This window comes from Zalophus californianus, chromosome 5, assembly GCF_009762305.2.
Source record: "Zalophus californianus isolate mZalCal1 chromosome 5, mZalCal1.pri.v2, whole genome shotgun sequence".
NCBI classification, from domain to species: domain Eukaryota; kingdom Metazoa; phylum Chordata; class Mammalia; order Carnivora; family Otariidae; genus Zalophus; species Zalophus californianus.
This window is the reverse complement of record NC_045599.1, coordinates 94218846-94499255: the sequence shown is the minus strand read 5'-3', so window position 1 is coordinate 94499255 and position 280410 is coordinate 94218846. Positions and strand designations below refer to the sequence as shown.

Here is a 280410-nt window from a genome sequence, read left to right as displayed (position 1 = left end):
GTGTCCCCACTTCCATATTTGCTTGTTTGCTATCTGTCTCTCCCTCTTATTTCCCCTCATATGTTCCTCATCCTTGGGTACCTAATCCTAGATCTCTGGCCTCTCAAGCTCAGCTCTACTGATATTGTCGTGGAGGACTGTCCAGTGCATCGTGTGGCATATGGCAGTATCCCTCACCTCCCCCGACCAGGGACCAGGAGCAACCCCCCATCCCGAGTTGTGACAACCAAACATGTCCCCAGACATTGCCAAATGGCCCCTGGTTGCAGAATTTCCCAAGTTGAGGACTACTGCTATCACCCCCACCCCTGGGAACATGGCTGCTTTCTTCTTTCTGAGAGATTTCAGCATTCATGTCACCCTCCTCAGAAAGCCTTGTGACCACTTGGTCCAAACCAGCCTCAGAGCTCACCATCCCCTCACAGGGCTTCATTTCTCTGCCAAGCACATTCTCTCTGATAATTTCCAGGCATATGTTTGTTGGTTGCTTGTCTGCCTCTCTCTACTAGAATGTGAGTTCCATGAGGGGCCTTTTCTATCTTGACTATGTCTATATCCCAGGGTTTAGAAGTGCCCAATACTTAGTAAGTTCTCAGCAAGTGTTGTTGAATGGATGAAGGCAAGGGGGAAGCGCTTGGGGAGTGGATGAAGGCAAGGAGGAAGTGCTTGGGGAGTGGATGAAGGCAAGGAAGAAGTGCAGACTTTATTCTAAGAGTGACAGCAAGCCCTTTGGAGACCCCCTAGATGCCTCCAAAGTCTGCCCCTGGACTCCTGTCTCTTTCTTCTCTCTCCCTGTTCCCCAGCCTCACAATGGGCAGGGTTGGGAAGGATCCCTCAATCTGGTTTGAACTCTTGAGGCTGAAGCAAGAGCTGACGCGACCGCTGAGCCCCATCTCAGGGTGGGGGGAGAAGGTCCTTCCATCCAGGAGGCAAAGCCGCTGGGGCAGTTCCTCTCTCAGCAAAAGCCGGCCCCCCTGTGCACCGGTGTGGGCCTGCCCTTACACCATGCAGGAAACCCCAGATCCAAGCCCTGGATCCAAGGGAGGCCTGGATTCTCTGCTTGCAGCTCCTTGCAAAAATCAGCTTGAAGAAGTGATAGGTAGGAAAGAGCAGTGAGTGAAGAGGCCCATTCTGCCCAGGAAAGCCATCCTGGAGCCCTTGGGTTGTGCTAACTCCACCCTCCGGGCGCTGCTTTCCCTGTTGTGTGCTGCAATGCTGTGGCTGGCCTGGTATGGAAGGTCTATGAGAAAAAAGCTGCATTTCTGCATTTAATATGAAGACTTTAGTCTACTCGGTATCTCCCGCACCAGAAGACTTTGGGGAATGAGAACAGCTCACTTTGTTTTGAATAGTTACCATATTCGAGGCTCTATTCTAAGCATATCATGCATAATAACTCACCGAGTCCTCACATCAAAATGGTGAGGTCCACACTATCAATTTCCCCATTTTACAGATGCAGAAACTGAGGCCCAAAGAGATTAATCAATTTCCCCAGATTCACTAAGGATTCTAAATCAAGTTTGGTCAGGAAGTCCACATTCTAACCCTTAAATTACATTATCTTTTTTAAACTAATGCCATTATATGGCACATTATCTTATAAAATGAATATGCCTTTTACTTCAGCAATTCCATGCTTAGGGGTGTGTAATATCCTGAGCCTAAGGAGGTATAAAGATTCAGTGGCAGAGATGCAGTATTGTTTAACATGTAGAACACAACCTGCATCTCCATTGAGAGGGGTTTTTTAAATAAGTCGTGGTTCCTCCATATAAAAGGAGTTGTTCAAAATGACACTATCCATATGTACCAACATGGAAAGACGTCTACACTACATATTTAATAGAAAAGTCCAGAAAAATTGCATTTATATAAACAGTGATTTGATTTGAACAATGGGATTGCTAATGACTTTTAATTTCTTCTTTTTGCTGGTCTATAGTCTCTAATTTTCCTACAATGAATATGTACTACATTCTTAATAAGAAGGAAACCCAATAAAATGTACTGGATAAAAGAATAAGCAGCTGGAAATCATTCTCTCCTGGGGAATTAACATCTTCTCTGACAATCAGGGCTACAGTTTCTTTGCTGGAACCTTCTGTTTATCTCCCAGGAGCTGCTCTTGGCCAATAGGGAGACGAGGCAGGTGATCAGAGGAGGGGAGAACATGAGGCCAGGGTGTGCATTCACCTGGTTCCCTCTCTGTGAGGTCACTTGGACAGACAGCCACTTTCAAGGTATCTGACTCTACACAGCCTCCTGTCTGCTGGGTGCTGGTGACCCCCCCCTCCCCGCCGGTGCAGGGAGAGGAGAGAGAGAGGTTGCCCAGCTCTCCCTGTGCTGTCTCTAAACCCCACTGACACCTTTGTCATTAGCCCCTTTATAAATAAACTCTCCTCATATCACCACAATTTAGTATGGCATCTGTTTCTGGTTGAGACTCCGACTGATACACTTACCCTATTTGCTTTTCCTTCTTCCCCTCGGTCCCAATTCCCTAAAATAAAATGACTCTCTGGTTGGCCTGTCCAACTTGACTTTCTCTCCTGATAGCTGCTCTTGCCCACCAGAAATCTTCATGTGGACAACCAGAGAACCCGTAACACTCACGCCCATCGCAGGACTTCAACGTTTATTCCCAAACCGAATTCTCTCTTCTTTTCCCATCTGCCCCTCTTTAATTTGTCACATCCTTTCAGGGCCCAAAGACTGTGAAGTCGACCTCAGCAATGTCTTTTTCAAACGACCCCTTCACACCATTTTTCCAGTTCGCTCCCTCATCCAGGTCTCCTCCGCACCTCCCCTCCTCAGTCTGTGTTATGTGTAACTTCTGGCAAAGGGTCCTTGAAATATGATTCTGGTCCTATCTACTCCTCCACTCAAAATCCAGGGCCAAGATGACCAAATCCAAATGCCTCAACCTTCCACCCAAAGGCCTTCATACAAACTGAACCGCTGGGTCTTTATATGCCCAAGTCTTTGCTCATGCTGTGTCCTCTGCTAGATCACCATCCCACCACCTTCCAAGAGCTCCTCAAAGGCTGTTCAACAAAGCTTATCCCCACATGGTTTTCTTTCCCGTAAGTAACGCATTCCAAAGTCCTAACCTTAGTTGTACTTCTTTCCTGGAAGTGATTCTTTTCCACTTGGTACTTGGGTGAGTATCTGGGTTAAGACTGTGCTGTCCTTGAGGCTGGTGACATTTTTTGTCTTTGTATCCCATGAGGTCAGCCAAGGGTCTCAGTCTAAGTAGGTACAAAGGCTCTGTGGTTACTGACTGAATGGATCTTCCTGCTATACTGTGTGAAGTCGCTGTCTGAGTGAGGAAGGAGGGAGCTTACACAGAGGGATGGACAGACTCAGCCTCTGGTACTGACCCCTGCAAAGATAAACCACAGCCAGACCCTAGGAAGGTGCAGAGACAGAGATCCCGGGGAAGGGGGGTGGGGGTGGCACAGCGGATGAGATATGTGGGCCGTGACTTCATGAGCCACGGAGCCAGTGACCAAAGAGCTGGAGGAATAACATCCAGTGGAGGAAACAAGTAAATGCCCAAATCCCCTCTTCCGGCATGACCTCCGCCCAACACAGATACTACCATTGGAAGAAAGGAAACAGATAGAACTCTGGATTTGAATATAATTCTGAAATAACCGAATTTCCCTGAAAATGACTAGACTGAGTTTTGTGCTGTAAGCAGAAGTAGGGCTCGAAGTTACAATTGCGTGGAGTTACAGAGATCAGCATCTGTCATATCTGAGTTATAAAATCTTTTGTATATAAAACTATGTGCTCACAACGTGCCAGGTGCTCAATATTCGTAATCTCATTTAACTAGGGAGACCGTATCATGTATTGCTTTAACTGGGAGAGTTCTGGGACTGAAAGGGGTGCTGTTAATGTTGCATTGGGATGCAGGTTTGAGTGGATCTCAGCTTCTGGCTATCCTACAAGTAAGCCTCTCAACATTCATATGAACAGGTAACATGTGTGGGCCCATTTACCGATGGGGAAAACAAGGCCTAAAGTGATTGAACCCTGAGTCCAGAATAAATGAGGAGAGCCACAACTCAAGCCCAGCTGGTCATCTGCCAAAGCCCGCACGCTTCCATTTTGCACACGACCTCATGCTGCCTCTGCCCAGCTGTCCCCTCACCACCTTCCCCACCCACTCTGTTCTCTCTTCTCTGCCAGCAAAAATATAATGAGGTCACACATGTCATTTTACATTTTCTAGTAGCCACATTAAAAAGCAAACAAAAACAGGTGAAATCAGTTTTAATATTATATTTTATTTAACCCAATATATTCAACATGTCATTTGATGCAATCAATAGAAAACAGTTATTCATAAGATATTGTAATCCCTCCCTCCCAGAGAGCATACCCCAATTCGGACTAGTCACCCTTCAAGGGCTCAAGAGCCCCATGTGGAGGTGGCTTACCCTTCCGTGGGTGCCGTCCCCCGCCCCCAACAGACCTACTGAGAGCTGACCGCAGACACACTGCCATCTAGTGGACAGATGCTCCTCTCCTGAAAAACCATCTCCAACAAAACTAGCTGCATCCAATAAAATCGTCCTCAGGACTAGCTCCCCCAAAAGCACTTGCGGGGGGGGGTGTCATTTTGGAGTTGGTCCCCAGGGCAGATATGCAGTCATAGAGCAAATTCAAGTCAACACGTGGCGAACCAAAGCCAGGGTTCATTTTTGTTTCCTAGTTGCATAAGGATTTGGCAGAAAATGATACTGTTTTCCAGGATATGTTTAAAACGAGCCTTCAAAAAGACAGAGTTCCTTTTTTTTCACACCTAATTTCTCTGTGTGATTATATAAAGGGCTTCTCCCCAGAAAATATACAACTTCTCTTTTAATCCATGGTAAAAAGCCTGGTTTCTTCCAAGTTGTACCTTTCTCACTCAGATCGGGTGTGGTCACGCAAGGATTTCAGTTCATCAGGGTTTTTCCAATGCGAATAGTTGATTAAGAACCTATGATGAGAGCTGATGTGATTCCAATCACTCCAGAGAGGAGTGCTTGGCACCACAACGGCTCGGCAGGCAGAGGAAGAAGCAGGTGGGGCATTCGCTGACCTGGTACTGACAGAGCTGTCAGCACCTTGCAGTCCTCGGGATAGTGTTGGGTTTTGCACAGACACCAACATGACGTGCACCTTTAAGGAGATTAGAGTCTTCCCAGGGGAGCCCTACAAAACCGTCACAGCTACACAATAACAAGAAGAACAGCATCATGATAGTATGTGAGGACTGAAATTGTCCTTCAATTGCAACACTAAGCAGGACGTAAATTGGATATAAAGCAAGTATTTGAGGGGAATAAGAAAGGAACTTCGTTCTGGTTTCAGCCCTGGCACTCCCTGGCTTTGTGACCATGTCTCAGCCACACAACCTCTCTGGTCCTGAGTTTTGTCATCTCACACTAAGCAATAGACAATCTGGACAATTTACACTTATAGGGTGGGGAGCCAAGGAGAAAGGAAAGACATGTAGGAATTTCGGTGAGTGGCTGGGGAAGAGTTTCCCACCAGTGGGATGGCACGAGCCCAGGTACAGGAAGAGAACGTGTGGCAGGAAGGAAGAATGCTCAGTTGGCTAACCTAGAGAAAAGTGATGAGCTGGGATGTCCTCATTCTCTATTCCAGGGATAGAGATTGTCCTGCTCGAGGCAGGAAGCTGGCTTAAATTATTAACTTCAAGAATATAGACTTCAAAAGGATCTTTGAACTAATCCAGAATAACAAATCTCAAAGACTATTTTATAGAACACTGGTACCTCATGATGGTTAAATGGGTCTTTAACAAAACAGACCTCTTTGCCACAGGACTTCTCAGAACCTCTAACATTCGATGATCTCCCAGAGGGCGGACAGTACACAGCGTTTCCCAGACTTATTTAATTAGGGAACTATTTTTTTTTTAAGGGACATCACTTGAGAAGTGATCCAGAGAACGAACTTTGAGAAACACTGCTCTGGTCCAACTCTGCCATTGCATAGACAGGGAAACTGAGGCCCAGAAAAGGCAGGAGGGGAGTCTAAGATTCATAAAGATAGTGGCAGAGCCAAGACTAGAATTTCACTTTTTTTTTTTTACCCAGCAAATTCTTTTTTTCTTTTTTTCTATTGGTATTATCCGCATACAAAAAAACTACAGAATTGTACAAGATATCCATGTTGCCATCACCCGCTTAAGAAATAAAGCATTGCCAATTCCATAAAAAAACACCTTGTATAACCGCCTCCCCAGTCTCTCCCCAGGGGAACCCCTATCCTAAATCTGGGGACATAATTCATAGAAATCCTGGTGGAATTTCAAGTAAATCCCATCATCCTCAGAGGCTCCTCTTAGCGTCTTCCACGGTCTGTAAGTCATGATGGTCTTAGAATTAAAAACAAAAACAAAATTATCCCACTTGGGCCAGAACAACAAAGATAAAAAAAAAGCCCACCTAGAGAATCCTCAGATTACCTACGTACAGCTTTTGCAGTGCATCCGAGAAGTGTTATGAATCAGTGAACTTTCTCATTTTCAAATGGGCTCTTCATATGCTTTATTAATTCTGTTAGATGCGGGGGTACCTCTTGCTTCATTCTGTGCAAGACTTCCGTGGTATGAATTCCCTGCACCTCCCCACCCATCCGCAGGCCAGATGGGGAGCCGGGTGCTGTATAAATGTTTAATTGTGACACAGTAAAAATATTTGCTTTCAGTAGCTGGAAGCTACCAAATGGAGGTAGGGCTGTCTACTAGAGTTGCCAGACTTCATTCTAATGAGAACAGAAATAAAGGCTGATTAAATCAAATTCCCCATAGTGCAGAACCACTTAAATAAATGTTTCATATTGTTTGCATGATGCTTTTAAAATGTAACAGCTGCTTATGTAACCATTATGCTGGACATAAATCATTCATTGCCACCACCACCGTCAGAGCAGAGCTTGGCTCTGTTTCTTCAGCTGCTGACATTTTCATTACTGGGGGACTTTCTAGACAGGCCACTTGGGCTCCCCCCTCCCCACCCACGTGCTGGGTAGGGAAAAGATGTGGACTATATGGCAAGCACTAAGCGGACATTTCTGGAGGCCCTGTACTGTGTGTTGGCCATTGGGCTGGCTTCTCACATTTCATCACAAGAAGGCATTATTGTTCCTATTTTATAGATGTGAACACTGAGGCCTATGGCAATGAAGTAACGTGCCCAAGGTCCCACAGTAAGTCGTGGGGCCCGTATTTGAACCCAGGTCTGGCTGAGCCTTGGCACACCACACGAGTCTGTCCGAGAGCAAAGGGCACATCACCCCAGCCCCCAAACTCCACACACCTCATGCCTTTTGACAATGATGAGACCAACGGAGGCCAGAGCAGGACTCAAAGAACCAGGGACTCATTTGAGCTGGGGCTGGGAGGTGGGAGAGGAACAGAGATTCTGATCTGAACTCCATTTCCTGGGCCGGCGCCCTAATCTAGGTTTCTGCCATCTCTCAGCGGTTCACCAAGCCGGCCCCCTGCCGGCCCCCTGCCAGCCTCCGTGCCTTCATTCTTGCCCACCTCAATCCATCATTCACGCACTCATCTCAGTCATTTTTTTAAAGTGTAAATCAGTCCATGCCATTCTTCTGTTTAAAAGCTGCCAGTGGCTTCCCACCACTCTCAGAATAAAGCCCAACCTCCCCCCATGGCCCTCAAGGCCCTGAGTGAAATGACATCTGCCAACATTGGCTTGCTCTTCCCTACCACTCTCCTCTGTCCAGACATCCTGGCTTCTTTCTGGTCCTCAGATGCCTTTGCCTCTTGCCTGCCCCAGGACCTTTGCACATGCTTTAGATCTTCCCGTGGCAGACTCCGATCTGTCAATCAAACCTCAGTTCAAAGTCACCTCCCCAGCAAGGCCCTCACTGCACCCTCCATTGCAAGCTGCTCTCCCCTAGACTCTCTCCAGTACGCAGCTCTGTGTCATTTACTTTGAAGCACTTATTCCTCTCTCAATTTCTTGACTTGCTTTTATATTCTGATTCACTAGAAAGTAGGCTACATGAGAGATGTCTGAGCTATTCACCACTGTTTCCCCAGCCCTAGAGTAGTGTCTGAAACATAGAAGGTGCCCCGTAAATATTAATTCAATAAATGAATTAACTTGCCACATCCATTTCCCCTGCATCTAGACTGGGGTAACCCTAACCTGGCCCCCAGAAAGAGAGAATTTGAATCTGAAAGACAGTCATCACCTGCTGTGATGACTTCCTGTAGGTATCCCACCCTTGTAGGTGATATCAGTCATGGAGGAAGCAGAGAACTGGTGAAGAAAACCCAGCAGACCCTCTGGAGTTCCCTGTATTCACAGGAAGGAGGGACAACCAGTGTCCCCATCTCTGCAAGGTTGAGTTTAAAGAGGAAATAGAACATGAGGCAGGTTGCTGGTACTGGCCAGGCTTTAGACACCCCATTCTGAGGGCCAAAGACAGCCACGATCCCTGACTTGGCTCCAGCCCCACCCTCCCTCCTGCAAGTGCCCCTTGCTCTGCAGTGGAGGCCGGACCACTGTCCCCAGACCTCGTGGAGCCCAGACCCTGGACACCAAGCAAATAGGCTTGAGAGAGCTTTGGAAGGCAGAAGCCACCCTCCTGCTCCCATGGCAGCTCTCTGCGGGCAGGGCAGGGGCTGGAGACAGGCTCTCTGTGGCCCTGTCGCACCGTCTGTCCCAGAGCTGCCCGGGCACTGGAGGGGGAGCTAGTGAGGTGTTTGCGATTGGAAGGGCTTTACAGATATGCACGCACACACGCACGCGCTGTTTCATCACTGTCAGGCACATTACCCAAGGAGGCAGCTGTTAATAATAACCCATATATTAATAACCTGTTAATAATGTACACATCCTGTTTGTTTCATTTCCCAGCTCCATTTAGAAGACTGCCCCTCTCTTGCCATGCCTCCTGCTGGGAGCTAACACTAGGACCCAGGAAAGGGCATGAGACTGGGAGCCAGGCATGCATACGGCATGGCCACCCTCTTCTGGAGTCCAGCCAGGTGCAGGAGACCTACAAGCACTGCACTTAATCCTGCCTCTGTGGGCATTCCTGTTGCCCCGGGTGTGAGAAAGGCACAGAGAGAGGAAGTGACTTCCCTGGGCTCCCACAGCCAGTAGGTGGCAAGACCTGGCCCCCACCAGCCCAGCCGAGCATGTGGGGTGGGGAAGGGAACTCCTGCCCAGGAGGCCTGAGTTCCCGGCCAGGGCAGGCCCGGATGTGGGCGCACCCCACGCGCCAGCGCTGCACCTCACCAGCCTGCCGTCGGCACCATGCCAGGGGGTCTGCCACCTTCATCTTCTTCCTGAGAGTGGGCTCCCCCACCCTCCCCACCCCGCCGCTTCCAACCAAGGACAGTGTGCTGCCAGGCTGCCAAGACCCAGAGACATCTCTTCTGCTCACACTCTCTGTAGCATCTGGGTCTGATCTCCAACCCCAGGCTCAGCAAGCTGCCCAGAGCCTCCCACATGAGGCCTAGGGGTCGACTTCAAATTTAGCATTTGCAGTGTGTGATAGAAAGAAAACAGTTGAGACTTACAAAAGCAGTTCCCTATGTCCAGAATGCCCTCTTCCCTCTTCTACTTGGAGAACTCCTACTCATGCTGCAAAACCATGCTCAAGTGTCCCCTTCCCTCCGGTTTCCTCCCTTGTGGATACATTCAAGAGAAGAACCTCTCTTTTCCTTAGCGAAGAAGTTGAGGAAAATCTAAATTGCTCCACATAAGGAAAAAGGTTGAGAAGGACATTGAGAGCTGGGAAGAGGCCGGCAAGCACCTGAACTTGAGAGAAAGGGCAGAAAGGGTGAAGACTTTTTCCCAAAATGCAAAATGTAGGGTGCAATGCCCTCCTCTGTCTCCCCACAACAACTTAAGTCAAAGTCTACATTGCTTACCAGTGTTCTCGGAGCTGGACCTGTGTTTAATTGTATCTTGTTTTTTGTGAAAACAATATTCCTGACTGACTGAATATAGCAGCAGGAAACATAACATCTGGCTTTAAAATGGCTTACACCCTGATATGTGTCGTCTTCCCAAGCAAAGGCTCAGGGTGTCGGCAACTTTAGGGCCATTGCCTCAGCAGCTCCATCCCACCCTCTGCTGTCCTGTCACAGTCACAAGCCTCGTACAGCCCACTCCATCCAACGTCAGACAGACAGAAAAGTGTGTGTTTCCTTCACTTCTGGCCTTCATGTGGGGACGAAAATAAAATAGTCCTCTTCTAATGCCTCCTTGATCCGGCTTCGATTCTATGCCCCTGCTCACCCGCTGGGAGTGTGGCAAAGGATCTGGGGTTTGCCGGCCCTGTCGTGAGAGTCGGACTCTGCCGTCAAGGGTGCAGGGGTGGCTGCTGAGTGAGCGAGTGGCAGCGGGGCAGCCCCGTGACAAGGCAGGGCTTGGGGGAGCGAGCATGGAGGGGCCTTCTCCACCGTGCCGCTGCTAGAGAGATCCTTCTCACATCCATCAGTCATGGGAGTCTCGGGAAGAGAAGGAACTGAAGGAGGCCTCCCCTCTGCTTGGATCCCTCCACTGACGGGGAACTTACTACTTATAGACACCACCCTTTCATCACATGGCAGCTTGATGCGCTAGGCAGTTGCTTCCATGAACCCAAGGCTATTTCCCGGTAACTTTACATCGCCCTGGTCCCACCACGTGCGTCTTCCTTCAGCAGCCCGTTTCCGCAGCTGGCACTGACGGGACATTTTAGACCACAGAGCTGGACTGGATAAATCATTCTCCTTGCTAAAAGCCTTCAGTGAGTCCCCAGTGTCTAGGGAATAAAACCCAGCTTCATGGCATGGCGTGAACCTTGTCACAGTCCCACTCCAGCCTGGTGTCTCTTCCTTATGATCATCCCTCTAACACATATATTCTTATACCCCCAGTAATAGCACACTGAAGCTCTTGTCACTCCCCCAGCACCTTCATGCTTTTGTTCAAGGTGTTCTATTTGCCCAGCATTTCCTTCTACCTTCTCCGGTTGGCAAACTCCTACACACCCTTCAAAGCCCAGTTCATTTGTACCCTCCCTGCCCAGACAACTATTCCACCTGAAGGAGATTACATTGTTACTTCCTTGGCTCTATCATACCCTGTATGGCTAATGCAGCACTTAGCATTGTTTGGTGCTTGGTGACTTTCCTAAATACTCATCTCTACCCAAGGACTGGAAGGTCCTATCAGATACCTTTGCAGCCCTGTGCCTAAAGAAAGAACTCAGCAGATGCTTGCCTAAAGCAAAGGCTCACCTTGGGAGCCCTGGCCCCCTGTCAGGAAGCATCAGAAGACAGAAATGGAAGAGAACTGTCATGGGGATTCTGTGAGGTGATGTGCAGTTTCCTGGCCCCTAAGAAGTGACCCAGAAATGGTAGCTGGGTCTATGACTGTTGTCACTGCTGGTGTCATTACTGACTCTCAGCTCTTTCTTTAACTAACATCCTCACTAGTTCCAAAATGAAGGGGGCCAAACTGCCTCCCCGATCCCAGAATTTGCTCCCTGGTCTGTCTTCCTCGTGCAGCTGGACACATCCAAGCCGGCTCCAGTTCCCCCCACCCCCTACACCGTCCCTCCCCATCCTTCCCCTCCTGCAGGGCGGATTCTCCCATCTCCCTCCATCAATAGATGTTGGCAAAGCAGGTTCAGCCTCTTGCCTCTGAGTTAGAGAAACGGATTCTAATTAAGGGACCTGCCGAAAATGGCCTCATTTTACAGACAATTGGGTTGTGAATCGAAGTGAGCATTAAAGTTTACAGGCTCAACAGAAACCAGCCGGCCTCACTGCTCATCTTTCCAGGCTGAGCCACTGCCTGATATTGACTCGACAACTGTTCGTGGGGGGAGCCAGGAGCATTCGGCTGTGGAAGAAATGTCCATCCATTTGTTTGTTGTTTGTTCTTGAAACCCAGTATCAGACCCGGGGCAGGTGTGGCAACTCCTCTCTCATGATTCACTCTCCCCCTTCTCTAGCCTCACATAAGAAGACTTTAGGTGGTGCGGGAAAAAAAAAAACAAAAACAAAAACAGGGAAAGGGCTCTAATCCATAAGCTGAGATCCCCACGGACCTGCAAGTCCAAGGCTCTGCTACTTGGGGTCAGTGGGGCACCGAGTCTCTGCTGAGACTGGGCTTTCCAGACCTGGTACACAGGAAGCCAGGCACTTCCACTGGATTCCTCAGGGTTCTCCAGGTCAGACAAAGAACCAACAGGATGTACATAGATGTACATCAGAGGACATTTATTATAGGAGCTGGCTTATGTGCTTGTGAAGTTCAAGAGGTCCTACAGTCTGACATCTGCAGGCTGGACAACCAGAAAACTCAGTCTGACTCCGAAGATCTGAGAACTGGGGGCCAACAGTGTTAGTCCCAGTCAGAGTCTGACGGCCCAGGGACCAGGGGCACCCAATGTGATGTCTGAGGAGGCCGGGAGAAGGGGACATTCCAGCTTAAGCAGAGAGGAAATCCACCTGTCCTCCACCTTTTGTTCAATTGAGGACATCAAGGGATTGGATGATACCCACTCACTTTGACAAAGTACTCAGTCTAAACTCTTCTGGGAACACCCTCACACACACACATCCAGAAATGACATTTTATCAGCTATCTAGGCATTTCTTAGCCCAGGCAAGCTGGCATGTGAAATGAACCATCGCACCCAACAAGGCTCTACCACCTACCCACGTGCTCAACATCTTTCTGGACTTAAGGAGACGAGTCTCTCTTTTTTCCCTCTTTTCCCCCAAGCTTTCTCTTGCTCCTGTCCCTGCTTGGCTCCAGGACATCTCACCCTCTCTCCTCAAAAGCTTAGAGCTGCTCAAGGGCAGATTCCATCTTACAGCTGTGTTTGGGTTAGCCTCAACGGTGTTATGTCTTTTTTTTTTTTTTCCAAATTGAGACATTTTCTAAAAGCTGAAGTTTCCATATAAAAATGCAGGCTGCTGGTTTCTCTTTAAAAGTAGGGCAATCTGGCAGGTCTGGGCTTGTGCAGAAACAATTAGATGATGCTCAAGAGCAGAGTTTTTCCATAAGGCCTGAGATTCCAGCAGCTAAAGGACCACTCCTCTCACCACCCCCTCTCTCCCAAATAAAATCCCCCTGAACTCATTTATATCAACTTCTGTCCCTATAGATATTTATCTTAGGTTTTAACTAGCAATAGGGGGCTTTATTTAAACAGCAGAACTGCTTAAATGAGATAGTACGTGTAAAACATTTGGGACGGGGCCTGGCACCTAACTGGGCCTTAGTTCAATATTTGTTGAGTGAATAATCTGATTATCAAAAAGACAGATAAGCCGGACACACAAAATAAGAATCCTAGCTCAGAGCTGGCACTTGGGGGCTCAGGATTCCACAGTGTAGGGTCTATGGTATGAGGCCCACCATCAGGGAAGTCCAGATGACCTGAGGATCGCCTCATGCCTAAATCCAGAGGGACTAATGCCAGGCCCATGCTTGATGCTGCCAGGTGTTTATTTTAGGAAATTACAAGACAGCGATGCGTTAGCCCAAAGGGCCTAGGCTGACAGGGGCTGAGTCGGCATTCCCGGGAACCACCCAGAAGATCCCCAAGCTCTTTACTTTTAGTTTGTTATTAGATCCCCACAGGAACCCTGTGAGGTAGGAACTTATTTCCCCATTTTACAGATGAGAAAATTATCTACTGAAAGAGACAGATGTTGAAATGGCCACACAAATAAATATAAATAAGATAAATTCTCTCTGAGGGAAAGGAATATACAACAGTATGAAACAAAGAAAATGGGCTTGGTCTAGGTGGTCAGGGAATGTTTCTTGAAAGAGGTGACACCCGAGCCGAGCTCTGATGCTGAGTAAGTGTTAAATGGGGTAAGAGCAGGCAGGAGGGGATATCCTCAGTGGCTCTCAATCCCAGATGCACAACATGAACCACTTGTGGAGCCATGATCCTGGATGTACTGTGCCTGTCCAGTTAAATCGGTAGGACCCGGGTACCAGTGTTTTTAAAAGCTTCATGGATGAACCATGGAAATGGAGCAAAAAGTAAGTCCAAAGCTAATGCACTCACAGACAATAGCCATTCACAGTGATCTGGCTAAACAGAGTAGGTGTTCACTAACTGTAAGCAGGTGGGATTTTCGACATCTCCATCATCATTACTACCCCTGCCTCCTCCAGATGGCTTGCTGGCTTAAGTCCAATGCCAAAGGAAGGAGGGAAACCGGCCTCTGTTGAGGGCTTACTGAGTGTCACATTATTTATTCCATTTAACATTTAAGAAAACCCTCAGAGAAAGGAATGTTATTATTATTTTACAGATAAGGACACTGAGGCTCAGAGCAGGGAATTTGCCAGAGTCCCCCAGCTGACCAGGGCCAGCACTGGGATCCTCCCCCAGGCCCATCTGGCTGAGAGACTGCATTCCTTCCCCTGACTTCTGCATCTCCATCCATCAGAGGTGTCTCCTGCTCACCTCAGCACCATTTCCTGGCCTGAATGCCTCAGGCTGGGCTGCATTGCTTGGGTCTGGCCACAGAGTGGGTTCTATGGATTATGCCCATCTTGAGCCGGGCAGTGCCCAGTCAAAGAACAAGGACTGAGAACCAAATCCTCAGTCCAAATCCTGGATTCAAATCCTGCTCTCCTGAACGCTGGCTGTGGCATCTCAAACTATTGGTGAGATGTCTTTGAGTCTCAGTTTTTGCCTTCTACAACATGGGGATCCTATTAGTACCTCCCTCCTAAGTTTGTTGTGAGAACTTCGTATGTATGTATTTATTATGTATTCATTATATTTAGAAAAGTGACTGGAATATAGTCAGTGTTCAGTTAATGTCAGACACTGTTTAATATTATTCCAGGAGCTGGGGTTCTGAGAGGAACCCTGAGGCTCTTACTTTCCAAACCCCCAAATCAGGGGGGGCATCCTAGATAGGGTCAAGCCCTCCCTGGAAACCAGGATGGGCAGTTTGGGGAAGACGCAGGAATTCTGGCTCAGGCAGGATGTGCACCATGGAAGCTGCTACCTTTGCTGGCCCCGGGGACGTGGGTTGACAGGGAGGGGGAAGTGACTGTCACACCTCCTCCAAGAACAGAATAGAAGGGAGTGCGTGACTCCAGCCAGCTGCCGGCACATGGCCCTGGATGCTGCTGATGTGAGACTGCCTGAGCTGGAATGGAACTGGCCAGAGTCTGGTGTCAGACAATTCCGCTTGGTGACCTAGCTTGAGTCGCAGACAGCTCCGACAGCGGGCCCAGGCCCCTGTGAGCAGTAGCACCCGTGACCAGCAGAGGGCGGCACAGACCACAACCAACTGCCTACAGCCACAGAGCCCAGCTCTTTTCCTAGCAAGGTTTCACTACTGAGTCCGGCCTCTTGGATTCTGTGTCTCCCTCCTTCCTCTTCCTTGAAGGATAGGGGGCCTCTCTTGTCCGATCCCCCCTCCCCCAGTCCAAGGTCTTCTGGATTCTCTTAGCCTGCGTAGAAGTTTTGCTGCAAACAGGGAGTAAGCCCTTAAATGCTTGCTCCAGAGCAGAGCTTCCCAGCATCTGTCAGTCTAGACAGCTCACCCCTCAGAGCTTCAGCTTCCTCATCTGTAAAGTGAGGTTGGAAGGGGTCTTTTTTTTTTAAAGATTTTATTTATTTATTTGATAGAGATAGACAGAGGGAGAGCACAAGCAGGGGGAGCTGCAAGCAGAGGGAGAGAGAGAAGCAGGCTCCCCGCCGAGGAAGGAGCCCGACATGGGGCTTGATCCCAGGACCCTGGGATCATGACCCGAGCCAAAGGCAGCCACTTAACCGACTGAGCCACCCAGGTGCCCCAGGAAGGGGTCATTTGTTAAGCTGTCTTTTTTGTAAGCTCACTCTGTGCCGGGCACTGAGCTATGTCCTTGACTTTCTCTCCCAGGAGGAAGAGGTACAAGACGGTGCCAAAGGCACAGACTCCAAAACAGGACAGGACTGTGATTAAATCCTGACCCATGACGTGATTCTTGACCAGCCACTTCACCTCTGTGAGGTCACAGATAAAACCCCCACCCCGTGGGGTGACAGGCGGATTAAATGAGAAACCACATGTACGGTGCCCTGCACAGTGCCTAGGGAGCACCACTCCTGCTTTAGGGTATGCCCTGGGAGACCACCCAGAGGATGCTCCTTCAAGGGCCAGTACCCATCTCTTCCCCTTTCTCCCATCACCTGCCTGGTTCACCTCCAGGGAGCCTACGACCACCGAGCACCCCCAGTGCCCTCGGGCTGCTGCCGGGATCTCAATCAGACCAACACCCCCGCACCCCTTCCCTGGCCAAGACCTTGGCCTCATCTCAAGTTTATGTAGATTGCAAATGGAGCTTCCAGCTGCACTACAGGATTCCGGAATGAGGAAGGGGTCGGGGGTGGGCATCCACATTTTTACAGGTGATTTTGCGACCCACAAGGTTAAAAAAACCACTGCTCCAGGCAACCAGGCTAGAGAAGGAGTATTCCAAAACAATTAATTAAGGCAAGCAAAAGAGACAACAGAAGCATTATGCAAATATGCAGCCATTCAAGGCTATTCATTTCCAGGAGAGAACCTGGATCCAGGTAAAGATTGCCTGAAATACAGGCTGAGTCAGGTTGCTCCCCACAGGGCCAAGGCCTGCTCTGCCTGATGAACAGAAAGTTCTCAGCAACCACATCAGAGGGTGACAGGCTCCCTGCGGGGCGACAGGGATCAGCTGCTAGGCCAGAGGCCAGAACCAGGAAGGCCCACCTGTTCCTGCTCTGCCGTTCTCAATTTGAGGACACACCAGACTTCCCCTGGGGCTCAGTGAAACCCACATGGCTGGGCCCACCCCCAGCTTCTGATTCAGGAGGTCTGGGCTGGGGCCTGAAAATTTTTATTTCTGATAAGTTCCCAGGGGCGTGTCAGTGTTTAGCTCAGACTCCTGGTTGGGAACCAGGTTCAGACCCCATTCTGAACCACAGAGAATAAGACTAGACTGGAAACACCAAGTGTGGCTCAGCTCCTTGGGATCCACAAGACCCGTCCAGGCCTCACAGCAACCTCACTAGGCTGCTTACAGAGTGCCCCTATGTGCTCTCAGTAGGCCAGCCACCGTCCTTGAAACAAACCTACAAACCCACACTTGCCCATCTCAGAGAGATGAAGCAACGCCCGAGGAAGCAAGCCAAGATTCAACCCGGGGCGTCTGGGCCAGGAAGGAGGCTTGAAGCCCAGCACAGGGCGAGTGTATCAGCAAGTGCACAGAGGAGACACCGAGTAACAAGCAGACCTGGAACCTCCCCTTCAAAGCTGGGCTCCATCCCTTGGTCCTCAGCAGCCCCCGGGGTGGAGGAGGGCATGGCAGGAAGGCAGTTCCCCCACCACTGCCCCATACTCTCTTTCTTTTACCTCCTCACACTCTTAGGTGGAACTTTGTAAAGATCTAAAAACACTCAGGCTGTTCCTTAACTCTGAGCCTTGGCCATCTTCAGAGGCACACCGCAGTGGATTCCCTGGTCCCTCAGCCCTGTACTGTCAGCTCCTGGACCATTGAAAGAAGCCCCTTCCCAGAGTCTGCTCTGAGGCAGATGTCCTGGCTTCACACCACTGTGTCACTCCAGGCCTTGGTCCCTCCATGAAGCCTCTGCTGTCCTTCTTGGCACCAGCCTCAGTGTTTCTAGAAATGCGGGTGTACTGGCTCAACCAACAGGTCCCCAGTAGGCTCACGGGACACCCATGAAGAGTGTGACTCCTTGGGCTTTTCTGGGTGTGGCTCAGGCCCTTCGGCTCCCCCCAGCCCTACCCTGGCCAGCTTCTCCCTGCCATCCTAACCCCTTAACCTCCTCCCTCGGCCGGCCCTGAGCTTTGCCTCCCAACCCCTTTGGTCACAGGAGCCAAGAGTCCTGTGTTCAAATTCTAGGTCTGCCTTTCAGCATCAGACCAAGGCCCTCCTGCCATTCTGGGTGGCTATTAGTCCCATCGAGCACGTTAACTGTCACACCCTTCCAAAATCTGTCCCCAGGTGACTACAGTTGTCTTTTCAATTGCCCAGAGCCCGAAGTGCCTGGGAGTTTGTCTCAGGCTCCTTCATCCTTTCCCCAGGCCCTTAGCCCGTGTTGGGAGCGGGACAGCCCTGCTCCCTGGCCCAGAGGCAGGACTAACCCTGAGTGCAAGCAGCCTTCCTGAGGTCCAACACAATCACACCGGAGATCACAGCCTCACGTGACCTCTGGCCTTCCTCTTCCATTTCTTCTTCCCCACCCCTGCTGGTTGCTCCTGGAAGCAATTCCCTGATCCATCTCACCCATGCAACTTCTGGTCTCCGGGTCTGCTTCCGGAAGCCTGACCTAGGACAAAGGCAGAGTCATGGCAGAATTTGCCTCCAGCCTGCCGCATGAGGACGGATGGGGGAGCAAGGCTTGAAGCAATGAGGAGGGACTTGTGGTCATCTGTCACACTCGGCCTCCTCCCACTGCCACCCCAGTCACTGCTGTCTGTGCCCCTCGGCCCCCTTCTGTCACCTGTGTCCATCCCTGCCTCTGTCCCTTGGAGGAGCCTCCTGGACCATGGATGCTCTCCCTCCCTGCAGTTGGGTGGGCAGGAGGGGGTCCGTGTAATTTAGCATCTCCTCTACAGGCCCAGGAACCAACCAGAAGGCTTTAGCCCCCACCTGCCCCTTCCTCCACTCCCAGCCACCATGCTGCCAGATGCAAATAAGAAGAAAATTTTCATCCCACAAATTGCAGCACTTACAAAGCTCATCAGGCTAACTGGCAGGAAGGCACAGGTGAGGAATAAGCGTGTGGGCTCGGTCGGGTGCCAGGGCCCCGGGCGGCCTTCCAGGAAGTCCCACCACCACCTGCTGCGGCAGCTCATTCTTCAAATGTGTCAGGAGAGCCGAGCATGGTGAGAGGGAAGGGTGCGAGCTTGGCATCTGTCCCCCTGTCTCTTTCCACTGCCTCTCAGTAAGAAGACTGGATGCTTGCTCAGGGAAGGAGAAGGTAGGTGGGTTCCTGCACTTTGCAGGGCCCTGCTGAGTTAGCCTTGGGCAAGAAGGTTTAGCCTGGGGAAGCTTCCAATCCACCCTGGTATTTCTAGGCTGAGACAGCAGGTCAGGGCCTGGTGAGCCCTTAAGACTTGTGGAGCTATTCTCCTTCCCAGGCCTCGCAGCCCCCACCCCAGTTCAGTCATGGGATGGCATGTGTGTGGCCATTTTCACCCACTGGGGGCAGACAACTTGGGACCTCCTGAGAGCAGATGGGCCTGAAGACCTTAAAGGACTCAGAGCCCAAAGGAGTGGTCCATCCTTGCTCTCAGACCACCAGGGCTTTGCCTGGCCACACACAGGACGCAAGAGGGGCCCAGATAATGAAACAGAAAATTATGGTATGGCTTGGCAGGAAAAGCGTGGGGTGCCATGGGGCCCAGAGCAGGGACTCGGTTATTTCATGGATCAGAAAACTGAGGACCTTAAGGAAAGGGACGTTCCTAGTCACATGGCAAATTAGAGTTGAGGTGGAACCACAGCAAAGTGATTCCAGGTGAGAGCCTAGACCGACACTTTCCTATGAGACCTTGGGAAGCTTCTGGAGGTATCGGGATGCTGACAGGACAGAGGTGGTTCAGTGAGGACTCTGTCTTATTAAGTGACAGAAATTCCAGCTCAAGATGACATAAATAATGTGGAGATTCCATGACTCACATAATTAACAAGTTCAGGGGTAGGAGGAATTCAGGCACTGCTGGATCCAGTGATATGAATAGAATTGGTTTCTCTCCATGGCTTGGCTCTGCTTCCTGTGTGGGTTTCTTTTCCACATGGTGGTTCCTGATGGTCTCTTCTTCCAGATGACAGACTGGCCTCTCAGCTCCAGCCTCACATCCCATCAGGCCTGAGTCCCACGGGAAAGAGCCAAAGTCTTTGGCAGCAGCTCCTGAAAACTTCCTGGGCTTCTTGATGATCAAATAGTTTATGTTGCATGTCCAGCCCTGAACTAATTACTGAGGCCAGGGAAGTGAGACACACAATTGGCTCTGGGCCTGGACCACGTGGCCACCCCTGGCAACAGATATGGGGAGAGAAGACACTGACACGCACACATGCAGAGCTGCCGCAGTAAGAGGCAGGGATGGCTCCCAGGAGGCAGACACACATGGTTGGCCCAGAGGTCTCAATGCAGAGCATTCAGCAAACACTGAGTTCCTACTGTGTGCCCGGCACGGGGTTGGGTGGTGACAAGGACAGAGATGGCTCAACAAGAATGTTGGGCAGGTGGCCCCATGCTCATGCAGTAGTGGGGAGGCAGGTGTTTATGAAACATACAAACAAGTGTAAAACTGAAACTGTCCAAAATGACACAGGAGGGGTGCCCTGTGTAGTAGGAGTTGGGCCTGGTAGTGGGGGCCAGAGAAGCAGTTTGAGGCTGTGACCATCAAGCTGAGAGCTTTAGGATGAGCAGAAATTAGAAGTTAAGAGGTCAAGAGGGCAAGGGTGAGGAAGGACACGTGAAGACTCTGGGGCAGAGGGGGTAGGTACCAGGTGACCAGGAGCACAGTGTTGCTGTTTCTGGAGGGGGGAGTTTAAGGACGAGCGAAGCATGGCATGCTGAAGAGGCTGGTAGAGATGATAGGCCACACAAGTACCAAGGGCAACCAGGAGCCACTGAAGGTTTGAAGTGGTGGGGTGGGGTGACAAATTCTGCCCTGTGAAAAGATCTCTCTGAGCAGCCACAGAGAGCTGGGAGAGGCAGCAAGAGTGTGGGAAGGCCAAGCCCCAAGACACAATTTGGTGGTAGCCTGGACAGCTGTGTGTGGAGGTGGAGAGAGAGAGAGAGAGAGAGAGAGAGAGAGATGGGCGGAATGTGGTGATGGATTGGGTGTGGGAGGGGAGCATCAAGGAGGGGTCAAGGATGACCTCTGGGTCGTCGCCTTACACATGTAGGTCACCATTCCTTAAGAAAGAGAAAGCTCTGGAAGACATAGACAAGACTGAACTGGAAAGAGGCCTTAATGAGTCATCTGGATGGATGGCGATGGCAGCTCTGGGGGCAGAGAAGATCACCCAGGGGGATGTATGGAATCACAAAAAAAAAAAAAAAAAAAAGAGCATCTTGGACCAACCCTTGAGGAGCATCAGTGTTTGATTGTCAGATAAAGGATGCGAACCTCACAAGAAGGCAAAACAGGAATGGCCAGAGAACTAGAAGGAAAACTGGGAGTATCTTGTACCATTCGGGGTCCCCAGGAGAAAGCTGGCACACTCAGCAGGTCTAAAGGAAGAGCGGTCAAGGAGGGACTGTGCGTAGAGTTATGGTGGTGTCACAGAAACCCCAGGATGGCCGCTCACCCAGGGACCAGCAAGCCCGGACCTGACGCAGCTGGGAGGGAGCACAGCCTGGGGCTGTAGCCTCAGGGACCAGCCGCCACCACACCTGCAGAAGGATGGGAGGGGGTTGGAGCGACAAGCCCCTGATCTGCCCTCTCCCCACTCTCCAATCTGCTGATGCCTCTCTCCTTGCCCAAACCCAGCCTGAGCCAGAGGGGGAGGAAGCCAGGCTGACACAGTCCAGGGGGACAGAGCTGGGCAGGAAAGGGCAGAAAATGGACTGGGGAGGGGGGAAATGGAGAAAAACCAACCCCGGCACGGTATCATGGAAGCCCAAGAGGAGAATGTTTCTGGGATGAGGAAGTGACCAAGAATGTTTCACGCAGCTGAGAACAAGGGCCACGTTAGTATGTCGTATTCAGCCCCACAGAGGTCACCCATGACTTTAGAGTTTATTTTGTTGAGTAATGGGGGGAGAAGCCAGGCTGGAATATGATACGTAATCCTGCTTCGTGGCGGAGTGAAAGAGGTCCAGAGTTCAAATCAGCCACAACCACAGATCCGTGATGTGGCCTCTGGCCTCATCTTGCTCATCTCTAAAGTGGGGAAATTAACAGTACCTACCTCACAGGAGAGGTGGCAGGAGGGGCTGACTGCGTGACACGCAAACCTCTGTCAACTCTAAAATGATGATGGACAAGAGGACTTAGCCCCGATGAAGCCCCTGCCCAGGACAGTACCAGGGACCCAAGGGTCAGTGCCCTGTGGCTTAGACATTTGCGGCAGAGTTCCCGGTTTCTCTGTCCCCTGCCTCGGCCAGGACCTCAGCCCCTGGCTACCCCAGTCTCTCCCAGGGGTAGGAGCTCAGTGGGGACTCCCATGGGGGCCGCAATGGCTTTGCCCCCTGAGTTTTGGGCAGAAATGGGGCTGCGGAGAAATGTGAATGGAATTTTGGCCAAAGAACATCAGGTGGTTTGAGAAAGCATGGTGGCCATGGAGACAGCAGGAGTAGGCAGACATCCAGAGCTGAGGCTACGTGTCTGCCAGGCTGAGGTTCGATCCCTCGAGGGCAGGCAGGGCTGCTGGCTTTGCGCGTCCTCTCCCTCTCGCCCCAGGGCCGAATCTCCGCCCCAGCCCAGCACCCGTCCGGTCCGTGTCCGTCCTTTCTGTGCCTCTGCTCGCTCACCCCTCTCTCCACCTGCCTTGTCCCTCCTCATCAGCGATCAGTCTGAGCATGTGTGACCAGCATGTATCTCAAGTCTGCCGCCTCAGGTGTGCAAGAATGTGACTTCCCATGTATGTTGTAAGTCAACTTTATTTTTAGTTTGCATGAATGTGGATCCTCCAGGCACCATCCCAGGCCTGCAGAGGCCCTGTCGGAGGACTGCAGAACATCTGCAGTGGTGTGATCAGATCTCGAGGCCCCTCTTGTTCATCTGAAGCCCGTGACATGCAACAGAATCTATCTGGTTGGAAGCAGAGGGATTATGGGGCCATTTTAGTGAGGCTTTGTGATTCAGGTAACAGAGCTAGCTCCAGAGAGCCTAGGACAAAGGAGTGCCCTCTGGGGAGAGACACCTCAGAGCCTGCACTCACACCCCCCCACCCCGGACCGGGACAGGGGTCCCTGCCTGTGAGCATCCGGTGCAGGTGCGCCCCGTGCATGAGTTTGTGCACATCTGTGCATGCACTTGGCACGTCTGTGTGCTTCCCTTCCCAGCCAGGGACCGGGCTGGGAGACAGAGGAGTGCAGGAAACAAGATGTGCCTGCAGGCCCAAAGCCTGCTCTGGCCTGGGGTCTCTGGGACCCAGCACAGTGCTTGGTTCTTGGGGGAACAGGAGAAGCTCTTTATGAGCAAACACTGACACTGTCTACCACAGTAAGCACAGCTGCTACTCTAGCAGAGGAAGCAAGGGATCAGAGCTGGAGCCAGGGTTGGTGCTCAGGGTTGTCCATTCCCCAAAACTTTGTTTAGCTCTGTCCCTTTGCAGGCCTGTGCAGTGGGGTGGGTGCTTGAGTCACATCTCAGGTGAGCCGGTGACGAGCTCTGTGACCTTTGGTAAGTTGCTTCCCCTTCCGTCAGTTCCTTGTGGAGGAGACAGCATTGCAAAGACTCTGGGGGCTGAGTAAGCAGGGTCCTTTTAGGGACAGAAAGGAGGCCATGTGGCTGAGCCTCTGAGAAGCGGGAGAGGCCTGCAGGGCCAGCTCCGCAGGGTCCCTGGAGCCCTACTAGGGACTTTGGTGCTAATTAGATGTGTGCATGGTCAGGTCCCTGCCCCAAACTCAGCTCCGTGTGTGCTCATCTGCAAAGGGCTCTGGACCTGACCTAGGATTCGGCCTGTCCTTGGGCCTCTGCCCTGGGTTAACTGGAGATGGGTCCTCATTTAGTATACAGGAGGAGTGTCTCCAAGGGAAACCCATCCCATCAGCCTTGCTGAGTCTGGCGGCAGGAGCCACATGTGCCTCTCAAAGCATTCTGTCTCTACACTCAGGACAGTGTCCTGTTTCTGCCAAGTGATTCTGGAAATAACATCACCACATTTGAGTCACTTGACATCCTCAACAACCCCTTCTAGGGTGGAGATCTTTCTGGCTCAGGGCAGCGTGGAGGGGTGCATTTATAGAATAATGTTGCCAGCCCCGGCATGTTTCATAACAGAAAAGAACCCAGAACACAGGAGGTGAGTAGAAAGAAGCAGGGCTTCGATCTGTTAGGTTTTCGGATGTGACTATGTTCCAGGGGACACAGAAACCTGTGCCTTTGTGTGCAGAAGTCCCTTCTACAAAACCCAGAGATATAGGCATTTGACCTGCTCTTGAATACTCCCTTCCAGAGGAGGTCCACTACTTTATAGGGCAGTCTCTTGAACAGTGAAAGGTCGAGGTCAGTTCTGCTTTCTTTCCACTTTTCTGGGTTGGTCCTGACCTTGGACTCTGTGGTCCTCTTTCCCGTGACACTTTGGTTTTTGAGGCCTCATCACGGATTTGAACTGTAGCTATTCACCTAATGCGAAATAGCAGGCTTTGGTTCAGCAAGACTTACTCTGCCAGTAAAGGAAGTGGGCAAAAAGTTGAGGTACTTTCCTGTGGCTACAAAACCCAGCTGCCCATCAACTTATCACTCAACTTTCTCTGGGCCTTCAAAGATTTATTGGTGACGAGGACCGCCCTTAGGTCTGGACAAGAGGGGTGTCTGTCTTGGAACTATGAGATAATAGGAAATACATATATATGGGTCTCTACCCCCAGTTCCTACAGACAGCTTGTGAAACCCTCGTCCAGAATTTCCTGAGTGATAAGAGCGCCAGGAGCATCTTTTGTTCTAATATTTGGTCTTTGACCCCAGTTGCTGACACAAGGCTCCTGAAACCCCTATAATTTCCTAGGTGACAGGAATAGGTCTTATTCCAATGAGGTGCTTCTGGGTGGGCTCCCGAGTGGCTCCCGGAGGGGGGCTGGTCACCAGAAAGACCAAGCCGTGACTAGAAGCTGGGCATTTTCAGCCCATCCCCGTTCTCTTGAGACAGGAGAGGGGCTCAAAATGGAGTTCATGACCAATCGTGCCTACGTGAGGAAGCCTCCATAAAAATCCCAATAGTAGGGGGCTCAGAGAGCTTGTAAGTTGGCAAACATGCCCACACCCAGAGTGGGATGCACCCCAACTCCACGAGGACAGGAGCTCCTGCCCTCAGGACCCTCCCAGACCTCACCCTATGTAGCTCTTCCTCTGCTGTTCATCTGTATCCTTTGGCATATCCTTTGGTAAACTGGGGAATATAGTAAGCAAGTGCTTCCCTGAGTTCTGTGAGCCTCTCTAGCAAATTGTTCGAACCTGAGGAGGAGATCATGAAGAACCTCAGATTTATAGCTGGTTGGTCAGAAACACAGGACAGCCTCAACTTGTGGTTGGCATCCGAAGTGGGGTGGGGCCAGTCTAGTAGGACTGAGCCTTCCGCCTATGGGATCGGACGCTAGCTCCAGGCGGGCGGCATTAGACCTGAGTGAGTTATAGGACAGCCGGCTGGTGTCACAGAAAATTGCTGGGTGTGGGGAAGCCCCTACATGTTTGGTGGCTAGAAGTGAGGGGTTCTGTGTGAAAGTAAAGGGGATACCTAGGCGATTTTCCTATACGGGACCCCTGCCTAGTTGAGCCCCTGTGGTCCTCCTCCAGCTGTGCCCTCCCCATAGGCGAGGAGACAGAAAGGGCCATGGAGGTTTGGCCCACCAGGAACCCATCCCCTCCTTCTATCTAGACCATACTCTGGGTGCCAGGACCCCAGGATTCCCTGTCCTCTTAGCCCCAAGACTGCTTCCAGGGCCTCTGCCCAGGCCAGTTTGCTGGCTTTGTCCTCCTGAGAAGCAGCGGTTTGCAGGAGCTGTGGATGGGCTTCCACAGCAGGCTGGGGGCCCACAGGCATGTGCAGCAGGCCTCTTCTGGGAGGGGTGAGGAGCGGAAGGAGAAAGGGGTCAGGCCATGGGCCCCGAGTGGGAGCTAGGGCCTACTTTCCCTGCACTGCCATGTTCTCCTGAGGAACTCCAAGGCAGCTAAAAAGCCGCAAACTCCAGCAGCTAAGAAGCTATCTTTGTTAATGTAGGAAGCTAGAACACGTTTTATTTGGCATGTAATTGACTTGATATATAACTTTAAATATTTAGACATAGGGTAAGTAGGCCTCTACACTTGTTTCCTATTGCTACTGCAACAAATTACTGCAAACTAAGTGGCTTAAAACAACAGAAATGTATAATCTGACAGTCCTAGAGGTTCGAACTGGGTCTCACAGGGCTGAAATCACGGCGCCAGCAGGCCTGTGTTCCTTCTGGAGGCTCTAGAGGGAATCCATGTCCTTCCCTTTTCCAGCTTCTAAAGCTGCCTGCATTCCTTGGCCTGAGGCCCCTTCCTCCTTCTTCAAAGCCAGCAGTGGCCCGCTGAATCTTTCTCACACTGCCATCTCTCTGGCTGGCTCTCTCTCTCGCCTGCCTCTGTCCTCCACTTAGAAAGACCCCAAGGATTACTTGAGCACCCCCAGACAACCCACGATAATCTCCCCATCTTGCTATCAGGTGATTAGCAACTTGAATTTCACCGGCAAACTCTGTCCGGTAACGTGTCATCTGCAGGTTCCAGGGATTAGGGTGAAGACATCTCTGGAGGGCCGTTGCTGTGCTCATCACAGTTTCCACTGCATTCTTGTCCTAAGCCCTACAGAAGTTTGAGGTATAACTTGTTGAGTCCTGAAAGAATAATATTAGTGCCTGACAATTACTTTTTAAAAATACAGTTCTCCTCAGAGGCTGATTTCTTTTCAGACCTCAGGGCTATGTACCTGACACAATTTGCAGGCCTGGGCATGCGCTCCACATTTCCAAATGACATTATTACGTTACTTTGGCAATGTCCCAAGAGGAGAAATGAAAGCCCCCCTCCAACTCTCTTGGCCCACCCTTTACAGAGGGAGAAGGGAATTGGGGCCACGCCGTGGAAAGTACTAACCCTTATCCTTCCATACACTTGGTCTCTGCCCAATTATTTGGGGATGTAGAAAGGGCAGTAGACTGGGAGTTATCGATTTATGTACTCACCAGTTGAGCCAATATTGATATAGCATCCACTCCTCCTAGGCCTAGTGCTTGTAGCTGCAGACACAGAGGTGGTAAATACATGGGTCCTAACCTCATTGGCTAGCTTAGTCCCTGGGGGCTGGGGCCTTCCTCCCTCTGGGCCTCAATTTTCTTATCAATCTCATGAGCAGTAAAGAGCCCCATTATGAAGGCAGGGCCCTTGCCGCTCTCACTCACTATTGTCTCTCCCTAAGCCTTGAACACATAGTAGATGCTCAGTAAATGTTTGCTGAATGAATGAAAAACCCTCCCTGACAGTTAATGACTGTATCAGGTCAACCAAAAAAGCAGACAGCAAGACAAAAGGAGACCTGGCTGAGCATGTCACCATGGCTGGGAGAGAGAACGCGGGAAGAGGTCGTGGAGGAGCTCTGGGATGGGTTCCCCCTCCTGCTTACAGAGGCTTTGCTGGAACTTATTAATCCACACAGCCACCTTATGTGTTGACATTATCATTCCCTCTTTACAAACGAAGAAGCAGACTTACTAAGAAGAAACTTGCTTAAGACCACACAGTAGGTAAAAGTCAGAGCTGGGGTTTGAACCTGAACTCTCACCAAGGAGAGCAGCCTGTCTCCTTCCCTCACAGGTACATATATGGTCTCCCCAGATCCCATCCAGCAGCTATCAGCCTCTCTCTTCCCCCTACACCCTGCTGTCTTCCCTGAGATCTCGGGGAGTCTGAATCACGGGGGCCTCAAGGTCAGGCTACACTGGTGGGGGCTGAAGAAGGTGAAAGGGCGGGGTTGGGGCAACACTTCAAGTTCAAGTCCTTTACTCCTAACTCAGTTCTCTTGATCACTCTCTGCTACTTTCCCTGAGCAAAGACAGAAGCGCTTGATTTGTGCAGCTTCCAGGAAGTCTGCGCCAAGACCAGAGAAATTGCCACCCACCATCTGTTCTGTTCAATCCTTCATAAGCGTGCCACGGGATCTAGAGAGACTGACAGTTTAAAATATATTGAGCAGCTCCTGCCTCTTCCTTTATTACCCTTTAACAGGCTCTGAGTGCGAGCAGCCGTTCCAGCACGCCCGAGCAAGTGTCCCCGCAGTACGGCTGGCATCAGCTAGTATCTTTACAGGCAGCCAGGGGATGGAGGACTGGGGATTTTCTCCCCTTCTGTTTCGCTTGCTGAGGTTTAGGGAACTCTGACTGGAATAATCCATTTCTGATGGCTGCTGTGGGGGTAGGGCACAGAGCCCTGGGTTTGGAGTTAGTCCTAACTCCCCCATGGGCTATGTGAACTCAGGCAATGACATCTTCTCTCTGAGCTCAAGTGTTGCTGCGAGTTATCTGGGTTCTAGCCTTTGACCTGACTGCCAGGAAACTGCAACAAGTCTGGAGATGCAGCTCCTGACATTCCACCTCTCCACTACCACTTCTACCTTAGCCCTGTTGTAAGCCAGACAGGACCTGCGACACGCCCGCCCTAATCTGCATTTCTTGTCCTTAACCCTCTACCAAGCGGTCCAGCTGGACCTTCACATCCCTCCCCGGGGATCCTGGGAACACAGGAACCGCCTCCAGGCCCTGACTGAATAGTTTCCCTTCTCGGGTGCCCAACGCATAATAGGCGTTCCTGCCTTAACCAGTGGTGTACTTTAGATGTAGTTTATTCTCTAGATGTCCCTGTATCCCATTGTTTGTTACACCACTTGAGGTCCCGGTGAAGCCCCACCGTGCCTGGCACAGTGCCCGGCACACAGGGTAGGAACTGGTGTTGCATTCCCAGCGGGGCTCCAAGCTAGGGAGCTTCCCACCGCCCCCAAGGTGACCCTGCCGCCTGCTAAGCTAAGGAGGGGGGGCATTCATCGACACAAATGATTGAATAAAGAGGCCTCGGGCGCGGCTGGACCTGCACGTTCAGACCATGTCTTCAAGAGGTTTTCCTTTCCCTACGGCTGCTTTCTGCCATGCTGTCTTCACCGACCCCAGAGGTTCCCCTCTCGCATAACAAGCTAGTCTTCAGCAGCACCCAAACTACCTGCCATCCATTTGGCAATCCAACGGTCATGAGGAGGGCGCTCATTGGCCAGCTTGGGCCACGTGCCCAACCATGGACCAATCGCTGTGGTCAGAGGAATGGAACGCTGTGATTGGCCAGTTCTAGGTTATGCTCACCCTCAAGTTAGCGGATGTGTACAACCCCGTTTTAGCCAAAAAGATTGAGTGGGAGAGGGATAGTTTCTCAAAGGGGGATAGGGGAAATATTTCTTAGCAAAAAGGGAAATAACAGACATTTGACATGCAAGAAAAACAAGATATCTGCCCCAGTCTCATTGGTTTCACTTTACTATCAATTCAGTTATCAAATACCTAGAAATGGGTTCTTTACTTGAAATTGTCCTGCATTTTCACTTAGCAACTATTTTAACCTCTGAGTTCCATCCTCTTCTGTTCTCAGCCTACAGGACCAAGCTGGGAGTAGCCCCTGTAGTAGCAGGCGCCACACCACTCCCAACAAGCTGCAATGCACCCCAATATTCCGTTAGGTTTTGAAAAGTCTTCCCTCCCCCATTAACTCACCTCTATTCCCCATGCTCATCAATTCTGTTACCACCACCAGGAGATATGACCCCTCAAGAACCGAAAACGGAAACCTATCTGGCTGACAAAATCTCAGGAATCTTTTGATGCCATGATGGTTAACAGGTAATGCAGCATGACAGGACCAGTTCAAAGGAGCATATTTTTAGGGTTAGGCTCCCCACATAAGGTAAATAGTTCCTTTCAGCTCAGACTAACTTCCTATCACCATAACAATCGAATTTCCCATGACAGGAAATTGGGGTCATTATTTATCAGGAGCAAGTGTACATAAAATGGCATTTGTTCTCTATTCAGAATGCCACACCCTCAAGGGTCTTGGACCTTCATTCTTCTTGGTAGCTTCTTGCCTGATAGTGAGGCCCTGACAATAAGCACTGTATCCATTTCTTTTGCTGCTGTAATAAATTAATGTTCATTTGGTGGCTTGAAACACAGATTTGTTATCTTAAGAGTTCTGGAGGTCGGAAGTCCAAAATGGGTTTCATCATGCCACAACGAAGGTTTCAGCAGAGCTGGGTTCCTTCTGGAAGTTCCAAGGGAGAATCCATTCCCTTGCCTTTTTCATTCTCTAGAGTTTACCTGCATTCTTTGGCTTGTGACAGCCTTCCTCCATCTTCAAAGCCAACAGAGAATATTTAAATCTCTCCCTGAGTCTCACTTTTCTGGCCCCCTCTTCCACATTTAAAGAAACTTGTGATTACATCGGGTCCTCCTGAATAATCCAGAATAATTTCCTCATCTTAAAGTCAGTTAATTAGCTGCTTTAACTCCCTCAGCAACTTTAATTCTCCTTTGCCATGTAACATAATATGGTCACTGGTTCCAGGGATTAGGACATGGATATACTTAGGGTGGCCATTATTCTACTGACCACAAGCACTGAGAATTCTAGGTGACTATAGACTTCCTCAATGATGTCTGTCCAGCATTAGCAAGTTAGAAGAACAGCAGAATTACATAAATACATAATAACATAAATTATCTGAAAGGTGAAACAAAAACATTCTAGGACAAAAAGAAATACAGATGTCCCCCTGTAGTTCTATTTAAGAGATAAAGGGCTTAAAGGGATTTGATGTGAATGATCCTGGAGAGCAGAGATCCTATCCAAAGAGATTAGAATCCAAATGCTCCCTTCTTCAGCTGGGCCTCCATTATAGCTTCCAGTTCTGTTGAGATGTTAAGGTTTGCCTTCTTAGACTCCCTCAGCACTTTCTCCTGTTCTCAGAAGGTTGAAGACCACCCAAATCCATCAGGACTTTGGAGAAGTTATACCATATTCATTAGGCAACAGTCCAAAAGATTTGAGGGGATGTTTTGGGGGAACTCAACTGTGAAATTATAGCCCTGCAAGTTCAAGTATCCAATGATATATGCCATTACAAATATGAACAAAAATTGTTTCAGGAAGGGTTAGATTAATGCCAGATGAAGGGTAACCAGATGTTTGGAAGATGCCATTATGTTCTCCTGGTCCCACTGACTCAGACAGACCTTATAGGCAGAATGGCTCAAGGTCAGCATTACTCATATGGGGTGTCAAAGTGTTCCTACCACATCACAATCCCAAGATTCCAACTTGGAGCCTTGATGTTGAGCCTTCTATTCCTTGCCCGTCTTCAGCACCAATCCCCTCCCTGCACTTTCTCTATCCTCTTGTGTTATGGAGAGTACTGCCACTTCCATTAGGTTGAAGGCAATTGTCATGTCTTATTTACCTCTGTGGGCCCAATGTCTTCCATGATGGTGCACTCCTTGTTAGTTCACTGCTGTTGCTTATGCCTCCATACTATATTTGGAAAAACACTCACCTGATGAGGCAGATCTCACCTCCCACCATAAAGTTGGGAATGCCAAATACCCTCCATCCCAGCCTTTCTTGCAGCTATGGTGAACATGAATGTCCTAGGCCAAGTCAACCAAATTCTCCTGCCCTGAAGTTTGAACTAGAAGCTCTGACTTGAAGAATGAGGAACGACACGGAATCTATTGTGAAGGGAGTGGCAGGGAAACCACCATATCTAGTTTCCAGGGGCAGCATCCGGAATTTAGCCTCAGTGCCAGCTGCCAGGGTGGGGAGTCTTCACAGGGCCAGTTCTTAAATGTCGTTTCAGAGCTTGCTCTTGGCTCACGGCCTCAAGTTGATTTTGGCCTCTCAGAGATTCAGTGAGCCAGCTAATGTCACTTCATCAATCCCCTTTCTGTGTAGATAAGCCAGGCTTAGCATTTGTCATATACAAATAAGACCCTGAATGAAAAACATGGTCTTGAGTTTCCAATTGGAGTCATCCACACATGCTATTTCTTCCACCTGGAGCAGTCATCCACACCCCTGTTCTTCCAGATGACTCGTACTTACCCATCCCAAGTGCCAGGGTTGATGGCTCTTCCTCTGAGAAACCTCCCAGGTTACCCCAAGTCTGGGCTCCTGCACTCTGTGAGTCCCTCCTGGCAGCACCTGCCCCTCTGGATCTTGTCTGTTCATTTCTGTGTCTCCCTCACTACTCTGTGAGTTATATGAGGAAAGACACTGTATCTATTTCATTGTATAATAGCACCTGGCCTATTAATGTTGTTGAGGGAATGAATGAATGAATGAATGAATGAAACTATCCCAGGCCAGAACAATCCCCAGTAGAGGCCCCACCATCACTTCCTGGCTGCATAGAGCATTTTAAATTTTTGGATTGAGGGCAATTGCCCTGTTCTAGAACTCCTCCCCACAATGGTGCCGCCTCATTCCACTTCCACCAGCATTTCTTATGTACCCTCTGCGTACCAGATCTCTTCCTTCCCTCTTCCCGCCCACATTTCAGATCCTTCAGGTAGAAGCACTTACACTGGGCACTGTCCTTTTTCTCAGCCCAGTCCCAGAGGCCCTAGGCACTTGGAGGAGCAGCGGCTTGCTCCCTGGGAGAAACATGGGCTAGCCGCAAGCCTCTTTAGCGGGCAGGTTGCCATGGTGACTTGATAATAGAGAGTTGCTTGAGAAACACCGACCACCAAAGGGAACAATTACCAAAGAAGTATCCATTTATTTTCAAGACTGGGTAAGACATAAAGCCACAAATGAAAAGACACTGCAAACAAATAATAGTGCGTGAGCCGGTCTGGGCCCCATGCCAGGCCTGTTCCTCACTCCTCCTCTGCTCCCATTACAGAGAAAGAAAGTACTGCTTTTCAGTGATCTATAACACTGGTATAAAATTAGAGTTTTTAATATTTACCATCTATTTACCCAGTACCCATTATGTGCCACGTACCTTAGCACACATTTAAAATGTATTTTCTAATTCTGGAAAGAACCCTATAAAGTGAGTGTGATTATTCCCATCTTACAGATGAGAAAACTGAGACTCATAGAGTTTAAATGAGCTGTCTAGGGTTGCACAGCTGGAAGCGCAGGGGCAGCATTTCTATTTGCACCTTCTCCATAGCATCATTGTGAGGATAAAATAAAATAAAATGATCCTGTACAGGGCTCTGAACAAGGCCCCGGGTTTGCTGATTGCCCAGTCAATGTCAGCCAGCCCTGGAAGAAGTAGCAGTGGGGCCCAGGGTTCAGTAAGGGGTCAGTGCTCTCAACTTCACCTTCAGTCCCAGCTCCCCATACAAGTTCTTCTCCGCTTGGATACCCAGAAGCAGTTGTGTGGTCCTGGGGTCTTTACTCACAAATCCAGATGCCCCTTCCGGCCATCAAGGGCTATCTTCCTTCCTCCCATTCTGTGAGCATCTCTTCAGGTAAAACATATGTGGGATCATGTCTCTCCCAGCTGAAAACCCTTCCATGACTCTCTGTAAGGCTAGACTCTACCCAGACCCCCCTGGAAAATTTGTGAGGCCTCCCCTGGTCTAGCTCCTGCTGACCATCCAGCTTCACCTCACCAAACGCCCTGTAGCTCTCAGATCTTAAGGTTCTAAGCTTTGGGGCGCCTGGGTGGCTCAGTTGGTTAAGCGACTGCCTTCGGCTCAGGTCATGATCCTGGAGTCCCGGGATCGAGTCCCACATTGGGCTCCCTGCTCGGCGGGGAGTCTGCTTCTCCCTCTGACCCTCTTCCCTCTCGTGCTCTCTATCTCTCATTCTCTCTCAAATAAATAAATAAAATCTTTAAAAAAAAAAAAAAGGATCTAAGCTTTGACCCAATGGTTCCCCCCCAGAGACACTTTTTTTTTCTCTTTCTCTGGCCAACTCCTCTTTGTTTTGAAGGCTCAGTTCTTGCAGAAGTCCCCTGGCCATGCTGCATGCCTTGCATTCTGTAGTTGATAACAACCTCATGTAGCTCAAGCAGGGCCCTTGCCACACTCCATTGTAATTGTTGCTTCTGCAGGACCAGAGAGGGCTGAGCTGTGTTCCGGAACCTGACACCTGCAGTAGGGGAGGAGGGGGTGCTTGAAAATATTTAGAAGAATGTGTGAAATTCCTGAGAACATAAATATGAAGAAGGTGTTCATGACCTTGAAGAAGATTATCATAGGTGGGAGCTGGCCTGGCACTCACAGCTGGGCCCTGGTGTTGACTTGTTGAATGTAAATGATTTCACAGAACATAGACATCAGGCAGGGTTACACGGACCAGGAAGGAGCAAGTCACAAATAAGGCCGCTTCGTAGTCATGTCTGAGCACAGACAAAAATGGAACATTGTCCAAACCATAAAAATGACCAACGTCCCCCTTTTCTAGCTAAGCTGGGTAATGGCTACTTATTTACCCATGACAATATCATTCCTTCTGCCTTACCAATAGAATTTATAAAGATCCGCAATGATAGAGTTACCCTTGCAGGCCGACAACATCCAACCCAGAGCACAGCCCCACTTCCTTGAGCACTCCCTTAGACTCACCTGGCACAAGCCTAACTCCCTGGATGAGTCTTTCCTCACACCCTCCTGCTCAGGCCTTCGCCATCCTCCATGATGCACATTCCCTCTCACCACAGAGTCAGGGAACCCAATTCTCTTCAACTAAAGTGTGTCGCCGGAGGCCTTTGGTTAAAGGGCATTGATATCATTTAGCTCCTGTCACCCTGAATTTGTTAAAAGAAATCTTAATTTAAAAATACCTGCAAACTAATTAATGGTGAAAAGTATAGTCCCGATAGGGAGCTTGCACTATATAGCAGAGTACCTTGCATATCAGACTGCCTCAGCTTCCCCTCCACTGTGGACGTCCTGGCTGTCTGTGTGACTGGGTATGTCTGCCCTGGAAGAACATCAGCTAACATTTCTTGAAAAACTGAGTGTCATTATTGGATAATGACATCTGTTTCCTGGGGAGGACGGGGCAGACGGTGTCTGTCCCACGAGTTTCCCTATATAAAGCCTGAGCTGGTGGCTATTGTCATAGGCTGGTGACTGTCTGCAAGGCCGTCCTCAGAAATGCCTGGTGGTATCACTGCCATCCAGTGGACACCATCGCGGCTCCATTTCTACCACAGTCCTGCTCCCTATGGAAACATCTCGGAGGATGCCTGGTCGATAGCACCTGGGACTGAGAACAGAACGGAGCTGGGTGCTGAGTGCCCATCAGAGACATATTATGTAGTGATTGGATCTCCTCTGACAGGGAGTGCATAATGGGCCGAATCTCCCTAACAGAGGCAGAAGGCCAACAGACGTTAGTCCGCCTTGTGAATGATGATTCATTTTCTTTGTAGAAACTCAGAGAATCTTAATGGGCAAGATTAAAGCCCAGGTAAGGTCTCTCCTCCGCAGCCAGAAAGCACCTGGCCTGTGTGGCTGCAGAAATCCAATATGAAACTCAGATGATAAAGAGGGCAATGGGGGTCACAAATGTCCCATCATAAATTTCTACCCGGAACGAGAGCCAGAGCATCACCAATGTCAGCAAAGGCCAGTTAACAGCTCCAGAGAGGGCCATTAGGCCTGGCCCGATCTATGAGGCAGTCTCATTCAGGGGCCCCCAGCGCATCCCATCCCCGGGTGGGGCTGACACGGGCAGGTGTAAAATTGCCACCCTTTCCCTGACCGCTCAGAAAACTGAAACTTCTCTGTGATGTTTTTCATCAAATTTGTCTTTTGCCATTTCTTCTCTCGCTCGCCCCTCCCCTTCGCTTCTTTCCTGACAAACAAATGAACTGTTACCCTGTCGGTTATTTATCTGAGTAATTTCTTGATGAAATTGCAAATAGAATTGAATTTTCTGAAAACCATGAATTCAAATGAGGCGACAGTAGAGGAAACAGCGTGATTAAGGAATTGTTATTCGCTGGCTGTACATCATTACCACCCAGAATTCGTCGCCGGAGCGCTCACAGATGGAGTCGCTGAACTATGATTATATTTTAGAAAATGAAAGGGGACAAATCTAAAAAGGCAATAAAGCAAATTAGGAGCCTTCTTGAGGGATAGGATTATTACTGATTAAGTATATTTGGCATCAAAAATATGCTAGCACTTTGGCAGTTTAAATTACACATTCGTGCCGTCAACGTTTTTGCTGGTCTCAAAATTCGTGTTATTTTGGTCTTCTAATCACATTTCCTTTCACCCTCCAAATTGACAGTTTGAAATAACATTAGAAATGCTCTTTTCTGAAGGACCATTTGCCCTCAAAATGCATTTACGCCCAGCAGCTATTAAAAGGGTATAACCCTGTCATTTAGTTTCTCAATTTAACTTTAAAGGAAAGTTACTGTACTTGGGGAAGTAGCCTCCATTTCAATATAATGGACTTTGTCGTGTCTCCCAACATGCTGGCTTCATGCTGAAGGACTGGGGAAGGCAGCCCATAGATGTCCGTGGCCACCATGCCACCCTCTGACAGCAGGTCCCCTGCCACGCACCCTATAGGAATGGAACTTCACCCCTGGAACCAGTTCACTTTTTAATGGATCTAAGAGTAACTTTGGGGCACATCTCTTGAAGAGCACTCTAACAGAAGTTGGAGTTAGGAGAATTTCCTTGCAGTCCTGGCACAACCTCCTATCAGCTATGTGACTCTGGGCATATTATTTCACCTCTCTGAGCCTCTGTGCTCCCATTTCTACAAAGACATAGTACCTGCTCCATAGGGTTGCTGGGATGGTGGGATGGTGACTTGAGATGAATATGCCTATGGTGTGCTTTGGCTATGCCTGGTGCACAAATGATGTCCATAAGTGTGCATCTCTCAGCCACCCCCCCCCCCCCCCCGTCTATAACCACTATCGAGTCCAAGCTGGATCTCATTGTGGAGGTCCCTTTCACCAAGAGGATCATGTCCATCAATTTTCTCTCCTGATGTTCATTAGCCAGTGGAATTCTACTTGGCCAATACCTGCAGCTCCATTTAGTGTCTCTTGGCCCTGGGTCCAGTCCCCAGGGTAGAGTCGAGCTAAAAATCCCTGCCCAGATGCTAGCCCCATGCAAAGCAGCTTAGGCCAAAGCTAGGCCTTGGCCTTCAGAGAGAGACCTGGCTCGGGACCTCAGACCCTAGGCTAGGATTGGGGGTGGCAGGAAGTGAGGAGAGGAAATCCTAGAGTACAGGGTCACAAAGGACTCAGTCATCACAAGCTGGGCTTGGGGCCCTCCTCCTCCAAGGGCGGGCATGGCAGACTATTTCCCAGGATGACTGCATCCCACGGTATCATGTACAGTGTCATCTGGACAATCCTTCCATTGAAGCTGGGGTGTGTGTACCCTCCCTTGAAATCTGCATGGTACTTGACTGACCAATACAGTTCAGCAGAAATGACCCCATGTGATCAAATGACCCCACTAAGGCTAGATCATCCAAGGTAACTAAGCTTCCACCTTGCTTACTGGAATGCTCTCTCTTAAGACCTTCAGCTGATCTGTAAGCAGTATGCCTGTCCTGAGGCCACCAGGCTGTAAGGAGGTCCAAACCTGTCCACTCACATAGACCACGTAAAAAGACCCTAAGCCTCCCTGAGGTGAGATGGATGCTCAGCCAGTCTCCAGCTCCAGCCACCATCTGGCTGCACTTGCATGAGAAACTGAGCCAACACCCAAACAAGCGTTTCCTGAATTCCTCACCCACCGAGATGATGAGCGAGAAGAAAATAAATGGTTTTGTTTTAAGCCACTAGTTTTAGGGATGATGACTGGAACAGGGAAATGGGGGTGGGGGGCAGTCCACCATGGAGTAAGTTCTATTAAGTCATGTGCATCTGTTTCACCTAAGTCCACACCATCTTCATCTCTCTCACCTCTACTACTTACCTGCTATGTGACTTTGGGCAAGTCTCTGCAACTCTCTGAGTCTCAGTTTTCTCATTTTTAAAACAGGGTTATAATAGTACATCCTTATCAAGTGATTATGAGGATTAAAGGAAACAGTTATGAAAAGTGCTTAGAATAGTACCTGACATGTAATTTAATAAAGATTTAGCTATCCCGGAGATCTACTTCAGGATCGGCAGCACGATGTGGAGAAACTGGAACCCTCACGCGCTGCTGCTGGGAATGTATGATGATGCAGCCATTGTGGAAAACAGTTTGGTGCTTCCTCAGTAAGTTAAATATAGGATTTTCCACATGACCCAGCAACTCCACTCCTGGGTATATCCCCAAGAGACTGGAAAACAAGTGTTCCAACAAAAACTTGCGCATGAATATTCACAGCAACACTGTGCACTATAGCCAACAGGTGCGAACAGCTCAAACATCCATCAAATGATGAATGGATAAACAAGTGTTATGTATCCATTCAATGGAAGATAATTCATCCATAGAAAGAAATGAAGTACTGATGCTTGCCAAAACATAGATGACTCTTACAAATATTAAGCTAAATGAAAAAAAGGCTACAGACTTTTTTCAACAAAAAACTACCTCTTGTATAATTCCATTTATGTGAAACGCCTAGATAGGGAAATCTATAGTGACAGAAAGTATATTTAGTGGTTACCGAGGACTACAGATGGGGCTTGGGAGAAAATGAGCAGTGACTACTAGTGGGAACAAATTTCTTTTGGAAGTGATAAAAATGCTCTAAAAGTGATTGTGGTAATGGTCACAGAACTCTGTGAATATACCAAAAAACACTGAATTATACACTCTAAATAGGTGAATGTACATAGTATGTAAATTATATCTCAGTAAGTCTGTTATATAAAAACATGAATTAGCTATCCCTAAAGTCCCCAATGATTACCCTGTCTCCAACTGCCCACTCTCAATCTCCTCTCTGGCCTCGCCAGTGTAATTAAAACATACCTACATAAAGCAGATTGTGTCCCACCTCTGCTCAAAATCCTCCAATCCCTCCCATTTCACCCCAAAGTTAATTCATTATAATAGTTATGCTGATCTGACCCTTTTACCTCTGACATCATCTCTTTCCACTCTCTTCTTCATGTGCTTCATTCCAGCTACACTGAGCTCCTTGCTCTCCCCGCAACACATCAGGCATATTCCAGCCTCAGGACATTTGCATTAACTCTTCCCTCTGCCTGGACCATGTCTTCCTCAAATAACTATGTGCCTCATCCCTTGTTTTTTCTAAGTTTTTGCTCAAAAGTCAACTTCTCAAGAAGGCCTCACTCTGAGGACACCATTTGAAATTATAACTTGTACCCACCTTCCCCATCACTCCCCAGTAACTCCCAATTTCCCTTTCCTTGCTCTATTTATACTTTTACCATAGTATTTATCAACCTTCCCTTTAATTAATTAATTTATTGAGTCTATTTATTGTCTATCTCCTTCTACTTGAATATAACCTCCACGGGACAAGGAATTTTTAAATCTATTTTGTTCATTGATTTATCCCAAGTACCTGGCACATAGTAGACACTCAATATCTGCTAAACTCTTGGACTATATCTGGCCGTGTCACTCCTCTGTTCTTCCTTGATCTCAAGATAAAGCCCAGCTTCACGTGCCCCTGCATGACTTGCCTGACTCCCTTCACTTCGGCTACGTTCAGCTATTCCAGCCTTCCTACCGTTCCCTGAATTCCCAAACTCTGGGTCTCAGCGCATGTTGCTCCCTCTACCTGGAATTCCCCTCCCCAGCATGCATTATTATTCCCATTGCACAGATGAGACAATAGAGGTTTCAGTTACTTGTCCAAGGTCTCTGACCTCAAGGGGTTTATAGTTCACGGGGAAAGAAAGACTTTGATCAGAGAAGCATCCTGATACCTACATAATTAGACATGGAGATACTGCTCTGAATGTCATCTGAACCAGAGGGCAGAGAAGGCTTTCTGAACCGGGACCTAAGAAATTAGTAGGAATTTGCCGTTCAGACAGGTATGAGAGCACACTGGAAGAGCATTCTAGAAGAGATGCAAGGTCCCAAGAGGGAAGGAAATGGTCCATTCCTGCCACTGAAAGACCAGTTTCTCTGGGACTCAGGGAGTCAGGGGGAGTAGCAGGACAATCAGGCAGGGGGGGATCGGGAAGACCACATTGTGAACCTTACACTCTACCTTACTAGCCCCATTTAACCACTGAGGGGCCTTTGAAGGGATGAATAGAGTGATTAGCCTTATGTTCGTGAACTGTGGTTTGGGGGACAAGTGAGGTGGTTTGCAGGACAGATGTGGGAGACAGTGAGTAGGCTCTTGCAATGAATGGTCTAGGAAAGAGATAAAGCTTAGCTGGCACTAGGGTGTTCCAAATTGAGATGGAGACAAATGGGAAGGTTAAAAGATATTTATGAGTTAAGAATGGACAGGACATGGTGACAGATGAGGTATGAAGCTGGAGAGGAAAGGCAAAGGCAAGCATGCCACCCAAATCTGCAGTGCATAACGGGATGAATGGTGGTGTCGTTGACAGAGAGGTGAACCCAAGAGGAAGACGTGGCCGGCAGGCGATAGGGCAGGAGTTGAAGCTGTCCCACCTCTCTGAGTGGATATGTCCAATGAGAAAGCAGGTATGTAGGGCTGTGGCTTAGAGGACTGGTCTAGAGTAAAGATACAAACCTCACCCATGAAGCGATGGTGACTGAAGTCAAAAGAATGGATGAAATCACCCAAGGAGAGAAGAGTAAATGATTTATAACCAAGTCTTATAGCAGACGAGGCAGAGGAGTAGCCAGGAAGGAGAGATGAAAATCAGGCAAGGATGATGTCATGGGAGAGAGGGAAATACATTTCAAATGCCGAAAATCTTAAGTCTTAAAACTTTAAAGAAAAGTGCAGTAAAACAAGACTGGAAACCGGCCACTGGGTGTGGTGACATGGATGTCATTGGTAAGCGTAGGGAGAGAAGTTTTGGGGGCTCGATAGCGCAGAGCCAGACTGCAGTGTGCTACGGGATGGGCAAAGATGGGGACAGGAAGGTACCCAGTGTAGACAAGCCCTGAAAGCAGTTTGGCCGTGACCTGGAGAAGATAAAAGGAAAGATGCCTAATAGGACATGGGAGTCACAGTACTTTCACTTACTCATTTTTTTTTTTTTTTTGAGATGGACTCAAGCATGTTTAAAACGCTAATGAGAAGTATCCAAGTGAGAGGGAACTGTGGAATACTGTAGGAGGGAGGATGGGTGTCGGCACCTAAGAAAGTTCAAGGACCATAGCGAGACCAAGGTATGGATGTGAGCCTCAGCTGGGAGGAGGGACAGCTGTACTCCAGCAGGAAGAAAGGAGAGGCAGGTGCGGGTGTCGGGAGGTGGGCAGGTGCGGCAGCAGGCAGCAGAGTGGGACCCCACACATGGTCTAGGTTAGGAGGGCATCCTCTTAGGATGAGGGAGGTGACAGTGACTGGAGCATAGGTTTGAGCCATGGTGGAAGTGGTCACCAGGGGGCAAGTGGGATTAATTGAAGGCCTGGTGATGGAGACAAGGCATACGAGAAAATGCTGAAAATAAGGGGAAATTAGGATCTTAGAGCAGCAATTACAGAAGGGGGAGAGGAAAGGTTGGGGGTACAGGGCAGGATGGAAGACATCCAGGTAGGTTTCATGAAGTGGTGAAAGGCAGGAGAATAATCTCCAAACACAGTGAGTGCTACCGTGTCAAGATTCAGATTGAAATATATTATAAAATTATATAGTTTTCCTTGTATAATAAGTAATTCATGCTTATATTCAAAATGTATTTTTTAAAAGTTCAGAAGGGTATAAAGTGAAAAGGGAAAGTCACCACACCCAAGGGAGATTATCCTAGACATGCTTAGTATGGGCTGTTCGAAGTTTACCTTTTTAAATTTTAGAACGTTAACTCAGGTTCTCCAATGAATTGATCCTAAGCATAACTGTAAGTTTTCTTGGTCTTGTTAACAAGGGAGACAGCATAAGACAAAAGAAGTAGCTAATGTGTACTTCTAAGGGGGATGTGTCTGTATGGACAGGAACGCACACGGGAGGTTTTTATGGGCCAGACCTGCAAGGTGTTTATGTCACTTCTTCTTACATTCAAATTGCTTAGAACGCAGTCACATGGCCATACCTAACCATAAGGAAGGCTTGAAAATGTACACTCTGGAAGATAGATGACTTTTGTGGTCAACTAGGAGCTTCAGCCCACGGTAGGTGAGCATCTTTCACGCTGGGAAGATTTGGAATTAAGTATACAAGTGTAGAAGAGAATCATACCCTTTGCAATAAAATATTTGTGCTTTGTAATAGGCTGTGTTTATGGACTTGTAATGTTTAAGAAAGTGTGGCTTTTTAGAGTCATAGATTAACTTTTCCATTCTAATGTAAAATAATTAACTGAGCAATTAATTGACTTCAGATTTTAAGTTGAAATTGGACTAATTTTAAATAAGTACTAGGACCTGTAAAAGAATATAAGATTTGCTGTATTTGTAAGTTTACTGAATTAGACTTACACTAGTTACTTAATACTTAAGAAGGTTTGTTAGACAACTGAAGTATTTAAAAAGAGATTCAAATATATTAAATCTATAAATGCAGTTTACAATGTTTACAGCAATTTAATTAAACCCATTTGTAAATGAGAAGAAACATTTCTCAAAGGTGCCTTTAAAAGTGATTGTTAAAATTTGCCAGACTTATAAATAAATAATAGGATTTGTAAACTAAACTTTAAAGCTTATGGAAGAACTTGGGTCTGTATGAATTTGTAACTTTAATAAATTGAACATTAATTTTAAAAACCGAAGAAAGCTTTGAATAATACTTTTAGTCCGGAGAACATTCCTGAGGGCATCAAATTAATAGTTTTTTATTTTTAAAAAAACATATAGTTATAATAAAAAATTCAACCAACAAAGAAGGGAAAAGGTGAAGCCCCTAGGCCCATTCCCCTAGGCAGCCATCACTGCTAGTACCTTGGAGATCTTCCCAGAAATTCTCTTCTTATACTCTTAGAACACACCCCCCCACCCCACCATTTTGTACACAAAGAGATCTACTCTGCTTAATATTCTGTGCTGCTATCATGCTGAATGTTATATCTTAAAAACATATTCACGTAGCTCATAAAAATAAAGGTAAAAGTTGCTCCCTTCACCCATCGTCCCTTTCTTTCTTGGGATATGGCTTCACCTCCCTCCTCCAAGTCTTGGCCACACCTGTCTCCAGAGCTGGTACTCCATTCCCAGTGTCCCTGCTCCCCCTCCCACTCACTCCACAAACCCTATAGGTGCACAAAATGGCACGTGCCCAGGCACCAATGGCTTCCACAACACCAAATCCACCAGAGAAGCCTCAGTTCTTTCCCTTCATCTGTGGTTTTGACACTTTGCCCTCTCGTTCTTCTTGCTCACTGGGCTTCCCACGGCCTTCTGCCTGCTCCCGCCCTCCAACACCTTCTATCCTCACATGCTCTCCTACCTGGATATCACATCTATGAGTACCCTTGAGTGTCCTCTTGTCATCCTAAACCTTTTCCTGAAGTGGGTGCGTCTCTGCCCAGAGCTTCTGTCCCCACCTATGAACAGCTGACACATACATTCGTATATCTCCAGCCCGAAAACCCTGTCCAAGCTCTCGATGGATCTGGACAACTGCTCAAGGAGCCCCTGTTCCCCGATGGCTCAAAGGCAGGACTGGCTACATAATTTGTTGGGCACAGTGCAAAATAAAAATGCAGATCCCCTTGCTAAACAGTTATGAAGGATTTCAAGATGGTGACAGAAGAGTATTAAACCATGTGTGGGGCCTTAGGTGACTGCACCGGTCTTGCACCCAGGAGGCCGGCCCTGCTCAAAGGCATTGCAAATTCAAGCCTAGAAAGAAGCATACACCTCCCACCCAGCCACCAAATCTGTCCCTTCTTGTCTTTCCTGTTTCAGTGGATGGCAGAGCTACCGTCCAGCCCTTTATCCACGGTGCCACCAAACCCACCACGGGTGTCCGCTCCCGCCCCTGGCTGTATCCCCCCTGCAGCCTACCCCAAGCCACCGTCGCCTCCTATCTGGCCGATGCCAACAGCCTCCTCTGGATCCCCGCACCCTCTCTCCACATCCTACCTCCCCCACTTACGGTCAGAGAGGGCTTGTGGGTTTGTTTTTTCAAAATCTAAACCTAACTATGACGACTCATCCCCCGCTCCATCCACTTCCCCACAAGCCTTTGCTGAAAACCCCTTAGCGCCTTCCCATTGAAAGTCTCTTTCCCACACAATCATTTTTCTTTCGACTTTTTTTCAGCATATAGACACTTTTATATTTTTGTAATCAAATAAGTAAGTCTTTTGTGGCTTTTGAGATTCATTGTTTTTCTCAGAATGATTTTTTTCCTACTCTAATATTACAAAAATCTTATCCATGTTCCTTCCTGTATCTTGTATTCTCTCTCTCTTTTTTTTCCCCCTTCTGTGCATGTAAATGTTTGATCCATGTTTGGGTGTGAGGCATGAGCCTTCAGCTTTGTTTTATTCCCAAAGCCCACTCAGCCCTCCTCCAGGGTCCCCTGACTGAACCATCCTTTCCTCTCTGAATTGCAAAGCCACCTTTACCTGGCCTTGAATTCCCATTGGCATTAGGGCTTATTTCTGGCATTTCCACTCTGTCCCATTGATCTCTCTTTCCTTGGGTACACATTTTCTGATGGCCTGACTTGATTCAAGGATAAAACCTAGACTCCTCCAGGGCGCAAATGTCCTTCACTCACTCCTCCATAAATAACAATTCCTTCCACAGGCTTTTCTCTTTCTTTCTTAATAAGAGATGGGGATAACAGTGGTCCGAGACTCTATTTTCTGGTGAGGTCCAGAATGCCATTACTCTGGGCTATTGATTGAGGGCCGTGCTATCAGCAGATGGTAGAATTGATACCATTGTGTGGGAACTGAAGAACCCATCAGAGATCACACCCCATCCTTACGGAAGGAGCTGCAAGACTTTGAATTCCTAGCCCTCGTTCATGCCTCTGGGCTTTCCCTTGGGTCCTTCCCTCCTTCACTTCCTCCTTTCTTCGACTAAACAGACCAAGTCTTCAAAACTCAGCTCAGGTGTCCCCTTGTCCAGTAAATCTCTCCGGAGGCTCCCCCCTGTGCTGCTGGCCTGGGTTCACCTCTGCCGCAGCCTCTAGCACATGCTCTGGGATGAATGACATCCCTCCCGGACCCACACCCCTCTCCCCAGAGCACCGTGAGTCTCCTGGGGGCAAAACCCGGGTCTGGATTCACTTGTGCCTCCACCTCGCCCTGCCCCTCAGCCCAGCACTTTCAGATGTGTGTGGGCTGGAGGTATCTGTTGGTTTTCTGTACAAAAGCTATACCTGATTATTGTAGAAGAGGAGATCCAGATAACCGAATTGCTCTAGGTAAGCTCACCTCCCAGTCCCAGTGTCTTTTCCAGAAGAAGCCACTATTGGTTTGGTGAGTAGCTTGGTAAATGTCTACAGAAGAAATGGCCAACTTTCCTGCCATGGAGGGCTGCTCAGCCCTCTTTAGACGAAGAAAATTCTCATCTCTCTTTTACAGCTCAGGGAGAGGGGGAGGCTCAGAAAGGCAAGCCATCACAGCCAGCAGTGGCCCAGCTGGCTTCGAGATTATTCTGAAAAAGCAGCCGCCCTCACCAGGCCACCATGCAAGTCCCCAGCCGGGCCATGATCCCGGCAGAAGCAGGAGTGCAGCAGGCCTGGCCCTATGAGCGGCCTGCAGCAGGGTGCTCGGGCCTCCTTCCTCCTGCTTCCCTGGCCCGAGGCCCTCTCGCTTTCCCTGCTTCCCGCTCTACATCTCTCTTTCCTCCAAACCTACTCATTTATCACCTTTAGATGAGCTCTGCCAGGCAAGCCGTGTCAGGAAATTTCTCGGTGTTCGTTTTAATAAAACTTAATTATTAAGACAGCCTCACAAGTCATAATATATTTAGTGGCTCATTTTTCACTTCTCCACTAGAGGCCTCCTGACAGCCAGATGGGGCGAGTGGGGGCTGTGGGGAGGGCAGGGTCAAAGCCCTTTCTGGCCTTGTAGGAGCTGGGATGAGGGGACCGAGTCCCTGACCCTTTATCCACCAGGTCTCAGCCTTTACTCTTCATACTGGGGGGGTAGGGTGGAGAGAGCACCAGACATGGAGTCGGGAGGCCTGGGACTAAGTCCTGCTTCTGCCAGGATCACGGGTCTCCCCAATCCATGAAAGTAGAGTGTGCCAATGACACTTTTCCTAAGCCCAAATGGCATGAAGCCAAGAAGCAATTACTTATATGGAAGAAATTCTGAGCGTTCCCAGGCCCAAAAAACCACCTCTCTTAGGCTTTTTTGATATCTCAGGCCACATCTTGCTAATGGATGCACAAAACAAATCTGGATAAAGTACAGATGCTCCCAGGCACAGTTCAGAGCTGTTGCGGCCTAATGCTGAGATGCTGAGTGCAGCTCCCAGGGAAGGAGCTCGGTGTGGCCGATGTCGCTGTCGCCGCTCTGCTTGGGGGCTGCCCTGCCTCCATAACAGCTCCCAGCAAAACCCACACCGCAGACCATTTTCGCTTTTTCATCTTTGTTTGCAAAAGCAAAAATCTTCTTTGGATTCCTTTCATTTAGGGAAATTAGGTACTAATGTAGGTCTTCTGTAAAAGGGAAGTAACATAACACAAACTTTCCTAAAGTGGGGGAGACCTATATATAGTCTCCCTGGGCCTCAACTTACTCATCTGCAAAATGGGAATAGTTTTGGTCCAAACCTAACAGAGCCATTGTGAGAGTCAGAAGCAAAATCCTGGAATGAGAGGCCACCCCAACAGACTGATGGAGGCAAACCTACAGGTGTGGAAGCTGGCCATGATGATGCTTGCCCTCACTGGCCTATGAATCAGCTCACCTGGGGAAGGGATGGGGTGAAATTGCAGGTCCTCCATAGTCACAGACACAGTCGACCTATTCCAGGCCTTGTGCTGAGGGCTTTATGTGCACAGTTCACAAAATTCTCACAACAGCCCTAGTTGTTACTAGGGTTATAAGGTTGGGACTAGTAGTATCCCTATTTTACAGGTGAGAAAACAGAGGCAAAGGGAGGCAAATGCAATATTTCCGAAGCTACAGAACTAGTTGATGGTGGAGCCAGATTTGAGGTCAATGCCCAGGGAGGAACGAGAGAGGCCAGGAGCTTTTATAATCAGGGTGACCTCACCTTAAAGTTGAGGAGAATGCAGAGGTTAGCTGAGTACCAGGGTCCCTGGCAACTTGATGTGGAGGGCGTGGGCACCCCTGGGGTGCTTACAAGTGAGATGGATTCTACTCCTGCCATCTCATCCACAAATCCCACAATAGCAACGTGGTCCGGCGACATTGCCAATTCTCTGACGACCCTCCCCCCCCAACCAGGAGGTGAGCAGGGAGACAGGTGGTGTCGGTATAGCTGACACAGGGCTAGGACATGGCCTATTCATTTTGGAAAATAATGACAGTGTATGGGTCTAGAAGAAGCGAAATCAGCTTCCATTTATTGAGTACCTGTTAAGTGCCGGGCCCCATCCTACTAGAGGCTTTACATACAATGATTTCTGATTCTCACAAGACTCCTCTGGGGTTATCAGTATTATTTCCATTTTGCTGATGAAGAAACAGGCCCAGGGAGTGTAAGTGACCTGCCCCAGTTCACACACCCAGGTTTGTGCCACCTGGACAGCATTCCTAACAATGCTGGGAATCAAGCCCAGCTCTGACAACCTCAGAGCCTTTCTCCCCCGCTGCTCTGCTTCCCTCTGTATCATATCTGCTTCCACACATTCATTCCAGCCTCACTCTGTGCACCTACTGTGTGCCGGACACCGGCTGAGCGCTGTTTTAACAGCCTGTCCTTACCTAGTCTGCTCACTTCTTCCCAGGAAGGGGAGGGTCTCTGCAGGGAGGAGCTTCCCTGCCTCCACCTCAGACCCAGAGAGGCAGTCTCTCCCACGCTGCTGTCCCAGGAGCGAGCAGGCAGCTTTTCTTAGGTTGTTCTAAGTTAAGGATGCTCTCTTCTGGTAAAACAAGGAAACAGAGGGGATAAAAATAACAAAACACAAAGAGAAAGTCATAAAGTTACAAGAACTCTCAAAATATCTTTCTGTTCTGAATCCAACTCCTAACACAACTGGGGTAAGGGCCCCTCTGGGAAGTTTTTATCTCTAGTTTCAAGGGCCCTTAAAGAATGCTGGAGCAGACACTGGTTATGCACCCCATTTCCTCCCTCCTTTCCTCTTTCCTTGCTAACAGACCAAGTTTTGTTCACACATCTGTCCCCCAGGGAAGCTGACCCTACCCTTGGCTCAGGGTGAAATCCTGAATGATCCAGTATGCCCTCTTTCCAATGATGGGTTCAGGGGTGGCTGTGGCCCATGCTTTCGGGGGTCAGGGAGATGATTTCATGATTATTGGGTTGGTTGGGGGTTAAATTTGTTTCTAATTTGCAGTTCCAGATTATTAGGTGCTCATTCTCTGATTAATTACAACAGCACATGATGAAATGTCAAAGCGTAGAGCTGCCCTCTCGCTTCCTGCAGGAGCCGACACATTCTGTTTCTCCGCAGATTGACTCAACTGTCTTAGTGTCCCCACCTTAGAAGGCAGACTTGTCTCCGTTCCAATCTGGGTCTTTACTTCCTTCGTCATGGTTGACAGTTAAAGGCATACTGTTGATAACAGAATGAATAGAAAAGATTCTGGGTTAGCCTTAAAAAAATAGACATGTTGTAATTTGTCTTGAATTTTGACCTTTCAAAAAATGACTTGTTTCTAAATTATAGTCTTGGGACAGTGGTATGACTCACTGAAATGGTTAATAGCCTGAAATTTTGATTTTAGAGCAAACTTTGGTAAATACAATTACCTGGTTTTCTGCTGACTTCTGCTTTGGAGAGCTGTTCGCAGAGAAAAGCATTGTTATCCCACAGGCTAACACATCACTCCCTACTCTGTAACCAAGAGCCTCAAATTCCTCACATTCAAGAAAAACGAAAATATTCTAACCATGTCCTAGCAGTAATGCTCAACATAAATGAGGAAGCACAAAGACAGTTTTGAAATGCAAAATATTTTGTTATAAATGGCCTTCCCTTGGGCCCACAGATGAGGACATTTCCTATATGTTACTTGGACATAAAACTCCCCTCGGGGATTTTCTGCCTATCAGAAAGTAAATATTTTGTCTTACAAGTCTAAGACAACCACCTGTTTATTTCATGGGGTGGCTCTTAACTATCTGCCTAATAGCCTGGTTTAGAGTTATTAGGGGCTATTATCATTGTTCATTCATTGAACAAATGTGTCTGAAGGCTGCTGCGTGGGCCCTCTTCCAGGCCCCTGGAGAGACAGAGATGAATCCAACATGACCCTGTCCTCAGAATTCACATCTTCAGAGATCTGTAAGTTCACATTTGCCATAGAGTATGACAAAAACTCCAGTAGTCATGCATTCAAGGAGGACAGGAACAAGTCAGCTTGTGGTGGAAGGTGTCAGGGAGGGCTTCAGAGAAAAAGTGCCCCTTGGATCTTAGTGCCTCCCGGAGGCTGGAAGCCACAGGTTGAATCCTGGAACCTACATCTTTCAATGCAGAGGGCGAGTCGGGGGGAGCATCTAGAAGGGCGGTGGGGGTTGAAGATGGATGGCTCGGCAGGCCCGGTAAAACTGCGGCTTTATCCAAATAGACTTTCTGGTAATCATATTCGTTTGGTATCTTTACTAAGTCCCTTGCTTAGTTATTACACCATTGTCCTAAAGTTTGGTGGGTGTGACGGTCAGAAAAAGATCATAGACGCAGGCAAAGGATAGGAGCTCCTTAATTTGGCTTTTGCAATGGACGAGGAGGAGCAACGCACTCAGGGTAGGAGGAAAAGCTTTTCTGGCCTTCAAGTCCCGGGAGAGTAACTGCTGCTGACAAAGGTCCTGATGAGGGTCCGGATCCCTCAGGCCTGTGGAGTGCCTCCTCTGCTGTTCTCACGAGGGGGGTCTTACCCCCTGGGCACTCACGATCTGATCCTGAAGACTCCAAACTCAGCCCATGCCTGAGGGCTTCTGCAAGACCATGCAACTCCAAGGTCAGTTTTCCACACTCGCTTTCCTAGGAGAACCATTTTCCTGTCAAGCCCAGCTCTGCATTGTCAGAACAATTCCCCGCATGTCTAAGTTTCTAGGTGAGAATTTTGGCATCTTGGGTTCCTTTGAAATAGGACACACTTGTAAGCTCTAAAGTAAAAAAGAAAAGGTTCTTGCAAGCTGTTAGCTTTCAAGATTCCAGTGCAGTGGGATTTTCAAGGTGCTTAGGGTGAATAAAAATGACACAGACGGCTGAACACTTCTTACAAATGAAACAGCAATATGGATCTGAGTTTTATGCCTGACTCTTGAGGTGGTCAATGAAAAGGAAAGGAAAGCAGAGGGTCAAGAGTATTTTCAGGGTGCTTGCCCCCAGATGTTTCAATCCTGTTTTCTTTGGACTTTGAAAAGTGGGATTGCAAGTTACCTATCGAAGAAGCATCAAACCAGAGGAATCCAAAATGTGTGGTGTGGCCATCCAGGGTCAGGGCTTCAGAGAGGACCCCTCGCGATTGGTTGCTTAGAAAACAGGGGCTTGTTGTCTGGGGGTATTTTGAAGAAGTCACCAGTTGGAGGCACTGAACAGGCAATGGCCTATTGTTTCCTATATGGTAAAATACTGCTTTTCTAAATATAATAATAATAATACCAGATAATATCATATATTATAATGTAATATCATCATAATAATAGCAACCTCAGGGGAGGGGCTGACAGAGCACTGGAGACAACTGGGTGAGAGGTTAGGACTCTTGCCCCAAAGACCCCTCTCACCTTCTGCAAAGGACCCAGAAAAGCTCCATTTGATCAATTCCTTTGAGACATGAAGACTTCTCCACTTGTAAGAATCTCCACATGAAAACACAAGCACAGCATGGCATACCCGAAGGCAAAAATAATCTTCAGTCCCTTCTGATCTTAGTGCAGCTCTGTGAGGATGCTACCTCTTTTTTTTGGCCCTCTCAGGGGCTCTGGAATTTGGGCTGTAATGCATGGACAGGACCTTCCATGCCTGTGGGACATGTGTCATCAGGAGGAAGCGACACGCACACCTATATGCACTTTGTGTAATATTCAACGTCCCAATCTCATGAATCTATTCAACAACTTTTCCTTGACATTCAAGCACTATTTACATAATTGATAAATCAAAACTTATTAAAAATGGAACCAATTGGAATTTCTCAAACTTATAAACATGGGTCATAAAATTATTTACCCACATTCTGCAAAATTTTTCATTAAAACTGTAAGTTTAATGTGTCAGACTCTCCTAAATGCTTCAGGCACCTAAAGACATCAGCCGAAATGCACACTAAAACGTCACCATGACTGAAAAACATATACTTAGAGTTGCTCTTAAATGGTTACAAAGTATAAGGATCGTGGACACATATTGAATTTTTCATTATTTTTATACTTACACTTTCTCAGTGTTACTTTCTTAGAATTAATATGAGAGTTTCTGGAATAAGGGCAAAAAAAATGTATTTTTGGCTAGGATTGCAGATTTCTTCTAAAACCAAAGAAAAATAATATTATGTCAGGCCAGCAGTTTGGGGGTTACTGTTTCTTAGTTGGGATACCAATAAAGGGTCTTCCAACATTATTTTGCTTATTATTAACACATTATTAAATGTGGCCTCACTAAAAATGCGGAAGTCCATACCTTTCATGTAGACCTTCTTTTCTGTGACCAGAAGTTTTTCTCAAAGTGATGTTTCATCTCCCGCAAAACCAGGGATCGAAAATCAGCAGTTTGCTGTCTTCATGAAGACATTTAGCCAATTCAGCGTCTCCTATCACATCATTGCTTCCCTCCTGTTCTTGTGCATGACTACTAACTTCCATTTTTTCTGGATGACTATTCAATGTATTCAAAATCCACTCTTTCTTCCTTACAAGGGTAGAGAAAAATGCCTATGTGCTTAATAAACCAACATATATTTAATAGAAGAAACAAGATCCCTCACATAGACGGCTAGTTAAAATAGAATAAAATGAAACTGCATCATGTTCACCATTTTTGGTACAATTTATATCAACTTTTCTCTTTGGAGCTTCATTAGGAACTTATGGCGCTTCACAGATTCCATGTGCTTAAATTAATTATAGTTATCAATCTCATTTGATACTCAAATTGTCAGAGCCTGACAAGTGGAAACCTCTTTTCTCTAGCTTTTTGGTCCTTTCAGAACTCCCAAGTGACTTCCTAAAGAGCATCCTTGCTTTCTCTGCACAAAAGGAACTTCTTTCTTAGCTCCAAAGTTTACCCTCCAAGGAGCCCTATTTCTTGCAGTGGAGAGAAAGTGTTAGAGACAAAATCTGAACGTCAGGGGGCACATGAGAGTTGGTGGCTGGGTATAAATGCCGCTGTTACTGTGGTCACTTCAAGAGACAGAGGTGGGAAAATGTTTAAAGTTGGGGAGTTCATGTTAGTGCTTCCAATTTAACTGTAGCATTGCTCAGTTATGTTCTCTGACAGAAAAGCTTCAAATAAATTTTCTCGATGACATGTTTAACCTCTCGTCCAAGCTGTAAATGGTGCCTCACTTTTCTTTTGTCTTATATTCATAAAATAAATAGACATAAAATGTTTAATCTTTGTCATTAATCTGTAGTCAGTTGATTAAAGAATGTAGAAGTAAGGTCAAGTCCACTTTAATGAATGGTTTACTTCTATCCATATGTAAAGGGGTTTATTTATTGGGGATTTATTACCATGACAGACAGAAACGTTGAGAATAACCTCACCCACCTTCCATAATGATGCTATTTATGGTTGGTTTTATAGGGAAAAGGCCTAATGCATGCTGGGCTTTTTTATTTCTGAGTGACCCGCAGGGTCATATGTGAGGTGCAATTGTCATTGCTCGCTTCTGAGCCCTTCTTTCTGAGTCTGAGTCTTTGTTTATGGATATAGTAAAGTGAATTTCTGAATCCCAGTCTTTTGTCAACTGCTAAAGCATTTTGCTTCCCTCCGACATGGTTAACAGAATGTTGGCTGCAGCGGCTGGATGCTTTGCAATCTCTGTCTTCCACCAAGCGTGGTGTATTGGCATTCCCTCTAGCAGTGGTGTGTTAGGCCAATTGAGAACATAGAAGATGTTAATGCTTTTTAAAAGAGTTGTTAGCAGGAAAAGACACTGTCTGCTTGGAATCCACTCGGAGAAGTGATCTACCATTGAGAGAGCACAAGAGACTTCCTGCGCGATGCCATTCATCTTCCTCCGACATTGCTCCATCAACCTGCCATCACTCTGGATGTTTTAGGTCAAGTTTATGTCCTTTCCCTGGAGGCCAAGGAAGGGTGGACTTTTAGCCAAGGATTAGTCAATATTTTTTAGTGGGAATAACAAAAAAAAAATTACAACAATGGCCAACTTTTGAATCTCTACTGAGTGCCAGGCACCGTATGAGGCTCATTACAGTTATTATGAAATCCTTGTAACAGTCCCATGAAGTCTGTGCAATTATTTGCTTCACTTTACCTTTGAGGAAACCAAGGATCAGGTAACCGAAGCAATTTCTCAAGAACTCACAGCTGATTACTGACAGAGCTCAGAAGCAGGCATATGTGATGTTGGTGTTTTGAGGAACCATGCTTGCTGACGAAAGCCATAGCCCCCCAAGATTCTGATGTAATTTGTCTTCGCTGGGGCTCCAGCATTGGTATTTTAAAAGTCCACAGAATCTTGACAGAATTATAGAAGATTGTATCTAGTATGCTATGGGAGTCAAGTAATGTTCAAGGCCAAGGCTGTCAGAAAGAGAGAGAGAGAGAGAGGGAGGAGAAGGTGAGCAAGAGAGAGATTTATTAACTCCAAAATCGTAATAACTTCCAAAGCCCTCTCTCAACAATTTCTCCCTCCACTGACACAGCCCTGGTGACACTCACAGCCATATACTTGGGATACTTATCAGAAGAAGCATTTTGCTACTGCTCTCCCAATCTCTTTGTCCTGAAAGGTTTTATCGGGTCCTAGAGTATTTCAAGTAGGCAATGGCTAGACTCCACGTGACCCCTGGCAGACTTAAGCCTAAATTCTATATTTAAAATATCAGATGGGAGAAACGGCTTTTCTTCACTTTTGTTCGATCTAGTTTCCAAGGATGAATGGGGTCAAAAGTGGGTCTTGTGCCTGAAAGTCTGGACTGTTAGGGCAGTGAGAATGTTCATTTGCAGGCTGTTGAGATGGGTATTTATTTGGAGCTATGCTTACCTGGATGCAGAAATTATAGGTGACTGTGGGGTGGGAGCCAGCTGGGTGGTGGGGGAAATAACCCAGCTGAGCCAAGGCGAGGGACCATCTGACTGGAAAGGTGAAAGCCAGAAGCCACTCCAGGCGGAAATGCAACTTTTGTGCTGTCTTGGGATCATCGCTGGGATATTGCTCAGATCTGCCTAACGTAAGCTTCTGAGTCCCCTTAAAATGTGCTGACCCAACCTCTCCATTTTAAGACCACCTCTCCTGTCTGCTGCCATCCCTCTTGCTTCTCTTTCTTTAAAGACAGCAACATTGTTTTTTGGAGTTAGCATGCAAGAGGAAAGTACAAATCACAGAAAGATCAGGCACATGTCTATCAGTGATGATTTGCGTGGGGCTGCAAGGTTCCAGGGTGATGGTTAGGATGACCCCGGAATCAGATAGTGTTGAGTTAGATCCCCACTCTTCCTCTTCCCAGGTCAGCAATTACATGCCTCTGGGTTTCATTTTCCTCATTTGCAAAAGGACTGTAAAAGATACCTCTGTGGGATTAGATCTCAGCATTGCTAGATTCCAAAATAGGCACACTAGTGTCTGTTCATTCTGTGTTTCTTGAGAGGGCGCCATGATGCTGAGGACATCAAACCAAGCCCATCGCCATCCCGGCTCTCGTGGACCTGTCAGTCTACTGGGCATAACAGTAATGAGAATGAGACTACTTCACCAAAAAGTGTAATATCGTGTCTCTGGGAAATGCAACGAGTTAGAGGTGGGTGGTACTAAGGCAGTGTGAAATGGGGATGAAGCTGCAACCAGGAGAGCAGCCATTTTCCACCTCATCACTTTGCGTCCCCGCTGTCCCTGTGGCCTTTTCAAGGTGAACTCCTGACAAGCATTCTGCATCAAATCCCCAGGGGTTGTGGCAGCAAGATGAGTCACCTCACAAATATAGTACGTTTCCCTAGGGGGCGGCGGTGGGTGGAAGCATTTGTAGAATTCACTCTGCTTTAATAGATCATTTAGAGCATGTCATATATCAGAGAGCGAAAACAACCTAACAAGCTAAGCAGGCATGCCACCCCTCCTGGGGCCCTGGCTGGGGACTCCCAGCCCGCGCACCCCTCTGCCACATGCATGTCTTGGGGAGGCTGGCAAGATTCGGGTTCACAAAGCCTCACTCAGCCCCAGGAGGCCTTTCCCTCCAAGGCCAGAGTGCCCATTCTCTCTCTCTCTCTCTCTCTCCCCCCTTCTTCCCCCTCCCTCTGTCTCTCCTTCATTCACTCCATCTCTCTTGCTCCGGCTCCCTTTCCAGCTTCTTCCATATCTTCCTCCATTTGCACCCCCCACCCCATCACCCCATCTCCAACCATACCCAGTGGGAGTGAGAGCTGATCTTCACTCCCCTACGTAACTCTTGGCCCAGGCAGGACCTCTGGACTGGGACCTAGAGCAGAATCCCATCTTCCTTCCTGCTGGTGACTCTATTCCCTCCTTCACCACCTCTTCCTCCATATCCTAAACTCAAACCCACAGAGCCCAGCCCTGGGCCCAGGGTCTGGACAAAGAGGGCGGCTAATGCCCCCCCTGCCCCCGGCTCCACACACACACTCACATATCCCACCTTCGGGGTCGTGTGGATTTGCAGGGACTATTCTGGGAACCACCTCCGGGAATCTGCAAAAGAGCTGGGGCAGGTCTGAGTCTCCACAGGACCCACCCTCCGCCTCTCAGGGGCTGGGCCTCTGTTCCCTTCCCGAAGGGGCTGTGGAGGGGTGCTACTGGGGACACAGTGTCAGGGGAAGGTAGGCAGCCTCTAGGCTGCTGCTTGGCCTGCACATGAAGGAGGAGAAAGCAAGGAGCCCAGGATAGAACAGCCGAGCCCCGTCCCAGGACCCACATTGTTGACCCCAGGCTGCCTCAGATCACGGCTGGTCTCAGTTTAACTGAAAACTGACTGGACAGGATCCCCCGTGTCATTCTTCCAGACTCAGCATCATTGTCAAGACTGGAGACCATCCCTGGAAGGAAGAACAGAGTCCTTAGAACTGTCAGAACCTGAGCCAGGATTTGTCCCCCATGTCCTCTCATTTACCCTTCCTAAGAAGCCTAGAGGTTGGTACAGAGGCCTGCCCCAAATGACAAGGATGTTGAGTTTCAGAGAGCCTGAGTGACTTGAGCAAGTCCACACAGCTAGAAGCATCAAGGCCTGTCTAGCTCCAGTCTTCCCACTAAATAGCTCTATTCCCTGGCAACAGGTGTCCTGGGATCCTGACCCAGCTGAGAGTAGGGACAGTGTCATTGTTATAATGCAGACCCAGCAACTCAATTCAGAACATCAGGCCCTAGCTCATGGTCATTGGCTGGGCATTGTCCACGCCATGCCCTCCTGCTGATGTCCATCAGGAGCACCCTGCCTATGCATCCCAGATACCACCCGATTGGAAGAGAGTTCAAATGTGAGATCCTGCCTTGCCCTCCCAGTTTAAAGGTTGGGCATATGGACTTAAGAGTGCATTTTGCCTTCTGAGATTGTGCATTTCAAGGAGAGTAACCTAGAACAAAAAGTGTGGCAATGGATTTATCCTGAAGAAACCCTACTCACGACTTCTGGAACCGGCCTGGTTCCTGGCAGTTCCTGGATTCCGCTGTTAAGCATCTTCTGGGTGTGTGAGTCCCCATACTCTTCTCCTAAGTTTTTCCTTCTGCTGAAGTTGGCCAGAGTCAGTTTCTGTTGCTTGCAACCAAGAATAACTCTAACTAATATATCACTATCCTACAGGCAATAGAAACCCACAGTGTGATCATCAGGGCTATTTATGGCCGCGCCTCCCCAGCCTTCCTCAACCAGCTTCTTCCTACCTTTGCCTGCTACACACCAAGTGTGCCACACTGGTTCATGCCTGCCCACTTGTGTGCTATGGTTGTGCGATCATTGATTCAATCAGCCCCCCACTAGCAAGCATTTTAAAGTTGAGATATAATTCATTTGTTAGTCAGTGTTCTCCAGAAAAACAGGACCAATAGTATTAATATATTGGTCATTATATATAACAGTATTATACATCATGTATATAATACTCCATATTTATATGGAAAGACATTTACTTCAAGGAATTGAGTCCCGTGATTGTGGAGGCTGGCAAATCAGAAATTTGCAAGTCAGGTCAGCAGCCTGGATACCCAAGGAGGGGTCTCCAGGATGTTGCAGCTCAAGCCTGGAGGCAAAAATCTCTCTTCCCCAGGGGACTCTCACTCTCTTTTATGGCCTTCAACTGATTGGATGAGGCCCACCCACATTATGGAAGTGAATTCGTTTTACTCAAAGTCTACTGAATCAACTGTTACTCTCATCTAAAAACACCTTCACGGCAACATGAAGACTGGCGTTTGATCAAGCAACTAGGCACCATGGCCTAGCCAAGTTGGTACACAAAAGTAACCATCACAATTCACATATCATAAAATCAACCCATTTAAAACATACAGCTGAGGGGTTTTTAGCATATTCACAGAGCTGTGCAACCATCAGCACTATGCAATCACAGAACATTTTGTTCCCTCAGAAAGAAACCTGACTCTCAGTCACCCCTGGTTCCTCCCTCCTCCAGCTCCTGGAAACCTACTTCTGTATTTTGCACATGTTGGCTCACCTTCCTCCTCCTCTCCCTTTGCCCACCCAGCAAATTTCTACTCATTGCTTGAAAGCCAGCCCTTCTGAAATCTCTTCCTTGACTCCATCCTCCCTGAGACACTTCATCCCACTCGAAGTGAGTTAATCATTCCATCTTCTGTGATCACCAGCATACGCTGTCTGTGTCTCCTGGCTGAGCCCTGAGCAAGAGATATTAACTTGTTTCTCTTTCTCACCAGACCAGGCATTCTTAAACTGTGGCTGGGGATTTCAGGAGTTTTTGAGATGGACCCCACAGTTTACCCATCTGTGGGTGGGCATAGTCTTGGGTGTGGGTGTGTTTGTGTGTGTTTCTGAGGTGGGGGTTTACCAATTCAGCAGATTTTCGAAAGGGTCCCATGAAGTCAGAAGCCATGACATTAGGCAGAGCTTCTCGAGGGTGGAGACAAGCTCACTAGCTACGCTAAGCCCTCGTGCCTGATGCAGAGTAGGAGCTTTACTGGATGTGCCTAGGTGATGAATAAATTACATTTATGGAAAGGTCACTTCCTTCAAGGGTTTGCCATCATCATTCTCTGTGAAGCAGTTAAAAAGCAAAGGCGAATACCATATGGCTAAGTGTCAGGGAGGAGAATAGATGTATAAGTGCATACCCATCCACCCATTCATGCATTCATCCACTCCCCATTTATTTTACGCACCTACAAGGAACCGAGCCCAGTGCCCCCTGGTGCTCAGCGCTCAGGGAAGCAAGCAGTCCCTGAGAGAATCAAAGGTCTCTGAATGTAGAGGAGATGGTATAGTAAATCAGGGAAGGCTTCTTGGGAGAGGTGCAACATGAGCAAAGTCTGGAGTGGGGAATAGGATTCAAATGGATGGGATGGAGGCCTGAGAAGGGCGTCCTTAGGGTATGTGTTGCAAAGAGCAACCAGGTGAGCAGATGCCAGGACAAGGACTTGGATCAACAGTCCCTGTGGCCCCAGGAGGTCTTTTTTTTAGCCTCCAAGGGGCAATGGTGCAGAGAAACCTGCCTAGTGTGCTCAGACGGCCTGTGTGTAATGAAGTATGGGGTGTCATGCCCCAGCCAGAGCACAGGGCAGAGGTGAATGGGTAAAAATACTGACCCTGAGTCCCGCTGGGCCCTGAGCAGAAGGAAGATTTCATTAGTGTCAGAGAGAGGAAGGATGTGCCTGCTCCCCCGGCGGCCTGAGGGCAGGAGGCAGGCCAGGCCGGGAGGGTGACCCCATGGCCCCCACTGGTGATTGAGCAGCCTGGGAGCCCCTGGCACTGAAGAGCGGGGGGAGAGCAGGATCCCATCCTTTCCCTCCACACTTACCCTGCAAGATGGAGGACATCTGCCAGGAAGGGACAGAAACTCCCCTTGAGACGGAAGAAGCCGTGCTACCGGAAGTTGAGATTGCACCCCTGTGGACAGAGAAGGAATGAGACTGTCAGGTCCACGGAACTCAGGCTAGAACTGAATGGGGGAGGGGGGTGGCAGCCTGGGCTCATGGCCTTGCACAGGAGGCCCTGGGGCTGGCCCTTTGAATCTCCCTCAGCACCCTGTGAAGGCCCCAGAGCCACCCAGCCTTTCCCCTCACCCCATCTGGCTGGACCCGGTCTCTTCCTGCCTGTCCTCTCCCGGCTCCCACACCTCTGAATTCCTGGGCAGTTCTGAGCAGACCACTCTAAATGAAAGTGTAGCATTATTTGGGGCAGGGATTCTATGGGCAGAGCTGTGCTTGGTTTGGGAGTTTAAAGCTACCATCAATCCCACTCCCTTCCCAGGGCATACTGGAGAAACAGATGGAGAGCTTGGATGCGGTGAAGGCTTCCCCTCTGTTGCTGCTGGGAGTCACACTGGAAGATGGGGCAGAACTTCTAACCTCAGGAGCTTGGCCCCACTGGGTCCCATGCAGAGCAACTGGAGAGCTGGGGGCCTCCTGCATGTGTGGATGGCCTGGGGTGTCTGCCTTTTCTGGAGGGGGCAGACATGAACTGAAACCTACAAGCTGGATGGATGGAAGAGAGGCTGAGCTACAGGATCTGAGGGCTGATCACCACTGAAATGGGAGGGGAGGGCTGAGGAAGGGCAGAGGTTTCTTTCCAGTACTTTTGGGTCAATGTTGGCATGCTGACAGCAGAAAGGATTTTCCCTTATGCTTGGCACTTTGCAAGTATCTTCTAACCAATCCCTTACCGAGTCTGTTTCAGGTAGGGGATAGAGCATTCCACCATGGGGATAGGGAAGTGCAAGAGATTGAGGAATGAGGCCTTGAAGTGGTAGCCTTGAGCAAGGCCTCTTTTCTCCACAGCCCATGGCCCCCCAGTGACCAACACACCAAGCTCTGCAGAGAGCTGTCAGAATCATCTCAATAAGAGCAGCCAGCAAGCCATGAGGAGTGCTGTGTGACCCTGTACCAGTTGCTTAGGCTTTCTGTTCTTGCTCTTCAACTGCAATGTGAAGCCAGCTGAAACAATCCGAATTCACAGTGAACCTGCTTTGTTGAGAGGCCTCTAGGGCCTCCAAAGGTGGGTAGGCCCCGTCCCTGCCCCAGCTGACAGCTCTCAGGTGATGACCTCCTTAAAATTCTTGCGAGATGATGGGGCACAGGGGCAAGGGTGATAATAAAGGGAGAGCACAAGGGAGTTCCTTTGTGGTGATGGAGCAGTCTGGTGTCTTGACTGTGGTGGCAGTTACAACAATCTGCAGATGGGACAGAATGGCATAGGAAAACACACACACATGAGTATGCATGACACTAGGGAGATCTGAAAAAGGTCTGTTGGATTAAACCAACACCAGTCTCTTGGTTTTGATATGAGACTGTAGTTCTGTAAGATGCTAATACTGGGGGATGCTGGATGAAGGGTACAGGAGAACTTCCTGTACTATTTTTTTAGTTTCCTGTGAGTCTATAATTTTTTCAAAATAAAAAGTGAAAATGTATTTTCCTAAGGCCTCTCCTTGCTCTTAGCATAAATCCAAACCGCACCAAGGATGACAGACCCTCCTCAACTGAGCCTCCCTAGCATGCTCTGGGAACCTCCTCCCATGTTCTGCTTGGCCCGGTCCCATTGCTCTGCTCTCTATGCTTTGAGCCAGCCCAGCACACACCCTCTGTGGGGCCTTCATGTCAGGTTCTCTCACCCTAAATCCTAAGCACGAATAACTCCTGCCTGTCATTCAAATTTCAGAATCAACCCCCCCTTTCCCCCCAGTGAGGCCTTCTTTCTCAGGTTGTCCCCTTCAGCTCTCCCACTATAAGGATACTACCTCCTGGGATATCCTTCTAGTGCTTATCATCAACAGATGTGACCTTATGTGTCTGCCTATCTGCTGTTCATTATCCTGACCTCCCTTCCCTATGAGAATGGAAGGTACAGAGAGCAAGAAAAATGTCCATCTTGGTCACTGGTATATCCCCAGACCTACAACAGGGGCAGGTATCACAGATGGGTAGGGGATATTTGTTAATGATAGATGTCTGGCTGGATGGCTGGCTGGCTGGATGCATCACACAAGACTGCATTTGAGCAGTGGTAAAACAAAAAAAGAAAAGAAAAGAAAATCAATGAAATGAAAAGAAAAGAAAAAGTTACCTAATGCAGAGGTTCTCCACCAGGACTCATACTATTATTTAAACACACACACCCACCTCCCCGATTTACTACAGGCCCAGACTACTCTCCTGGTCCCCACTCCTCCATGCAGTTCAACTCTCCTGTGCCCTTACTTCTTCCTAATTGCTAACCTTCCTGATTGCTAGGAAATCCAGCTGATAGTATAATATCAGCCATTCAAACTTTAGTCTGAATTCCAGGTCGGTGCCAACTTCCTCCAGAGATTTATAGTATAAACTTTACTTGATATTACTTAATCTTGAGGGAATTTCAGTAAAGGGGAGGGAGGTCCATTTGGGACACATTTCCTGTGCCTGTAAAGTTATGCTTCATAGAAAGCCAAGAGCAAATTCGGATCTGGTTCTGGAGGAGAGGTTGTGACAGCTGAGGACAATTTTTAGTACTTTCAAACATGAAAGACCCTTTCCAGAGCCCTGAGTTATACTCCCAGCTCTATTGTTGTCTCCCTACATTTCCCTGAGCAAACATCTTTCCCTCCCCTGGCCATCTGTAAAGTGGCATGTAAAGTCCTTTCCAGCTTTGAGTTGTATAACTCTAAGAAAGGGTACTATCCTGGGGAGAATCAGTTTTTGAGATGATGTACACATTCAGAATTAGAGCCCGGGGTGCAGGTCAAGCCCCTTAGCCCCCCTCCCCCACTCCAGCCATTCAGTTTTGCTATAAAAAAACAGATGTATCTCTCCCCCCTCCCCCCGACACACACACACACCAACCTCAGCTTTCCCTCTCACCTGAGGGCTTAGCTTGGGGTAGTCAGTGCTCTGTGTGGCTCTGGCAGTTTGTACAAAGGGCTCCTGAGCAAGGCATTCCGTCCCCTGCTTTCGGGAATATTAAGAGCAAGTACCCTTCAGTTTAGCAGCCTGGTGAGATATTAGAAGGCGCCTCCTAGCTCTGGGCACGATAAAATGCTAGAGCAGGTGGCATACGGGAGCCAGGAAGCTTCCATCCCTGGAGATGTTTCTGGATGACTCAGTTGCTCACTTCCATCATCTATCCCAAGTTTATCTGTCACATGGTGCCTGGACCTGCTTTCTCCAAAGTCGGTCCAAGTCTAGGTTTGGGGAATCCATAAATGGGCACAGTGGTGTGCTGTCACTCTGGCCAGCTCCCATTAGAGGGAACCAGGCTGTGGCTCCCATGGAGGTGCTGAGGAGAAGGTCCCCGAACCAAGGCATGTGTTTACGGTGATGTTTGGCTGCCAGATTTGTATTAGTCTTTCAAGACCCGGCTCCAGCATCTCCCGTTCAGAAGAGGCTTGCCTGACTGCCCTCCCCCCATTCTTCCCGCAGGTTGAATTAGACATCTGTTCTCTGAGCTGATGTGGCCTCTCAGCTGATTGCTGTGGGCCCATCCCCCAGTCAGCAAATGGTTTGTATGTCACTCTGTCCCCATAGGACAGGAGCTTCCTAGGGCCAGGACCGAGCCCACCTCACACCTCTCTGCATCTCTGCTACCACCACAGAGCAGGTGGGGCAGAGCTGGGGCTCAGTGGTGCTGGCGAAACACTGGAGGAACTGGCTGGGAGCTCATACATCATAGATGGAAGATTCCAGGGATTGGCAGTGTGGGAAGCAGGCGAGGAGCCCCCGTCTCATCCGCAACCTCCCTCAGCCTCCTCTGACTCGGCAGCCTTGATTCCTAGCAAAATGCATCAGGTCCCCATCACACACCAGGCTCGATGCTCATCTGCATAGCATCCTCCATCCAGAAGAGCCCTGAGCTGCAGGCATGAATACTAATGCAGCATGCAAATGCCAGCCCCGAGAAAGAGAGCCCCAGACTGTCAATTAGCTCCCCCAGCACCTGCTAGAGGACCCAACGCCCTCGCTCACTAGGGGCCAGCCAGGGCAAGAAGGGACAACAGACACAGAAGTCAGCTGAAGTGCCACTGTGGTCAAGGCAATGCCCCGTGGCCTCCCAGGAAGGGAGCCTCCATACAGATGGAGTGGAAGAGAAGGCCAGCCTGGCCTCTCAGGAAGGGGGTTCCCAGGGATGCTCCGGAGGAAGGATGGTGTACCTGTTCTTGGAAGTGCTTCATCACCCTTCCCTCTGCCCAGCCAGCTTCGAGCCAGACCACCTCGGTGCCAGCTTCAGTGCACGAGGCCCATGACCCATGGTGGAGTTCTCGCTGCTGCTCTCCTCTGACCCAGGGCATCATCTGGGAGGGCCATGAGTGCACAGCGCCCCCTCACCCCACCTGTTCTTCATGGAACTGTCCTGATCCACACCCCCGTGCCCCGCCACTTCCTTCTCTTTCCTGGGTGGGTAACAGCATGGGCTTTGAAGACAGACAGAAGTGGGTTCAAACCCTGACTCTCCAGCTGTCTCCAGTTTTGTGACCTTGGGCAGATCATCTCACGGTTCTGACTCTGTTTGCTAACACATAAACAGAGGAGAGGGCAGAGGCAGGGTTACTATGAGGGCTGCTTTACAGACAGCTGAGGAGTTCAGGCCACTCCCTCTGGTGTGCAAGAGGTGCTACTTCGCTAATTTCGTAAATTGTTGAACTTCTTTTTCAAATTCTTATTCTTCTTGGGGGCAGAAATGACATCTCAATATACTCAGAATACCCCCATCTCCTCAGTATGGCCTGAATATTCTTCCGGGGGCTTACGAAGCATTGAGGTGTGGGGTGCACTCGACCTCCAACATGCAGCCTATCACCTCTCCAGGCAGGCAGCCCCCATGATGTGCTGGTTCCTGAGCATCCTGTGCCCATGCCGCCATCCAGGTCATAGCTGGGGCCCCCAGCCTACAACCAACGCTTGCCTGCGTTTGAGGGCATGGTGGGCCATGCCCCTCTTGAGCGCAGTGGGAAGGTTCCTCTCCTTGCCATACTCCACGTGGAGAAACAAGGATTGGCCTCCTAACAAAGACACACAGGCTAGCGGAGTGTGTTTCATTTGTGCTGCGTAGCCGACGGACAGAGCTGGGAGGGGGACTCGGGGTCATGTCCATTTTCCCAGACTCGGCTTGGGAAAGGGGCAGGGTCTCCCCGGCCCCCCAGATTCCACCAACGTCTGGGGCTTCAGTGCCGAACGGTGCTTTGCCTGAGGTGGGGCGGAGACAAATCCCATCTCTGAGCTCACTTTCTTCTAGGCCTTTTATCAGACCAGAGCCTTTGGAAGTCCACATCCAAGAAAGTGGCCCCATTGTTTCTGTGTCATATTGCCACAGGCCATGAGTGCCACAGGTGTCCAATGTGGGGCAGGGTATGTGGTCATCGGCAACAGCGGAAGAAGCATCCATTGATATCTCGTAGTTTTATGCGGCCTCATTTCTGCAGCTCTGTCCCAGAGTCAGCCCTCTGCATGAAGGCGACCATTACTTTTCTCCTTGCCTCCTTCCTTCCTCCCTCTCTGCTCCGGGCTTTTTTTTTTTTTTTTCCTCTCTCTCTCTCTTCAGGCTCCAATTGCTGCAGCAGCCGCCTAGCTGGGAAGCTGGGAGCCAGCGCGTACAGGTTCAGCGGGCCGTGGAGGGCCAGGGGCGCTCATCGCTGGCATTATTACTAATCATCATGCAGCATGGTTGCTGCTCCTCCCCTCCGCCCCTGTTCACATCCTCTGGGGTCTTCAGTTTGGAGAAGCCACAGAAGGAAAATAGACCCTGTGTGCATTCTGATTTCCCACAGGCAGATGGGTATGACAGCAGCCCCCTGGCCAGAAGGGTGCGGATAGAAGCAGCAACTGCCAGCCAGAGGACCAGGACCCAGCGGCCCTCCCTCGGCATCTGTCCCTTGGCTCTAAGAAGCTACACCATACCTGTGAGTCCCCAGTGAATTATTACCTCCCAGAGAAAGAGTGTTGGAAAAAATAAGTTACAATAGCAGCAGGAAGGCTTGGAGCCAAAGGGAATATGGGCTCTGGAGTCAGACCATCTAAGTTCAAAGCCAGCTCCACCACTTTCTGGCTGTGTGACTTTGGGCAGGTCACTTAACCTCTCTGTGCCTGGTTGCATCATATATAAAACGGGGGATAATGAAGATACCTACCTAATGAGGTTCCTCTCCTACAAGGAACAAATTGGCACATAGTAAACACTCCAAAGACGGTGGCTAGCATTGTTAAGGTAATTATTATATAATCTAAGGAGAATAAAGGAGGGGGGGTGAACATGACAAACTCCTGCATATTTCCCCACAGAGATTATGGATCCATATTCTGCACACACTTTAGAAATTCTGTCCTCATTGCCCCAGCCATTTCAGTGTCACACCACTATGACAATTGTCCAGGGCCACCCCCACCCCATCTCAGTCCTGTTCTGCCCCTGACTCTCCCCTCACTACTTGCAACCCCATCCCTGTCTACCTAGCTCCTCTCTTGATTTCTCCACCCCACTTCCACCCTGACCTTTGCCCTCCTAGGCTGATCTAGGCTCCTGACCTTGCTGAATTCAAACGTTTGCTTCTCCCAGGACTTTGGATGGGGCTGGCCAGCCTGGCCAAAGTCAGGGGATGGTTTTCTCAGCAGCAGAGCTAGAGAAGTCATTCCCACTCTTTCTTGGTGAAATCTGGGATGTTATCATCTGCCCATTGCTCCCAAGCAAGTGAGCATAAACTTCTGGACCCCAGAGACCATCTCGGGGTGTGATGGGACTGGAGTCACTCATAACTTGTGACTGAATGAATGAGTGAGTGAGTGAATGAAGTTTAATGAGGATCTTAACAATGACCAGCACCTCTCACTGAGCCTTGCCAGGCATTACACTTAGAGCACTGGAAAGCTTCTTCTCATTTAATCCTTACAACAGCCCCAAGAAATAGGCACAATTATCTACACCCATTTCACAGATGTTGAAACTGAGGCTCGAAGAAGTTAAAGCAGCACAGCTAAGAACTGACTGTATCAAATCCCTAATTAGAATCTTTCCCCTGTAGTGCAGAGTTTCTTAATGAGGTGTCCATGGATGTTCTTCATGTGGGAGAGTCGTGAACACTGTAAAACTTTATGCAGGGTGTGAGTGTGTGTGCACGCAAGCATGGCAATCTTGGAGGAGAAGTTTCACAGGTTTCATTAGATACTTAAATATTTATTTGAACATATTTGAATCCACCTCCCTCTCCACTCTTCCTCCTTCTACCCAACCTTCCATCCACCCCCAGAGAGCCATCGGATCAATTTCATGAAGTGCTTACCTTGCGCATGGCCTAGGGTTGGCACCCATGACTTTGTGTATGTTGCTTCAGATAATGTAAGCCAAATGCTCTGGAATGTCCTCTCCCCTCACTGGATCTGGGTAACTTGGAAGGGCTTTGCTCCAAGTGTCTGGGTTGTGTGGGTGGCTGCACTCTGTCTGAACTCATTTCAGCCCTGGTGGAGACTGTTCCATCACTAGAGCATGAAGGGGGAACCCTTGGGGCAGTACAGCCATCAGGACATCAAAGGCAGAACCTGTGATCTGGCTTCCCTGGCATCAGCCCTGCTCCCTGAAGGGTCATGATCAACCTTGACAGATGAGGCCATGCTCGATGCATACAGATGTGGCCTGTGGGTATGCCGGAGAGGCACTTCCCAAGGCCAAGTCCTATTCCAAGATCTTTTCTTCCTCCTGGGAAGGTGGGGAAGAAGTTGCTTGCAAAGGAGACTGGAAGGGGAAACAGAAGAATGGAGTTAGCATTTTCTGAGCCGGGACCGTGTTCTAGGCAGGAGACCCTATGCCAGGCACCTTTGCAATCGTGATCACTTTCAGCCTCACCCTGCAACTGAGGTTGGTGGAATTATTCCGCTTGCAGATTGCAGAAACTGAGGCTTTCACGGGTCAAATAACATGCGTGAGGTCACAAAATAAACCCAGCATTTGCAACCTGATCTCCCTCACTTGAAAGCTGTATTTAAATCCCTGCCTTCGGAGGATTTATTCTCAGTTGTGACATAACTTTGTAGTTTGCAAAAGGTTTATCCTACCTGGCTTCTCTGAGCGTCCCCACCCCACCTCATCCCAGACGCCTCTGCTCTCTCTTTCCTCCCAGCCTGATCACAGTTTGTAATGGCAAGAGGATCTGGGTGTCTTCAGTCCTACCAGTTGCATGAGGACAGGGACTCCTGCTTCTTAGTTCCTTATTGGTCCCTCTATTTAGAATGGTGCCTGGCAGGTAGATGGCGCTTAATAAATATCTGTTGAATGAATGAATAACTAAATAAGCCCCAGAGCAAAAATATAAGAAAAGACATTTGCAGAGTGCTTTGCCGAGAAACAACGTATTTTCCCTTTACTTTATGTGACCCAATCCTCATACCAACCCTTGAAAGGACCCTGTTCATGTTTCAGAGAGAAACAGGCTGGGCCCAGATGTACATTTAGTAAGAGAAGTGGGACTTGATCCCAGGGCTAAATGATGGTGCCCTTTCCCCTGCCCTGATGATCTCAGTGTGAGGATTTGCAGAACACTTAGGATGTCCTGGGTCAGGCTAAGCCATGGTGGCTGGGGGCAGGGGGAGGGGGGCCTGCTTTGCTTTCTAAAAACTCAGGATCTATTTGAGGCGGCCAGACTTATGCATGCAGAACATTTGGGAAATGGTACAAGACAGCAGCTAGCATAGTGCTGAATTGCACATAATCAGGTGCCAACCACATTCCCTTCCTTAACTAATCTGAGTCTTTTAATACCAGATGGGGACCCTGAGAATAGATTTCCTATGAAACAGATGAAGAGCAAAGATGGAAGCCAAGGGGAAGGGCTGTCGCTGACTCATTTCTATACCACTCTAACCCAGCACGGTACCTGGCCACAACAACAGTGAGAGTGGCAGTCCACCGTCCACGACTGACCACACTGTGTGCCAGGTACCTACTAAGGGGCCTGACATCACCTCCAAGTCTTCACAGCAGCACGGCAGGGTGGGTACTCATGTAGTCCATGGAAGGTGAGAGTAGAGTTCAGAGAAAGTACTCACCAGGCTCCAAGTCACACAGCTAAAAAGCAGCAAAACCAGCATGGGAACCCAGGACTAACAGCACCCCCAGATCTGTGCTCTTCATCCGACGCTGCTGGCCCCATGTGGGGTGGGCACTCGGTGACCTGCCCCAGCCCGCAAGGATGGAAAGAAAAATGACAGAGGGAGTGTGTGACACAAGAGAGGAGGGAACAAGCTTGTGTGTTCCACAGACAAGCACGGGCACGCTCGGACGGGACCCCTGCAGGCCTCTGACCATTTCACCCCCTCCTCCTGGAACAGCCTTCCGGGGGTGCCTGACAGAGTCCTCCATGGGCGCTTCTGTCAGAGGGATGGGAAGGCCTTGCCTCCAGAGCTTTCTGAGGGCATGGACAGGCGCCGTGGGTGTGTATTACTCAGCTAAGGCTGCTATTACACAATGCCACAGACTGGGAAGCTTAAACAACAGAAATGTATTTTTCTCACAGTTCTGGAGCCTGGAAGTCCAAGATCCAGGTGCCAGCAGGGTGGGTGTCTGGTGAGAGCTCTCCCCTTGGCTTACAGATGGCTGCCTTCTGCTCCCTGGGTGCTCACAAGACTTTTCCTTAGTCGTGTGTTCAGGGCTTGGGGGAACTCTCTGATGTCTGCTCTCAGGAGACAAGATGGACATTTAATCCCATGGGATCAAGACCCCACCCTTATGACCTCATTTAGCCCTAATTACTTTTTCAGAGGCCCCATCTCCTGATAGAGCTACACTCGAGGGCAGGGCTTCAACATACGAATTTTGAGGAGACACAAACTTTCAGTCCGTAAGAGGGTAGATGAGGGAGAGATCAGAGCTGGACATGGGGCTCACCTTCAGGAGTAAAAGGAGCCACAGCGAGGGAAGTCCCCATTGGACAGGGCTGGCAAAATGGCCTTAGTGAGTACATGCTGGGGACAGCAGGACAAACTGCCCCCACGGTTCTCTGCTCTCTGTGGCAAGTCTCCCAGAGGTAGGAGTGGGTCTGCTGTCTTCTCACCCTTGACGTGCATTGCTCCCTAGATGCACTCTTTGTGAGCCTCTCCCAGGTAATGTCTGATGCCTCACACAGTACGTGTGTGTGTGTGTGTGTGTGTCCATTTACCTATGGATAACGCCTACCACATAGGGCATCATCAGGAATAAGGGAGCTGTTGTGCATGTAAATATCTGATACACAGTTGACATGAATGAATAAATATTTGTTGAATAAGTGAATCTTTACTTGGAAGAGTGCTTCTTCCTTTGAAGAGCTAGCATGTTCTGGTCATCGTCAGTTTTTACTTAGTAATTGGGTCACTGAGCAAAGCAAATTAGTTCATTTATTCATTCATTCATTGACTGCACCCCTGCCAGAAACAAGGGGTTAAGTAGACAGCCTAGAGCTAAATCAGTAGTGGTCCCTGCTCTTAAGGAACCCTCTGTGCAGAGGGAGAGACAGACAGGAAAGGGACAATGAGAACCAAGGAGATGACTTTTCTGAGGGGCAAAAGCCCCAAGTACTGCAGGAACCCTCAAGGCAGGCACCAGTTCGGGGCCAGGAAGGGATTGCTGGAGAAAATGACACTTGAATTGTTGTTCAAAGGATGGGCAGCAGGTCACCAGATGGAGAAAGGGGTGAGGGACATTCTAGGCAGAGGGAGCAGCACATGCAAAGGCCCTGAAGCACAACCATAGAGGGCACTAGGGAGGGTCTGTGTGGCCGGAGCCCCAAAAGGAGCACTGGAGAGCAGATAGATGGGTGGACGAAGCCAGCCTACAAAAGGGCCTCATAATTAATACTCAGCAGTTTGGACTTTATCTTGGTGACCTTGCTTTATTCCCACTGCTCAGAAGCAGCCAATCGTAAACTCCTCCAGAGGTACTTCGCTTTCTCTCATCTGTAAAGTGGAGCAATTCATCTCTACTCTGCTTCTTCATATGGTCATGGGGAAGAAGAGGAAATGCAAGAATGGCATCCCTGCCTTCTGGAGACTTGAGGGTTGGTCCAGGTCTTCAGGTAGTGTGGAGATGAGCAGATGCCTGAGAGTCCAGTGATCCTAGAGGGCTGCACCACTCTCTCCCCGGCAAAGATCCCTCCTCTGTTCCTTGAGTCTTGGCCACCGTGATGGGTCTTCTCCTGATCCCTGGCTTCAACACCACCCCACCCTTCTTCTCTAGCAAGGAGTGCAGAAGGGAGGCAGAAGACCAGCCTCTACCAGTCCTGCTCCATCAGCCAGGATTCTAGGCCTCATGGACACAGACAGATAAGTCCTGGCAGTTATGAGAGCTGAAGATTTGAATCTGGTAGGGCCCAGAGGAGATCTCCCCAGCTCAGGGGTTTCCAGTGTCCTCACCTGTCAACAGGAGGTGGTGACACAGCCCTGGACTCCAAGTTCTAATCCCACATTCTGGCTAAGTCACTTCAGGCAAATTCCTTATGTTCGGTAAGCCTCAGTTTCTCTTTACAGTAATGATTAGACATGACCTAACTCATAGGGCAGGGGGTGCTGTGGGGTATACACAGCAAAGGGCAACTCAAATGAAAGGGACAGATGTTATTAAGCATAACTTCCCTGTTGCACAAAATGTGACGCGTGTTTGGATTTGAGAAAGCATTAAATGCTGAATTAGGTAAAGAAAACTACTCAGGGTCCCTGGCCAAGTCTCAGGCCACCTTTGTCCCTGAAAGGGCAGCTAATGGGCTGGAATGAGGGGAAACAGCTCCTGAGGGGCCTTGTATCCTTGGGGTATGACTATGTGCCTGTGTGGCTTTGAGCCTGTGTGAATGTTGGTAACGGTAATGCCATTTTGCACTGTGTGTGTGTCTTTGTGCCTCTGTGTCCGTGTGTCTAGATCTTGTGTGGGGTCCTGTGGATGTACCTGTGAGCATATTATGGGCTGAGTGTGTCTGTGTGTATAACTGCAATGTCTGTGTGGACTTGTGGGACTGTGCTCACATTTTCTGTGTGACTATTGTACGTGTGTGTTTGTGAGGCCGTATGTTGGGGGACCTGTGATCTGCAGGGATAGTGTATAGTGGGAATTCAGGCAGCTTCTACCTGGAAGAGAGGTAGGTCCTCTCAGGCTTTCAGGGAGCAGAACTTGCATTTCAGCACCACAGGGAGCTGGGGTGAACCCAAAGGGGTGAACTCAAACTTTGCCTTTGCCTTTTGCAGGTTTTTTTTTTAAGATTTTATTTATTTATTTGAAAGAGAGCATGAGAGGGGGGAGGGTCCGAGGGAGAAGCAGACTCCCCGCCGAGCAGGGAGCCCGATGCGGGACTCGATCCCGGGACTCCAGGATCATGACCTGAGCCGAAGGCAGCCGCTTAACCAACTGAGCCACCCAGGCGCCCGGGGAGACTGTTTCTTAAATTCAGCCATTACCCACTCAGCACCAACTCACAGCCTGCCCTGTAGCTGATGGCTAGGAAATTACTGGGGGGGGAGTGGGGGGGTGGCAGAAGGATGAAGGAGGGAGAGAGCGAGGGGAGAAACAAAAGAGAGAAAGCAAGGGTCCAAAGGGGCTCCTTTACCCTCCCCGATTCTCAGTCATTAGGCCAAGTTGGCCCTGGCGTTGGAGGAGCAGGAGGGACCCTTCCTCCCATGACAACTCAATTAGATGTATGTTTTTCATCTCTCCCTGGGTGGGGCAGACTTTTTTTTCCCACGCCATGAATTCAGGCAGTGGGTTAAATAAGATTTCCCTTGAAGTCAAATGAATTAGCGCATCACACACAGGGACACACACACACACACACACACACACACACACACACACACACACACACACTCTGGGGAGCAATCTGAGGCTGCCCCCTGAACCCCACCCATCAGCCAGGTGCCCACCCGGGGCCGTGCGCCCAGGGGCACAGCCCCGGACTGCGCAGAGCGCGGCAGGTGCAGGCGCGCGGGGAGGTGGGCAGCGGGGCGGCTGCTGGCGCCCCTCGTGGTCCCTGCCCCCCGCCCCGCCCCGCCGGGGTTACCCGCCGGCCACTCCGCGCGCCTCAGATTCTCCCCGAGCGCGGGCTGGCGGGCGGGCGCGCGGCTCCGCTCCGCGCCGTGCCTGCCTCTGTTCATTCATGATTGGTACCCGGCCCCCGAGAGCCAGCCCGAGCGCCGGGAGGGGAGCGCGGCGGGCGGCAGCAGGGGCGGGCGGAGCGCGGCTCCCGCACCGCACGCGCCGCTGGCTCGGGAGCCTCGGCCGGCGGGCGCGCAGCCCCGTGTCCGGCTCCGAGCAGGCTGCGGGGCAGCATCCTCGGCCCGTGGCGCGCGAAGCGGCCCGGCCCGGTTCCGAAGGCTCGCCGGGACCCGCGGGCCCTGTGAGTCAGTGCATGTGCGGGGCTGAAGAAGGAAAGGCAAGGCTCCCAGCGCCCCAGCCCCACGTTCGCTGAATACCAAGCTGCAGGCGAGCGGCTGGGTGCTTTTTTTTTTTTTTCCTCCTCCAATTCGGAGTAGAGGAACCACACTGATTTCTTTCCAGGGGAGGGGAGGGGCAGGGCGAGGGGTCCCAAGTCGCACACAAGTGTTCGCTGCCATGGGGGCCGTCATGGGCACCTTTTCATCTCTGCAAACCAAACAAAGGCGACCTTCTAAAGGTAAGCCACCTCCTTCTTCCTTTTGTTCCCCTGGCTGGGTTTGGGGTGCTTGGTGCTGAGCTGGGGTGTGCCACCTGCCTCTCTCAGCCTGGACCCTCCTCTCTACGAGGAGCAAGGGCAGGTGCTTGTATCCAAAGGAGTAAGAAACCTGGCGGGAGGTTTGGTGTGAATATCGTGAACACGCAGAGGAGGGAGCCAGAGTGGGCGCTGGCCCCAGGGGGGTGGGGTGGGGAGAGCCCCTCTGGGGCTCCAGGTGCCGGGACTCTCTTCCTGGAAATCTCTAGGAGCAGCAGAAGAGTGGGATTCACAGGTGGGGGTGACTGGATTGTCTGAGTGGAAATGTTGGGAAGCTCTTTTGGTTCCCATGACGGCCCGCGATTGTGCAACGGTGGGCACCCAGCGAGGGTGCTCACACATTCACACCCTCCTCCGGGTGGCAGTGCTGGTGCAGACCTAGGAGTCCGTCATCAGGGAGAGGGTGCTCTGTCTGCCCACCCCAATAAACCTCTGCAAGCCAAAAGGAATCAGCTGGTGCCACGTGGTACAACTCCCAGGGCTCGTGTCCTGGTGCCTGGGGGCGTCATTAAGAGCGAGGGCATCACACAAGGGTGCTGCCATGCGCTGGGAACCGCCGGGAAGCTGAGGGCAAACGTGAGGTCAAGGTGTGATGGAGCCGTGAGCTTCAGTCAAGGATTAGAAAGCGTGATACCCTCCTGTTCATAGCTGCCTTTTCCCAGCTGAGACATGCCCAGTCTCACCAGCGGGACAGTTGTCAAACGGGTCCATGTGAAGTTGGGGCAAATGTATGTTGCGCCATAAGGGACTATGCAGGCCTCCTATCCAGCAGTGAGAAAGTTGGTTGTTGGAATGAAAGAACAGGATGCAATTAGGAAGAAAAGAAAACGATGGGTTTTGTTTTCTTCCGTTTAATGCTCAAATCTTATGGTGAGTGCTAGAAGGATTTTAAGTAACCTGACACTTAAATCTTCAAGTTCTGCCATTGGAGCTCAGGTTCTGATTATAGGTATAGGGGCTATAGTTCCCAATCTTTATGCTGGGTAGTGATTAGAACTGTATTAAGGTAAGGGTGGACTCCAAGGTGCTCAGTGAGTCTGCTCTTAGGACTTGGTTGATCTCTCCTGACTCATTAGGCAAATCTGCATCAGAGTTCCCCATGAGTAACCTGTCCTCAAAGTGTCCAGGCCTCTGCCCCAGCTCCCAGAGATATCAGGTGGGCTAAGCACTGAGGAATGAGATCTCCGGGTATAGATCTTAGGTGATAAAGCTGGATTGGTGTTTACATCCTAGAACATGGGTCTAGGGCCGCATGAGTTACGAATCCTTCTGGCAGGGAAAGGTCTGCTTGCCCTTTTACCAGTCTTGGGCAGGCAGGGTCTGTAAGCCTAGACCCAGGTCCTTGACATCTCACAGATCCTCAGATACTACTTGTGTGGGAACAGAATTCAGCCCCAAACCCCCATCATTTATCTGACCACTGTGAGGTCCCAGAGGCCAGGGGACTGTGCAGCAAGAGACCCAAGGATTTGCTTGAAAATATTTTCAATGCCTGTGGCTCTTCTGGGAGGCAGCTAGGTGTCATCGAAAGATCTTGAGCTCTGGAGTCCGGTGCGGTCTGGGCGTGCATCCCAGCTTCATAACACTCCCTCCTTCTGAGATCTCAGGCCAGCCTTCACCTCTCTCAGCCTGTTTTCTCATCCATAAAGTGGGTGAGAATACTACCTCCAGGCAGGAAACTGGTGTGGGGGGAGTAGAGGGAGTGAGGACCCTGTTTCATACATAGTGTGGGCTGAGCCACCAGGGACCCAAGGAGGTTGTTGTAAGGACATGAAAATATGAAGGATGGATATGAAGCTCCTTGCACAGGGTTGGGCAAAGATTAAGAGCTCAGACATTCTCTTCTTCTACACAAAATGCCAGGTCGCCCTGGTGAATTCCCAGAGGCCAGAGCTCTTTGCTCTCTCTGAGGACCCTGAGAAAGGGAAGTGGGGGTGACAGCATTCAGTGAGCCCTCCCTTACTGTGTGCCTGGCACGGTGTGGGGTGCTTTTATCTGCACTTACTTATTTAACTCTCACAACAATGCTTGTTTGAAGCTCCCAGCAGGTCAAGGCTATTGGGCAGGCTGCCATGACAAGCTGCCCCATCCCTGAGTTGGGAGCCCCTCTTGCACAGAGTTCCACCACGTTGGCTGAATTGTCCAAGGCTCCAGCCATGTACATTTCTCCCGGCATTTGCCCCGATCAGTGTTATCTCACCATCTTCCTCTGTGGAATGCTGATCAGCAGAAGACCTTTCCTGCAGAGGGAGGTGACTTGGAAACGGGCTGAGGAGGCCAGTGGTCAGGGGCCACTTCCTGGTCAGGTCCCTTACCCCCTCGGGGCCTTAGTTTCTCCTCAGATTCCATCCTGTTCTCAAATTTGAAGATTCTCCTTGCTGATGCTCTTACTGGGACTGCTACTAGACATCAGCCTCAGATCTAATTAGAAGCAGTCAGAAGAGGGTGGTGGAGGTTTTCAGTTCAGGAATTGATATCCCTGCTGGGTTCAAATCCAGGCTCCACCACTGACTAGCCTTGTATTCCTCAACTGTAAAACAGGGACAGTAGTAGTTACTGTCTTAAAATCGCTGCTGTGTTGTGTGGATGTCAGGGTAATGCAAGTCAAATGATCAGCACAAGCTCTGCTGTGTAGTAAGTGGTCAGCAAATTTTAGCTACTGTTCAATTTATGGTTCTCCTGTTTGTGGCTTCCAAATGCCTAGAATAAGGCCATCCTGAAAGTAGGCAGTGCCTCTGGGAGTCCTAACAGCTCATTTCTGGAGCCCTCTTCCAGTGCCGTCTAGGTAACTAGGACCCAAAACCCTAGATGCACAGATGCTGGTCCTGTTACTGCAGCCCCCACTGACCTCCGTGCTGTGGCTGAAAACAACATAGCCTGCTGAACAAATGCCCTGCATGTTTCCAAACTATAATTTGGTGGCACATATACATTTTTTTTTTCCAAAGTAGGGCAAAAGCTCCACGTGATTAGTGCCGAGAGAGAGATGGGCCTAGCCCAAGCTTGGTGTTCAAGGAGAGCTTCCTGAAGGCAGCTGAAATCTAAATTAGTTTAAGAACTGTGTCACTGAATAAAAACATTCGAAATTCATTTTCTTTCTCTGTTTGGGATCTTTGTTTGTCTTTAATTAAGAAGGAGAAAAGCCCTGCTTTGGGGGGTTCAGCCTCCGCATCCCGGTCCTAGGTAGAATTTCTGGCTCCCAGAGTTTTGTATGTGCTTTTCATGCCTGCTCTGGGCTTTAAAGACTAAGTGCGAAGGGTTGGGGTGGGGGGTCTCCAGAGAAGGATGATGTGGGCGCAGCTGCTGGGCCTGTGGGGGGCAAGAGAGTTTAGGGAGAGCATCGCTGGACCAAGGTCATCATAGTGGAGATTTTTACCTATAAACAAATGGGTGACCGGTCCTCCACTACCAAGGGAAAGCATTCAGAACCTTCAGGAAGGTCTGAGCTTGTGCTCTCGAGTGTGCTCATTGAACAGATGAGCAGACTAAATCCCACAGCTGTCCGATGCTTTTTCTAAGACCACCTGGCAAGTTAGAGACAAAAAAGCTGGTTCCCTGCTGCCTAGATCAGTGAGCACTTTGGAGAATTTGTGGGACCAGAGGGTTCCTGATGGAGCTGCATTTGTAGTTTATTAATCGGACAGCATGTTCAACCCAGAAGATCTGGGAGACCAAGGAGAGGCAGTGATGCGGAGAGAAGCAGTAGCCCTGCTGTCACACAGCCCTTGTCTCAAAGGACCTTCGGCAAACCATTTGACCTTGGAAATGCCTGTTTCCTGATGTCTAAGGGAGGCATACTAACTTACAGAGGTGTTCGTGCTGGGCGGCGTCACCTGCTTCTGCGTCTTTGTCCATCCTTTTCACTCCGTGTTACCCTTCTCCCCACCTCCTAGTCCAATAGTTATCTTTCCTCCCATATCCCAAGGCCTCACTCAGCTGTTTCTGCAGTCAAGAAGGCTTTCCCAGGCCCCGGGAAGCAATGATTTCTCCTATCTAAATTCCCCAATTTTTTAAGGTGTGCCATCTCACGACTCTCGAGTCATGCATTGAACTGGGCACTCAATGGAGGTGTTAACCGCTCCTTCATTCCCCGCCCGACCCCCAGCCCTCCGCCACTCCAGAGTGTCGGCTTCTTGCAGTGAGCTTGTCTGAATCATTCCTCACAGTCCCCAGCTTGGTTTCTTGCACATAGTAGGTACTCAAAACATCTTTTCTGGAGGAAATTATAAATAATGGAACGGCTCGCCGATTTATTTTCTAGAACTGCAGACCCTACAGGAAAAGTTAGCTTCCCACTGGAATTTCAGTTACCAGCCCTCTGCCTGGAATGAATTCTCTTATTTGGTCTGCTGGCTTTGAATTGGCTTTGTCCAAGAAATGTACTGAATCTGTTTACCATTTAGCAGGGAGATGCTGAGAACGTGTTCCTACTCCCCAGCTCCTGATAGTCACAAAAGGATGAGGAAACCACAGCCAGTGCCAGGCACAGTTCTTGGGCCCTCAATCCCAGAAGAAAGTCAACGGCGAACAGAAAGAGGGAGATGGAAAGACTGCAAAATAGAAGTGAGGGACTACTGTTTAAAATGAGGAGGCTTTGGGTGCCTGGGTGGCTCAGATGGTTGGGCATCTGCCTTCGGCTCAGGTCATGATCCCAGGGTCCTGGGATCCAGTCCCGCATCAGGCTCCCTGCTCCTTGGGAGCCTGCTTCTCCCTCTGCCTCTCTCTCTCTCTCTCTCTCTCTCTGTCTCTCATGAATAAATAAATAAATAAAATCTTAAAAAATAAAAAATAAAAAATAAATAAATAAAATGAGGAGGCTTTCAGCCCAGTACCTGGCAAGGGACCCAGTCTTGGACCTCATCGGATACCTAGAAGGGCTTTGCTCAATAAATGCTCCGTAAATGTGCAAATGAACAGTGAGTGCGTGTGTCAACAAGTGAGTGAAAGAATGGGTGATTGAATGAATGGGAGAATAAATAAATGAATTAATGAAAGGAAGCAAAGGAAGTATCGAATGAATGCAGAAAGGAATGATTGAAGATATGAAATCATGTAGGAATGAATGGATCCATCAGTTAACGAATGAGCGGCGAAGTCCTAGGAGGGCTATAATGAAAGACTGTCTTTGCATGAAGAGCATTGATTGTCATGCTACCCCAATGCTGGATCTAAGCAGTCCACCATGAAACTTGGGAGGAGTCAAGGGCACAGGAAGCCCCGGTATAGATAATTAATAGTAAACTTAGAGCAAGAGCTTCTTAGAAAGCTAAAAATTATAAATTCAGTCAAGAAAAGTCCCGGTAGTTTTTGGATATCACTAGGTGTGTAGTGTTTTGGGGAAGGTGAGAAGATGGGAAAGTATCTCTACTTTCACTCTTTTGTTGATTCATTAAAACAAACAAACAAACAAACAAACAAAAAACTAAAACAAGGACTGGTCCAGAATGGCCTCCCTTGTATTTCAGGTTCATGTTTACCTTGTCTGGGTGAGATCAGGAACGTGTATATTTGTCTACCCATTTATTTGTTCCCTAAGCAATCTCTTAAGTATCCTTCAGCATTGCTTCCCTGATGTTACCTCTGCCCAAGGTTCACTCTGGCTCCCGCTCACCCTCCACCTCCACCTCCCCATTCACCTGGTGAACTCCTACACATCCTTCAGGACCTCATTCAGTGTCACCCTCTCCCAGGCTCCTGCAGGCAGGGCACATCTCTCCGTCCCCTGTTACTTCCGCAGCCGTTGCGGCTTCCCCTTGCTATAATCGTGAACATAATGTGATTATGGATTCATACACTTATCTCTCTGACTAGCTCTAAGGTAAAGAGTCTTATTCCAGAGTTTCTGTCAGGCCTGATATTGGGTCCAGAGTTGACGGGATGTTGGCTGTGTGGAGGTAAGGATGGATAGACCAGGGTGTGTGTTCCTGATGGCTCCAACTAGCGCAGGAATGCGGCGGCACAGATGAGAAATCTGGGTCTGCTCATGGGGAGAAGCGCTGCAAAGTTCTGCATAATGGCCCTGGAGTTGATGTTCCCATTCATCAGGCAGAGAATGAGCAGTGTTTAGGAGGGAGAAAAGGAGAGAGAGAGACTGAGAGTCTTGGGACCTTCAAACAAAGTTGACTTATCTTTAAATGCTTCTCCTCCCTCCAGGGAGTATTTTAAATGGGTCACCTTGGGGGAGTTGCTGTAATCAGTTGGGATATGGCTAGCTTCCTATACCCTAGCAATGGGAGCAGAATTCTGGATTAATTCTTGCGATTCCAGGCCAGGCAGGAATCTTCACTGGGGCAGTGGGGGAAATGGGAACCATGCTCCACTCAAACCAGGGGACTAGAAACAGGACTGCAAAAAAAAAAAAAAAAAAAAAAAAAATGGTTAGGACCACTGCAGGAAAGTAAGACCTGGGTTTAAACTCTGGCTCTGTGACTCCTTAACTGAACCTCTCTGGGCCTGAGTTTACTCCTCTGCAAAATGGGGACAATGACTATGCCTCCCTTACAGGGCTGTATATGAGGTCAAGGAGGTGGTGAGGACAGTGCTTCACATAAGGTGCAATGATCTTAGCAGCTCGGGGTATTACTGGCTTTGCTGCTCCTTTATCCCATCTCAGAGCAGGTCCCTTCCTCCTCTGTTGCTTCATCTGCACCGTGACTGGGCAGTCCTTGGTGAGCTCTGTCCCTTCGAACTGCAGCCTCTGATTCCATCCCTCTGGGGCCCAGAGCCATCACAACCCTGGCCCCTGGAGTCCCTTGCAATTTCTCTGGTAACTCCTACGGGAAGCTGGCAATGTTAGATGATGAAAGAAATTCCCAGTGGTGAGATAAGAAAATGGGGATCATCTGCCAGGGTGAATAATAATAGTAGCTGATGTTGACTGCTGCTGTCTGCCAGGCACCTTGCTCGGCCCTTTCCTACGTTATTTTATTAACCTCTTCCCAGCCCTGGAAGACAGACCCTATTTACAGCTCCCATTTTGCAGATGAGGAACTGAGGTTCTAAGAAGGGAAGCTACTTGCCCAGGGTCACACAGCTCGTGGATAGCAGTGCCCAGTTCTGGCTGACCCCAGAGCCTGAGCTCTTAGGCACCACACCATCCCCCTCCCTTCCTGGCCTTGCCTCAAGGAAGAACAGCCCAAATGGAGAATGGGGATGTTGGGGAGAAGGCATTCAGGGATGGACCTCATTAGCCATACAGAACAACTGAGCCATCTGCAGGCCCTGAGCAAAATGCTTTTAGCCTCATCTCAAACCACCCCTGAATCTGTTTCCATTTAATCTGACACCGCAAAAGCCTAAATATGAAATGATTGGGGGCAGAAGGCCAATTAGCAAATTCATTAATAGGATTAAACATCGCTCCTCTGCTCTAATCATTTATGTGAACTAAATTCTTTTCCCTTTGTTGCAGCCATCATTGCCTGGGATCAAGCACTTAAATCTCCAAGGATGTTAGAATTTCAGACCTTCTGATTTGGGAACCCGAATCAGTCAGTGTCTTCACATGGTCCAGAGAGGCAGGGAGGGGTCAGTCAGTTGATGGGTCGTCATTGCTAGAAAGGAAACCAACACAAGACCTTGCTGGTGTTCCTTTCTTCCTTGGCCACAGGTTGGCCTACATCTGTATGACACATCTGCGGGTGATATGGCGGTTTTGGGCATATATTCCCAGACCTGGATATAAACCCTGTCTCTGCCGCTTGTTAGCTCTGTGACCTCAAGCAGGCCCCTCTCCTCTGTGAACCTTCATTGCTACATCTAGAAAATGGGGATGTTGATAGTAATTCCCTGCCAGGTTGTTAGGAGGCTGAGGCAGGTTCGGTGCCACGTGGGAGCTTATTAGAAATGCAGTCTCAGGTCCCGACTGGATCAGATCTTGCATTTTACTACAATCTCCAGGTGGCTTCTGGGCCCATTGACCTAGAGCACAGATTACAGTACGTATGTATGTGTTTTTGTGTATATGTGTAAGTTTACATGTCAAGCCGGAAGGGGCCTTTGAAGCCTCCTGGTTCAAGTCTCATTTAAGATAACAAAACGGAGCCCTGAGGAGGTCAGTGGTTTGCCCGTAGTCACGCAGCTCGAGCGTCCGATCTGGGATCTGAACCCCAGGCCTCCCCAGTCCTGCTTGTCTTCACATAAATTGCTATGAAGTCAGATCTCCCCAGAGGAACATTTCTTCAATCGAGCTTTTCTTTCACTCTTTTTAAATAAAACAGAAGTGCAGGGCTCTATATGCCCACTAAGTTTTAATTTGATAATTTGAAATGTTATTCCAGCCAAGTGAGATCCTGAATCTTGATTCTACCAGCCCTCACCTTAGCTGTGAGCCTAACCTCCAAGTTCTGTGCTACCTGAAGATATGACAAGGAGGCTTTCTGAGCCTTCAGCGAGTTGTATCTCAGACATGGGCCAGAACAGAGGGCAGGCAGAGCCTTGCGGACTAAAGACCTCTCTCTGCAAGGAATTTCCTTGATAATGCTCTGAATCGCAGAGCAGGGTGGCAGCCTGGTTTCTGTACAAAGCCTTGGTATGGGATTTGAAGCCAGAAGGTATGATGGAGTTAGTAAGAGTCTCATAGACAAAAGAAGAGCCTGAAGCATGACGTTAAGTGCCTTTTCCATGGGGTATAGAAGGACCTCTCTGTTGGAAAACCAACAAGCAATCCTCTGAGATGTCGTAGGAAGCTTCCTGCGCTAAATGGTTAAGCGGGACTCATCCAGGGTCAATAAACTTGTCTGGGATAGAAATTGGAGGGACAGGGAAGCATTGCTTGAGGAGGGATTCAAATTTTTTCAAGGCCTGTATGTCCCAGACCCTTCTGCATACCTGATCTCCTTTAACTTATACAATAGCCCTGTGATGGTTGTAGTGTTAGTCTCCCTTTACAAATTCGGACACTGAGGTTCAGGGAGGTTCTATGACTGTCTAGTGACTAAAGAGCAAGGAATTGAAGCTTGTCTGCTACCAAGGCACTGCAACACATGGACTCCTCCTCCAGCCTGAGGCCACACCCAGGACAAGCCGACCTTGGATGCCCTAGAAGGGGTTGAAAAACAGCGGCTAGCTTCTGAGCCCCTGGGAACCAAATGCGACAGCCACCAGCCTCCCATTGGCCCTGTCACCTTCTCCCTCATGCAGACCCTGCACCCCAAGAGAGAGGAGGGCTCTGCTGACAGCTGAGGGAGGGTTCTAGAGGCCCCGCAGCACCCGGCTTCTGTGTGGGGCTGAGGCTGCCCCTTTTCTCCATCCCTGGCACTCACCCGTGTACCACTCTCCCAGATGGCCAAACTGCACACTCAGCAGGGGTCTCTTCCAGAGGCTTCCCTGCTCACCTAGTGGGGGCAGCAGGGGGCTCACTTCCTTCCCTTTCTCCTTTGCATATTGCCAGCACTGGGCTAGATTAGGATTCTAAGCCTTCAAGGTCCTACAGCTAACATGATTTATTGCCCCCTTCCCCCACCTTACCAACTACCACTTAGACGGTTCACAACAGAAACAGCAAAATAAGTCTAAGGAAGTTGAATGAAATTTGGATTTTTTTCCATGATGACTACTTTGGTGATTTTTTAAAAAATAGATAATACACTTTCAAAACACTTTTTTTTTTTCTTCACAATTTTTGGTGCTTCTACTTTGCTGGTACTTTAAGCATTTCTTGAATGGGTGTGTTGTGTATTTTTGCATCAGAGTGGGAAACAGACAGGAAAAAGAAAAAAAAATCTGTATTGAGGACCTACTGTGTGCCAGGCACTATGCAAGATGATGACAAATATAACAATAATAACACAAGTATTATTTTAAAAGCTCTCATAATAAGAAAAAAATAGTAAAAGCAAATGACTTTTATATAGCATTTTTTTTGCCAAGTACTATTCTAAGTGCTTTTGATATATTAAACTAATTTAATCCTTACAACAACCCAGTCCTATGGTTATCTCCATATAACACATGAAATCTCATACTCTGAGAAGTAGCGTTCAATCCCCCATTTTAAGGATAAAGAAATTGTAGCTCAGGAGGAAGTGACTTGGCTAAGCCCTTCCAGACGGCTGGTGGAAGAGCCAGGAGTCCCACCAACTCTGACCGGCTCTAAATGCAGATATGTGTCCCCCCACCCCCTGGGTGCATTATAAGCAGGGGGGTGGGAGGGTCTGGGACTAAAGACTGAGCATTGAATCCTGTCCTGACTTTTTTAGGAGCACCCTCCACTCCCCACTACCTGTTCCCCTATTCCTTCTGCCCTCACCTTGTGCGACTATTCCACCATCCCTGGGTCTTCCTAACCTTCCAGAGCAACCACTCTGTGCATTGGTCCCCGTTGTATAGCCTGTACTGGAGCTAAGTCAGGTTCCTATCTCCCCCCACCACCACCAAGAAAGAAGCTGCCGGAAGGAGATTAGTGGTGTAAGATACTGTCTTTGCCCTCAAGGAGCTTCATTCTGATGACAATAATATTAACAGCAAATCTTTAGAGCTCTAACTATGTGCCAGACACTTTAGCAGCTTGGTTTTATTTAGGCCTTATAGCATCACAAGGAAGTCAGCATTATTACTGGACTCTGTACAGATAAGGAAACTGAAGCGCAGAGGACATAAAGAAATGTCAATTATCTCACCTCTTGGAAATGGCCAAGCCAGCATTTGAACCCAGACGGTTTGACTCCAGTGCCTGCCCACTTAATCACCAGGCCAGACTGTACCTGGGCATCGACTTTTACCCAGTTGCAGATTGTGTTACACCGTGGGGGTTCAGAAGAGGAAAGGGCATCTCTGTCTGAGGGTGGGGCTGAAGAATCATGGAGGAGGCCTGAAAGAAGTGGCATTCGAGGCTGATTAAAGAGCAAAAGCTGGGCCTGTGCAGGAATGTAGGTTAGTAAAGCTCTAGGCTGAAGGCATAGTATGAACAACGTCTTTGAGGTAGATGACAAGAAAGGAGAAGGAATAAAAATGACAGTGATGTTATGCACTTTTGTGACTTGGAGGAAATCAGTAGAAAAGTCATCATGAGAAATGTGAGGGAACAGAATTGAGGCAGAGAACAGAGTCAGGTGTCCATATTTAGAAATGTGGGCGGGGGGGGCGGGAGGGTGGTCCTGAAAGGTAGTAGAGGGGAAGGATGAGGAAAGGACAAAGTAAGTGGGGACCAAGACTGTCTCCTCTCACCCTCACCCTGCCCTCCCAGAAGTCTCCCAGGGATCCCTTCGGCCCACAGCTGCTCCCTCCTTCCCCCTCCCAGTGCACTTGCTGTTTGTCCTGCATGATTTAGCAATTGATTGCCTTGAATTGCTCCATAATCGCTCCCTGTAAACATGCTCTGGCTCTTCAGTAAGAATACACTTTCCTCAAAGACTGGAACCTTTCTTTCTGCCCTTCTGAGCTTCTCCAATGAGTCCAACACCAGTCTGGGCACCTGACTGGGCACTTGGTGACTTGAATTAACATTTCACTGAGATGCACCAGGACTTGGGATTCCCTAACTGGGATTAATGTAGCACATTAACCAAGGCACAACTTGAGGCTCCCCTCAGCATATCTACAGGATCTGACCATCAAAGACAGTGGGTTCGTGCAAAAACATAGAGCATTGGAGGTAACAGCTTAGAGTTGATAGAAAAGGTATGTTGAGTGAAATAGAACTGAAGGCCGGTCCCGGCTTACCCTTTACAAGCTGTGTGGTTGAAGCAAGTTGTTTGACCCCCCTCTGTATATCCATTTCTTCATCTATGAAATAACGGCAATCATGATATCAACTTATTGGGTTCTCATGGGGATTGAATGAGATCACATGAACGCAAGTGTTTATAAGTGTTTATAAGCTGTAAAGCAATGCATAAATGGTGGGTATTAATATGTAGAGGATGCTAATGATCACAGGTGTAGGATTTGCTTTTGATGGTGGTGGTGATGATGCTCGTGGAGGTGATGCTGGTGTTGGTGGTAGCAACGATGATGGTGCTAGCTGATGGTGGGTAGTGTTATTAGTGGTGGTGATGGTTATAATAGGGACAATGTTGGTGATGGCAGAGATATCGGTGACAGTGAGAATAGTGGTATTAAAGTAGCAGTGGTGGTGCTGGTAGGTCATGGTGTTGCTGGAGCATGATAATGTTAGTGGTAATTGTGATGATTATAGTAGGGATAACAGTGATGGGGTGGTGGTGGTAGTGATGGGAGCACGATGGTGGTGGTATGATGAGAGGTGGTATTAGTAATGGTGGTGATAATAGTGGAGTTGTGTTAGCAATAAGGGGGGTGGTGAAATAGTCGTGTTAGTAGTAGTATTGGTGGTGAGATGATGGTGGTAGTAATGGTGGTAGTGGCACTGGCGGATCTGAGGCTATCCTTTGCTTTGTTCAATCTATCTTCTTTGACTAGTCTACACAGAAGGATTTCTAACCCTGAGAACTTGCATTCCCCCAGATACATTTGTCAACAGTAGGAGAGAATAAGACACATCAGTTCATACCTCTAGATTTACCCATGGTTGGCACTTTCAGAGTCATTTTCATACAGGCTGCCTTCATGACACTTGCATTCTCAGGACAAAGCAGAGTGCCATGCCTGCTACATAGCCAGTCTTCAATAAATATTTGTGGAATGAAAGAGTAAACTTGCAGGAAAACATAGGCTATACTCTTGGATGAACTCATCAGATTTAAATGTCCTGCCTCCAAAGGTACGCAGGGTGGTCAGGCGGCTCCCTATTCCATCAGAATGCACCTGCACCCACACCATGACCAGCGTGGGAAGCACAGCCACCCTTCTATTCCGACAGCCAGGGAAGACTTCCTGGGAACATCCTGGATGTCACCCTGGCCTGACCACATTCTGCCCTGATTCTGCGCTGACTGAGCACAAGGAACAGTGGAGAACATGGCATCTCCCACCAGCTACTTCTGGAGTGTTCATACCTCTCTCCTGAGCGCCATTTCTGGTGCATCAGGAATAAGAGGCATGTCCTGCCCCTGGAGACATTCTTCTTGGCAGCAAGTACCTCCCCCTGAGCCCGGGAGGGATTACAGAAGTGATTTCAAATCCAATGCCTCCACAGGCCACCTTCTACCCTGGACACGTTAGAGGTGCCTGTAGGGCCTCTCCATCCATTGTAAAAAAGGAATAATCTCATGTCAAAATTGTAGGGTTCTTGTGGCATTTAAGCATGTGGTGTATAGTAAGGGCTCAACAAATGGTAGTAATTCTTAATATCAGTAGCTTGTATTATTTCTATCATTAGTGGAGAGAGTAACATAAAAAGTAGTGAATGATGAGAGACCAGAGACTGCCTATCTCTCTTTAATGGAACACATTAAAGAGAGATGGTTTGGATGCATCTTGAATACCCTGGTCTTGGAACTCTAAGCCTATGGGGTCCCCTGAATAGACCACACATTGTTGAGCAGCGGGATGGGGATGACCTGTAAGCAATTGCATTCAGGTGCTGTTGTGTTGAATAAGGAGTAAGAGTTGGAGATTTACATCTCAGGCTTGCTTCTCATTGGCTGTGTGACCCCAGGTAGGTACCTAGGTGAACCTTGGTTTCTTTGTGTGTCCAGTGAGGTTAATAATCCTGATCACATCTGTTCCTTGGGAAGAATATGGAAAATAAAGTGTAAATGGAGCAAGGGTGGGAATTTGTTTTCCAGGCAGCTCAAGACCAGAGGTAATGGAAAGACCAAAGTGCTTTTGGGATTAGAGCTGCCTACAGCCTTTATCTGTCTCTGGAGTTGATTTATTATTCCTCCAAACCCTGGAACAAAGTCAAGGAGGGGAGGAAAGAAGGGAGGAAGAAGGGTCATAAGAGTGTGGAAGAAACTGTAAACATGTGAAGTGAGAGTAGCAGGCCGCCTGCACATTGCGAGCAGTCGATAGAGGATTCACTGCATTGTCCTTTTTATTCTCGTGATTGTTCTTGCTGTCAAAACGTGTGAAAAAGAATCCAGGTAGAAAGGAGAACTGAAGCAAAGACACAGGGTGAGTGAGAACATGGAGGGATGGAGAGATCCTAGGCTAAATTTGGTCAAGGTGACAAAACACCATGTGCAGCGTGCAAAGGGTGGAAACTGAGACAGGCTGTTCCCTAACCGTCCCCCCTACAATTTCTAATACCACCCAGTGACTCTGTGCCAAACGGAAAGAGTTCTTTAAAGATTTTTTTTTTTTTTTGACAGAGAGAGAGAGTGGGGGGTGGGAAGGACAGAGGGAGAGAGAGAATCTCAAGCAGACTCCTTGCTGAGCACGGAGCCTGATGTGGGGCTCGATCTCATGACCCTGAGATCATGACCTAAGCCAAAACCAAGAGTCAGACGCCCAGCCAAACTGAGCCAACCATGTGCCCCAAATAGGAAGAGCTCTTTAAAGGATGTTTGGGGTGTGTGCATTTGTGCAGAGAGAGAATTTGTGCTACTGTGTATAGAATATCAGACACCATGCTGGGCACGTCCCCCAAATCATCTTTTAATTGTCACACAACCTTACAAGGTAGCCGCTGATATCATATGTATTTTAGAGGTGATGAAACGGAAGCCCGGAGAGGAGATGTGACTTAACCAAAGACACCTCGCTGGTAAGTGTAGGGACAATATTGAACCCAGACCTGTGTGCCTTAGTTTCTGTGGCACCATCCCTCAGAGACTCTACACCTACTACCTGGTATTAGCTCCATTTGACATTTGGGGAAGCTGAGGCTCACAAAAGCTGCTTCCCACAGTTGCCCAGCCAACTTGAAGCAATGCAGGATTAGTCCTGGTTGTCCCGATTGCCAGGCCCGCGATCTCACCCTGGTGGCTCACACATCATTGGAACTGATAATGCAAGAATCTCCCATTCCTTCTCCTTCCCTTCCTGCCTTTCTTGGCCTTCTTCCAGAACTGTGGAGGAGCAATAAACCAACTCAAGTTTTGGGGAAGGGGAAGGTTGTCGGAAGTTCAATCCCCGGACCAATTTGGTCTTTACATGACTTCCATGTGAGTTTCCGGGGAGACAGACCCTCTCCCCCGACTCCCACCTTGCCCTAATATGTCAGCGGGCAACAACCAGACTGAAAGACTGGCACAGCAATCCAGACCCCACTTAATTCAGAGGTGTTCCATGTAACGGTGAGATGCACAGACTTAGAAGCCAGGCCGCGCTGGTCTGGAGAATGGCTCTGTCTTTCTTGACGTTTATGAGCTTGGGTAGGTCACCTACTGCCTCTGAGCCTCAGGACCTTCATCTCTCTCCTAAGGTCTCCTCTCTCTGTGAGGATGAATTAGAAAAGTGTGTCTAAAATACCCACTCCAGAGTAGGCCCTCATTTGAGGGTTAACAAGGGTTTCAGTTGTTAGGGTTTGACCCCGTGAGTCTCAGGCTATATGACCTTGATGAATACAAGCTCCTCTGCAACTACATCCTAGTCCCTCGCCCAAGTATGACAATGCCTGGCACGTGCTCTCACTGCTTGTCCATTACCCGTGGCAGATGCTCATCACCCATAGTAGTACTTTGTCCTTCAGCACTACAATGTAACCTCAGCATCCTTCTTAACACAGCACTCCAGGCAGCCACTACCAATTGATTGCAGTTGGCGTGGGAGACAGATGAAATTATTTGCATCCCCATTCTGATGAATGTCATATTTGCTTTTCCTCTCTACAGCCCAGGCTGTCTGGCTCCAGTCTGTTTTTGTGAGTGTGTGTGTGTGTGTGTGTGTGTGTGTGTGTGTGTGTGTGTGTGTGTTTAAAGTACTCTTCCAGGCTGAAAGACCATTCCAGTCATTTGTTGTTGGTTTATTTGTAGGTATCTCTGTGTTTTGAGAATTCTGCTTGCCATGTCATGCCTGTTGGCTTGAGATCTGCAAGGAAGATCAGCTCATATCTGGGAGGGGGGGCAGGTGGGAATCAAGTTAGAACTCAGGAAAGCAATCTCCATGCACAGAACTCACCATCAGCCGCCTTTAGGAGTGACGCAAGAGATGGTGACTGACTATGAATCTGAAGTCTCAGAAGTTTTAACAAGCCATTGGATGATGACTGTGGTCTCAGGAAAGTAGGCCGAGAATAGAACATTTATTCATTAGAGTAATACTAGCTGTTGGAACAAATAGACCCCAATATTTCAATGGATAACCACACAGCATTTTACTTAACGTACATCTAACTGTTCCACGTGGGTGTTCCTGAGGAGCAAGGAACGCTTTTCTGTGTGGTCACGCAGGGACCCAGCCTCCTTCTGTCTCGTCACTCCGTCGATCCTCGGGCCACCTTTACCTCCTCGGGCCACCTTTACCTCTAGGTGAAGGCGGTACAGACGGCACACCACTTCTTCACCCCTGTGACCTGGCAGTGACAGCCATCACTATACTCAGATCTCGCTGGGGAGAGCTCACTGCATAACCCCACCCAGCTGGAAGGGTGGGGCTGAGGGTGCAGAAAATGCCATGTCTGGCCAGCCCAGCGACAACGCCACACCCTTGGGGAAGCACAAGACAGAAGTAGTGTAAAGGCCGAAGCTAGGCCTGCCCCAGACAAAGCGGGCCCCACATCAGCAGGGTGGGTCCTGCCTGGGGAAGGAGTCTGAGTCCAGTGCTGTTTGGTCATCTTGGGCGTGGAGGACGACAGTTCGAGAGCCAGAGGTCAGCGGCAGGGTTAACACTGAGCCCGTCCAGGGAAGGCCTGGCCCGTGTGATTGGGGGATCAGCTGTCTCCGTCCCAGGGAGAGGATGCAGCAGCCAGAGCCTGAGGCGTCCAGGGGTCCGGCAGCGTCCTGGGCCCTTCTAGGTCCCCGGGGACACATTAATACAAGGTGCCTTCGGGGAAAGACAGCGCTGCTCGTGACCCCTTGAGCAGCCCTTGTTTTTCACAGCGGCTCCATTTCTCAGTGTGGTTTATATTTTGGTCTCATGATCTGGGTTAATGAGAGTGTTCTCCTGACAGATGGATCCCTTCTGGGTGTGCCAGCAAAATCAGGTTTCCGCACCTCCGAGGCTAGGGGCCCGAGAATGGGGAAGGTGCCAAGGTAAATGCCACCTTGTAAGGTCTCTGGGAGGCAGCCAGCAGCCTCCCCTGGGCATGGCCCCTGCCTCATCACGAGGCTTCTCTGGCTGGCCCCCAAGCATGTGGGAGCCCCGTTCGCAGCCCTGTAGGTACAGGTCCTATCTCCAGCTGCGTGTGAGACATTCCAGCAGCTTCTCCCTAATCTGTGGAAGGGAGGAAGCAGGAAGGAGAGGAGGTGAGAAAAAACAGTCCTGTGCTCAGTCTTGCCTCCAAAGCATACCTTGTGAGCCTCGTCTGTACCAGATTTGGAACAAAGGAATCCTGGCGCTTTGATTATCGCGTCTGCAGCAGTTGGTGAAATGAGTCTGACACTCACCAGTGCCTTAGTAGGAATTATAATTACATCGGAAGACCCGAGGCAACCAAGTAAACTGATTAGCGGCTCGCTCCGAGTTGATAGATTTTTTTTTTTTCCCCCACTCTGGGTCATAAATAGGGCCATGGGAGATGACAGCTCACTGGGTGGGAGCAGTCCGAGACGGGGCTGTGTACATCCAGGAGGCCAAACCGAGTGGTGCCGGCAGGTTTCCTGGAGAGACAGACTTCCACGTGCCCACCTGCTCCTGCACAGGATGGCTCCGCTCCCTCAGGCCTGGGGCTGGCTCTGATGGTGGGCAGGGCTCGCTTAGGCTGCAGCGGGTGTCCTCAGAGAAATCTGAGGGTGATCAGACTTTTGGGTGATGCTCTGGGAAGCCCTCCCCCAGGAAAGCTGCAGCTTCTGCCAGGCATAATTATTGCATGGATAATTACACGATTCAGAGCCTGCTGGAGAATCCTGGGCTGGTGCCAGAGCGGAGAGGCAGGGTTCCGGGACTGTGGCCGGTTGCTGCTTCTCAGGGAAGAGACTCAAAGAAAGAGGGTAACCATTCAGCTTCCTAAGAATCCTACCTGGCAAGGGCCAGGATTTGGCAAATGTAAAGCCAAGAGAGGTGGGAAGCTGATGAGTTCTCTTTTCCTCTGCTCACCCTCTTCGAGGCATGGGTCTCCAGGGTTCTAACCTAAGCCCCCTTGTGCACTCCCTCCGGGCCTTACCTCCCTGGGAGAGCCCATCCCCTCCCACTAGCACCTGCATGCTGATGATGCCAAGCTCCCCAGCACCCACGTCACCCTCTGAGCTTCAGCTGTGCATCCTCAAATGCATGCTGGGCATCTCCTTCACGTGTAGCTCATCACACCCCAACCTAAGCTCCGCTCCTTTTACCCCCATCTGCCCCTCAGCCAGCATTCTCGTTTTGGCCAGCAACACCTCATCCTCCCAGATTAGACCCCCCAGGTAGAAACACAAATCCTAACCTTCTTCTCCTCCACCCTCCTCATGCCCTGTGAGGCCACATAATGTCAATTCCTTCTGCCTCTCCTCCCCGCCCCTCTTGCATGGCCCAGGGCCAGGCTCCAGGGTCATCTCCAGCTTTCTTGTAGGGGCTTCCTCACTGGCCTCCCTACCTCCACCCTCACCCCCTTGATACCATCCTCCCACTACCTCCAGGTCCATCTCTTTTAGTGTCAATCTGGTTGCACCTTCCCACACTTAGTGCCCTTCAGTTGTTTCCCATCACCTTCAGCACCAACATGCCCCTTCAGGCTCCACTCAATCTGGTCGTGCTCACCCTGGTGGCTCACACATCATTGGAACTGATAATGCAAGAATCTCATGACAACTGACGCTACTGGATGTCGCTGTGCACTTCTGAGTCCTCAGACATGGCTTTGTCATGCCTAAAAGTGCAAGTGTGGAACGAGGGAATGTAAGGGTGAATGTTCCAGGCTCTGGAGCCAGCCTCTCTGCATTTGAATCATACATCACCTGCTAACTGTGTCACTTGGACGAGTGACTTGACCCCTCTGTTCTTCTTTCTTTACATTTATAACATAGCAGTGGTAGTAATAGTAGAACCTATCCCATGAGGTTGGTGGGAGGATTCGGTAAAATAATTCATGTAAAGCACTCAGAACATAATCAGTGCACAGTAGCTGTTTTATCAAATGTTTGCTTCATGTCCCAAGGTGGATACTCACAAAATGTATAATCCAGAAAAAAAAAAAAAGATTCCGATTAGTTCACATCTTCATTGTGCAGAGAAAGAAACTGAATTTCTGAGAAGGGGAAAGGCTTGACCCCAGTCACCCTCGGAGCCTGACCCCCAAACCCCAGCCTGGAGCTCTCTGTTCTGCCCTGCTGCCCCCCCTAGTGTGGAACCAGACAGCTCCCCCCAGACGGTCATGTTCTCTGAGTTGTGAGGCCTCTCCAGATGTGAGAGGGAGACAAGTCAGTTGAAGGAGGGAGGAAAAATGTGCAACTTGGTTTTATTCAAAGTTTCAAAAATAAGGAAACATCGGATGGCAGGTGCAGTTAGGTGCGCTCCCATCCAGGGCCTGGGGAGCTCTGTCTAGGACATTATAGTCTCAATGAGGCCCTGGGCTCAGTCCGAGGTGCCCCATTTACTGGGTCCCATTGTATGCCCAGGATCGGTGGGAAGAGCCCATGCCTGGAGAGGCCAGCCTGGGCTTGGGAAGCAGCTAAAGGGAGCAGGTCCCTGTCTCGGGGCAGGTCTCTGTCTTTGGTGTCTGAGGAGCCTGTCCCAGAGGGGCTGGGCCTGGACTCTGCCAAGTGCTTGGGTCCTAACCCGGACTCTAGCACTTACCAGTTGGGTGACCTCAGACACATGACTTAACCTCCCTGAGCCTCAGTTTGTTCTTCTATAAAATGGGGGATCATAATAACACCTGCTTCATAGGGTTTTGTGGGAATAAAGGACATCATCAGTGTAAAAGCCCCTAGGTCATGCCTGGCCCTTAGCAAAGGCTCCACACACATCTAACAGTGGCAATAATCAAGTCAGCCAGTGTCTGTAGGGCACCCGTCCCTGCACACGATCAATGCAAATTTCCTCCCTGGAATGCACAGGAAGGAAGACCTCTGTGAAAACCCTACATAGATCTTTGCTGATTGGCAGTTTTTCCTCAAGTTAATTAGGAAGCCTTGACCCTTCCTGCCGCGTGGGTCTCTGACTCAGACCACAGTATTGCTAAGACAGCAGAACGTGGTGACAAGCCAGCCCCTTTCTCAGACAACTGAGGAGAGGCAGGTGGGGGGTGTTCTGAGAGCTTCTCCTGGGGGAAGTGGGGGAGGAGCCATCTGACATCCCAGGGGCACCCTGGTTGAAGGGAGTAATTCAAGTAACGGTGTCTCTGCTGCGCCCCTCAGCAAGGGGCGCGGGTATTCACTCAGGGAGTGTTGGCTGTGCCTCCTACCCTCTGCCCCGTGCCCAGAAATCTCATCTCTGCACAGGGCTGTGCGTCAGAGTCACCAGGGAAACGGGGCTGCTGAGAAAGCCAGAGCCAGCCAGGCTGCTCTTCTGGGGTGACACACACTCCGTGCTATTCGGGCTCACAACCACCCCTGGAACTTCCCCGGTGCCAGGCCCTGGCTCCGCCCTGCTGAGTCTCACATTCCAGGCTCCCTCTCTCTGCCTAGGATCCTTAGGCGCTTTCACCTATGCCTCCTCCACCTTCCAGTTTTGTGAACTTGCCATGCACGGGTCACCTTCCCAGGGACCTAGTTTCCTCATTTGTAAAAATCAGTTTATATGTTGTGACTCTGAAGTGAGAACCAAGTCTGCAGAGCTTACAACGGTGCCTGGCGAGTCATACACACTCAAAATCCTCCACCTTTGCCTGGTAGCCCATTTCTGCCTGTAAAGAGAGGGAGGAGGTCTGTGAACTCAAGGGACATGCTTGGGGGGACTAAAAACCAGGCCTGTGAAGTTCCAAGTCCCGGGTTTTTCTGCTCTTTCCGGGCTGTGTTGGAGCTGTCATTGGAGAGGTTCATTCTCTAGCATATCAGATATGTACGGCACCAGATGATGCTTCTTTTTAATTGGAGATCTGTTCTTCTGGGCCTTGAAGATTTGCTGGAACTGGAGAGTCACCAGTGGAACCCAGGTTGTGACATCCAGGGAGGGGAAAACTGAGGCATTGTCAGCCCAGGGTTTGGGACATCTCTACCCAGCCTTGCCCCTTCATCTGACTAGCTACTTTCTGTCCTCTGGAATGTGGCACAGGCCTCACGCCTCCTAGAAAGCCATCCCTTATCTCTCCTCTATCCCAAGACGGGCTTAGGTGAAACTTCTCTCTGCTGCAGGACTCTGCTGCTCACAGGAGCCCAGCACGGAGCTCCAGGCCAAGAAGTTTAAGGTCAGAGAGCAAGTCTACTGTTTACAGGGCCTGACATATGGCAGGAGTTAAATAAAGCTATGTAGTTACTTATTTGCCAGGATTCTGCCTCATTCCAAAAAAAAAAAAAAAAAAAAGACAGACTGGAGACACCTGAATGAATGAATGTTTGCAGGGCTGAATTAAACTGAGGCGGGGTGCTGACCCAGGAGAAACTATGTTGGCATGGCATCAGGAAGACCGGGGCGAGAATTCTGACCCTGACCCTGTAGCTTCTATAGAACTTCAGAGAAGTCCTTTTAGCTCCTACCGCCTAACTTAGCTCATTCATTAAAGGGGGTCCTGAATGTTGTAAGGACCCAGTATGAGGCCATGTGCTGAGGTCAGCAGCTCAAAGCTGTGGCAGAACCAAGCAGAGGAGTTTGACATTGGCCTTTTAAAATATTCACGAATAATTGGAAGACTGTGTGGCAGGTGGTCACTGATTATTTTGCAAAGGTACAAACTTCCATGGTGCTCTTTGGAGGCCTGGAGGTGTGTGTATGTTGGCAGGAGAGGTCTGTGAGCTGGAAGTTTGCCCATGCACACACCCACCCCCAGCACACACCCACCCCCAGCACACACATCTCCAAATGGCTGCATTTTCCTCTATCCGTCCTTGGGCCCTAGGTAAGAGCAAAAGGACTTAAAAAACAAAACACCTTAAAAAAAAAACTTTGCTTTGAAAGTCATGATGTAATCTAATGTTACATAGCATTTATTTGGGGTCGGAGTTCATTTCAGTAGTTTCAAAAACAATATTGTCCTGTATTTATAGAAACAGAAGTTCTAAAGGGGTCTTCTCCTTTTCAGCAAAGGTCTCCTTTATTGCATGCAGTGGTATCTGTGAGCTGGAGGGTTTGGGAAGGCCCCGGAGCTTTCCTTGGAGTGTCAAGGATTGACTTCAGTAGGAACTGGGCATGACTTCTGCCCCGAAGCCTGCCCAGGAGGAAACCTGCCTCTCAGCCTCGAGTCCCACCCAAGCTGCTCTGGCTCTGCCAGAGCTCTGGCTCTGCTTAGCCAGAGCCTGCTGCAGGCTCCCTGGCCCCTACGTTTCCCACCACCCCCACTCCCCTTGACCCCATCAGCAAGCCCCTTTTTCAGGATTGAGCTGGCAGTGAATGGTCTCTGGGTATTTGGAGAGCCTCTCCGAAGGCCTCAGACCCTCTCAACACCATGTGGACTTGTGCAAAGAACTGCAGGCCAGACTTCATTTTGCTGTGATATTTGCCAGCAGGAAGACCCGCCTGTAGGATGGGCCATGCTGCATGGCTGCCATGAGGAATACTTGAGAAGTGTTGTGTCTAGGGCCTGGAGCACAGCAGCAGCTCCGGAAAACTTAGATCATCCTCCTAAGGTGTCTGGAAGGTGATTGGAAACAAGTGTCACGGGCAAGTCCCAGGCTTATTTGGAACGGTAAGGGCTTTGTGGGATGTCAGAGTGAAGAGGGCCCATTCCCTCCCACTGCACACTCTCTGCTTTAGGCAGGACCCATTCTGGGACCTCGAGATGTCACAGGATCACTGACACCCAGTCAGAGAAATCCAAGGGTCCAGAAAGACTTTAGGCCATTTTTCATTTGGGAAGGAGGAGCGTTCTCTCAGGGATTCGTGTTGAGCCTCTCTCTAAATGCAAGTGGGAATGTCATTCCAGATTGGGTCATGCTCTGAATTTGAGATTGGAGCCCAGTGGGCTCCATTCAACTATTCAACAGAGCTGACAGTCTTATTAAATAGGAGATGGTCATTAGCCTCAACGATGGGCTTGTGAACCTTTTGTGGGATGAAGGGTGAGTGGGCATTCCATCTATGTTAGCCAAGACCTTTTCAGTTTTAAATAACAGAAAGCCAACTCTTTCTTTTATTTTTTATGTTCAGTTAGCCAATATACAGTACATCATTAACTTTTGATGTCGTGTTCAACGATTCCTTAGTTGCAACCAAGACACCTTAGTTCTCCTTATTTAAGGAGAAAAGAGGATTTATTGGTTCATGTAATAGGTGGGCCAGGATAGGGTTAACCTGAGTCACAGCTGCATCCAGGTGCTCAAAGAAAAGGTCAGAAAGAATCTGTTGATTTCCATTTCTCTCAAGTCTGTTCTCCTCTTGTTTGGCTTTGTTCTTAGGAGAGCTCTAACCTTGGGGTGCCAAGAGTAGTCACCAGAAGCCCCAGGTTCATACCCTGTCAGGTCAGTAACTTCAATGGGAAAGGCTTCTCTTCAGGGCCCCAGGAAAAGTCCCAGGGCTGGCTCTCATTGCCCTCGATCAGCCATGTGCTGTACTCTGACTGGCCAGCCTCTGGGGCAAGGACAGTTCTGCCTCAACAACCAAATGCACTGTGTTTGGAGGACAGTGGGAAAACCAAGGAGCTCTTCCTAGAAGGGGAATGGCTGCTGGGCCAGCAGAAACAACAGATGTCACTGCCTTGTTAAAAGGATGCAAGGTTTCGGTAAAGCCTAATCTCACCCGGAGGCCCCGCTCACCCTCCCCTCTATCATTCTTGCTTACATTTGCTGGGCACCTGCTTTGTGTTAGGTGCTGTGCTTGCTGTTGAGAACGCCTCTTCTTGTGGACCTCTAAGATGGATTCTATTACCAATATTCCCATTAGTAGAGGAACGGAGTTGCCCAGAGTCAGAGCTTATAAATGGCAGAGTTGGGATTTGAACCCACATTAAACAGTGTGACTTCAGAGTGTAGACTCTTAGTCATATACTCTTCCCCGAAATGTGCCTCATGACCCCACCCTTCTGTGCCTTTGTTCTTGTTGGTCTGTGGACTTTAGGTTCCCTTCTTTCCACTCCTTGCTCACTTGCCAAACTTGTCCTTGAATGCTCTCTCATCTGAATAGTTTCTTCCAGGATTAATGATGGGAGAGGCCCTTTTCTGCACCACCATGAGCACAGAATTCTGTGGGGGTGTTCATTTCTCCTAGATGGCCAGCCCCTGGAGGGCAGAGATTGGATCTCTGATCTATTGCTGCAGCACCTCATGCAGTACCTGGCACATAGCAGGTGCTCATTGCTCATCAAATGTGTGATTGTTCCGGTGACAACACAAATCCAATCAAAGCACAGCAGTTTGCTGGGACTTCAGGTTGGGACTAGTGTGCTGGTGATGACCTCAGAGCTATTGAGTATCATGTTAATGGTAACCAATATGTTGGGTACTGTATCAGGGGCTTTGCAAACCACTCCTTTTAATCTTCCCAGTGATGCTATTACTCTTGTCATCTTGTAGATGAGGAAACTTGAACTCGAGGAGGTGAGATGATTTGCCCAAAGGTTAGCATTTCATGTGGCTGGGTTTCAAGGACAAAGATAGGGCTACTTGACTCGCTCACACCCTCTGCCTCACAGACCCAGGTTGCTGCCCACAAAACTGGCCCCATGGCTGAACAATTTGTGGCTTTCCAGGATCTGTTGAACATTTTTTCTATGTTTGGAGAATTCCCAACATTAGGAATTCCCCCTGCCTAAGGAGGGAGCTCACACTCAGGCTTCCCACCACCTTTGCATCTAGGACGAAGATAGCACACTGACCCAGGTGAGGCTGTATTTGGAAGGGGTCTACCTGAGGAAATGGATCAAGCATGGAATCCGTTTTTGGTGAAGGTGGCAGCAGAGGCCAACAGCTCTCTGGAGGTCATGGTGGGGAAGTTCTGGGGTCTCCTTCTGCCGTGTCCATGGTGCCTATGTTGAGCAGTGGGGTCTTTTCTGGAGAGGTCTCCATGATAGAGTTTCAGTCTTGCTCCAGGTAGGGTGGCCTCCAAACCTAACACCTTGACCCTCTTGGAGATTCTCTGAATTACTAAATATCTTTTAATAGATTCCTTCTCTGGAAAAACCAAATGGAAGGGATACTGTAGTTTGCACCCAAGAGCCCTGACTGATAGACCCATCCTCATACAATGGAATGTGTGGGTTCTAGGCATGGTCCCGTGGGAAGACAGCATGAGTTCTGGACTGTCCATAGAACAGGTGAGGATGTGGCAGCAAACAGACCTGTAGGAATTAGAGAGGGGAATTGTTATATACCAGTGGGTCTTTGGAAACCTTTGCCTTCTAAGAACATCAGCACTTTCAAACTTTTGTGCACACAGATCACCGGAGGTTGTTGTTAACATGCGAATTTTGATTCAAGAGGTCTGGGCTGGGACCTCGGATCCTACATGTCCAGCACTACCCCCTCCCATGTTTTGCTGATGCTGGTAGTCTGAGGACCACCAGTGAGGTAGTCAGGTGCCTATGGCCCTTAGGCCTCAGGCAAAACGTTGCATGTCACATAAATGCTTCATGAAATAATGAGCTCAAATCCTTCCCTGGCAAGTCTAATGACAATGATTCCAGTCGTTGGTAATATCAGTCCTAAGGTACTTGGAGCTTCAAATCTCATAATTAGCATGCTTTGTTTTGTCACTCCTGCTCCTAATGAGGACATTTCAGTAATTTGTTTTGTTGAATAAACAGGATTGGTTCCTTTGCCCCACAGGGCAGTATGATAGGAGTGTGGTGTGCTCTTTTTACCTCTAACTCAGCCCAGAGAGTGCCAACAGTGTGCCAACAGTGTATAAGGCACTGCGGGAGCCCCAATCCCCCACCCATGAGAAGCAGGCCCGTGAAACAGCAGCTTGGCCTCAGAAATCTTCACTGAAATCTTCACCACTTATGAACATCCAAGTCCTGGCCCTATCTCTTTCCACACTAAACCCATACTATTTTCCATTGTCACCTGGCCCAAGGCCACTTTTAATTCCCTGAAGAGGACTTCCCACTCCCTCTGCCAAGCCTTTCCGTAGGCAGTTCCCAAGCCTGGAATACCCTCATCGCTACAAGCTTATCCCTCTGACCAACTCCTCCATGATCTTCCAAAACCCAGTTCCTGAATCACCTCCTCCAGGAAGCCTTCCAAGACCCTTCTTTTTTTTAGTCCTAGACTGACCTAAATCCTGGAGATCAGTACTTCATTTTAAGACTTTTTTTGGTTTGCAGCCTGCAGCAAACTCAGACAACAGACGGTCCTGCAAGAACTGTTGTGTTCTTTGTTTGTTTGTTTTAATTTTTTATTGTTATGTTTTTTTGTTTGTTTGTTTTTAATTCTTTATTGTTATGTTAAGAACTGTTGTGTTCTTTATTGTTCAGGAACCAAACTTAATTTCAACTTTAAGCTCCCATTCTGCCAAGTGAAAGAAACAAAATCTTAGTCAACTCAGGTTTCCCACCCTCTTGTCTGGAGTTGCATTTCCATGTCTGGCAGTTTCCACCTCAGGCAAGAGTGCCAAAGGAAGGAGCAGAGTTGAGGGCATTTTGTCCTCAGTCTTTTGTCTGTGTTGGCATCTACCCAGATGTCCTTGACCCATCTTGCCTCAGATCAATGCTGATCCCTGGGGTACTCTCCTCATCTGAGCTTCAAGGCCTCTGGAGTCCAGGTCATTCCTCCCTTTTCCCCCCCCCCTTGGGCACAAGGAGATATTGGGCTTTGTGGAATGAGGTCTTCTGACACCACCTCATACCCATTGCCCCTGGAAAACCTGTAAAATCGTCTTGGTACCTGGATCACGGGCCGCGAAGCTGCAAGGCTACCCTCTGCTCTCAGACCCACCCCTCTGGCTATGTAGGGAGTTTCTGCATCCCCCTGCCCAGGGGACTTGGCCGGAGGGCAGGGTGACAGCCCCCTTTCCGATAACCACCAACAAATACCTCAACTTCATTCCCTTTTGATTCTCCTCCTCCTCACCCCCGTCCAGGCACATTCTTTGTACAGGGCAGGGTAAGGAGAGGTAAGGCCCAGGTCTCTCTGACCGCATGTAGCCTTCCACATCTGTTATATGTGCATGAGTCCTTCAGAGCTCTGGGCTTTTGGAATTCAGAGAGCCCAAGAAATCAAAAAGCTTTCCTCTCATGTCTCTATGTCTTTGCCTACAGTTGTCCAAGTCTGTGTAGAGACTCAAAAGTCAAGCAGTGCCTTCTCTGGTCTCTGCTTTCCACCTCATGGAACCTTGCCTGTACTCCACATTGGGGAGGGGTCTCTGGGCATTGAGAATACCAAAAAAGGGGAACACACGGATCAGAGAGCTCAGAGAGGGCAAGGAGGCACCTCCCTCATCCCTACATTTCAAAACCAGGTATAGTGTAGTGAGGGTTCATGGGAGCCAACATTTATGGGGCATTTCTAGTGAGCATGGCCCTGCTTGCCTCATGCTATCTCCCAATCCTATGCACCAAGAACTATTTTTATCCCGACTCCTCACCTAAGGAAGCTAACTCACGCAGACAGGGTTGACTAGCTTGCCTGAAGCCACCCCGCCAGAGTCCACAGCCTGGCTGGCGGTCGAAGCCTCGGGAGCCTTACCCACTGGGCTCAACTGCCTCATCTGCCCAGTACGTGGCACAGTGCCTGGGACGTGGTAGGGCCCAGCATGTGGAACTCTGCTCTGTGACTTCCTAGCTATGTGGCATCCGATCAGTGGCTCGCCACCTCTAGGCCTCGCTTTGGTATTCTTTATAAGGTGGGTAACAGGCTCTTTAGCCGAGGGCCACTGTGGTCGTAAGTGACTCAGGCTAAAGTTTGACCAAAAGAGCTCAGACTTTGAATCCTAAGACTCGTGCACACAAAGTTTAAATTTCATCTCTTACATCCAACCCTGGGGACATCCTATCCCCTCTTCAAATGCCAGTCTCCTGATCTCCAAACTGGGCACAACCAACATCTCTGATAAATAGTAAACAAATGTTCGTTGCGGCAGGGAGTCGGGGGGAGGGCGATGGACTTGACTGGGTGGGCTGTGGGGCCTGGCCTTCAAATGTGTTCCCGGGGAGTTATTTAGCCATGGGTTTGGTGTGGCCCCAGAAGGAGCCCAGCCCCAGCCTCCAGGCAGTCTCTGCCCCGGGGCAAGATCCAGGCAAGTCCGGCTTGGCTGAGGTCCAGGAGGCGTGAGCCTGTGGGGTGATGCACGGGCCCTCTTGGGGGTCAGGCCAGGGCAGCCGCCTGCCTCCCAGTCCAGGACATTGGTTATGAGCAGGAGCCTCTTCCTGTGTGCGGCGGCCTGTGCTGCCTGCCTCGGTTTCCCGGAGAGAGTCTGACGAATGTGTTTCCCACACAGCAGTAGCTGCTCATTTCTTTGTTCTCAAAGTTTCCATTTCTCATTAGCTGCTAAATCGTCCCTGTGGCAGCAGACCCCGCCGTGGCTGACTAAGCCACCGAGGGCCTCTGGGGCCGCGGGGCCTGTGATCCCAGGGCCGTCCCAGCAACTGGGAGGGGGACCAGGAGCAGTGCTGCCTGCCAGGCTCTGTCCCGCAGGGTGTAGATTAGGTCAGCTCCTGTCTCTGGAGACTTTAGGAGGGGCTTCCGTGTCCTCCACTCCCCAGCTTTGCCCTCCGGCCTCGCAGCTCAGTGCCCATGGGTGAAAGAAGAGGAGGGAAGACACGAGCTTTCTTTAACATTGTTACTCTGAGCTAGAGGCCACAAAGAAAGGCCAGCAGCTTTGGTGGGATAGAAAAAGCCAGAAGACAGGTGTCTTAGTCTGTTCTGGCTGCTGTAACAAAATGTTATAGGCTGGGTGGCGTAGAAACAATATTCATTCCCCACAGTTCTGGAAGCTGGAAAGTCTAAGATCGAAAGATGGAAGGGACTGTTTTCAGAGGCTCCCTCCTATTTAGTCCCAAACTCTCTGAAACTCTGGAACCCCACCCCTGTTGTTCTACTCTGTGAAGGACCACCCTCTAACAACCTGCAGGAAGGTCAGAAATGCCAGGCTGCCGGCCCCCACCCCTCGCCTCTCACACTTGTAGAGGCCTTTCTCTAAATAAACACTTGTCTGCCATGTGTATTCAGGGAGTGGAAATTAATATCATTGTAAATCTAATTCAAACATAATTAAATCTACTTTTGAATAAAAAATTTCATCGTTCATCTCTAGACCAAATAAATAAAGTTTCAGGTCTCTGCGATCTGCAGCATCACCTGACCTGCGCTCTGCTTCTCTCTGCCCGAACATCAAGGGGGAAAGAATTGTCTGAGGAGTCGCCTCCTCTGGTCCCACTAGGGCAGGGATAAAGCTCGAACTTGTCACCTGTGAAATGGCATTAATAACACCGACCTGAGTTGGTTGTGCCAGGGATTAGAAATGATGCCGGCTGAGGGCCCAGATGAGACTCTTTCAGAATATAAGGTCCTTAACAGGAAGATTTCGTTTGCTCTCTGCAGTATCCCAGTACCTCACACATGGTGCTTAATAAAAAGAAAACCATCCAACTCTGAAACCCAGAGAGTGGCTGTGGCTTGCCCAGGCTCCCACGGCAAATCAGAGCAGAGTCTAGATTCAAACTGAGGACTCCTAGTCCTGACCTGAGAGCTCCTTCCCCTGGCCCAGGACACAGGTAGTTTGCTGTCTCATTCCACCGATTACTACTGTTTGTCCTTGGGCACTGCCTTACTTTCCCTGGACCTCAGTTTTCCCATCAGCAGAATGGGTGTATTATTAGAGAAAGGACCAGACCTCCACTTTAGGAAACAGGCAGAGTCCTCTCCCACTTTCCCCCAAGAGCTGCCCATTTTCTGTCCAGACTGTGGCCAGAACCTTTTGTCTACCATCATCAATAGGACCTTCTCCTCCTCTGACTCTTTTTTCCTCACTTCACCCTCCCCAGGGATGAAATAATGGCAGGCAAACCTTCCCCTGCTGCCAGCCCAGTCCCAACTCTCAAGCTAGAGGGAGGGGAGCAGAGGGGTGGGACCAGAGTGTCCCCTCCCCCTGCACACACACCTGCTGAGAATTTAGGGAAAGGGGAGCTGCCCTGAGCTGGCTCTCCGTGATTTAACGCTCCCTCCCTCCCTCATCTGCAGTGCACTGGAGTTAAAAATGACCTTGGCAAACAGCCTTATGTATTATCTGTCTAGTGCAGAGAACGGAGTCAAAGAAAACCCACTCAGAAGCTCGGAAAGCTGTTGGGGGAGGAGGGGAGAAGAAAGAGCGGAGGGTGGGCAAGGAGGGAGGAAGGATAGTGGGAAATGTCTCCGGGGCCTCAGGCAAGATGGAGAGGAGAGAATCAAACCTGTGAAGCTCTGCTCTGGAAAAATCATTGCTGAGGAGAGAACAGGGCTTCTCGAAGTGAGAAGGGGGAGCCACCAACCCTCCCTGGGCACCCACCCTCACAGCCATTCTTTGGCATAGGCCACCTCACTTTGGGTTGGCGGCTCAGAGAGGTAGCAGCTCTGATCTAAACATAGCTTCCAGAAGCTTCTCTCTTCCTGACAAGGCAGGAAGGTGCGGAGTGATGAAAGCAGCCAGGTGTTGGGATCCCCAGGCCTGGTTTCTACCATCTAGATTCTGCTGTGTGACCCTGGACTGGTCACTTTACCAGTCTGAACACGTGTTGCTTTAACTGTAAACGAGGAAAATAACACCCAACTCAGAGTATTAATGAGTGGAGCCATGTGAGATAATGGTGAAGAACATGGACTTGGGAGTCAGGTGGCCCAAATTCTGTGATTCTGGGCAAGTGATGTCACCCCTCTGTGCCTCAGTTTCTCCATCTGTCACATGGGCATGGGCAAGTGTCTGCTTTCCCCCCTTTCCCCTCACACAAACCCTTGTGCTGAATAGGCTCTGTTTCTGCCTCCTATCCCCTGTAGGCTAGGGAGGCCAACCTGGGGGCACCCTTTCTGTGAGGCCCCTGCCTCTGGCTTCTGGTGCTTCTAAATGGAGACACCAGCAGAAGTCTGAGAGCAGAAGAAGAATGACATCATGATATCTACTCACAGGCTCCTTCCCCATAGGGTCGTAGTGGGCTGCCCAGGCTCTCAAGAAGGGGCCACATCTCCCCAGGCAACCCTGTCCCTGTTGCTCATGTCTACCCTCTACTCTTTAGATTGGGGTGTTAAAGGCTCCCACTGTTCCTAGCCCAGGGTACTGCAACTCTCCATGTGCTCTCCCACACCCTGGCTATAGCACTGTAGCTAGTCCCTTTGTATACTGTCTTCAAGTTACCCAGTTTGAGTGGGCTAAAGTGTCCTGCTGAGACCCTGATGCAGCTGTCCCCGTGGCCGCAGACTTGGCACTATTTCCTTTCAGGCGTTTAAAGCAAGAATAATTAACACAAGCTGAGTTTAGCTCTATGCTAAGCCCTTTACAAATGAAATCTCACATAACCCCTCAACTAGCACCAGGAAGGAGGCTACTGTGATTCTTCCCATTTTGCATTCAAGAAAGTTGGGGCTCTGGGAATTGCTCTCAGCCAGGACTAAGTCTAGAGCCCTTAAGGACTATCGTGCATCCCCTCCCTCCCTGGTATGGGCAGAGAAGCCTCGGAGTGCATGTGGCTCAAACTTCCGAGGCATGTTCTCAAGTAGACAGGGCGTCCCTATACCAAGTCTGAGGAACATGCCAGGCTGGAATCCAGGCTAATCGTTAAGCGAGGCTGATTTGATCAGCCCTGCATGGCCTGACAAGGCAGACACACAATAGAGGGTAAATATTCTATTTGCTATTATTACAAAAACCCTTTACAGTAGTAGTTGTCGGGGATGGGAAGTCCCCTGAGGCCAGCCCTGCCTCGTAGCCTGGCAGCTCCTATTCTCAACACCCTAGCAGGTGGCCGTGGCTTTGAATTTCATGGGATGGGGGCTCCCCCTTTCACTCTCACCTCCTTTCCTCCCTACCCCCAGCCTGCCTCCAGGCCCTCTGCCATCTCCTGCTCCTCTCCTCCCCTGCATGGAGCCTAAGGAAGTGGGAGGAAACATGCATCCCTCTGGGCTGTAAAATCTAATTAGAGACAGGGGCTTCACTCAGAGCGAAAGACTCAGGCCTAGAGTGGGTTTAATGCTGGAGTTTCAGACCCCATTGCCACTGGGTGTGAGGGGGGTTGGGGGGGGATGCTATTTTAGGAGAGATGGCTCTGGGCACTTCTCATATCCCATGACATACATGGTTGTGTCCTCTAGTCCTCATTCCAGAAGCCTGCTTCACATCAAGCCATTTCGTCGGCACAAGAGAGGCGTAAATGACACCCAGGTCCTGCCCTCCAAAGCTCTCAGTCCACGGGGACGATCTTGAAGCAAATGACCGGTGTGCTCAGTGCTCCACGCTCCAGCTGGGGAGCCTTATCCTTCCTACGAGCCCTTCACCGGATTTTCCTCTAAGGCAAAAACCTGGCCGTGTCCCCCGACACCTCCATTCATTTGACCGATACTATTCAGTGACTCCGTTTCTGACCATGCCTCTTCATTGGTTTCTCTTCCTGCTACCTACTCAACGATGGCTGGCCCCAGGGCTCTGGGCTGGCTTCCTGTGCTTTCACACATTCTCCTAGCCTTAAACATCATCATATACGGTTCACAGGTCCTGTGGTCATGACCTACAAAATGCATCCTGACTCTTCTACTTCTCATCTTGTCCACCCACCGCCTCCTAGTCCAAGCCGATCTCACCTCTAGCCCGGACTATTGCAGTAGTTTCCAGACTGGTCTCCTTGCCACCAAACCTGCCTCTTACAAATCACCATCAGTTCACATGTCAGACTGTCACTCCCTGGCATAAACCTTCCAGTGGTTTCCTTTGGCCCCTGGAGTAGAATGCATACTCCTGACTATAGCCCTCAAGACAGCCACTGGCCTGGCCCCATGACCTCCCTGAACTCATCTCCCACCCTCGCTGTGGCTTCCTTGTGCTTTTGCAAACAGGCTCAGTCCTGCCTTTGACTGCCAGGCCTTCCCATGCTGGCAGCTCCTTCTTAGCATTCAGGTCTCGGGAAAAATACCCCCCTCCTCCTGTTTTTGACCACTGTCGCTGAAGTAACCCCTGCTCCCTTGGGTGTCTCATGTCACCTCCACTTTATTTTCCCAGGAGACTTATCCCAACTTAAATGTACCTTGTGAATTTGTTTGCTTGCTTGTCTAGTGTCTGTCACCCCTGCTAGACTCCAGGCAGGGTCTGGGTCAGCCTGTTCACTGGTGTCTCTGCCGCATCTGGAATAGGATCTGGCTCAGCAGAGGTGCTAAGCAAGTTATCTTTAAGGGAGCAAATGCCAAGCACGTAGCTCCAAGTTGAAGTGTGTCTTCTAAACCCAGCTCTCTCTGCTCTTGGGGCAAATATCTTGCATATGAAGAACTCAGGGTGAATAAAAGTGTATCCTCCCCAGTGACTTTGTGCTCAAGCCCAAGTAAGAAGAGATTTGATTTGTAAAATTATAGTAATAATAAGGGAATCATCCCTCAAGCTGTAGGCTGGCTTCAGTGACTCCACCAGCTTGCTGTGCGGATCTGATCTACTCACTTTTGCTCTCAGAGCCCGAGTTCTACCTGTGTCAAACGAGGTAGCTTCCAGATCCCAGGGAAATCTCTCCTCACTACACACCAGGAAAACTCAAATGGGAAACAACCAAGATTTCCAGGCATGGAACTCAGCCCAAGAGGTTTCTTGGGGCATGGTTCCCACAGCCTACGCCCTGCAGAAAGACCAGCTGCACTTGGTGGATGGAGCACCTGCCCTGGAGCCAACCCTCACTCCCCCCTGCAAAAGTCTCAAAAGGTATTTTGAGACCTAGTGAGGAGGCTGCTGGAGCCCAGAGACACTCACAGCCCTGAGTTTGGCAAATAGACAATGAATCCACATTTCTCACACAGTATCCCCACAGTGAGCTCTTGTTCCTACAATCATTGTCAGGTACTGTGGCTCCGATCACGGATCCCAGAGACTATAACTTACCCACAATTATGCCAGCTACCATGTGCTTCTCAGAAAGCAGGTGGGAAGTGCACAGTGCCCAGGTGGTGAAGACTTGCCCTTCCCTTAGCACACCATAGACTGGAGGTTGACGAATTCGAGCAGTCCCCTCCTCAGTAGTGAGATAGTGATGGTGACCCACCCCTAGCAAGGCCGAGACAACTGATAAATCAGAAACACCGAGGAGTTCCCTTACTCCCGGGTCTGCCCAAAGGGTTGCACAATGGCAGCTCTTTCTTCAGAGGACCCACCTTCGGCTGCAGAAGATGAGGCCCCGGAAAGGCCACAGCTAAATGGGCAAATGGCTAAAGTGTGTGGCGAGTGGCATAAGAACCCCAAGCATTTCTCACTGGGGCTGCACTGAAAGGTGTACAGAAGCTGGAAGATCTGATGCGGCTCACTGTGCCATTCTAGGCTGTGTCATCTCTGCCTCAGTCGTCCCATCTATAGAATGGGGGCGTAGAGCTAGATGATCTCATAGCACGTGTAGGCAAACAACTTCTCCTTTCTGAATTCATTTCTCCAGCTATGGAAGCGTGGGCTCGGAGAGCAGTAAAAACAAAACACACTGTGTACGCTGCACTTTGCTGGAAACAGAATATTCCGGTACCTAAGAAGTACCAATCCTCCTTTCACTCCCTTTTCCCATCTACCTTTTTTTTTTTAACCATTTTTACCACTTTGGCAAATTTTACCAAAATTTACCCCTAATGGATATATCCCTAAGCAATGCATGTTTAAATATTGCATTTAATTTGAAGTTCAAATAAATGGAATCACACTATAAAAATAATGGCCCTGATCATCCTGTCTGTGTGACTTGAGACAAGTCCCTTCCCCTCTCTGGGCCCTGTTTTCCCCGTCTGTAAAATGGGCTGAAGGTAGGGGATGAGAAAAGGATGACCTTTGAGGCCCCTTCCTACTGCTGCATCTCTTTCTACACTGCAAGTGACCTAATATTCCACACGGCCCCATGGGCTCTCTGTCCAAGTGCCGGGCCTGAGGCCTCCCTCTTGGACAGGTCAGTTCTTTCCCTGACCTTCTTGAGCTTGCTACATTGTCCCTCAAGTCCCCAATGTGAGGCTTCTATCTGAACTCAGAACAAGCTTTTAGCCAGCCTCTGATGGCAAGTGGGACCAGCTCCATGAATCTCACTGCTAGTGATTCACCTTTCTCAGCTGAGTGAGTGATGCTCTTAGCCGTGCCCCAAAAACCAGGGCTGGACGAGTCAATACTTGTCACCGGCAAGCTCCTTTTCTGAAACCTCACCCTCCATCCCCCCTAGGGTGACTGAGTACTTTGCAGTCCTTCTTCTCAGCAGTGGCAGAACCACCACACAGAACCCCCTGCCAACCGCCACTTTCTGACCCAGTCCCGATGGTCCAAACCATAGTAAGCAGCAGTTTTGGAAAGAGGGAAGAGGTTTGCAGTCAGACAGCTTGAGTCCCAGCTCTGCCACTTGCGGGTTGTGCAGCCTGGACAAGTGCCTTCCCCTCTCTGAGGTCCAGTTTATGCATCTTCAACACGAGATTGTAATACCTGCTGCACAGTTCTGAAGAGGTGCAGATAACAGATTGAATCAGACAGTGATCGCCTGGCACACTGTAGCAGCTCAGGACCAGCTGCTTCCCTTCCAGTTCTCCCATCCCAGTGATAGCTATAAAGTAAGATGGGAAAAAGATTCTCCACTCTCAGTTCCTCTTCTAAAGCTTCTAATCCCCATACAGATTTATAGCACCTGGGCTTCTAGCCATACGCCCTCAAGTCAAACTGAACAATGCTAGTCAGAGTTGTTTGGACATAGCACACTGAACTGAGGACCTTAACTAAGTTAAGTTACAATGTGGACCCGCCAACATTTACCGAGTACCTACTAGGTGGCAGACTCCATGATGGCCCCTGGAGAGAGAAAGATGAATAACAAAGTATAGCATCCCAATCAAAAGCTTGGTTTGGCTGAGTCATAAACTTCCTGTGTGGCACGGGGCAAGGTCATCACTTAAACTCTCTAGACCTCAGCTTCTAAGTCTAAATGTCTCATAGATATGGACTTAGCAGAGGGCCTGGTTAGTAGTAACTGTCAAAACCCAGAAAGTGTCAGGACTCAGTCTTGCATGGAAAAGAAAATAAGACGCACATGCCTATATACACAGGAAGATGCTTCCTGGGTAAAAGAAAGGTGACACAGGCAGTCCTTATTTTTCTAAGGAAAATTGGTGCTAGTGAAATAACATTTAAAGAAAACCTCCTCAAAACAACAAATATTCATTGTAAATACTGAGGGGGGAAAAGTTTGAATGAGATCATACCTTGAAAAACAAATTGAAAGCTTGAAAACACTTCTTTTTTCATCTTCTCACAACAAAATGTAGGTTCTAATGTCAAATGAGCTAATTTTTAAATCAAAAATAAGAATTATCAAGTGTTGATTAGGGTTTTGGGGGGAGGGGGTGAAATTTTTTAGACAGAGGTCTATCCTAGTGCAAAGTAACATTCTTCATTTTGTGTCTGACTTTCACAGCATGATTATACAGAGTGTCCTTCTGAGCAAATATTTCAGAGATTTATCAGTTTTCCCAAGGGCATCTTCTAGTCATTAGATGATAAAATTATTCTCTTTTGAGACACCTGGCATCTTTGTCGATTTTCTCTTCTTCAATTCTTAACTAGTTTAACTCTGCCAATTCTTCATTGTAGTTTAAATGTCAGCGGGGCTGTTTTCCAACAGCCCTTTTGCTAACTTCATGAAATCCTGATCTGTTTCAAGATTTGTACTTTTTCTTTTCATCAATTTCCTTTGAATTTCCATTGCATCTTCAAACATTTACAACAACCAACAAAGCTTAGGTGAGATGAGTGAGGTCAGAAAATAGTGTTAACGGGGAGTAATACTTGAGTATAAACTATTTAAGTGGCCAGCTCATTAGTAAATATTTTAGTGTTAGGAAAAGTTACTTCTCTACCAAACCTTGTAACTGTACAGACTTGAATAATGACTTAACTGCAAAATTCAGAGTAACTGATAAGAAATTCTAAAGGAATTCAGAATAGCGAGCTTACTAGTTTGATTCTTTTTAAGTATGTATACTAGATTTTTTTTTAAAGATTTTATTTATTTGACAGAGAGACAGCAAGACAGGAACACAAGCAGGGGGAGCGGGAGAGGGAGCGGGAGAGGGAGAAGCAGGCTTCCTGCAGAGCAGGGAGCCTGATGTGGGACTCGACCCCAGGACCCTGGGATCATGACCTGAGCTGAAGGCAGACGCTTAACCAACTGAACCATCCAGGCACCCCTATATCCTAGATATTTTAACATGCACACTTAACAAAGTCTAAATCTCATTGATATCTTTAGCTTTCTTCTGAATAATAACAGCTTGACGGTATTTGGACTCTGATTACCTCCTTCCCAACTTAAATGCCATGGTTCATTATTTTAGTTCTATCTTGCTATTTTTAATCCATTTGTATTTAATATACCAACTGATACAGTTGGGCTTAATTCTACCACTTTGCTATATGTTTTTTATTTGTCATTTCTTTTCTTTATCTTTTCTTCGCTGTCTTTTTTGGAAATTAAACAAACATTTCTATTATTCTATGTTTTTCTTGTATTGGCTTTTGGCTTCACATTTTGGAATTACTTTTCAGTGGTGACCCTACAAGTTTCAATACACATCTTTAGCCTGTATAATGCTTAGCCATCCTAGTTTACTTTTAAGTTTGGACTTATACTCCTTCCTGAACAACACAAGAACTTTACAAGTGAGCTCCATTGCTCCCTTTTTGCTTTTTGTGCTATTGTCATTAAACATTGGGCTTCTACATATGTTTTAAATCCCTCAAGATATTATTAATATTGTCCTTTTAAATAAGCAATATTCTTGCATATTTACGCACATATTTCCCTTGTAATGTTCTCTAGTCTTCTTACAGTTTTGTGTTTCTGGTTGAAATAATTTTTACTTCAGTCTAAAGAACTTCCTTTGGTATATCTTCTTGTGCTGGTCTGATGGCTTTAAGTTTTTGCTGATTTTTAGTTTCCATTTGTCTGAAAATGTCTTTATTTTGTTTCATTTTCTGAAGGATTTTCTTGCTGTGTATATAAGAGTGACAGTTTTGTTATTTTTTTTTATTTCAGCATTTTAAAGACATTTTCTAGAGTTCATTTGTTTTTGTTGAAAAGTCAGGTAACAGACTTATTAATGTTTCTTTGAAGATAATTTGTGTTTTTTTTTCTCTGTGGCTGCTCTTGAGAAATTTTCTTTGTCTTTAGTTTTCAACAGTTTGACTATAAAGTGTGTAGGTGTGATTTTCTTTGTGTTTATTCTTTTTGGGGTTTCGCTGGGTTTCTTGAATTGCTGAATTGGTGTCTTTTCTAGGTTTTGAAACTCTTGCTTATTATCTTTCCAAATATTGCTTCTGCCCAATTTCTCCCCTTGCCTTTGGGGCTCCAATTATATGTATGCTCAACCTTTTACAATGACCTACATTATACATCTACTCTGTTGTTTTTTGATGTTACTTTCTTTTTTCTCTGATTTTAGTTTAATTTTTATCCATTGTTCTGTCTTTAAATTACTGATCTTATAGGCTGTTATGTCTTTCCCGCTGTTAAACCCATCCATAAGTTTGTACTTCTTTATTCATTCCAAGTAACTGTTGAAAGATAGTAGACTTTGGAAGGCTGCATATTTTCATCCATTTTGTCCATCATTTCCTCTTTTTTTTTTTTTTAACAAAGTAATCATAGTTAACATCCTTGGCTCATGACCACAATATCTGGATCTTCTGTGGATTATTTTTGTGTTTGCTTCCTTTTTTTCTCTCACTACCGGCCACTTCACAGTCCTCATAAATTTGACAGTATGCTGAACATTGTGAAGTAAAGAACTACAGAAGCTCCAGCAGATACATTCTACCAGAGAGATTCCCCATCTCCTGAACTGGGGGACAGGATGAAAGGCTGATTATCTCAGTCCAGTCAGCAACTGAGGTGTGTCATGGGTGGGTTGCAATTTATAACACACTGAATCCATCACATCTGGCTTGTCCCTGCTCCTTGAGTGTGGCTTTCCAAGGTTATTGAATGAGAGCCCAGTTGGTCTCTCTCTCTTCATCCTTAAAAAGGGCAAAAACAGTCAGGTATTTATGTTGGGCTCTTTCCCCCTAGGGGAACTCTGTCTCCTAAATATCATGAGATTATGAGATTTTACTCCAGTCTTCCATCTCAGCTTCCCTGCTACCTGCACTCCTTTAGTACTCGGCAGTGTCCAATGGAGGAAAACTGTCCTTCATTTCTGGATCCTCTAGTGTTCAATCCATCATACCAGTTTGAACAACTGCCCAAAGCTCTGCTAGTTTCCATTTCCCTCAGTAGACTACCTCTCCTTGGGCCAAGGCCAGCTTCAACCCATGTCCAGAATCACAAACGTCCCCAGGGAAGAAAGCTGTCAGCACTCATCAGCTTACCTAGGAAGTGCTGTTGTCTTTCTGCAGTTTTGGTCCATTTAATCTTCATTTCCATACTCTTTGATATGTTCAAAATTTTTCTTTTTGCAGCTCCTTTTTTGTGGGGGGGATAGTTGTTGCACTGGGAAAGTTGTTTGCCATGATCAACTGCATCTTACCTGAAAATAGTACTTTATCTTGTTATTTTCATGTGAACAAATTAAACATTATTGATTTATACAGTAATTTTAGTTTAGATTTACCCTCATATTAATCATGCATTTCCTTAGTATTCTTTTGTGAATCTGAGACCTGTCTGGGTTAATTTTCCTTCTGACTAAGCTTTATCTTTTAGAACTTTCTTTGGTAAGGATCTGTTGGTGATAAACTCTATTTTTGTCCAAAAATGTCTTTAGTTTGCTGTAATTCTTGAAATATAATTTCTCTTGGGTATACATTTGCAGGTGGTCAATTACTTTCTCTTGACACACTGAAAATATCATTCCACTATATACTGGCTTCCATTGTTATTGTTGAGAAGACAGCTGTTACCCTAATTGCTGTTTATTTGTAGATGATCTAACTTTTCCCTTTGACTACTTTTAATATTTCTCTGTCATCAATTGTGATGTAGCCTACACCTTCTAGAATTTTGCTGTATACTATCTGAATGATCATAAGCAGTGGCCCTGAGTTAGGTCTTCTCACTCTACCCTCCATGTCTTTTAATCATATTTCATTTTCCCACTTTTGTCTTTCTAGCCTGCATTCTAGAAAATTTTTATTTATTTTTATCTGTTTACTAATTCTGTCTTCAATTATGTCTGCTTTGTCATTTAACCTATCCATATCCATTCATTGAGGTTTTTAAATTTTTAAATAATGTATTTTTCAATTCTATATGTTCTATGATTCTTTTTCAAATCTGATAAGACATTTTTATAGTATCTTGTTACTTGCTCATATTTCCACACCTCTATTTCTTTAAACATATAAACATTGTCATCTTACATTCTGTGTCTAATAGAAATTCTGATACCTGAAGATTTGCAGATCTGATTTTGCTGTCTATTATTCCCGCTGGCTCTCTTTCATAGTGCCTTGTTTCCTTGTATGTTTTGTAATTTTTGAGGATGCATGTTCCTTGGAACTTTATCTTTGAGAATTATTTGAGGACTGTGTTAAATTTTCACTTCTCCAGAAAGGGCTGTGTGCTTCTTCCAGTCACCTGGGAAAACTACTAATCCATGACCATTTTAAGTAAAATTTTCTACTTGAGTTTTTCAGACCACAAACCCAAGTGAGGGCTAGCATATGGTTACAAATTTTCAGGAAAATGAGTCCCATTCCTTCCCCCACCTAACTCCAACATCGAAGTCAGGATAGGCAGATTTTGTGTGTTAATTCATTTCTCATTCCCATTATATCAAAGGTCTAGCCCTTTGAGGTTCAAGTTTTATGTGGACACCACCAGCTTACCTCCTGGTTTCTAAGCAGGGTTGCAGTTAACCTCAGGAGTTGGGAGTGGTCTATGAGTGCACAACTCTCTTACAGCTCTTCATTTAGATGCAATAGATCTGCTTTTAGAGTCACTGATTTCCAAGTTGCTCCAGGCTAAAATCATCCTGTCCCTCTCTAGATAGGAGAATCCTAATGCTGGGACCTCTAGCATAGAGACAGGCTGGAGAAGCTGGGCAGTGCACTAGGGAACTCATGATAACTATGAGGGATGGGGTCCCTGTTTGGCTTCTGCACACCCCAAGGTAAGCCCCTCTGTCGCCACTCCAAGTCTGACACAGACAGTTGCCTTGTCATCAGAAGCTGTATTTGCTGTAATGGAAACACATCTCACCTGGGCTAAAAAAGTATATGCCTTATATAAGCCTCAATCTAGACTTTCATCTACAGTTTTAAATATGGAATTCCTGGGTTCTTCTTAAAATTTATTTATGTATTTATTTACTTGATATGTAACTGACATACAGCATTGTATTGATTTCAGGTGTACAGTACAATGATTTGACATGTATATACACTGCAGATGATCAACACAGTAAGTCTAGTCACCATCCATCTCCATAAAAAGTTATAAAAAAATTGTTTTTCTTGTGATGAGAACTTTGAGGATCCACTCTCAGCAAGTCTCAAATATGCACTACATTACCATTGACTATAGTCACCACGCTGCACAACTCATACCTATGACCTTTTCATTTCACAACTGGAAGCCTGTACCTCCTGACCCCCTTCCCCCATTTTGTCCACCCTCCAAACACCCACCTTCCTGGCAACCACCACTCTTCTCTGAGTCCATAAGTTTATTTATTCATTTGCTTTATTTCTTAGATTCTGCATAGAAGTGAGATTATATGATATTATTTGTCTTTCTCTGATTTATTTCACTTAGCATAATACCCTCAACATGGATGTCCCTGGAGTCTAAATTATTAAAAGAAAAAAAAATTTAGCACCAACCTTAGACCATGATAATATTCTTGGCTAAGCAAACCTGCTCTGATTTAAGGAACTGACATTCATGCAACTAATTGATCAAATCAATTATCTGTCCCTTAACCGTGTTGACAGTACAAATAAGGGAACCTGAGACAATGATGGTGGTCTACAGCTGCTGAAATCACTGAGCACTGGACTGAACTCTAGCATTTCTGAAAGTGTGTTCCTGGAAGCATTAGACCACGTGGAGGGCCTCTGTGTTTAAATAAGCTTAAGAAATGTTATGTACTTGAAACTTCTCTTGGAGAGTCACCACATGCATTAGAACATTAAGGGTTCTGAGAAGTCTTACACTTGAAAAGCCTGTTTTATTCGATGTTTTCATCATATTTGAAAATATTTGACCACAAAAATATAAGGCACTTGGATAATTCATTTTTTGGATAGAATTCACTTCTGACATAAAAATTTATATTCTATCAATGAACACTGAAAAGTTGGTTATAGAGATATAAATAACATTTATTCAACAATACTTGTTAAATGCCCACCATGCCTACAACTATGGATATACATCAGTAAAGAAAACAGATGTGGTTTCTGTTTTGTGGAGTTTATAAGAGCATTAAGTTGTCATGGGAAGCATTGAGAAAGAAATATCAAGTGTTAGAATCCAGTTCCTTAAGTTATTGGACCATAGCCATGGAACAGGCCCATGATCTGGGCAGTTGGCTGGGCAATTGGCTATTGTGTCTAGACTGGAAGCTCCAGAACATACTGACATAATTGTACCACTCACGAGAACCATAAGGAATACTAAGCACAAACACCCTTGGTTCTGGAACAGAAGAAAGCATTTATCTAGGAAAGGAAGTTCAGGTGAGACAAGTAAGCAAACTAGGTGGCTTTTAAGGCTTACAGAATCGCCAGTGGATCTGAGGAGTCTTCCTGAAATAAGCCAATGTCTAATTCATAGTTCAAGTCAAGTAAATGTTAGCTGGAATGATGATGATGGTGATGGTGGTGATGATGATGGTGTTGGTGATGATGTTGATGGCAGTGATGGCTGGAGGTGACAGTGATGGTGATGGTGGTGATGACAATGACAGTAACGGTGATGGTGGTGATGGTGATGACAGTGATGATGGTGATGATAGTAGTAGTCATCTTCAACTCTGTCCTATCACTTAATACTATGTTCAGTTGGTCACTAAGAACTGAACTGTGAGTCTACTTCTTAAATAACTCTTAAACACATCTTCTCATTTCTCTCTGAAATTCCATTACCTCCGAATAAGCCTTGGCCCTTTCTCAACAGCCCCCTTATCTCATTTTCTGGACTCTAACTTCCAGTTTTGCAATCCATGCCCCACACTGCACCAGTGTAATCATCCTGAAGCTGAAGTCTGACTGACGACCAGTTGCCAGGCCTCCAAGGCCTGCTGTGAAGCTGCCTGAGTGGTGTAGCTGGGATTCCAGACTCTCCAGTGTCCCTTCTCAGCCTTATCTCTTCACTGCTCACATGTATCCCCCGCTCAGCTCCACTCAACCCACTGTATCCCAGGCACACCATGCACATTGACAGCATGCCTTTCTCATCCTCCTCCCCTTACTTGTCTTTTCTACTTCTTGTCTTTTAGCAAAATATATACTCATCCTTCAGGGTCCAGCTCAACAGTCAGAGCTGGGGCTTTGACTGATCTCCATCCTGGAATGGACTACTACGTCCTTTTGTCTAGCCTCCTGCATGCTTTCTGCATTTATCTGTATGACCTTCACTAGAGACATGTTGTTATGCATGTATGTAGGTGGTTGTGTTTGGGGCTTCATGGTGAAGTCAGGGATGGGCTGGAGGGGGAACCAGTCCTCCACTCCCTAGATCAAGGATGTTGATCCAGGCTTTAGGACATTATTAAAATTAGAACCATTTGTCACAGGAGATCTCACTGCAGCATCAGACCCTGGGAGGGACCAGGGCACATCTCTTGGCCTCTGAAAGGAATTAATCCATTCATTCCACAAATATTTATTGAGTCTGCTGTGTCCCAGGCATCATGCTGAGGGCTAGGGATATAGAGGTGAGCAAAAAAGAGCAGAACCAAGTGCTTATTTTCATGGGATTTACGACCTGTTGCTCTACTAATTGGGGTAGAGGTAGACAAAAATCAAGGAAACAAACCCATAAGATAATTGGGGGTGATGATAAGGGCCACAAAGGAAATAAACAGGGGTCATGAGAAGGGTAATGCAGATGGAGTGGAGAGCTGCTTTAAATGTGGAAGTCCTGGAGAACTCCTTGAAGAGGTGGCACTTGTGCTCAGGTGTCAGTAACAGGAAAGGGCCAGATATGTAAACATCTGGGGGAAGAAGGAAGGCCCCTCGGGCCAGGCAGAGAGAAGAGAAGGAGGGAAGCCATGCTTGGACCACAGTAAATGAGGCGGAGGGGAGTTGAAGAAGAAGGGAAGAGGTGAGCAATGGCCAGGCCATGCAGGGCCTTGTGGACCATGCTAAGGAGGTGGGGTTTTATTCTAAGTGCAACAGGAGGCCTCTAGCAGGTTTTAAGCAGGAATGACCAGCTCCCATTAATGCTTTTCAAAGCTTAGGTGTGGGGAAGGAATTGGCAGAGGGACGAGTGTGGACCAGCGGCAGTCAGGAGCTGTCCAGGCCAGGGCTGGTGCTGGTGAGGAGCCCGGGCCAGCACCTCCTTCCCTTCCCTGGAAACCCTGGCGGCCCTGGAGGCTCACAGTGAATGACATCATCCTCAGCTCTGGGCTGCTGTATATGCAGGGAACTCCTCCCAAGGGTGTGCTGAGGCTACACACCAGCACCAAGCTGTCAGCTGAGTGCCGGAGGGAGAGAGGAAGAAACGACCTCAAGAAACACCTCCTGTGGCCCAGACATAGGATAGAACACCATAGGCACTTTCTGGATAGCACTCACAACAGCTCCGTGAGGAACACCTCTGCTTCGCAATGAATCCTAAAATCTTGGACAGGGAAGGATGCCTGGAAATCATGTGATCACTCTCCTGTCTCAGAACGTGTGTGCATCTCTGGTTCTCATTAGTTATTAACCATATACTGAAATAAAACTCTTGCTACATTCTAATCATTTTACAGATATTCTCAAATCACTTCATGAGGTAAGAACTATCATTATCCCCATTTAACAGGTGAGGAAAACTGAGACCCAGAGAGGCTAACTTGTCCAAGGTAGCATGAGCCAGGCTTTAAACCCAGTGCCCCAGAATCCACATTCTTTTTAACCCTATGTGATGCCACCTCCCCTCTGTTGTCCATGAGCTAGAACAATAGAAAGATCTTCCCCTACCACCCCCTGCCCCCAGTAGGCCAATGCATGTCTTATACATACAATAGTGTTGCAGAGTCGTTTGGTGGCACCGTTCCCATCTTGGGGTCTGTGAGAGTAAGGACACCTCATAGCATGGCTGGCCCGTCTGGAAGGGGAGGTCGTTCATTCCCAGTTACTATTCCTTATAAGTAAGGGGAGGGCCTCGGACAAGAAGCCTGGAGTGAGAAGATGTGTGTCTGGTTTAACCTTCTGTCTCCAGGTTTCCCATAGTACCTAGAATGGAGGCGAGTGAGTGGATGGATAGATGAACGGTTGAACACAGGCTTACCCTTCCCATGAGGAAGTCTGGGAGGACATTTTTACAGCAGACTCAGCACGTAGTACAACGCAGGCAGGCAACATCTGGTTCTTGCCTTCACATTCCAGGGTCTACATGTCGAATGACATATGTCGAATGTTTGCAAGGGCATGTCCTATCTCTAGGGAGCAGCTGCTCCTTGGCTCCAGCTGATCACTCAAGCCTGTGGGAATGCGGCCCAGTGTGGACAGATCTTCGTGAGAATCAGATTTTTTCATGAGAACCTGAATAGACAGATGTCATACACAGTTAACTGATTTTTTAAAAGGCTGCATCCCAAAGAAAATATAGCTAAGGGCTAGCTAGACCAAGCCCAAGCCCATAGGCCACTGGTTTGAGGCCCCCAGTCTAGAATCAGTAGGAGGTGGGCCAGAGTGGACTCTGGCTCGTGATCACTAAGAATGGTGAGAAGGTCCTGGGAGCCTCCGAGAGGAAGTTGCATTCTGCGTGCTGGCTCAGCCAGATTCAAGGTATGATCGGTGTTTATTTTCCGGTTGTCATCCCAGGATTTTAGTTTCATCTTGTCTAATGTTGTAGCCAAGCTTGGCCATTCTGCAGTGGGATCACAGGATGGATCTTGTATACAAAACTGGGCCAAAGTGGGATAAGGAGACCAGCAGGGTGGCAGAAGATGGCTAGATGAGAGCGTGAATCTCAATAAGCTGCGTCGTCTTAGAGTCCAAGTTCAGGGCTGACAGCTCAGCTACCCTTTCCCATATGGAGATTCACCACCCATGGCCAAACTCAAAGATGTGAGTTTTATTTTCCTAATCAAGAGAGAAAATTTCTTGCAGGCATTCTTCCCAGTTGGAAAACTCTTCTCATGTTCCATTCAATCCCTTCAGCTGCAGCCAGATCTTCCTGCCACGCTGCCTCTTTCCTGTATTTTTCTCTTCTCTTTCTTCTCCCCCACCCACTTCCTCCGCACCACCCGGAGCCCGTGCGGGGAAGGGGGCGGGGGGTAGCGTGCTCATCCTGGCTGCATTTGGGGTGGACTTTTAATCCAGGCATGTTGCTGACACCCAGCGCTGAGCATTTGCAGGTATTTAATTAAACCAGGGATTCCCAGGGGATTTGAGAAGCCGGCTGGCGGGCAATGGGCTCTATCTCCACATCTTATTTTGACAAGTGCTGTAATTATCCCTCGTTGCTGGCAGGCGGAGGCAGAATCACTTTCCTTCCCAGCCCCATCTTAGAACAAGAGTACTCAGACTGCTCCATTGCTCCGCCAATGAACAACCTGCATGCCTAGGTTCACCAATTAGGCTGAGACTGAGCTCAGCCATGATTCAGGTTAATGCAGACATGCCACTCAGCCTGATTATCAGCAGCAGCAGGCTGACTTCAGAGCATCTGCTTCATGCACTAGGGAACCTGCTCCCAACGAAGGCCTTTTAGAGCGGAAGAATTGAGGTGGGAACCATACCCTCCATACCCTACAGAGCTTACCCCTCCAGGAGCCAACATGTATGGAGCACCTGCTATGTACCTGTCTGGTGTTTAATTTAACTTTCTCAATAATCCTGCCAGATCAGCATTATCATCCCCTATTATAGGTAGGGAAACTGAGGCTCTGAGAGGAAACGTCACACAGTCAGCCGTGGTGGCCTCAGGATTCTAACCAAAGGCAAGCTGACCCCACAGCTTCTGTTCTTTCTACTTTATGGCATTGTGTCCCAGGGATGCCACACCCCACTGCCAAGCTCCGCTCCACATGACTGTTGGGTAGCTGCTGGAAAGTTCTGGCCGAGTCAGGAGCAAATGCTTCCTCCTGAGACATGCTGCCCAGTGGTTCTGTAGTGAGGTTGAACTCATCTGTGAAACAGGGACTCAGAGTTCTCATGAAATGAACTCGGGTGGCATCTTTGAAAGTCTTAGGAAAATTGAGAAGACCTTGGGAATTGTAAAGAATCAAGTTACTGAGACTGTGCCATAGTTCAGGGGGGACCAAGGAGACAAGGCAGGGGAAGGAAGTTGCTGAGGAAAGGCTAATGGGATAGAAACACTACCCAAGCTCAGCCTGGCTTCCAGGTACCCTGTGACCAGGCAAGGCTGGGCCAGTGTAGACCAGCCTGCTAGGAACCTCTGACCCATTCCAGCAATGGTCGTAGCAACAACTTGACTGTTATCGAGCACAAAATACGTACTATTTTGTGCTCAATAGCATTATGTACATGAAACACATCAGTACACTTAATGTGCAGGGCACTAAGAAGCAAATGCTCTTATCCTCATTCAATGGATGAACAAGATGAGGTTCATCAGGCCATTTCCCTCAGGTCAACAGCAAATGATGGGTGAAGCTCAGGTAGGCCTGACAGTTTGTCTAAACCACCATGTCATAAAATCTCCTCCCATATGGGTTATATTCCAGGGGACCCCAAACTCCAGAGCTTTTTTTGGAGGAGCTGCAAGGAATGGTTTGGGAGGTGATTGTGGGGAGGAAGGCCTCCGAGCCCCCGATCTTGGGAGATACTTGGAGTCTCGCACTGTGTGCCGTCCAGCCCCTGGCTTCACTGCCAGCTGGCCCCACCAGCTAGAGCTCCTCCACGTGCTGTCTACACTTCCCTTACTCTCGCTGGGCAGGGACCCACTTCCCCCAGATTGAGCCTTCTCCCCAGGCAAAGATGGGAGGAGGGGGCTGGTGTCAGCAGGGAAGAGGGACAGAGGGTGGGAGGGGAGACACGAGGTGTGTGGCAGATGGGTCCGGAAGCAGGCTGGAGCCAGCTGCCCAGCTCTGGCAGTCTGGAACATCTTTTCTGATTGTCTCCATTCAGCCCCATCTGCGGAAGACTCGTTTTATGAGAGAGGCCCTGGGCATTTGTTCCAGGATCTGAGCTGTGATTAGCAAAGGCACTTGGGGCATCCCACTCCTCAATGCAGCAGAATGCTTCTAGATCCTCATCTTGCTCCAGCTGCCATATAGGGGAATTCTTGCTGATCTGCTGCTTGGATTCCAATTGCTGAGGTTGCCTGTTAAAAATGTCCTGGGTCATCATGCCTCAGGAGTTGGATGGACCTGGGTTTATATCCCAGAGTTTCTATATAATAGCTATGTGACCTTGAACAGGTCCCTCTACCTCCCTTGAGAGGCAGTGGAGTATAGAGGTTAAGTGCCTAGACTCCAGAGCCAAGGCTGCCAAAGTTCCAGTCCCAGCTCCAGCGTGCAGTCCCCTTGCTAGCTGTGTGACCTTGGCCAAGTGACACAGCACCCCTGGGCCTGTCTCTTGAGCTGTAAAATAGGATTCCATAGGTATCCACCTTGTGGGGTTGTCAAAAAGATAAAGCAAACTCATGCATTGAAAGGACTTGGCATATTTTAAGTGCTGTAAGTTATTAGCCACTATTAGGACATGGCGAATATTTTCTGGAATGAATATGGATAAACTTTAGTCAACGGTTTTCTCTCCCGAAGATATGTCCATCGGGAAGGCATCTCAAAGAGGTGGGACCTGGAGGGGTGGCAACAGGCAGGTGGTTCTGGTGCCTCATGCCGTCTTTCCCTTACCTCCTCCTCTCCTGCCTCCCTCTGGCGTTCTTCATGCAGCTCATTCCAGAAGCACTTACTGAGGCCCCTATTGTGTGCCCAACTTTGTGCTTGAGGTTAGACATTCAGCAGTGAACAATATGAGCCCTGTCCTCTTGGAGACAAACAATTACAGGGTTGTGAAATAGTGCCGGTGGGGATCAGGGAAGGCTTCTTTGTGAATGTAGTATCTGAGCTATATGACCATTAGAAGGAAAAGACTTTTCAGGCAGAGGGAGCTGCTTGTGCAAATGTCCTGAGGTGGGAACAGGTTTGAGGAACAAGAGGGAGGCCAGAGTAGCTGGACTGGAGTGAGGGAGAAAAATGGACAGAAATAAAGTTGAAGAATAGCCAGGGATCACATCACAGAGGGCTCTGCAGTCACAGTGAGAAATTTGGGTTTCGTCTAAATTTTCTAGCATTAAGTTGTATGGAGGTTAGGTGAAAGGAGACAGGTAAAGTATTTGGAACAGCATCTAGCATGTTGGTGCCTTAAATGATTGTTAGCCTTTATTATGGCCACTCTTCATCTTCCCACACTTAGGACTGAGGCTGTCGCTAATCTACTAGGACATTATAGACATTCTGACTTAGGAAAGAGCACTGTACTTCAAGTTACACGGGCTTGGGCAACAAGTCTCATTTCTGTCCCTCCCTGGCTGTGTGCCTTAGCCAATCCCTGTTTCTTCCCCGAGCTTTTATAAAATGACTGCCATCACATCCCTTACCCAGGTGGCTGTGACCGTGAACTTGAAAGTAAAGAACTAAGGTCAAAGATGCTCATTATTTAAACTGCTCTTGCCATCTAAATCAGAAGGTTCAAGCTGGCTGGGGCCTCGGGGAAAAATCCCTTCCCACTGCATCACTGGACACCGAGCTCACAGGTAGAAAAAGGTCAGAGCGAGGTGGGAGTAGATAGAGTGACTCCATTCAAGGTCTCAGGAGGTCTCTCAGTGTGACCCCAGCTGTGCCGTCAGGGAAGCTGTCAATCCAGCAGCTTGTGCGGCCTTCGGGACCAACTGGGACTGACCCTGGTGCTGCCATCCAGCCCACCTGTGCATTTTTCAATAAAGAGGCAGCCTAGTGCTGATTCAGGGAAATCCTAATGGTCCCCAAGTCTATTATTATGTTTTAATGAGCTGGAAAACCACAAACAGAAATCCTTAAGGGTATCGGCTGTGACACACAAACCTAATAAAATAAACAAAGTGCTCGTAAATCCAACCCATAAATTGCAGATCGACATATGGGGCTGTATCTTGTTAGCCCCTAATAAGCTGTGTGGCCTTAAACAAGTCTCATCTCCTCCCAGGGCCTCAGTTTCTCCATCTGTAAAATATAGATCCTTGTAAAATACAAGAATGAAAAAAGACAATGACGCCTGTCATCTTCCACCCCGGTCAGGCTTTGATTCTGAATATTTCCTAGTGCAAGTCTACCCTGGGCTACCCAGTATCCTTATTTGGCACCTTGTCTGATCTGCTCTTGAGAATTCTCTTCTCAATCCCGGTTTAAATATCACTCCTCAAGGCAGCATCCACCATCACTCTAGACAGAATTAATTCCTCTCTGACCACATAAACTCCTTTTACAGATTTGATAGAGGTAAAGATAAATGAATTATTTTCAAAATTCTACTTCTGTAGTCCCAGAGCATTGTTTATATCATTCTTATTTAAGTTATCATAATAAACCCACAGTTATTTGCATATATGTCAAATTATCTACAACGCAGTGACACATATTATTTATTTTTGGCCTCCTCCCCAGTACTTAGCTTAGGAACTGTTTGCCAACATGTCACAGTTCCTCAAACTTCATAACTTCACATCTTTTCTGTCTCCTGCTTGGGATGGCCCTACCCACTCCTTGGCCTATAGGCAAACTCCTATTCGTCCTTCAAAGTCCAACCCCAAAATCCCCTCCTCCCTTCTACTGTCCTGGAAATCGTGTGCTGCCAAAGCCCACTTACTGTCAGTCCTCCCCTCTGGGCTGGGGATCCTCAAAGAAGGGCCCCTGGGCATCTTACCTCTGCATCCCCAGTGTTCTTGGCCAGGATCCATGAGGGCTCTTGTGCAAGTTAGAGAAACTGAACTCTTCCCTGACAATGGTAAGGCTATTAAACAGATGTGTCAGGGGTCTGAATAAAGCCACTTCAGCTTGGACAGAGGCCCACAACAGGGCAAGCCCTCACAGTTTTAGACATCTCATCCAGAGCTCTAGATAGCACCTTCATTGCCATTCCAGCCCCTCTGACCATCTTTCTCACACCCCCAGTTCTGTCCTGCTTTATCCCTCATCTATATGAATAAGGCCAACAGTATCTGCCAAGGGATGTTCAGCTACTTTGTCACCATCTGTTTCTTAAGTTGGGGGTATGGCTAGTTCATAGATGATGTTCAGTGGTATGCTTTGCAACATAGACATATATGACATATGTTCATTCTGTGTAAATCAACTGCTTTGCAAGAAAAAAATTTATGAGTCAAAATGCCAGTGGTCAGTGTAAAACAGGTTCCAGAAGTTCCCTTAAAGGCTTTCTGTGGAGCAAAGAGAGGCCAAGTTTTCAGGGTAGTAAGCTCTCGGGGGGCAGGCCGAGCTCATTAAGGCAACCATCACCCACACTCTAGCACCCCCTCTCAGCCTCCAGGCCTGCCACAGAAAGCATAAGAGAATTCTCTGTTCTCCTCTCAACGACTTGACCCAGCGGGCTGTACCTGTCTCAGCACTGTTTACCCCAGCCTGGATCTTGGCTGAAAGCATAAAAGCACTGGGTCAGGCTTCAGATCTGATCAAGGGGGAGAACCAGAATGTCTGGACAGGTGCACTGGCTTGTGGCAAAAGCCCTGGAAAAGACAACACTTGGGCTTTATGCTCAACTCTGCCTGGGACCTAGGCATCTCACCCTGTGACCTTGGGCCTCATGAGAACAATGGGACTTCCCTGGCACACAGTACAGTGTTGTGAGTTTGCTGACCCTCTCCCTCCTGGGACCACCTCATGTTAGCCAGTAGTTGCATCTCCCCACCACCCTACCCCCCAGGAATCAGGGTGATCCTTTCTTGGAAGTGAGAAAGGGGAGGCAAGCAGCTTATGTGTGTCTCAGAGATTTCCAGAGGTTTCAGGATTGTCTAGGAAGAAACGTTTCCTTTAGTAATTAATGCTTCCTGGACATTGTCTCTTTCTCTTCTCTCCATTAGTTTCTCTCTGTCCCTCTCTGCATATGTTTGTGTCTTTTTCTGTCTCCTTCTGCCTTGCTCTTTGTCCATCTCTTTCTGTCCTAAAGCAGTCTCTTGCCTTCACCCTGTTTCCCTTGGTCCCTGATGCTCTTTCTCTCCGCTCTTCTCACTCTGCTTTTCCCTCTCCACCTGCTTTAGCACTCTCCCTTCTTTCCCATCCCTCTCTCTGCTGTCCCCTGCTTCTTCCTCTCTACTGGTCTCTCCCTATTTCTATCTCTAACTGTGCGGCCTTCTCATTAGGAGAGATCCCCTCCGGGGCCCAGTGGCCAGGCAAAGCACCCTATACAAGACAGACATTCCTGCTGTCCAGCAGACAGGAGCCCAGCCTCCTGGCTGGAACGTGGCATCCACAGTCGTTTGTTTCCACTTACCAAAGGGCATCTGTAATTAATGTGGGCAGTGATTAAGGAGCTGGAGATGTGTTTATGCTCCACTCGGACCGCGATGAAACACCCATAACATTTAATGTGGTGCATTGACATTTAAATGTCAATTAAAAAGTCCCTATTCTGCTTGGCTGGGCCCTAGATCCTCAGATGAACGTTGCCCTCCCGCCTCCACCACCAACCCCACTGGGGGCCATTGGCATGCTGATGACATGGCAGCCACAGTGACTGTGACAATAGGGGTGGACAGACACTGAATGGGCTGAGGTGGCTGTGAGAGCATTTCAGGCATGGAGGACCTCTTAAAAAGAAGCAGGGAGAGGGGATGGGGCCAGGCCAGGAACAGGGCCGTTCAGAAGGTGGATTGGAGCAGGTGTATGAAGGGGACTCATGGGAGGCAAGATCAGAGGCAGCGTTTGCCTTCTTCAGCTCTTGTCCCTATTGCTTCAGGGCATTGCCTAAAGCTCACCTGTGCATTTATCCCTTAAGTGCAAAGTCTCTTCCTCTGGGGCTGATCACCCTTTACTAGACTGGTAGCTTCTTGAGGCAGGCACCCATGTCTGATTCATCTCCCACCGCCCATCATATTTGGTGCACACAGTGGGTACACTAGAATGGTCTCTTCAGTTCAATGCGGTACTTATTTATTGAGTTCCCACTGGGTGGGAGGCCTTACCCTAGGAACCAAGGCTACAAAATGATTAGGACTCACACCTGGCCCCAAGGAGTGTATTACGTTCTCAAAGACCAATAGAAAAGGCAAATGCTAAGCTAGGTGGATGCAAAGAGGACAGGAAGCTGGCCCAGGAAGGATGACAGGAGGAACCTCCTGGGAAACCTCAAATAAAGCTGAGACCCTAAAAACAAACATGCATTTGCAAGGCCAGTCAGAGGCAGAGGGAATTCTAGGCAGAGGGCCCAACACTAATGTGGAGGTAGGGGTGAGCCTAGGAGTACTTAGTGACAAGGGATAAATGAGTGGTCCGTGACATGGATGTAACAGCTTCATTGTGAAATCTGTGCCCAGGGATCATGTGACTCTTGGGGTTCTGCCACCAGGACAAGGGCCCTGTGAGAGCAGGGACCTCACCTATCTATTCACTTCTGTATTCCCAGTGGTGGGAAAAATACTTGATGTAGAGCAGACACATGATAAACATCTGGTGGATGTCTTCTCTGGCCTCCCTTCCCTTGTCCAGTTCCAAAGTCCAGTGGGTCCCTGCAAGTGCATTTATTTTGCAAGAACTCTTTTCAGAGCCTGGCATCCTATGGGTACCCCATTCCCTCATCCCTTGCATGCCGTCTCTCAGCCCCTGAGCTACTGGGTCTGAGAACAGCATGCTCCATTTTCTCAAGAGTCCTTTCAACAGGGAACAAATTTGCATTTAAACTTTCCTGGAATTGTAGTACAGAGAAATATGTCTTCCTGAGCCCAGGGCTCTAAGCTGTAGGTAGAGAATGAAACACAGCAAATGGGACATCTGCCCAGAATGAGGTTCAGGCCCTGGAATAACACATGGGACCCGGTCTAGACCTGTAGCTCCCTGCAGTCCCTGGCTCCAAGGCAGTGTCCATCATCTCCTCCACTCTGGAAGAGGAGTCCAGGGCCTGAGCCACCACATTTTTTTAGACTGTTGGTTTGGTTTCCAGAGACATTTCTCACCCACCCCACCCCTCCACACCCAGATCTAGTTTCCTCATAATCTGCCTTTACAGTCTTGGGCAGTGCTGGAGACTTGCTAGGAGAGCCTAAAAAAACCCAGAGCTTCTCTATCTTCCATCCACCAATCTGTCATTTATTCATCCCTATTCTTGGTCAGAAGCCTCCCCTGGAGCACAAGTGACTATCTTACCTGTTGAGTTAGCAGGGGCTTCTGCTCTCCACCTTGGCTGGGGCACAGTTTACGCTGCCCAGCCATGCAGGCACAGCGGGAGAAGAAATGAGTCTAGTGAGTGTTCTGACGGCAGATCAATCAGTTGCTCAGTTTATTGGTATTACATCCCAGTGGCAACTATTGACGGAACTGCATGCAGTGGTACTTGGAGCCTGCTGGACTCAGGCTCACGGTCCTGTATTCAATCTGTACAACCCTGACATCACCTGTCCCTGGACTGAGCTTCTTCTCCTGTTCTTTCCCAAACTACTCACACTCTGGCCCGAGATTTCTAAGGCAAGGGGATCTGCGCTAAATATTTGGCGTAAGTGATACATACAATTAAAGTCTTCCTCAGTCTCCTTCTTTCCTATACCTTAGAGGAATGCAAAGGCACATGCACACAATTTAGAAGTGGAGGTTTTAGGATTTGGGACATATTCAGGAAAGTTCCCATCTCAATACATCCCCGCCTCCAAACACTGTTCTTATACACACACACACACACACACACACACACACACACACACACACACACACACACACACATGCACGCATGCATGCACAATTCCCAGCTATTCTGCATCCTCCTTCCTCCATTGCCATGTCACAACACACTGTGAACACACCAAGGAGTAGATGCACAAGAAAGGTCTGCAGAATCTTCAATAGCAGTCATTACTACACTGAGGAGCCCACACCCCAAGGGTCCACAAATGGTTATCACAGATACAGAAAGAAACCATTGGCCTTCTATTGATAATTTTGTATTTTATCACTTTTAATTGCTATAGTCATGCATGTTTGATAAGGTACATCTTATAATTACACAGTTGCCGAAGCTAATAATATATTAAAAACCATACTCATGTTCTGGAGGTGTTCAAAAACTGTAACTCCATACTTTTCTTATTATCTGATTATCTCACCCCTGCTCAGATATCCTTAAATGTCCCCAAGGGTCCTGGAGGGTAAATGGAGAACAACACTTAATTGAACAGCATCTTTCTTGTCTTTTCATTTGGTCTCCTTTGGTAGAGAAGTGCAATATGGTGCTGACCATGGTGCTGAATCAGCACGGCCTACAGGCTGAATGGCAGGAGGCACAGATAAAAATGCAGATTCCTGGATTCTCCTACCCTCCCAGGCCTGCTGAACAACACTCTCTTCAGAGATACAGACTGTAAGTCTGTATCTTTAAAAGCACCTCCCATAGTTGCTTAGCCTGGCATGGGCACCCCTGGGCTAGGACATGGTGTTGCTCTTCACCATGGGATGCAATGGACTCTTGTCCACCCTTGCCCGGAAGCCTGCATGTGGTGTCATTATTTTTTATCTTTACCAGACCTTTTTCCTGCTTGTGCTCTTTCAGCACAGACCATTTTTATGGATGATGCCTCATCCCTTTGCAAAATCTATCAGTTTTCATTCATTCATTCAATAAATGTTTTTGCGGGTCACACTTATTATCATTTTATTTTCATTTGGCAGATACAGAAACTGAGGCTGAGAGAGATTTGTTTCTGACTGACTTAGCTTTTAAGAAATGACTCAGAAACATAAACCAAGTTACCTGGAGCCAAATTCTGTGTCCTTTTAGCTTTACTTCAGGACATTTTAATGAAATGACCACCAGACAAGAGCTCCATGTGTAGAGTGTATTGTGCCCCTCGGCCCTTCTTCCTCTCCCCTTCTTATCCCCCACCCCCAAGTGTAGGCTGCAAAGAAAATTAACATTCAGGGCACATTCTGCTCCCTCCTGATTCCCATGGAAAGAACACAGCCTCTGCCTGCCAATTAGTGACGTTCAGATCTTTATTAAAGATGGGGACAGCACGTTCCACTTATGCAAACGCCCTTATCTGGGAGCAGCCACAGACTGGCACGCCAGCCCCCCTGCTCACCACAGAGCCACCAAGGAGGTGACTTGGTACCCTCAGTGCTGCTTTAATCAATGGTTGAATCAATAACTATTTATTAAACCTTCTCTAAGGTGCTGCAGGAAACATAGGGACACATACCACTCTGCTTACAAGAACCTGGAGCCCAGTAGAGAGTATGGCCAGGGGGTGGGGGATAACTTACAAAGGCCTTTTGCTGTTTTTGAAATACAGTTTCCATTTATTACCCCCCCAAAAAATAGGTAAGGAAAAGAATTGACATTTGATAAGTCTTGTGTGCCAGCATTGTAGGCACTTTACATACATTATCTCATTGAATCCATTAATTTTATATGGAGAGCAATATGCTATTTGTTTCAATGCATGTGTTTTAAGTAGAGAAAATTAAGATTGTAATCCTGGCCCTGCCACTTTCTCCCTGTGAGACCTTGTGACTTCAAATTCCTCATCTGCAAAATGGGATGAAATAATATCTGTCTTCTAGGATCATTGGGAGGAGTAATTAGATAATGTATTTAAATTCAAGGGCCTCATCTCCACATGAACAGTAAAGTGTTAAGATGCCTAATACGTAAGATGACAAAAGTGAGACAAGTTCAGGACATATATTAGCAATAATATCTGTATAAGGCTGGATTCTAAAAGAGGAGAATTGTGGGAGGAGAATCGTCTTCTAATTCTGAGCTGTCTGTGCTAGTATGTATTCTCATTTAAGCTTTTAAAGGAAAGGGGAAAGATTGCATTAAACTGAGCCTCTGAGAGATTCAGTGACTGGCCCACAGTCATACAATGACTGGAGGGACCAAGACAGGGCTTGGAACGGTCTGTTTGCAATACCCACGCTCTCCCCCCACACCATGCTGCCTCACTTGGGAAACAGATCTGCAGTGGTTCACCAGACAAGTGAACCATAGTCTACACTGGTACATGGACCAGTGTTAATTTCTCTCTTGGAGACTGGACCAGTGGAGAAGGCTTGGCTCAAAGCAAAAAAATAAGGCAGAGGAGGGAGAGGATGGAGGTTAAATGGGTCCCTGATTGTCAGAGGCAATGCTGTTAAGAGTGGAACACCATGAAATTAATGACCCACCCAAAGCACCTGGGAAATAGAACTGGTTATTAAAATGCAAAATCATAAACCAGGAGAAGGAAGAAAACAAGCACAAAGAATCAGGAAGAAGGAAGCTCTGGTGTGGAGTATGGAGAACAGAAAATCTGTGGCAAGCCGCTGGATATTCAGAAGAAGAATCTGATTCTGGAGGGCAGGGGTTTGTAGCTTGGGCAGTGGGAATACTTGTTACCTAGACGAGACAGAAGTGCAGAAGTCCCAATAGTTGCAGATGATGGAATCCAGGCCAGTGCCTGGGGTGCAGGGACAAGCACTCAGGTAAGAGGCAGTGGTTTCCAACAGAGGGATTTTACCCAGAGAATGTTTGAGAATATCTGGAAGCATGTTTGATTGTCACAACTGTGGGGGGGGGGGGGCGGCTAGAGAGAGTAGAGACCAGGTGTGCTGCTAAACACTCTATACAGTGCAACAGGACAACCTTCTACCACAAAGAATTATCCAGACTGGGTGGCTCAGTCAATTAAGCGTCTGCCTTTGGCTCAGGTCATGGTCCCAGGGCCCTGGGATCAAGCCCTGGATCGGGCTCCCTGCTCAGCGGGGAGCTCAGTGGGGAGGCTCTCCCTCTGCCTCTGCCCCTCCCCCTGCTTGTTCTTTCTCTCTCTCTCTCTCTCTCTCTCTCGCTGACAAATAAATAAATAAATAAAATCTTAAAAAAAAAAAAAGAATTATCCTGTCCCAAAATGCCCAAAGTAGAGAAACCATGGTCTAAGGGATGAGTAAGAAGTAGGATAGAGGAGATGAGGGTGTTAGAGTCCAGACCAAACATCAGATGGGAAGTCAGGAGGAAAAAAGTTCAGACTAGAGATTGCGTTGTTAAGAAGACACAAGGAGGTTAAGTGATCAGTCAGATTAGGAGATCATACAGGAGGTCAGGCAAGAAGGCAGAAGGTGTAAAGGAATTTCCAGGCTCAGACAGAAGGTCAGGATTTAATCGTCAAAGAAGCAAAGATCAAAAGGCAGCGAGGAAGGGCAGTTGAAGCCAGAGCCAGGAAGAAAGGCTGTCGATAAGGAGCCATCTTAGTCCACATTTGGATGGGAAGTGATCATGGGGGCTGTGGGTCAAGGCCATTGCATTCTGGACAAAAGTCTGAATAAAGCCAAGAGTGCTTTCCTGCCAGGAGCCACCAACAGACGATGGGATCTAAAATTCCATCCTGGACCCTAAAAGTCAAGGGCAGGCTGCTGGTTGGAGGTGACCTGCAGTGGCTGAGAGCAGGGTAGCGGGGAGGAGGAGGCCACCGGTAGCAGAGGGAGAGCTCTTGAGGAGACCAAAATGCTGACCAAGAATTTCCAAGCACAAGAATGCAAACCATCCAGAAAAACTGACGGTGGAGGCAGCTGCTCATGCCACACCTTGTGTTCTGGCCACAGGAACACTCCTTACTGCAGGCGGAGTCTCACCGAAGAGAGCTGCCCTGGGTGGAGGGTGAGGTTTGCAGCCAGGGTCAAGGCAGCCCTGGTGTGCAGAGCATGGGCTATGACGTCAGACCCAGGTAGGTCCAAATCCCCAATCTGCCACCTTCTGCGTGTGTAGCCTCTGGCGGGTCACTGCCCCTCTCTGAACCTAGCTCCTTCCTCTATAGAATAGAAGCAGTAAAGGAGATTGCCATTGTGGATTACCCGAACTGTAGACTTTGTGGCTCTTATTATTGGAACACGATTCCGTCACTGGTGTCTCTGAACACTTTGGTGCGTATCTGTTGCAGAGAATCATTCATTCACTCAACAAACACTTCCCAGCAGTCGGTCTGTCCCAAACACGTGCTGAATGCTGAAATTACTGGAGGAACAGAGATTGATTTCTGGTCTGTGTTTACGACACTCCTGAGGTTTGAAAGGGATCTTAAAGTTCATAAATGCCTTCCTTAGGCTTGAGTGCCCTCTATAACATCCCCAGTAAGTGGCCTTAGCTCACACACTTCTAGTGGTGCCCAGCTCACCACTGCCACGGGCACGTGACTCCTTTCACAGAGCACCGCAGCTAGAGCACACATACCTATGTTGAGCTAAAGTCCTTCCCCATCCTGGCTCTTCCCCTGAAACTGCCCAGACTTGTTTATTTCCTCTCCCATACTGCGCCCCATTTGGAAATCCCAGTGGCTAATGCACTCAGCCTCCTTCTCTAGATCAGGATGGTTTTTAGCCTCTGTGCACCATTGAGTCGCCCACCCCAGAATGGGCTCCAGTGTATCCCTTCCCTCTCAAGGTGGAAGGCAGCCAGTTGCTGCAACCTTGTGCCCACCCCTTCCACCAACAGTCATGGCCTCTCTGGGGCCTGGGATGACCTCAGAAACATAGATATGGGCTCTTTCGAGGTAACCTGGAACATTCCCAAAATTGGAGAACAAATCGACTCCTCTGGCTCTCTCTATGGAGCCCACTGTGACCCAGTTGACTGAGCTCCCTGAAGTCTGCCCCTGATGCACAGCAGGAGAAGGACGTTCACTGACTAGGTCTTCTAACCATGAACTCTTCTTGACACTCTTGGCAGACATTCTGTGCCCTGCCCAACTTCGCCCTGGGAAGCCTCAAGCCCTCGGTTAGCTTTGTGAGGCTTATTATTTTAATCAAGACAGGGAAGCTGTCCTCAGTGAACTTAGACTCCAGAGGAGTAATTAAGATTCAGTGAAAGAATGGGAATTAACATGGAGAGAGGCTTAGAATGAGCTGCCAGCACAGAAAAAGTAAAACGTCAGACATTTGTTATCTAACCACTGGAGCTGCTCTCTCCAAAGAAAACTGTCATGGACAGGGACAGAGAAGAATCAAGCGTCCCCTACTTTCTGCAGCATTTTCTTATTTCTGCTTTATGGTCCACAGGGGGTATGGGATCCAACTGACCCAATGTGGATTTCAGCTCTTCCAGTAACTGGCTGAGTAATACCAGAAAATTGACCTCATCTCTCTGAGCCTCTATTTTCTATACAATTAAGAAAAAAATATATTCCCTTAGAAGATCATTGGGAAAATTCAAGGATGTATATTCCTTACACACAGGATTGGCATATATACCTAAGGAATGGTAGCTACTAGAGTCTTCCTCTTATCATTATTTTCATGATAATAATGTTAATTATGACTGGCATTCAAGACCATGAACAGGAAGAATGAGAATCTCATCTCCTTTTCTTTCTATGCTTTTCCCCCTTGGAAAATGCATACCAGTCCATCCTTCCTCATCTCCATTCATTCTCTCTCTCTCTCTCTCTTTCTCTCTCTCTCCCTTTTTCAGTGCCCCGATAGGTTCCTGAGAGGGCTGGAAACTGGGATTGTAAACTGCCAGATCTCATGCCTTGCTCTCATTCCTCTCTCCAAAATCTTATCAAATATTAAAAGCTGTGAAATAGGAGGCAGGTTTTTAATCATTTTAATCACAGCATTTTTCAGCCTGCTCAAAAGGGCTCGAAGGAATCGATTCAGAAGTGGTAATTATCCTTGCAGCCCTGTGCCCGGCTCCAGGTCAGTACTGGAGTGCCAGTGACAGATGGCAGGCGCTGGGGAGGGCTCCTCCCAGGTGGGGGCACCGAACAGGAGATGCCTCATGGGAGGAAGTAAAGCTAAGTCATCCCAGGTTAGGCATCAGGTTTTAAAAGGCACACCAAAATCAATTGAAAATCAGCTTACTTTTATTACATTCTCTTTAAGTGCCAGATGCTTTTAGCCTCATTTATCCCCCATAGCAAGTCATGGAGGTATTTACCAGTATCCCAATTGGTAAGTGAGGAAGAGGAGACTACAAAATGGAAAGTAGTGTCCTGAGGCCCATCAGAAAGTGTCACGGCCACATCATCGGTCCAGCTCTGAAGCCTGCACTGTGTCCTCTGTGCCCTCATCACCCCTGTGTTCAGGGGACTGCTGCAAAGATGTTGGAGGGGCCGCTACCCTCGATGCCCTGCCTCCCTTTACCAGCCTTCACTGTCTGTCTGGTCTGCTCACCTCCCTCTCCTCCGGCGCATGGCTATTTTCTGGGGTCTGGCTGACTCTTGCCCTCCTCTGGCTACTGGGATTAATCCTGCATTTCAGATCCCCCAGTGAACCACTAACACTTTCCGACAGTCTGTGCATCCCATCCCAGCTGTTGCTCCCTTCACCAGCCTCATTCCTGGACAGTCACCCCCCACACCCGCTCACCTCCATGCTGCATACTCCAGCAAGACTTAGCTCCCCCCCATTCTCAGCTACCTTCCTGCCTTTGCACATGCTTTCCCCATGCCTGGAACAGCTCACTCTGTCTCACCTTCCAGGTCTCAGCTGAAATGTCAGTTCTTCCTGGAACGATTGTTGACTCCTAATTACGTGTTTTCCCCCTAATTGATATTGCCATGGCTTTCCTCCTGTTACAGCAGCCAGCCCTTTGTTGGGATGGCCTGTTTGCCGGGTTGAGATTCCTCTGGCTGGCCAGGCTGAAAGGGGACAGAAGGCACATCTGCCTGATTCACCACTGTAGTGCAGGGCCAAGCATGGTGCCCAGTGCAGAGCAGGTGCTCAGTAGACATTAGCTGAGTGAGTTATGGAAATATGAGACTGGGCTTAAAGGTGGGATTTCTGGAGGTTTAAGGAATCAGGAAGAGTCTGTAGCTCTGGGCCAGATGAGGCATACAAGTGATCAGAGTTGGCCGTTTGCATACAAAATCCAGAGGAATATTCTTCAATATCAAAAGAAAATATGTATTCCATCATTTTCCTTGAAAAATGCATCCCTCTTGATCTATCTTTCATTTCCCCACGTTTAATAGAGATGTGAATACAGAAAACTATGTCTCTACTATAAGACAAATAGCACCCCACGCACAGTAATAAATGACGACCCAAGCAGTCTACTTGTCGGAAAGATGAAAGGAGTGGGGAAGAGGGGCTGTGGTGAGCGGAGGCACACAGGTACCATCTAAAGGGAGAGCTGCTTCTCCCCCCGAGTCTGCTGTTGCCCAGGGGAATATGGCCAGATCTTCTGACTTTTCAAAAGAAACTAGAAATAAACCGCCTGTATGATATCCCAGTTTTTTAAGAGTTGCCTCAATTACACACACGCACGCATATGCACAAACCAAAACAACATAAACAAGCCAAATAAAACATCTGCTGAGAGGTTTTGGTTCTTAGATTGCAACTCCTGAATACGATTTCCTGCTAAGTAGAGCAAAGCTCCGTGCAGACGGACTCAAGCAGGACCCCAACACCCAAATCCAGTCAATGCCCAGGGTCTTGTGCACCAAAATACCCCCTTCTTCCATTCACGGTGCTTTGTTGAAGCTTCAGCAAAAGCCAACACCAAAGGCAAAATATTTATAACCCGAACAGGCAGTGCTTAAAAGATCAAGGCGTATGAGGAGCGTTGAAATCACTCACTCGCTTCCTCTCTGCTGTAGGATCAAATGCTTCCAGTTTCAATGATTAATCGCCTCTCCGTTTGCACCACAAGTTGTACAATGTTATTGACTGGAACAGAAGTATTCATTTCGAGGCTTTGCTTCTGGAACAGATGCGAGTCCTGGGGAGGGGCTGATGATTGCTTGGGGCATGTGTGTGCCTCCCCGCAATTTGTGGTGACCGATTCACCCCCTGAGGCTAAGTGAGCCTACCCCATACCCCCATTTACCAATGGGCTCAGGGGAGCTCAAGTAACTATCCAACAACAGTCATTACCAGGACAATGAATGGCTACTGTCTGTGGACTGCTTACTCTATTCCAGTATTGTGCCAAGCACATCACACCTCCTATCTTATTTAAGTTTCATAACACCTTGCAATATATGTGGGGAGGGGGAGGGCAAGGAGCCTTGGCAGCAACATGACCGTTTTACACACAAAATAAATGAGGCAGAGAGAGAGGTTAAGCCCAAGGTCATACAAGTAATAAGCGGTAGAACAGAGGCTAGAGCAGCGACCGGGCTCCTGCCTCACTCGGCTCAGGCATCCTTCTCTTTGGACAACACCGACCATGTAGTCTCTTCCCAGCTGGCTGGGAAGGAACAGTGTTTTGCAGAAACTCTAGTTATCCAGTGCTTCTGTCTAGGGTGCTGCTGGTACTTTTGTTATGCCCCTAATGTGTCACCCGTGCTTGCGGTTGAGGAGGAAGATGCGGTGGAGGACAGAGGAGATTTACTCCAGCAGCTCTTGCATTTCAGCGGAACGTGCCTAGAGCTTGCTTTCTGTGGGTGCTCCAGGGCAGTGCCTCTCAAACCCCAATCCATAGAGCTATTCTCCAGGTCTGTGAATTCTCGAGCGTAACTTTTTTTTATTTAAATTGTTGCATTTAAGTAAGAATAATTTAAACATCACTTTAATATTCTAGATCATCTGTCATAACCCCCTTGTAAAAATCTGTGCCTGGAGTCCACATACTACATACAGCCCGTGGACCAAACCAACGCCCAACTTGATTTTGTAGGCCCTATGAGCTAAGACTGATTTTTGCATTTTTTAATCTTTGGGGAGAAAAATCAAAAGAAGAAGATTTCGTGACACTTGAAAGTTGTATGAAATTCCAACTTCAATGTCTGTAAGCAAAGTTTTATTGAGACACAGCCACACTCATTGGACATGAGTGACAATAAGGTGACAATAAGACAGCAGAGCTGAGTAGTTGCAAGAGAGACAATACAGCCCACAAAGCAGAGAATACTGACGCTTTGGCCCTTCACAGAGAAAGTTCACCAACCCTTCATCTATGCCGTGTGATTTTACAATCCATATTTGCATTTGCTTCCAGCTGAGTTGGCTACCCGGTTTATTTGGGGGTTTTGTTTGTTTTTATTTTTATTGTCGTGAAAGCATAAGGAAAAGGGAAGAGAGAAGGATTTAGGTACCTAAAGTGCCTGGCTGTGAACAAAAACAATTTTCTAGCAGTTCCAGGAGGGAGGAGCTCTGAGACCTGAGCCATCATAGCATAAGAGAAGACAGGCAGGCTGAAGTAAAATGGAAGAAAATGTCAACTCCACACCATAGTCACACTGCAAGCCGCAATTCACTTTCAGCTGAACCACCTCACATTAAACTAATGTTGTTAATTTGAAGTTTATTGGTTTTGCAGTCTTATTTGTGTTTAATTTGGAAATTTGTTTCCGTTTTACAGCTCAATAAGAGCCATAAGCATAAGGATTTTATATCTAGCTTTATGTGTGTCTATATTAAGTAACATTATGATAAAAATAATGGAAGTCAACAGATTGAAATTTTTCCCCTTTAATAGGGTGTATGTTATTCAAGTTTAAGCAGGAAAAAAATGGATGCAAGAAATATCAATTGCACTGTATCTTTAAATCAGTGTAATCTGTTCTAGATAGCCACCTGTCACCTTGCTAAAAGATTCTGTCTTAGTTATTTTGGGAGGTCCTCACCTCCGTCTGAGGGTAGAGAGGATTGTCAAATAAGAACCCTAAGCTTAAGTTGGAACCATGTTCTCATTTTAGGGTGGTGACTAAATATTTTGAATATTGGTCCTGTGGCTGCGCTATATTTGTGTGTGCTGATCCCCACTGTCTATCCCTTAGGCTCTGCGGCTCAGAGTGGCTTAAAGTTGCCCCTCACTTAGTCCTTCCACCTTCTTCCTTTACACCCACTTCCCCTTCATCCTCTCTCCTTTTGGACAAAGAGAGCACAGTTTTTCTCAGGATGCCTTTAGAAACATAATTGACTTTCCTGTGTGGGGTTGGACAATGAAATGGGAGAGAACAGCTAACAGCAACTGGTCTTTCTTCTCAATAATTCACTTTATTACAACTGTTATATAGAAAACACCTTTTTTCTTTTGCTGAAAAGTTTCACCAGGCACTGAAAATTACAGAGTGAATGGGGCTCTTTTAATCACCTTCTGAGTTCCCCAGTGTATCAGTCAGCTATTGCTGCGTAACAGATCATTCCAAATGTTACACCTGAAAACAATAAAAATCATTTATTTTCTCACAAGTCTGCAATTTGGGCAGGACTTGGTAGGGATGGTTTGTCTCTGTTCCATGTGGAACCAGCTAGGGTAGTTCAAGTGGGGTCTGGAGGATCCATTCCAAGCTGGCTCACGCACGTGGCTGGCAAACTAGTGCTGGCTGTCTATTGACAGGTACTGGCAGCGAGCTTTGTAAGCTTCCCCAGAGCCTTCTTGTTTGGGTCTCAGAGGAGATGGTTGGCTTCAGGGCAGCCAGGCTGCTTCAAGAACAGTCTAAAGGCTTCAAGAACAAGCATTCCAGCAACAAAGGTAGAAGCTGTATTGTCTATTACAGTCCAGCCTCAGAAGTCACCTGGAGTCATCTTGCCACAGCCCGCCACCATCCTACGTCATGTAGTAGCTGCTTGGGCAAGTGACTTCAACTCTCCAAGCTTCTGTCTCCTCTACTAAAGTGAGGACACATAGTATGACCTCAGGAGGATGCTGTGATCATTAAACAAAATCATATACAAAAAGTTAGCCTGGTACCACATAGAACATGCCTCACAACCATTAGCTCCGTTCTCTTTTCCCCAACATCATCTCAGTCAACCTGGACAGACTCAAATGGCATTCTTCTTACCTACCACCTTGGAAGCATTTTCCCTCAGAAAATTGTGTGTGTTTTATTCAGTAAATTTACAGGTTACATATAGATTGTTATTTAAACACCGCAGGGTGATTGGCCTTTTGAAAGTAGACTTGTTTTCAAAGCTGCTGGCTGTGGGAAGGAGCCAACACTGGTCTATGAGTGGGGGAAATCCAGACCTCCCTCTGGTGGGGCTGATTAAAGTGGAAGGGCCACCATATGTCTTTCCCAGAAGGGTGACTGACTCCCCACTTTGGTCCCATTTCCCCTGAGATTTTCCTGAAAGCCCTTCCGGCTAGCCCAGTTGGGAGTGTTAGCACATCAGATCCCATGCTTTGGTGAAAAATGTAAACACAGACCTGATTTTTCATTTTAAATGAAGCCAAGCATATTGCTCCCAGCAGATGCCGAGTGACTCAATCTGTCCTCGCGGTTTTGAAGGGAACTGAAGAACAACATGGTAAAATAAAGCAAACAGCACATTTATTGGTTGATAAAATGCTGTTTTAGTCTACCCTGGCATTATATGGTGATTGCTATGCAGAGAACATCTGTTATTAAATCCAGACTTCTGTTGCCTGGATACATTGAGTCAAAAGCTGGAGCCTATGAGAAATCCATTTATGTGTCTGTTGCATGTGAATGTCAGAGCTCATATGATACCTTTGTCTTCATCCTAACTGAATCTTTTCATAGAGAATGTCTTGCTTGTTAATTACGCTCTGGGCCAATACTGTTTTCATTTTATTTAAAAGGGTTAAAGAAACAAAGAAACAGTGTTTTCTCAGGTGCTATAAGTAATTTTGTTGATCAATTTTGGGGGACAGCATGGTGTATTCGGTAGGACTTTTCTAAAAGAGTTCATATCAAATGACCCAATAATTTAAATTCTAGAGATTTATCCCAAGGACATCAGAGGCGAACAAATATATTTGAGACCAAGGATGTCCAATGCAGTGTTACTTATAACAGCAGAAAAGAGCTGGAAGTCATCTAAACACACATAAATCAAGAGCTTCATTTATATCGGCTGCAAATTCCGTATTATTCTACATCACAACTTACTTACTTAGCACCCTCTCAATAAACTTTAAATTGTTTACAATTTTATGCTATCCTTAAAAACGTTTCAGTGAACCACTTTGTACAGGTTTGATTACCTCTTTGGGATAGATTGCTACATGTGGAATTGTTAGTATAAAGTGTATATTGTATTATTCATTCACTCAGTCAGCAAATGTGTCTTGAGTGCCCGCCCACTATGTGTTAGGCAGGCACTGCTCCACACGATGGGACCCAATGGTGGCTCCACCTTCATGGAACCAACAGAGAGAGAAGGGAGGAAAGAAAACGAGAGGAATCTTGAAGACAACAGTGCATACTGAGGGGGGAGTGGGGCTGAGAATGGTGGAAAGTGAGGCAGGGGTCTCTGAGTGCCACAGATCAGAGGACATTGAAAGAATCACCCCAGAGCTAGCCCTCGTTACCTTGGACATGTGGTTCCAGGAAAAGTGGTGTATTTACTCATTTGCCAAATGTTTGCTGAATGCCTGCTGTATGCCAGGCTATGTTCTAGGCAGTGAGGGCCCAGCAATGCACATAACCAATAGGGTATCTTAAAACCAAAGAAGATGGACAATAAACAAAAAAAAATAAATTTCAAAAAGTGATCAGTGCCATGGAAGAAAGAAAGGGGATTGAGGAGGGAAGAGGTCTGCTTAGATAGACTGGTCAAGGAGAATCTCTCTGAGGAGAGGATGTTTGAGCTGAAATATGAATATTGAGAAAGGGCTAGTTGTGAGTACCCTGGGAGAATTGGACCAGCAACAGCAAGCCCTGAGTCGGGAACAAACGTGTTATGTTTGAGGAACAGAGAGACAGCCATGACTGGAGCCTAGGGAGCTAATTTGCAAATGGCTGCCATCAGCGTGTCAGTCAGCAATTGTCACTAGCATGCTGTGTAACAAACCACCCCAAAACTCAGGAGCATACCACAACTAGCCGGGACTATGAATCTCTCCAAACTCTATTCTCTTTCCAACCATATTCACTACTTCCCTGTGTACAAGCTCTCTGCTCTGAAAGCTACAGCAGCCTCAGCCTGTGTTGAGTATTTAAGAACTTGTCTTACATCTAGATGCAGCACTCTCAAATTCTATTGAGCATAAGAAATACATACTAAGCTGGTTAAGTATATGACATTCTAGGCCTCGTCCCTGGGCCTGGGGAAGGCCCCCAGAATCTGCATTTAAAAATATCACTCCCAAGTAATATTGATGAAGGTGGTCCATGAATCACACTTGGAGAATCAATGGTGGAAAATTCACCAAAGACAGCCACAGACATGCCAGAGAAATAGTCCTGCCTGTTTACCTTCAGGGTGAAGCAGCAGCTGGTCCTGACTCCCTTGGCTGCCAATGTCACAAAGCGAACCTGGGCATTTTTAGTATGCACTTTTCTTCACTGTGATTCCATGTGGCTGGCCCAGCCAAGGGAAGCCACGAGTTAATGGCATCTCCTGGGTATAGCACACCTCCCCTAGGACTCTGCTCCCCACTGAGCTCTGCTGGATCCTCTGGCATTTCAAAGGGAAATCAGAGGTTCTTCAAACAGCCGGGAGAGGTTTCCTGGGATTCTAAGGCTCCTCATCCTCTGCTTAGAGCTGGATTTGGCTCCTAGCTTGGAGGCAGGAAGACCTGCTGGCCAGGACTTAGAGTGGCTCACAAGGAATCAAAGCAAGCGTTCTCCACCTTTTTGTGACAGCCCTGCGTGCATCTCCTCTGATCCCCACCTGAGTGGGGGAATGCGTTCTGAAAGCTCATTACTGGCTCACGTACTTTGCCCTGAACCAGCTCTCAAACACCCTGGAATGAACAGCCCTAATCGGGAAAGAAAAAAAAAAAAAAGAAAGAAAGAAAATAGCGAGTTTCTTGCAAGTTCATAGATATGCTTGGTGCTTTCTGTCAGGCCAGGGTTTAGCCTTCTCTGCTCTAAATTTGGTTTTCTGAGCCTTTAAGGAGAGTGGGCCATTGGTCCCCTAGCCATTAACTGCTTGGGTGTGCTAGCCTCCTCCAGACCCATCCACCACCACATGCTGGGCCTTGCCCATGTCAAAATGACCAGACTGCTCCCAGGGCTCGGTACCTTCTTAGAAACACAGCTAGAAAGTTATTTCTTTAGTTTATGCTAACAGAAATACCACCTCTAGAAAGATGGGGTGGTAATAGCTAGTATTAATTGAGCACTTCCTGTGTGTACTTTGCATGTGTTAGCCAACCCAGTCCTTGAAATAACCCATGAGGCAAGTACTGTTATCACTGTTATTTCCAGATAAAACAGTGGAGGTTCTGAGAAGTCCCTAATGCAAGGTCGCACAGAGTAGAGGTGCAGATCCAAATGTTTTGACCCCATGACCCAGAATCCCAGCCTCCTCACCACCTGCCACTTCACGTCACATTGAGCAGATCATGTTTGCATGGCCACATTTAGGTTGGATGTTGTGTAGACAACCCTGGGCATATCCAGGGCATGAATACTCAGAACCACATCACATAAGGAATAGTGGCAGGACTTGAGGATGTTTTAGCATGAAGACAAGGTAGTCTTAAGACAGAGTTGAACAGGAATAAAGAGGTGGAAGACAAGAAAGCTCACTTCCAATGCCGGAAGAGGCAAAAGGATTAAATAGCCCTGTATAAGCCCAAGAGTTGTAAGGTCCAATGAGGTAAAGTAATGGTAGCAAATTAGGGAAAGCTTTCAAATACTCAGAAGTACCCAAAAAAGGGTTGGGCTGCCTTGGGAAGAAGGACTCGCCCTGTCGTGGGAGGCATACAAGCAGACACTTGGCGATATCTCATTGGGCATGGTATAAAGGGGTCTCTAGTGTCAGATACAGGTTACCCAAATAGTATTTGAAGCACTTGTGATTCTAAGTATATGTGTTTCTACTGTGATTCATTGGCGCCCCATCTCAAATAGCACTTTATGTTGTCATTCAAATGCCCAGCACAGACACCTTCTTAATAAGCCAAAAGGTAGGTATTATCACTCCCAGATGATGTCCTGTTGGCCTAGGATGCAAATTCTGTGCAATCGCTTCCCACCCAATCCCCATCAGGTGATCTGCCATGAATCACAGGTTATTGGAACTAGATGGGCCCACAGAGCTAGATGATACAAATGAGGGAACTGAGGCCTAAAGATGGGGACGAGCTTGTCCCAGGTCACAGAGCTGGCAAGTGGCCAGACTTGGCCCTGAGCTAGACTCAGGGCTCTCAGCTCCCGAGCTCATTGCCAGTTCACCTCCTGCACCCCGTGGCCTCATGGCATGCCATAGCATGAAGGATACTTCGCAGTCTCCTCAAGCAGCAGGGGCAAATAGGATTCGCTTCCTGCGCCAGCTTTTAATTAATCTGTCATGGTTTCCTGAAGAGCTCTTTCAAAAAGAATCTGGGGCCACATCTGGGTGCAGTGGAAATGAGATCTGTAAATCATTTTTGATGGCTGCCTTGGGCACAGGTGGAGAAGCGACAACCTGCATGCCAAGGATTTGGCATCCTTGAGCTAGTCCATCTCATTGACTTTCTGGATATGCAAACTGAGCTCTCTGGAAGTGATATGAATTTTGCAGAAGAGATTATGAGGCGAGATAAGGCCTTAGCCACCTCATTTGTGAAAATGGTTCAAAGATCTTTGTGGGATGATTAAACTACCCATGGAATGAAAAAGATGCACAGTAGCCTTAAGCCCCAACAATAGAGAGCATATGACAGGTGATATGTAGGTGGTTTGGATGAACAATTTCTAGTTCATCTTTCTTTACTCAGGTGCTTTGCCCTGGGTGGCAGGTGGCTATAACACTTACTTGTTGGGTGGTCATAAGCCGGTACTTCTCTGAGATCTTTTTGCTGGTTGGTAAAATGAGGGCTAAGCCCTTCCTCACAAGGTTGCCATGAGAAATTGAGAAAATGAAAGTAAAGTAATCAGCACAATGTAACGCTTAGCATTTGCTCAATAAATGGTATCAAGTATTAGCAGTATAATATTGCGTCTACTCCCTTCTCTCTGTGTTAGAATCTCTCTGTGTTGTTAAAGGGTTCACAACAATGGCCACCCAGAAACAGATTGCCAGGGGACATGGGTCACCAACCCAGGCTGTTGGTCTGGGGCAGATTTTTGGAGTCCCTTGTTCCCAAAGAGATTCCAGGACCAGCTTTCCAGCTGAGGGAACAGGGAAGAGCCAGGGTGGGAGAAAGGGAGGCCAGAAAAGCTCTTACCTCCATAACACCTTCACCCGCCAGTTCTCCTTCCGGGACTCTCCAGGTCCACATCATGGTCCTGACTGTTGGGAAAGCGCTAGAGACAATGAATGTGAAGTTTGCCAAGGGCTCAGTTTTGAAGGATTGCACATTTCCTTGGATTGCAGGGGAGCAGTCTGCCTCCCAAGCCTGCTGTTCCCAAATCTATCAAAGTGCAAGCCATTTTTTAAAGACCATTAAGTGAACAGGATCAAATGTACTTGAAAACAGAGCAAGCAGCCAGTCAGATCATAAGTCTCATAGCCCCTGAGAAGTTGTCTATGTGATAGAAATCAAAGTTCTCAGATTCTGTGGGTTTTAGCTCTGCCAATGAGGAAGGGAAAATAAGGAAGCTACTGAATGTCAGTACTCAGTACCTAGTGCTACCGTGTGTCAGATGGCTTACATATTCCATCTACTCCCCACAACAGTAACACAAAACTTCCACTGAACAGTAATAATTAGCAGGGAAACGGCTGAAACTTACAATAGCAATAGCTCTCAGGTACTTTGTATGCACATGGTGAGCACAAACTGTAGTCGTCAAATTCAGGACAAAGAGAAATGTAAATTTGTTTTCCTATCCCTGAATTTCATGCCCATCTGGAGCCCCAGCCCTTTGGGCAGGAGGACCTTAATCCCTGTGCTTTCAATCCCCTCCCACCTTCTTTCCCGGCCACTGCATCCAAGCGTGGGGCAGGAGCAGCAAGGGTGAGTGGAGGCTAGGACACCCAGCTCTCTCTGTTATCCTACCTCAGTGAACGCAGACACCGCCTCATCCTCATGGGGCTCTGGGCAGTCCCCACTGCCTCCTCTCTGTCCCACCCAAGACCTCAGCAGGGCGCCCCACTCCCTGGGTCACCTCCAGGTGGCACTGAGGAGCTGCCTGTGGTTCTGGGCCAGGCCAGGGCATGGCCACACTGGGAGGCTGCCTCAGCCCATCTTCCTGGGCATTCCTGCTGTCCTCGATCCATACTGGACAGAGAGAGAGCCCAGGGCCCAGCCTGATTTCCAGTTGCATCCTCATCTACAAACTGACTTAGGGATTCGCTTTATTATCCACCCTTCTCAGCAACTGACTACCAGCATCTTAGTGCCCTTCTTCCTTCCCCTCCTTGCCCTGGTTTAGAGAAGCTCTATCTAGCCTGAGGGCAGAATAGCCTGCCTCTTCCTCTGCTCTTAGAAATTGATTGTTTGGGGCACAGAATGATCCTGAGGGCTTAGGCTCTTGAGTCTCAATAAACTGAAAATCTTTTCTCAGCTTTCCTGTTGCATGCCCCCCCCCCCCACCCCTGAGGCAGTGAATGCTGCTGAGCAAATGGGCAAAGTGTAGCAAGAAAACCCCAAAATATTATCTTGCAGTATTCATGAGCTCCAATCCTCCAGTAGCTCTGGGAGGTAAAAAATAATTGGCCTGATTTAACATTGTGGATGTGGATGCTCAGAATGGACGGATGCCTTGCCTGAGGTCATGCTGGGTTAAGGGTTAAGTGGTAACACTGGGATGGGGCTGGATCCCCCATCTGTCTGACCCCACTACCTGAAGATGGAATACGGATTTTGCCAACTCAGTTGATGAGTAGAGGCTGGCTGGAGGAATTGTTTTGAGAATTCTGAGGCTGCATCTAAACTTGGTGAGTAAGAAGATGCTGAGACCTATTAGTAACGTCTGCCATGGGCACTGGACTGGGCAGCAGCTGCCCCTGGGTCCCCGGTGCCATGCCATGCTCCTAAAACTCTGTGCTTCTTAGAAATTCCATGCTCATCTGTTGGTTAAATAAATTAACGAATGCATGGGCTACTTCATTAATGCCAGGTTTAGAGAAGGGGTTTGAGGTGGAAAGTGAAAGAGGCTGCTCCTGGCCCATTCACAAGGGTCTTCAGAGACCAGGCTGGGTGGCTAGAGATAAGGACGCCAGTGGAGATTGGAACCCGAACTTGGAAAAGCTTGGAATGCCAAACTCAGAAGCCTGTGAATCGTGAAAGGTTTGGGCCCAGGGGGATAATGTAAGAAAAGCTACATTTAACAGCAGGATCTGGCAGCAAGGAGTTGAGGGGCCTGAGAGCGCAGCTGGGAGAGTTTTTTAGTCAATGTGAGGTATGGGGGAGGTGCCCAGCCCATGTGAGGTGTGGGGGAGGTGCCAGCCCACGGGAAAGGAAGGTCACGGTGACAAGGACAAGAAGATGTGGAGGGACAGCTCATAGGACTCCGCGGCTGGCAGAGGGCTCTTTTCCCTAGTGACTCACAGGCTCCTTCCTTCTAGCTGAAGTTCAGTTTTATTTTCAGCTCCAATCAGTGGTAATAGAGAAATCCAGGTGCTTTCTTTCCTTTGTTCCACATTCCCCTCTGCATGTCCCGGAGTCAAACATTCCCCCCATTCTCCCAAAGACAAGGAACCGACAGCTTGGAGCAGAGAGGGCCTATGGCGTTGTGACCGTCATCATGGTGGCCCCCTCTTATGAGTGCTGTCAGTGTCCAGCAGGGGACACCCTTCACAGGCTTTATTCCCTTTAAACCCCAAGAACCCTAGGAGGTAGGAACTACTAGTATCTGTAGTTTACAGGAGAGAAAACTGAAATTCAGAAAAGCACAGGTACTTGCCTAAAGTTATACAGCTAATGAGTGGTAAATCCAGAAACAAAAGTCATTTTTAAAAAATAAAATCTAGGAGCACCTGGGTGGCTCAGGTCGTGATCCCAGGGTCCTGGGATGGAGCACCACATCAGAATCTCTGCTTAGCAGGGAGCCTGCTTCTCCCTCTGCCCTTCCCCCTGCTTGTGCTCTCTCTCTCTCTCTCTCTAATAAATAAATAAAATCTTTTTTAAAAAATCTAAAAAATGAATAAATGAATTCTAAGTTCAAAGCTTGCTGTCTTAACTATATGCGTCTGGCCTAATTAAACGATAAAATCTCACTAGTGGAAGTGAATTTAGAGGATTTCTAATTCAACAGCTCCCTCACTTTCCAAAGGGGAGATCTGAGGCCAAGAAGGGACATATTTTGTCCAAGGTCACCCGTGACTTGCAGGATGAGCTGGGACTTGAACCGGTAGAAGAAAGCGTGAATCCACAAAACTTGCTGTGTATTGCTTGTTGATCTCGTCTTGCACAGTCCACCATCTTAGCCCCTGTTGGGTGACATCCTGACACCTAGCTTCTCAACAAGGCCGTAACAAAGACTAGATTCCCTGCATCTCCCCAGCCATTCAGCACTGTGACTCCCCACCCCCTCGCTCAGAGATGTTCATCCGCACCTGCAAGTCTCCCACACACATGGTTTCTGCCCGTTACCAGGCTCACAGTACCTGTGAGCATATCAGCCCTACCTCTCATCCCCATGGCAGAGATGGCTTGGTTATTACTAGAGCGATCAGTGCCCCCAGTGGCATCTAGAACTTGGCAGATAATGGCATAGCAAATGGAGAAAATTAGAGCTGAATGCATTCATGGTGAAAATCCCTCCCAGGTTAGATGGGGCCTTTCTCTGAGTGGCCATGACAGATATTCACATGGAACGTATTTGCAGGGCCACCTTCACACCTCTCAGGAACAGGGCATTCTCCCACTCGGGTCAGAGAGTTCTCCATCCCTAGAGCCTGGCCCTCCTGAGCCCTGCCTGGGAGGAGCTAGTGTGTCTGTGTGTCTCCTATAGCACCTCACAGGTACACAGCCTTGACCCTGCAGTTAGGGAGGCTGGAGGATATAGTGGTTGACTGCACAGCGTTTGATGTCGCATTAATATGCTTTCAAGTTCCAACCTTCCTCCTCATGCTGGGCAAGCTGGTCAATGTCCCTGAGTCTCAGTGCCCTCATCTGTAAAATGGGAATCATTAATACATATGACATGGGGTGGCCATATGAGTGAAATGTGATCAGGTATCAAGGTGTTTGAATCAGTCGCTGGTATAGGTGAGAATTTAAAAGCCCTAAAGGACCTTAGAAATCACAGGGCAGTGGTTTGTCACAATAGAAATTGAATAAACTTTGGGGCCAGACAGTTAAGACAGTTGTGCTTAAATTTATTATCAGTCTGTGTGACCAGGGGAGGTTACTTCATCTTTTCTAGTCTGGGCCTCTGTCCCTCATTTTCTATAAGGCTGTTGTCAGGAGTAAATGAAGCCATGCTCATAAAGTGCTTAGCACAGTTCCTGGCCTAGCACACGTTCAATTTATAGCAGGTATTGCTGTTCTTTGTGCCAGTACATTTCTGGTCTCCCCACCCACGGCTCAGCACTCCCCTTGAGAGCAAGGTTGTATGCTGCTTTTTATGTGTGCCTTGAGGGACAGACGAGCTACCGGTTTGTCATTACAGGTGGAGGTCAATGCTCCGAAGAAAGCCAACCAGTTGCATGATACAGAATAATGTGGGGTGGATGAGGGATATTACTTTCCTACTGCTGCTGTAACAAATTATCATCAACTTAGTAGCTAAAACAACACAAATTTCTTTATTTTATAGTTCTGGAGGTCAGAAATCACAAATGAGTTCTAAGGGGCTAAAATCAAGGGGTTGCTGGGCTCTGTTCCTTGTGGAGGCTCCGGGGGAGAATATGTCTCCTTCCCTTTTCCAGCTTCTGGATGCCACTTGCATCCCTTGTCTTGTGGCTCCTTCCTCCATCGTCAAGCTCTGCTTCTGTCTTCACAGCACCTTCCTCCGCTTCTCATCCACCAGCCTCCGATAAGGACCCTTATGGTTACAGTGAGCCCACCAGGATAATTCCAGATGATCCCTCCATCTCAGAAATCCTTGATTTAATTATACTTGCAAAGTTCCTTCTACCATGTGAAGTAACATATTCACAGTTTTCAGGGATTAGGACATGGGCATCATTACATTAGGGGGCCATTGTTCCACCTAACAGAGGCTTTCTACTTTAGATAGGTCCTGCTTGCCATCACTGGGCTCAATGCTTGGTACGGCAGAGACCATGAATGAATGAATGAACAAACGAACAAATGAATGAATGAATGACAGAGAAAGACAGAGGGAAAGCAACAAGGCTAAGCTGGCCTAAAGAGTCCAGACTAGAAATGGGCTCCCATGGGTCCCCTGAGAACCTGTTGCTTTGTTATCAAGGTGCCCTCAAGCATCAAAGGTCAAACCTGCTGCAAAGTTAAACCTTTCAGACTCATTGTGCCCTAGAGCTGAAAGTCAAGGAGGGACCTCCAAAACCAACCATGTACTGAGCCCCCATGCAGGATGCTTTATCTAATCCACAGTCCTCTGTGGCAACAGCCACTGTTGTCTCCATTTCTCAGAGAAGGGCTAAGGCACAGAGAGGTGCAGTCAACTCACCCAAGGCCACACAGCTAGAGAAGGGCAGAGACTTGACACCAGCTGCCTGACTGCAGAGCCAGCACTCTTATTTCTATCGCACACATTTAGTAAATCCACTCCTAGGGCTGCCCACCTTTATCCTCAAGGGAACTTCCTATTTCCCTGCTGGATTGTATGTATGATTTTGTAGTCGTGCAAGATTTTAAAAAGCATGCATCAGCTTCTGGCTGTGCTTGTCACTCATTCATGCCTGTGGGCATGCCCTGTCATTATTTAACAAGGTGGAGTCGGGAAAGGCGGGACCAAGGGAATGATCCCACCCTCCTCCCCAAATCTCCAGCTCCCTGGATTGCAGCTGCTCTGCACAGTTCCCCTGGGGAAGGAAGTACCAGATACCGCCAAGGAAGCCTGGTAGCTTTGCAGAGCAGACCATTCCCTGGTCGCATGTCTAGGTTGCTTCCCGTGACTCAGTCTGACCGCAAATGGCCACAGATTGAGGGCCAAGTTCAGGCCAAGGGGAGAAAGAGTGTATTGTGCAGAGGCTCAGCATCCAGGCTTGGGAGTTAGAAAGACCAAGGCTCTTCGTGTTCCTCTGCTTCTTGCTGATGGCCTAGGGCATGGCACTTCTCCTCTGACCCTCAGTTGCCTCATCTGATAAAATGGGTATAATAGTGCTGTTTACCTCTTCAATAAAATGAGGTGATACTTTCATATTAGCATTTGCACAATTCTTAACACCAAGAAGGTACCAATAAGTGCTATTTATTATTACCTAATTTAAACAGGTATTCAGAGTCTAGAATTAATTAATTCACCCATTAACTGAGCACCTACTCTGTGCCAGGCACTGTTTGGTACTAGGAACACAGCAGGGAATCAAACAGCATCCCTGTCCTCATGGAGCTTACACACTAGTGCAGCGGGGAACACCCAGTACAGAAATAAGTGTATAAGTTCAGAGATATAAAGTGCTCTGAAAGAAAATTAAGCAAGGTAAGGGGTGGAGAGTGCATGGCAGGCTGGGGGTGTGTTTATTTTTGACTGGGTGTCCAGGGACGTCTTCTCAGAGGAGGTGATGTGGGAGCACAGACTTGAATGTAAGGGGTATGGGAAGGTGCTTGATGACTATACCTAAATTACTCTTTTTTTGTGAGCTGATTTAGGCCTGGGAGCCCACTGGCCTTCAGGATCTGAAGTCTGGCTGGAGCAGCAGACTTTGTAGTCAGACAATTGAAGTTCCAATCTCAGCTCCTCTTGAGATTTGTGGCTCAGAGTGGGTGGCTTCATGTCTCTGCAAGAGGGGGATGTGGACAGCCCGGAACTGCCAGGAAGGGCATGGGGACTAGAAGAGAAAACGTATGTCAAGTGTGAGCAGAGGCCCTGGCATCGAGCGCACACCCTATAATTGGGAAGTGCTGATATTCATATTATTGGATTGTGTTTAGCAACTCAGAGCAAGTAGGGATGAACTTGAATGTGAAGAGAAGGTAGCTGGAAACTTACACTTCCCTGACCTAGCCTGGGGGAGCCTAGGGAGCTGTCATCCCAGAGCACCCTGACAACTGGTTTTGGTCAACGTCACTCCCAGCCAGGGCATAAACAGTGACAGTCACCAGACACAGGTCCTCACAGGGAAAGCCTGGGGACCAGAGAGTCACATCCTGCTGACTGAACCCAAGAGCTAGGAGGCAAACAAAGCAAGTGTGGGTAAGTAAGTCTGGAGTCAGAAATGAGCTCCCCAGGGAGAGGATGGCTAGCTGTCACAAAGCCATTTCTATCCAGTTTGGAGGAGCTTGGAAGTCAGGCTCTGGTTTATGGTTTGGTGATGGTCAGTGTTGGTGGGAGGCACTGGCTTACAGGTTGACGGCCGCGCTCCAGACACACTGAACTGCCTGACCCTCCCCCACCAGCTATCACCACCCCAGCTGGGAGGCATTTACTCTTATGTTGACTATTCTTGAAACTGTCTCTCTTTTAAATAATTGGGTCCCCTGCCAGGCCGTATGGGTCAGAACAGTGCCAATGCTGTAACAGACAGCCCCAGAGTTTCAGCGGCTGAACATGACAACAGGTGGCTTCTCCCCAAAACATCTTCCTCTTTCCAAATACTAAGCACATTCTATTCAACTATCATCACCACATAATATCACGTTGATTTACTTATCTGCCCTCCTCCCCGCTCTCCCCACCCCACCACCACATGTAGATTGGGAGTGCCTGGAGATCAGAGACTCTTAATCACTTTGGACACAGCGGTAGGCACAGGGAGGAATCAGACAAATATGCAGGAATGTATACACATTTGTAGAGTTGGAATCTACCTCTGGCATATACTACCCTTCAGAAGAGAGTGTGTGCACTAGGAAAGTGTGAGCAAGGGGCCCGGTCCACAGAGGCGGGGGCAGGGGAAGGGACCCCTGAGAGCAGAAAAAATAGTCCTGAATTCATCCTCCTGGTACCTACCAACCTCCTGTGTCTTAGAGACCCCACACATCCCAGCATGAAGCAGAAGCCCTCACAGAGATGCACCACACCAACTTCCAGCAGTGTTTACTGGAAAGAACCTGCCATGAGCTTCCTGCATCTCCAGCACCTAATGGAGTTATCATGAAGAGGGAGCATTTTTAATTTACTCTGGAGGGGTGTGTGGAGGCCTGGCAACACCGCCTTCCATCTCAGTGACAACAAACTCATTCTTCACTATAATTAAAATGTCACTTTGATAAATAATTCCATCAGCCCCCTTCCACCTATGAATAGCTTCCTGCTATAATTGTTCACATTCTGCTGAATTAGAAGTATTCAAGGGAGAATTTAAGAGGTATTTAGGCAACAAAGATAAATTGGGTGCATTTTCCACCCTCCCACAATCCTCATTAAGCAAGACATCACCCCCGGCTGGGGTCCCGCTTCCCAGTGCTCTCAGCCACTGTCTCCCAGAGCAGAGGGAGGTGGGGGGTGGGGCGACGGTTGCTGCCTCAGTATGGGCCTCAGAGAGGGCTGGATTTTAGAATGTGTGTTAGCGGACTTCCCTTCCCAGCCATTACTGCTGAAAGGGGAGACGAGGCTGGAGACTGTAGCAAGAACATCGACTCTAGTTTCGGAAGGCATCTGAGCTAGGAAATGCCAATTAGCCTTTCCGGACCTCTCTTGTATAACACAATACAAGATTACCTGTAAGGGATTGAGTCAGGGTATCATTCATGCTCAAGGAGGAGCCACCTGACATCGTTTGAGGGACTTCTTATTTTACAGATGAAGGATCCAAGTCTCCAAAAAGGTGACTTCCCCTACATGACACCTAGAGATGGGCAGGGCCAGGGTCTTTAAATACTCAACGAGACCTGACGTGGTATGATGCACGCAGTAGGAGGCTCGTAAATGTTCCTGTCTTTCCTTATTTTTGTTGGTACCTCTTCATTCCTAATAAATGGCACCCACTGGAATTATGTAGGGGGCACAGACCCAGCCACAGGGTGTGGAACACCTTGGGAAGCGTCCTGGTTCATCCCTTGCCTTGGGTAGAAAGAGACAGCATTTGGCTCTTCCCTCTCTGGGAAAGCAGTATGGCTGTGTGGTTAAGAGCATAGTCCTCTGCCATCAGAACACCGGGGTTCAAAGACACCCTCTCCCACCATGGGGTTGGGCATGTTACAGACTGTTTGACTACAGTTTCCTTACCTACAAATTGAAAATAACAGTAGTCCTCTTGAAGAGTTATGAGGGACAGCGCCTGGCACGGTGTCCACGTGTGGTACATGTTAGCCGTTGTTCCCGCTGGGTTTCTCATGAAGCCTGTAGCAGGTACCACTTGGCCATATGGTTTCAAGCGCTCTGTGCACAGCTAGAAGGGAGGGAACATCAGCTCAATCCAACTGAGTCACCCCTTCTTCAGACAGGCCGCCCAGGACACCTCCTTCGCAGCACATGTAAGGGTCCACTTCAAGGCCACCAGAATCCTGCCAAACAAAATCCCAGTCCCCAGGCCTGGCTCCTTCCCAGAGTCCTGAGGGACAGGTGTTCATCGGTTATAGTGGGGCTTAGCTGGGGCTAGGGATTGGAGGGGTGAGGAGTGGAGGTGGGGGTTAGGATGGAGTGTGGGATGGGTGTAGACCAAGGAAGGAAGTAATACGACTCAGTTGCATGTCTTCTCTGAAGTAGAGCCCACAGGGATGGCCTCTGGTTCAGGAGCCATGTCTGAGAGGGCCACATCCGGTTTCATCGGTAGGGGCATCTGTGAACATAACTCACATGCCAGTGTGACCAGCTAGAGAAGCAGAGAACCCTGCGTGCTGCCCACACTCCCCAGGCTTCCCCCTGAGCCATTTCAGAAGACCCACTCTCCCCCCAGGAAAGGCTCTGGGATCTCCTGAGCAAGGGGGCACTGATTTGCACTGAGCCCTTTGCCTGGAAGTGCTCCGATAGAGAGGCCCATGATGACGGGAAGAAGGGGCTCCTGTATCTCCGCCCTGCAGGCCTCTCAGGGCTGATCCCCTGCCCACCGCAAGGACTAACTCTCCAGGGTGGAGTCCGACAGCTAGAGTGCTCAGGCTTTAGGACGTGGAAGGAGGGGGAGAGGAGAAAGAACTAGCACCTATTGAACACCTGTGTTAGCTCATTCACTCTTCAGAAGAACTCTGAAAGGTAGGTATTTTTACCCCATTTTACAGAAGGGGAAGTGGAGGCTTAGATCCCGAGGACCCTTTTGCCAAGGTCACACTGTTCACAAGTGGCTGGACTTGAGGCCAGGGCTGTGACTCCACAGAGCCTGGCTCTTCACCGTCTACCAGTCATCCCTTTACATGGTGCAAGTTTGCATCATGGGTCTGTATGATGCAGCTGACACGCCATTCCCTCTCCTAGCCTTAAGGAAGGCATGTGTATGGGGAAGTGTGTTGAGGGGTTGGCGAGTGTCAGGGTGGTGGGCCTCATCCAAGCTCATTCCAAACCTGCCTGGACAGCAAGGCTGCCAGTGATACAAATACCAAACTACCTGAGGAAGCCTTTTCAACTTTAAGATGCAGGGACCCAAAAAGTTGTTTCTGAAGCCACAGGTTTTGAGAACCTGGCTCTGAAGACAAAGAAAGGAAGCAGCATGCAAAGGGCTGGTTTATTCTCATAAACTCAAGAAAGAGCCAGTCATCCAAATAACTTGTTCTGGAAGATTAGACTCTCCCAGCCCCCAGCCCTATACAAGCAGGCTCGTATGTCCGTTTGTAAATCAGCACACGTCTCTGCAAACACACTGCCCGGTGCCACACCGGCCCGTGCGCCCGAGGTGCAGGCCTCGAGGGCCCCAGCTGCCGTGTGGAATCCTCAGACCAAGAGCAAAGGGAGAAAGCCCTGTCTTACAGACCCATGACAGACTGTGGTATCACCTAAGAGACTCCCATGTTCTGGAGGTCTGCGTGCAGGACGGGATGCCCGAACCCGGACTCCAGCTTGAGCTACAATCAAGGAGAAAGGAAATGGCATCACAGAGAAAACACCATCTAAAGCAGCATGGAGCGGTGGGGGGGAGAGCACTGGACCGGGAGCCAGGTTGCCAGCATTACCAGTCTCTGGCTAGTGACCGCCAGCAGGTGCCTTCCTTCCCCTGGGCCTCAGCCATCTGCAGCCACATCCTGCTGGCCAACCGTCTCGAAGCTCTCACCCTGCCTGCACACCCCTCCAGTGTGGGGCCTGCTGAGTCAGCGGGATGCCGGTGGGCCCGAGCTGAAGCTGTGATCCAAGCCAAACGTATGCAGGAAACGGGGATCCCAGATACCGAAGGAGGGTGCCCCGAAGGTCCCCCGCCAATGGAACTGGAAGCAGAAGTCGACCCGAGCTTCTGGGAAGTAGGCCGGCCAAGCAAAGGAGAGGAAGTGGTGTTAACCAACACTAAGTGAGCACTTGCTGTATACCAGGCAGTGCTCAGCATTGAATGTATAGTCACTCCTCTGCCACACAATCAGGCTGTAGGTAAATTTTACAGAGAAACTGAGACACAGAGCATTTAAGAGGAGCTCATGCAGCAGCTGCTGAAGGGAGAAGCCAGGGTTTGGACCCAGCTGACCTGGCTCCAGCATGTGGGCTTCTGACTCGTCACTGCGGATTTTCTTGCCTCTGTTGGGATGGGTCCAGAGCCATCACCCAGGACACGCATTTGGCCCCCAGAGCATCCAAGTGGTGGGTGGCTGGCTCAGTCCAGTTCAAAGGACAGGAGCAGGACAGTCACTTGCCGCTGTGACAGTCCTATGACTCAAATCAAGGCAGAAGTGACAAATGAGGGGGGGTGGGCCTCTCATCCTTTCCTCCTGGTGAGGGAAGAGCCGCCAGGCTCTTTGCAGGGTTGAGTCAGCCATCTCAAAAACCATCTAATTGAAGCCTCTTCACTGAGCCATACTTCCCATCATGTAGAGGAGCTGCCCCATGTCCCTCCATCATCTTGGTTGGCAAAGAGGCGCCTCCCCCGTTACCCTGCTTCCCGCACCGCACCCCGCCCCACCACCTCCTGCTGAAATGGACAGTCATGGATTTCAGAAATGAGATAAATCTGGAAGATGAATGTATTCATGAGCCCATAAAGGGGTCATGAATCACTGGCCCCAATTACTGCCTTCAATCCTGACAGGATGAATTCCCTCAAGCAGATTCTTCTTGTCAGACAGACACAGGAGGCTGTGCCACTACGAATCTTGGGCCACAGATAACATCATTATTCCACACCAGGCTGGCTTCGGTTTCCCAAGCTGCCTCCACTTAATTTGTGGCTCACTTCCGATGCTGCAGAGAAATAAAAGTAAAATTATATGTGTGTGTGTGGGGTGTGTGTGTGTGTGTGTGTGTGTGTGTGTATGTATAATATGTGAAAGAAAAGAGGGGAAGACAAAATAGGGAAGCTTTCATGCCAGATGGAAAGGAGACAAGATAAATGTTCTGAATCTGATTTCAAAAACTGTTTGAAAACCCTGTCCGGAATTGTCAGAAACAGCCCTGGCGTCCACAGGAAATGTGTCATTGCCAAAGCTTGTGCCGCTGAACTCTGCGGCCCCCATCCTGCCTCCCAGTGACTTGTTTAGAACTACTTCAAATCAGAACAAATCACAGCCAACTTCACTCTCTCTCCAGCCCCTCAATCACTCGTAATCAGACCGTGTATTTTAGCAACAAAATCTTCCCTGGCTGAGCAGCTCATTCATCTGCCTTCTGCAAGCTCGACATCCTTTGAATGGGAGATGAGGGAGAGCCACCTGCTTCTCTGGCAGCCAGAGAAGCTGGGAGGAGGGAGGAATTGCCAGTCCTCCCCCTGCCTGCTAGATGGCCAGAGGGAGCCCAGACCCGCGGGAACCTGCAGGCAACCAAGCAGAGGGGGTGCTAAAGGGGGAGGGGGTCATCCGACGCCACATTTGGTGAACACCTGCTCTGCGTCAGACACCATGCATGGTCTGTGGGTTCAAACTTTGTCACTGCTGTTTTCTGATCATGTGACCCCAGACACATTACCTAGTCCTGTGAGTATAGAAACAAACCTACAGAATCAAAGAATAGAAGAAGCAGAGAATCAGGACTCAGGTAGACCTGGTTTGGTTTCTCATTCCAGCTCTTGGGAAGCAAGTCACTTCTCTGAGCCCTATTTTCCTAATCTGTAAAATGGGGGCAACAATGTCTCCTTGGCTTCTCTTGCAGGGTTTTGTGAGGATCAAAGGACCAAAGAGAGGAACACACTTGAAGTCTTACAACCGAATGGCAGAGGCGTTATTTAAGCATTAGGAACCTTGTGCAAACACCCATACCCTCAGATCCTGTGAGCTCGTCTGACTAAACCCGTGCACACTCAGAGCTGGGGCAGGGCCTGTTGCCAGGGACACCCACAGTTGAGAAGGGGGCGGCTTGGGAGGTTGCAGAAGAGGAGATCTCTGTCTTGCACAGACAGGGAAGGCCTGGGAGGTGCCCACGGGGGCTCTTTCACACTTCCGAAGGGCCCTCCCCAGGAAGAGGGGGCTGTCCTGCCCTGCATGGGCCCAGTGGACAGAAGTCAACAGAGGCCGTGCAGGGGGAGGGGCCTTCCTGCCACTGCAGATGCTGAAACTGAAACCAGCTATGGAGAGTGCAAACGAGTCCTGAAGCACATCTGACGGGCCCCCTCCAGGACCCCTACCTGCGTGTGTGCCAAGTGGAAGAGGGCAGTGGGAAGGAGATAGGACAGAGATCAGAAGGCTGATTTTAAGGTCCCTGACCATAAGTAAGGCTGTTTCTAGATCCTACACTATAGGCTGACGCAGACCCACAAGGCTGCCTTAGGGTCAAGGCCCCCTGACATTCTCTTAGACAGAACCACAGGCTTGAGGAGCACTAGAGCACATGCCAGACAAAACAGGCTCCCTCCTCCTTCCTCTAACAAATGTTACCTCTAAAAATTTGTCATCAGTTTGTCAGTGAAGGTGGAAAAAGCAATTAAAATGAGCTAATACAGTTCCAGGCATACAATAAATGCCCAGTAAATGCTAACTCTTATGGTGCACTGGGGGGAGAGGTTGTGGCACCACACAGTGCGTTTATCTTTGACCTGTGACATCTCAGCCGGACACCGCTCAGCAGTCCACTTCCAACCCCCTGGAATCTCATGCACTGTAATGTAATGGTGCCATCTGCTTTGTTTTCTGACTTCTTAAATGAGACCAGGGCAGCTAATGTCTTACCACTGCCCAACTCTTCAGAGTTATAGGCCCTTTATCTCATGTAATGAGTCTCCCATCACTGGAAGCAATCAAGTAGAGCCTTTCTGGTTATAGGTGGAGGAAGAGGCAGTTGTCAAGGGGAACTCAGAGGTGCCCTTTCACACCAAGATTCCATGATGCTCAGGACTGCAGGGTGGACAGGGGCATGTGATGGGTCTGCGAGCAGGCAGCCAGAAGTCAGAACACTGTGAATGGGGAAAGGAGAAGAAACCGGACAACCCAGGATGCCAAGCAGATGATTTTAACCTAAATATCTCCTCCTTCTTTTCCTCCTTTTCTGCAGCACTGACCTGAGTTATTTGAATGAGGACAGAGAGTAGGCTTAATCAAACAGTACTTATTGAATGGAAACAGAACAGCACTTCCCTGCTTTTCAAACCATTCACCCTCTTTCCACCACCTACACCCTTCAGGAGAAAACTAGAGCTCTTTAACTTGGTACTCAGGATCATCAATCCTGAGCTAACATTATTGAGAGTGTATGTGTGACAGACACTAGTACAGGCACCAGCTCATTTAATCCTCTTAAAAACAACCCTATGGGGTGGGCTCCCCTATTGTCACCACTTCAGATAAAGGAACTGAAGCCCAGAGAGGTCAATTAACTTGCTCAGGGTCACACAGCTGGTTAACAATAGAGCTGGGACTTCAACTCGGTGTAACTAGTCCTTGCACTGCTGTTCTTAACCCACACTTTAATCAACCTGGCCTTGGCCTGCCTCTCTAGCCTCACCTTAACTTGCTCACCACCTGGAACTCCTGGCCAACGCCACAGGAAATGACCTGCATTTTCCTGAGCATATCATGCTGTATTTTGCACTTTCCCTCTCCCGAAACCTGTTTTTCCCACCTGAATCCTACTTGTTCTGTAAGATCCAACTTAAGGTTCCCCTACTCTTGGGGGCCATGTTTGAGCTCTTGTGCACCCATGCTCATCCCCGACCCTGGTCAGACACCTCAGACCCCTCTTCTCACACTGCACCGCGACTAAGGACTTCCTTGTCATCTTCTTCTGGAACATGTCTCCTTCTTTGCTGTCTCCCAAGAGTCTAGCTTGAGGCCTTGCTTTCAGTAGGCATGTACTCTTTGCAGGGGCAGGACAGCAAATGGTTAGAGCTTAAGCTCTAGAAACAAAAGGGTCTGATTAAAATTTCCATTCTGCCATTTGTTAGCGGTGTGACCCTGGGCAAGGCAGCCAGGTGTTTGGCCTCTGTTTCCTCCGTAAACCTGATTTAATAGTAAATAGGATACAACTTCAATGTCCTTATGCTGATTCAATGAGGCAGCTCATATAAATTGATTAGCACAGTGCCTGGTATACCCTGAGCAGATGGCCAATCAGTGTCTGGAAACACTGCACCTCAGAATTGGGCTGGGATCAGGCAGACTTAGTCTTGAATCACAGCTCCATCACTTACCATCTTTGTGACCTTGGACAAGTCACCCACTTTGAGTCTGTTTCCCCATCTAGAAGGCAGGCTTACTGTTAGGGCTGAACTCAGAAGGCCATTGTGAGAATTTATGCTTAACATGGTACCTAGCACACGATGAGCGCTCAGTCAGCACTCCCTACCATTATTTAAGTACGTGTTTATTGAATTCAGCCTGCCATGAGCTTGGCAATGGGTGCACACCTCTACACGCAGTGACATGAAACTTCACAAGGGAGGCTGACCTGGGCCAACCCACAGTGAGACTGTGGGGTCAGACTCCCAGCTACAGGTGTTGAAAGGAAAGAGGGCTCTGTGAGGCTGGAGGGAGGGCTCAGAGCTGCCTGGACAAGAAGGGGCCTCTGTCCACTGGGACGTTTGGTTTCACATAGCTGCCTTTCCCAAGAGGTGATCCCAGGTCACCTGTGGCATTTCTGGGAGGAAGTGTGGGCAAGGGAAAGAGTACAGACTGGGGACCAGACAGCCCTGGTATGAGCTCAGGCTCTGCCACGGACCCTCTATGTGGCCTTGGCAGGTTGTATGCCTCAGTCTTTAAAACGGGATTGTAGGGGGGCTTGGGTGGCTCAGTCGGTTAAGCATCTGACTCTTGATCTCAGCTCAGGTCATGATCTCAGGGTTGTGAGTTCAAGCCCCGCGTCGGGCTTGGCGCTCAGCTGGGAGTCTGCTTGAGATTCTCTCCGTCTCTCTCTGCCCCACCCCTTCTCTTAATAAATTAATTAAATAAATCTTAAGAAAAAAAACAGGATTATAAATGCAATACCAGTGCCATAGGTCACTGCAAAGAGTGCGCCTGCCCTTGCCAGGTTCGAGACACCCTGCAGGTGTTCGGTAAGTGTCTGTTCCTATCCCCTCTCTCCAGAGAAGTCCTGTTCCAGTTCATACGCTAGGGCCATGCGCTGGGCTGTAGCGCCTTTTAAATATACCAGCTCCAGGTTTGGAGCTAATGGGGCACGTGGTGGGGACAGCTGGGAGTCACAGGGTTGTGGCGGAGAATATGGCTTCATGAAAATAACATTTGGAAGTGGTTATGGGAGCAATGGATCAGAACCACAGTGAGTTACCAGCCATCCCCGGAGACAGAAGAGGAAATGGAGGCAGAGGGGGAGCCTTGCCTGGAGCTGGATTAGAGCACCCCATGAAACTTCAGGCTGGCCTCCCCCTTGCCCTCAAGCTTCACGCCTCCTCTTAGGATGAGGCAGTATGTCTCTTTAGGGCTTCTCTGGGTTCTGACTCCCATTAGGACAGGAGTTGTTTTACGAAGTTCACGCGAGATGAAAGGAGGACGTGGAACGAAATCCGGGGGCAGGGAAGGGCGGAAAGAACAGGGACGTTAGCAGCGGAGCAGGTGGGAAGAAAAGCTTTGCACTCATTCCACCTTAACGATCCCAGCAGACACCTGCTGTCTGTTCCCAGCCCTGGGCTGGGTGCTGGGGACCCGAATGGACCACACCTGGCTCCTGGGCTCAGGCGCAGAGAAGGCGCTGGAACGTGGATTTCGAGCTGTAGAGGCGGCATCACGGCACAGAAGGGATCTCAGTGCAGCTTTTGGACCCGGGGCAGTGGGGCAGGGGAGGGAGACATCCTTGAAGAGGTGGAGCCTGGCTGGCGTCCAACCTGGGCCTTGACCCTGGCAAAGAGCAGTGAAACAGGCAGAAGGGGGCAGAGGCTGCCACGGACACTGAGATGGTCGGCACTTAGGGGAGGCAGGCAGCCACCTCTGTGTGAGCCTGGGAGCCCAGGTGCCTCATGCTGCACCACACACAAACCTTTCTACGGGGACTTTTAGCTCCAGAACTCTGACAGTTTAAGATCAGATCCCGCACAAGCCCTGGGTAGCCTGTGCTTTTAAGGCCAGCCCATCGACAAATACTTAGCACGGGGCCCCCTGCCCTGGCACTGGTCCGGGCCCTAGGGGGCCTCCCCCCTCTCCACCTTGGCCACAGGGGCTCTCAGACTAGACACGGCTGCATTCAAACCCCGCAGCTGGGCCTTGGTGCTCAGGGAGATCCCGGCCGTTCGGGAGGACAAGAGGGGCTTCCGGCTCCCGGCTCACTTCCTGGCTGACGCAGAGGCTGGGGAGTGGCAGGTGAAAAAACCCTCAGCATTGGAGGGAAATTTGGAGGCTGAGTATCCACCCTCTGCTACGTGGGCTGTGAGGCCTGGGGTGGGTGACTGAACATTCCCAAAGAGCTGCGGCAGTGACCTTGGTCCCGCTGGGGGCTCCTTTGTTCGGTGGTGGGCACAAGTAAGGGCTCTAACTGGAGGCTGACAACCCAGGGCTGTGGTTTCCAGGAGCCCCGGACAGTGCCAGGCCTCCAGGATCAGAACAGTGGCCATTCTCGTTCTGCTTCTCAGGGCCAGCCACTGCAGCTGGCTCGTGCCGTATCGTCCCATGTAAGCCGCCCACAGCACAGGGTCTTAATATTTACCCCAATCTGATGAACAGACCGGACTCAGTGACGAGGACTTTCCCAAGGGCACGTGGCTATGTGCCAGTTCGGGGCTGCAAACCCCAAGCTTCCTGATTCCAAAGCATGTCGTCTCAGAGTTCTACACCCCTACACACCCGGTCGCACAGCTTGGGAGCTCTCTCTCCTCCCCTGCCCCCAGAGTGAGCCACTCAGGATGGCATCTCTGCAAGAGTTATCTCAGATGTCCCCAATATGGTTAGCTCCTTTCAGGGCAGGGATGAGACCCCCACCGCAGCTGGGGTACCCAGCAGGGCAGAGGGCTGAGAGAGTAGAGTTCTGCCCGCCCCCAACCTGTGCCAGGACATCTTTTGAGTGGGTAATGTGTGGATGAGGCCTCTTGATAAGGACCAAATCCCCTCTCGTTGCTTGGCAACCCAGCTTACAAGTCATAGCAGGGAAGTAATTTACAGGAATTCGAAGTGTCGCTGGAGGTTCTGCTGAGCCGAATTGGTGCAGAGGAACCGCAATGATCCAGATCACACCTTTGGTGGGAAGAAGGGGCGAAAGGGAAAGTTCTCCCTTTCCTTACCCCACAGTTGAAGGCCTTGAACTCAGGTTCATGAATCATTTTCCATGCACTTATTTACTGATTCAACAGCGAGCCCCTACCACGTGGCAGGCCCTGTGCTGGGAGCCAGGCACACAATGTCAGATGAGACAGATGCCATCTCTAGACGCACAGAACTCACAGAGACAGACAAGGTTATGGAGGGTCACAACACACGTGACAGGACAGGAGATGCATGGGGCTCTGCATGGGAGCCCTCGGGAGGGCAAGGGGTACAAATATGGGCATGTGAGGGTAGCGCTCATGGGGGTGACCAGTTAGCCAGAGGAGGACACAGGGTGTCCCAGCAGGGGGCCACCATGAGCGAGGGCAGGGGGTGAGAGGCCTGGCACACTCGAGAATCCATGTGGTTGGAAAGGGCTCCTGCTGGGGCTGCAAAATTAGTGGAGCCCAGGCCAGGCGGAGCCTTGAGTGCCAAGCAAAAGCATCTGGACTTTAGGATAACAACCCACAGGTATCGTTGGTGGGGGGACATGGCATGAAATTTGTCTTTCAGGAAAGCCACTCACTCTGGCTCTACTTTTACTCTTGGAGGGTAGACTGGGGGAGAAACAAGAGGTGGGAGGGAAGAGACTGGGGGTGGGGAAGCCAATTGGGAAATTGCTAAAGGAAACTGCTAACCGCGAGAGTTGGTGAGTCCTAAACTAGGGAGGAGAGAAAGGGACAAATTCAAGAGCTGATAGGAAGTAAAATCAGCCCTGGTGACTTACCTGTGTTGGGAATGATGGACCTTGAAGGTGTCTGACTTGACCAACAGGTGGCACCACTTACTAGAGTGGGGAGGGTAGGATGAAGGGCAGGTCTGATTTTAGGGAAATTCCCTCAGGTCCTATCCATCAGGATTCTTTTGGTTGCCAGTGACAGAAAGTCAACTGGAATGAGATTGGGGAACATACTGAGTCATGACATTTAGGAAAGATGGGGTGGGGTGCCTTAGTAGCCCTGTCTCATGCCAAAGCCCATGAGCAGCAGTTTATGTTGGACACAGTGCAATGGAGGGGATCTGCAGCAGCAGAAGAAAGAAACAGCAGATACCACACTGAGCTGAGCAGGATATTTAGGATCCTTGGCGCAGAGACCATCTTGACCTTCACGGCAGCTCATGTCACACTGTAGGGAGAGACGTCAAAGGGCAGTTGGAAATGGCAAGGCTTTTTGCAAATGTGGGCTGTGTTGTCCCCAAGAAGGCTGAGGGTTGAGGAGCCAGGACGAAGAAGGGGAAGCCACAGAAAAGTAAGTTGTCAGCTCATTCCAGTGCTTCCTGGAAGTTGGAGACCCTCCTGCAGGAGCTAACTGTGGAAGACTTTCACGCAGGGCGGCTCGGGCTTATCCCAGATCAGCCCTTCCCTGACTTTGTCTCTCATCCAGCTGGAACGACTGAGAACTGCACCAAGACAGATTCAGCCCCCCAGGAGAGGACCAGCTAATGCATGCATCAGACTATATCACAGTGTAAGAGGGGCTCTGCAAACAGCTTGTTGGCAGAAAAACAAAGGGCCATTTGCGTTGGCTGCCGGCAGTGCCTCTTCCCTGAGCAGATCCAATTGTGTGAGCCACTGAGTCTCCCTGTCTCCCTCCTGGGGTGGAGTATGGTGCAGTGGTTAGAGACCTGGGTTTGATTCTCGGCTCTGTGTCCGTGGGCAGCGTGGAGTGAGCTCGCCTCTCCAAGCCTCGTGTCTCGGGTCTGCTGTTGTAGAATGAGGTGAACTAGCCGGGCAGTAGGAGCTCATAGGTCTTTCCAGATGCTCTACCCTGCCCCCTGCAGCAGCTGCCTGTCCTCTCTTCTTTGTCTTGTCTCCACACACCCTAGTCCCTGCGTCCTCACGATTCTAGCAGGTCCTCAAGCCCTTCTTGCCCAACTCTTCCTCACGATCCTGAAGCCTCTGTTCCTGTTTCTTTAATTTCTTGTTATTTCCCAGTGACAATTTCTGTGGCAGATAGGCGGAGAATCAGAGAGGCCCAGCCCATCTTTAATTTTTTACTGTGGCAAAATATGCATAACCTAAAGTTGACTATTTTTTTTGTTTTTTTTTTAATTTTATTTATTTGTTTGAGAGAGAGAATGGTAGAGAGCATGAGAGGGAAGAGGATCAGAGGGAGAAGCAGACTCCCTGCTGAGCAGGGAGCCTGATGCGGGACTCGATCCCGGGACTCCAGGATCATGACCTGAGCCGAAGGCAGTCGCTTAACCAACTGAGCCACCCAGGCGCCCTAAAGTTGACTATTTTGAAGTGTAAAAGTCAGTGGCATGAATGTTCATAATGTTGTGCCACCGTCACTGCTGTCTAGTTCCCAGGCTGTGTCATCACCCCAAATGGAAACCCTGTACCCATTAAGCACCCCCTCCCCCAGCCCCTGGCAACCACAGTCTGCTCTCTGTCTTCGTGGTTTTGCCTGCTTAGGGTATTTCACACTAGTGGAATAATACAATATGTGGCCTTTCGTGTCTGACTTCTTTCACTTGGTATCACGTTTTCAAGAGTCATCCATGGTCTACATTCATCAGTGCCTCATTCCTTCTTATGGCTGAGCAATATCCCATTGTATGGATAGACCACATTTCATTCATTCATGCATTCTTCAGTTAATAGACATTTGGGATTTTTCCACTTTTTGGCTGTTGTGAATAGTGCTGCTATGAACATCTGTGTACAAGTTTTGGTTTGAACACCTGTTGCCAACTCTTTTGAGTATATACCTGCGAGTGGACTTGCCGGGTCCTAGTCCGGTGCTTAATCGACTGAGGAACTGCCAAGCCGCTTTCCACAGTAGCTGCACCATTTTATATTCCCACCAGCAATGTACAAGGGCTCTAAAATCTCTACATCCTTGCCAACGCTTGCTATTCTCCTTTGTAAAAACTTACGGTCACCCTAATGTGTGTGCAGCCCATCTTTAAAAAACAAAAACAAAAACAAAAACAAAATCAAAAAAAACCTCAACAGGCAGCAATCTCTCCATAGCCTATGAAATGCTGATAGTGTTTGCTGGCCAATCAGTTTGCTGGGGAATGGGGAGAGGGGGACAGGGAGGAGCCCGGAGTCCCCTGGCCTGAACTTGGCCATCTCAGACTTTTTTCTTTCTCCTGGGGCTGTGGGTTTGGCAGTTTGGGGAGCTGGGCATGGCAGGTCTTGTGACGTGTCTAGTACACATGCACGACCTCCATGAGTCCTCATAACAACCCTTATTCAAATTAATAACTATTGCTTCGCCAGCCTGTGTCAGTGGGCCACTGTCATGACCATAATTCCAGGGTCCCTGGCTTGTACTGCCACTTGTTCTTTGCAGAACCTCAGCCACAAACATGGCATCAGCTGTTTCTTTCTCCTGCTGCTCTAGTTCCTCTCCCCTGAAGAACTGCTTCCTCCGAGAAACTGCTCCCTCCCACCAGGCCGTGCCCTTGGCTGGGGCCAGATGCCACCATGCGACCCACTCCCTGCCCAGCTGCTCCTGTGGGCTCCGTCCCCCCGTGGTGTGCTTTCTCGAAGGAAAGGCCTCGGGTCTCCCAGCTGAGGCCCATGGAGGGACCACACCTGACTCACCAGCGTGCTCGGACATGGTCGATTCCCAGCTTAGGTTCTCAACAGGGTGTCCCCCATCTAGCTCTCCCTTGGGTCCTGAGAGACTAAGGGTGTGGCTCTGGAGTTGATCCAAACCGGTGCTTTGGATCCACTTACCAGCCACAGTCACTTTCGGCTCCTATTTTTAGCCTCTGTGTCTCCATTTTCTCATGGATGGAATAGTGGTAACAATTCTTAATTCATAGAGCAGAGGTGAGGAATAAATGAGTTAATCCTTGTAAAAAAGCTTCGAAAAATGACTGACCCGCAGTAAGTGCTCAGTTAATCAAAACATCATTATCTAATATAAACAATCATTAATTGAGGGATGAATATATACCAAACTCAGGGCTAGAGCCTGTCCCTATTTTTGCAATGACCGTAAGACCCTGCTTAGAACACAAGGTCATGAGGCACCCAGCAGCGAGGGACGGAGCCTGGAGGAGGACTCCGGATCTGTCTTGACTGTAAAGTCCATGCTCATTCCACTCATGGCCAAAAAAATGCAGTGTCTTCTCACCTCTGGTTGAGCCCCACCTCCTGAGTGCTCTGTTTCAAGGAGGGTCCTTGCGTTTCCCTGAGGATGAGCAGCCCAGGACACGCCAGGGTCATAGAAGGATTGTAGGGAGATAAGGTGAAGGTTGTAGCTGAGTGAAGACAGAGATCTCTAATGCAGAGTCTGGGTAATTTCCAGCTATATCCTATTCAAAGTGAACTCTTTTCCTCACCCCCCACAAAACTTTCACTAAAATCTACATGATTTGCCAGTGCTTTTAGAATTGCATTTATGTGTGAGGGGTGTGTTTTCAGTGGCTGCTATAACAAATAACCGCAAACTAAATGGGCTAAAACAACAGAAATGAATTCTTTCACCATTTGGGTGGTCAGAAATCTGAAATCAGTATCCCCGGACTGAAATCAAGGTGTTGTCATGGCCCCATGCCCTCCAAAGACTGTAGGGGAGATCTGTTCCTTGCCTGCCCCAGCTTCTGCTGGCTGCCAATGTTCCTTGGCTTGTGGCCACATCCCTCCAACGTGTGCCTCCTCAGCCACCTCACCTCCTCCTCTGCTGAAAGTGTCAAACCTCTCTCTGCCTTCCGCCTGTAAGGACAGCTGGGATTTCACTTAGGGCCACCTGGATAATCCTGGGTGTTCTGTCCCATCGCAATATCTTGACTTCATCTCATCCGCAAAGGCACTGCCATATCAGGGAACACTCACAGGTTCCGGGGATTAGGATGTAGACATCTTGGGGACCATTATTCAGCCTACTATAGGGAGGATGGTATGAAGGAGTATGGCCTCAAGGCAGGTGTGGCTGAAAGCCAGGCCGTCCAAAGTGGCTGCTTCACACTTAGGTCATATACCGGATCACACTACCTCTAGCAAAATGGCAGCTCAAGGGCCAGAACTGGGTCTCCAGGTTCAGCGCTCTCCCCGCTACAATACAACACACCGCTCTCACCTGTCCTTCCACTGAGTCTTCCATAGGAAAGGCCCCTGATTTAGGGCCCGTCTGGGTCACCTGGATACTATCTGGAAGGTTTTCACCTGAAGGCCGGTGCTAAGGCCAGTAGAGTGGAGACAGGGAAAGATTGGGCAACAAACCTTGACAGAGTTCAGTTTGACATGCACACCCCGTATCCTGCCCCCTTCCCCATCCTCCCAGAGCAGTCACCCAGGCCCCGGGCTCTTCTGGGAATGAGGACAGCATGAACCTCATTCCAGATGAGACCCCCTTTTATCCAGTTGTCATCTGTGTGGATAAGCAAACCCAAGAGAAAAACAAAGTATGGTAAAGGGGAAGGTGCATGTGTCCAGTTGCACTTGAGACAGAAAATTGTTGGATTACACCTTACAGTCACGTGAGGATCGTTGCTGAAGTTAGATGACATCAGTTGTGTGACTTTTGCTTCTCCAAGCCTCAGTTTACTCACCCATAAAAAGGGGACAACTGTGTCTACCTGATCGACTCCTAATGAAGATGAAATTGGCACGAAGGTGAAACTAGTTAGGCGACCACACTTTGTTCAGGGAAATGACAGTCACAGGGCTGTACGGCTCCTTCTACACTCTGCAAAGTCCTCTTTGCTGGAGGAAAAGTTCAGAAGCCAGGATTAAGGTCCCCGTTGGAAGCATGATCCTGGGTAGAGGCAGGGAGTCAGGGCTGTGTCTACCCGAGTTCTGTGCTTTCACCATTAGCGTGTCCCCCCCTCCTGCAGGGAGAGGTCTGCTTCCTCCCAGTGTGACAGCGGTAGAATAGGGCCTCACTGTGCTCCCAACGGGGTCCTGCTCTGGGCAGGAAAAGCCAATCACCACGGTGCGTGTCGTTCACTGCATCTCCTGCAGAACCATACACAGCGAAGATCCAGAAAAGAAAAAGCTGTTTTCCCCATGGCGGCTTCTTATCACACAGAACGAGAGAGCTCTTCCTTTCTTCCTTCCAGTCACATGGGAGAGTCAACAGAGAGCAATGACAGCCACCAAGCTGTTTTTTTTTTCCTGATTGTAATTATAATAATCACTTCCATTTATCGAGCTGTCTGTGTGAGGCACCGTGCTAAGCACTTCACTGCATGGGTTAGCGCATGCCGTCTCTCCAAAGGGCTTAGGAAGCAGAAGTTATTATTTTACAGATGAGGAAACTGATGCATAAAGAGGTTGAATTTGAATCCTTTGTCAGCCTAACGCTGCCATCTAAGCTCTTAGCCCTTTCATTGAAGCTTTTGATTACCTATTTTTTGTGCATTTCACAAGGTTTTGGGGGATGGGTATAAACATACAATTGAACAAAAATTTTTTTAAATGCTAGTTTGTTCATTTATGTGAGTGAGGAAAATATGACAAATGGGCAAATGCAAATAGGAAAAATAAAAGGAAGCTGGGCATAAAGTTTGAATGCAAGGTGCATGAGCTTTTTCTGGGGTGGCTCCTGACTTGGCCACTTGGCTGTGAGCTTCCTTGCTGCCCCTGCAGAGAAGGAAACAAGATCCAGTATGCACATCTCCACAGCAGTGGTTCCCAACATATGGTCCCCTGGCCCGTAGCCTCAGCATCATCTGAGAACTTGTGAGATATACAGGTTCTTATGCCCTAGCCCAGAATTTGGGGATGAGGTCCAGCCATCTGTGTTTGAACAAGCTCTCCAGGTGATGGTGATACACATTCCAGTCTGGGAACCACTTACCTTAGAATGAGAACACACTAGTTCCTGACCTAGGAGATTTCTCTCACACTCTTAGTGATGCAGTGAGCCGCTATTTTAACCAAATCCCTATTGTAAACATCATCATGAGCCTGGAAGGACTGGTTCCTTAGGTTTCCCCACAGCATAGATCCATGGAGCCTTTTTTTAAAAAGATTTTACTTATTATTTATTTGTCAGAGAGAGAGAGAGTATGCATGCACAAGCATGGGGAACGAAGGCAGAGGGAGAAGCAGACTCCCCGCTGAGCAGGGAGCTCCATGTGGGGCTCGATCCCAGGACCCTGGGGTCATGACCTGAGCTGAAGGCAGATGCTGAACCGACTGAGCCACCCAGGCATCCCAGACCTGTGGAGCCTTATGAAGGCACAGTTCAATGAAAGCAGCTCCAGAGGGCCCAAGCAATATCTCTAGACACAGTATGATGGCCTGCTTCATACTCCTGCCCAGCTCTGAGGCTGAGCAGCCTGGCGAGCATCCTTGCTCAGCTGGTAGACGAGCCAGGACTCTGGAGCCAGGCTGACCCGGATTTGAATCCTGGCTAAGGCTTTCATTAACTGAGTGACCTTGGCCAGTTTCCTGAATTCCCTCCGCATGCTTCAGTTTCTTCGTGTGTAAAGTGCAAATGTTCTACCCATTCTATAGAACTGTTCTAAAAATTCAGTGGGCCAATGGGCAATGTGTTTAGTATAGCCACTAATATACTTAATAAATGGCCCGGTGATACTAAACTGATGGAGTGTATTTCTTACAGGTGGTCATGCAAGCCACCAGCCTATATCCATATCTCTGGCCCTGGAGGACTATTCTAGAGATATGCACTTCAAACTTTGTGAGCTCCTAGTATGAGCGGGGTTCTTTCACATAGTCCTTTCATCTTTTCAACGGCTCTGCACTCTAGTTATTACTGCCCATTTTCTGCACCAGGAAACTGAGGTCCCCCCAAATGAGCTGACTTTTCTGAAGTCATGCCGGTAAGGAGTGCCATAGGTGGGATTTGATTCCAGGTCTCTGGCTCAACAGTTCGACTCAGATTCATCAGTTGTTTCTTGAGGATGTCTGATGTGCTCTCTCAGGCTCCCTAAATTCTGGGAGAGAGGGCTCTCAGCCCCACTCGGGGCGGGGAAGGGAGGCAGCCTTTAGCATCCCAGCAGGACTGGGCATCTGAACTCATCTGGTTGAAACCCCTGATTTCCAGTTGTGAAAGTCCAGTGCCAAGAGGGGCTTCGCTTGCCTGGGGTCCCCAGTGAGAACTCAGCAGGGCCAGGTCTCCAGCCATCCACCTCTGGTGCTCAGTTCTCTGCCCCATACCCCACGGCATCTCTGAAAGGTGACGTTAACGCAGTGAAAACCATGGTACAGCGGAGTCTAGCAAGAATCTGAGGGCAGAGAGTGAGGGCCAGTTGCTCAGAGCAAGAAAAGGTCAGAAGATGTGGAACCATCCACATAGCCCTTGTGGGGAAGTGTCATACAAAAACATTCAGGGTCAAGGCCACAGAGACAGGTGTCTGTCCAGTTTCCCTTCTCCCCTAGAGTCCACAAGGCACAGCTACCTTCCAGGAAGCCAGCACATCCCCCTCCAAAGCCCCCCCCGCCCCCCCCCCAGTGTAACCCCTTCCTGATCTAATGGCTCCCACAGGAAAGGCAGCGACTTTGGAGTCAGTCTGGGGCTCCCAGTCATCGTATTGGTCAAAGCAAGGCACACTGCCAAGCCCAAAGTTAGTGAAGCTGGAAAAGGGAGGGAGGGAGTGAAGCATAATAAATGAGGCAATCTGCCACATACACCTTGCAGGGTGGTTGAGAGGGAGGGTTTGCTCATTCATTTATTCCACGTGTATTTATCAAACACTTGTCTGGCCCCGCACTGGGTGCTGATATGCCGCAGCAAACAGAAGAGACACAAACCCTCGTGGAGCTTACGTTCTACCGAATAAACCCCGATTTATCCACAGACAGTGACTGGGTGCTCACCCTGTGCCAAATTTGGACAGATGTTGGAGACAGGCATAATCCCTGTCCTCAGCGAACTCATGGTCCATGGGGGAACTGGACATACAGATACCCAGTTACCACTCAGATGGGGCAGGAGGCAAAAAGCAGGCATGAGCTCCAGAGCACACCTGGCCCAAAAGGACACTCCGGTTCTGAACCACTGCCCCCCGCCCCCCCCCCCCCACTAACACCCCGGACTTTGCCGGATCTCCTTCCCAGCTGTGGGCCTGGCTTGCAAGTGCCTGGGCCAGCCAGCTTTCCAGAATGCTGGCAACTCACCGCTGGCCCCTGCTGGGCCCAGCACAGAGGAATTAAGTGCAATTAGCAAACTAAGCCATCATGAGTAAGAAGCACTTGCTCTCCCCTTCCGAGACTAACGGGGGTGACCAGAGAGGAGGGTGCAGATGCCACAGCTGAATCCCATGTCCTGGGAACCTCAGGAACAGTGTGGACCCATGACATCCAACAGGCCTTCTGCCTGCAGGGCTAAAAAGCCACTGCTTCCCTGGGGTGAACCGGAGGTCAGGGATCAGACAGGCCTCCCCAGAGATTGCTCCCATTTTCCTGAGTCTAAGGAGATGGAGTAAATTGGTTTAATGGAGTGCAGTCTCGTTGTCATGATGGCAGGAAGAGAGCAGACTGATGGCCCTGCCCCAGACTAACGAGGTTAGGTTTGGCTTTTAGCGAATGTGGCCAGCATCATTCAGGGAACTCAGTTTGACCCATGGTGTACCCTCTTTAAGATAATGGCTTTGTTCCCTGCCCTGCTCCCTTTGGGCAGGATAGAAACCTGTGACTGACTCCCCTTCTAGCCCAAAGGGCCAGTCAGTCTGTGGGCTCTGCTGGTCCCTCCCCTGTCTTTCTGCCTCTCCCTGGATTGTTGCAATAGCCCCTCCAGGTCCTGGGCTGAGTTCTGGTCCCATCCACTCTTCACACAGCAGATTTTTCTAGAATTCATGGTTCATCAGGACTCTTCCCTGCTAAAGACCTCCAACCCAGAGCTGTGTCCATCTCTCAGCACTGAAGTGACTACAGTGTCGGATCCCTCAACGTACCTGTCTCCACCAGGAAAACACCTGCCTTTGCCCTAAAATTCCAGCTTCAATCTCCCTTCTTCTGCTGAGCCTTCTTTGTCTCTTTTTCTAACCTGCCCTTCCACCAAATTAGTGTTGATCACTTTAAAATTTTAATACCAGAAATCCACCTTATTCCTGTTTACGTGCTTTCAACATAAGAAGAGTAAGATTTTTCCCACACACAGTCCCATCCTCTGCAAGAACCAATTTTCACCCCTGTGAAGATGCTCTTATCCCCACTGAGATGCATGTTGCACCCTAAAACCCTCCTATAACACATTTCTGTAATCAGTCCCATCAGGTTTTAGGGAAGAAAAACAACTCAGCAGGACAGAAAGAGTTTTTGCATGGTGATGCCTCTCATGAGAAGCCTCCCATCCTCCTTGAGCCAGAACGGAGCTTTTTAACATTGCTGCTTATGCTGTTTTCCTGTACATTTATACCACCGTCTTTACATAGGGGTTTCCTTCAGGGGTTTACAAATTCCTTGAGGCCCAGGCCTGTGTCTCTGCTGTATACTCCCCCTCTCAGTGCCTGGTGCATAGTAGGAGACTCACAGATGGTAAAAGCCAGGCAGAATATGAAGGTTTTGCCCCAGCCTGGGGTCCGAGGTGATGTACAGCTGTGGGAGGCCACCCTTGCTGGTATAGCGCACTCAGACTTCATCAGCTCTTGGTCAGGAGCACCAAACAATTTCATTAAGGTGGTGGTTCCTTAGCAGAGCACACAAGCACCGACTGACAAGCCCGTAATAACATTTTAATGGCCTGAGTTCAATTCCCAATAAATTACTTAAGTTTCTGCAATAATAGAGCTGGCATTTTCATTAATACTCCTGATTAATTGTCTGTCCTAGGGAAGAAAAGAAAAAAAAAATCGCCATCACAATCATGATCTTGCTAGTTCCTTGTAGAGAGAATCCCAGCAGTGTGGGCTTTGCCATCAGATTAAAGTTGGTGAAGGGCAAAAAAGAATTCTGTCACCTGGCACCCTCCCTAGCCATGACAGCTGCTACTTAAATCCAGGTCTCAGCACGTGCTGCTGGGGCCTTGAACTACTTAAACTGCCTCAGTTTCTTTACCTGTACTTATATGGTTGCTGTGCGGATTAACTGAATTGGTGCAGGTTAAGTCCTGAGCACAGTGTCTGGCACATAGTAAGCGCTCAATAAATCATGCCTATGATTTATTTAATTTTGGTGATGGTTCTACTGTCTCTCTTTCTACTGTCTCTCCTCCAGAAAGCTCAGGGAGCTGCATCACCTCAGAAGAGGTGGAACTGGGATGTCTGGGAGCGGGTTACTTTGGCAGGGTGGCAGCCTTTGAAGGAATATAATTTCAGCCTTTGGAGTAGCAGAAATCTGCAAATTTGGATTCACTTCCTGGCTCCACCAATGGCTGACTGTGGGACCCAAACAAGTCCCTTTTCCCACCAAGCCTCCCCAAAAAGTGAGGATGATTTTTTGAGTTTCATAGGGTAGTTTCCACACATGTGGCAGCATCTCATGCTTGTAACTATTCTTCCGTTTATTTATTCGATCAACAACTTTTATTAAGTACCTGTTCTGGGCCAGGCACTGAGCTAGGCATGGGGATTCAGCAGAAACGGCCTGGTCCCCGTGGAGCTTTCCATCATAGCTGTTAAGGAGGACGATGACCAAGTTGACAGATCAATGTATAATAGAACATCATGGAGAGAAAACACGGCAGGATGGGGAGGCAGGGTGGAGCTACTTTCTAGAATGGCTGTTTGAATAGCATCTCCTGGACAGAAGGGACGCCTGAAAGATTTGAATGAAGTGAGAGACCAGGTCATGTGGCCAACTGAGGGAAGGGTTCTAGGGGAGGGAACAGCAAGGACAAACCTGGAGGATGCTTCCACCGCTGATTTTTCTTTTCTTTCTTTCTTTCTTTCTTTCTTTCTTTCTTTCTTTCTTTCTTTCTTTCTTTCTTTCTTTCTTTCTTTCTTTCTTTCTTTCTTTCTTTTCTTTCTTTCTTTCTTTCCTTTCTTTCTTTCTTTCTTTCTTTTTCTTTTCTTTCTTTCTTTCTTTCTTTCTTTCTCTTTCTTTCTTCTTTCTTTCTTTCTTTCTTTCTTTCTTTCTCTTTCTTTCTTTCTTTCTTTCTTCTTTCTTTTCTCTCTTTCTTTTTCTCTTTCTTTCTTTCTTTCTTTCTTTCTTCTTTCTTTCTTCTTCTTTTTTTTTTTTTTTTTGTAATTTGAAATCATTTCCTGCACAGAGCCAGTGGGGTCGGGGTTGCAGGAGAGGACCTTGCAAGATCCAGGTACCCAGATAGGAGTGGGTAAGGGGACGGGGGCCACTGTTTTCATGTCTCTGCCTCCGCTCTGAAAGCCAGTGCTCCCTCTGGCCCTGAGCTTCCCTTTGTTGGTGAAAGAAGTGGGGTTTGGTGCGCCCTCTTGGGCACCATCCTCCTCGGAAAATTAATCTGGCATTCATTTGTCTCTGCATCTCCCATGCTCCCCTAGAGCCAACCTGACCTTCATCTAGCTCTTCAAAGCAATATGCTCTTTCTTGCCTCTGGACCTTAGTCCAGGCTCTTACATCTGCCTGGAACACACCACCCTATACCTCTCTTCACTCGGCTAACTCATACTTACATGTCGTTGCTTAGATGGGGTGTCTTCTGGAATCCATCTTCCTGGGACGTCCCCAGGCTGGGCAGGGTCCTTCTGCCCTACCTTCACCCTTTGATTGTCCCCACTACCCAGCGATCACATGCATTATAACTGTGGTTCCCTGTTTGTCGCCTCCACTAAGAGCATGCTCTTTTTCAGCATCTCAGGAACCCAGGATCTGGGACGTAGTGAGTGGAAAACAAATATTTGCCCTGAGCTGGCGATCCTTATCTCAAGGTAGGAGCACAGGGTCCCTGCCCTGAAGACCCCAGTTCTGGGGGAAGACAAGAGGAAGTTACATGATAATGTGCCTTCCCTATAAAGAGTGGATAGGAGGAGAAAGGCGTCCAGGCCAGAGGATACAGCAGGAGCTAAGGACAGGGGACCAGAAAGCACAAGACCTGTTTGAGGCCAGCAGGTTAGGATGAGTCGAAAACTTGACCAACCAAGGTCAGATTTTGACCCCTGCATACCACCAGGCCTACATACCACGATCGTCTGGCTCCCATACATCCCAGTCATGCTACGTGCTTGGGTTGAGACCTCGACCTCCAGAACCTGGGTTATCATAAGCCAGACTTACAAGTCAGAATCGGCCCAAGAGGGTCCAGGCTACTGTCCGTCAGGCTGTCTTCTCACATGCCCTTCAGGAGAAAGCATTTACTTGACTTTTTCCAAGGCTGGTTCTGCTTATGATCAATTCCATAAAAGGTCTCTTACAAAGGGAGCTCAGGATCCTAAAGCCACATCTGCTCTTGGAGAGTCCCATTGCTCATTAGCTTAGCGAAGGCTCTGAAATGTCCTGCAGGAAAGACTGGGTTAACTTTAGTCACCCTGTTCCCTAAACTCAATTGAATAAGTGGTCTTTTTTATGGCCCACCAAAGGTTCTGCAGACAAACTCCAGGAAATGCAGATCGAACCCATTCTCTGTGCAGGGAATGACAGAGAAAGTTAAAGCGATTACACTTATTGCACAGTTATTTTTCCTTCGAGGTGGAGGAGAGAGTAAATACGATGAAGGCGAGAATTACAACCAGAGATGTAAAGCAATCGTCTTACAGGGAATGTTCTGTTTGCCCAGGGAGAGGGTTTTCAGAATAGAAAGCACCAATTCTTCCCCTAAACGTCCCTGGGGAGAAAGGAAAGAGAAAGTGAAAGGAGCCCTCCGACCGACCACTAGAGATGGGAACATTTCTGTTGGTTTCATTTACATAAGTGTCCTTGGCAATTTGTCCCAATTTGTCTCATTACAAATGATGTAAACATCCGGCGCAATCACAGACAGAATGGGACAGTTTAAATGCTGCCTGATTAAAAACCCCGGCGTGGCTGCAATGACTTACATGTGTGCTAGCAGTTTCCCTACAAGGACCTTGGTTGTGAAGTTCTAGCACCTTCAGGGAGGGTTCCCAGGCCTAGGTAGTGTACCCCTGTGGCTGCAACTCTCCACACAGAGCCTAGTAAAAATACACAATCTTCTCTCTATTTTTATGCCAAAAAAGGAAGGAAGGAAGAAGAGAGAGAAGGAGGAAGAAAAACAAAAAGAAAGAAAACTGACATTTTCTCCCTTGCCATCTCATTGGTGCTCGGGGCAGTGTAACTGAGGGGGTGGGAGAACTGAAATTCAAATCCTAGTCTTCCGTTTATGTGTGTGACCTCAGACCAGTCACGTCCTATGACTAAGCCTCAGTTTCCTCGGCTGCCAAATGGGGCTGACGATGTGACATCTGGCCTGCCTCACACTATTGTTGAGACATCACCTAACCAGAAACTTCATAAGGACAGAGACCCTGTCTTGTCCATCCCTGTATCCTTAGAACCTAAACGGTGCCTGGCGCATAGTAGGTGCTCAATAAACAATTATTAAAGGGATGGATGGATGATTGAATGAAGAGTGAGTGGCTCTAATCTGTAAAGATAGCATCTAATCTGTAAAGCACTATACCAATGAGAGGGAGACCCTTTAATAGTTTGACTTGCCCCTCATCCTTCGGAACACAGCTGTGATGCTCTCTCCTCCTCAAATCCTTCCCCAGTGCCTGAGCCAGAGGTGGAACGGTCGGGCACCGGTGTCTGACTGACTCAAGTTCATAGCCTGGCTTATGACTTTGGGCAAGTGGTTGAACTCTCAGAGCCTCAGTTTACTCATCTGTAACCCTGGGGAAAGGGAGCCCTGCCTCTCGCAGGCCATTTGTTAAGGTATAAGGGGCCGATGGCCCCAAAGGCTTGCTGGGAGCCTATGAGCAGGAGGCACATCAGGAGGCCTGTTGGATCGGAGTTTCTGGGAGGCCCTCAGAAGCTCACCGTCAGACCTGGGCTGTAGGTGAATTGGCCAAAGTGATTCCTACATGTGAAGCTGGACTGAAGGTTCTGGCAGCGTCCCACAGCTCCAAGTGCAGAAACGCGAGGTGCATGTCCTGCTTCAGTCCCAAACACCAGGGGCAATTGAAAACAAGTGAGAGAGGACAGGATCAGGACACAGGCCTTCTGGCTCTTGCTGTTCTTGTCCCTTAATTAGTTGCTGCGTGATCTTAAAAAAACCTCTTGCGGGGCACCAGAATGGCTCGGTCCATTAAGTGTCTGCCTTCAACTCAGGTCATGATCCCAGGGTCCTGAAATCGAGCCCCACGTCGGTCTCTCTGCTCAGCGGGGAGTCTGCTTCTCCCTCTCCCTCTGCCTGCCGCTTTGCCTACTTGTACTCTCTCACTCTCTGTCAAATAAATAAATAAAAATCTTAAAAACAAAACAAAACAAAACAAAAACCTCTTGCCCTCTTTGTGCTTTTACCTAACAATCTGAAAGGGGAATGTTGGTTCATGGTGCGAGGGAAAATTAGAGGATTCTGCGAGTTCCTGGTACTGTTAACACCGGATTCTGTCCACCTTTCAGCTAGGAATCTTCAGACCTACCCCATGCCAGCATCCCCCAGTCACAGAAGTCACAGAGCTCCAACTGTTAGGCAGGGAGAAAGGTCTGAAGAAGGAATTAGAGGAGGATATGCAACAGAGCCAGAACCCCCTCAGCAGATGGCAGGAAGAGGGGCAAGTCACCCAAGGTTCTGGCCCAGAGTCATCACTTGCTAACCTCAAGGGTATCATGAACTACAAACCTCTGAGTCTCTGTTTACTCATCTCGAAAATGGAAATAAACCCACATACCACGCAGTGTGTTGGAGAAACTAACATAGGGTCTGGTTCATAGCCCATGCTCAAAGAATGTCAGTTCCATGTTCTTCGCCCTGGAGAACTTTGTAGTAGTCATTGGGGTGTCTTCCTAACACCCGTCCCACCCTGTCCTTGTCCTGTGGCAGCTGAGATGGCACCACCCCACCTCCAGCTCTGGGAGTGGGTTCTGATGGGTGTGCACCAGGCAATTTGATCCCTTTGGTTCCCTTGGCCTTGATCATTGGTCCAGAGAAGACAAAAGACCTAAGTTGGTTCAAAAAGATTTAAGCTCAGAAATCCAGTTTGTTGATTAGAAAGAGAAACTTTCTCTGGAAGGAGTTTTGGGCAAAAATGAGGGCTGGGGCTGCTACAGCCATTTTACTACCATGAAGGAACTCTCCAGGAGAACAAAACTACCTTGAATATGGAGAAGGCGCCACAGAAAATGGTGCTGAGGCCTGATCACACTGCACCTAAAATCTACATTTGCACATCTTAGATCCATGAGCTAGTGAATTCCCTCCATTGTTTAAACCAGATAAAGTGAAATTTTTGGAGAAATAAAATAAAAAGCATCTTAACCAATAAAAAAATTTAAAAACCCTTTAGGTATTCAACACGCCTGAACCTACCCCCAAGTCTACTGGGAGCTTGTCACAATTTTCATAAACCAATTTAGATATGCAAATTCACGTGCATTAATTGGCTTTCCAGACACTGGTTTCTGCTCTCTCTTAAGTCATTTAAAACTCAGAGCAGGGGGCGCCTGGGTGGCTCAGTCATTAAGCGTCTGCCTTCAGCAAAGGTCATGATCCCAGGGTCCTGGGATCGAGGCCCGCATCAGGCTCCCTGCTCGGCGGGAAGCCTGCCTCTCCCCTGTTTGTGTTCCCTCTCTTGCTATGTCTCTATCTGTCAAATAAATAAATAAAATCTTACAAAAAAAAAAACAACTCAGAGCAACACAGGGACTTCATGGACCTAGGAATCCTCTTGACCGACAGCCTGGACACTCTGCTTCCTGGAACCTTGTACTTCCTCCCTTCACTGAGGGAATCTGCTCTAGGACAGAGGTGTCCATCTCCTGGTCACATTGGAAACCAATGGCAGAGAAGCTGGGAAAAACAAAGATAGGGCCAGAGAAAGAACACCAACTCCAGTGTCAGGGAGACTCAGAATCCGAGCCCTATTTCTTCCAAGCTTCCAAAGTCACATCACCTCTCTTGAGCCTCGGTTTTCCCATCTGCCGAAGGGGGATAATACTCACCCTTTGGGGCTGTTGTGATCATTTCAAGACATCACGTGTGAGAAATGCCTGGCTGAGAGCCTGGGGAGTAGTAGGCATTGGATAAATCATAGCTGTTGTTTAGATTTTTGTTTTCATTATGGTTGCCTGCCTGTTTTCCTGGGCCAGTATAGATCTAAATGTAGAGGGACTCCAAGATTTCTCGGTGGAGCAGAAGCTAGGTGATAAGAGATAGCTTTATCACTTGTCACCACAGAGGATCATTGGGGGAGGTCGGTGGAGGGTGCTCAGGCACACACCTCAGCACCCAAGTCAGTGACACGTCCGCTCCGGGTCTTGCTCAAGGTCCGGCAGTCCCCATCTTTTTATCAGTTTTTAGAGCTATCAATGTACAGAGCACCAGGTCCAGAAATGATGAGAGAAGAGAGATGAAATCTGAATAAGACAAAACTCCCTGTCCTCAAGCTGCTCAGAAACCAGTATAGACAGCTTCAGAGTCTCATTGTCTTGAGTTCAATCCTGGTTCCCTTTCTAAGCAGCTGTGTGACTTGAACCAAGTTACTGAACCTCTCTGAGCTTTAGTTTCCCTGATAATGCATCTCTCCCAGTTTGTTGGAACGTAAGGAAAAGTAGAGGATACACTTGCTTGCACGGTCCCTACTGCAAAGGAAGTCCTCCATCAAGATTCTTTTTGTGTTGGATTGAATAGTGTTCCCCCAAAATTCATGTCCACCCAGACACTCGAAATGTGACTTTATTTGGAAATAGGGTCTTTGCAGATTAATTAGTTAAGGACCTCAAGATGAGATCATCCTGGATTTAGGGGTGGATCCTAAATTCAATGGCTGGTGTCTTTCTAAGAAGAAGAGGGGACACCCGGCGACACAGAGAAGACAGCAATGTGAACACAGAGCAGAGGTGGGGTTCTGCGGCCACAGGCCAACAAAAGTCAGGGACCCCAGAAACTCGAAGAGGTAAGAAGGATGCTCCCCAGATCCTTGGTGGGAGTATGAATCTGCTGACATCTTGATTTCAGACGTGGAAGCCTCCAGAACGGGGGGAGAATCCATTTCTGTTGTTTTAGACTGCCCCAGTTTGTGGTGCTTTGTTACAGCCCCCCCTAGGAAAGGAGACCACCCTCCCTCCCCCACCTCTCTCCCCTTAACCAAAGGAGAAGTGAAAACGACTTCATTAAGTAACAGGTAAGGAAGTGTGGGATGCAAGGGCCGGTAAGGATGGAACTCTGGAAATGGGGGTGATCCCAGCACCCTCTGACAGTGGTTTGCAGACTAACAGGATGGGTGGCCCACATAAGTGCAAAAGGAGGGCTCCTGCTGGGGGCTCTGAGCCCCCGGCCCCTGCAGAGCCTTTCTTAGCAGGAGCTCAACACCCTCATGCCCCAGGGCTGCGACCAGGCCCAGCCCTCACTCTACGTCCCAGACTCCCCCAAGCTGTGTGCCTCCTGCCTCCAGTAGTGCGGTGTTTGGGGGAAAGGGGCCCTGCCTAATGCACCGACCTGAGCAATCAGTCCCTGGGCATGAGGATCCTGGGCTTCTTTAACTGGGGCAAACTCAGTCCTCAATTGTTGAATGATGGATTCAACCAAATTAATGAAATAGGTCATAGCAATACTGGTGTATATATTTGAACATCTACCATGCTGTTCTTTCACGCATTCCAAATCCATTTATTGAGCATCTACCATGTGCCAACCACTGTTCTAGGTACTGGGGACTAGCTGTGATGACCCTGACTGAGAATATTCCCGATCAGGTGGCACTTAGAGTCAGGTGGGGGTGGGGAGGCAGGAAATGAATGAACAAAGAATAACCAAACGAAATACAAAGTGATAACCGTGCACTGATTGAGCTAAACTCAGGGAGGGATGCCTACAAACAACAGAGAGCTTCATTTTCTCCAAACTTCGTCTTCAACCCTCCAGTCTCTCCTCTCCATCTCTCTCCATTTTACGGCATCTCTAGGCTGTTCTCCCAGCTTTGCAGTCGCTTCCACTCTCATCTCAGTAACAACATCTGCTTTCAAGTGTGGAAAAAGTCTCATCCAATCAGGACTTCCTGTGCCATTTACCACTTCTATGCCCCAGCGCTCAGACCTGGAAGGGAGCTTCCACACTTCTTCCCACCACTTCCTAGCCTTCCTGCTTCCGGCCCAGTGCAGTGGGAGGCTTGAGAGACAAAATTCTGTGCTCTTGGCTGGAGCTGTTGGTGACTTTCTCTGGGCCCCCATGAACTGTCTGTGATGTTCCGTGATGTGGCACACTGCCAGCATTGGGCTCCTTGCATGGAGGGCTCTTTCCCAGTCTTTTGTAGAAAGATGTGCTCCTGGGCCCCCTTGGCCCCTGCTTGGGTCCTCTCACCCAGCAGCAGCTCGCTTGGCAAGGAGGGGAGGTATCTCACACAAACGCCTCCAGCCCACTTACCTTCCTCACAGCGCCCCTGGCCACAGGAAACTCCCCCGCTTCCTTGCCAGATGGCAGGAGTACAATGTGCCCAGCCGGCCTCTCTCTTTACTCAGCCACCTTAGGCTGTTTCGGCATGTCCTCCGCCTCCTGAATTCTCCAAGGGGGTTCAGCCTCCAGTCTCTGTGTTCACAGACTCCCCCAGGCCCCAGAGACACAGGAAGCGCTCTCAAGGGCTCTGTCATCTCGCTTCAGGCCTGTGTCTGCTGCTCAGGGCCCCTGGTTGTGGCATGAGCCACCAGCCTCCCCTTCACATGGACACTCACATCTCTGGGAGGGGCTCCCCTGGCTCCCCACTACTGAGCTGTGACCCGGCGGAACACCCCTGCATGGAGGGGAAGGAGAAAATCCAAGTGCTATTTCTACAAATGTCCTTCCATCCCCTTGGGAATGTCTAGCCTTTGCTTGGATACCTGGGCGGAGCATGGTCACAAAACCCCTCCCACTTTCAGCAAGTCTAACATGCATCCAACAACTCTGTCTGTTCTGTTTATATATACAGAGCTGCTTCCCAGCCATTGTTCCCAGATTTTAAGCTTTAGCCAGAATCCTGGGCTGCAGGATGTCTCCTTCCGCCTTCTCTTCCAATGATTTCTGGAGTGCAAAGCATTCCTTTGAAAGGCAATAAAACACCTACCATGCTGGAGCGCAAGTGGCAGGGGAACTGGGCCGCGCTGCTAGGAGGCAGCATGGAGCCCTGGAGCCTGGGCTGGGCTTCCAGCATCGCAGACCATGCAGACCTGGGAGAGTGGGGCAGAGTCCCCACTTAAGAACAGCCTCGCCCGAGGGAACAAAACAGAAGAGGCCCAAAGTGTAGTGAATGGTGGAGTGAGGGGCATGGGATAAGTAAAGTCAGAGAGGATGCTGGCCTGGTCCTGCAGGTTCTTGCACTGCATGGTAGGGAGTTTGGATGTCTCTGGAACGTCTGAAGCCAAGGAGGGATATGGCCACTTGTAGCCATTGTGAAGAATGGCCTGTATCCGTGCCAGGCGCTATGTTCAGCATGTTCAGCTCCTTACTTCCTTCAATCCTTAGAATAACCTAAGTGTCCTCTAGGTCTGAGCTCCTGTATTTAGGACACAGGGAAACTAGGGCTCGGGAAGGCTGTCCCAGGCTCCCCAGCTGTTAGGGGTAGATGCTGAATGTCATGCCCAGGACCTGGAGACTCCTGGCGCTTAGCTCTTCTGAACAGAGCGTGCTGACTTTCCAACGGGGGCATGGAGGGGACCCTGCTCTCACACCACCCTGAGCAGGTGTCACTGCTCCAGCCTATAAGCCTGGAAACCAGCCAAGGAGGCCTGGGAGCTGCTGGGGAGGGAGGCCCGGGAGCAGCTGCTGCAAGCTCAGAAGCTCCATGTCCAGCTAACCGTGCTGGGTCGGGGCTGGCCCCCTCACACAGGGATGGGCAGGCATGAGGAGGGGCTGTTCCTGCCTCTGTGGCCCCGAGGAAAGCTCCCCCAGCTTCCCTGCCCTGCTGTTGCCCAGACAGGAGTCAGAAGCTGGACTTACCAGGGCTGCAGCCTGGCACACAAGTTGCACGTAGTGACATTGTTACGGACCCTGGACCGGATCGCCCGACAGCAGAACCAAGAGGCACCCGGAGATCTTGGAGGATGGGAGGTTTATTTAACACCGGCAGGCTCAGAGGACAGTGGTCTCCAAAGGTCTGATGCCTAAGCACAAAGGGGGCAATTTATACACTTCTACTTCTGCATACTTGGCACTTTGGGTGCATGCGCAAAGTGGGGCAGGGAGAGGAAACCGGAAGAGCCCCGGGGCAAGGACTGGGACTCCCTCGCTGGCTCGGTCGGCCATCTTAGGACACAGACCCACACTAGTTCAGGGTGAGAATGTTCCAGACCGCCACCCGCTATGCCCAAGAAGTTGACTACTGCTTTGCATAATGCCAAGCTGTGCTGGCAAGGGACTAAGGTCACTGCAAGTCCCAGAGAGACGACAGAGCTCCAGGTCCTCCTGCCATTGCCCAGGAGCCTTTCTGACACCATGGACCCACATACCCAAGCGCTGGGGCAGCTCATAGGCCTCAGGCATCCATCCACCGAAGCCTACAGCACTTTGGTTTGACTTGAAGACAGCACTCAACAAGTCTGTTTTGAATCAGCCTGTGGTGCTTAGCTCCCCCTGGGTGACACACAGAAAGACTGAGGCTTGCCAGAGCCAAGGGGGAACCTCCCTGTCTGCCGCCTGCCCTCGCAGTCCCACCAAGCACAGAGGCCCAGGCTGGGGAATTGCTCGAGCTTTGAGGGATGGGGCCGGAGAGGAGAGAGACTTGACTCCAGAGCCCAGGGGCCTGAAGAGAAGTCTCAGCACTGTGGGAATGTCAGGAGGCCTCTCTCTCCAGGGAATATAAGAGCTTTTCATTAAAAAGTCTTCCCCCCAGATGCCATGCCTGCTCTAATCTCACAGGTGTGGAGGATTCTGGCCTGGCTCACCGTTCCTTCCTCACCCCCCTTGCAGAGAAGCACGCGAGAATTTCCTGCCTTCAGGATCAACCCCCACACAGAGATGGCATTAGGAAATGAACATGCTGCCAAGAGGGTCTCTGTGGTGGCATTTGGCTCACATGGAGGGGAAGTATTGGACCCGGTGACTTCCCAGGCAGCCTGTTAGTCACACCCCATGGCCAGCCACCCCCCTCACCCTCCTCCCAAACATACATGCTGCCTCCTTCATCCCTGAGACGTCAGACAAACCATCCCCGAGGGCTGCTGCGAGCCTGACTCACCTTATACAAGCCATGGTTTTTCATCCTCATAACAGCACCTCTACATAATATCCCCATTTGTACAAGTGGGGAAACTGAGGCTCAGAAAGGGCAAGATTCTCAAAACTGTGTAAGAATAGGTATTAGAGCTCGAATTTCAACTGCAGTCCTTCTGACTCCAGAGGTTTGGGGTTTTTTTTCTCCCTGATCAGAACGTTCCCTGTAAGACCCTATGAGGAAACTGCTAGGAATACTGTTTGGGGGGCCAGCAGGGGAGATCAATAAAATGTGTAGTAAAGAAGGAGGCACTTATTTCTTCATAAGTGTCATAAAAAGCAACATGGGGTATCTGAGATCTGAAGCCATGATTTAATGCTCCCATTCCAGGCCTGGTTGTCCCGCCAAGATGCCCATCATTACATGAATATTTACACACACACATTGCTGCAGTGCATATGTTTCTGGGAATGGAATTTCTCTTCCAGGGGAGCTCAAGGTTAATTTGCAGGATTTATGTTTGGTGTTTTCTGAGCAGTGTGGATTTGGCCCCCAGCCCCCATCAGGGGTCTCTGGCCACACACGGAGGGTGGGACAGAAAATCTGCCCTTGGCCTCCTCCCCTCCTTCCAGACCCACAGCCTGGCACTGGGGGCAGCTCTGGATTGGAGCCCACCCGGTGCTTCTGATAGGCTCCCCCTCAGCCCCAGCCCCACCGAGCACTCCCGTCCATCATGCCGCAGGCCCACTCCAGAATGCAAAATCATTTCATCCCTCCTTCCCTCCCCTTCCACCTCCGGTGTCTATGGATTTGCTGTTCAGAAAACATCTGTTCCCTCCTTCACCCCTGACATACGCATCGATCTCGTGCTAGCCCGATTGCTCAGATTCACTGCCTGGGAAGCAGACACTCGCTCCTGACCCCCACACAGGTCTGGGGGCTCGGAGCTGACAGGGTACGGACAGGCCAGGGGAGCCTGACAAGGGGGGGTCACAGGGTGAGGGGGAGCCCTTGTCCATGCAGGGACCTCCTGGCTGAGATCCTAGGTCAGGACCAGAAGGAAAGAGGTAGATCAGATGGGTAAGTGAGAAACTCTTGGCAGGCTAAGGAGCTACTCTCTGGGAACATGTCTTACCTATTCTTAGAAGAGGCCTGGACAGCCACGCATCCCGTGTCCCACCCCCCACCCCAGTTCAGTGAGACCCATCTCCCTGCAGGGGGAGTGAGGAGAGGTCTCAGGCAGCCAATGGGAGGCCCTGCAGCTGCAAAGCCGTCACAGTCCAGAGGCGGTCTTTGAGATCCTTGGTCCCACCACACTTTCCCTCCATCACTCCAGCAGTCCTGGTCTCCTTGTCATTGCCCAGTTATGTCAGACTCACCCCTGCGTGGGGCTTTGGTTGGGCCTCCCCCTGAAGGACAGCACCGGCACTCAGGGCTGCCACCTCCATCCCCCCATCCCCACGCCCCACCACATCCCCAGCATGGTCACACCTAGTAGGGACACCAAAACACAACCAAACCTACCTGAACCTGAGAAAGGAAAGCCACACAGCTTCTGTTCCCTCTTCTGTGTACAGGGACAATCCGTGAGATAAAGCCTGAGACACTACCTCCTATCTGTAGCTCACTGGACAGGTAGTCTCCTCTGTGAGATGGGCATCATGATTCCTCCCTCCCCCAGCAGCTGTGAGGATGAAGGCAAAGAATGTCTGGGAGAACATGAGCACCGTGCCTGGCACACAGTAGGAGCTCAGGAGACACTGAGTGTGTCGCTGCCGGCTACAGGCAGGGCCCCAGGTCCCAGGAATGGGCTTCAGGAATCAAGGGCAAGTCTGAGCCTTGGTAATGAGTCTCTGCCATTCTCCATATCAAAGGCCTTTCAAAAGCAGCTGGAGACCCAAAGAGGAACTTTTCCAGATGGAATTTGAAAAAAAAAAAAAAACAACAACACAGAATTATCTCCCTGCACAAAAGGAGAACTGTCTTCCCTACAGAGCCGGAGCCGCCAGCCCCTAAACTGCTGATTTACTTATTTTTCCTAATTCCTCAGGAGCAGAAGAAAAGGCTCTGACCCCTGGGGGCCAGTGAGGGCACAGACCTGGGGGGCATCCCAGTTCCACCACTGACCAGCCAGGGACCGGGTCGGAGCCCCAGTCCCGACCAGGGAAAGGGCAGCATCGCACACAGCTCCGTGATGGCAGCAGCCGTGGTGGCAGCGAGGGCCATCCGGCCACACCCGTAGCCTCACGTGTCAGGAGTGCGCCTCCCCTTCACAGCCTGCCCTCAGCATCCAGGACAGCCGGGCAGCAGTTAGCACACTCAGCTCTGAGCCCTCCCCTGCAGCAGAGGCCCTGCATCCCTTTTCTTCTGTCCTTCTGCCCATTTCCCAGCCCTGGCTCATCTGGATAGATAAGCATCTGAATCATCTCAGCAAGATAAGCACCTGAATCAAGACTTAAAAGTAGTGAGGGAAAGAAGATACCCCAGGGTGACAGTGCAGGGAAGAGACTCAGAAAACACTAGAAAAACCCTGAAATCAAGCCTTGTCCAGTGAAAGCCACCCGGACTGCTGAATCATTAATTCTTCTATAATTATGATTCTCTCCTCCAATCCTGTATCTTTTTCCGACAAAGGAGGCCCCTTCTGGGCTTCAATCCACCCCCTTGGCACTTCCTTGCAAGGCTTTGAAGAATGCTTTGAAGAGAATCTACCCATCTCTGTGCATGTGGCCTCCCTTGGTACAGGCTGCCAAGAGCTCTGCCTCCCCCACCCCCACCCCCAGGCATCCCTGAGGGGGGCAGAGGCAGGGAGGTCAGGAGACAGAACATCACCCTTCTGCTTGACCTTGGGCCATAGGCTCTCTGGGCTCAGCTTGCACATCCTTATCACCAGGGATGTGGGCGATGAGTAAATGAAAAAAAGTGGCCAGTACAAGCAAGTGTCATTTCTCTGGAAATGTGAAATGATTTCTGAAATGTGATAACCCAAAGATGGACCATCCTCCAGGTTTGCCTCTTCTCCAGGCCATTCTCTGCTCAGTGTGGGGGGTGGAGGGGGCGGGAGACAAATTCATATGATACAGTGGAAGAGCCCTGACTTTGAGTCAATTGTCCAGGCTTGGAATCCCAGGTCTGCACTTACCAGCTGTGTAACCTCAGACAGACAACCTGGCCTCTGTAAACTTCAGTTTCTGCATCTAAAACGTCTATAAATGGGAACAGAGCTACAGCAAGGATTCCGTGGGACAACTGGGTAAAAGCACCCAGCACAGCAGCTACTACACAGTAGGCCCTCCTCAGTATTCCCTGGCATGGGCTGGGAGGTGGGAAGCTTGAGCCCAGCCTGAACCTGGAAGTGGCCGTTCCTCTACCATGGGGAAAGGTTGTGAATCCCCACGTCTAAAGGAAGCCATCCTCCTTGTGGGCTCAGAAAAAACATATCCACTTCTCAAGGGGAGGTCACTGGATGGGGATCAGATCATTGGCCTCCCCTGGGCCGATTTCTCAGGGTTTCCGACTCCTGCAAGAGCAGAGCAGAGGAAACCAGAAACTTGGAGCAGTGTGGGGCTCCACCTGGTGTCCAAAGTGGGCAATACAGGGCCAAGCGGGAGTGTACGGAGTGGTATGAGGAGCCACGCACAATTTAGGGGAGGACGGTACCCTGGGAGAAAAGCCCAGAAGAGTGCACATCTTACTGAATATATAGACAATAAACTAGATAAAAAACCAAGTAGGGCAGCTCGTCATAAGAGTAGGATGAAAATAGAATAGGGAAGAAACTGATATTTCAACCAGGGTGGTCGGGTACCACCTGAGGGAAGCTGAGTACCGCTGTGCAGATCTCTGGGAGGAAAGCTTTTCAGACAGAAGGGACAGGAAGTGCAAGGCCAGGAGTGTGCCAGGGTCAAAGGAGAACCAAGGGAAGGCAGAGCAACGCGGCCAGGGAGGTGACAAGTGGACAAAACTCTATCACCTGCAGGGTCTTGGTAAGGGCTGTGGCTTTCACTCGGCATGAGAAAGAGAGCCGGTGGAAGGTTTGGATTACAAAAGAGACAAGATCTGACTGCGTATTAACAGAGTCCCTCTGGCTGCCATGCCCGACGGTGGGGTCCCAGGCAGAAGCGGGACACTGGGTCCAGCAGGAAGGTAGCAGTGAAGGTGGGGAGAGGGCTCAGACTCCGGGCACATTTTGAATCCAGAGCCAACCGGGCTTGCTGACAGACCGGAAGTGGGGGTGAGACAGAGAGAGAAGTCCAAGATGACCACAGGGGTTTTGGGCTGAGCAAAGGGCAGGGTGGGGTCAACATGAACCTAGGTGGGGAACGTGGTAAGGAGCGCATTGGGAGGAAATGTCAGGAGCTCAGGTTTGGAGATGGTAAGCGTGGGGTTCCTAGTAGACATGCCAGCGGAGAGGTCAGGAAGCGAGGTGCTTCCCAAGCGGCAGTGAGTCAGGTCTCCCGGAGAGTTTGTTAACCAGATGCCAGACACCGCCCTGGTGCTTCCGCACCCGAGGTGCTGATTCGCTAGGTCTGAGCGGGGGCCCAAGATACTGCATTTCTAACAAGTTCCCCAGTGGTGCCTCGGCTGCCGGACTGTGGGCCACTCTGAGTGGCACTGAAGTAGGTGACTGCATATGTGACTCTCGTGTTCAGAAAAGAGACCTCCGCAGGACATAGACTTTTGGAGCCTTTGGTGCATAAAACCATGAGACTGGAGGATGTCTCCAAGGGAGTGTGTGTCGAGAGGGAAGAGAAGAGGGACAAGTCTGGAGCCCTGGCTTTGCAGGGGTAAGAGACTGGGAAAGGAGGGAGGACGAGCTCTGGACACTGAGACGGGAAGACCAGTGAAACAGAGGAAAACCTGGCAGAGGTGATGCTATGGGGGCCGAGGAAGAAACGGCTTCGGAAGGGAGGGGTGATGGGCACTGTCTGGCTCCGCTGACTCAGGTGCATCTAGTCATATGGCCTTGTAGTTAATGGGATATATTTTGTGACTCTTTTTTTATTAAAAAATAGAAGGAGGGGCACCTAGATCGCACAGTTGGTTAAGCATCTGACTTGGTTTCTGCTCAGGCTGTGATCTCAGTATCGTGTCAGGCTCTGTGCTCAGTGTGGAATCTGCTTAAAGACTCTCTCTCCCTCTCCCTCTCACCCTCCCCCCCAAATAAATAAATAAATCTTTAAAAAATAAATAAATAAAAGGAAATATATATGTATTATGTTATATATTATATATATTCTCTATATCATATATTATAATTATGTATTATAACTATATAGATAATTATATCATGTTATAATGATGTATTATATATAATCTATATTACATATTATGCATCTCCTTTTATTTTATATATTTTGTATAATAGATATATTTGTGTTATATAATATATATTATTTAAATAATATAGACATCTACTAAAAATAAATATGAATAGGTATAATTAAATATATGAACTATATGTATAAATTAAAATTAAAATATAATATACATATTTTTAAAAGGAGCTTACTATCTCATAGCATTCCCTGACATCACCGTTGGGAATTGTGGCTTTAGGCCAGCAATCCTGAGGCAAGGACCAGGCTGTCAGGAGGCCTGCATGGAATTCCCGGTCTGTAAGGTGGTGTGCAGTGTGGCCGTGGGCAAGTCACTTTGCCTCTCTGGGCTTCTTTTTCCACCATATATAAATGGGGCAGGAAGACTTACTACCTAGATGTCTCAAGAGTCCCTTTCAGCTCTAATTGAGTCTCTTTGACATATCACCCCTTTAGGGGCCTTACCGAGCCCCTGGACAAGGTAGCCTCCCTTCCGAGTCAGCGGGGTCTTCCTAGAACCATCACAGTCTGAAACTCTGTGCGTTGGCTGTTTTCATCCTTGCTATGGGCTCCCCCACTACTGTCAGCCCCAGGGGGGCAAGCGCAGTTCTGGCTTTTTCAGGGTTTTTTCTCCAGGATCTTTTTTCAATTCTGAGGGGAAATTGGGAGCTATGGAGGATTTTGAGCGGAAACCTTCTGGGCGTTAATTTACAGAACGTATAGCACGGTCTGGACTTAAATTTATAAAAGGGTTGCTGGGTTGCAGCAATGAGAACAGACCGAGGTGGGCGGAGGGAGCCGTGGGAGAGGCCCCTGCCAGGCAGGGGTTGCAGGTGCCCGGGCCGCGGGCGGTCAGAGGGGACAGTGGATGTGGTGAGAAGGGGCTGGTGTCTGGGTGTGTCTTTAAAAGAGAGCCGGCAGGATAGACGAGCAGACTGGATGCGGGTGTGAGAGAGACAAGTGTCAAGGAAGTCCCAGAAGTCATGTCTGAGACACAGGAAGAAGAGTTGCCATTGCATGCCACGGCGAAGACACAGTGCAGGCAGGTTGGAGGGAAAATGTCAGGAGTCCTGTTGATTTCAGTCTGAGGGTTCTGTGAAATGCAAAGTGGAAATGCGAAGAGGGCAGCTGGACGTGGGGGTCTGGAGCTCAGGAGAGAGCCTGGTGGCGGACTCACAGGCAGTGCCCACAGGCAGTGCCCACAGCCAGCTGCCCGCTGAGCTCCCCGGGCGGGGTGGGGAAGAGCGGAGGAGACCTGAGCCCCGAGGGCCCGGCCGGCCCCCGGGGGAGACTGCAAGGACGCGCAGGGACGTGGGGGGCGGGCGCAGAGGGCAGACAGGCCAGCCGTTCCAAGGACCCAAGCTCTAACCACGGGGGGATTGCGTGGAGAGGCCCAAGGATCTCTCCCGGGCCTGCTCCTTCCTGCCGGCAGCATTGGTCCTCCCCAAGGGAAGTATCAGGCTCACACAGCAAGCCAGAGTTCAAGCAGGAACAGAGGCCAGCTTTCAGGGCCATGAGGCAGGGCAGAGAGTGTGGTGGGAACCATCATTTCCTGAGCACCTCCTGTAAACACCTCCACGTACCGAGTACCCTACCCCTACCCAGAGTATTAGCCATCCTATGAAGCAGGCCCAATAATCCTCACTTCACAGATGGATAAGTAGGGGCTCAGAGACACAAAACGACCTGCCCAAGGTCACGACTTGTATGTGGCGGAGCCAGGCCTGAAAACCAGGCTGTCTGAATCCAGAGTCCACTTCCTTGGACGCCGGGCGGGCGGGGGGGGGGCCACACCCCGACACCCCCGGCGCCCCCAATCCATCCACCACCCACCAAAAGAATAATGGGTAGGATCCACTGAATGAAAGCATGAATGCCTTCAAAGCATTCGATAAATCAGCAACATTTTATTTTTTTAAGATTTATTTATTTGAGAGAGAGAGAGAGAGCACACACGAGCAGGGGGGAGGGGCGGAGGCAGAGAGAGAAGCAGGCTCCTGACTGAGCAGGGAGCCCTACGAGGGGTTCGACCTCAGGACCCCGGGATCATGACCTGAGCCGAAGGCAGACGCTTAACCAACTGAGCCACCCAGGCGCCCCAATCAGCAACATTTTAAAATTAACATTATTTTTGTGGGGCTCCTGGGTGGCTCAGCCGTTAAGCATCTACCTTCGGCTCAGGTCATGATCCCGGAGTCCTGGGATTGAGCCCCACATCGGACTCCCTGCTCCGCGGGAAGCCTGCTTCTCCCCCTCCCACTCCCCCTGCTTGTGTTCCTGCTCTCACTGTCTCTCTCTATCAAATAAATAAATAAATAAATAAAAACATCTAAGAAAATTAACATTGTTTTTATGACAACAGCATCTACCTACATTAGAATAAAGATATATACATGTATCCCAGGCATATTCTGCATATGTGTGCTTGGTGGGAATATGGATTCGTCTGTCCTTTCCAGCTACTCCCCAGCACCCTCAGAGCGCTACCAGCCAGGAACCACTGGCCCAGTACTCACTCTCCTACCCTTATTCTCCTCTTCTCAGACCCTAAATATCTGGCAAGGCTTCTCATTGGGAAGTTCCCACCCCCACCTCTCTGGCCTGGATTCTTACAAGAGACTCCTCACTGGTCTGCCCACTTCTGCCCTTGCCCCTACTCTTGCAGTCCATTTTTTAGCCGGTAGACAAAGGGATAGTCTACAAAATGTCAGACCATACCTCTTCGGTGCTCAGAACCCCTCCAGTGCTTTCCATCTCACTCAGAGTAAAGGCCAAAGGCCCTACAAGATCTTAACTACCCCCTTCCACACCCACCTCAGCTCCTCTACCCCCTCCCTCTGCCCCTCCGCTTCCTCTGTTCCAGCCATGCCAGCCTCCTTGCTGTTCCATAAACATGGCGCCCACATTCCTGTCTCAGGACCTTTGCTCATGCTGTACCCTCTGCCTGGAGCACTCTTCCCTCAGACACCACAAGTTTCAATCTCTCACCTTCTTCTCTTCAAATGTCCCTTTAGGGAGACCTTCACTGATCCCCTGTTTCAGATGACAACGCCCCTCTCCCCTGCCCTGCTTTCATATTTCTCCCTGACATTTTCACTCTTTATCATACTGTATATTGTACTTGATGCATATTGATTTCCTATCTCCCTTAACCCCTACTTAAATGTAAGCTCTATGGGAGCAGCTTGATGGTCTATTTTGTTCACTACTGATTCCCCACCCCTAGAATGGTGGTGGTCCAGAAAACACATTCAGTACATATTTGCTGAATAAATGAATGGCGAATAAAATGGTGCAGGGACTCCAGGAGAGAGATATGTCTGTCCACCACCCCCTCTGCTCAGCTCAAAGCAGGAAGTGAGAGGTGTCCAAAGGATGAAGGAAAGTGGCTGCCAGGGTTGGAGGAAGTACTCAGAGATCTCTGAGACGTAGATGGCAGGCCGGAGTTGAGATGGCTGCAGGAAGACCCAGACGTTGCCGGATGTGTGGGTTGCATATTTCCCAGGACAGCACCACATGCTACCTTCGCACTTGCCCCAGGAGCCTCGTTCACAGCTGCCTGCCCAAGCAGCCATCTGCTAGGGGGTGTTCGGGACAGAGATTGCATTTGCTCCATGGCTCTGAGCTCTAACCCGCGCCAGGTCTGTGCCGGCTTGCTCCTCCTGCACCCTGCTCCTGGGAGCCTGTCGGCCGCCCCTCCGTGGTTCCCAGAGGACAAAGCGGGCCCGGAAGCATGAAGTGCCTTGCTAAGGTCACACATCCAGCGTCTGAGACTGGAGTGCCGACACAACCCTCAGTCTGAGGTCTTGGCAGCAATGAAGGGACATAATCTCCCCACTCTGAGGGGCAGTTTCTGAAAATGAACGTCGTAATCGCAGACGTGTGGGACGGTATGCAGACAGTGGGTGTGTCACTTAAAGGCCCCGGTGAGGCTCCCTCAGCCCCTCCAGTAGACCTTCCTCCTCTGCTCCTCCTGACCACTCCCCCAGGCCACCTGAAGCCTCTTCCTTCGCATCCTGGTTCAGGCGCCCAGAGCAACTCTGTGGGTAGCTGCTGGGGGTGGCCAGGTGCCTCTAAAGCAGTCTCTTCCTTCAGCTCCTGACAGGTCCTGGGGCCGCCCTCCACACAACGAGGACAGGGCAGCGGGAGCGGCGGCCCCAGAGGAAGCCTCAGGAGGACCCTCTCCCCGCAGTCTGGAGCTTCCCGTCCCTGCGCTGGGAGGCGACATCCGCCAATTCCAGATGTGCCCAGCAGAGGGCAGCAGCAGCGCGGGGAAGGCCCGGAGCCGGCTGCGGAGAGGAGAGAGGCGCTGGCGTCTCCCCATTTCCGGTGGTTTCCTCCACAAGAGGAAGAGAGACGTGTATTGGAAGGCATGCAGGGTTTCTCTGGGGCCAAACACCCTGCTTCACCTGGGGCAGCCTACCTTTTATTTCTTCACGAGGTGCCGCGTGAGATTCCGTTTGGCCAAATCCTCTCTAGCTGCTACTATAGCTACGGCTGCTGATTCATAATAATAAACTGAAAGCCCTCTAGTTAAATTATCCTAGAGTTTTCCTTTCAGACTGACAGTTCGGTTTGTAGTTCAACACGAAAGTATCCCTTACAAAACACCCATCTGTTGGACATTTCACAACAACAAACACACCTCCCGCGGTCGGAGTTGAAGGCTGGGGCACTTGGGAGCCGGCCTCCTGGGCTTGAACCCTGCCTCCGCCACCAACAGTGTGGCCTTGGCAAACCACTTCACCTCCCTGAACCCCTTTTCCTACTCTGTAAAATGGAAATAGTAATGGAGCCAAACGCATAGGGTTGTGTGTTGTGAGGAGTGGCGGGGGTAACACAGGTGGGCACGTGGTGATTGCAGTGCTAACCTCCCTCACATGTCCCTTGGTCTGCTGTCACCTGTGGAACCTTCCTCTCCTCCCCTCCCTCCTCCAAGACTTTCTAGTGTAAGAGTCATGCAGATTCCACGAGGTGTACACCTGTTTACAGGTCAGATTCCCCTCTCTCTACTTCAAGGATTCAGCTGGGTGGGGTTCATCTGTGTGTGATCAAATGCCAAAATAACATTATGTTAGACCATGAAGAGGTTTGTTTCTCTCACACATAAAAGAAGGCAAGAGGGGCACCTGGGTGGCTCAGTTGGTTAAGCATCTGCCTTCAGCTCAGGTCATGACCCCAGGGTCCTGGGATCGAGCCCCGCATCAGGCTCTCTGCTCAGTGGGAAGTCTGCTTCTCCTGCTCCCTCTGCTGCTCCCCCTGCTTGTGCTCTATCTCTCCCTCTCTCAAATAAATAAACAAAATCTAAAAAAAAAGAAAGGCAAGAGATGGTCGGTACGGGACTGGTATGGCAGCTTCAAGGAATCATGAGGAACTCAGCGTCCTTCTGTCTACCTGTTCTGCCAATGTCAGTCCATGGCTGCTACTTCATGGTCCAAAATAGCTGCTGGAGCACCTGCCATTAGTTCCACAGATGGTGGCGGCCTGGTCTAAGATGGTGGCAGTGAATTCCATAGAGATTTGGAGAGTAAAATCAACAAGACTTGGTGATAGATTAACTGTGGAAATGAGGATCAGGGAGGCTCAAAGGGTGACTCCTGAGTGACTGATGTGAGAACAGATGGATATTGTTCCCATCTCCTGAGACAAAGACAGTGATCCAGTGGCCAGGAAGTGGTTGGCTCTAGAGAGTCACAATGTGCATTAGTACATCAACACTGTGAGGAAGCATGCGGGGCAGAAACCTGTCTAACCCAACCTGGTGCTAGAAAGACATTAGCAGGCTGTGGAAAAATCAGTTAAATCTAGGTGAACTTGAGCCCAGAACTGTCATCTTGAATTTCAGGTAAACATTTGCCTTACTGTTTAGGCCGTGTGCCCGTGGACAGTGGAGCTCCCAAACTTCAGGTCAGTGTTGAAAGTTGGGTTAAAATTAATCTTGTGAAGGGAAAAATTGACAGTGAAAGTGTTTGGTACCTCAGGCTTTTGACAACAAAGGCGTGTCCATTACTCCACATACATACCAGGGATGTAAACTCAATCAGAAATGGAGCATAACCTGAGGGGATAAACCGTGTTTACTAAAATAGCCTCACGTGTGCTAGTCCATGTTCATATATATTTGGGGAGAAGACTTGGTATTGAGAACTCTCAGCCCTATCTTTCCACTACCTGAGACTCCAACATATCTCACGGTCAGGACAACTATAGAGCTTGGGAATATCCTACAAGAAAAACCCAGTAGTAAAAGGTGCTTTGGCATGAGAGGAACAGAATGGACTCTCTGCTTCCTTTGGACACACAGAAAACAGGCACGGGGAGTGTCGTCTTTAAAGGAGAATCCAAACTCCACCCCGGAGGAGCAGATCCCTTTTGGCTTGCAGTAGTGCAGAGAATAAATCATTCGGGGAACCACAAAACCCCTGATTGTGAAATAAAAAGAATATATCTTGGCCCTACTCTTCCTTTCTCCCAAAGAAAAGATACATGCAAAGGCGGTCCTCACCTCTCAGCCGAGAAAGCAAATCCCTTATTGCCTCCAAAAGTGAATTCATGCTCATCACAGCCTCCCCGTCATCCTGGATTGCTGGGAAGAGCCTCTTTCCAGACCCCACCTCTCTGCGTGGTCACGTTTCCCACTAGCTGTTGACCTGGTCAAGGTCAAGGCATCAAGAGAAGAGTGCGGGTTGCCCTGATGGCTCTGCCCTGCTGGGGAGGCCTTTTCAGAACCAGCCCACCTTTGTGCAAGGGGCTGCAGGGGCGCAGTCCTGTAGGTCCTGCTGGTCCCAAGGGAGGTATCTGTCATCCCGTCTGTGTTCTCTCTTGCAGGTAAGTCAGGCTCGAGTGGCCGGGAGGGCGGTGTGATGACACACTTGGCAGTTTGGGAGCAAAGCCACCGCAGTAAGACATAATTGATTCACTGCATCTCAATTCTCAGCTGGGGGAGCCTTCAGTGTGCAGACTTCTCCAGTCCCGAAGGAGACTTCTCTGGGTCTGGAAAAGAGGATGTCAAACCTTGGGGTCCCACTGAGGGCCCTTAGCCTTGACTGGGGGCGACAGAGGTGACGGTGACTTTCAGGTACCGTCAGGCCGGGATCTGGTCCCACAGTCTGTGCATGTGGCTTGTACTGGGCTGCCTGCTCCACGGGGGGTATCTCTCTGTGATCTATGACATCGGCTCTGAAGAGCTTCTTCTGGCAGCTTCAAATGGCTGAGACCTCCTGGCCTGGGATGGAGTGGTGCAGGGAGCTTTCTGGGATCTCGTCAGTCCCACCTGGGTGCTCCAGAAGACCCTCATCCTTGGTGGCATGCAGCCTCAGCCATTTCCCAACTCATGGCATCCCACCAGATATGTCACCCACCCCTGGCTCTGTGTCTCTTCCTATCACTGTCTCTCACCATCACCTCCCGTCAAGGTCTGGCCAGTGGGAGAGTTTTATATTCTAATTACCGTGTGTGTGAGGGGTTTGGATTGTGATGCCTCTGTAGGGCCAGGTTTCTGAAGCGACATTTGATTTCTGGCACCGAAACGTCAAACGCTCATGGGGCACTGGTGAAGGCCACCCCGGGAAGTGTGTGCCTGTGTGTGTGTCCCCAGGATCTGGCAGTTACCCCTCCTCCTGACCCTGTTTACCTTCTCTGTGGTTCCAGGACTCAGGACCCTATTGTGGACAGGACCTTCTCTTGCCTGGAAGGGCGTTCGGGACAGTGTCTCCCAAGTGCTATGCAAATCAATTTTCTCGGGGTTGTTAAGGGAATAAGATATAGCAGGGATATGCAAATCACTGTTCCCAGGATGCTTTAGGAATGGGTGCTCAAGGGCTTGCGGATGATTTCTCCTAGGGTGCTTTGGGGTGGCTGCTCCTGGACTCTGGATCCACGGGAATATGGGAGGAGGGGATAGATAAATGCCTTCACACCCCCAGCTTTAAGAAAGTGAGTCTGGGGCAGGAAATTCAGGGTTTGGCACCAGGCTGCCCTCTCTGATAAGTGAAATGTCCCTGAGACCAGGGACAGCCAAAAGTCTCTCCCCAGGGGACACCCCCTTGCCCATGCCCTCTCATCCCAGACCCTGGGTCTTCCTGTCTGCCGGTGGGTGGGGAGTCCTGCCCCGCTCCCCCCGCGGGGCCCCAGCCTGGTCTTGGGCCCCCAAAGCAATATCATTTTATTGGGGATATTTCAGCTTTCCAATTGGCTTTGTTCTCCCAAAATCAAGTTGATAAAATATTGTTGCCCATAAACCATCTCATTCTCCCCAGGACAGACTCTTTCTGGCATAAATGAGGCCTTTAGAAAAAGGGCTCAGACGCCCGGGATCCTGCAGGGAGGCAGGGCTGGGGTAACTGCATGTCCAGCATCTCCTCTCAGGGGCTGACAGCACAGGGGTCTCTTAGGGCTCATACCTTTTCTAGTCTGACACCCACAGAAGCCCTGGGTGCGTAAGGATAGTTCATCTTTAAATGCTTTCAAGGCCCCTTTAAAATAACTGTAAGGGGATCCGTTGGTGTGGTGATTGTTGAGACTAAGAAGAAAAGCTCTTACCAGAAGCAGAGGGGACATAAGCACAGCAAGAGGCAGAGAGAGGGCCCCCAAAGTGTCACCTCTTTCAGGACCCAGCTCCCACCCACGCACAGGCCCTCCCCCACCAGTTGCTTCCGCCACCCGCCCCCGCTCCAACCTGCCTGAACCTCTCCTGTCTGTGAAGTGGGGATGAATGATTATCATTCCTCATGTCAAGCAAGGGTGCCCATATACGAGGTGACTCACAGGTCCTCAGAGCATGCCACCGAGTCACACAGCCCCCAGTGCCCCAGATGTCTCCACCCTCCCCTGTGCCTGAAGACTCCCTCCTCCAGACTGTCCTCCCTGTAGCAGGGTCTTCACCCTATCTTCCCTGTAGACTGCAAATACCCCATGAGAAGGGTAAGGCCCAAGACTCTCATTTTAGCAGCCAGCATTTATGCACAGAGCAATGCCTCCCTGCCATGGCCTGGGGGGTGTCTTCAGTTCCTCTCCTGCCCCAGGGGACTGGTCAGGAGGCAGCAGATCTGTGGGGGAGCCCTAGCAGATGCCGTCACCACCCCTCATGGCCTTCTAGACCAAAGAAGAGAAAGGACATCGAGAGCCCAGGAGCTGCCCTCAAGAACCAATGGGGCACCTAGAAGACAGAGGGAGCCCGCATATATTGAGCACTGACTGTGTGCACGCAGTGCTAGGAACTCAACACTCCTGTCCAGTGTCATAGAACTCCAAAGCCTGTGGAAGCAGATGGAATTCTCCCTCCCTCTACTTGCCCTTCTCCCAGTGTGCACTGTCTTTAGAGGGTCCTCCTCACTCACTGAATAAACATGGGGGCAGCAGGATGCCACCTTCAGCCTCCAATCCTGCTTTCCAAATATTGCAATCGAAGTGAAGCCTCCGGGCAGCCCCACAGCCAGGTGTAAAGTTGGATGAGGGGGAATTCCAAAGGGAATTCACTTCAAGACCGTCCCCTTTTGTTTTTCAACTTGTCGACCTGTGTCTGCATCAAAACCCATCCAGGGCAGGGCCAAGGGCTGCAAGCAGATCTGAGCAAAAGGGGATTCTAGTGCAGTGATTAAAATCAGTATCCCATGTAATGCAATGTGACTTGCTCATTCCCCTTAAACTTTAAACCCACCCCCTGCTTGCTGTTGGGATTATTATGCGCATTTACACTGGAGAAAACAGAGGCTCTGAGAGACCAAGGGACCTACCCAGCATCCATGAGTTAGGAAGTGAATGATCCGGGTGTGGTGGGCTGAATAATGGCCCCCAGAATGAAAGCTGTGAATTTTCCCTGATAGGACAAAAGGGACTTGGCTGATGTAATTAAGTTCAGGATCTTGAGATGGGGAGTGGGTATTGGGTTATCCGAATTGGACCAGTGTGATCACACGTGTCCTTGTAAGAGGGGGCAGAAGGAGGCTAGACACAGAGAGAGAAGGAGATGTGACCCTGGGAGCAGAGGTTGGCATGGTGCTGGGACAGGGTCCCAGCGAAGGAAGCTGGCAGCTGGAAGCTAGAAAAGGCAAGGAAGCTGGTTCTCCCCCGGGCCTCCAGGGAGCCAGGACTTTGGCCCAGGAAAGCTGATTTCAGATTTCTGGATTCAAGAACTGCAAGAGAATAATTTGTCTTTTTTTAAGCCATCAAGTTTGTAGTCATTTGTTACAGCGGCCACAGGAAATTAAAATCCCAAATCTTCGGTCTTTGGCATTTCTCACTGCTCTGCCACATGGTGGATCCTGCCGGCTCTGCTACTGACAGGAGGGTGGTCTGGTCTGACACCTCCACTTCCCTAGACTCTGAGACTCCTGAAGTCCGGACCGTGGCGTGTCATCACTATATCCCCAGGGCCTGATGTGTAACAGGTGACCAGGAAGCGGGACTCGCCTTCCCCCTCATCAAGAACAACACACACTATTCATGGTGACTGTGAGTTTTCCCTTAGATCCCATCCTTTCTAGGACAAGGGCCCTGCCTATCTAACTGTCTCCAGTGTGTGGCTTGTGTGGCTTCTTCACCTCCTACCCCAGAGGAGGAAAAGATGGTCAGGTAGGAGGCAGAGGAATTGCAGTCAGATTTTGGGCTCAGATCCCAGCCAGCTGCGAGGCTGTGGGCTAGGCCTTCAGCCACCTGCACCTTATGCCTTCATCTGTAATGGGACATTAGCAGCCCCTCCCAGAGTTGTTCTGGGGATAAAGTGAGGCGATACATGCAAGTGAGTTATGCATGCTCAGGCTACGTTACTCACCAGCCCTCACTGGATAGTTTGCTGAACTTCTCTGAGCATTAGCCTCCTCATCAGCGCTAACCTCTGCCTGGCAGGGCTAACTGAGAGCAGGGCTGTTGCCTCTCTGTCCTCCTGGACAAGTCTGGGTGCAGGGGCAGGTAAAAAGTCTTGAGAAAAGGAAGGTGAGGCCAGATTATGAAGGACCTTGAATGGCACCTTTTTCCCATTGTTTCTGCAAGCATTTACCACACACCGACCCAATGCCAGGATCTGATTTAAATGGTGTCCACACGGGACAAGGTCCCTGCCATCATGGCGGGTTCAGACAAGCGTGGGTGGTGGTCAGCCATCAAGCCACAGTAGACTTTTGAGCAGAGATTGAATGTGTTGATATCTGTGAGCATCAGTCTGACTTTTCTAGGTGAGCACAGCAGAACAGACAGCCCAGAGGCACAGTCGAGACGATTGGGTCAGTTCAGGGAGGAAGGGGGAAAGGGGCTGAGCTGAGTGACACCAGGAGCATGAGTGCCTGCCTGTCACCCCAGACCCTGTGCTGATTTGTGTCCATGAACCCAGCACCCTGGCAGGTCCCAGAGCAGATGCCCAGGGGGAAAATGATGGATGTCCCAACAACATTTGGTCACAAGAGAGGTAGGGAAGAATTTGAAATGATGGAAAGTGGAAGGGCTTTCAAAGACTTGGGTCCCTCAGTGGGGGAGCCTGCTAGGAGCCTGGGTCCAGCTGACTGTGGCCTCCGTCACAGCCCTGGTCAGCTCACCAGCAGTTCAGCCAAAGCCTCTGCTGCAGTGAGTGTACTGAAACAGGACCCCAGAACTGAGGCAGGGCACCCCTCAGGCCTCAGGAGAGTCCCCACGCCCTGAGCAGCTTGGCCCGGAAGACTTAAATACTTGTATGAGAAAGGCAGGAAGGATGGAAATTCATGAGCAAAGTATACAACCTGACATGTTAGAAAAAGAAGAACAGAATAAATCTAAAGTAAGTAGATAAGAGGAACTAATAAAGGTAACAGCAGAAATTAATTCTTGTAAATAATACTTTTTTATAAAGATTTATCAAGAAAAATAAGATATAGGGCGCCTGGGTGGCTCAGTTGGTTAAGTGACTGCCTTTGGCTCAGGTCATGATCCTGGAGTCCCGGGATCGAGTCCCACATCGGGCTCCCTGGCTGAGCAGGGAGTCTGCTTCTCCCTCTGACCCTCTTCCCTCTCATGCTCTCTATCTCTCATTCTCTCTCTCTCAAATAAATAAATAAAAGCTTTAAAAAAAAAAAAGAAAAAGAAGATATAAATAAATATTAAGAAGGAAAAAGGAAATATTATCTGCAGATGTTGAAGACCTTCAAAGATTTAAGAGGATATTCTGAACAACCTTCTTGCAATAAATTAGAAAACACATAGGAAATATAACTTTTTTTATAAAAATGAAGACTTAGCAAAACTGACTCAAGAAGAAATTGAAACCTTATAAAAATTGAAAACTGATAGAAATTTTCTCAACAAAAACCTCAGTCCAGACACTTTACCAGTAGATTTTAATGAATATTCAAGGAAAAGCTTCAGAAGGAACACTCCCCAATTCATTATGAAACTAACATAACCCTGACAGCGTATCCTGACAAAGAGAGGAAAATTAAAAGCTACTATTGCTTATGTAAATATACATAATTTTTTGAAATCCTCAACAAAATACTAGTAAACAGAATCCAGCAACATAAAAAAGTCAAGTCTCAGGAATGCAGGGTTGGTTTAACATTAGAAAGTCACTTCAAGATATTTACATTAACAAATTAAAGGACAAAAATCATATTCCCATCCAAAGATGAAGTGAAAGCATTTGGTAAAATCTGCCACCCATCTAGGATATTTTTAAACATAGCAAAGCAGGAATAGAAAGGAATTCCTTAGCCTGATAAAAGATATCTACAAAAAAACCTACAGCAAACATCACACTTAGGGAAGAATTATTGAAAGTATTCCATAGGAACATTGACATCACTCCCTTTAAACATAGTTTTGGAAATCCTAGCTAGCACAGGAAGACAAAAGAAAGAAAGAAAATGTGTTGGAATTAGAAAAGAAAAAACTTGGTTATGGATGATATGTTTCCCTAAATTCAAATAATCTGATACATTATTAGAATTCCAGCAAAAATCAATGAAAAAAACAAACACCAGAAGCAAAAGGGTAGAAAATGGAATTTTTAATAGGCCACCTAAAATAATATTAAACATACAAAATATGTAGGATTAATCTCACAAAAGTTGTGCAAGACATTTGTGGAGGAATTACTAAAACTTGAGTAAAGGCATGAAATAAGACCTACATAGATGGAGAGAATATGCCAGGATCCTGGTTTGGAAAACCCAACATGGTAAAGATGTCAATTCATCCCAAAGTGAACTATGAAATTTGATTCATTTCTGATCAAATTCCAAAATTTGGGAAACTTTAAAAGCTAGTCACACAATGTTTACAGAAACACAGATGATCAAGAATGACAATGATACTTTTGAAGAAGAGGAATGAGATGGAAAGACTGATTCAACCCACTGGGAAGACTTACGGTAAAGCCGGAGCAGTGAGGAGGGTGCTGTTGTGAGCAAGTAAACAAATAGACTGATGGAGAGCTCAGAAGACTCGCCCAGGGGGAGATACTTGTATGTGGCAGAGATGGCCTGCAGAGAAGGGGACAGGGTGATGGACTTAAATAACTATGCCGGGACTACTGGTAATTGGATGGAAAATAATGAAATTGAACTTCTCCTTCCTACCCTACATAAAAATCAATTCCAGGTGGATTAAATGCCTAAATGTGAAAAGAAAAATGATAACACTTTCAAAAGGCAATATAGGAAAATACATTTATGGCCTCAGATTAGGAAAGAATTTCTTCATTGAGATACAAAAAAAACCCCCCATAAATCATAAAGGAAAAGATGAATAAATAGGCCACATTAAAATTAAAAGCCCTGTCCAAGACTTTCAAGAGGGTAAAAGTATAAGCCATGGTGAGGAAGAAGGTATTTCCTGCACATATAATCGACAGGAGACTAGTATCCTATAAACATGGCCTCTGAACTAAGTTGAAAGACAAACACCCCAACATAAAAATGGACAAAAACTATAAAAAGGAATGTCACAAAAGAAAAAGTATTTAAAGGCCCACAATTTATGCAAAGTTGCTAACTCTCGTTAGTAGTCAGAAAAATGCAGATTAAAACACAGTGAGATACAATGTCACAACCACTAGATTGACAAGAATTAAGAAATGTAATAAAGAATTGGTGAGAATATGGAGCCACAGGAATGCTTAGATATTACTGTTGGGAAAGTAAATTAGTACGTCCACTCTGTAAGATAATTTGGCAGTAAAACAACTGGAAAAGTTGAGCATTACCCCAAATGACCCAACAATGCCACAATGAAGTATTCACTCTAGAGAAACTCTTGAGCAAGTTCCTTGAGAGACATGTGATAGTACATGTTACAGCGTCATTCACAACACCAAAAACTGGATGCCGCTTATGTGTTCCTTAGTAGTTGAGTGGATACATTCATTTTATGCAAAATACAAATACAAATACACATAGGAACGAGATTTATTATCAAGTGGTATTTTCGATTTCCCCTCCTGTTAAGTATATTTGGCTTTGCCTGCTATGAAAGCTTCTTCTCATCCAGGGCTGCCATTGTCTGTGGCTTAGTTTGTGCACCAAACAAAAGGTCTTGAGAGGGTGAGTGGGAGCTGAAATCCAGCCTTGCTCTGCTCCCAGAGCCATGCGCCCTGGTGCAGGGTATGTCTCTCCAGAGAAAGGGGGCACCTTTTACTTCACCCAGTAATGCCATCTGTTCCCCAAAGCAGGTGCTTGCAAGTCTGGCTCTGCCCAGTGGGGGGCATTTTTTTTTTTTAAATTCACCCACCCAGAGGGAGCATCATTTTCTAATTCACACAAAGGTACTTTTTTAGGTTTGTAGGAGCCCTGCCCTGTTCTCTACCCAATGCCTCCATTCCAGTAAAATCCTGTCCTAAGGAGGCAGGTACCCAGGTTTGTTTAATGCAACCAAGGAAGTGGGGAGAGAGGCGGGAGGAAGCTGAAGCAATCCCTTATCCTGCCTTTGTCATGAAGAATCCAAGTAAGGGGCCCGGATAAGAAAAGAATACTGAAAAGAAGCCGTAAAGGCACAAATGATTGTAATAAGGGGAGCTAGAGGTGAGTAAGGGAAAGAACCAAAAGAGTCGCAGAGGATTCATGCCCTGGAGAGCTTTCTGTGCTTTACAGAGTGAGGGTCCTAAGCAGTTGGGAGAAGGAAGAAAATCAGAGAGGAGAGAGAAGGGAATGTTAAGAAGCATGGCTAAGGGTTATAAATTGTATATCATTTAATGTAAAGATTCAAATCTATTTTTTGAAGAACAGATATATGGAGGTATAGTTGAAACACAAGAAACTGTGTATGTTTAAAGAATAAAGTGTTATTTGTTTTGATATATGGCTACACGTATGAAACCACCACAATCAAGATAGGAATATAGATATCATGCCCAAGAGCTTCCTTTTTGTGCCCCTTTTTGTCCCCTTCTTCCCTCATGCCCATCCTGCCGCCCCCCACCTCAAGGCAAACATGGATCCACTTCCTGTCACTATAGAGTACTTTGCATTTCCTAGAGTTATATATAAATGGAATCATATAGTTTGTATTCTTTCTTAACTGGCTTCTTTCACCCAGCATGATTATTCTGAGATTCATTCATATCGTTGTGTATATTTGTGCCTTCATTCCTTTTTATTGCTAAGTAAAATCATAGTATTACATTGTGTGGATATGCCACAGTTTGTCTATCTGTTCATCTATGGATGGACATTTGGGTTGTTTCCAATTTGGGGCTATTACAAATGAAGCTACTGTGATATTCACATACGAATCTTTATATGGACATATGCTTTCATTTTTCTTGGGTAAATACCTAGGAGTGGAATTATTGATCATATGATAGGTGAATAGGTAACTTCTTAAGAAATTGCCAGCTTAGGACTTTCCAGAGTGGTTGTACCATTTTCCATTCTATCATCATTCTATTAGCAAATTGGATTTCATTAAAATTTATAACTTCTGCTTCAAGAGACATTGTTAAGAAAAGGAAAAAGCAAGCCACAGGGTGAGAGAAAATATGTGCAAAGCATATAACTGATAAAGAATGTAGATCTGAAATTGCAAAGAGAATAACAACCGTATTTCCCACTAAGGTATGAATTACCGTTACAAGGAGTACATTTTATTTTTTTTAAAGATTTTATTTATTTATTTGAGAGGGAGAGAATGAGAGATGGAGAGCATGAGAGGGAAGAGGGTCAGAGGGAGAAGCAGACTCCCTGCTGAGCAGAGAGCCCGATGTGGGACTCGATCCCGGGACTCCAGGATCATGACCTGAGATGAAGGCAGTCGCTTAACCAACTGAGCCACCCAGGCGCCCACAAGGAGTACATTTTAAAAGGGAGCTTGGGAACCCAAGGGCATCTCCAGTTAGGGAAATTTTAGATTCAGGAGCCAGGAGAAAGAGTGGTGGGACTTGATCTCTGGTTATACATCTGGAGGGCAGAGGGCTTGGGCTCTTCTTGGCTCTTGGGGGAACAGCTGAAGAAAGGTTGGTCTCAGGCAAAACCACTCTGGATGCCAGGGCTTGAACTTTCTAACAGGCAGGACCTCCAGAGATAAGATAAGTCACCTTGATAGGCAGTAATTGCCCCTCAGTGGAGGATGCAAATCAAAGCCAAATTTGGATTGGACCCAGGGAGGGGCAGACAGTTCTAGAACTTTCTAAATGTGTCCCTCTGGCTTTTTCCCTCTCCAACTACACAAAGGCTTGGGCCCAGGTAAGAAGTCCACAGCATGAATATCTAATGCTTAGCTCTGACCCCGGGCCCATCCTGTCTCCCCATGGGATACTCCATTCTGTCCACACCTCGTCCGTCTCCTTAATAAGTGCCATCCATTCGATGCTTCAGCAGTCAGAACCCTCGCCATCTATAATCTTCTCTCCGTCCCACTGATTTTTTTCTCATATGTCTCCTTCCCGGACATTACTTATTCTTAACTTTTAAATATCTGCTTCTGTAAAAAAAAAAAAAAGAAAAGAAAGAATGAATGAATGAATGAGTGAGTGAATGAAACAACAACAAAAAAACAAAAACAAATGAATGCCTGGGATAGATTTATAAAGAATGTTCCTGGAGAGGCGGGTGGATTAATTATTCAGCATCCTTTCCCTTTGTAACTATTTATTGTCTTATATGCATTTATATGCTACCTATCACTGCAGATCTCGCTCATGCTGGAGACATAATTTCCAGGGACTGACTACTTGTCTAAGATGCATAGACAGTATTGCAGTACTATTTTATTTCTGACTGTAACAGTACGTGCCATTGTTGGGTAATTGTGTTCATGTTTTTAAATGTGAAAAATAATCAAATATAACTTGAAAGAGATTGTACAGTAATTCAAGGGGATATTAAACCACCAGGAATTTAGTCGGCAAATAAATAGGCATTTGTGGCTGTCTGGGTGAACGATTGGGGGAGCTGCCTGGCTGTGGGGGAGGAAGAGAGAGCGAGCTTGGGAGACAAAAAGCAGGATCCAGCTGCCTTACCCACTGCCAGGTAGGTGTGAGGGGCGGGGAGGGAGCCGGGGAGGGGGGTGGCCATGAAGAGAAGGCCCGAAGTTACTGGGTCTCCTCTGAGGGAGCCAGATACCGAGAAAAGGGGGCATGGCTCTACTAGGGGCTGGATTGTAGAAGGCTTCGGGTTTTCACCTGTGTTTTTCTGAGTGACATTAGATGTCAGACTCTCAAGGGGACCTGGTGGGGCAGGGGGGACTACCATTTGTTTATATACCTACAACCTGCCAGGCACGTGCTGGGGCCTTTATGCATCATCTCTTTTTTTTTTTATTATTAAACCATCCCTGTGGAAATAGGGTCACTGCTCTCCCATTTTACAGATGGGGAAGCTGGAGGTCAGGGTGATTAACAAAGCACAAAGATCAAGTGCCTTTCCTGACACCACAGTGCATTTCCCCCTCCCCACTCCACAAAAAAACCCAAAACACTAAGGCACAGTGCCTGCTTTCCGGAAGCTTACAGCCATTAATGTTGGTTCTGGACGTTAACATGCCCAGATTTTCGTTCTTTCATTACTCCCATGCTTGTTTTGGGGTGACAGAAAACACACCAGGCCGGGGTGAAGGGGTGAAGGTCTAGGCCTGCATCCAGGGTGTGCAGCGCCCCCTTCCCTCACGCAGGGGGAGGAGTAGGGACGGAGACTGCTGGGTGTCAGAGACTGAGGTCCCAGGCAGGCAGGACCGGGAGACAGACAGAAGAACTGGTGGAGGAGGAAAGACGACCTAGCTCTGGAGTGCTTTTTTTTTTCAGTACTGGCCAAGGGGAACAGCATCTGGCAGAGTTTTCTGGACCCAGAATTCTGCATGTTGTGTGCACATGGGGAGTGGGAGAAGGGTTCTTGCTGCCCAGATGTGATCAGCTCGATGACCCTGGCAAAGAGCAGGAAGCAGTGTCAGGCATGTTTCTCCTCCCTGGCCTCCTCTTCCTCACTCTTCCTCGTGGTCATAAAATATGAATCTGTGAGACCACCTTTAGAGTGGAGATGGGCTTTTGTGCCCTAACTTGCGGGGCCCTCTCTGCCCAATCCAGACTCATGCTACAGATGCACATGAAAATCTCTATTTGGTGCCAAGTCCCAGAAACCAGCTCCTTTTTATCTCAGGCCAAAGGGAGGGCCTCTCAGAGGCATGCTGACAGGGGTGACAATTGGGCCTGGGGGTGGGGTAGGACCTGGGCCCGGTGTGCTCAGGGGCCCCCAGCAGCATGCTCCCCTCTCTCCACCCCCACTTGCTCTCACTCCCGCTCGCTCTCATCTCTGCTTCCTGCCCTTTTGTGGCAAAGGCTTGGCTTCCCAGAGAGTGACCTGATAGCCTTCTGTCAGCTCCCACATTCCCTGAAGAAGACTGGCAGGTCCTGCCCATCAAGCAGCTAGGGGCCCGCGGGAGCCAGCTCATATTGTAGGAATATTGCCGTTTTCACTAAATACATTTGAACTGGGGGAGGACATTTCCCAGGAAAGAGGGTGTTGGTCTGAGCAGCCCCCATGTGGCCCGTCCCCCAGTAACCCATCTTCCAGAGTCACAGGGTCTTTATTGCTTTCCTGCATCCTCTGCACATCATTTTGCCAATTGCCAGAGTTCCCCTTCTCTGGGCTTGAGCTCTGTCCCACCCACCCCCCAAATCCCCAACCCTCCAAACCCCCCAACCCCCCAGCCCAAGGCAGCCTTGGTCCCTGCAGCCACTGGAAACTGCCTTTCTCTATGCTTTTCAACCACAAAGTATTTATGCCATTAGCCTGTTTTTTTCCCATTTGTCAGATGCTGCCAAGTGCCCATCAGGGCCAGGCTCCGTACCTCAGTGCTGTGGGGATGCCCCAAAAGCTAAATTGCCACTGAAAACTTGAATGAACTCACATTTAAGTCATGTCCACAAATAGGTGATAAATTCATAAAATTGTGTATACTTCTCTAGTCACAATAAAATCGTGCTGTACTTGGATGCTGAGAATCCATTTAGAAAGAGGGAGGATTGGCTGAATCTGGGTAATTACCAAGAAATTCATATATATGATTATTTACTCATGAATATTAATGCATTTAATGAGAGTAAAACATATTTAAAACAAAGTGTTCATTCTAGCTACGATTGAATTTGCTCATCACTCTTTCCTGTGTGGATATTATCTGTGATTTACCTGTATATCAAGCATCTGGATACAGCTCAAATCTACCTGTGGCTAAATTAGGTTAGACATTTGTTGGTGAAAATTACAATGTTAACTCACTTCCAGAGTATTCTTGGTGCTGGCAGTTTCACATTTAGGTACATGACTTGCATTAACTATCTGGTTAATGGTACAAACAGAAATTTTTTATGGATTTTTGGAATATAGTAAGATGATATTAAAACTATCTGGTTCTGAACGCTAGTTATAATGTGTGTTATAAAACCATTTGGAGCATGCTAATCTGAAATTTGGATCAATTCAAAAATGAGCTAGGATCAAGGTTGCATCATTACAACTTATAAAAATAAGGATTGGTATGTTAACTGGATAAAGGTTGTAAACTAATACTTTCAGTGACTCTGGAGTTAGCACAAAAGATAACAATTGGATGTAGTCAAAATTACCCTCGAAATTCCCTAAGTCATCCTTAAAATATAGTATGTGAAAATATACTAATTTAGAATACCTCCAACAAAACCTATTCTTTCCTCTAACATCAGGATAAATTTCTCTTCCCTTGGCTGTGCATTAGATGAAGAAGTTGTGCATACCTGGGGCCATGTTGTATGAAAACTCCCTGTTTGATGTGTGTGACTGTTAATATACAGGTCACACTCAGTCCAATGCGATGCTCTCTAGGACAGACACCACTGGGGAACCAAGGCCAGGAGAGGTCACAATTCACTGTGGGGCTTTGCTTCAGATGGCAAGACTGAATTTCTTCTCCACCTCCATTTCACTTCTCTTCCTGTCTCTCTCTCCCTCCCTCCTCTCTTCTTTCCCCCCTCCCTCAGTTTTCAAAAAGATTTTACCTCCACCTGGTTTCACTGGCATGCATCTAGCCAAAATCAGAGTCTAAAGTGACTTCACCCACATAGGCCAACCCCACGCACTGTGCCCACCTTCACTAAGACAGGTCCTGGATGTGGGGGTGGCTCTTAGGACTATAGAGAGATCTACAGAGCTGACTTCTTCCCCCGGAGTCAGGGGGGTCCACGTTACCTTTGCCCACCCCTCCCCGCCTTGGTGTGTCAGAGTGGGGGCAAACTTGGCTTTCAGCATGGTTAAGAACAGGCACATTCCATGGCTGGGATCCCGATCCTATTTCTACTCCGCTTCTGATTTGCGTTGTGCTCTGAGAATTGACGTTCTGCTTGGGGAAATTTTGTGCTCTCAACTAAGACAAAGTTTAATTACCATGTTCCTGCTGTGGGGGAAAATTCTATTTTGGAAGCTAGTCCCTCTCAGACCAATCAGTCATCCTGCTCATTGACCAATGGCTCTCAGGGCAGGAAATTAGAAAAGATCTGCATTTGGGAGAAGGCTTGGGGGTGGTTGGAACAATGGCCCTGGAAAGGCTTTGGGGCCCCAAAGGGCTGTTGTGGGTGGGGGCAGGGGAGAGGGGAAGAGTGAGTGCAGAGCAGGCCTGGCATTGACCCTCTGTGCATCTGCCTCACTCTGCAAAGCTCAGAGCTCCGGCCTCTGGGGCCATCCAGGGGCAGAAGGAGAGTGGGTCTGCAGGGGCCAAGGAGACTGTGCAGCGGGGTTACTATCTCAAAAATATTGTCTTCCTTCTCCTAGGCTGTGTAACCCATCAGGTTCAAGCAGGACTTAGGGAGCATCCTCATAATGACAACTTCAGGATGTCTCTTTCTGTCCTCTTAAAAACCCACAAGAGGAGGGACCCATGGAGGGTGGCTCATGTGGTACATGTGTCCTCGCTCACACTGCAGCCCACACACACGCTCACCCACACCCCTGTCCTCACATGATGGACATGTTCCAGGTCAAGTCCTCTGCTAGTCCACATACACAGGCACACTCACACCTGAAAAAAGCCTTGGCTGTCTCTCCCAAAGGACCCCAAAGCCATATTTTTATTTTATTAGGCTCAAGTGAGAATAGAGTTCCCAAGGACAGTGCCCCTGAGTCCTACAAAATGGAGGTGAGGGTGGGAGGTGAGAGTCCTGGATTGAAGTCCAGGCTCTGCCACCCGCTCCTTAGGACCAGCCCCACTCCTCGCCCAGGCCACAGTTTTCCATATGGACAGTAGGGGGTTCAATTCGTGGATCTCTACGGGTCCCCCAGCTGTGTGGCTCCATGCCAAATGCCCTTGATCCCCCTGAGATGAACCACTTCCCCAAGGCAGCTAACTAGCCCCACATCATTCCAATCCCCCTCATGTTTCCTCAGCTCTACAGAAGCGACCTAACCCATCACCTATGATCCTGACCACTGCTGGTAGAGCAGAGTTAAAAACGTAGACAGACCTCAGTGCTAATGCAAAGCAAGCACTCCAGGAGGGCATGTGCATACCTGCGGACCGCTGGTCATCGGGTGGTGTTATCTCCAGGCCGGGCAGCCCCTCTGGATCTCTTCTCAGTCATTCAGTCATTCAGCAGACCTTTACAACATGCCAAGTGGTGGCCAGACTCTATGCCAGATCCTAGACAGATTGAGAAGTGAATGGATACTCAGACCCTGGCCTCAAAGCATTCATATCCCGGGAAGGAAACAGACGAGGCCCCGGATGCAGTGACCACCGGGCTAGGAGTCCTTATAAGGGCTGTCGAAGAGGACTCTAAGAAGGCCATCGCTTTATGGAGATAACACCTGAGCTGGGCCTAAAGGAATGGCAGAGGGATCAGGACAAACAAAAGCAGGGATACACACACACACACACACACACACACACACACACACACACACACACACACACAGACACACGCATACCATGGAGGAGTCTACTGAAGCAATAGAGTATGGGGTGTCATACCAGCAATCACTTTTCTTAGAAATGGCAGGAGATGCATTTTAAAAGCAGAGGGACAGTGGCTGATCCTAGAGGACCTCCTGCATGTATAAAGACCTTCTTTATAGGAGGAGCCAGGGAGAAGTCTGTCTTGCGTCCCACCGAAGCCAGAGTCTAGCATAGTGCCCAGGCCTCGGCAGACACACGGGTTGACTTTACTGAGGAAGTGAATGGAGGAAGAAACAAAGGGAGCCAAGTGACACTGTCAGATTTGCATTTGAGACGGGTCACTCTAAAGACTGCATCAGTCCCAAATTTCCAGTACAACCATGTCTTCCACAGTGGGTCTGAACACAGAACAGTTCTTAGTTTTTTCCCTGGCCTTGGGAGCCTAGAAATTTGTGCAATCCCACAGCAAACAGAGCATGAGCAACCACCTAAGCCAATGTTTCCAGAAGCACGAGGCCTATGGTGCACAGGCCCAGGAACAAGAACACTGGAGCACATGACCAGAAGGTTGTTCTTTTTCTCTCCTCTTTTCCATTCTGTATACTTCAAAGACAAAGTTGTATTTCTTGTCCACATGCCCTTAACATTTCTCGAAGACAAGCCAGTCTTCTCCCTTTCACTTTTTTTTTTTTTTTTTTTTTTTTTTAGTATCCAAAAGAAGGCAGGTGGGGACTCATAGAGCCTTTGGCAAGCAACGCCCTCTCATAGAATTTCATGGCATTGATTTGCTTTACTCTCTTCACGATTACAAAGGCTTAATGCATAGAGCAAATGTATGCCAGGATCCCAACAAAACAGATGGACCCTCCAATTAGTATATTGCAAAGATGTGGCAGGATGTAGGGAAAACACAGTAGGGAGTGCAGGAACCTGGGATTTTATTCTGAAGGCAATATGTGTTCATTATGGAGAACCTGGAAAGCACAGAGGCCTGGCAGGAAGGCACAGCAAGTCCCCTGAACGACGCCACCCAGTGAAAAGCACTGTTGACACTTGGTGGAGAATTCTCTTCTTCCTTTCTCCTTGTTTCTCTAGAGAGTGCCTTCCTGAAGGCCCACCTAGCATCCTGCAAGTCTGAAAATTTCTTGCATATTCCAGAATGTGTGAAGGGTAGCAAAGAACTGACACACACAGCACATGGAATGTTCCACATTTTGTCTTACACCAGGCCCTGAACCAGACCACCGACCTTTTTGTCCTGTTTTCACGTAGTTCCAGAACTTTAACCCTGAGAGCCGAGCTTTTACTACTGGAATGACTTCTATTTCGTGACGACCCTGCTGTTCATCTGCTAACAGCACCCTAGACTTTTTCCTGGCCCCTTTGGGCTTCCAAGATTAGAATGATTGTAGACCTACTATTTCTTGCCCCCTCTGGCCTATTTCTTGCTGCACCACTCATCCATGTAATCCTCACCTTGACCTGCTGAAATGGGAGGAGTGTGGAGAAAGGACAAAGAAATAAGTTTTTCTCAATATGTCACTAGCACCAAAAGAACGTAGAACATTACAGACTTGAAGTGACACTGGATTCTAAGTTAGCTTCATGAGAAGGTGACATCCAGTTGCCTTTAGAATCCCCAAAATGTTGGTATGAATTAAGATCTATTTATAGCTTTCAGAACTTCTGACACGGTCCAAAACTGTTGGTGGTAAGCCCAAGTTTCCCAAATCCAATCATGTTTTGCATTGATTTCCACTTTGAAATTGGAAGTCATTGCCCTCAAGATAAAAAAAAAAAAATGGAAAACTTTCGCCCTTAATATTTCAAGGAGAATGTTTTTTATACAAAGCACTAATTTGTCTGCTTGAAGTAAATCACAGGGCCGTGCCAGCTGGGGTTCAGGGTCTAACATTTTTTATTTCGTTTCTGTAATGACAAGCCCTTCTCATGTCTTTGCAATTCAACATAATAATACAGTATATATAATGTAACAACATATATTGCATGCCTACCCACTTGTTCATTCCTACCATGCCAACCTAAGGGGTCCCACTAAACTCATGCACATTTCATATTTCTTTAAGGACTGGGAAGGAGGTCATCTGAGGCTTCATCTCCCACCCCACCCACCCCTCCTTCCCACATATTCTCTCTTGCTGGCCAGCTCATGGGGATGCTAGCCCCAGCCTCCAGGGTTTCTGCTATGGAAGACAGTGGTGGGGGATGGGGCGCACTGTCGCAGTAGCAGGACAGAAAGAGAACCTTCTGGATTCCACATCAGATGCCCCTTTCCTAGGACATATGATAGCATCTGATCACAGGTAATGTCTCATATCTGTCCTTCTTCAGTGCTCCCAGCCTCAGGGACTGGAACCCAAGGCAAAGACCTGGGGGTCACCCTTGAAAGCTCCCCTCTTAACCCACAGCCCATCATGTGACATGCTCTGTCCTTTCCACCTTCCAAAAATCAGGAACCACCATCAGCGGCCTGCCTCACCAGATTCTGGAGCAGCCTCCCAGCTACCCGTGTGCATTCCCTAGCCCCGTCTCCGGTCCTGTCTATACCTTCCTCCAGTCCAGCTCTATCCTCCTCTAATCCTGTCTCCATTCTCCTCCCATTCTGTTCCACCTTCCTCTAAGCTTGTCTACACCCACGTCCATCCTGTCCACGCACTGCAGGCAGAGTCAGCTTTCCAGAACGCAAGTCTGACCACACCATTCCTTTCCATGGACAGCCGTCACCTTCAGGATCAAGCCCTTCATGGGACTTTCAGTTTCGGGGGGGGCGGCAAAACAAAAAACAACAATAAACAAGCATATTAAATATAATATTGAGTAGTGATGAATGCTCTGAAGAAAACAAAAGCAGTGGCCCCAGAACATGTGGGCATTGATGTTTTAGATATGGTGGTAAAAGGGGGTGGGGGAGGGGTCTTTCCAAAGAGGTGGCATTTGAGCAGACCTGGGTACTTAGTGGGTCCTCAGTAAAACTTAGTTGGCTCACTGTCACCCTAAATGAAAGACTCTAACCCATTTTTCTAAAAATCTTTCCCTCCAGCTAATTTTGTTCCAAGCCACAAGCATGAGGCTTGGGGGACATGAGTGGGAGTTTAAATTAACCCGATATGCAGCAGAGAGAAGGGCAGCCCAAAACCCCAGAAGCCTTTTCTGCAAAAGGTCCAGGGCTTGATAATAAAATGGTGCTTTCATTCTCATTAATGGGGCAATTGATTTAAGGACCAGACCCAGTGGATTATTGATCAGTGTTAATGATTAAAAAATACCAAGTTAATGAATCTAACTGCCATGAAACCCCTGTGGGACTTGGGGAAGGCCAGTTAGATACAATAACCTTGTTCCCTTCAAATCCAGCAAAGAGACTTATTTGGAGAACTCTAGATATTTCTAAGGAAACAAAGGCAAAGTAAGAGTCCCTGGCAGTTAAACAGGTTCTTTTTCCACCTAAACTGCTGCCGGAGCTGAGTGATCATCCTGAGCCTCTGTAACAGGGATCTGCTGTTGCTGACACCCCGTTCCTATCACACTTCTTAAAATAAGCTTTTCATTTTAGAATAGTTTTAGGTTTACAGAAAAATTATGAAAATAGTATAGAAAGTTCTCATGTACCCCACACCCAGCTTCCCCATTATTAATATCTTGTCTTTGCACTGTCACAATTAATGAACCAACATTGTTGCATTACTATTATTAACTAAAGTCCATTCTTAATTCAGATTTCCTTAGTTTCTACTTAATGTCCCCTTTCTGTTTCAGGATCCCCTGCAGAATATCACATTACATGTAGTCATCGTGTCTCCTTAGGCTGTGACAGTTGCTCAGATTTTTCTTCCTGTTGATGGCCATGACAGTTTTAAGGAGTTCCTGACAGGGTGTTTTGTAGAATATCCCTCATTTGGGTTTACTCTGAAGTTTTTCTCATGCCCAGACTAGAGTTATGAGGTCTAGGAGGAAGACAGGGTAAAGGGCCATCCACATCACATCATGTCAAGGATACTTAAAATCACATGGCTTATTACTGTGATGTTGACCTTGATCACCTGGCTGAGGGAGTGCTTGTCTGGTTTCTCCTCTCTAAAGTTTCTCTCCCTCCTGCTTTCCACACTGTTCTCTTTGGAAGGAAGTCACTAGGCACAGCCCACACTTAAAGAGCAGGGAGTTATACTTCACCTCCTTGAGGGTGAAGTAGCAACATAAATTATTTGGAATTGTTCTGCACAAGAGATTTGTTTATATTAGTATGGAGTCGTGGATATTTATGTTTATACCTGAGTTATAATCCAATATTATTTTACCTTTTTTTGTTGTTCAAATTTTACCACTTTTGGCCATTGGAAGCTCTCTCCTTGGCTCTTGTGTCTGACATATCCCCATCAATGTTGGGGGGGGCGCTGTTTGTTTTCGAGCACTTCCTTACTCTCTGGCACTACAAGATGCTCTGGGCTCATTTTGTATATTTCCTGCCTTAGCCCTGGAACGAACCATTTCTCCAAGGAACCCTGATTTTTTTTTTTATATTAGTTCTCATAATGAGTTGTTGTTTTGTTTCATTTTCTTTATGAGCATAAAAGTAAGTCATGCTTGTTGTGGAAAATTTAGCAACTCTGAAAAAATAAAGAAAAAGATAAGAATCCCTAATTACCCAACAGCAAAAAAAGGCACAGCTCACATTTTGGGTATTGCCACGTGGTCTTTTTTCCAGTTGCTGGCTCTTGAGAAGTCCTTTCTGTACTTTCACTCTCGATCTTATCATCAGACCAATGGTACCTGGCGGGTGGAGAACTCCCTGTCCTGCTGCCGTGATTGGAACAGATGAATCATTCTGGCCTTTCTTGAGCTGTCTGTTCACTGGGTCCCTGCCCACTCCTCCCTCGGGAGGAGGGGGGGAGGCGGGTCACAGATTCAAGAAGACCAGAAGTCAGGGTGTGTCCTCCAGCAGACTGTGAGAGTGAGAATACTTTCTACTTCTGGGACCTTGGACATGACAGCCAACTTCACTTTTTCTCTTTTCTAAGGACTCAACAAGATAATGTGTATAAAGTACTTAAAAGAGGGGTTGGCATGGGTGCCTGGGTGGCTCAGATGGTTAAGCGTCTCCCTTCGGCTCAGGTCATGATCCCGGAGTCCTGGGATCGAGTCTCGCATCAGGCTCCCTGCTCCTTGGGAGCCTGCTTCTCCCTCTGCCTCTCTCTCTCTCCCTCCCTCTCTCTGTCTCTCATGAATAAATAAATAAAATCTTAAAAAAAAAAGAGGGCTTGGCATGTAGCAGGTTTTAAACAAGTAAAAGTTTTTATTGCTATAATTACAATTATTAATAACCCAAAGAAACACACCCCCAGTGATAGAAGCACAGCTTAGGCGGGCCCCTGAAAGGGACATATCAGCACAAACTACCTCTGCGCTGGGGACCTCATGAAACTGACCTGGTCCTTGTCAAGAATTGGGGCAGATCGGCTAAGGAACTGTCTCTCTACAGGACCAGCAATGCAAAAGAGGGCCCTTGGGTCTTAACTGAAAAGAATACACACATAGGGGCAGTACTGCACTGTTGTCAAGAACAGGGGCTCAAGAACTGGGCGGCCTTGGTGCAAACCCTGGTTCCATCACTTACCCACCAGGCAACTCTCACTCAGTAAATTATTTAACCTCATCAGGTCTAATGTAAGGATAACCATACTGCTTGTCTACAAGGTTGATGTGAATACTCAGAATTCACAAAATTAAGAACTCAAAACAGTACAAGGACAAAGTAAACAGTCAACTCCTATTATTTACTATGTTTATTATTTCATCATTCAGGATTCTTCAGGTTGCAAGTAACAAAAAACAACAACCCACTATTGCTTTAAGGCAAAGGGTATTTATTGACCCATGTAGGTGATCTGCAGAGTTTCTCAGAACCTCGTTGGCTCCGATCGGGTCATGTGCCCATCTCTGAACCAATCAATCACTGGGACTGAGGAGATCCTAGGACTGGATTGGCCACTTGGAGTCACAAGTTTCACTCCTAAAGGAAATCTCAGGGAACAGATGTGGGGAGGCCCGTGGTGATATGTGCTTTTCTTTGAAACTCTTTCCTTTTCCCAGAAGATGAAGTTTAACAGGAGAAGCCTTGGAGTGGAGAAGTATTGAGCTGACAGGGCCAGTCACAGCCAGCCAGAGTCCCTGGGCAATGAGGCTCCCAAGGAAGGGAGTAGGGGAGGAGGTAAATCGAAGGTGGGTAAACAGGAAGGTAATTTTTGGGCAAGAATCATTCCTACAACATCCTGACCCTTCCCCTAGTTTAGGAGGATCACCTAAAATGTTCTCCCCTGGGCTGGCTAGGATAAGGGAAATACCATCAAACTGAAGTCAAGAGTCTTGAGTCCAAGTCCTGGTTCTGCTATTTGGCATGGGGCAGATAGCTTGCCCTGGTCTGGACCACCACCTCTCTTGTCAGTGAACAATGAGTTGATCGTCCTAACACCATGTCAGCCCTAGAAATCCCTGAGTCCTTGCCCATATCAGTGATTGCTCTCTTGCATTCATTTTTCCTCCAAAAAAGAAACTGTGGGTTTGCAGGGAAGGAGCCCAGTTTTGGTATGAGCACAGAAACCAGACAAAGTTGGGGAACCATGACAGGGGAGGAGGGGAGTGCAAATATATATCAGTGACCAGTCTGCACCAGACACTGATGCTTCATCGTTATCCATGGCGCCTGATGCCAGGTAACCCAGATGAATGTGGTCACTCATTGGCATGCTGTGTGGGAATGGTTCCCAGGTATTTCTTGGAGCCCACTTGCAGTCTAGCCAGATGAACATTGTGCCATATTTGCTGCTGGGAGAGGGAGTTGGGGTTGTCAATCTCTGGAAAATGAGCCATTAGGCTCCCTTCTCAAAGGGTCCTTCTGCAGGAAACTCAGATGAAACTGTTCTACTAGTCTTACCTCCTTGGAGAACCATCCAGTTGTCTGCCCTACCCCACTGAACCTGTGAGCAATGGGACTGAGGTTTCTCCAGACCCTAGCACAGATGCTGGCACACAATAGGTGATCTGTGTTTGTTGAATGAATAAATAGATGGATTTAGATAACCCAGAATACTCTTTCTAGCTCAGCATTTTAAAGCAGGAAAACATAGAGTCAATATAACCTTGGGTCACCTAATTTCTATGGATTTCTTCAGTTTTACTTCCTATAAAATACATACAATAATAATTTGCTGTTACCTCATGGGACTGTTTGATGATTAAATGAGATAATGTAGGGGGGCGCCTGAGTGGCTCAGTCGTTAATCATCTAACTCTTGGTTTCAGATCAGGTCATGATCTCAGGGTCATGGATCGAGTCCTGCGTGGAGCCGAACATCAGACTTCATACTCAGTGGGAAGTCTGCTTGGGATTCTCTCTCTCCCTCCCCCTCTGCCCTTCCCCCCACTAACATTCTCTCTCTCTCTCTCTCAAATCAATAAATAAATCTTTAAATAAATAAATAAATGAGATAATGTATATAGTACTACTAACTACCCTTACTTGAATATTCCCTCTATTCCCATGCTGTATTAGCCTTCAGATAATGCATTTAAAATGATAAACACAGTGGTATTTAACAAATATTTTTTTTCTTCCCCCAGAACTACATTACAGTTTAAATGTTGAAGTTAAAGCTAATTTGTGGAAGGGATGGGTGGATGGGTGGCTTCCATCTAGTAGTGGCTTCCAACAGCAGGGGATAGAATGGGTGTGGGGGGTACCACTGGCTCAGCAGATGTTTATACCATTTTAGAATAACTACCTTGGACTTCAGAGAGTTCCTGGGTATGAAGGTTTGGCTTTAATTAAAGTCTCAGCACAGTGTTAAATGCCATTTTATTTTCGTTCATAATTAACACTAATGAGATGAGTGGATCACAAACAGCACACATTCTGAGAAAGTGAAAAACAACATCCGAGCTTGGTGGTTTCCATTTTTGCTTTTCTCCCTCCCATGCTCTGTTCAATTAAAAGTTTTGAGAAAATATTGCAACTACACTCCTTGTCTTATGGTAATGAAGCATATTAATTTGAATGTGATGAATACAATATTCCACTGACTTTTTTATTCCCTTATCTACAATAGTTTAAAATAATGGGCCAATTAAATCAGGAGAAAAGAATGCAAGGTTTGCCTCAGGCTCCAATTCAGCAACCAAAGAACTGAAAGAACAAAATTCTGTAAAGTGTCTGGGTCAGACTCCATCCCCTTGGCTATAGCTGAGAGACACTAACTCATAATGACCAATGTGGACCAGGGAAGCAAGTACTGTATTCAGAATCAAGAGGCCAGGTTCTAGATACTTCTCCAACTGTTGTCTCAGTGAATATTTGTTAGATGGATGAATGGATGGATGATGGATGGGTTAAAATGGATGGATGGATGGAATGGAAAGATGAAATGAGATGACAACCCAGGTCCCATTCTTCCAAGATAGAAAAGTAAGTCTAGCCTGGAGTTGGCTTGATCCTTCTAAGACCTAAAAGTCAAAGGCAAAACTTAGAGATGAAGTTCAGGTCTCTGACCTCTTTACCTTAGATGCATAAACTATAAATCATCCTGAGTTCAGGGAGGACAGCCCTTGGGACCTTAACTCTAAAGTAGAGGCCCCCACATCAGCAAACCCCAGTATGAGTTTCTGCGTTGGAAGAGGGACATCCTGGAGCAGGACTATGACCCTGACATATGATCCAAGTGTCTCTATGAGGACTTCTAGAAGATATCCCCCCTCATTGTGGTGCTTCAGTCATTAAGTCCACCTTGCCACTGTCCTCTTAAGCAGTCTATAGTTATATACCCCACAATATCTGTGTACTTTGTCATCTTCTGATCCGTTCTCTGCACTGCAAGCATTTTAAAACACTCAACTCTCTCTCTCTCTCTCTCTCACACACACACACACACACACACACACACTTATGAGGTTATTTCTAACTTAAAACTCATTGTTCCCCGGTCAGACAAATCCTTAACATGGTCTACAAGACTCTACTTGGCCTGACCCCTAAATGCCTCCCAGTCTATCTTTCATCACACCCCTTCCACCCATGTCCATTCCCTGGGCTCCTGCATTGGCCTTAAGTCAGTTCCCAGACACCTCTTCAGCATTTGGGCTCCCACTCACCTCAGGACCTTAGCACATGCTTTCACTTATTCCTTAAATGCTCTTGTCCATGTTAATACCTACTCATCTTTCAGGTCTTAGCTCAAGCATCACTTCCTCAAAGAAGGCATTCCTGATGATACTCCCTACACCAATTTCAGAATGTGTTGTGTTCTGTGTTTATCTTGTCATAACTGAGTATTTTTCCCTTATAGCACTTATCACAGTTTATAATTATATGCTTATGCTATTATTTGAGTCTTATACCTCTACCTTATTAGGTCATTAACACTGTAACCATTGATTCATCGTATCCCTAGTGTTTAACACACTGCCTGTCTCATAATAGATGCTCAATAAGTATTTGTTGAATGAATGAATGAATACATAAATGCCTAATTCAAGAGCTTTGGCTCTTTCTAGTCCACTAACTGCTTCCAAAGTTTGGGATTTCTTAATTTCTTAAAGCACTTACTTGCACTAGAGCCTTATGCTAGGAACTTAAACAACTGAGATCTACCCTTGTTCTCATGTAGTCCACAGTGTGACAAGAAACAGATACATAAATACATAATGACAATACAGGGTGTCCAGTGCTATAATCCATGTTAAGTGCCAGTTTTCATGGAAGCAGGGAAGAAACGCTCCTGTTCCCCTCCCCTGGGGAGGCTTCCCAAAAGAGATCTTTTCTAAGCCGAGTCTTCAAGGAAAAGGTGTTGGCCAAGGCAATAAGAATGGAGGTAGAATTGGAGGTGAAATGACCAGTAGGTAGGAAGACTCATGAGTCAGAGCCTGGCACTGGACGAGATAAGTCCCAGGGATGACAGCACCCCAGGGGGAGAGGCAAGGCTGTGGGAGGTGAGGCTGGGAGGTGAGGAGGGCCATGGCACTGAGGACCTTCAGTAATAGTCAAAGATGGCCAAGGGCACTGCGTGGAGTGGAGAGACATGTGATTTGGAGAGCTCTGGAAGCGCTCTGGAGAAGAGGTGCTTATACTTCAAGTGAGAGACTTCCTCCTCTGAAGAAAGGGAGACTCAGTCCCAGGGCTGTCAATCAAACTCTTTTCTAGAATCCGAACTTTCTTTCCCAAAGGGTGCTCAATGTGGCTAACCTTGCTTATTCATTGCAGGGAGAATTAATTTCAGGGAGGGGGGGAATTAAAAAAAAATACAAGATTAAGCAGTGTAATCAGCTGCTGCAGAGAGTTGGAAATGCAATAAATAATAATAGCATTGAGAGCTGTTTTTAATAACTCACCAGTATAATTTAGCCCCAGCTTCTTGGAGCATATGTAAAATATGTCATAATGTGTATAATGGCAAATGCCTCATTGCCAGTCTCTAAAGACAAATGTCTTCCCAGGAGGAAAGGGGGTGGGACGGGGAACGGAGGAGAAATTGGAGGACATGATTGCAAATAGGGTGTAGGAAGGCAAGCATCGTTCATCCTGACACGACTAATTTGAAATTTGTGATCCTTTGCAGATGCAATAGGTTTCAGTTGGTTTGTCTTCGAGGATGGGGCACGTTAACAGCAATGACATGGTAAAGGAGATAGTCATAATTTGTAAGAGACTGAGTTGTTTTCATATTCTGCAGAATCACCGTTTGCATGTGGTCTGTGTTATAATTACAGATCATCTTTGTCTGTCTACTCCAGCAGGTCCCCAGGGCACTGAAGTCTTGGCAGCATTTGTTTGACTTAGTTGAGTTACTAAATATTCATGAAACCATTAAAATGTGTTATTTAAAAGTATTTGATGAAGCCTCACTTTTAGTAATTCATATGGGCTGTACCCCCTCTCCCAAAGTCCAAGTTAGTGGGATGGGGCTAGGAGTTCTCCCCTCCTGGGGAGCCAACATGGTACAATTAAAATGAGGTGGACTTTGGAGTCAGACAGACCTGAGTTCAAGTTCTAGTTCTACCACTTACTAGCTGTGACCTTTTGCAACTTATTCAAACTCTGAGTCTCCATTCCTAATCTATTAAATGAGTGATGATGATGATGATGACAGCTAATATTTGTGGATCACCCATTGCATTTTCTCCGTCACAGTACCACTGTGGTGTAGGTACTGGTATGATCCCCATCTTACAGGTGAGGAGCCTGAAGCTTGGAGCAGTCGAGTAACTTTCACAAAGCACAGGGCTAGCAAATACTGTTCAGAAACCCAACAGTGGGTCCCTCTGAGCTCAGAGTCCATGCTATTAAGTGTGCTGTGTGATCCCTATATACTAAGTTCTACAACTGGAGAAGATGAGATACAGTATGTATAAGGTATAGCTCCTGGTGCAGGTAAACACTTTGTAAATGTCTCTTGCATTGAAGAACTAGATTTCTCTTCCTTTCATGTGTCCTCTCTGGAAAATACAACATCTGTGTCTTTGTCAAAGCTTTATTAATGTCCTTGCCATTCTAGGCCCTTGTCTGAGTCACTGAGCACCCCTCCCAGGCCTCAGGTTTTTTAATCTATAAAATGGGGGTATGTGGGAGTTCTACTGAAATCTTCTTTCCAGTTCACTCCCCATATCATCAAACAAGAGTCACTGCCTTGGCCACTGCTCCCAGTAGGAATGTGTCCTCCCCTCAGGTGTTATAGGGTTGAGATGGTTGAGATGGTTTGAAACCATCCTTGTATTCATGGCCAACAGGGGTGTCCTGGGACTCGGGAAACACTATTGTCTTCATTTGACAGTTGCAAGAATGAAGACTCAGCAAAGTCAAGTTATTTGAAAGTCATCCAGCCAGTGAGTGTCAGAGACATGAATAGACTCAGGTCTGCCTTCAAATCCCATGTCCTTGGCAGGCTGCCTTCCTACAGTAGTAACTCTCACCATTACAACTGAGAGCTAATTAGCAATGCAAGAAATTAAAGCAAGAGATTTCCCCCAAAAAACACATGATTGACAAACAAATACATGCTCTGCACTCAGAGAAAGGAGAGCAGGCTGGAGGAGTGTGGGGCATCAGGCCTTCTGCTGAGCCCTGACAGGTTGGCTTTTGTTGGCAGAGAAAAGAAGAGAGAACATTCCATGTGGGGAAATACACAAGGGAATGGGCAGAAGGCAGTACAAGTCAAGTTCTGCAGGCCAGGAGGCAATGTCAAATGCATCCTGTTTGGAACATAGCTGGTTGGAACTGGTGCCCCATCTGTGATTCTATTTGTAAGGACAGTCCCTGGACCGGAGATTCCTTGGTGGCTGAGATAGATCTTAGTGATGGATCCCCAGTGCCTGGGGCATAGTAGACAGGAAACATGATATTGGAGGGAGGGAGAGAGGAAGGTAGGAAGGCAGGAAGGAAGAAAGCACTGAAGCTGAAGGAAAGGAGTGAAGGAAGGAAAGAAGGAAGGAAACAATGTATGTAGCGAATTGGAATTTCTGTTGAAATTCCAACAGAGCCTGGATCCATCCTGAGAAAGCAAACGAGGTAGAAATTGAAACATGTCAGTGGATATCTAAATGCCATATCTCACTGACTTTATTTGCAAATGAATTTCCACCAACAGCAGTTAAGTTTTGCTCAAGTCAACAATTTGCGCTGGCAATTGACACAAACATTGGGCACTCATTAATAAATGTGCTCATTACTCTTCCCTGCTGGGTGATGTGAACTCCTTGTGTTCTGGCCTATTATAAGCAAAGAGACCTATATCTCTACCTCCTCAGCCTGGGACCGTGGTAGGCGAGGGCAGAATGTAGAAGGAACCTGCAGGCTGAAAGCTTGGGGTGTGGGGAGAGAGGGGTCCTGAAGTTCATCTGAAAGAACATAAAATTCTTGAAGCAGAGTTCAGGATCCTCCCAAAATGGATCTCCTAAGGGTGTTTGGGATGGTTCTTCCTGAGGGTTTTCTAAAATCCAAGAGGAAAAACCAGAAAGCTTTCCTCCATTGTCTCCCTTGCCCCCAGACTCCACGGAGCTGGTGATGAATCAAAATCAAACAAGTGTGGCTTTGAGAATTGACTACTGAAGGGCGGAAGCCTGGGGCGGAGAACCAGCCCAGTTGGATTCCACAGGAAGCTCCTTGAAGCCGGACACCTCTTCCCAAAGATACACGTATAAGAGACAGGCTTCCAGGTAGATGCGTTGAGGTTTTTTACATTTCAGCATCTGCCCCATCCCCATACACCCATAAATATCCCATCAGGGGCACTAATGACCAGCAAAGAAGTAAAATCATTGTTGGGACCAAATGAGACGAAATGTGTAGAATATCTAACCCAGTGGGGACAGGGGTGGCTATTGACACCATAGTTATTCCTAGAGAGAGAAGCAAAGGGCCTGAGGGAAAGAACTGAGCAGAAACAGGAAAGTTGGAGACCAGGACCAACTCCAAACCCATCCCTGACCACCCACCACTCCTCACCAGCAAAACCTCAGCCTTCGGTAGCCAGAGAATGCCCTGAATGAAAGGATACAGAGACCTGAACTCCAGGCCTGCCTCTGCCACCAACTAGCTGTGTCACCTCCTGGGAGATACCCAACCCTATCTGAGCTTCCTCTGGAAGTGGTACCAGTGAGCGCCTAACTGGTTGCTGTGATAATTCAGATAAAGGAGAAACCTACGGGAAAGTCCAGCACAATGCCAGACCAAGAAAATGCTAATAGCACTTATTTCCCACTCTTTGCCCCTGTTTTCTTATCTGCAGAATGGAAATAATGCTGCACCCTAACTTAAAGTTAGGGCATAATATTTTTCAACAAATATGTGTTGAGAAACTACAGTATGCAGAGTGATTGAAAAGGTTAAACAGAATTTGCAAAGTAAAAATCCTAGAGGACTTTTTAGACATTGTGAACTTCCTAGTGGGAAAGGCTTTTCTTTTTATCTATGCACAGTGTCTAACACATGCCCAATAAATATCAGAGAAAGAAGGAGAGGGAGGAAAAGAGGGAAGGGAAGAAGGGAAGGAAGGGAGGGAGGGAGGGAGAAAGAGAGAGAGGGAAGGAGGAAGATGTCATTACTTTACTATTGTACAGTTAACATCATCATTATAAAACTAATTTAAACAAACTCAACCAGTGCCCCCAAAAGGGCTCCAAGATAAGGGCTAGGATAAAGAACACAGAAATAATTTTCCCATTTTGACCAGTGATGGGAATAGTAATGATTTTTCTCTCTGAACCATAACCATCCTGCAGTTAAATTATTTGCTTTCTGGTAGAATCAAGAGCTCAAAGATGGTGCTCTGAGGAATTCTTTCATTTCTTTCCCACCTTTTAAAGAAAAGAAAACTCCAAATGCAATTATTGGCATTATTTTTATACCAACTGCAGCAGAACCTTCTGGAAGATGAGGCTCCTACCAAATTAGTTTATCCAAATGAGATTTAGACAGTAACTTACCAGGAGACCACTCAGAAACCCACATACCACCAGTAAGCCCTTCTGTGTCCAGTGAATGTGGACATAGCTTTGCATATCTGGTTTTGGTTAACTACTCGAACTACTCCAATCTTGTGGGACGCTACACCACAGGACACCTCTGTTTACTTCAGGTTACACAGCAGTAGGCAAACTGAGAGTGGCAGAAGTAGCTCACTAAAATAGAGTTTTATTTTCTGACTGCTGGGGGTTGACATGCAAGTGAAATTTAAGCAGCAACAAATACTCACCTGAAACCATTGTCTGGAAGGAAGATTTGTGGCTAGAAAACTGAAGTGCAAGCACTCAGAAATTCCCACAGGAAGTCTGATTCCCCTACCTTAAATAGTATTCCTTCCTCTCCCCAGATTCAAACCTCCCAAACTGTGGAGGTTTGACTATGACTTCTCCATCAGACCTAACTAATATATTATCTCCTGGAGCATATGGATAATAATGATAATGATACTAATATAGTTCTTTCTGTGCTTAATTACTAATTGATTTCAGTCTTTACAACTCTCTTTAGTAGGTACTATGATTATCTCTGTTTTACAGGTGAGAAAACTTGGGCACAGAGAAGTTAAGTAACTCACCAATAGTCACAGAGCTTAATAAAAAGCAGAGTTAAGAGTCACTGCAGGCAGTCTGGTCCTGGAGGCTATGCTCCGAATCTCTGTGTTACAGTCTCACTCACTGGGTGTCAGAGCCTGTGTTAAGAGGTTATAACATTATCTCATTTCATTATTGCAATAATCCTAGGATATGGGTACCAATATTATTCCCATTTTACAGACGAGGAAACTGACTCCGGAAGTTTAAATTATTTGTCCCAGGTCACATAGCTAGGAGTTGGCAGAGCTAAAATTCTAACCCAGTGATTCTGTGAACCCATGGTTGTTTGGCAGAAACTAGGGGCCATGGACTGAATATCTGTGTTTACCCAAAATTCATATGCTGATGCCCTAATTCCAAATATGATGGTATTTGGAGGTGGTAATTAGGTTTACATGAGGTCATGAGGATCAAGATTTCATGATGGGATTAGTGACCTTATAAGAAGAGGAAGAGACTAGAGCTCTCTCTCTACCATGTGAGGACAAGAAGGCAACCATCTACAAGTCAGAAAGAGGGCTCTCACCAGATCACAACCACACTAGTACCCTGATCTCAGACCTCCCAGCTTCCAGAACAATAAGAAAAAAGCATCTGTTGTTCAAGCCACCCAGTCTAAGGTATATTATTACAGTAGCCTGAGCTGACTAAGACACTAGGCATTTGTGAGTGTGACCATCTTGGTCCCCAAGATTCTTAAGGAACCTTGAAGTCCATGGCCAGTATTCATGTGTCAGGATGTAATGGTCTGAATTGGAATCCAGTCTTCTGTGGTGTCTGGGTCAGAACAAAAGTCAGGTATCTGGTACATGAGGTCAATTCACCACCCACCCGCCCCCACCCTCCCTCAACACCCCTGCTTTAGCCCCACCCCTGCCATCCACACCCAAGGAGAAAGTCTCTGAATGATTAAACCTTTATTTCTTTATGGCAAACAGTCCAGCACAGGGGTAAAATAAAGTCTGCCAGTGCTGACAAAGAATTGAAGAGGGCCACCAAAGTGAAGATTCTTGGCCAAAAAATAGTAAATCAGGACAAACTAGTGAGAGAAGTACCCAGTTCTGTGTAGGCTCACACCTACAAAGCAGACACATTCACCTTATAATCTATGTGGAAATAAGACAAAGCAATTTGTGAAGTGGACTCCACAAGTCCTCCAGTTGGGGCAAAAATTTCTCATCAAGTGAAAGATGGAACTCCAATAAAAATTTAAAAGGAAGTTAAACGTAGAGGAGGGAAGAGCTATGCAGATGCCACGTGATGCTGGATGGAAATGGAATGTGAGATATAGGCAGGCTCTCTAATAAACAATTCATGGATCTCTCACAAATACGAAACCGCAGATACATCATTTATTAGCTGGACATGTGGGAGAGTATGGACTTTGGAGGCAGGTAGATCCGGACCTGACACTCAGACACCCACTACCTATGAGACCTGAATTTACTGCTGATCTTCTTAGAGATGAACGTGGCAATACCCCCAAAGATATGCTGTGAGAATATGGGGAAATGGCCTGTGTAAAGCACCCTACAATTGCTAAAAAACAGTAGCTCAGTTTGTCCAGTTGACATTGAGATAAGTCATCTGAGAGGCAGATGTCCTTAAAGCTAGGGTTCAGAGATAATCAGAAGGGGACGAGGATTTGAGGCCAGTGTTCTTGGAAGAATTTAAGTCCTTGGGGCGCCTGGGTAGCTTAGTCAGTTGAGCGTCCGCCTCTTGATTTTGGCTGGGGTCTTGATCTCAGGGTCATGAGTTCGAGCCCCAGGTTGGGCTCTACGCTGGGCGTGGAGCCTACTTAAAAGAAAAATAAAAAGAATGTAAATACTTACATGGTGACAACAGGCAGAAAGAAAGTGGGAGCCACTACTTTTTCTCATGTCATTCGTTTCCAGAAATTCCAGAAAGCAGCAAGGGATGAAGTCTAGCTCCTGGCACCTGAACTTGCATCTAACAGATGCTCAGTAATCCATGTCAGTGGAACTGAACTGGGAATGCTGTGTGTGAGGTAAAATAAGGCAAAAGGTGAAAAATGTGGGAAAGAACCCTGGCTGAGATCAGCGCCATCTGTCCCGAGCTGACATCTGAAACAATGATTATGCATAAGCTTGCAAAAGGGGAGAATGCAGAGGGAAGAGAGAGCGACAGCACCAGTCTTAAAAGGCAGAAAACTGTTGGAAAGGAAGCAAGAGAGAGGGAGTAAGAAGCAGGCAGAAACCAGGAGAGGTACAGGCTAGAGAAGTCATGAGAACAAAGTATTGACTTACCAGAAGTCTCTTTGCTCCTAATTTAGTTCCTCATGTCTGGCTATGCTAATGCCTAAAATTCCACTAAGCCCATTGGGTTAAGTATTATAATCACTAGGGCTCCAGAAGAGAGGCAAGAAAGTCAGGCAAACCTCTGGGCAGGTGAATTTGTCAGGTTTCCTTCTGGGCAGGTGGGGTCTGGAATGGCAAAGCGGTGAAAGTGATGTTTCCCGCCCTCACGCCCACCGCTCTTCCTCCCCCTGCCCATCTCCCTAGTGTAAATACTCCTACTGTGGCTGACCAAACCACCGAAGATTTAACAACTGCCTTGCTGATTCCCTAAAAATTTAACCATCAGCTTTCACAAGCTGGAACGGGCTGACTCTGGATACCATTGCCCAGGCACAAATGAGACGGAAGATTGATACATAGAACCAAGAAGGAAAGCGCAGAGCAGAGAAGACGAGAGTTTGCTGAGCCTCGGTCTGATATGTAGAGTATCTTCCCCTTTCACAAAGAAGGAAAGGAAGGAGAGAGGACCATTCACATTTAGTTACTCTTGTTGAAAATACATTATATCCGTGGGAGAACATTTCAAAAATGGGCCTCCCTCTGACCCAGGCCCTCAGGTCTCTTCTCCAGAGGCAACTAAAATTCTCAATTACCAGTGTATCCTTCTGAAACTATGTTATGTATATGCTCACAGATGGTGTATGTATGACCCTTTTCAAAATTAAAATGACAATATACTAAAGGGCGCCTGGATGGCTCAGTCGGTTAAGCAACTGTCTTCGGCTTGGGTCATGATCCCGGGGTCCTGGGATCAAGCCCCACGGCAGGCTCTCTGCTCAGCGGGGAGTCTGCTTCTCCCGCTCCCTCTGCTGCTCCCCCTGCTTGTGCTCTCCTGCTCTTTCTCTGTCAAATAAATAAAATCTTTAAAAAAAATAAAATGAAATAAAATAAAATGGCAATATACAACAACTTACTTTTTTCCTTTAATAATATATTTTCAGCGTTCTAAGATACAGGAATGTGTTATATATTTGTAATGGCTTGTAGTATACACTATAATTTATTTAACCAGTTTCCTCAGTGATAAGCATATAGGTTTTTTCTGTCTTCTGCTGTTACAAATGATGTGATGAATATCCTTTTACATATATATATATATATATATATATATATAATTTAAGTATCCCCTTAAGTGAAATTCCAGGATCAAAGTGTATATACACTTTTTATTTCTGATGGGTTTTTCCCTCCTAAGCGGATTGCGAATTTACACCCACACCAGGTCATGAGAGTATCTTCCCCCCCCACACACACACACACATTGTTGCCCACATGGTGTATTCTCCGAATCTGAGGCCAGCATTTGCTAAGTACAAACTCTGCTCTCACACCTGGCGTAGGCTCTCTTATTTGAGGAAGGCTTATTCCTAGAAGAGGAAACTGGGCCTTATGAAGATCAAGGAACTTTCCCAAGGGTAGGTCTCTGTGATGGAAGCCCCAGTCTTCCTTCTTCTCCATGTTGGCCGCCCTTCCCCACCAGGCTCACTGTTGACCATCTGATGTAGGGAGAGTGTGATGCCCCCCACAGAGCCCAGAAGCTTAGGACACACCTATAACCCACACCGTTGCTTCCCCATCCTTTGCTTTCTTTCTAGGAGTTTTGCTCAATCAGTTTTGCTTTTAGTAATTTCTTCTACTGATATATAAAACCTTCCCAAACACAAATATAACTGTAGACTCAGCCCAGTTTACAATTACTTTTTTGGTGTTCCAGTTTCCAAGGGCAGTTTGTGATGTCAAAACAGGGACCACCTATACTCCAGAATAAGCTTGATTGGTTTTTACTGGAGAAATACAGGCAAATTGTTGTCCTTTTGAAAAATAGCCTTACCCTCTAAGCCTGTTGCAGATCGAAAGCAGTTAAGTCTTTTCCCTTATGTCTTGAAATAGTCTACGTTCACACACATTCCCTCCGAGTTCCGAAGAGGATATGCCATGAGACGCTGCCGGTTATGGTTACACTCAGGCAGCAGATGTGCAGGGGTTGGTGAAGTCTCTGGGGAGATTGCCTTCAGAGAAGAGGAAGTAAAAGCAAAGATTACTATGAAACCACGTAGAGATTGCCGGCTAAGAGGAGGAGAAAGGTGGAGGGAGCAGGGAGGAGTGGAAGGGAGGGAGGGAGGGAATGCGGAAGACAGACTGGTGAAAATCAACCATGCACTTAGGAGAACAGCGGAAAGAACGGCTTGGAAGACCAGCTTGAAATGCCTGCTGGCGTCCCGCGGGATGGTGCGCCAGCGTCCGGGCAGGATGTGGGCGGAGGGCGAGTCCGAGGGGCTCCAAACATTGGGAATAGTGGTGGTCCTGTGCTCCTCTCTGAAACTTTTGCACTACCTCGGGCTGATTGACTTGTCAGACGGTAAGCGAACTCTTGCGCTTCCCTGTTTTTTTAAGAATGTGTTTTTCAGCTTAGGTTGTTATGAGTTTAGAAAACGCACGCAAAGTAGCGCGGAGACCCGAGAGCTCTGCAGAGGCCCTGCTAAATCCCAGCGGTGTTGATCCCTCGCCTTCCTCAGACCGCCCCAGTGATGCGCTGTCCACCGTGCCTGGAGAGTTGGAGAACTGGGAAGGGGTTAGATCTTCCCTTCCTGCCCTGTGTGCATGTGGGTCTTGGTGGATTACTAGCTGTGTGAGACTAGCACAAAACATCACAATCCTCTCTCCAAATGTCTGATAGCTATGTTGTTGGTAGAAGCCGATGACTCTTAGAAGTCATTATGTTGATTAACTTTAAGAAGTAGGTGGGAAGATTATGGTGTTAAAACCTTTGTAAAATGCTAATCACAGTGCCGGACAATTAGAAGACATTTAGAAAATGTCAGTTCCTTTTCCCAGCTCTTCACCCCCAACCCTCATAAGAATCCTTACCTTAAAACCACCTTATTAGCTGTGATTTCACCTTCCACTCCTTAGTGAGAAAGTAGCCAAAAATTTGGGTTAACCCATGCTGTTTATGACTAGAAAGTTAGCGGTTTGGTTTCCAAAGTTAAAGAGGTTCAAGAAGTGAGTATTTTCTTCCTCCTTATGGAGATTTTGTCCCAAATAGGACATAGTTTGTTTATATAATTTTTGTCACATAAAATTAGACTTCTGGAGAGATTCCAATTCTGATGAGCAATGCATTAAACAGAACCAGTCTCCAACAATATATATTCAATGTACATACAATGTGTATTCAATGTATATTCTTCCATACTGGGTAGTGTAGACAGAATTTCTCTTCCAAGAGGCATCACAAGCCATAACTGTACATAATAATGAAATACATTTGTAGACAAAGGACTAGCTGAAGTACTAACCAAGGCTGAGATAGAATAGAGACTGAATGTGGGATGATGTGGTTGGGTGAGCTCTGGACTAGGAGTCAAGAGACCTGGTTTCTATTAACGATTGCTCTCTATTTAATCAGTCAAGTCATTTTTTATTTGGATCTCAGTTTCCTTATGAGAATATTGATGATTTTCAGACTCTGCTTCATGGAATTCTGGAGTACCTGAATATTTCCTTGTTCACAGTTTCACAGTAAGGCAAACTCTGGACCCTTCATCCCTGCTTCAACAAAACCAGGTTCCCTTTATCTTTCCTATATGCCGGGCCTGTACGTGAGAGTTTGTCAAGCTTCAGCTAAAATTTAGTGAATCCATGATTCTATGATTCCATGATTATGTTTCCCTGAGATTTTGGAAGCTGAAGCACACTCAGAAAACTTTTTTTTCTTGAAAACCACCTGAAATCTAACAATCTGGAAGAATAGTTCTTTGTGCACAAAGGAACTCTTCCAGGCCCTTAGTCCCTTATATGTGCTCCTCACGAACCCTAGACTCAGCCTGCCAGTCCATAACAATTGAGCAAAACCCCTGGCTCTCCACTAGATCCCCGAAACATGTTTCATCCATGTTCTGAGCTTCAAAGGAGATACCCACTGAAATGACAAATTAATGTAAGAGAAAGTTCCAGAGAAACTTCCTTATAAGGTTAAAGGTGTGGCGGAAAATATTACCCTGTTCTTCCTTTCCATATCCAAACATGCTCATCTCTCTTCTCCTGCTTCAGCTTCTCAAGATTATAGCTTTTGGTTTTATTAACACAGAAGATATCAGTTACTCATCTAATGTTATAGTAATGAGGGGATTAGGGTAAAATGTAGAGAACATATGTTTAAGACCGCCTCCAGGAACCCTTGGTGAAGGAAGGGATTAACATTTATTCAGCACCTACAATGTCCTAGGCATAGTGCCAGGTGCTCCTATATACATGAGCTAATGTGAGCCTCAAAATAACACTCCAAAGAAAAAAAAATTAAATAGCAGTGGAAAGTGGATATCATTGTTCTTGTTTTTAATTTTTTTAAGATTTTATTTATTTGAGAGAGAGAGCACAAGAAGGGGAGAGGGGGAGAGGGAGAGGGAGACAGAAAAGCAGTCTCCCAACTGAGCAGGGAGCCTCAACCCAGGGCCCCGAGATCAGGACCTGAGCCGAAGGCAGATGCTTAACAGATTGAGCCACCCAGGGGCCCCTCATTGTTCCTTTTACATAAAGAAGAAGACAAGTTTAGAGAAACTACATAAAATTTCCCCAAAAACACAAGCAATAGCAGGGTAGAGATATTTGTCTCTAAAACTGTACCCATTATCCTGTATACCAAGTGGCTCAATGAGGAAGATGGAGTCTGTGGTCTGTCATTAAGTCTATATCACACAGGCTGTTATGCTAGAGCCTTTCCCATATGGTCCAAAATGCCATTTTTAATGTGTATGTGACATCTGAAATTCTGTTCACCCATTTGAGTCCCAAAAGGAGAATATCACTTCCTATTAAGTACACAGGGACCAATGTGATGCAATCATTCTAAAGAGAGCAGGAGAGCAACTCTGAAGAACCTATCAGTAGTCTTTCTTATGTGCTTCATCTTATTCTTATTTTATTTTTCAGTAGTAATTTTAGAATGGTATCGATTTGGGGCCTAGAATCAAAAGAGCTGGGTTCTGATCTTGGATGTGCCATTTATCAGTGTCATGCCCTTGGGCAAGTCCCTTTTCTTCCCTAGCTTTCACTTTCCTTATTTGTCAAAATGGAGACATGAGGGTGATGGTTGTACTAATTTCCTAGGATGAGTGTAACAAATTACTTCAGATCGGATGGCTCAAAATAACAGAAATTTCTTCTTTCACAGTTCTGGAGGCTAGAAACCCAAAAGCAAGGAATTGGCAGGACTGTTCCCTTTAAGCCTCTAGAGGAGAATCCCTCCTTGCCTCTTGCAGTTTCTGGTAACCCCAGGTGTTCCCAGGCTTGTGGCAGCGTCACTGCAATCTGTCTCCATGTGCACATGGTATCTTCTCCCTGTGTGTCTCATCTTCACTCCGTCCTTCCCTCTTCCTACAAGACACCAGCCATGTCGTATTAGGGCCACCTTAATGACCTCATCTTAACTGCCAATCAGTCGGACTCATCACCCTTTCTATAGAAAGGACAGGACTTAGTGCCTGTCTAGTACTTTGTAGCTTAGGAACCCATTGTCCTTTGAGTGTTGCACTTGGACAGCAGAGAAATCTTGTCATATATGGAATCTTATATTACTATTGAACTAATTCTGTATTTTTTAAAAAAGTGAAGTTCTGGGGCTTTGACTTCAAGGCCACATGGGTAGAAAGGTGAGGATAGCAGGGGCTGCAGAGAGGAGAAGACCGAGCAGGGGCTGCAGAGAGGAGAAGACCGGGCAGGGGCATGGGGTGGCAGACAAGTAACATCCCCCAGAAAGTTCAGAGACCATTACCAGTGAATGCCTTGTCTCTCCCTCTCCTGCTGCTCACTGGGCCAGCCTGAGGCAGGCTCCCCCTCACCAGATGGGAGTCCTCTCTTCCCAAAGCACCATGACCACTGGCACTGCTACAGCAACTCCAGAAAACTCACTATTCCAGGGCCAAGCATTGACTGTGGTGGTGAGGTACGCACCAGTGTTTCTCAGAGTGGGTTCTCCTGCTGCCATGTCATCCACCTGTCTCAACATAGGTTATAAACACTAGTTTTGCTAGCATAGACATAGATTGTTTACAGAATCAAGGATGTCACAGGCTATACAAACCACCACCGAAAATAATAGCAATAGTAATAACTTCACAGACTCAGGGAAACCATGAGAATCCAGGTGTGTTTATTGGGGTCTTTAGAAAGAGTCAACTTCCCATGCATTCTAAAATATGTCAAACATGTATTATTACTCCGGAGATTTTTGATGGTAAAAGATTTGAAATATGGTTCGTATGAAGCTGACTACGCACACATAGCCCGCTTTAACTATTTCTTATGGACTTAGTGCCCGTCTAGTACTTTGTAGCTTAGGAACCCATTGTCCTTTGAGTGTTGCACTTGGACAGCAGAGAAATCTTGTCATATATGGAAACTTATATTACTATTGAACTAATTATGTATTATTTAAAAAGTGAAGTTCTGGGGCTTTGACTTCAAGGCCACATGGGTAGAAAGTAACAATTTCAGGACTCAATTCAAGTCTTCTGAGTCCCACTACAGAGGACTTTCTCTTGTCCAAATGCAGCAAAACTGTGCTGGAGCATTGGGAACATCACTGTTTCTACTCATCAAATGTTTGTTATCACTCCTCTTGGTAAAGTACTCATAACCCAGTCCAGTTAGGTTGTCATGGGCTGAGTCATGGCCATCCAAAGAACCTATGAATGTTCTAATCCCTAGAACCTGTGAATGTCACCTCACAAGGAAAAAGGTTCTTTGCAGGTGTGATTAACTTAAGGATCTTGAGATGAGATTATCCTTAATTATCCATGTGGGTTGTATATGCCGTCCTAAGTCCTATATGTCATCATAAAAGAGAGTCAGGCAGAGATCAGACACAGACAGAAGAGGAGAGGGTGATGTGAAGCTGGAGCAGAGACAGGAGGGAGGGCCGCAAGGCAAAGAGCGCTGGCAGCCACCGGAAGTTGGAAGAGGTAAGGAATGGATTCTCCCCAGAGCCTTTAAAAGGAGCATGGCCTTGCTGACATCTCTAGATATAGACCCAGGGTTCATATACCCTCCCACCACTGAGTAAACAGAAGAACCCAAGTAGATTACGCTTCCACAGCCTTAGCCCCAAACCTCTCTCTTCTTTTTCTTCTTTTTTTAATTTTTTATTGTTATGTTAATCACCATATATTACATCATTAGTTTTTGGTGCAGTGTTCCATGATTCATTGTTTGTTCATAACACCCAGTGCTCCATGCAGAACGTGCCCTCCTCAATACCCATCACCAGGCTAACCCATCCCCCTACCCCCCTCCCCTCTAGAACCCTCAGTTTGTTTTTCAGAGTCCATCATCTCTCATGGTTCGTCTCCCCCTCTGACATACTCCCCTTTTCTTCCTCTCCTGTTATCTTCTTCTTTTTCTTTTTTCTTAAAATATGTTGCATTATTTGTTTCAGAAGTACAGATCTGTGATTCAACAGTCTTGCACAATTCACAGTGCTCACCGTAGCACATACCCTCCCCAATATCTATCACCCAGCCACCCCATCCCTCCCACCCCCAACCACTCCAGTAACACTCAGTTGTTTCCTGAGATTAAGAATTCCTCATATCAGTGAGGTCATGTGATACATGTCTTTCTCTGATTGACTTATTTCACTCAGCCTGGTCAATTTTTTTAAATGTCTTTTCCTATCCAAGATGATGGACGCTGAGAAAAAGTGAGGGCCACATCTAAATCAAAGCAACTGCATGTGGCTGGTTTGAGATTCTGTAGTGAAAGAGAAACATCAAATGTGCAACTCACTTGCTTTGTAAAAACATGTTTTCCTACTTATTTGCATAATACTCACACAAGTTACACACGAATGAACTCTCATGATTTAACAATCCCTTACCATACACATAAAGTGAAAGTGCTCATAGCTTGCCGCTGCCCCAGTCCCACGTTATCCCCAGGACCAAGCACTGTGATGACACAGTGGTCAGCTTCCTGGTACCGACAGACAAGGACCACCGCCTGGTTTATAGTAAGAAAAGTGAATATAGAGTGTACTTGAGGAATAGAATGAACCTGCTTCGAGAGTCTACCCTATTTTCAACTACAGAAGAAACGGGAGAGAAAGGAGATGGGAGAACCAAGAAGGAAGGAGAGAGCGGCAGCTCAGAAGTGGTCAGAAGTGGGGAGAAAGAAGGTGAAGAATCAGGAGTGAGAAAGGGCAGGGAGAGAGGGCAGCAGTAACAGGAAGGAGATTCAGCTCGTTCTGAGGCAAGCTCTTGATTTCTCTGTGGTTCTCCTGGGTGTCCAGTAAGTTCCGTCCTAGAATCATTCGCCTTTAAGAGTCTGCTGAGCTTATTAACAGCTTACCAACGGCTCATTATACTCCAATCTCTAGAGACCATATGCTGCAAAAGAAAGTTCCAGGAGCCCACTCGGCACCTGCGCCGTAGCCAGAACTCTGCCCACCCCCCACCCCACCCCACCCCCGCCGACAAAGCCAGCCCCAGGGAGGAACCCAGCCTTTCTCTTCAGTGCCACAAACCTGTCTGTAAAGGGCAGTCTGTCCCATTACTTCCTCAGGCCTCCTTCTGGCTGGGCAGGCAGGGTTTTCTGAAGTAAGAGTTCAATGGCACACACATAGTCCTTTGTTCAGCATAGTCGGCCTCATACTCCATTGATCTGATGCCCTGGAAATAAGTAAGCATTGCAGTATTGTTCCTTTATTTCCCTCAAGGCAATATTCAAAGATTAAAAAGTCAAAGCTGTCCACAGATTCCTCCTCTCTGCCTTCACTCCCTCTCCGATACGTGCCCCTCCACCATCTTCTCTCTCTCCAGCCCCAGGGTTCTCAACCTCTCGTGCTACTCGGGCCTTTCTACTATGATGCCCACTTGGACTGATCTTTCCTTTCCTTCTCTCCTGACTTTTAATCCATCCCCATCACAACTTACCCTTCTGCACTGACTGATCTTGAACTGCCCCTGAAAAACACACCCCTGCTTAGGCAATCATTTCGTCCGTGAATTTGTGTGTGAAGAGCCTGAGTAAAATCTTTTTTTTCTCCTTCCTAAATGATGGTGCTAACATAGTATACTGGCTTTCGACCATTACCTGCTTTCACATTTGTATATTTGAAGAACTAGAGAAAGAATGGCTGAGGTGATCTTTCCCCTCTCGAGCCACGCAGAGCTGTGCGTCCCGAGGGAATCAGCTTTAAGAGAAGAGTTGCTTCTGGCACCAAGGACAAACACTTGTTGAAAGAATGAACAAATGTTTTGATCTTGACAACAAAGAAGAGCCTTGAAGAGGGGCTGTTTGTGAAGACAGTGAGTATGTCCACCCTGTTCACCATATATTTCTTCTGCCCCGCACATTGCTCAACACATCGTAGATGCTCAAGAAGTGTTGAATGAATGAACAAATAACTAATGAGTGACAAGCCCAGAGGTTTGCCTTCAAGGCTTCCTCCCACTTCAGAATGCATCTGTGGGACCAAGACAAAGCCTTCCAATTTCACCAGCAAAGACTCCACATCCCACACCATACACAGAGCTACTTCTCACTCCCCTCCAGTGGGCCTTTGTTTTCCCTCAAAGCCTGGCTCCTTCTCCAGACCTCTCTATTCCCTGCCTAATACACATTCTAATTATTGACAAGCTTGCTATTCCCCCTCTGGCCTGCGTGGGGGTAAACCCCTGATATTTCAGAGAATATTCTAAGAAAAGAGCAAGTGCTCCTACTTGACAAATAGGTACTCAGTAAAAACTGGTGAATGAGTGGATTAATGCACAAATTAATGGCCATCCCTGTTCATAGCAAAGGAGCTGAGAGTGCATTCAAGTCCAACCCTGGACAGCCTCATTGCTACTCCTTTGTTGTTGAAAGAGCCTCAGGCATCATGTCAGTTGACCTGGACTCCAGCCTCAGCCCTGTCCCTCAGGTGCATCCATGTTCCTCTCTAGGTTCATCCTAGCCAACCATAAAATGAGCAGGTTGAATTAGATCAGTGGTTTCCAAATGCTGATCTGCAAAATTTCCAGAAGGAGCACCGTATGGGATTTGGAGAAGGAAAAAAACATTTGTCTGCTCTCGCTCTTTAACCCAGCATCTGATTGTTCTCATCTATTTGACGTAGCCTCCGTGCAAATTGCCTTTAATTAAAGAAGTCCTTGCCTTTATATGAGTTTGAAAACCACTGATAACATCTAATATCCATCCAACCTTGAAGTTTTCATGATCTCACGATTCCATGATATACTTGCTTTCAAGGTGGACAGAAGGGATATGACCTTGCTGGGGCCACATTTCTCTACAGCACTATCACTGTGACAACCAACCCTCAGTTAGGATGCCTTATGGGTGCACTGGCCTCAGCCATAACCCCTAAAACAGTGGAACCAGCAGCAGCCATAAAACACAGTACAAATGAGCAATATATCTGTTCCCATGGCTGTCAGAGTCTAAGTAAGTTGAGGGAGTGTTGCAAAAGCCAAGATGAGATCACCAAGCTTCTGGTACTGAAAAGGTATATTTCATAGAGTATTTAGCTGAGCAGGACCCTCCAGAGCATGAAAATGATCTGGTGCCTTGGAAATAACCCTGGAATTGGAGTCAGAAGCCAGAATTTAACCCCCCCCCTTCTGCCATTTGTGGACAAATGACTTTGGGCAAGGTACTTAACTCCCATGAGACTTAGTTTCCTCATCTGTAAAATGGGGTAATATAACCCACCTTGTAGGATATTGGGAGGATTAATTGAAATGAACTGTATGAGAGCATTTGGCTCAGTGCTAACAGTTTATAGATACAAAGGCCCAAAGGAAGGAAGTGACTTGCCCAAGGTCACACAAAAATGGCATTATCATCATATTGCTCACAACTCAGCATTGCCACGGTCTTAGAGGATTCTGGTGCCCAGGGAGGCAGAGGGGCCCACTAAGCCTTCTACTTAAGTACCCAGCACTTCAGGGGTGCTGCCCTGGAGGGGGCGCTGAGACACCACCCAAGAGTCTCACTCTCAGGAATTCAATATAGAAAACACATTAAGACCTGTTTACATGGAAGTGCTGTTTATAATTATTGTGCCCTATGGGATAGTCCCCTACTGCTTCCTCCAATCCTGTTTTAAACTGCTCTGCTAATAGAGCTTTCCTGGCTTCCCCAGGGAGACATGCACAGAGGCTAATAGAGACATAATTCAAAAATTGCTTGATATACATGCCCTCAATTTTCCCCAAGAACCACCTAAGATACCCAAACATGCAACGCACTCATTGGCCAGATGCAATTAAACATGCATGGTATCAAATGTGGGGCTGCTACTCGGGCAGGTCTGCATTAAGTCGCAGCAGTCCAGCACTTTATCCTCAGATCCTGCCGAGGTCAAGTGCAACAGGAAAGGAGCAAGCTGCTGGATGGGAGCCCTGGAGGACCCTTCTTATCGAGTCTGCACTCCAAGCCTTTCCAAAGCCTTTTTAGACAAGACAAGGAGGCTTTTAAAAAATCCTCCACGTCTGAAGAAGCAAAGCATCAATGCTGAGTGAATCCGGGAATAATAACTTCCATCTCCCCAGTGTATGAAGAGGAGAAGGAAGGCAAAAAGGAGCTGGATGCAACGCTACAACACTGCAACAGTACATTACAGAAAGATCTGGCTCCAGATCCCAGAACAAGCGCTTACTCTCTGCAGGACCCTGGGAGAGTCACATAAGCTTTCAGAGACTTAGCTTGTCCAAAGGCAAACTGGGGATACTAACATCATCTCCCGAGATTTCTGGGAAGATAAAAGGAGATTAACAAACGGAAAGCCCTTAGCTTATCTTCACATAGTAGGAATTCATTAAACTTCTTTTATATAAATCGTTTCCCTAAAATCTGAATACGGAGAGCATGGGCATGCTTATATACTTGTTAAACAAATACATGAATGTTGAGAAAATCTAAAATCATACTAAAATTAGAAGATCAAAAGAAGTAAACTAGGACTGATTAAAAAGAACTCTGACTTACCCAAAAGTAATAAACTTAATAAAACTTGGTATCTCGAGAGAAAATTAATACGAACTGAAAATAGCATAGGTTCAAGGTGACTTTAGAGATGTTTCTGAAAATGAGATCCATAATTGATTAATAAACTAACAATATAAAGAACTGGCAAGGCAACAAATCCAATGTCCCCGTTCATCCCCTTTTCCTCCAGAAGGAATTGAATCCCCAGCAAATGGAAATGCCCAGCCCCGCAAAGAACACCGAACCAGGGGGTTGAGGGAGGGTCCAGCCCTCGGCCTCCTACACATTGTCCCTTAAAGATAGTGCCAGACTGACACCCAGGCAGAGTGACCCAGAGCTCAGTTTCCCACCCTACCCCCTCACACAGGGATGGGCAGGAGGGGAAAGGACAGGAGCCACACTTGCCGCTCACCTACTAACTACACACATCTGGGTGCCCACCTAAACCTCGGGAAGACCCTAAGAAGGCAGTGTCCTTCATATACAAGACTGTGGAAGCCACCCAACAAGTGTGTGACAGGTTCAGGATTCAAGCCCCACTCCCTGGGCACAACATCCAACCATCTCCGACTTGACAGGTGTAAACATCTGACCTCAGAAGGCTTGTCATCAACGTGACCTGATTGCAAGACATGACTGAGCTTCAGTCAAACTATAAAGGTGGAGATTTTTCAATTACATAAAGATTTGCAAGAGCCCCTGCACTCTCCTGTCGTATAATGTGAGCTGCGGTCACTACGGCAGGTGCTTTCTGGGTTGGGCCTGGGAGAGGGATAGCAAACAGGCAGTGTGGGGGCCTTGGGAAGGGCAGGCAGCTGAGAGGAGGGGAAAGCTGCCAAAAGCCGGAGGCAGTTCCTCCCGTGGCCTTCACCTTCACCTGTGCAGCCCTTTCCAGAAAGTGTGGTTGGAAGCTCCCCCCACCTTCACTCCTGAGGAGAGCCTCAAACTCTTGGGGCAGATACAGCACAGATGAGAAGCCTGACCTGCCTCCCACCACCCCCCCCCCCGGGGTGACAGATAGGATTGCTCCCGGATGGGGAAAGGGTGAAGTCTCTCAGCCCAAGACCTCCATTTATCTTCAGGACAACTTTAATTGGAAACCTCGCCTCGCTGCTGCCCACTTTTTCAGAAGTAATTAGAATGCTAATCTATAAGAAAGATGTCTATTAAAAATAAATTAATAATAGATAATACGTTTTGGCTTACAATTTTGAATAATATGGCCATCCCGTCTTAAAATAAAAATTCATATATTTTTAATAAGCCTGAGACATGTTTCCCAATGAACCACAGATGGTTCATTTTTATTATCCTATAAAGAGACATTATGGGTAAATGTTTTTTAAAAATGGCAAAGCAGAACCTCAGAGCTGCTCTCTTTTGGAGATCTCCAAGCACTTTCTAAGCATCTGGGCTTCCTCCTGTCATCATGGAGACCAAGACGCCATTGATCCCCTGACCTTCATCCCTGATCAGACAGAAGCAGCGTGGCAAAATCAAAACCAGACACAGCTCAAATTCCAACTTTGTTACTTGATGACTAATAACCAAGCCATAATGACCTAGAAACTGGATATTTATAAAATAATCCTGGCGAGGTTATTTAAGGAGTATATAAAGCAGGGCATGAAATGCATTGGACACAGCAACTCACACTGAGAGGCTCTCTTTAAACGTCCCTTCCTCTCCTCTCAACATCTAGAATCACGAGGAACATCTGAAGCTATTACATCTGTGTGCCCAAGCACATAACCTGCCATTGTATTTACAAAGAGAATAAATACGTTCTGTCCATTTGACAAACATTCATGAACCCTACCACAAAAAGCTGTTGAGTCTAGAGAACAAATAATTTGAACTATCCTAAGAAGGTGAGATGTGTAGAAAGCAAGGGGATGGTAACTGGCTCTTCTCCCAGCACTGATCATCAGGTTATTGACTTAAATTCAATGGAAGGTCAATCAGTACTAACCAAACCCATCCCTGTAACAGCCCCACTGCTGGGGCCAGGAGACAGAGGGAAGTATGACGAAGCTCCCGCCCAGCCCTCCCCACTGCACAACCCAGTTCCACCAGCCACCCAATTGCCCAAGCCCTGGAAAATCTTCTTTGTCATCTCCTGATCCCTTTCGCTCACACTCCCCTCCCTTACATCAGCAGGTCTGGCGGATTCTATCTGCTGGAGAGACTGGAAATCTGCCCCTGATCAGTCTCCTTCAAAGTTAACATCACCAAAAAAGAAATAAAATAAGATACAATAAAAAAATAAAGTTAACATCATCTCTCATCCAGTTGCAACTCTACCTTAGCAGTCTTTCGGCACCTACTAAAACCAAACCAAAACAAACAATAACAAAAACCCCTTATTGAACTATGGTAGGCACCAGAACCCAGGTAACCAATATCCAGATTTTTTAAAAAGAGGAGGAAAACCATTCCAGCATCCCAGAAGCCCTCTATTCGCTCCATTCCAGTCACTAGTCCCCCAAGATAACTGCTCTCCTGACTTGTACCAGCACAGGTGGACTTTTCGTATTGTTGGATGCGGCTGTCGTTAATTCATTTGCATCGCTGTGCAGCATTTCATTGTGTCAGTACGTTAACAATTTGTTGTTGATTTTAATGTTAATGGACACTCGGGTGGGTTTCTGGTTTGGGGCAATTAGAAACTTGATACCTCTGCTTCCCATTGCTTTGAAGATAAAAACCCTAAATTGACTGGTCTGACCAATTACCATCTTACCTGACACGTTGGCCATTCTGCTCCCCCACTTGGCCTCCACTCTGTTGCTCAAAAGGCCAAATTCACGCTTACCTCCTCACGCTGGCACCTGCTGTTTCTGCTCCCTGAAACTCTCCCTGCGACGCTTCCTCATCTTTACCCTTCAGCTCCCGTGTCTGCAGACTCTCCCTCCCTCTGACTCAAATTAGGTTCCTTCTGGCTTTGCTTCCTCACACTGCCCCCTCTTTTTTTGTCAAGGTTCTTAAGACGATTCATAATTGCATATTCATGGGTGTGATTATTTAGTTAACGCGTGGGTCCCACTGTTCGGAGGACTTGCGTGACGTATTTGTGATCACATTGCTGGCACCTGGAACAGTACCTGGCACAGAACAGGAGCTCAATCCGTATTTGTGACATGACTGAATGAACTCGCCATCCCCTCAAGGGGCCCATGGTCAAGGGAGACCGAAAGGCCTCTGTGTCTCTATCATGCTGTGTGGCAGATGCTACCGGAGAGAGATGTTGCCATACAGATGCTGTCTGGGGAAGAGAACAAAATTTCCATTTCAGAAGAAGTAGCTCTTGAGGTGACATTTTATAGAGGACTGTACAATTGCAGTGGGCACCATTCACACTGTAGTCTAAATAGCGCCCCCTGGAGGAGCGTGGTGTGATGGGATAGATTTGAGGGAAACCCAGGAAATAACCCAGCAGAGAGGGAAGGCAATCAGGTACTAGATAGAGCAGGAGCGTGTGCAAAAGTATGAAAGCGTCACTTAGGAAGTCTGGTTGGGGAAACAACAGGTACTTCTAGAGAGTGAGTATGGGTGGAGCTGGGTAACGTGGCTAGGAGAGAAGCAACAGACAAACCCTGAAAGCTAAGCAGGAAACCAATCATAAAAGACCTTGAAGCCCTCATTAAAGAGCATGGCCTTTCTCCTGCAGGCAATGGGGAGCTATTGAAGGCTTTAAAGCAAGGGACATATGCAGATGTATTTCCTTTGAACATCTTGTTTCCTCTTTCCCCAGAGCCTCCACACAAGAGGTTCCTGAAAAGCTCCCCCCATCTTCCCTTTGCACTTAGAATGTCTCACACACACACACACACACACACACACACACACACACACACACACACACACCCCTTCCTTCCCATCTAGTAAGTTCCCACTCCTTCAGATTTCAGGCCCACCTTCATTCCCTCAGGGAAACCTCAGGGCACCAGAGCCCCCTACCACTCCGTAGCATCGAATAGCTCCCCTGGGCAGCACTCCTCACAGTTACAATTTTACATGTGTGTCTGTGATTCTTAGGTTAAGTCCCTCATGCACCGAACAGTAACCTCACTGGGGACAAGAACCATACCTGTCTTTGCCCACCATCGTATCACACTGCCTGTCTAAGTGCCTGGCACATCCTGGATACTCCACGGTTAAGTGCTCTATGAATGACTGTTCTACAAAAGTCCTTCTGCCTGTTCGTGCAGAGAACCCATTGGTAGAGCTGAGGCAAGAGGCTGGAGGCTGGAGCTTTCCAGTTGTCTTGGGGAGAGATGCTGTGTACATAGCCTTGAGACCAAGGAATGTTCATGCCCAATGCCCCAGCTAGGAAATCTCCAAGTATGCATTTTGAACCCACGCCTAACGGCAAAACCAAACTCTATCGACTATATTTTCTTATTTTCTCTTTTCTTGATACTCCGGCATTTGGGGCCTTGATCCCGGAGAGACCGCACCTCCCAGGGCTGGCTAATTCGTACGGAGAGCAATTGACTCCCTTGCGAGTGTGCCTTTGGTACACAAACCAACGAATCCAGAGCCCACACCCAACCATCTCTTTTAGCTAGCTCCCACACACCAAAGCAGCATTCCCTCTGCTCTAAACCCCCGCAGGCCAGGTACCAGACAGCCGGGAACACCCCTACAGCCCAGAGGTGGCCAGGATCCCCCCAACTTTCCAATCCCAGCATGCCTACCCTGCCTCACCTATTCCTTCCTTCAAAATCCCCAGGAAAGGCTCTGAGCCATGCTCTCCCCTCATCCCTGTCTGCCTCCTGATGGACCCCGGTGCTTCCATGTGTGGCCCTGCATGGCGTGCCATGCCTCCTGTTTCTAGGGATCCGTGGAGGATGAACTTTTTCCCTGGTGACAGTAATTTCCCCGTCTGCATTTCTTACTGTATCTGATTAAACCAAATCCCAGGTCCACATTTTAACACAAAAACCCTTTAATGTATTCAGGTGTCCCAGGGTCCTAAGTCCTCAAAGATGTAACTAAGTGGCGAAGGTCTTTCTAATCCTCATGGCTCCCAACGTGGTATCTCAGAAGACACTCATGAAGGTTTGCAGATAATGAACAGGAAGTTCCCTGGCACCCTCATCTCCCGAGGATCTGCTTTCGCTCCCGGAATCAGGTCCAGGCGTGGAGCTTCTCCAATGGCCTTGGGACCAACCAGTTTTACAAATTATCAACATCTCCCCATTAGCTGTTGCAATATTAAATTGTGTGACTGGAAATGAATGAATAATCCCACGGGCAAGTAAGGAGACCAAGCAGCGGGGATTTAATAACAAGTCCTGCCCTCTCTCCAAGCGGAAGGTCTTCCTAATTAAATATTAAAAATCTATCCACACAGCTACAGCAAAAAAAAAAAAATTGCTTTTTCAGCAGCATCGCTTTGAGACACTTCCTCCAAACACCCAAGTGCTGTGGGAATGTCCTCTTGGGGACCCAGATGAGGGAGAAAGGGAAGCCCCAGGGACAAGTACTGCTGGGTGCCAGGCACAGGTCTTTCCTACGTCTTGTCACCTTTGGTCCTCACAAGGACCATGAGATGTGGGTAAGATCACATCAGAGTGGCAAAGTTGGCCTTTTAATCCAGTTCAGTGTGGTTATAACCTGAGAGGCCATAACATAGCAGTTCACAGCATGGGTTTTAGTATCAAGCAGGCCTGGATTTGAGTCCTGGGTCTGCCATTTACTAACTGTGTGGCCTTGGGCAGATGACCTTACCTCTCTGAGTCTCAGCTTCTTTGTCTGTAACAGGGAAGCAGCGTGGGGCTCGCGGGGTTTGGGGAGGGTTCTGCGAGATCGAAGACAGAAAGCTCTAGAGCCAGCCCTGGAACCTCAGAAATGCTTCTGAAATGTCAGCTGTTGTTCTGACCAAGGGAAGACCCCCCCAACATGCCCCCTGCCCCCCAGTGTTTCAGCACCCCTGTTCTCATTTGATTTGATTGGCCAGGACTGGCCACGTGATCACACCTGACTTCAGAGGGGCTGGAAGTACATCCACATTCGCCCGGAAGGAGGAGAACCAAAAATAGCACTAATGATCACAATATCATGTTTTGTTTGAAAAAAAGTATTATTCCACGACAACAACATCACAACAAATACAACGAAACACCCAATACACTAGACTAGACTTCCTAGGACCACAATGAAACAAACAGTCATGTTTTTAACCATAACATAAAAATTATCAAAACAACCATACACACAGCTTTAAACATATTTCAAGCACTAATGAGCTAGAAGGTGAAAAGGAGAGTGTGCCTTCTTGCTCAGTCTCTGCCCGCCCCCCCATAATCCGGTAGAAGTGATCACTATAGACACGGTGTCTCAGGATTTGAGATGCCAGTGGGGAAGTCTGGGAAGCCTTCACAGAGAGGCATGACTAGAAGCTATTTGGATTTCTTAAATGTGAGATTTAACTTTCAAAGACTCCTATGATCCAACTTAAGCTTTATGGTAAGGCACTTGGAGACTCATATGATGAAAAATCCTGCTGTCTCACAGCAAGAAATTTAGAAGGGTTAGGAATTCCAAGCCAGGGCTCCGATCTGGAAAGTTCCCTCAAAGGATCACTCTAGGCTTAGTGGTTGCCACCCACCACTCCTTAGATTAAAAAACTTCAGAGTCCTGTGACCCACTAATGGATTCACAAACTAACTCAGCTAATTAATCCTCGCTCATGCATCCTCTTAAACTCCGAAAGCCTTCCAGCTGGTCACCCTGGCTAATAGAGTATTATTATGTGGGCTCTCCGGAGTTGCACCCTGCCGAGGTGAGGCTCTCCCGAGTCGCACTCAGCCAAGCAGAGACACCTATTAGGAAACTGAGCCTCAGCTGTCCCCACCAAGTGAGGAGGGGACGTTATTGAATGCCTTCAACAGACCAGGTACTTCCTCTGCAGTGGTTCCTTGGATCCTAACAGACTGGGAGGTGGGTGCTGCTGTGCCTATTTTACCACTGAGAACACTGAGTCTTGCAGGCTAGAAGTGACTTGCTCAGGCTCACCAGCTGTTGAGCTGCAGAGCTGGGATTCAAGCCCGACTGTTTTGATTGCAAAGCTCACCCTCATTCCCCTCCTGCTGATGCTCAATTCGTCTCCCTACCACCTTCCCCAACAGCCCTGTATACACTGATGCCTCCCATGAGCCATTTCTCTCTCATCCTGGAACCCTGCTTTGTTTTCATTCACCGCACTCTTCACCACCTCTGTTCACTGCTTTGTTCACCTTTTGTTCACTGCCTTGTCGCCAGCACCTACAAGAATGGCTGGCACCCAGTAGGCATTCAGGGATTATTTGCTGAATGAGTGAACAGTGCTGTGACAAGAACACTGACCTGAGTTGAATCCTGCTCTGCCGGGAACCCAATGTGTGACCTTGGACAAGTCCAGTTCACTCTCTGGTCCCCAGCAGCCACATCTGTGAAGTCAGAGGGATGGATAAAAGCATCTCTTTGTAATTCATATGCTCTGTGACTTATACAGCCTGTCACCCAGAGCTAAGGCTGCTTTCGTGCTCAGAAAAGGGAAACAAGATTGGAAATGCTAAATGGATGGCAAAGAGCTTGAGGCAAGGGAGGGGGTGGGACGGGAACCCTTGAAATTATTTGGCTTCTGCCCTCCTGCCACCTGAGACTAGGCTCTGCAAATTCTCAAATGCAGAAGTGCAAGAAGCTTGGATAGAGGAATTTGGCCCCTGACTTGCTGAGACAGAGCAACAACCACAAAGACACAGGACTGTGCTGGGGGGGCCCATAGGATGGTCCCTTATGGCAGAAAGCATCTGACTATCAGTCAGATGATGAGATTTGTCTTTGCTCTTCTGCTTAACCATCCTTGTGATTTCAGGGAGGTCTCCTACCTCTTGATTCCATTTCTCCTAATACAATGGGAAAATTAATATTTTCTTTCCTCTCTGAGCCTCAGTTTTTCTCATCTGTGAAATTGGAACAACATAACAGTTCCTTCACAGGAGCTGTGTGACATGAAAAGAGGTTTATTAGACTAGAAAGCTGAAATGCACTGAACCAGAAGCTGTAAATCTACCCCATTCTTGCTACGTGTGATATTAGCCACACAGAAGCCTATATCTAAGGACACAGCCTGAATCTGTACAGAGGTCCTCTCTAATCACAGGACGTCCACTTTGCTCCATGTTGCTTGGGACCCAAAAAATGAACTTGTCATGTTTCTAGATTATCACAAAACACACAAAAGTCACTTGGGAAAACATGGTATGGGGTAGGGGAAAGGGGCGGTTAAACTAGGCTCTCAGACAGAGGCAGGTAATATGAATGAGTGATAATGGAGAACTGTCCCTTGGTCTTAGTTCTGGGGAAGTAACAGGGAGTAGTGGGTATTGCGGTTTACTAGCGAGCACCGGCCATGACTAGACCAAGCAGCCTCTCCTCAGCTCCAGCCAACTGTTGCCACGTGATAATGTGATAATGCAGGCCGACACAGATATGAATTCCGATTTCTGAAGAGAAGCCAAAAATCCATATTTTATGTGAAATAAATGTTGTCAAAATTCACATTTAAAAGAAGTGAAACAACAACTGTACCCCGCGGGTTGCCAGACGGTGATTTCTAAACTAAACTGTCAAGCGACAGAATTAGCCACAAAATTAGCCAAATACTTCCCAGATATTCTTTCTCTTGGCTGCTTTCTCAGCACCCAGTGTAATTCCCACTGAGCTTCTTATAGTTCTGCACGCTTACAGCAAACAGTGAGCACTTACTCAGCACCTACTATGTGCAAAGCCAGCGTAGACCTCATGGAAGGAGTGAGACACCAAAAATAAAAAAAACAGAACAAAAGCAGGCGCGAGACAGAGTCTCTCCACCAGTACCCTACCCGACTCCAGTCCCGTAAATGGAATCTGCAACACAAAAAAGTAGATTCTGACACCTGCCGGGGGATGATCAGAGACAGTAAGTGGACGGAGAGAGATTTCCCTGTGGCGTCTGCGAGAGCTGTCCAGAGGAGATGGCGCTCAAGGCAGCATGTTTAATGGGTGGCTGAGGTTGGGATCAACTGATGACATGCTCTAGCAGAGACCAAGGACTGCGGCTATTGCAGAAGACCCATGCTGGGGAGTCGTGGGAAACTGTGCTGGGGAATCTGGGCTTCACCCCGAGGATTCCTCAGGAGGGAACTGGCAGATGGTAATGGGGCAAAGCGGATGGAAGGGGACCCCCTTATCCTCCTGCATTCTCTAGGATGAAGAGTCTGGGCACGGGCTCTGGAGGCCCCTCCAGGTCTGACTTGTCACTTCTTGTGTTTTTATTCAGACCATGCAGAAGAGACAGGCAGGACAGGGCTTCTCCTGACAGCTTCTTGCCAGCGGTCTCCTCGGGGGTGGGGGAGATGCCTTCATGGTAATGATCTGGATCCTGAAACAATTCAGAGAGGCAGCAGGGCTCCGAAAGAGGCAGTATTTCCTTTTTTTTATGATGGTTTCATTTTACATTTTTATTGGCTCTCCACTGATTGCTCTCGGGCTCTCTGACGGGATGTGAGATGCGCTGACATTTATAGAAATCAATACATTAATAAATCACGAAGTTCATAATGTCTGATTTGCTTCTAAATGAGACAGAACTATTATCACCATAAAGTTGCACATAAAATATGCCCAATTGTGATGTATTGTATAGTCTAATCAAAGGCATTTGAGTGAATAACCTTTCCCCAAAAGAAGGAAACAATCAAAGCTGAATAACGTCATTAATAATTCAAGGTATGTCCACCAAGGCTTCATTTATTAAGTGCACAGTTAAGAGGCTTCCGAGCCGAGTCCTACAGATGACACCTTGCCATCTTCTTCCTGCCTCTGGGCAAGCAGACGTCTGCTCTCTGATGAACTGGCTGCAGTCCTTGCATTTGGCAGTACGTGTTGCAGGCGAGGGTAATGTCCAATTCCCTGCTCCAGCTAAGAAATGGACCAAAATGATACACACGTTGACTGTTTGGATTATTAAGGGCAGAGGGCATGGAGCCATGTAATAACTCTAGGGGAGAGGAGGCAGGAAACTTTCTCAGGGACGGTCAGTTATTATATCTATTGACTTACCACTCCAGGCCCTGTGTTTCTGGGGTCCACCACTCACAGACGCTCCGCCCTGTTCCCTGGCAATCTGAAGACTGAGGTGCTCGGCGCTCTTTCATCCAGAATCCTGTGTTCGCTTATGTCTGCTGCAGTTAATACAGAAAGATCATATTCACTTCAGCCAGTTAGTGTCCAAGCTGAGCTGGCAAGTGGGTACTTTTCTGACAGAGCAAATCACAGAACGAACAGATCTTCCCTACACTGAAGAGGAGCACAATTAACTAGATCCATCAGAAAAGGTACAATCATGACCTAGCAAGTATCTACAGACTTGATTATTGGATTCTGCCTTTGAGAATCACCCTTAAAATCATGGACATCATACACTATTCGATAGAAATAACATTTTTGAGCACCTACTATGTGCACAGAGCATTTTACGTATCTTATCTCCTTTAGACTCACGACTATAAGGTGCGTATGATTATAGCTGGAATTAGTCTAATAACTGTATACCTCCTAGGGACAGTGAGATGATTCGATCAGTCCTAAAACTATTACCATGCTCTCCGAGCTCACCAAGTCAGGCACTTAATATGAGGATACATGAATACTGAATTCCAGCAAAAGCTCACTTGGCCAATCGCCATTACTGCCCTGCTCGTGATTATTCCGTATGGGGTACAGAACTTCATTTTCACAATAACAACAATGCAAAGGTTTATTCGGTTGGATTGTAGAGGCCAAGCCGACCTGATGACTTTGGTTTTCGGGCCCTGAGCACACTAATTTGGGATAGCTGAACATATCCCAGCTAGTCTGACTTCGCAGCACCAAAGAGATTGGAAAATGGTATCAATCAGGCTTTCCCCGCATCCCCAAATGCCAGTTGTTAAACATTCAGCAGCCCACTGAAGCAAGCCCTCTGCTTGGAAAGCATCACCTGGCCAGTTGTCGAATTAGCTGGAAAGCAGTGAACTACTCTTCAAAAAGCAGACTGAACGACAGGCTTTTCACACCTTACCCTGGCCTGGATCCACTGAGTTTCCACTGATGAGAAAATTCTATGCCTATATTCACGAGGCAATTTTACTTTTCCTTCAAGTGATTTTTTTTGACCTCTCTCTGCACCTTCGTATTTCCAACTTAAAACTAGCAGTGCCCTTCCCCATGGATACTTCTCCCTCCTTGTCCTCCTCATTTGCAGTGAATTGACATTTTAGCTTCTTGGTCAAGAGGAGCAACAAAATCCCATCTCTGTAATCCTCTTATTTCCTGCAGGAATATTCGAGACTCATTTAATCCTGGGCAGCACCTCCCCGTCCCCAGCCCAGGGCAGCCACCACTCATGAACTGGCTATATCCATGTGCTGGAACTTCAGGGCAGCTGAGACCAAAGGAGAAATGGTAGAAGGTTCCCCACTGGGGATGCCAACTTGTGGCAGGATTTGGGCCTCATGGGACTAATTGGTCCCTAGAGCTGTGGAGATTGCTGGTGCCACCTAAGTAAATCATACAGGATGGTTTTTCCAGATACAGAGGTCCACTTAAAACATCATCTAGAGATTTCCACCTGTGGCTGAGACCCTACAGTGAACCTGACATTTCTCCTTCGCAGCCTGGCCAGGGGCTTCGCTGGACTGAAATGTTGCTTTGGAAGTGAAGGGAACGTATGTGGCCCTTGTTCCCTGTCCTGAAACACCATTTAGGGCTCCTTCTTTCTGCCAACCGTAGGATCTAAGTGATTCACTTCTTTCCCAGAAGTTTCTTTGTTTTTCCAATCTTGTTGGGAAATGTGTGAATTTCCTGTTGTCACGCAACAGAGTTGTGATTTATGTCACAGTTTGTGTAATGACTTTGTGGACTTTTAACAATTACATTATATTTCTGACAATTAATCTCTACTAGCACCACCTTCCGAGGTACATCTGACACTCCCTTTCCCACACACCCCACCCAATGTGCTGATCTGAAGGCCACGTTCAAAAATACCCTCCTTTTGGGAGAAAGGTCAGAGAACTGAAACACACTATATATGGAAGAATTTTCAAGTCATCTGATCTGGAAAATCTCCCATCTAATGGAAGTAGCAGTACTCAAAGATTTTTTTTTTTTTTGTAGGACTCTTTTTTTTTCTTCCCAGAAGATTTTTAGGACTGAGGTGTAAATGAATGAGAAATGTATAAATTCAATTTTGCTTAAAAGGGGCAGGAGGGTTTCAAGATTAAGAGAACAAACGCTTGGAGCAAAACATGATTTGAGTTTTATTGAAGCAAGAAGACTGAAAAAAATGTCCAGAACACTCAGAAAATCTTTATCAAAGCTCAGTTCGGCACTCCCGGGACTCATCATTAAGTTTATAAAATTCAGAGCTGATGAGTTGTGTGTGCTGTGTGTGTCTGAGTGAGTTTATGACTCACCTCCGAGCCCCAGCTATAAGAATCTCAGCCTCCAGGATTACACTTCAAGACCAAATGGAACTTGTCCCCGTGAGTACCAACCCCCTCCGCCGCTGGCTTCATATAGGCACCAACAAGGATCCTCACCCCTGACTATAATGGGGTAAACTGTCAATCAAAAGATAGTGTTAAACTCATCCAGAGTAAACCAATCAACCATGTTTAAGGGGAGGGAAAAGATCACATTTTCAAATGCCAGCATGTCACCTCTAATATGATCTTTAATGTAACCAACATAGTTTAGGCACACGGAAAATGAACCACTGGAAGCACTAGAAATGTGATTTCAAGAGGTAGCACAGCATTCAATTTTATGCACACTGTCACCTAAGTTATTTGCAGCTCAAGTATGTCAAGCTCTTTAAATTTCCCTCTGGGTTGTTTTCACAGTGTCCCACAGTTTTGATCTGTCATATTTTCACTATCATTTGGCTCAAAATTCTTTTTAATTTCCATGAGAGTTCTTCATCCATCCATGGGTTACTTAGGAATTCGAACCCGATTGCTTGATTTTGAAACATTTGGAGATGTCCTCCCTTTTTCTTCTTCCCTTGATTTCTTGTTTAATTCCACTGTGGATAGAAAACATCCTGAATAATTTCAGTTCTTCTAACTTTGTTGAGATTGGCTTGATAACATTTGGTAAGTGTTCTCTGAGCACTTGAGAAAAAGTGTGAGATCCATGGCGGTTGGGTAAAGAGTTCCACTCTGCTATCAATGGAGTCACATCTGTTAATTGCATTGCTCATATCCTCTACACCCTTATCGATTTTTTATCAGTTGCTGAGAGAGGAGTTTTGAAATTTTCAGCTATGACTCTGAATTTGTGATTTCTCCTTTTCTCTGTTAGCCTTCGTTTTGTGTGTATTTGGAAACTATATTATTAGTGCATACTAATTTAGAATTGTTTTGTCTTCCTGGTGGATGGCGCCTTCATGATGCAAACTCCCTCTTTCTCTCTAGCAAAGCTTCTTACCTTAAAGTCTACTTTATCTGATGTTAAAATAGCTGTGCCTGCTTTTCTTGATGTGTGTTATATGTTGTATCCTTTTCCAACCTTTCACATCTACCTTTTCTGTGTCCCCAGACTCGCAAGTAGCACTGAGTTAGGGCTTGCTCTCTTGTATTGAACATTTTCTCTTGGTCGTTGTATTTCAAGTTTTATTGTGATGTTCCTCGGTGTGGTTTTCTTCATGTTTATCTGCTTGAGTTTATGCTTCTTGAATCTGCGGCTTGATATCTGTGGCTTGATCTCGTTCATCCAGTTTTTTTAAATGATCAGTTGTTACCTCTTCAGATATTGCTTCAACGTCATTTTCTAGCTCCTCCCTTTTAGGGACTCCAGTTATACATATGCTAGAACTTTTCTTCACATCCAATATGTCTCTTTTATGGTCTCGTCTGTATTTGCCATGTTTCTCTCTCTGTGTGCATCAGTCTATTTTTCTCGTGACCTATCCACTGAATCATTAATTCTATCGTCATCTGTGCCCAACCTGCTGTTAAACTGATACATTTATTTGTCAATTCTGGATAATATTTTTTTTAATTTAGAACTTTTCATTTGTTCTGATTCTCTGGTGGAATCTCCATCTTTTTATTTTCTTGAGCATATTTCACCATTATTTTAAAGCCCATACTTGATAAATCCAGTATTTAGATGATCTATGAATCTATTATTATATTCTGTCTTCTTCTCTCGGCCCTGTCTCCTAATATGCCTGGGAAATTTTCAATGAGTGGTGAATATTAGAACACAAAATGTGAACACTATCTGGCTGAGCCTTCAACTTACACAAGGTAACTGAGGAGGTGCAGACAAACTTAATCCAAATGGGGACTGAGCTGTTTTGAGGCTGGATTTCCATCTTTGAGAGGCCTGATCTATTTCTAATGTGCCCTTGCTTCTAGAACGTAGTCCTTTAGGGGTCAAACTGAAAGCCTGAATGTTTGCCGGGAACCCCCAGCCTCGAAAATCCTGACCTCCAGCAGCTACCCCATAACACTCTGAGCCTTCCAAGAGCTCCATTCATCTCTGCAACCTTTGGGCTGTGGTTTTTGCTTAGTTTCCCTTGACCTCTGTCACGATAGCTCAGGTTATTTGGCTCATGTCTGCACTCCCCTCCTCTATGGCCCTTCCAGTCTTGGCCCCTCGAGCCCCGAATATCTTAGCAGGACTGATCCCATTTTTGTCTTCCCGGATGCTGAAAGTTCTGCTTACACTCTTTGCTCTTAGCAGACCCTTTTTGCTCAGTTTCTCAAGCTCATTATTCATGCCGCTTATAAATCAGCATACACTGTGAGTTAAAAAGCAGGATTGACTGTCAGGCTCAACTTAATGAGTTTTTCTTCCCTCCAGAATCATGGCTTCTAAAGATAGGATAACTTGTAGCTCCCCAGCACCTTCCAAACACGTGTGTTTTTTTTCTGCTCCCCACCACCACCCCCAGTTTTCAGGTGTCTTTTTGTTGTTGTTACTATGGGAATTTTTTAAAAAAATTTTAATTGATGTATTTTTTAATCCTCTTCCAATTATTCTCAGTGATAAGTCAGCTCTGCTACAGGAGAGCTCACCTTTCCTGGGCCTTTTGGCTTCTCTATCATTACATATGCTATTTCCTTGCTTCCCTTTTCCTTGAAGACTCAAATAAATTATCACCTCCCCCGAAGCTATCCCTGTCACCCCTTCCAATCCTGTGCTATCCAGGTGACATTCGTTAAGCGCTTCCTCCTCTTGGCTCCCAAGTGTCTTAGCCATATCCACATTGCTTGCTACTTGGCATGATTTGCCAATGAAGAGTTCCAGACCAGCAATCCATAGCATTCTACAAATAGTAATATTATATTTGGCCCATGCTCTATGTTTCCAGTGTTAAGCTCATTGATGACAGCTAAGAATCAGGATACAATCTTTTAATTGTAGCAGCTTCTGAGAAGAATCTAAAGGTCTGAACTCCCTGAACCTAAATTCCACATAACAGCAACCAGCTATGGAAGAGCTGTTTCCCTTTCATGGGGCAATGACTCGCAGGTTTTTCAGTCCCGACCAGCCTCTCTGGTCATATAACCAGCACCTGACTTATCTCAATTACCTACCAACTACTGTTGGCGTTTGAGTTTGTAATCTTGGTCTCTGTGTGTGTCTCCCCACCAGTTGGAGAGCTCCATATGAACAGATGGTATGTCTTTTCACCTCTCTCCCAAGCCCATCCCTGGCATGGCAGCAATGGTTGATCCATATCTGTAGATATACCTCTACAAAAATGCTACCTACGTGTTTTTAGGGCTGTGAGACTATTCTGTAGGATGCATAGTGGTGGATATGAGACATTATACATTTGTCAAAACCCATAGAACTGTACCACACAAAGAATGAATTCTAATGAAAACTATGGACTTCCGCTAAAAATATCTCAATCTTGGTTTGTCAGCTGTAACAAATATCCCACACCAGAGCAAGATGTTAATGCTTAGGGGAAACTGTGAGGTGACATGCATGGGAACTCTGTATTTTCTGCTCAACTTTTCTGTAAACCTAAAACTGCTCTAAACTTCCTCTTATTGGAAAAATTAAATGAATGTAAATGCTATTAATCAGAGTGATAACTGATAAAAGAAGGCAACTAAATCTGGCAAAATAAGCTTCTCCCAGGGGATTCAGGTCAGGACACAAGAACAAAAATATTTACCAATGGATCCCCACCTATACCACCACTTTTAGGAACAGCAGAAAATAAGCCACAGCTGTCTGGGGGTGTGGGAGAGGAGTGACCAAAACACACTTAAGGTCATGGCTGGGCAGGCTTACACACTGTTGGTCAGGAGTGATGGAAGGACAGGAGGAAGTTCAAACAATAGCCTATGGAGGAAAAACCAAGCTGACCACCAAAAAGACCCCAAAAGGCCAGCGGAGAGCAGAAAGTAAAGCCCACCATTTCCTGCTCCCCGGGACCTGGACCACCCAACCCCATCGTGCCATGGAAGATTTTCCAGGTCTGATGATTTGTCTTATGTTTTGTATCCAGCCTAACAGGGGACTTCACTTTCATCCACTCTGTTCACCCATCCTAGTGTGCTAATAATCAGTTTTTTCAACAGCCCCCCCCCCCTTTTCTTCCTGCTTCTTACTTATCAGGATCGAGAAGGGAAAAGAGAAGCAAAGGCTTGTAGATTGTAAGCTCCAGCAGAGCAGGGAACGAAGTTGTTTCGTTCGCTGAAATATGCATAGCAGATACGTCATTGATGATTGTTGAATGAGCAAATACAGAATCCTACAAAATGTGCAGCTTCAAACTACGAAGTAGCAGGGGGGGACAATGGGGCCTCTGGTACCACATAAGCCACTTTTCAATCAAACATGCGGGTATTTCCAAGGACCCATCCACATCTGTGCATCTTCAGCCCCATGCCATCCCATCTCTCTTCAGGCTGCATGGCTGCATGGCTGCGGGCATGCTCAGTGAGCCCCCTGCTGGGAGCCGTGGGCACTGCGAGGTGACCCATTGCTCTTGCCTGTTCTGACGGTGGGTAAAGGATGGGGAGGTCAGCTCCAGCTCTGCTACAAGACCTCTTTGCATATGTCGAGCTGGATGGTGACCTGGACACCCTCAGAGTGGAATCTCCATGGAAAATAAGTAAGCTTTGTTTTTTTTTTTAATGAATGGATTTGGTAAAATGTTTTCTTACTTTTTCCTAGACATCGCCTGGTGGTATTACCAGTTTCAGAGAGGTAAAAAAGTTTAAACTAACTTGACTACTTCGGTCACATTACTTTCAAAAGAAGACCTTCTTAATCAAATATATTTTGCAATTAGTCTACTCACTCACCAATTTTCTTTGCCCCTTGTTAAGAAACCCCACCTAGATAGAAACCATTAGAAACATTCTTTAGAGACAAGTTATAGGAAAAGCTTTGTTCCCACTAAGAAACTGATATGTTGTCTCTCTCATGGGCAACAAGATATATGGAAAAGCTCAGAGCCAGTTTGTGGTTCAAGTGTAGTCACTGCTTGGAACAAATGACCTGAATTTCTAAGTTCTTTTTTTCCCCATGGTCTTGACCTCCTAATCTAATTAACATTTTCTAGGGCACTTTTTTCTTATTACTTTATCTCTTTATTTTATTATATTAATTTTATATAATCAGTTTTAAGTCCTTTGTGAAGCAAAACGGAATGTGTTTAAACAAATAGTGAGGGAGAGAAAAGTTGGCTGACTAGGCGGTGAGTGAGGTAGGAAAATGTAGGTAAGTGGGAGGTAAACAGGCAGAGATCAGGACCTCAAATGCCTATGGGGTCAGGAAAGTAGCATAAATGAATTAGGTGAGCCACAGATGAACAAGGGGAGCACTAGAGACTTTGGCTGCTCAAAGGGAACAGCCTCTGCTCAGCTCTTGTAAACTATTTCTTTGTGAGAATTTGACACCAAAGTTGTCTGATAATCCCATTTTCCAAGAGAAATAAAAAATCTTATTTTGTCAACCTCTCATCTTGAAATATTGGCAGTTAATTCCAAAAACAAAAACAACAACAACAAAAAACCCACCACATTTTATAGACTAAACAAAATCTATCTTTGGGCTGCATTCTATGTCAAAGGCTACCGTTTTGTAATGTCAAAAACAGATGGGGGATTATAAAGTCTAACCCAGAGACCCCAAGATGGAAAGACTATTTTCTAGTCCAGTGAGAAGGAGGTCATCATGGCCATGGTTTTTTGACTGCAGTCATGGTCATGAAGCTAACAGAGGAGATACTCACTAGTGAGGAGACCAAAGGCTTGGGTCCTCCTACAGCTCATAGTCTCAGGGGCTGACTTGTACACTGGCACAGAGCTTGTCAGGAGCAGAGCTCCCAACATTGCAAACTTTGTAACATTGGTTACAAACCACTTTGCAGTCTGTGCTTGAGGGAAGCAGAAGCCAGTGTAGGGGCACATGGAAGCCAGATCTATAAAAGAGACCCTGGGCTGGCAGGATTCTAGGTCCCGTTCTGTCACAGACTGGCTATGTGACTCAGGCAAAGCCATGTAGTGACAGACTTGGAAGAGATCGCCTGTGTTAGAAGCCCTTAACATGGGCCCCTTGTGTTTAAAATATGCAGGACCTAACTAAAAATACAGGAAAATACCATAAGTAGGTTCATTTTCTTTTTCTGAGGGTCTCAAGCTTTCATCCCCCATTCTGAGGAGTCTGTGACCTCAAAACAATAAGGACCACTTAATCTGAATCTTCTCCAACTTACTCTTCAGTATGGGAATTTCCTGCTATAAATCCCCTACAGTTGGTTATTCTATCTTGCCTTAACTACCCACAGTAATAGACAATTAAGCACTGTTTAAGATACTCATGGTTAGAAAATCTCCTTATTTGTTAGGACACTCATCTTTCTAATATTCGGATAAAGAGAGTAACGGTCCCCCACTCCCCACCACACACAAGATTGTAATGGGACAACAGGCATGAAAACATTTTGCAGATTAAAAGTACTTTACCAACTGAAAGTATTTTAATTTATTCTTGTTATGTAGTTATCACCATAATACTGTATTTCTAGGTTACTTTTGATGTCTATCATTCAAACTCGGCCTTAGTAATTGGCTCATCATTACTTTTAATAACAAAAATAATAATAAGCAATGTTTTGCCTTCCAGACTCTTAACAGACCTCAAAAGGAACTGTCAAGGTGGCTCCCCACCTATTAATTCTGTTTTCTTCTTCCTCCAACCAGGTTGCTGAGCAGCCCTCTTTCCTTTACTGGGGCCACCTGGGCAGCACCCAGGGACTCCCTGGAGGTGGGAGGGGGCAGGGTTGGTGCAACAGGAGGAATGTGGAAACCTCAGCAGCCCCTTCAGAAATTTCTTCAGAATATATTTACAGTGGTTGGAACCAGACAAAGGCAGGGAAGGGAGAGCAGGCATGAGGGAAGGGAATGCTGAGATGTGGGCCCTTCTAGAAGGTTGTCACAAGCATAGACAACATCTTCCATTCACAGGTCATGACACATGAGGGTCACAATCAGCATAATTTTACAAAGGAATAGATTAAAATTGAGAACAGAGTACATCTCACATTAATAGAGGAAAGGGTTTAAGGAAATTTTTCCTTCAAAATATTTCATGAAATCTTTGTTTATATGTGTGTGTATACTGGAGCATGATGTAAATTGTCGTTCTTCCTATGAAACACAGTAAAACAAAAAGTTGGGAACCACTGGTTTAAGACATGCAGGCTACTTCCCAGCATCTTGAGCCCCAAAGACATGAATTTCCTTCAGTGACTGATGCTCCCACAGCCTGACAATTAGGAGGTGATGAAAAGCAAAACTGAAACAAAGCTTGGCAGTCAGCATCCCAATATTCAGAAATTACGGAATCCAATATGGAAATCTATCCTGCTACCCAGACAGCAAACAAATCATTTATTGATAAAGTCGATTTCTCCCTTAATGAAGTGGGCCTAATATTGGATATTTCAGTAACTACTTAGTGTATTTATAATAGAGATGGTAAGTACAGCTTATGAATCAGAAAGATTCTCTTAAACTTCCTCAAAGAGACTTCCCTGATCTTGTGAAGAATTTGGTCACAAGAAGATTAATAGAAATGAGCCAATATTGCAAAAGAAGTCTTTCAAGCTTCTGCATAAGTTAAACTGGGAAAGATATACCAGACACCTGCAAAAATACATCATTTCTGTCTTCCTGGTTTACATTTTAATAGTTCACCTCTTTCCCGAGTTTTAAATATCTGTATTTTTCAAAATAAAATTGCTATTAAATCTAATACTGGGAAATTTAAACCAACAATTTTATTTCTATTTTTAAATGAGCTAAAAATATATGTGAGTATTCTGAATTAGTCTTATGTGGGGGGGAGTTGTTTGGGGGGGGATGGTCCTTTGATTTACATAGAAATGCTGCAGTGTTTAGGTAATTGCTACTTAACTTGTTAGCTACAAACATAACAATAATTAAAGGCTCTGTAAGAATTACAAAGAAATCGGTCACTTGTAGCTATGTTGTATAATCAGAGTATCTTATTTATATTGAATAATCTGCCCTACTCCCCAGAGGATAAGGTGATACCTGCTGCCCAGCACATAAGAAAGATGACCAGTGGGAATGAGTAGTAGAAGTTCTTCTGCCTCTCCCTTGGAACCTTACCCAAATGTCCATTTCCTTAGGAAGATGTCCAAGATACAAACTCACTTTGATGAATTCCTTTTGTATTGAGATCACAGTCTCAAAAGAAGAAGTGACAACTGGGGGGCAAATCTGATAGCAAGAGCTTGGCACTGACTGGAGAAATGTGCTCAGTGTTAAGCACCTGCTCATCTTATTCTCTCAGACAGAAACGCAGCCTGTCCCCACTCTCCATGGTCATGGGATGCGATGTGGAGTGTGCGCGTTCCCAACACCATGTCCATTTCATCACTATTCTTGCCAGCCCAGATTTACAGTTGCTCAATATATGGATTTGGTAATGTCTGCATGACAACAACGGGCAGAGAAGGTTAGCCGACAATTGATTCTTGATTGGAGTAAATTTATAGAAAGCGTCTGGCAGGACCCAAAGGAAAACACTCATTTATCCTTCTGGGATGGTCAAACGTTGATACTTCCACTTATTTGGATTTTGTGATCCTTCAGTAGGCGATGGGCAGATTTCTTGCTTTAATAGACTGACACTTTCTCAATAACTAGTACAAAATTACATTATATTGTCATACTTATTGGAGGAACAAACTGCTACTTCAGACAACTGTTTTCTGAGCTCTTCAAATGCTTTCAGAAGCTTTGATTTATATCAAGTAGTTCCCATTTAAGTCATCTTCTTATTATTTAAGAACATCTAATAGATATTACAAAACAACACTGTAAAATGCACTCGTATTCTTAATATTTCACATGCCATAGTTGGAACTCTTTGCTAAATCGTGTTAGACTTCATCTAATTGTACCAAATGGTAAGACTTTGCTCTACCTTTTTAATGGATTTGTTTCCCTTCCTTGTTTGGAAGCTGTTAACCATTCCACTCACTTACCTGTGTCTCTAAAATGTTCCCATGGTTCAGCCCTTCCCTCCCTTATTACAAGATATGGAATTAGTTAAAGCTTTAGCAGAAAAGAGCTCTGAAATGGATCATTTCCGGGAGAGGAGAGATTAACAAAGCAATATCACAAAGTCTCATAACAGCTCTAGACAGCAGGCACTGTACTATATGCCCATGAACCATGGTTCATGGTTGCAAATTATAATATGCAAAGAAGTTATTTTGAAAGAAAGGGAAATGTATTCATATAGACTTACTTTGAGCCCATCTACCCTCATCTCCACTTGGAATGTGTTTCTCTCCAGCCTGAAGCTCCCTCCCTGTGTGGTCTGACACAGCTGGCCCAAAGGCTGGACCGAGTGTGAGACAGAAGTGACTGGGCAGGGGGCGAGGGGAGGCCCAAGGGAGAAAGGTCATCTGCACTGTGACCCCAGCCCACGACCCTGTGTACCAGGTCACAACACCACTCTTTTGACAGCCAAGACTGTGGTCTGATGAGTGGCCACTGAGGTCAGCCCTTCCAACGCCATCTCCTCTGGTTCCAGATAAGATTGAAGATGAGTTGGAAATGACCATGGTTTGCCATCGGCCCGAGGGACTGGAGCAGCTTGAGGCCCAGACCAACTTCACCAAGAGGGAGCTGCAAGTGCTTTATCGAGGCTTCAAAAATGTAAGGCCCACAGGGCATCTGAAGGCCCAGGCAGAATTTCCCACCTGAAGCTAAGTCTTCCAAATGCCAACGGGGCCCATCAGGGAGCTCTTCCATATATGTAGTTGTAAAAGAAAGGCCAATTCTCTAAAGGGGGCATGAGAGCAAGATCACCTGGCTAGAAGGAAAGACTCCAGGCAAGGATGAGACAACCTCCATAGATGGGAAACTGGCCAGTAGCCCAGGAACTTCACGGGATGGCAGGCACAACAGTGGAGAATTCACCTTGGCCCAGCTTCTAGTCTTAGCGTAACCCATTCACCCTGTCAATATTGTCCGTCCTGATGGGATTTAGCTCTGTGCTAACTGAGCTCATGGAGACTGATGTGTAAGCCTGAATGCCAATGTATTAATTTGCAACATCATTTCCTATATTAAACCTCATGATAGCCTTCTCGGGAAGGTATTGTTAGCCCCATTTTACAGGTAAGGACATTGAGGATCAGAGCCTAATTCACTCAAAGCCACAAAGCCTAGAAGAGGCTGAGCCAGGATCCAAATCCAGGTCTTCCTAAGCCCAAATCCCAAGCTTTTTCCACCTCACGGTGCCCATTCTCATCATTTTGTAAAGCAGCTTCAGTCCTAAGGTGGGGCTATGTCCCGGCTACTCACTTGGAGACACAGAATTGTGCAGGTGGTTGTCCAGTCCCTGCTCGTCAGGGATGATAGGGAAAAATAAAACCCCAAGGCTGGACCCAGTCTTCTCCTTCTGGGGCGGGCCCCCATCCCTTCCACTTACTGTCTCCCCTTCATGCAGGAGTGCCCCAGTGGTGTGGTCAATGAAGAAACATTCAAACAGATCTACGCTCAGTTTTTCCCTCATGGAGGTGAGTCTGATATTGAAAAGATCCTTCCCAGCTCCCTCTCTGGTGAGCAGCCTTTCTTCCTCCAAGTTCATGCTTCTTGTTATCTGCCTCCTCCTTAAGGTCAAGGACAACTCAGGGTAAGATTTCCCTCCCTTATTACAAGATATGGAATTAGTTAAAGCTTTAGCAGAAAAGAGCTCTGAAATGGATCATTTCCGGGAGAGGAGAGATTAACAAAGCAATATCACAAAGTCTCATAACAGCTCTAGACAGCAGGCATTGTACTATATGCCCAATGGGACAACTATGTCTCAGAGAAGTTAAGCAATTCACTCAAGGTCACACAGCTAGTAAGTGGCAGAGCAGGATTCCATCCCACAAACGTCTGATGAAAAGCTTTGCCCTGTTGGTCCCACCATTGTGCCCCACGCTCTCCATTCTTTCCCTCACAATAGCTGAGGCAAGGTGGAATTTTGAAAGAGAACTTTAATAAATACCAGAGACTGTAGAAATAAATGAATCTAAGAAGATGGAGGGAACATAAAGTAGTGCATCTGAGTCCAGGTTAATGAGCTCTCGAGGCCCACGGCCACTGTGTTGCCACGCCTGACTCCTGAAGGAAGCTGCTCTGGCTCCATGGGCCTAGGTCATCTGTGGCTTTTCCCATTGCTTCCATGTGTCACATGCCGCTTCCTTTCCTGCCCCCAAGAGTTATCTCCCGCAGGACCCCTTCCTGATCCTGGGTCCTGACAAATTGGAGATCCAAGTGTCCCGAACACTTCTTAGGCTCTGTTTCTCCTGGGCCTCTTCGGCAGCAGAGGGGGCCTTCCTAGGTGTGGGGACCCAGTAAAGGGTCCCTACCCAAGTTGCAGGGGGCGGGTATGGCTTCACCCTACACAGGCCCCAGAATCACTGTTGGCGAGTTCTACTGAGCCACATTTTTTTGAATTTTGATCATGTGGCAGGCCTGGTGATAGTTTTGATGATGTGACTATGTGAAAAATTTAACATACTTTTTCAAAAATTCCGAGAGATAGGTCTTGCTACATCCCTTTGGAAGAGATGGGAGAAAGGAGCTCAGAGATGTTATGCTAGATGCCTATGGTCACACAGCTAAATAGGGACAGAGCTGCTAACCAAGCCCAGGTCTGTCTGCTGCCTGGTGAGTGCTCACTCCATGGCATTGCACTACCACTTGGGAGAGCATGTTCTGTACACAGTCGCCATGTTACCCACCCACCAAGAATTACCCACGCAGGCAGGCAGGAGGGTCTTTCTCCCGGGAAGACTAGATGGAGGGGCAAAGGCCTATCTTTGCTGTAAGAACTTCCCACCTCAACCCCAAGACAGCCACCTGGGTCCCAGTTTCCAGTGGGTTTGCCCAAGCCCCGTTTCCACCTTCCCATCACCCCAGCAGCACCGTCTTCTACTTCTTATTGTTTCCAAGCGTTCTCGCTCCCCTCTGTGAATCCCAGCTCCCTTCACCTGTCTTTCCTTCTGTGCCTTGCAGATGCCAGCATGTATGCTCATTACCTCTTTCACGCCTTCGACACCACCCAGACAGGCTCTGTGAAGTTCGAGGTACGCTTGTCTCTGAGTCCCGGGGCCCCCACCACCTCCTCCTCTAAGCTGTGGCCTATTGAAGGGACAGTTGGATCATCAGACACTTCAGTCCTTTGTCCACTTAACAAGCATTTCCTAAGATAGGGAAGGATGCAGCAGCTGCCCCTCCCCTCCAGGAGCTCAGGGCCTCGAGGGACTACAGATAACAGCTGAATAGCTCACATGCATGGAGCTAGCCATGTGACAGACTCTACACTAGTGCCTTGCATGGATTAACTCATTAGTCCCCACAGTAACCCTACAAGTTCCAGTTCTATGATTTATTACCAGTTTGCAGAAGAGGACAGTAAGGCAGAGAGAGATGGAGTTGTCTTCCCAAGGTCAAAGACCTAGGAAGTGGTAACAGAGGGATGTGAACTCAGGTAGTAGATTGTAGCCAGTCTTAGGGTAATTGGAGCTGTGGGATAAGGCACTACCAGAAGAGTCTGGAGATGTCAGCACACACATTCTTCCTCAAAGAGACTCTGTCCCCTGGAATGGGCAGGGTAGGGAGTGGAAGGGGGTCTGCTTTCACTGAGGTAGGCCATATCCTTCAGGGGACAGAGGACATGGGAGATACCATTCTGTACAAGTAGTCATAGAGTCTGACCCGAAGACAGAGCTGCAGCCCACTCCATGGCTTGGTTAATGTCATTTATGCCTCTTCCACTTGTCAGGACTTTGTAACTGCTCTGTCGATTTTACTGAGAGGAACCGTCCATGAGAAGCTAAGGTGGACATTTAATTTGTATGACATCAATAAAGATGGATACATAAACAAAGAGGTAAGTGAGCTGAGGCGAGGGGCATGAAAGCGCTACAGTGAAGGCATCTAATTATAAACAGAAAACAGCCCCAGTCACAATCACGAGGAGGAAATTGTCTGAATGAAGAGGGATCTGTTTTGGGGCTAACAGAGCTGATTCCTGGCAAAAGGAAGAAGGTCACCTTTGACCTCCCCCATTGCTCCACCCTGCCCTGTTCCCAAGCACTCAAGAAAGGATTAAGCAGATTCATTCATTGTCACTGGGTCCCTTATATTCAATGCACATTCCAGAGGGCTGTCAATGCTTTTAGTGTAGACTTATTCTTCCCAGGGGACTCACATTTAGCAGGTTGACAGCCACAAGTTAAAACTAAAAGTTGGAATGATAGAGTTGAAAACACTGTCTAGAAGAGAGAAGGGAGATTTTTGAGGAAGAGGGGACTATAAAAGGATCATATTGGCCACAATCTATTTTGCCTACTAATAAAACCATAGAAGGGGATGATGGCAGGTGCAGCTATCTCTAAACACATCACAAACAATTTCTGACTCTTCACTGCTTGACACTTTTAGATCCTCGGAGTTACATGTGGTGTCTAGACAATGAAATACCCACAGGTCTATCTCAAAACTCACTTTGATATCTACTGTATCTTGGTCTCTCAGTTGCAGCTTGGACCCTGTAACATTCCACTCCCCGAGTTTCTACATGCTGGGCGCAGTGTCTAGAGCTACAAATGTCATCTCCAATTTTCACCTCAACCCAACTGAGCTCTCTAATGTTCATGCCTCATTCATTCAGTCAAGTATTTGCTCAATGTATATTTGAGGGCTTATAAGGTGTTCTAGGTGCTGAAAATAAAGTGGTGGATGGGGGCACCTGGGTGGCTCAGTCGTTAAGCGTCTGCCTTCGGCTCAGGTCATAATTCCAGGGTCCTGGGATCGAGCCCCGCATCGGACTCCCTGCTCCGCGGGAAGCCTGCTTCTCCCTCTCCCACTCCCCCTGCTTGTGTTCCCTCTCTCACTGTTTCTCTCCGTCAAATCAATAAATAAAATCTTTAAAAAATAAAATTAAATAAATACATAAATAAATAAATAAAGTGGTGGATGACTCCCTTGAGTGTAAAAACCCTAATATCCACTAGTAACAGATATGTTCAATGAATTCCAGTAAATTCATGTAATGGAATAACAGGTGGCCATTTAAAGTCATACAAAAGTAAGAAGATGTAAAAATTCATCTGACACATTACATTTAAAAAATCACCTTATAGGGGCACCTGGGTGGCTCAGTCGGTTAAGCATCTGCTTTTGGCTCAGGTCATGATCCTGGGGTCCTGGGATTGAGTCCCGCATTAGGCTCCCTGCTCAGCAGGGAGTCTCCTTCTCCCTCTCCCTCTGCTCCTCCCCAGCACTCATGCTTGTTCTCTCTCTCTCAAATACATAAATAAAATCTTTAAAAAAAATAAAAAAATCACTTTATAAATAGTATGTATAATATTATCTCAATTTTGCAAATAATTTAATGCTTCTATACCTACTCAAATATATGATACTACAAAATATTCAAATACTACTTCACAAAATATTTAAAGAAAGGACCCTAAAATGGGATTTACAAGACAGTTTTCAACCTTGGTGCAGTCATAATTCCATCACTGAATAACCTCACTAACTCCTGCTCCCTATTTCTTACTTGCAGACTAGACAAAATTGTCGCCATTAATACCCATCAGACCTCTCTAGATGGCAGAATTAATAAAGTACCTCCTAAAAGAAAAAGAAAGTATGAATAAGCAGCTTCCTAGAAAAGACAGCTGGAACTTCTCCTGGCAATCATTTGGAGATAATCTCATCCAAATTATAGGCAATGAAAATCCTGAGAGAGCAATCAAAATTGGTTTTTAAGTCCTTTCTCTTAATAAAAGTACTCAGGAAAGAACCTACGATAATGTGGATGTGAAGGACTTATGAAGACATTTTTAAAATAAACACAGGGAGGGGCGCCTGGGTGGCTCAGTTGTTAAGCGTCTGCCTTCGGCTCAGCTCATGATCCCGGGGTCCTGGGATCGAGTCCCACATCGGGCTCCCTGCTCCGCGGGAAGCCTGCTTCTCCCTCTCCCACTCCCCCTGCTTGTGTTCCCTCTCTCGCTGTCTCTCTCTCTGTCAAATAAATAAATAAAATCTTTTAAAAATAAAAAAATAAATAAACACATGGATAGAGACGTGTATCTCCTAGTTCTGTTTGTTGGGAGGGCCTAAGACAATGACGCCCTCTAGCAATGAGGATGTCTTGCACCCAGACCTTGGTTTCTGAACACCATCCTCCAACTAAAGGAATCAGTCTCCTTGGAAAAGTGGGTGATTCCAGGACTGGGAACAAGAAAATACAAGATCAGCCTGGATTACCTTGTAGTGCTGGAAAATATTGAAGTGCTTAAGAAAGAAAAAAAAGAAAAGGATGGGACATGTCAAAAAGCTACAGCAGTCAGTCTGAAGGAGTTCCCAATCACAAAAATGGAACAATTTGAACAACAAAATTAAAAATAACAGTATTAGATTTTAAGCTATAAAATAAAGAAAATATCCACGAGTCCCTACTAAATTATATATACATAATTACAGACTGTATACATTCAAATAACATATGTTCAAATAAATAATATGTATTCAAATAAATAATTGAATTCATAGATAAATGGGGGATAAGGGACAACTCTTCCTTAAAGAAGAATTCCAATTAATAAATAAAGAAGGAATAAAGGAAATACAAAGTCAGCATTAGGCAAGCACCACAATAATAATTTTTGCAGGCAAGACCCACTGAAAGATACTAAAATCAGTGGAGGAACTTGACAGGCAGGCACCACCTTGATCAAGTCATCAAGGTTTGCATTGCCATTAATAAGATATATCCACTCCACGTACCTCTTTGACATGATGTACCAAGAAGGCTATAACATCACTTCTATAGTATTCTCATCAAAAATGTATAACTTCAATCTTATCATAAGAAAACCAGGGACTAACCTAAACAGAGACATAAAATAACTTACCAGCACTATATCAGAAGTGTCTTGGTCTTGAAAGACGAAGGGTGAGAAACGGTCACAGGTTAGAGGACACTAAGGGGACACACAACTAGATGGATGAGGGATCCTTAACCATAAAAAAGACACTAGGGAAAAATCTAATGAAATGTGAATAAGCTCCATAGTTTTGTTAATAGCCCTGCATAGCATTGGCAGCATTGTTAATTCCCTGGGTTTGATCACTGTGCTGTGCTTTGGCAAGTTAGGAGAAACTGGGTCAAAGGTATACATGAATGCTCTGTTCTATTCTTGCAACTTTTGTGTAAGTCTAATATTATTTAAAATAGGTTAAAAATGAATAAAAACAATAAAATAAGCACATGGAATGAGGAGCAGCAGACAAGGAACCCAGGAGAGAAGCCATCCCCTGGGTCTCCACAGACACTATTTCAAAGATCTCAAAGACAAGGCTGTCCTCCTACGCCCTCTTTCCTGCATCCCAAGGAGGGGCCATGGAATAGTTTGCTATGGCCAGTGTGATCAGAACATCACAGAGCCACTCAACAGTTACTGGGTTCCTAGCCCATGCAGAGACCTTAGCAATGAAGGATCAAGCATATGTCCTCATGAGCTCACAGTCTTGAGGAAACAGAGCTACACTAATAATAAGAACAACTTAACTCTTTTAGCAAGTACTTAATGATCACTTACTCTGTATGGAGAAGCACTGAGAGATTAGAAAGAAAACATGATAGGATTTGTACCATCTATCAGGCCCCATAAAACAAGAATGACTTTGTAGAAAGTGGTCTTTTGGTTATAAAGATAAAAGGTCATCAACATAAACTAGCCTAAATTGAGAGGTTTCCTCTAAAGGTATAGCTAGTCCGATGGAACATGTGTAATCCCCACTGAAGCTAGAAGGTTGTTAGTCTCCAGTCTCTCTCTCTCTCTCTCCCCTCACCTCTTCTTTCCTCTCTCTTCCCTCTCCCTCCTCCAGCATTGCTGAGATCAAGACAAGCCACACTCTCTTCTGCAGAAATGACACATTCAAGTTGCTAGCAACATAGGGGTGGGGAGGCACAGAGGAGGTTTTAGTTTATAGGGTAACCATTCTGAGACACTGCCCATCTGGGGCTTCTCCCAGTCTTTGTAACTGTCTGTCTTCTTCATTTGTTTTTCTCAGAAAGCCTCTGAGTGTGTGTGATTGTGTATATGTGTGTGTGAGAGAGTATGTGTGTGAGTGTGTATATGAGAGTGTGTGTATGTGTTTGTGTGTGAGTGTGTGTAAGAGTATGTGTGTGAGAGAGTATGTGTGTGTGAAAGAAAGAGCATGTGTGTGAGACTGTGTGTGTGAGAGAGTGTGTATGTGTGTGAGTATATATATGTGTGTGAGAGGGATTGTGTGTGTGTATGTGTGAGAGAGAAAGATTGTGTGTGAGAGTGTGTGAGAGAGATTGTGTGTGTTTGAGTGTGTGTGGGTGGGTGTGCGCGCACGCGCAGGTGCCCATGCATGTGCTCATGAGAACATTTCTTGTCCCCCGTCAGCCCCATCTCCTTTCTCCCTCTACTCTTCTCTCCTCTCCTCTCCTCTGCTCTCGCTCTCTCTTTCTCCCTGCGTCTTTCTCATCTCTTCTACCTTCTGTGTATTTGCTCCATTTTACTCTTCACAGAAGTTCTACTCTTCTGTAGAAGGTTTTGGTGTCTGCTCTCACTCAACCTCAGTTAAATCCTGGAAATGGCTCGCCTGTGGCACCTACTCTGGCCCTAACTCCACTTGACCTTTGAGCTCCAGAGTTCTATCACTCCTGATTACATTTCTGTGCCTCATCACAGAAAAATAGAGTAGCTCAGCTTTAGTCAGATGTCCACCTTTGTTCCAAATAGGTGTGGTCACAGGGATAGGTCACCCAGTACAAACATAGCCACCTGGACACAACCATTCAAAGGAATTGTGGACTGGGGAGAGGGTCTTCCAAAAATGGGGTGTGAGTTCATCAGTACACACACGTTCACCCCAATTCCACACATAACCCCTCACTGAGGATAATGCTCAAGAAAAGGTAACCTACCCAAGAGCCTCTGAAGGCAAAGAGAATTTCCCACCACCCTCTCTCTAGGAGGAGGTTCCCAGAATATAGCCCCTTTGCTTGCTTTCTAACTCCCTCTCATCAGCTGAAGAGAGTCCCTTTGATCACCTTCATTCACAAGTGTAACAAGGAGCCCCAAACTGTCACCTAAAAACCTCATGGTTCCCACACTGTGCTTCCATATCATCTCTCCAGGAGATGATGGACATCGTCAAAGCCATCTATGACATGATGGGGAAATATACATATCCCGTGCTCAAAGAAGACACTCCAAGGCAGCATGTGGATGTCTTCTTCCAGGTAAGTGCACACACACTGTGCATGAGCTTTAAGCCCAACGTAGACCAGTCAACCCACAAGCATCTGAACAAGTGGTGTGTGTCCAACTCTGTTCTAAGCATTGTAGAAAACAGAAAAGAATTACAAGATGTGTTGACCTCAAGTAATAGATGATCTCATTAAGCAGGCAAGTATATACTACAGAATAGAATAGGGAAGTATATTACGAAGTATAAATGCTACAGTATAGCCTCTAAGTTCCATAAAAATTCTTGGTGGAGCATAGTAGCCAGAGAAGATGTCATTAAGCACGTTTATGTAGGTGTTAAGGCTTTATGTCTGGGGAGTAACGGGAAATAAAGTTGGAAACAAGGGTGGGCTGGATTGAGATCTTTCATTGAAGAGGTTTAGCCTTGCTTGGATGACTACAGTTACTCCATGAGTGGAAGAGTGGCATGACCAGAACGGTGTTTTAGTAAAAAGGTAAGCTAGTGGTAGAGTTTTGAAGAATGTCCAAGCTCATTCTAGTCTAATCCTCTCACTTTGCAGATGGGAAAAGCAGAGGCTCAGAGAGGCTTAAAGACTCACTCAAGGTCACACAGAAAGTGACAGAGAAGAAGTCGAACCTCTCATGTGCAGCGTTCTCTCTGCCAGATGGACAGGCTGGGAGAGAGTCTGGGGAACACATGTTAGGGTGTCAGCAGAATAATCTGGTGATGAGGTAATGAGAGTCTGGAGCAAGTCTTTCCATTTTAAGGAAGCTCATGGGGGTCAAAGGGCTATAACCAGGGCCTGGGTGGGGTTGTCTGGCCAGTGAAAGACCACCTTGATTTTCGGGGCAAAGGTGGTTAACAAAGAGCAAGTTTTGGAATGCAGATTACCGGGTTCATTAAAGTGCTTCCTGTTGTGTCTTCCAGAAAATGGACAAAAATAAAGATGGCATCGTGACTTTAGACGAATTTCTTGAATCCTGTCAGGAGGTAAGGAGAGACCTCGGAGCATAAAACCTCTAGATCTGGGAAAGGAAATCTGGGGGCTGGGGACCTGCAGGAGGGCAAGAATGAGAAACCTGTGGCCTCAGGTCAGAGACACCACCGCCAACCCCACCAGTAGCAACTCAGAATTCCAACAATCTCCACTCCTCCAACTGGCCTATGGTTGGTCTTGGCTAAACACCGTCTGAGCCAGACAGCCTGAGAAGGATTGGGGGGGGGGGGGGGGCGGGGGATGTGAAAGCCCAGAGGGGGTCTCTGTGAAACCAAAGACTTCCCAAATGGGCAACACTCATTTTTTAACCTGCTTCTGGCTCAATGACCCACTCCTCAGACTACTAGGGAGTAGCTGGGAAAAAAACCTAAAACTGTAATTCTCAACCCATAGTATACCCAAGAATTGCCCAGATGATTCTGAAAATGAACACTAGATGGGGGTGGGGGAGGGTGCTGTAGAAATCTTTGTTTTAACACAAATGGCCTAGGGATCAAGGCTTCTAAAACTTTAATGGGCAAACCAACCTCCTTGAAGATCTGGTTAAAATGTAGATTCTAATTCAATAGGTCTGGAGGGGAGTTTGAGGCGCTACTATTCTAACGCTCTCCCAGGTCAAGCTGGTGCTGCAGGTCCTCGGACCGCATTGTCACTCACTGAAAAGATAAACTAGCCCAGAGTCTCTGCCAGAAAATGAACTGGAAATAGTTTCTTTTATCTACTTTAGAAAAATGCATTTCCATCCCCACCTTATTTCAGAAAAGTGCGCAGTCACTCTGAGCTCACCCAGTAAGAACTGCAGGTGCACAAAAGCAGGGGAGAAGTCACCAACACATACTGAGCACCTACCAAGTTTCAGGTATATGCATACACCTCACAACAGCCCTGAGAGATGGTGGCGTTTTATCCAAGGTGATATTCAAAATATTCAATAATGAGAGTGGACTGAGAATTGACCACTCTTAACTGACCTTGACTAATGCCATGGAGCATGCCCTAAAGGGACCATTCTAAGCTTGCCAGTCTGTTAGCTGACGGATCTTTGGGTGTTCCGGGGGTCCTGGACCAGTTACCAGAGAGACAGAGGGAAAGATGCTGGCTGGGAGGCTCAGGTGAGCAGTTATTTACCAACAAGGCTAGAAATATTTCAACATGTTAATCATCATGAACTGGGTGACTGGCAGAATTGATCATGCCCATTTTAAAGAAGAGAAAACTGAGACATTGCAAAGTTAAGAGATATGGCTAAGGCACAGTAGGTGACAGAGATCAAAGATGGAACCTGAACGCCATCATTCTAATTTTAAATTCTATGCCCTACTTAGGTGTGCTTTTTTGACTTTGCTTCAGAGGTGAGTGAAGTTTTTAAATTCGTTTAGTTTCTCACATTAGCAACCTCTATAGCTGTTCATTAATTCACTTACTTTTTGCTCACAACCCACCCATAGGCAGATACTGTGAACGACGCTATTTTACATATAAAGAAACTGAGGCACAGAGGGATTAAATAATTGGCCTAAGGCCACCCAGCTAGTAAATGACAGATGCAGATTTGAATCTAGGCAGCCTGACTCCAGAACCCATAGACTTACTTTAAAAGTTCTAGCAACTTTTAAAAGATTTCAAACACCTAGAATCAACTTTTGTCTTTGTTGATTTTTTTTTTCTGTTATAGGTCCGCTTTCTGTTTTATCATTTGTGTTCTAAATTATCTTTTTCCTTCTATTTTATTTTAATTTAATTTTAGGGGCTTTTTTTCTAGCTTTTCGAGATGAAGATTTAGGTCATTCTTTTCAACCATTCTTTTCCAGTATGTTCACATAAAGGGATAAAATTTCCTTTAAGTACTGTTTTAGACCCCACATATTTTAATATGTCATATTTTCATCATATTTTAATTCAAGATATTTTCTTCTCTGACCCATGAACTTAACAGTATGTTGCTTAATAGCTAAGCATTTGAGGATTTTCTATATTCAATACTTATTTCTTAGAGAATGTACACTAGAAAAAAGTAAAATAGAGAACATATAATGGAGACATGCAATAAAAAAACCAATAAAACCAAAATTTGCCTCTTTGCAAAAATTAATAAAATTGATAAATGCTTAGCAAGACTGATTTAAACAAAAGAGAAAGAGAGAGAAAACTCAAACTATCAGTATCAGGAGTGGAAAGGGTAACAACGCTGCAGGATTTACAGATTATAAAGATAATAGTTCGTTATTTGAAAAATTTGACAACATATGAAATCCACAAATTCCTTGCAAATATAATTTATCAAAACTAACACAAAAAGAAATAGAAAATCTGAATAGTCCTATGTATGTTAAAGAAATTGAATCTGTAATTTAAAATTTTCCCACAAAGAAAATGACAGACACAGATGTCTTACCCCATAAATTCTTCCAAACTCTTTCGAAGGAATAAGCGATATTAATCTCACACAAACTCAGAGAATAGAGAAAGAGGAAAAACTTCTCAACTTGATTTATGAGGCTATCATAACCCTAATATGAAATCATGGCAAGCCATTACAAAATAAAATGTTCAAGCTAATATATGCCTTCTGGATATAGGAGTAAAAAATCAAATCCAGTAATATGTAAAAAAAAAAAAGAAGAAGAACAGAAAGGTTTATTACAGAAATGCCAGTTTGGTTTAACATTCAAGAATCAACCAATATAATTAATAACATAATAGAATTTATAAAAATGCAGTCATCTCAGTAGATGTCAAAATCATTTGATAAAATGCAGTTGCCCAGAGCTTCTTAAAAAAGGTAATATTCACTGTTTCACTGGATACTTTATTTGTTATAAATTTATTAAGGCCAGGGTATCCGGGTGGCTAAGTTGGTTAAGCGTCTGCCTTCGGCTCAGGTCATGATCCCAGGGTCCTGGGACTGAGTCCCACATTGGACTCCCTGCTCCGTGGGGAGTCTGCTTCTCCCTCGGCCTCTTCCTCTCTCTCTCTCTCATGAATAAATAAATAAAATCTTAAAAAACAACAACAAAAATTTCCTAAGGCCAGAGAAGGTGCTTCTTGCCTTGAATTGCTCACTCTCTGGGCCCCCACTGCTTTTTCCTATTTCTAGTGCCCTTGCAGCATTCTTTCTGCATGGGAAACCCACACAAGAGACGTGCTCACCATTACAGAGCTTCTCAGGGAGGAGCCTCCGAGAGTTCTAATCATCCTCTCTTTTCTGCCTCCTCCCCGCCCAGGATGACAACATCATGAGGTCCCTCCAGCTATTCCAAAATGTCATGTAACTATGGACATAGCCAGCCAGCTCTCAGAGACATTGTACTGAACAACCACCTCTTAACACCTTGATCTGCCCTTGTTCTGATTTTGCACACCGACTCTTGGGACAGAAACACCTTTTACATTTTGGAAGAATTCTCCGCTGGACACTTTCTATGGAACCCAGCATTACATGGCTCAGTCTCTGATTGCAAACTCTTCCTTCTCCGTCTCTTGAGAGAGAGAAGATGAAATTGGGTTTGTTTTGGAAGCATGCTCATCTCTTCATGCTGCTGCCCTATGGAAGGTCCCTCTGCTTGAGCTTAAACAGTAGTGCACACTTTTCTGCTTGCGTGACCCAGCCCACTGCCTCCAAGTCCAGCAGACCTTGATGTATTGGAAGCAAGATGACCTGAGCCAAATGCACACCATCCTCTGATGGCCTCCCAAACCAATGTGCCTGTTTCCCTTCTTTTGGTGGGAAGAATGAGCATTATACAGAACAATATGAATCCGTATGACTAGATTGGGAGAGCCAGCACCTAACATATGTAGGATAGAACTGAATTCTTAAGCATGGCATTGTCTGGTGACCCAAACTGCCCAAATCCTTTGTTTCCAGAGGCAAGAACCAATAATTCTTTCTCACACTGGCATCTGTGCTGGTAGTGCAAATCCCTTGATGTGCACAGGGAAAGAGCCAATGCCCAGTGGTCCATGCCCTCACTCCATCTCCTGCTAGAGCCTAGCACTGCATGCCCCTCCCAGAAAGCCCAGAATGCCTGCAAATTGTAATTTTATACCATGTTCTAATCAATAAACAGAACTATTTCTTACACTCTTAATCTTCATTTCCTCCATGACTTAATTGGCCAGGAGAGGTAAGCTGTGAAAAGGGAAGGCTCATCCATTCAGCTGGCATCCAGTTATTAGTACTTACTTGGTGCCAGACCCAGTGCCAATCAGTCATCATCCTCCACTACCCCCAAGCAAGCATCCCATTTAAATGCAAATACTGTGACTAAAAGCAAATATGTCTTTAAGGTGAGACCCCTCACAACACCTTCCTTCCAACAAGATTGCCACTCTCAAGACCCTCAGCGGTAGAAAGGCTGGAGCGTCATGTGATATGGTTGGGGATACAGAGATGAAGAGGTGGCCAGAAGCTCCTGCCGAGGGGCTTGGAGTCCAGGGGTTGACCAAGTGGCTTCAACCAAAAGCAACAAATTATTACTTCTGTTGGACACTATGTCTTAGAGTCCCCATTTAACATCACATTAAAAAAGATGAAGAGCTAACCATGGCGTTCTTGGAAGGAAAGCAATTTACTGAACACCTATTACGCGCCAGATAATGCACTAGTGGCTTACATACATTATCTCATTTCATGTTGCTGTAGGGCATTCTGGGAGATAGAGTCCTCATTTTCCTGGTTTGGACCTGAAGGGGTAAGGGCACCTACCTAGGGTAGCACAGCTCCATAGAGATTAAACGCTTCCCACTCCATCATAGAGCCTTCCTGCCAAGGGATTCTGTCTCTCCCCAAGGAACTGAAGGTACACACACAAATCTCATGCATCTGTAGTCAGTTCAAAGAGGCATGGGTATTTGAATCCAAATGGCAGATGAGGAAACAGATGCACTGAAGCAGAAAGCCATAAGTGCCCATGGACCAAGAGCGAGAGCAGGCCACCACATGTCACACGCGCACGAAATACTCCCAGTCTGCTTGCCACTGGCTACAATTTCTCATGGTTGGAAATTGTAGAGGATGCAGCTGTTTCTCTGGGCCTCCTGAGTGCTGCCCTGTGGTCATCTAGGGCTACTAGACATGTGGCCAGCCCCTAGCAAGGCATACATACACTTAGGCCCAAGCAGAGGATCTGTACTTGTGAACCTTCCCATGTGGGTGGTCTGAACCTGTATCATGAGGCTATACAATGTCTAAGCCATGGTTCTCCACCTTGGCTGAACATCACAATCACCTGGGGCACTTTAAAAAATGCCAGTGCCCAAGCCCCACCCCAGACCAATTGAAGTAGAATCTCTGTGAGTGAGGCCTAGGCATCAGGATTCTTTAGAATCTGCTCAGGTGATTGTAATGTGCATCCAGAGCTAAGGTGGGGAACTGACCACACCCAGTGCTAAGAATGGAGCACATGATCTGAGCCATCTTCCTAACCATAATGATTGATTTACGGATTGGCTTGATACCGAAGCCAGTCGAAACAGCGTGAATCACAAGATTTGTGCTGAGAACAAGAGGATAAAGATGGTCTCTCTCCTACTGGACATGAATGAGATAGTATGCAGTCCTAGGACATGTTGGTAGTGATTCAGGAATTCTGAGGGATTATCTGATAACCAAAGAGCAGATAAACCAGAATCACAGAAGGCAAGGCAGAGATGTGTAAACAAAACAAAACACACCAGAAATTGAAACCTTGATTAGATCACTGAGCGGCTGGATCAAGCTGGACCTGAAGTTAGGAATACCTCTGACCTTTTCAGATGCCTGTGTTAGACGCCTATATAAGGTCTAGGCCAGTGTATCTTTACTCTGGCCGCATATCATAATCACTTGGGGAACAGAGAAGGGGAAATTTGTGTGTATGTGTGTATGTGTGTTTTCCCCCAATTTTATTTAAATGACAGCACTGTATTAGTTGGAAGGGTATAACATGATTTGACTTACATGTATTGTAATTGGTTTTTTTTATTAACACATAAGGTACTATTTGTTTCAGGGGTACAAGTCTGTAATTCATCAGTCTTACACAATTCACAGCGCTCACCATAGCACATACCCTCCCCAATGTCCATCACCCAGCCACTCCATCCCTCCCACCCCCTCCACTCCAGCAACCCTCAGTTTGTTTCCTGAGATTAAGAGTCTCTTATGGTTTGTCTTCCTCTCTGGTTTCATCTTGTTTCATTTTCCTTCCCTTCCCCTATGATCCTCTGTCTTGTTTCTCAAATTCCTCATATCAGTGAGATCATATAATACATGTCTTTCTCTGATTGACTTATTTCACTTAGCATAATACCCTCTAGTTCCATCCATGTCATTGCAAATGGCAAGATTTCATTTTTGATGGCTGCATAATATTCCATTATATATATATATATATATACATATATATATATACACACCACATCTTCTTTACCCATTCATCTGTTGATGGACATCTAGGCTCTTTCCATAGTCTAGCTATTGTGGACATTGCTGCTATAAACATTGGGGGTGCGTGTGCCCCTTCGGATCACTACATTTGTATCTTTGGGGTAAACACCTAGTAGTGCAATTGCTGGGTTGTAGGGTAGCTCTATTTTCAACTTTTTGAGGAACCTCTGTACTGTTTTCCAGAGTGGCTGCACCAGCTCTCACATTCCCACCAACAGTGTAGGAGGG

General features: G+C 47.6%; 1 protein-coding gene across 4 annotated transcripts; it reads left to right on the top strand.

Moving 5' to 3' along the window:
* The first annotated feature begins 72388 nt into the window (after positions 1-72388).
* Positions 72389-277854, top strand: KCNIP1 (potassium voltage-gated channel interacting protein 1). Of its 4 annotated transcripts, XM_027606967.1 has the most exons (9): positions 72389-72814; positions 259125-259157; positions 264027-264151; positions 264948-265017; positions 266507-266577; positions 267276-267383; positions 272682-272786; positions 273683-273745; positions 276977-277854. In XM_027606967.1, exons 1-9 carry the CDS (start codon positions 72754-72756, stop codon positions 277022-277024), a joined length of 684 nt encoding a protein of 227 aa, XP_027462768.1. In that variant the 5' UTR covers positions 72389-72753; the 3' UTR covers positions 277025-277854. The 4 variants fall into 4 exon arrangements, with proteins under 4 accessions (XP_027462768.1, XP_027462770.1, XP_027462767.1 ...); XM_027606969.1 differs by lacking the exon at positions 259125-259157; XM_027606966.2 differs by lacking the exons at positions 72389-72814; positions 259125-259157 and adding an exon at positions 232070-232272.
* The last annotated feature ends 2556 nt before the right edge of the window (positions 277855-280410 follow it).

What these genes read in the sequence shown, in the direction of transcription:
- KCNIP1 (XM_027606966.2), top strand. Translation starts at nt 232,140, where the DNA reads ATGGTGCGCCAGCGTCCGGGCAGGATGTGGGCGGAGGGCGAGTCCGAG. An exon ending in GCTGATTGACTTGTCAGACG is followed by an intron (nt 232,273 to 264,026) that starts GTAAGCGAACTC and finishes CTCTGGTTCCAG; the next exon opens with ATAAGATTGAAGATGAGTTG. An exon ending in CAGGCTCTGTGAAGTTCGAG is followed by an intron (nt 266,578 to 267,275) that starts GTACGCTTGTCT and finishes TCCACTTGTCAG; the next exon opens with GACTTTGTAACTGCTCTGTC.